The sequence below is a fragment of the Bos indicus genome, chromosome 11 (genome assembly GCF_029378745.1).
Source record: "Bos indicus isolate NIAB-ARS_2022 breed Sahiwal x Tharparkar chromosome 11, NIAB-ARS_B.indTharparkar_mat_pri_1.0, whole genome shotgun sequence".
Classification (NCBI taxonomy): domain Eukaryota; kingdom Metazoa; phylum Chordata; class Mammalia; order Artiodactyla; family Bovidae; genus Bos; species Bos indicus.
The window spans coordinates 96,764,305-97,052,662 of record NC_091770.1 but is presented as its reverse complement, the minus strand read 5'-3'; the positions used below and the strand labels follow the sequence as shown (position 1 = coordinate 97,052,662).

Genomic DNA, 288,358 nt, shown 5'->3' with positions numbered 1-288,358 from the left:
ACCTAGCAGCAGAAGGTCCTTTGCTCTGGTCTGTGTTTCTGTACCTGTGAGCGGCTGAGGAGGAGGATGTGCCCATCTCAGGATTGTTGGACATTAGCCCCCTTTCCAGGTGATGTGGACACAGGAGAAAATTGTGTATTTGAACCCAAAGAGCCCCTTCACTGGAGATCAGTGATAACCACAACTATCAATCATTTCACTGCCATGATCTCAGTCCTTCCCGAGTGCCCTGCAAACCAAATCTTTCTGAGTCTTCTCAACATGCTAGGAGGTATGGACTCTTACTCCCAGCTTCCAGGTGAGCCAACCAGGACACAGAGGGCAGAGATACCCGGGGCATACAGGAGGTGGGACATGCAGGCCAACTGTGGGGCTTGGGGGGCTGTCGAATCCTGGGTGTGATCTGGCTCCAGCACTTCCCACTGGGTGACCTGGGGCAAGGCATCTCTCTCAGCCTTCACTTGTCCATCTGTAAAATGGGGATAATAACACAGCTAGAGTTCAGAGACTTCTACAGGCTTACTCAGTGACTACTCAGTAAATGGCAACTGACAATAGAACTCAGACCTGGGGTTTGCCCGGCTGTCAATCCTGAGCCCAAGCTTTCCCACTCCAAGGCCTGGCCTTCCAGTAACGCTCGCAGCCCCTTCTGCCCTGCCCGGGATCCTCAGGCGTCTGAAACCACGTGTACATGACAACGGGTTCTGGGAGATGAATCTTCAGGCCCATTTGGAAGCAATTGTGGCCTGAGTCTCTTGGGCCTGGAGTCCATGTTGAACTTATTTGAGGCATTTGTGTCTTCAAAGTCGAAACCTAAACATGGAAGGGAGGGTAACAGGATATTTTGCTGTTCATTCAGATTGTCCTCCTCTGAAGTGTATTGCTGGCTGACATTTCAATGGCTGCATGGCCCAGGCCTGTCTGGGTGGGCTGTGAGCTCTCAAGCATGTGCCTGCCACTGCCCTGAACCTTCCATGGCTCCCAGTGTCCACGAGGACCAGCCAGACACCTCAGCCAGAGGACAGCTCTGGAGCCCACCGATCCGGGCCCCTTTCTGGTTGTGGGACCCCAGGCTGCTGTGCTGTGCTTAGTCGCGTCTGACTCTTTGCGACCCCATGGACTGAAGCCCACCAGGCTCCTCTGTCCATTAGGATTCTCCAGGCCAGAATTCTGGAATGGGTTGTGCCAAGCCCTCCTCCAAGGGATCTTCCCAACCCAGGGATTGGACCCAGGTCTCCTACATAGCGAGCAGATTCTTTACCATCTGAGCCACAAGGTAAGCCTACTGGAGTAAGGTAGTAGGCAAGTAGTAAGTAGGTAGTATTCTCACAAGGTAAGAATACTGGAGTGTGTAGCCTATCCCTTCTCCAGGGGATCTTCCTGGCCCAGGCATTGAACCCGGGTCTCTTGCATTGCAGGTGGATTCTTTACCAGCTGAGCTACAGGGAAGCCCCAGGGCCCAGGACTCTGAGTTTCAGTTTCCTCCCCTGGAAAATGGAGACAATGTTTTCCACCTTACAGGTTTGCTCAAAACTGAGTGTTTCTTGGGATGCAGGACATTCAGTGCTCGAGCCTGGAAAACTCCAGGCAAACCGGGATGACGAGTTGGTCAGTTACTTACAGGGTTGTTGTGAGAATGAAAAGTGCTGAACATGGGGTCTTGGAGAAGAGCAGCGACGGCTGGGGCCCCGTGTGCACTGCACTTCACAGTTTACATAACACTTCCACTCTTATTTCACGAACCTCCCAATGATCCTACTTATTCTTCCTGCTATAAGGGTGAGAAAACTAAGGCCAGAGAGAAATAGGCAGCATATCTGGGGTCAGACAGGACCTGCTGAGGGTGAACGACTAAGTTCCGTGGTTACAGGAACGTCTGTGTCTGCGTGGCATGGGAGACTTGTGGTCAATAGATAATGTTTTCCTGGACAGTGGAGCCCAGGGTTTGCTGGCCACGGCCGTGGCTGTGGTCATGAGAGAAGCCCTTCCCTCTACTCTTACCATCTCTCCCCATGGAGGTGAGAACTGGGACGGATAGAGGTGACTTGGAGTGGGAGGGAGCAGTGAGTCTGGAAAAGAGCAAGACCCTTAGCCTTCTGCTGATACATGCTGGTCCCCAAACTTTCACTCATCCAAGCCCCTCAGCTGCCACCGTACTCTGTGTCTTTGGACAAGCCGCTTTATCTCCTGGGCCGCGATTTTCTCATCTGTAAGTGGGGAGTAATCACAGTATCTACCAAGCAGGGTTTTTCTAAGGATTCAAAGAGGCGATTTACGAAAGGGCTCTGAAAAATGCTGAGCAAATATTAACTAACAATAAGATTATAATGAAACAAAATAATACAGTTCAAACTGTATTTCCTCTCCAGGATCCCACTGACTCCTCACAACAGCACTATTTTGAGGTGTGCCTGTGATTCTCCCCATTTTCCAGATCGGTAAACTAGGGCCTGGGTCAAGGGCGGAAGTTGCCCAAAGTTAAACAGGAAGTGGGGGGACCGGACAAACAGCAGAGCCACAGGTTCTCCCCGCACCAGACAGTTTTTCAGCCTGCGGCTTTTCTGACCCAGCCTCCAAATGGACTTCGTTCTCCTGGCTCCGTGAGAGTGCACTGGCTCCATTCCCCGCCCTCGGTTTTTGTTTTTCCTTTTTGTTGTAATTCTCACTGGTGGAAATCAAATGATTGTTTTTCTTGCTTGTTATCCATCTCTCCCACAAGAATATCAGTTCCGGGAGGACAAGGTCCTTGTCTTTTATGTTCATCAGAAAATTTAAAGCAGGTCTTCAGTAAAGAGCTAGGGAAGGATTCGATTATCTTCCAATTATTAATGAAGCTTGGAGTCCAGCGGCGCCACCTGTGATGCAGTGCCCTATTCAAGCCAGCAGATGGCAGCAGAGAACAAGGTACCTGATGGGTGGAGCCCAGGTGAAACTCCGTTTGACCTTAGAGGGGAGCCTCTGGCTGTGTGTGTGTGTGTGTGTGTGTGTGTGTGTGTGTGTGTGTGTGTGTGTGTGTGTGTGTGTGTGTGTGTGTGTGTGTGTGTGTGTGTGTGTGTGTGTGTGTGTGTGTGTGTGTGTGTGTGTGTGTGTGTGTGTGTGTGTGTGTGTGTGTGTGTGTGTGTGTGTCCACATGTGTGTGTGAAAAGCAGTTTGTGCCAGGTGCTGACTATGCAAGATCTCATTGAATTCTCATTTTTCTAATTATAGTCTTATTATTAACCTCATTCTCAGACAAAGAAACTGAGGCTCAATAACATGCCCCAGGTCATAGCCAGGGCTTTCCAGGACCGGAAGACTAGGAGCCTTTCCTCAACAACAGTGATATAAGACCTCTGAATTTTAGCTGCCCCTCAGCAGACTCAGTGGGCCGCCCCATCAGGAGGAAGTGAGTTCCCCATCCCCGGAGGTGTGCAAGTTGTGCTGGGTAAGCACCCACCAGAGAGGGTGTGGGGCACCAGGTGCCCAAAGCTGCTCCTGGACAGGCAGGACCAGCTATATCATTTTCACGGCCCGCTGCAAAATGAAAATGTGGAACCCTTTGCTCAAAAATTAAGAATTTCAAAATAAAGCAGATCAGCAAGCCAAGTACAGGGCCCTTCTAAGTTCGAGGTTCTGTGTCACTGTACAAATTGAACGCCCAGGAAGCCCAGCCCTTTGGGTCTGGGGAAAGCCTATGGGGGACATGTCTCAGGAGCCCCTAGGATGTCACCAGCCCAGCTCTGCAGGAGTCCAGGGAATAGTCCCCCTCTGCGTGTTTTTTCTCATAAGAAAAAACAGGGACCCTGCTATCCTGTACCTTTTATCTTCCTCCTCTGGCTGTGATTTATCTCCATGGGAAGGGCTGGGGCGGCCTGGGAGGCACAAGACCCGTTTGATGGTCCATGAATCTTTCCTGTGTGGATCCTCCGGCCACTCTCCGCACGGCTGGGTGGACCCACGACTTCCTTTCTGCCAAGTGCGGATTAGGAAGCCATAAACAAGGAACCCAAACTCCTGACTGGGAGAGCACACACATGGGTCTCAGATGCGCCGGCCGGCTGGCAGGAGATGGATAGGGGCTATGGGACTTGAGCCCCAGAGGCCACCATTTCCAGTCCCCTGCCCCATGGGGATGGGACTTGCCAGCCATGCCTGGGGCCAGAGCTGGTCGGGGCCAGAGCTGGTCAGGGCCACCCCAGGGGAAGAGATGACCCTGGCTAAAGCCACAGTTAAGGTAGTAAGGTGAGGCAGGGAGTAAGGGAACCCAGGCTGAGCTCCGTTGGGAAGAGTTGAGCACCCACTCTGCACTGGGTACCTTGACACATGTTGTTCTCGCGTCTCACAAAGTTGCTCTCCTTTGAACAATGTGAACAAGGAGCCTGAGGTGCCAAGAGATGAGCTCACTTGCTAAGGTCACACAGCCAGGAAGTGATGGGGTTAGGATTCGAACCCAGGTAAATAGATAATACATCTCTAGCCCAAAGAGAAATTTAAAAACTGTAATATTTGAAAGCTGTATTATTTATTTTTTGAATGTTATCTATTTTTCAGTTATGAAAGTCACCTGGAACAAAATCCAAATGTTGTATGAAATAGGATCATGCCTTTGTCTCCCCTCCATAGCCACCTCGCTTTAAACTCCTTTGAGTATTTACCCAAAAGTGGAATTGCTGAATCATTTGGTAATTCTACTTTTAATTTTTTGAGGAACTACCATACTATTTTCCACTGTGGCTGAACCGTTTTGTGTTCCCAACAGCAGTGCATATGGGTTCCGATTTTGTCACATACTCACCAACACCTATTATTTATTTTCATAATAGTCATCTTAATGATATGAAATGGTATCTCATTGTAGTTTTGATTTGCATTTCCCTAATGCTCAATGATGTTGAGTATCTTTTCATGTGCTTATTGACCATTTATACATCTTCTTTGGAGAAATTTCTATTTAAGTACTTTGCACATTTTTGAATTGGGTTGTTTGTTGAATTTTGTCATTGTTAAGTTTTAGGAGTTTTCTATGTGTTCTGGATATTAATACTTTATTGGATATTTGATTTGCAAACATTTCTTCCCATTAAGTGGGTTGCATTTTTACTTTCTTTATGGTATCTTTTGATGCATAAAAAATTTATAATTTTGTTGGAGTCCAACTTGTCTATTCTCTTCCTTTTGTTGTCTTTGCCTTTGGTGTCATATCCGAGACATCACTGGCAATGTGGTAAAGCTTTTGTCCTGTGTTTTCTTCTAAGAGTTTTATAATTTTAGGCTGTATGTTTAGGTCACGGATCTATTTTGAGTTAATTTTTGTACATGGTGTTAGGTAAAGGTCCAGCTTCATTCTCTTGCATGTGGATATCTAATTTTTCCAGAACCATTTGTTGAAAAGATGGTCTCTTCTCCATTGATTAGTCTTGACATTCTTTTTTTTTTTTTAGTCTTGACATTCTTATAAAAAATTGTTTGACTATACATGTAAAGATTTATTTCTGAACTCTGTATTCTATTGTACTTATCTGTATGTCTGTGTTTATGCCAGTACCACACTGTTTTCTCTCATGTAACTTTGTATAATAGTGAGTTTTGAAATCAGGAAGTGTGACCTGAATTTTGTTCCTCTTTGTCAGAATTGTTTTGGCTTTTTGGGGTCCCTTGAGATTCCGTATAAATTTGGGGATGACTTTTTTTTTAATATTTACTTTTGCAAAAAATTATTGAGATAATAATTTTGGTAGGGATTGCATTAAGTATATAGATGATCTTGGGTAGCATTGATATCTCAGAAATGTTCATTCTTCCAACCCATGAACTTAGTGTGTCTCTTCATTTATTTGTCTTAATTTCTTTTCAGAAATGTTTTATAGTTTTTATTGTACAAATCGTTCACCTCCTTGGTTAAGTTACTTTCTAAGTATTTCATTTATTTTTTTGGATGCTGTTGTACATGGAATTGTTTTCTAATTTTCCTTTTAGATTGTTCATTGTTAGTGTACAGAATTGCAACTAATTTTTGTGTGTCTACTTTGTATCCTCCTACTTAGTTGAATTTGTTAGTTCTGCCCATGATTTTTGTGGAATTTTAGAGTTTTCTACATATAAGCTTATGTTGTCTGTGAGCAGATATAATTTTACTCCTTTATTTCCAACGAGATGCCTTCAATTTCCCTTTCTTCCCTAATTTCTCTGGTTAGGACTTTCAGTACTATGTTGCACAGAAGTGGAAAAGCAGACTTCTGTGCCTTGTTCCTGATTTTGGAGGAAAAGTCTTTTAATCTTGCACCATTAAGTATGACGTTTCTGTAGGTTTTTCGTATCTGGCTTTTATTTTGTTTAGGAGGTTACCTCCTGTTCCCAGTTTGTTATATGCATTTTCTTTAAAAAAATCACAAAGGGTATTGAATTTTGTCAAATGCCTTTTCTGCATTGGCTGAGATGATCATGACCTTTTTTTTATCACATGGGTTTTTTCCCCTTCCTTCTGTTAATGTGATATATTACACAGAACAATTTTCATATGTTGAACTATCCTTGCATTCCAGGAGTAAATCCCACTTGGTCATGGAGTATAATCCTCCTAATATTATGGTACAGCACATTTTGCACCTAAGGTTCACTATCATAGATGTGTTTCCCTATTTAATATAGGCTTCCTCCCATTATGTTGAACTCACTGAAGGCAGGGAGCGGGTTAGTCTGTTTCTCCATCACTGCACACAGGGCTTGGCACAGAGTAGGAGCTCACCAAATACTTACTCAACGAATGAATAAGCAAACAGGAAAATGTCAGAAAGAAATTACCCCAAATAGATAACAGTATTGAATTACAGGGGATTTTAATTTTCTTTTTATACTCTTTTGAATACATGTTTATCCTGATTTTATACTCAAGTAAGAAAAATCAAATATACATTATTCTAATGATAGAATGAGAGATTGCTCTGGGTACAGGATTTGAAAGGCATGAAATCAGAGCAGGAACCCTGATAAGGAGGCCGTTGGCATGTCCAGGGGTGCAGTGATCTTGGGGTGGGTATACAGTGGGTGATGGGGGCCAAAGCCTCAGCTTTCTCGTGTGGATAATCAGGCTAATAGCCACTCTGGTACTTAAAATACAAAGTTCAAATAAAAACAGCCATCATTCGCTGAGACTTCATGCCCTTCACTGTCCTATCTTAAGCCCCCATTCCCAGTTGAGGATCACTGGCTTCACTTTCTAGGTGGGGAAACTCTCAGTGATCCATCCAAATCCTAGCTCAGTTGTAGTGACCCATAGTAAGTTGTTTCTGAGCCTCAGTTTCCCAGTCTGTATAAGAGGAATAACGATAGCCTTAGAAGCAGAGACGTTACTTTGCCAACAAAGGTCCATATAGTCAAAGCTGTGATTGTTCCAGTAGTCATGAATGAACGTGAGAGTTGGACCATAAAGAAGGCTGAGTGTTGAAGAATTGATGCTTTCAAACTGGTGCTATTAAACCAGTCAATCCTAAAGGAAATCAAATATTCATTGAAAGGACTGATACTGAAGCTGAAGCTTCAATACTTTGGCCACCTGATGCGAAGAGCCGACTCATTAGAAAAGACCCTGATGCTGGGAAAGGTTGAAAGCACGAGAAGGGGATGATGAAGGATGGGTGGCAGGATGGCATCACTGACTCAATGGACGTGAGTCTGAGCAAACTCTGGGAGATGGTGAGGGACAGGGAAGCCTGGCGTGCTGCTGTCCATGGGGTTGCAGAGTCAAACGTAACTGAGTGACTGAACCACTACTACTTCTTGAGGTGCTGTGTGTGGTCAATAGGATTCTGCTCTTTTAAAAAAATTAATTAGTTTGTTTAATTTTGGCTGTACTGGGTTTTCGTTGTTGCACTTGGGCTTTTCTCTAGTTGTGGCAAGTGGGGGCTACTCTTTGATGCAGTGCATGGGGCTTCTCATTTTGGGGGCTTCTCTTGTGGAGTGTGGGCTCTAGGGTGAAAGGGTTTCAGTGGCTGCAGCACGTGGGCTTAGTAGTTATGGCATGCAAACTTACTTGCTCTGAAGCATGTGGAATCTTCCCGGACCAGGGATCGAATCTGTGTCCCCTGCGTTGGCAGGTGGGTTCTATACCATTGAGCCAAAGGGAAGTCCAGGATTGCGCTAAGAGCCCATAGTTTCCCCTCTAGGATGGGCCAGTTTATGTGAACTGCCTGTCACCCCCAAGACCAAAGAGGTGAAGTTGCCCTCCCAGGATCATGCTGCAAAGCAGTGGCCCAGGTGTCTCTGACCCCAGAGCCCAGGTCCTTCCAGTTTCTGGCGTGAGGGGCTTGAGGCTTGTTGGCAAGAGCTCTGGATGGCAGTTGCCTTCTGGCGGGTATTAGGGCTGAGTGTCAGGCGGCTTGTCCAGAGCTTCTCCATGGTGGCACAGTGTGGACAGGGGGAAAGGTCAGGGAATCTGGCCCCATCGGGGATTTCTCAGGGCCATGCGTCCAGTGCAGCGAGAGGTTTCCCAGCAGCCGATGCGCCGCTAATGGGCCTCCTTTCATCACAATCTGCTGTGATAACAGACAGATTTAATTAAAAAGAACACACATCCTCCTCTGCAGGGCGGCTGCAGCCAGGGTGTGGGGCCTGCAATTAAAACCTAGCTCTATAAACTCAGCACACAGGCGTGGGTGCTGGGAGCTGCTGGGTTTTCTAAAAGAACGCTCCCCTCCCCGCATGCCCATGTTATTTATCGAGTTAATTTTATCCTCTGGCCATGGCATGAACCAACTCCAAGCCCCTGAGCCCCGACCCTGACTTGCCTTCAGCTCCCAGGCTGTGCCAGGCACATGCTTGCCTCTTTGGGGGAGGAGCAAAACCAGGAACGCCAGCTAGAGATGTGAAAGAGCGGGCAGGACACCCCCGGCTTTGTGATGTCGGGCAAGTGACTCACTCCGCCCAGATGGTCTGTTTCTGCATTGAGAAGTGAGTTAGAAGCTAAAGCTGCCACCCCTGCCCCCCACCCATGAGACAGTGAGGAAGGGTGCTGGGTTCTCAGTGACCACTCAGCCAACATGGGCTGTGAACATTGTTGACATCCTGAGCCCTGGTGGTGGGGGCTTCTGTGTGGAGCCCAGGAGGGCTTGGCGGGAGGGAGGCTAGGGTGGCTAGGGAAGCCCATGCTGGCTGCTCAAGCTCCTAGATACAACAATTAAGAGTGGAGACTTGAGAGTCAAAAGGGTCTAGGTTCAAATCCTGCTTCTGCCACTTCCTAGCTGTGTGGACCTGGGTAAGTAACTCCCCTTAGGGCTCTGTTTTCTCATCTGTAAAATGGGAATGATCCTAGAGCCTTCCTTTTATGGTTGCAGACTGAGAACCGAGTGAAAGGTGCAGGCCCCTGGGGCATGAACTTTCTGGGTGCTGGCCTGGGAGCCTCTGCAGAGACCAGAGCCACGCCAGAAAACCAGCCCCGGGCCAACCCTCCTCTCAGCTTTAAAAGCCATCCCCACAGGTGCCAGCAGTTGTCAGGCTGGGGACAGGGGCGCCCGTGCCTTGCTACCAGATAGGTACCCTGATAGCAGGGCTCTCGAGACAAAGCTATCAGAGTCTTCAACAGGATACTGAATGGGCTTCTCAGGGCAGGCGGGAGCAGAATTGCGTTCAGCTCAGATTTAATTAAAAAGACTCAAATCTTGCTGATAATCCTCCCAGCAACGGCTGGAGCGGGGCTTGAAGCGGGCTCCCTGGCAACGGTGCATCCTGCCGATAAGGAACTGTGCGAGGAAGATGCAGTGAGCCCCGCGGCCGGCCGACACCGCTGCTATCAGCCTGCCCATCGCCCAGCCAGAGGCGGCAGCTGCTGCCCCTTCCCTGCTGCCCCCTCCCTGCTCCAACCTCCTGTCACCCAGCTCTTCCCTTTCTCCTGCCACGTCCCTGCCCCCTGCCCTGCCCGCACCTCCCCCCCACCCACAGTCCGGGCAGATCTCCAGCTCTGCTTGGAGGCTGTATCTGGAGGAGAATGGGGTGAGGCCGAGTGTTGCATTCTCAGCAGCCCCTCCCCTCCCACCTCCCTGCCTTCACCTGTTCGGGTCCTTCTGTCCAGCCTTCCGTTTGTAGATTCTGTTTTGTCTTTCATGTCCCAGCCCACCGTGTCCCTCCCTGGCCTCCTCTGATGACATATGAATCCCCCGGCACCGAGTCCAGAGCCCGACAAGATAGCATCAACTCAGGGAATAAAGAAGTCCGCTACATATGAACCTTCAAGTTGCGAACTTTCAAAGATGCAACTGTGCATCTGGTTCCAACAAGGAACAAGAACCTGTGTCATCCGTGTCAGTGCCTGCATGCTGAATCGCTTGTCATGTCCTACTTGTTGCCACCCAGGGAAGATCCCCTGGAGGAGGGCCTAGCAACCCACTCCAGTATTCTTGCCTGGACGACCCCATGGACAGAGTGACATTGCAGCTGGCCCTCTGTCTCCTACTGCTGACGATCCTTTAGTTCTACCGTCTCCTACCTCCTCTCCCTGCTCCATTTGGTAGTAACTCTTGCCTGTTCACTCAATTCCAGCCCCTGTATGCCAGCTGTTGTTCTGTACCCTGTACTTTTCAAGGTACCGTACTGTAAGATTAAAAATGTTTTCTTTATTATGTTTTTAATGTAGTATTTGTATGAAAAGTATTATAAGCCTATTACAGTACAGTACTATAAAGCCTATTGTGTTAGCTGGGTACCTAGGCTGACTTTGTTGGACTTATGAACATGCTGTCAGAACAGAGCTCATTTGCATGTAAGGAACTTACTGGATCTAATGAATGGATGAATAAATGAACGAAGCCGACAAGCAACCCTGAGTTTGGAACAGAGGCTCCTATACTGGTTTTAGGAACCAAGCAAGCAGATGATTCACTTTCTCTGTGCCTCAGTTTCCTCAACTACACATCAGGAGCACCCATCACTCTGCCCGGGGAATGGGTATGGTCCCTGCCACCCCCCAGTAGGGGCCCGAGGGGCACCCATAGTGCATTCAGCGACGCACAGCTCCGGCTTTGGCTCCCCCAGGTCAGACTCAGGGCTCAGCTAGTCTTCTTCCAGACCCTGTCTCTCCCTGGAATCCACAAAAAAATATTTTAAGTTTAATTATTTAAAATACATGGGACTTCCCTGGTGGTTCAGTGGTTAAGACTCCATTCTTCCAATGCAGGAAGCATAGGTTCAATCCCTGGTCAGGGAGCCGAGATCCTACATGCCCTACAATGTGGCCAAAATATATACCTATTTGTTATTTTTTTCTTTTGGCTGCACCTTGAGACATACAGAATCTTTGTTCCCCCACCAGGGATCAGACCCATAGCCCCTGCACTGGAAGCATGGAGTCTTAACCCTGGACCACCAGGGAGATCCCTGTATATATAATACATCACAGTTCACATGGTTCAAAGTTATTTATAGACAGAATAGTGAAGTCACCACGTCCACCCCCACAGGGCACCACCACTGCCGGCTTCTCGGGTACTCTTCTTGAGTTTCTTTATGCACGTATATGTTTAGGTATGATTACAAGGTGCAAACAAAACAAAACAAAACAAAACGCTGTGCACCAAGATCTCTACCTTGCTTTCCCTGATTAATGCTACGTCCTGGAGATCTTCCCATGTTGACGTGAAGGGTCCTCTCCTTTTTCTAGCTGCTTAGTATTCCATTGTGCAGGTGCCTGGGTTGATTTAACCAGACCCCTGTGACAGATGTTTTGATTGTGGCCCGTCTTTTATTTTTAACAAAGATGTGTGGAAGAACCTTATACATACATCATCAGGTTGTTTGTCTATAGGACAGTTCCCAGAATAGAACTTGTTGGGTTGAAGGGTAGAATCTCTCTTAATATAGCAACCTCGTTCATCCATCCACCCATCCATCCATCCACTTACCCATCCATCCATCCATCCATCCATTCATCCATCCATCCATTCACCCATCCATGCATCCATCCATTCACCTATCCATCCATCCATCCATCCATTCATCCATCTATTTATTCACTCATCCATCCATCCATTCATCCATTCACCCATCCATCCATCTATCCATTCATTCATCCATCCGTCCATTCACCCATCCATCCATTCACCCATCCATCCATCCATCCATTCACCCATTCATCCATCCATTCATTCACCCATCCATCCATCCCTCCATCCCTTTACCCACCCATCCATCCATACATCCATTCATTCATTCACCCACCCATCCATCCATCCATCCATTCATCCATCCATCCCTTCATCCATCCATCCATCCATCCATTCACCCATCCATCCATCCATCCATCCATCCCTTCACCCACCCATCTATCCATCCATCCATCCATCCCTTCACCCATCCATCCATCCATCCATTCATCCCTTCACCCATCCATCCATCCATCCATCCATCCATCCCGTCACCCATCCATCCATCCATCCATCCATCCCTTCACCCACCCATCCATCCATCCATCCATCCATTCCTTCACCCACCCATCCATCCATCCATCCATCCATCCCTTCACCCATCCATCCATCCATCCATCCATCCATCCCTTCACCCACCCACCCATCCATCCATCCATCCATCCCTTCACCCACCCATCTATCCATCCATCCATCCATCCATCCCTTCACCCATCCATCCATCCATCCCTTCACCCATCCATCCATCCATCCATCCATTCACCCACCCATCCATCCATCCATCCATCCATCCATCCTCACCCACCCACCCATCCATCCATCCATCCATCCATTCATCCATTCACCCATCCATCCATCCATCCATTCACCCATCCATCCATCCATTCATCCATCTATCAACAGTTTGCCTACTACTCTATACCATAGTTTGCCTACTAAGGGCCAGCCACTAAGCAGGGCACAGAGGGCCAAGTGGCAAATGAGCCAAGCTTGATCCTTGTCTTCTTAGAGTGTAAACTTCAGCCCCAGGGACACAGTGCCTTCCATCCACCCTGCCTACTGCTGCTGCAGGGTTCCTCTCACTCAAGAACCTGCAATGGCTCCCTGTGGCTCGCATTCCAACCCCCAACCTGAAGTGTATGATTCTCTGTTGTTTCTCCTCTAGCCTGGTGCATCCTTACTTTTTAGCTGAAAGCCTTCAGTTTCATGGGCTTCCTTACTGTCTTCTTGGGCCTCCATCTCTGGGCAACCCCAGAGAGTAAGCCCTGTGCCGGGTGGGCACCCTTGTTGCTGGAGCACCTTCAGTGTGCTGGCTGCTTTGCTGTGCTTGGAATATTGGCTCTGGGGTCACACTGTTGGGTTCAAATCTGAAGCCCCTTGCCTTTGAGCCTTGCTGCCCTGGGCAAACCACTTAACCTCTCTAGCCTTGGCTTCCTCATCTGAAAAATGGGGACAATGGGGATTTCCCTGGCAGTTCAGTGGTTAAGAATCTGCCTTCCAAAGCAGGGGACATGGGTTCGATCCCTGACCAGAAAAAATAAGATCCCACGTTCTGTGGGGCAACAAAGCTGGTGCACGGCAACTAAGACCCACCTGAGTAAATAAATATTTTTTAAAATGGGGACAATAGTCTTGACTAATTCCAGGCTTGTGGTGAAAAGAAGCTAAACCCAGGCTCCTTACAGCAAGCCCCAGACACAGGCAAGTTGTGTCCTGTGTTTGCTTAATCCCCACAAATACTTTCCCAGGGGGGTATTAGACTCACTTTACAGATGAGAAACAGAGGCCCAGGAGGCAGGGTCAAGGTTGGAATGAGCACTGTTTGACTCCGTGATCCTTAGCCTTAATCACCAACTTCCCCAGCTTCACTGGGGTCCCTGTTGGCACAATGATACCCACTCTGCTGGCCACAGTGGCCTTTCCCACCCAGTTCTGTTTGGACCCTCTCAGCCCCCCTGCCCCACGCTGAGCTCTGGCTTCTCTCACTCATTCACTCACTCACTCACTCACTCATCAGCTGTGCCAGGCGCTGTTCAGGTGTCCAGGATTCAGCAAAGAACAAAATGGCCACTCCCCGTGAAGGTCGGGGAGTTGGGGGACAGGGAGACCAGAGTGCAGAGGGGGAGGGAACCCCAGGGAAGGCCGAGTCTCTGAGGAAAGCTGGAGGGAGGAGCTGACATGGGGTGGAGATGCACTTGGAACAGGAGGCTGGGAGAGCAGGGCTTTGGTGGAGGGGTGGGGCGAAGGTGTGGCTGGGATGCCCAGGACCCTTCTGAGAAGCTTGCCGTGCAATGGAGCAGTGTGAAGGTGTGGCTACTGGGGGAGGGATTCAAAGGACTTGCCTTTTTTTTTGGCCACGACATGCAAGGCATTGGTGCCCAACCAAGTACTGAACCTGTGCCCCCTGCAGTGGAAGCATGGCATCTTAACCACTGGACTGCCAGGGAAGTCCCAGGACTTTCTTTCCAGTGTGGAGAGACCTGAGAGGTTAAAGGCCGAGGGGGGATGGAGAAAGAAAAGGAACCTCTGATGAAGGGGCTGGAGGCAGATCCCACCTGGTCACTGCAGGCCAGGTGGGCACCGCAGTGGGGAGACTTCCATTTAGGGCCCCAAAGTGTTAAGGGGACTTCTCCTCAGAAGGCCCCCACTGCCTTGGGAAGGGGAGTTTGTTGGGTTAGGGTGGGTAGTGAGAAAGGCCAGGAAGGGGATGCCTGAGGGGACGGCTGGAGGGCCTGGCTAGGTGTCCCCAGTGATGCTTGGTGCCATGGGCAAAGCACAGAGGACTGGCAGCAAGATCCCCCTCAGGGACAGGGAGCTGAAGCTCACAGGGGTTCCGAGCAGGCCCGACCCCAGCCCCGGAAGGCCCCCTTATCTGTTTGTCTCTCTGACCCCCCACCAGGCTCTGAGCATCATTCCTTTCTCATCCCCAGGGCCCAGGGCCCAGGGCCCAGAGCTGTTCCATTACAGCCCCTCCCTGCCCTTGTGTCCCATGGGCCTCCCTGGGCAAGGCCTTCTCCAGGGCAGGAGTGAGCAAAGAGCATCCAGACCCCACTTGTTATTGGGGGGTGTCTCTGAATGGGTGCCCAGAATTGGCTTCCATGGGTAGGAAGGAGCCAGAAGGCAAAGAGGGGGCATTTCAGATAAGGGAGCTGTATGTGCAATAGGGCAAAGGGGAAAAGGGGTCAGGTCTGTTCTAGGAAGAGTGAGGGCTTTAGTGGGGCGTAGAGGGGAATGCGATTTGAGGGAAGAAGGTGCCATACAGGGCTTCCTTGGTGGCTCAGAGGGTAAGGCCTCTGCCTGCAGTGCAGGAGACCTAGGTTCGATCCCTGGGTCAGGAACATCCCCTGGAGAAGGAAATGGAAACCACTCTGGGACTCTTGCCTGGAAAATCCCATGGCAGGAGAAGCCTGTCAGGCTATAGTCCATGGGGTCGCAAAGAGTCAGACACGACTAAGCGGCTTCACTTTCACTTCACTTTTTTTCAAGTTCCATTTGACTTCAGGGCTCTAAACTGAGGCCAGATCATGAGCATACTTGAACCCAGAGCATCGTGGTCGAGCCCTGATCTGTGGGCTGCTCCATACCCTGGCACCAATGGGGCTCTGGGGGCTCCAGACCAGAGTGCCCTCAGCCACCTTGGTGAGTGGGCTCACTCACCGTTTCAGGCTGGTCTAAGCTGAGACTGAGCATAACTGTTTTTAATAAGCTTCCGGGTGCAACTGATGCTTATTTGGGATGGAAACCAGGATGTTGGGGAAGGGAATGTTGCGGGCGGTTCTTTGGTAGGTGTGCGCCCTGGGCAGACTGGGCCAGGATGTCAAGCCCCTCCCATCTGTCTTCCATAAGGTCACCAGACCTCAACCACTGACCAGCCCATTTTGTAGGGAAATGATTGGCTTTTATTTTTTTAATCAAAAAGATAATGACAGAAATAAACACAATATCTATTTATTAAGAAACTTTAAGGAAAAATGGCAAATAGAAGAAAATAAAAAATCATTTATAACCTTATTACTGAGGGACCAGCACCATGTAAGATATCAACATGCATCTTCTAGCAATGTACATTTAGACTGTCCAACAAATGTTATTAAGCCCCAATTTTGTGTCCAGAATAACACACACACAATAATGAAATGAAACAATAACTAAGCCAGAAACAAAACACACACACAAACACACATGCACACACACGTATTTCTTTCTTTTTTTTAAAAGATGGTATCTTGTTGTTTATACCACTTAGTAACTGCTAATTTTTGATAGCTCTCCCATGTGAGAGCACACACTCATATTTACCATGACTTTTTTGTTTAATTAAAAAAAAAAACCACAAGATAAAAATATTAAAAGTACAAATAGCTGTATTCCCCCCCTACCATCCACTGTTAACAGTTTTGGGACGGCAATGGCACCCCACTCCAGTACTCTTGCCAGGAAAATACCATGGACGGAGGAGCCTGGTGGGCTGCAGTCCATGGGGTCACTAGGAGTCGGACACGACTGAGCGACTTCACTTTCACTTTTCACTTTCATGCGTTGGAGAAGGAAATGGCAACCCACTCCAGTGTTCTTGCCTGGAGAATCCCAGGGACAGGGGAGCCTGGTGGGCTGCCGTCTCTGGGGTCGCACAGAGTCGGACACGACTGACGCGACTTAGCAGCAGTAGCAGCAGCAGCAGCTATATTCCCCCCCTACCATCCACTGTTAAGTTTTGGGAGGGCATGTTTTTAGAACTTTTATGCATGTACATGTAAATATGTTTTTTCCCCCCCATAACTATAAACATGCTATAAATAGTTTGGCATTTGCTTACGTACTTATTTATCCACAGTCTTGGAGATGGTTCCACATCAGCACACAAAGGTTTCCCTCATTCTTTTTAAGGCTACTTAAGATGGTTGTGCAAAATGTATCCATCTCGTAGACTTCTAGCTGTATCCAGGTTGTCACATATTTATTAACAGTGCCTCCTTGCATATGCTTGTGTATGGAACTTGTCTATCTTCACTAAATCCTAGAAGCAGAAATGTTAAATAAAACAATGTATATATATATATATTTTTTTTTTTTAATGTATTTTTGGCCTCACTGGGTCTTCACTGGAGCACATGGGCTGTTCGTTGCCATGATCGGGCTTTCTCTAGTTGTGATGAGCGAGGGCTATGCTTCATTGCCGTTCGTGGGCTTCTCCTTGAGCTGGCTCTCTTGTTCTGGAGCACAGGCTCTAGGGTGCACGGGCTTCGGTAGTTGAGGCAGGTGGACACAGTTGTTTAGTTGCCATCAGCACGTGGGATCCTAGTTTCTGGACCAGGCATCAAACCCGTGTTTCCTGCGTTGGCAGGTGGGTTCTTTACCACCCGGCCACCAGAGAAGCCTTAGTATGCGTGCATGCTAAGTCGATTCAGTCGTGTCTGACTCTTTGTGATGCTATGGACCATAGCCTACCAGGCTCCTCTGTCCATGGAATTCTCCAGGCAAGAGCACAGGAGTGGGTTGCCATGCCCTCCTCCAAGGGATCTTCCCGACCCAGGGATCAAAGCTGCGTCTCTTAGGTCTCCTGTCTTGTCAGGCATGTTCTTTACTACTAGAACGACCTGGGAAGTCCAGGGAAGCCCCTATGTATATTTTAGAGACTGTCAGTGTATGCTGCCTCTTTTAGAAGGCTGACCAATCGATTTTTCCTGCAGCCTCACCAGTACCCAGTATTATCATTCATTTGAATCTTGACCAATCTGATAAGCCAAACATTCTATCTTGATGCTGTATTAATTTGCCTTTTTCTGGGTATTGGTGAGGTTGGGCACCTTTTCTTACACATACGGACCACTTTCATTTGTTTTGTGAATTGTCTCTGACATATTTCTAGATTTGTGAGAGATTCTTATACGTAAATGTGCATGCAGGAGTGTTCAGTTGCTCAGTCATATCTGACTCTCTGTTACCCCATGGACTGAAGCCCGCCAGACTTCTCTGTCCATGGGATTTCCCAGGAGTGGAAAATACTGGAGTGGGTTGCCATTTTCTCCTCCAAGGGATATTCCTGACCCAGAGATCAAACCCAAGTCTTCTGCGTCTCCTGTTTGACAGGCAGATTCTTTTTACCATTGAGCCACCTAGGAAGCCCATATGTATATGTACTTATATGTAAATATGCTCACTTCTTTCTGTCATATATCTAGCAAATAGCCCTCCTCCCTCCAATTTACAGTGTATCTTTTATATTTTGCTCATTTGGAATACTTTGCTATGCCAAATTATTTTATAATTTATGTAGTTAGAGTAAATTTTGTTATTTATCTTTGGAAGTCAAACTAGAAAGATATTCCCTATCCTCAAGATTATAAACATATTCACCAATAGTTTCTTCTGGTAATCGAAAAAATAAATTCCCTTCTAAAAACTTAAATCATTAATCTATCTGAAATTTATTTTCACTTAAGGTAGGGATGTAACTATGTTTTTTTCAGTGGTTCTTCTAATGTCTCTGATCCTTTATTAAAAGTTCCATTATTTCCTTATTGATTTGAATTGTCTTTTGCTGTAATTAATTCTTATTGTCTTTGGATCTATCTCACTGGCATGCTTGTCTCTCCCTCTGCTGGTATCTCCCTGATTTAATTACTGTAGTTCTATAATATGTTTTGTAATCTTACAAGCAAACCCTTCTCATTAATCTTTCTTTTCAAAACTTTCTTGGTGATTCTAATATGTTTGCATATCCAGATGAACTTTAGAATCATTTAATTTGAAAAATAAAATTCCGTTGACTTTTTGTTTGTGTTGCATATGCAGATTACTTCGAAGAAGGTAGGCATTTTATAGATTTTTACAGCGCTCCACCTTCCTATCCAGTAAAATGCCTTGTTGCCCAGCCAGTTAAAAGTTCTTCTGTGTCTCTCAAGGAAGTTCTTAAGTTTCATTTGTATAGGTCCTAATACATTTTTGGTCGTGCTTAGTTGTAGGCATTTGGTACTTTTTAATGGTGTTTATAAATGGGATTTTTCCCATTATATATTTTAACTGCTTGCTACTGAAGTCTAGAAAAGTTATTTCTTTCTAATCATCTAACTATTGGTTTCCCTGGTTTCTCAGTGGTAAAGAATCTGCCTGCCTATGCAGGAGACGCAGGTTCAATCCCTGGGTTGGGAAGATCTCCTGAAGAAGGAAATGGTGACCCACTCCAGTATTCTTGCCTGGGAAATCCCATGGACCGAGGAGCTTGGCGGGCTAAATCCACGGGGTCACATAAGAGTTGGACACAACTTAAGTGACTAAGCAGCAACAACACACTAGCTGTTTTACTGAACTCTCTCTTTAGCTCTAATAATTTTTTATTTCGTTATCATGGGTTTTATTGGCAAACAGCATCTTCATTTGAAGAATGGTGATGCTTTCTTTTCCAGTATCTATACTTCCTTTTAGCCTTATATGTCATGATTATTTGGAATGGATGGGTTATAGTGTGTGGTCTGGGAATCACCAATAACCTCCGATGTGGCTTAGTGATGCTGAGCACCACTTTAAGCATCTGGAGGTGGCCATGAGGAAAAGGGAACGTAAGCATGTCTCTAAGACAAAAGGAGGAGAACTCCTGGGCAAAGTTGTAGCCTAGCTGCCATCACAGGCACCCTGTCAACAACCTGGGCTGGCTCATCTGTCTGCTGTTTGACACCTAAGTACAAAGTCTGCGTGATATTTAAATGGGCATTGAATGTAACGGGCTATTTACATAGTTTTTCCTGGTGTTAACTATGTATTCTTGGACTTGCATTCCTGGAATAGTTGCTATTAAATCACAGTGTATTATACTTTTATATTCTACTAGATTCTCTTTGATAGATTGGTCTATAGGGCTTACGGAACTGTCTTTGTTGGGTTATGACATGAGATTTTTGATTGCTTCATAGAATTATAAGTGAAACTTTCCATACTTTCCTATTATAAGCAAACATTTTCATCTTTTCCTAATCTCAGGAAAGTATTAATTGCAGATGGATTATCCATTCTTTGCGAGAGTACATAAAACCCTCTGGGCCTGGTGCCATTTTAGTGTCATCTTTCTAAAACTGAAATTTAACTATGCCATATGCTTTCAACAGCTTCTCATTGACTACAAGTTAAGCAAAAATCCTTTAGCCTGACATTCAAGTTGCAGTATGATTGACCTCTGCACCATCTGTCACTACTCTCCCTCACTCTCTTATACTCTAGCTGTGCTATGCTCAGTCATGTCCAACTCTTGCTACCCTGTGGACTACAGCCTTCTGGACTACAGACTTCTCTGTCTGTGGGACTTTCCAGGCAAGAATACTGGACTGGGTTGCCATTTCCTTCTCCAAGGAATCTTCCTGACTCAGGGATCAATCCCTCTGGCCACACCTAACTTCTCAAAATTCCTCAGGCCCTAGAGTAGGAGATTCAAGAGGGTAGGTTGTTTTCAGGGCAGAATCTCTGGCACCCTGTAGAAACTTCCCTTTGACAGGTATTCCTTGAGTTCATGTTGAACGGCATTCACTGTGTTACTTTTATTGTATCTTTTAGTTCATGTCAACACATGTTTGCTGAGCATCTCCTTTGTGCCTGGTCATATGCTGATCCTGGGGGAAAGAATCTCGGCACCTGTACTCAAGGTGCTGTTTGGCTATTGGGGAAACAGGTGAGTAAACACATCTTATACACAGTGATGTAATTGCAGTCAGGAGGACATGAGTGGCATTGTGGGACCCCAGGAAGGGCCACCTGACCCAACCCAGGAAGAGAGGTCAAAGAGGCTTCCTGGAGAAGGTGGCCCTGGAATTTGTCTGGCATGATGAGGAGAAGAGGGTATCCATGCTAAGGGGACACGAGGAACCAAGACCCAAAGGGAAGAACCAGCACAACTCCGTCATCTCTTCTCAGGACGACTGTAGTACCTGCCTCCTAGCATGTCATGTCCCTCCTTTGCTGAAAATCCACTGATGGTTTTTAGCTTGCTCCAGATAAATCCCAGGGCTTCCCTTGGGGCTCAGTTGGTGAAGAATCTGCCTGTAATGTGCGAGACCTGGTTTCAATCCCTAGGTTGGGAAGATCCCCCGAAGAAGGGAAAGGCTACCCACTCCAGTATTCTGGCCTGGAGAATTCTATGGACTGTATAGTCCATGGGGTCGCAAAGAGTGGGACATGACTGAGTGACTTTAATTTTCACTTTCGGATAAATCCCAAAGTCCTTGACACAAGCAAGACCGGATGTATCTGGCCTCAGTGATTCTCTGAATTTACCCGATCACTCTATTCCAACCACTGCTGTTTCTCGGAGAGCCCAAACAGTGCTGGCTCAGGCCTCTGCACTGCCTGCTCCCTGTGCCTGGAGATTCCCACCTTCATTCTCCCCAGTCTCTGCCCAAATGTCACCAACTGGTGAGGCTGTCCTTGACCCCTGTATAAACTCTCAGTTACTCTCTGTCTTCACCTGGCTTTATTTTCCTCTGAGCTTATAAAGTCACCTGATTTTATACACATGCACATACACATGTATATGTATACATATATATGTATGTATATATCATAATGTGTGATGTGATATATATGTATGATTTTTAACCTTTTTTTTTTTTTGCCGGTTAGAATGGGAGTTTCAAGAGAATAGGGACTTTATTCACTCTTGTGGTCCTAGTACTAGAACACCATCTAGAAGCCTATGTTCAGTAACTTCAAACAGTTTGGCATTGCTGGGAACAGAGCAAACTTGAGGAGGGAGGCGGGAGATGAGGCTTAGAACCAGTAGACTCCACCGGCAGGCTGGGGGTGGGCGGTGCCTTGGATGATGGCAAGGAGCTTGGATCTTTTCCTGGAGTCAGTCAGCCGGGCAAGATGAGTGGTTGAACTTATGCTTATGGATAGTCAGGTTGCTGGTTGGGAGGGGCATGTCCTGGAAGGAGTGAGACTGGCAGCCAGTGTGGTCAAGCTACCCCAGTGCAGGTAAGGGGTAGTGGTGAAGGGTTGGTTGTAGGGGAGGGAGTCAGGGAGGAGCCAAGTCTGATGGTCAGGCTGCTGGTGTGGCCACTGAGGGGTGAAATGCCATTCACTGAGCTGGGGAATCCCAGAGGAATGATTCTGTTCTGGGGGTGTCAAGTCCAAGGGGCTCTCAGGCATCTTAGTCAGGGGTATCTGGGAAGTTGGGGCCAGGGATCTAAAGCTTAGGAGAGCATCCTGCCCTGGACAGTTTTGGGCTTGGAGCCCGGGGAGCATGACATCCTCGTTGTCATCGCCACTCATGATTTTCACTGAGATGGTGGCTTAGTTGCTAAGTTGTGCCCGACTCATGTGACCCCCTGGACTGCAGCTGGCCAGGCTCCTCTGACCCTGGGCCTCCCCAGGCAAAAATACTGGAGTGGGTTGCCATTTCCTTTCCAGGGGATCTACCCAACCCAGGGATTGAACCTGTGTCTCCTGCACTGCAGGAGGATTCTTTACTGCTGAGCCACCTGGGACGCCCAGTCTTCATCTAAGCGAACTTTAATTAAGCACTTAGTAGGTAGCAGGCACTGTGCTCTTTATTATTGACTCTTCCCTATAATCCAGTGGTGTGCTGATACAGGTCTCGCCACCAGTTCTCCAGAGAAAAAGCATCAGATCAGATCAGATTAGATCAGTCGCTCAGTCATGTCCGACTCTTTGTGACCCGTGAACTGCAGCACGCCAGGCCTCCCTGTCCAACACCAACTCCCGGAGTTCACTGAGACTCACGTCCATCGAGTCAGTGATGCCATCCAGCCATCTCATCCTCTGTCGTCCCCTTCTCCTCCTGCCCCCAATTCCTCCCAGCATCAGAGTCTTTTCCAATGAGTCAACTCTTCGTATGAGGTGGCCACACCCTGATTTGTAGAGTTTGCCAATTTCCCTGGTGTAAATACTCCAACCGTGGTTGATTTCAGGTGACCCATGATGTCATGGGATGTGGAACTAGAAGAGATAGGCAATAACACACCCCTATGTGGGATTTCCACCACAGATACAACAGACCCAGACAACCTTCAGGGCGTTGATGATAGTAAAATGTAATTTTACAGGAATTGACAGATTTGGAGTATTTATTTCAATATCACAATATTTAATTGTAAGTTTACCTAATTTAATTTTTAACAAAGGCTATTTTTAATGACCAGCCCACAAAGTTAATTCTTGAAATTTTAACAAGCAGTTCTTGGGAGCTTGTCTGAACCAATTTCAGTACACGGCTGCTACAATCCCATGACATAGCTGCTGTCATTGGGGAGGTGAAGTGAGGTCACCCAGCTGGTGAATGGGAGAACTGAGTATTCTTGAGCAAGTAACTTCCTGCCCTCGAGCCTCAGTTTCCTCATCTGTAAAATGGGGCCAATAAAATGTATCTCCTGGGGTGCTATGGAGATTTCATGAGTTAAAGCTTGTAAAGCACCTGGCATAAAGCAAACGCTTGACAAGTGGGACCCACTAGTGTGTTATAGTTTCTTTAGTAAAAATAATGAACATATATCCTCTCAGGGTGTTCATACTCTAGTAGGGGGGGAGGTGGGCAATGACAAGACCTATATGCATTCATGGGATTCTTTTCTGCAAAGGAAGGCTACCTGGAGGAGGTTGCATTTAAATTGACTCCAGCAGGGTTGAGGACTCAGGATGGAGGGGGGTCCATGGGGGACAGAGGGAGGCATTCCTGGCTGACGGTCCACACAGTGGAGGAGGGATGAGAGATGAGACCTAAGGCAATAAGAAGGTTGTGAATGCAGACATATCTTCTAAACTTTCCTCGGAGGGCTGTGGGGAGCCACAACAGGTTGCTCAGAGGGCCCGACGGCATCAGGTTGGTCTCAGGGATTGTCAGTGTGACTGCGGTGGGGAGGAGGCCCAGGAGTGGACAGGAGTGGAGGCGGTACAGGCCATGGTGAGGAGACGTGGGGATGGGAGCCCACCCACCCGGGCTCCTTCGCTGTGCGTGGGTGGGGCTGGAGGGTGTCCAGACACACAGGTTCCCTTGACCCCTCCTCCCCCTCAGCTACAGTGGTTGTGGGCTGGGGAGAGTAGCAGGTTTCCCTTCCTGAACGGCTATCATCCCCAGCCCGGCTCAGGCCGAGTCCAGCTCCAGCCCCAGTGGCTAATCCTGGTGACACTGGGTCCTGAGGCCGGGGCGGGGCAGCCGGGCAGCTGGCCTCAATTAGCCGGGGAGCCGGGTCTGGACAGTGTCATTAGGAGAAAACCAGAGCCTGGCCATAAACTCTAATGAATGCATTAATGGAAGGCTTGTGCGCCTCAAAGGGGAAAAAAAAAAAGCGGGTCTAAATAAAGTTATTAACACAGCCCACCTGTGTTCGGCTCTCGGCCTATATTGTTCAAATAGCCCATTAACTCCTGAAGCATCCAGTCTTGAAAGCAAGCCCTGCCTCTCTGAAGCAGGCGTTTAACTGCGTTCATATAATTCAATTAGATCCCGCAGTCGTGGTCCAAAGGCATTCTCTGGGCTTTCATCTCGGTAATGGTCTGCAGGCCGGAGTGGGGAACAGGGGGTTAAAAAGAGGGGCTTAGAACCTGCTTTTAGGCCCAATTCACCCCATCACCTGGAGGGGCCTCCAAATGAGTTTCCTGGGGCAGAAAGCTTTCCCCATGCGCCCGGGCTCGGATGGCCTTCTGCGCCTGGAATTCCAACCCGCATCCGTCTTGGGCATCCTCTGTCCAGCATCCAGGCCCCGTGGTCTCCGTTCGGCCCCACCCCCCTCATCCAGTGGTCCAACAGTCCAAAGACCCTGACTCCACTCAGCCGACCCTATTAATAAAGAGTTAAGAAAATTCATTAGGAAGTGGGTCTTTTATAGATTCCGTTAAAGCCTTCTTCCTACTTCTGTCACTGAAAAAGGATAAAAATCCTTTTATCACTCTACAACTTGTTAATGTTCCACCCCAGGAGCACTTCATCTGTAATAAACATCTTCACAAAATATGCACCCCCAGGGAGGAGCCGTTAATTTCCTCAAGGCCTCACACATGTGAGGTTTTATGGCCTGCAGGTGCTTCATGAGATTGCGTGGACTTCTAATAAACGTCCACTAAACCGCAGGTAGCCTGGGAGAGAGATGGGCCCGTGCACCTGTCCACAGAGAGCCTCCATGCAGCCGTACCTCCTGGGCCGGCCCTGGCACCGCCAGCTCCTGAGTTCGCCCTGCCCCTCGGACGCCGGCAGGTAAGTTCCCACGGCCCTGGACTCCATCCGAGCCGCTCCCAGAGCCTGGTGCCCCTTGACCCTGGGGAAGACTCCACTCCGGAAACCCGTGTCCCTTGGCAGTCATGGCAGACACACAAAGATGCATTCTCTGGTTGATTTCTTGTTCGCTGTGGGGGCAGTTGCCCCCATTAGGATCTGCCGTGGAAGTGTGTTTATCAATAAATTTGACTTCCCATTTTCTTAATAACTGAAATGGAGAGAAAAGAGCTGCTTGCCTCTCTCAAGTGCGATTCGTAGGAAGTGTGTTTTGCATATCTTCAGGGCAATTTTTGGGATGTTAAAAATAATTGCTAGAAAACTACATGGCAGCTCAGTCACTAGCCAAGAAAAAAAAAAGATTACTTAAGGAGTAGTTTTCATCAGTGTTCCAAGAAATAATTAGAAGTTTGCATTTAATAAATATGTCTCTGGTCTCTGGGGTTCTTTCCAAGTCATGATCACCAAATTAATCGCGAGGTGTGTGCTGGCTTATGGGCAGATATGAGGCCCTGTGGCTGAGGCAGCTGGCGATGCGGCCAGTGGCTCTTTCTTAACCTCGATGTGAGCTGGAAGGTCACATAGGAGTCTATACTCCTGGGGGGATCACAGAGGGCTGGGGAGGGGGCAAGCAGATGGGGGATCTGATAGATCTGCAGCCCCTTTCAGGACAAGGTGCCTCGGAGGACCCAAGGCGGGGTGATGCACTGGTCTCCAAGTCAGAGAGTACACATTGCTTCTGGACGCTTAACCACTGGCATTTCTGGGATGCTTCCATGGTGGTGTGGTAGGGACATGCCCCCAGGTCTATCCATATGGCTTGGGGCATGTTGGCCCGGCTCAGGGAAGCCACCCACGCTAGGGAGAGGGGATGTGAGATTCAGCTGAGGCACCATGCTGGGGTCACAGAAGCTTCTGGAAAGAGGAGATAGCCCCCCTCTTTCTGGAAGCCCCGAGGAGAAACATTGAGTTCAGCTGCGCTCGCAGGTCCCTCCTTTTCAGCCAGGGGGGCCGGGGAGGTAGAGCTGGGCCTGAGCCAGCTGAGCCTTGGGATGGGCACTTTTCTGGCCTGGGAAGATATTGATGACGATCCCACCGCTGAGCACAGTACCTGTGATAATACAGGTTCTGAGCCGTCACTATGGGCCAGGGCTAAGCGTGCAGAGGCGAGTCAGGGGTGAGTTTATCTCTGGGGCCTTAACTACCCCTTTGCGAGGAAGCTCAGATTTAAGCAATGAGCTTACTGACCTGAAGTCGCCCAATGGACCAGAGCGTTTGGGACTAAAAGCAGAGGATCCTACCAAGATCGCCTGCAGGCACCCTCCCGTCAAACCTTAAAGGGAAGCGTAGGCTCCCCCGGTTTCCAGACAAGCCGAGACTCACCTGGCAGCGGGGAACCTGGGCAGGGCCCTGACCTCCGCCTCCTTTCCCTGGACGTGGCTGCCCCCACCCCCACCTCTCTTTGTGCCGAGAAGAGAGCGGGTTGTTCACCCCCTGCCCCGACCCCTGCCGATTCGCCTGGCCCAGCCCAGCAGAAGCCATAGGAGGGCCAGGGAGCCTGGAGTGGCTTCAGAGGCCACGATGGACATGATGAAAGGCCCGGAGCACGGGACCCAGCCGAAAGGTTAGAGGAAGCGGGATTATTCCTCCCGGGGAGCGGAAGGCCCAGGGGGCAGGGGCCCCGGCTAATGGCGAGCACCAGATGCTGACCAGCTGTTCTCTGTCTCCCTGGAGGCCCAGCAGAGCCAGATAGGGCTTCTACAGCAGGAGAGAATTAGGAGGGATAGGAGGAAGAACTGGCTGAGGGGGGTGGTCAGGCTCTGAGGAGCTGTAAGGAACAGGACAGCAGCTCCAAACAGCTCGTGGGGGCCAGAGAGAACTCAGAAAGTTAGCCCCAAGGACTCTCCTCCTCCATGACACGTTTAAACAAACCCATCACCCTCTCCCAGCCCTGCCTGTGGGTCTGACGCTCCACTCTTCCAGCAGGCCCAGCGTCTGGGCTCTCAAGCTTTAAATAGGAGCCCCTGAGGCTGCCCCTCCAAGCTTGCTGAACAGTCAGGGTTCTGGGGCATCTCATGTCTCAGCCCACCCAGGCTGAGGACAGCCGGTCCCAGAAGGTGAAACCTTTAGCGGCCAAAGGCACCCCCCCAAACATCATGATGCCCCCCCACACCCTAAACCGTAGCTCATGAAAATAAACTGTCAAAGTACAAAACTGTTCAGTAAGGGTTAGGAAGGCCTGCAATGTCCCAGTTCTCCCCACAATGAACACTTTGGTGTTTTAAAACAATTCGGCTGAAACCTCTAGGTGTCTTGTGTTCAGCTGGTGCCCTAAGCACAGGCTCTGTCTGCTCACAGGGTGACCCAGCCTGGCGCTTCCTCCCTCGGACCAGGGCCACTGACCCTGGAGAGCTGGGGACAGGAGAGACCCTGGAAAGCCACGCTCAGGGCTGAGCTGAACCAGTTTCCTTCCTTCCTGCAAACCTCACCCCAACCTGCAACCCACAATACGGAAACCTGGGTGCAGCGAGAGGATGGGACAGGTCTCTGGGGTCACAGCCACACGATGGTGGCCCAGCCTTGTTCTAGCCCAACGCAAAGCACTGTTTTCTTGATGGCTTTGGTTCTGCTTCTGGGCGGAAAACGAGGATGTCCCTGCTCAGCTTCCTCGACCCCTTCTAGAGCCCTGGGCCGGGGTTGTGGGATTAAATATAGGACTCTCCATCCGACTGGAATTTCAGATAACAAGGGATAATTTTCCAGTGTAAGTTTGTCCAGTGCGATATTTGGGACACACTTATACTGAAAAAAAGCTATTCCTTATTTACCTGAAATTCCAATTAAATCCTGCATCCTGTATTTTATTTGTTAAAATCTGGCGATTCTACCCAAGGCCCCCTTCCCCAGTTGGGGCTGCTGTTCCCTTCCGGGGAGAATCTTCTAGGCTCTTCTCTGTCAGCAGGACCCTGGGCTGGAGGCACCGGTCTTACAATTTGGAGACGCCAGAAGCCATAATTATTCGTTTACTGTTGCGAAGAACAGCAAATGCGTTTTCTTGCGGTATTTTTCTTCCGGTATTGCTTCTGGAGGAGGCTTGGAGGGCTCCCTCTCAAGGGGAATTATTGGGAAACGGGGCGGTCCTGAGTTTGTCGCTCGTGGAGGGTATGGCAGTGCCGGGCGGACTGTTCCTGTGGTCTCTAGTTTCTCTTGACGAATGTGGAAAACAGCCGATGGTGCCCTGCGAACTTTTCCTTCTGATGTTTCTGGAAGCTCATCTCCTCGATTTAAAACTTGCTGGAACACAGGTGGATTTTTTTTTTTTTTTAAGATGTAAAATGAAAGAAAAACACAAAATACCCGCAAAAGTTCTAGCAAAAGTTCTCGGAGCAGCTCTTGAAATACAATTCTCGGGATCAATGATGTTTCATTTTTCAAACTGTTGAGGTCCTTTTCCAAAAAATTATTCCCAAAAGGGCTGCTGCCTTTGCATATAAAGAGACTTAGATCTTTTTCTTTCCCATTCTCTTTCTTAAGCTAACACATAGATGTTAAAGACATTATCTGAACTAGGCAATCAGGAAAAAATATTTGCAGAGTCAAGAAAGATCAACAGAACTTGAAAATAGGAAACAGATAAAAAGCAAGTAAAAGACACACACGAGAAAAAAAAGTCTTTTATATTAGATTTTTGTTAATATTTTTTGACATCTAACTTTCTACCTTGTGCTACCCTAGTCACAGTTTCAAGATGCCGTAACTAAAACATCAAATCTTGGATTTTTCGCACTTCTCCTAAATATTTGATGGCTTTTTCTTTTTGTTTTTTTTTTTTAAAACATCTTCCCAGACCAGAAAAAATATTCCAACGCGGGAAAATATGTATTCAGTGAATTTCCTTTGGAGAACAGTATTTAAAGGCACTCAGGCTCTGCTTTTAAGATGGCAAAATTTTGCAAAGACAAAACCCGAGTCCCAATTCACATCAGAATGAGAGCCAGGGGAGTTCACCTATGCTCCATCCGCTAAATCTGAACAATGGGGTGAGTCCTGCTTTCCTGAGCAAAGACGCTGGCTGAAACCTAAGGGACCCAAACCTCAGCCAGCACCCCCTTTCCAGTTCCCATCCCTCCTCTTCCCTCTGGGATCATAGACCTCAGAGGGGAATCTTGGCCCCAAGCCTGGAGCCACGAGGTGCGGCTTGATGTCAATTATGCCCCAATTCTAGAGGTGCTATCAAAGAGTTAACTAGGATGTCCCAGTGCGCAAATGTGGGATAATTGGGAAACAAATTCTACAGACATCTTGAAAGGGGCAAAAGACCTTTGATCTTTCTATAGAAAGGCAGGCATTAGCAACGTTACTGCCTTTTGGGGCCTGTACACATCTCATACCAGGTTAGAGTATGCCATCTTCCTGAGGAATCAGCCGACACCTAATTCCATCATAGTTTAATTATCCTAACTGGTTTCATATGTCCAAAGGCATTTTCCCCAAAGATTAGAGGAGAGAGAGGGAATGACAAAATAATTAAATATGCAATTTGCCAAGCGTGGGCAATATGGCTTTGAAATCACCTTTTCAGGAAGTTTTACTGCTTGTTCATGGACATGTATATTGCGGGCTTCAGACTTTTATTTAAGCTCTTTTGATTCCCTTAATGGATTAATACCTGGGTGCCATCAGCGAGGGCCTGAGACCTATGGCTGTTTCTAATTTCGCAAATATTGCTCCCGCTTCCTCCGGTGTTATGACAAAAACAAGTATCTAGAATTTGCCTTCTCACTAAAAGCAACACGCTGATCCCCTCAAATAACTGCCTGATGTCAGAATCGGCATCTCACAAGTGGCGTTGTCGGTTACAGGAAACTTTCACGGTGCCAGGGCCTGGGCGGCGGGCGGTGGCCTTGGCAGGACCAGGCAGGCCTGGGTTGTGCTCGGGGCCTGGGTCCGTTTCAGGGTGGCAATCCCAAAACAAGTCCTTGCCTCCTGACAGCGGGATGCCTGTCGGTCTAAGGCAGTGTCCGTGTGCGAAGGAATGTGTTAGTGTCCCGGCTTCGGATTCCTGCCAGTGGGTAAGGAACATTCCAGGGGAAGGGGCGGGGAGGTGCTCGCCAGGATTTGGAGAAGAGTCTCCGGGGCTCAGACTGTTGCTGCTAGAAGAGAGGCATCTGGAAACCGGAGCAGGAGTTGCTCTAGGGGAATAGTTTGCATTCTGTGTCTCGGATGGGAGAACTGGCGTTCAGGAGGAGTAACGCTCGAAAATGATCGCACTGCGCCTGTCTTTTGGCTGAGCTGAGTGTCTGGGGGCAGTGTCTCAGGGCCAGTTGCATGAAAGCAGGGTCTTTGGGGGAATTCTTTTTGGGTCTTGAACCTCTGTGGGTACCCAGTGGGCCAAGGATGGGTCTTTAATGACATTCCGAGTCACTTAGTGCTGGAGGGGTGAGAGGGTAGGTGGAAAGGAGGGGGAGAGAAAACGAATGCAAAAGATGTGCATGCACATGTACACAGACACAGATTGCCTTTGAAGGCAGGGAGACAAGGCCTAATTGTCCCTGGGATGTGCGTTGCGGCCAAGCTTTTTCATCGTCCCTAATGAGGCCGCAGCCTCTCCTGGTGGGAATGCTGCTCCCTGGACTCAGCTTTGATAAAGCGGATGGACCGTCTGGGTCGAGTTACCAGGTTTTCCTCTTTTCCTTTTGAACCCTGCGGTGGTTTCGCTCTTTCATGGCAGAGGAGGCCAAAGTCTCTGGCCTCTGTCTGCGGGGGACGCAGGCCATCCCACCTCCTGGGAAGGGCAGGGAGGTGGCTGGCCCTGGAGTGGGGGTGCTGGCCCAGGCCACGGGCTGTGGCCGAGGGAGGGGGCTTTCCTAGCCTCCGTGTTTAGACCTACGTGCCCGTCATGCCAGGTTCACTGGCTCCCAGTGAAAAAAACTCACCTACGATGCATCTTAGCCAACCTCAGCAGCCACGGGGGACGCTGGCGTGGGGAGTGAACCCGAGTCAGTAAGAACAGTGCCGGCAAAGATAACCCTGGTTGCTTACGGAGCGCTCAGTCCGCCGGGGACCAACCAAGCGTTTGACGAGGATGATCCTATGTGCTCCGAGTTAGGTGGCCTGCCAGTCAGAGGCAGGGTGGGACCAGACCTGTCACCCCACCGCCCAGCTCTTAATCACTGGCCTCGCTGGAAGGGTGGGAGCCTGAGCTGGTCCTCAGGCCCCCGCGACGCACCACTTCTCCAGGTGCGCAGCCCTTTCCTCGATTCTTCTTACCTGTGCCTGGGCTTTCAGTAAGACCACAGCCATAAAGTTAGCAAGACCCCAGCTCTGAGGTCCTGCTCCCCCACCCCACAGGTGTCCAGAGGTGGCCCCAGGCAGCAGCTCTGGAAGCGGGGAGCCGAGAGTCAGGCACCCTGGAGTGGGAAGGAGAGATAGAGGACCCCTAGCCCAGGGGGACTTGTCTTTGATCTCTGGTTAAAGGAAAGCACCCTCTCCAGGGGTTTCCTCCTCATCAGGGAGGGAAGCCCCCTTTCTGGCTGGCAGACAGTGAGTGGCCAGAGACTGTCCCCTCCCAGAGCCTTCCCGCGAGAGAGGTCCTGCTTTCAAAGGGACTCTGGAGAGGCTCACCTAGACTCCAGGGTTAGAACTGTCCCTGGCCTGGTGGCCTGCTGCCTTCCCCATGCTTGGATCCCAGCCACCTGCCCTTGAGGTTCTCCCGTCAGGGTGCCTCGGGCCCACTGACTTCTTGCCCTCCGCTGCTGCTGCCAGGAAGATGGGGCAGGTGTGCCCAGTCCCCCTGACCTCTGGTCAGCTGTCTGCGAGGAAGGACCTTAAGGTTCATCTAACTTGTGAAGAGAGAACCTCAGTTGGAAGCCTTGACTCACCCTGCCAGGCCCCAGCTTTGTGCCAGGCCCTGGGCTGGTGCTGGGGGCACAGTGGCCAGGGAGATGGCGGGGAAGTGGGGGGAGGTGGTTCTGATTCTGATTAGCAACGGGTTCTGGGTCACACAATCTACAGCAGATCATGGATGCCCCAGGGTTCCTGAGCAAGGGCTGGGGATAGAGCCCTCACTGTTGGGTGACAGCTCTCCTGGGGTCCCAGTGGGTCCCTAAAGGATACCGGAGTAGTGGTGGTCCTGATGCCTCCTGCCCCCACCTGGACCTGCAGTTTTTGGGCTGAGCCATGTGATGCCTCCATTAGGAGCCAGAGAATGGAGTACTCCTGCTTGAGCCTTGGGCAGGTTCTTCTTCCCATGTCCCGTCACTGACATGCGCTCTCGGACCCCTGGGTCACATCTGTGGTAAGAGGATGCAGAATGATAAAAGGAAGGGCAAGATGAGAGCAAAGGGCTTCTCCCCAACTTAAAAGAAATGTATTGATTTACTGTGTAAATATAGCTGTATTTATATTGATAGTATAGTTGATTTACTGTGTGTTAATTCTCTGGTATGCAGCACAGTGACGCAGTTGTGCATATACATACATGGTTTGCCATAGGATGTTGAATATAGTTCCTTCTGCGCTACAGGAGGACCTTGTTTCTCTATCCCATACATAATAGTTTGCATCTGTTAATCTCGCACTCCCAGTCTATCCCTCCTCCACCCCTCCTCCCTTGGCAACGACAAGCTGTTCTCTATGTCTGTGAGGCTGTTTCTGTTTCTTAGATATGTTCATTTGTGGCATATTTTAGATTCCACATATAAGTGATATCATATGGTATTTGGCTTTCTCTGTCTGATTTCACTTAGTATGAGAATCTGTAGTTCTATCCATGTTGCTACAAATGGCATTTCATTCTTGTTCTGGCTGAGTAGTATTCCATTGTGTGTATATATGTGTGTGTGTATATACATACATACACCACATCTCCTTTATCCATTCATCTGCTGATGGACATTTGGGTTGTTTGCATGTCTTAGCTATTGTAAACAGTGCTGCAATGAACACTGGGGTGTATGTATCTCTTTGAATTATATTTTTGTCTGGATATATGCCTAGGAGTGGGAGTACTGGGTACACATGGCAACTCTATTTTCAATTTTTTGAGGAATCTTCATACTGTGTTCCATAGCAGCCACACTAATTTACCCTCCCATAGCATACTAGGGTTCCCTTTTCACCATACCCTCTCCAGCATTTGTTATTTGTAGCTTTTCAAATGATAGGTATTCTGGCCAGTGTGAGGTGGTACCTTGTTGTAGTTTTGATTTACATTCCTCTGATAATTAGCAATGGTGAGTATGGCTCATGGGCTTGTTGGCCATCTGTATGTCTTCTTTAAAGAAATGTCTATTTAGGTCTTCTGCTCATTTTCTGATTAGGTTGTTTTTTTGTTGTTACAAATATATTCAAACACACAGACTTTTTAAAAATTATAAATATATAGAAAAATTGAGAGCAGTCCAAGGAATGCCAATATACCCCCTTCTTAGATTCAATACACATGAACATTTTACTATACTTTATCTATGTATGTGCTGTGTGCTTGGTTTCTCAGTTGTGTCTGACTCTTTGTGACCCCCATGGCCACCAGGCCAGGCCCTCCTGCTAGGCTCCTTTGTCCATGGGATTCTCCGGGCAAGAATACTGGAGTAGGTTGCCATGCCCTGCTCCAGGGGATCTTCCCAACCCAGGGATCAAACCCAGGTCTCCCACATTGCAGGCAGATTCTTTACCATCTGAGCCACCAGGGAAGCCGATGTATACACATACCTATACCTGTAATTTTTGTTACAAGTTTGAAACTAAATTCTGTGTGCCATCCCTAAATACTTCAGGGTGCTTTTTCTAAGAATAAGGACATTTTCCTCTGGAACCATAACACCATTACCATGTGAAGAAAATTAGCCGTAATTTGAGAGAGAAGAATTTTGATAATTAGTTAAAACACAAGGTCTGGTACCTCAGAAGAAAAACAAAAAGCCCAGCAGAGTGTTGTTATTTTAAAAGCTTCCCTTGGTTTCAGTCTCCATCCAGGGCAGCTGGCAGAGGAAGGGGTGGCACTCTGGTAACAAGCCCGTGAGCTCTGAGAGCAGAGCAGGGGGCACTGTGGGTACCTTCCAGGTGCTGTTGATTGACTTCACTCCTGGCTAGAGCTCATCCTGAAGCAGCCCCTTATGCCCCTGAGTACAGGGAGGGCTCTGTTCTCCCGGTTCCGTCCTTGCCCAGAGCAGGGAGGTGTGGGGGGAGAGTCAGGGTTTGCCTGGTAGGTAGACTGGAGCCATTTGAGTCTCTAAAACCTGGGCTGACTGGGGTACCCCCAAATCTCCAGCTCCCTCGGGGCCGTCGACACTGAGCTAGGATCATGGTGCCATGTGGAACCTCCTCGGACACTGAGGCCCCTTGCCCTCCCCAGCCGAGGGGGAGCATCATATACCTATACCTGTGTGAGGTTAGGAGAGCTTGGATGGCAGCTGATGGAATAGTATTCAGCCTTAAAGAGGAAGGAAATCCTGACACAGGCTACGAGCTGAAGGAACCTGGAGGTCATTAGCTCAGTGCAATTAAGCCAGTCACAAAGGGATGAGGACTGTACCGTGTCATTTATGTGAGGTGCTTGGGGCAGCCAGATTCACAAAGAGTAGAGAGGGGGTTGCAGGGGGAAGTGGGGAGCTGTTTAATAGGGACAGAATTTCTGTTTTGCAAGGTGAAAGGGGTTTTGGGGAAGGATGGAGGTGATGGTTGTATGACATGTCAAGGTACTTAATGCCACTGAATGTCACACTTAAAAATGGTTAGGATTATGGCTAGGTAAATATTATGTTGTGTATTTTACCACAATAAAATGGTGGGATTGTGGTGCCTGTGACTGGCGGCTTTGTAAGGTTCTGCGTCAGAACCATGGTGCCCCCTGTCCCCCGTGGGTGCTTGCTAGCAAAGCCCAGAACGTGATCAATCAGATAAAGTCTCAGAAAGCCAGAGATGGCTTTGGGAGCGTCAGACCAGAGACCCGTTTCTGGAAACGCTGCTGCGTTTGAAGTGAGTCCCGCCAGCCAGGAACGAAACAGAGGCATTTTGTCAGAGGAAAGAACTTGATGAAAAATTGTTTTATGAAACCCGAATTTTGGCATGTTTTCACATTTTAGTTTGTCAGAAGGCAGAGTAATAAATGTTAAGCGTGCTGTTTATTAGTACGCGCGGTTGACTTCTTTATGATGACAATTTCATTTTAAAGTTTGTCACAGAGTCCCTGCCGAACGGGGTGGCGATGCTGGGAGAGAAGGGCAGGAAGGATCGCTGCCAGTTTATCCCAGTAGAGAGCAGTTGTTATTAAAACAACAGAGGAAGAGGAAGCTGTCCAGGCCCAAAGCCCCCCTCCCAAGAGCGGGTCAGGGGGCCACTGTGGCCTGCGGGCGCCTGTCCTGGAACCCGGCCTTGACCTCCTGAGGTCTGGCTGTGGTGGGAGCCGCTCACTGCCCGGCCAGGCTTGTGGGCCTCTGGGCAGCTTCTACTGCCTTTGTTCCCCAGGCCAGCACTGGGGGTCAGAGGGGCTGGTGTGTGGTTGTACTTGCAGGGAACAGGGACAAGAGCCCATGAGGGCTGTGACACCCCTCGGCAAACCTGTCACAAGAGCTGTCCGTGGGAGGGAGCGAGGGACTGAGTGTGTGTTTTCTCTCTTCTCCCCTCCGATGCAGTGCCTGGAGAAGGGGTGGGGGTTCCAGCCCTTCGTGAGCGGAGGGCAGGGGGACCCCCGAGGAAGACTCCTGGAGCGTGTCATGCAGCTGGTCCTGCCACCAAGACTGTGGTGGGCGGCTGGTGCCTTCCTTCCCCGAAAGCCTCAGCTTCCCCATCTGTGACATGGGGGCTTCACTCTCACCCTGGGGCTGCTGTGAGTGCCCCATTTCCTGGGTGCTCTCCTGGGGCTGGATGCTCTGGAGGCCATTCCACCTGACCCTAGGGTGACTGTGTCTCATCTGATCCCCACTTTCAGATGAGGAATCTGGGATCTGAGAGAGGGAAGCCCTGTTACCCAAGGTGCCCAGCGGTCAGGGTGGGCCTGTGCTGGGGACCCCAGGCTGTCTGCTCAGAACCTGTGCAGGAAGTAGGGGGACGGCCCTGCCCCACTGGCTCAGGGTGGGCTCCTTGGGGTGACCAGACAGCTGACCTCAGGCTGGGGAGCAAAGTGCAGCTTCTGAGGATGCTGGGAGCCCCGATCTGAGAAGAACCTGGGGGTCCTGGCCCAACATGGCAACTTTCAGTCCCCAAGGGTCTCTCCCTCCTCGAGTAGGGGCCTGGGGCTCCTGGATCTATGCTCTTAGCCTAGGTCTGATCAGCTGGTGAAGGGGCTCCTGGGCCCCTCCCCACAAGTGGATGTACCAAATGATGAATCCCCGTCTCTGCTTGGGCTCTGGTGGTCTTCTGTTTGTGGCCTGCCGAGGCAAAATGGGGGCAGGCAGAGAGGCACTGGGCCTGCTGGCATCCAGAGGGCTTTCTGCACAGTTCCTGATAGGAGGGTACGGAGAGGCTGTGGCCCTGTCTGGTTTCACACAGCATTCTGGCCGAGGGCCATCTGCCAATACCTTCCTGAGGCCACTGGTGGGAGCGTGGAGGTTGGGGTTGGGTGGGACTGGGGAACAGTCTCCCACCAGGTTATGCCTGCTGCCTCCTTGGCTTCCTTTGGCGTGTGGGATGGGTACTTGGAGGAAGGAAATAGATCCCAACACCTCTTGTTTGTGACATTCTGTTTTAGCCCCAGGCCTGGCCAGTGGCTTTGAACATAAATATTGGTCAAGCCAAGGGCTTGCTTGGGATCCTTTCCCTTGATTCAGACCCTCTGGGGCCCTGAGTCACACACCCACCCCCGCCCCCGCCCCTCCATAGGAATCTCTTTTGTGAAAGCCAGGAGGGGGATTGGAGGGTACTGGCTGGTTCGGGCCGCTGGCTGTCGGCAACTCCTGCCCCGTCTGACCTGAAGCTTCTCCGGTGGGGCCTCCAGCGTGGCAGCCAGATCCTCCATAAAAGGATAAGGATCACAGTCTTCACATTTTTAAGTCGCACAAAAGCTGTATGCATAATTAATGTGCAATAAATGTGAGCGGCTGGAAATTAACTAAATGAAAAAAAAAAGGAGTATACTTAATTGTAAAAATCTCATTTTCCTTTTATTCTTTTCTTTTCTCCCTCTCTCTCCCCATTCCCCCTCCCTTTTCCAACTTGTTATATTCCCGGAGCCCTTCAGATCTTGCCAGAGATCATTTTCTGAAAGACTCGCCTCCTGACCTCTTGCCGGGAGCCGCGGACAAGATTAGTTTTAAGCCGCGGCCCAGCCGGTTACTTTCAGCAGAGGGTCCGAGAGTGTCCACGAGCGGGGTGTTATTGTGTCACACAAAGGAATGTTGTAATCATCCTCTAAGACCCTCCTTGGGGGACCACTGTGCCCTGGTTTTCAAGAGCTTTGGCAGATGCTGCTTTGAGAGTTGCCATTTGAAACTCAAGAGCACCCATCCTGGTATTTAAAATTCCTAAATGCGAATTCAGTGGTTAAAAAAGCTAAAGGACTAAATACATTTACGTAAATTCAAACCAAGTATTTTAAGCCATACTAGCTAAGGCTCCGTTTCTTCTTTTCCTTCTAATTTTTTAAAGGACAAGACCTTTTCTAGGTGATTAAATTGGGTGAAAATTTTTTTCCCAGTGGAAAAATTTATTGACACATTCTTACTGATTGTCACATCTCTTCATAAAACCTGAGAGTTTCAGCTTCAAGAAACAACCCATCCACTTGAAAGAAAAAAAAAGAATTATTATTTTTAAAGAATAAAACACTCTATTAACAGATACTTTAAAACATGATTTATTGCACACACATAACAACAACAATAACTTAAAATATCAAATCCTTGGAATAAAGCACTGCCGATCCCATCTCCCTTAAGCACCAGCTGTTCTGTTTCTGCTGTCGTCCTTGGCCCTGGTCTGTATTAGCAGATAATTCTAAAAGAGGCTGGAGAATCGAGAGAGAAACCTCAGAGGCATCTAGGTTGTTTGGGCAAGGATTGTGTTTTTAGAACATCCTACTCTATCCTGTATAGTTCGTAGCTGTTCCTTCTCAAGTCTTTTCAAATAGCAACCAACTCATATCGTCTCCTTGACTTGCTCTGTTACCAGTGAATTTATAAAAAGAAAAAGATGGTCAATAGAGTTGCTCACGTTCGCTGCCACCTCTGCTTAGGTACCGGTCCTGTTCAAGGCAAACTGCCGTCATCCAAGAGACGCCCAGGTGTCGGGGACCACAGGCGAGCTGTAAATAACCCAGTCCGTGGCTGTAGATCACCTCTGGCTGGACAGCCACGCCACCTCCACGGCCGCCCAGCTGGTAGACGCAGCCGCCTTTGGGAACAGGTGGCCCGCAGGGGCGGTGGCTGGTCTCCGCCGCAGCCTTGGAGGACCAGCCTGATTCCAGCCTCAGACAACCCACCCACCCAGTGCTCGACCAGGCCCCAGCCACAGGCTTTCACGTTAAACAGGTTCTGACACTAAAAATCAAGGTCTGCCGGCTGTTGTCATAGGAATGCAATATCCTCCGGAGGTCTCCTTATTAAAAAACCACATCTTGCGGCTGCCCAGGCTGGATCTCTATTTCATTTGTATTGATCACAGGGAAATGTCTCATTCCCTGGCTGACAAATGCAGCCAGTAGGGAGGGAGTCCGTGTTTGGTGGAAAACATTTATGTTCACAGTGATCTGGGGGATCCTGAGGCCGGAGCTGTGAGGTTTTGTGTGTGTGTGTGTGTGTCTGTGGGGAGGGGGGGGCGTCATCTCTAGTTATGCTGTGGGATTACAAACGTAGTGATAACAGGGGCTTCGGAAATTAGCCAGGGTGACCACTTCATTTTAAAGACTTTGGGTCAAGGATGGGACCTGACTTCCCCTCTTCCCGGGTAGTAGCGCTTCTAGGAGTCTGCCCTATAGATGGTACCTGCCATTGTGTGAAGGGATATTCAACACAGCACTGCTTGAGGTGCCAAGTTGGGGAAACCACCTCCACATCCATTACTGGAGATTGGGTTAAAAAAAAAAAGTATGATATTAGGCAGAACCACGTTAAGCTGCCACTTCTGCTGGTCAAAAATGGTTGAATATTGATAATCTCATATGGGTCCATCTACCACCTCTACCGAATAGGATGGTGTGCACTTTTTTTAAATAAAATTTTTTTATTGAAGTATAGTTAATTTACAATGTTATGTTAGCTTCAGGTGTACAGCAAAGTAATTCTGTTATACATATATGTGTGTGTGTGTATATTCTTTTCAGATTCTTGTCCACTATAGGCTATTACAAGATACTGAATATAGTTCTCTGTGTTATAACAGGCAGTCTTAAAAAGGATAAGATGGAGGACCCTCCAAGATGTATTAGAAAATGGAAAAAAGCAAGCTGCAGAATTGTGTACTGGTATGCTCTGTATATATGTTTTTTTTTTTTTGAAAGGGAAATATATGCATAACTGTTGGAATAAGCCTCGACTCTGGAAGGAAACACTAGAAATGGTCCAAAGAGACTGCTTTGGGGGCGGGACCGAGGAAGGCTGAGACCGAGGTTGACTTTCCTCTTTACAGCTTCTCTATTTTCCTAATTTTGTACGTGTGTGTGTGTGTAGGGTGAATACAAAATCATTAAAATTTGAAACAAAGATCAGAATGTCAGGGAAGCCATCATTATATTAGAGGTTAAGTGCTCAGACTGTGGTCTGGGAATTCTGGGCTTCAAGCTACTTGTCTCACTGAGGAGCCTCAGTTTCCTCATCTGTCGAGTGGGGGTAATAACAGTGTTTACTTCACAAAGGGGAACTGAAGATTTCCTTGAGATGTGAAAGGGACAGGGTCAGCCCAGCGGCACAGGGAATTCAGTGAATGTTAGATGTTATTATAGATGATACATAAATCATAACACACAAATCCTTACAATGTCTTACTTGGCATTTTTGTTTTCTTGAAAGAGAATTTTTAACTTGTCATGTATGTTTGGAGCCGGGAACTGAGACCCCCAAATAGTACGTGGAACTCTGTCTAGGGGGCCACTTCACTGACGCTGAGCATGCAGGGTGGCTCTGGTGCCTTTTCTTTTTTTCTGAACCTGTAAATGGTCTTCTGCATCTCTGTGTACACAGGCAGGTGAACTAATAGAATTAGGCTTATTGGTTTAATTCCTCTGGGTCCTCTTGGCAAGGGGAGAGCAGCTGGATGAATATTTTAATTAAGCTCTGACACCCAGAAGTCAAAGTCCCCGAGCGGTCCCCAGTGGGCAAGGTCTTGCAGTTTGGGGTTTAATCAAGTTTGGTTTCGGAGTTCAAATTTCTTCCTGGACAGAAATGTGTCATTAGGCGTCCAAGATTTCGACTGGAAAAAAAATACAACTTGACTGTATTTTCTCTAGAGAATGACACTGCGATTCGATTAGCTCCTTTTCCTTGACATTTTGCCCGCTTTATTAACTTCTGCTTTGCTTTTAAGCAGGCAACTACTGTTTTACTTCCCTGAAGAAGCTCATGATATTATAATTCAAGTGTCAGGACAGATTAGGTTAAATGAACTGTGTAATTCCCGAAGGAAAACAAACTTCAAAACGGACGCGGTTCGCCTTGTAACATGTCATGGATTGCATTAGCGTTGAACGGGCGATTCCATCACCCAAATGTGCTAAAGTTGGCTCAAATGTTCCCCACTCTGCAAGGTGAGAAATTACTTAGCTAACAAAACATTTCGTTTTCCTCTCTTTGCATTCTTTCTTTATGAGATCCTGAATGTGACATTTTCACCAAAAAATCTCTGCGCTTATTTGTGAAAAATGTATATTAAAACCAAAACCCATCAAATGGAAAGAAATCACAGATGGTTTTATTCACAAGCAGTAGAATTAATGGCCTCTCTTCTCTTTATAAATATTAGAAGCAGATGAGTTCATTACGATTTCACCCTAATAAAGAAAACCTGCTTGATTTTGACAAGACATTGACTTATCTAAAACATCTCCTAAATAACAAAGCTACTTCCCGCCCGTAAAACACCAGCTCGCAAACACCAGCTTTACCTGGACTGCTTCTAAATTAATGAAAAACACTCGAATCCAAAGAGCGCAGAAAAAGGGATTGAGGGGGCGGGGGAGACGGGGGGGAGTGGTGGTGCGTGGAGAGATGGAATTCAAGATTTTTTTTTTTTTTTTTTTTTGGGAAAATGTGACTGATTTTTGCAAAGAGCGAGTTTTGAAATGTTTACTCTGTGGTGGTTTGAAATTTTTACATCTTTCAACAAAGCGCGCGCGGAGAAGTGAAACCATCTGAAAGGGCTTTTGAAAAGAGCGACTCAGCACAAGTTGGAGGAGGCTGCGGTTCCTTTATCTTGGGCGATCTGTGCCCATCCTGCGGGAGGCGGGAGGGAGGACCAGCCCTTTCCCCACTTCGCTCCGTGCCTCCCTGCTCCGGGCTCCTAGGCATGGCTTCAAAGCACTGTTGGCGGAGCGTCCCGGGAGGGAATCGGGAATCGGACACCTCCGCGCCGGGAAGCCGGGCGGCCGGCCGGCGCGGTCCTCTCCCCCAGCTCGGCTCTGCCTGATGTGGTCATCTTGTTAGTCATGGCAAGCTCGGGGTCCCTCTGTTTGTGCCTCTTTCAGCACTTATTAAGCGAAAAGTGGGAGGCTTTACACGAAACTGCAAAAGATGTTTTTTTTCCTCCCCAGGGCCAGGGCCGTCGGGGCCACGGCTTATCCATCATTGCAAAGATCTCTCTGAGGCATGGAGCGGAGGCAGCCCTGCCCAGAGGGGTTGGAAAATGAGCGGCATATGGGGCCCTCAGTCCCAGGACCTTCTTGGCTTGGCTCCCGGGGAAGGGCGTGGGCTTCTTGGTCTGGAAACCGCCCAGGGAAGGCCTCTGGGGAGGCAAAGGCACACGGCTTCAGAAAAATGGTACATCTCTGTGGCTTTGGTGACCAGGTCTGCCTTTCCGGGCTCTTCGGATTCCCCCATTTTCCCCCAGCCCCGAGACCAACTTTGGGGAGAGGGGAAGCTCACACCTCAGAGATCCAGACACCTGCCGCGGTGCTGGGGAGGGGATGCTAGTGAAGGTGGGGATGGTGTTTCTAAGCAGCCCTGGAAGGTGAGCAAATTCCGGTACCTCTGTATGGTCTCAGGAACCTGCATCCTTGCTCCTCTGCATTCCCTTCCTCCGAGTGACGAGGGGCTGTGAACTCTCCGACCTGCCCAGGTGGAATTCTGAGATCGTCAGAAGTCCCTCCTTTGAGCCTCAGTTCCATGAGTATCAAACTGTTGGGGAGACTTTGGGGGTGGGGGAAGCAACAAGTTTGAGCCAAGAACCCATGATTGAAATTCTCCACCAATAAATTCCTCCCAGCTGAGCCCCAAGGGTCTGTAGTTGGTTCAGCAAGCTGGGGCGGCAGGAAGCGGGTGGGGGTCTGCCAACTTCAAACAGGACCTGGGGTGGCGGTGGGGGTAGGGGGGAGATGGTGCTGAGCAGGGAGGCCACCGACAGAGGGCTCGGAGCTAATTAAAGAGACTGCGTGGGGGCACCTATAAACTCGACCCTCTCCCTATTCAAGTGCCAGCCACTCAAGTTCTATGCAAGGATGTGCCCCTCACTTAGGGTGAGCCCGGAAAGGGAACAGACTTGAGTCACACATTGGACAGACATTTGCAACCCCCTGGAAGACCCCAGCGTGGGCTGCTTTGCCTCCCCACCAAAAGCCTCTTTGGACATTGAAGATCTATTATTTATCAGGCACTGGGCTGGGCCCAGCGTGTGTGCATGCTAAGTTGCTTTAGTCGTGTCTTTGTGACCCCCTGGACTGTAGCCTGCCAGGCTCCTCTGTCCATGGGATTCTCCAGGAAAGAATACTGGAATGAGTTGCCATGCCCTCCTCCAGGGGATCTTCCCAACTCAGGGATCCAACCTGCAGCTCTTCCATCTCTTGCATCTCCTGCTTTGGCAGGCAGATTCTTTATCACTAGCGCCACCTAGGAAGCCCAACTCTCCCATTTTACAGATGAGGAGAGTAAGGCTCCTAGAGGCAAAGGCTAAAGGCTCACCAGCTCAAGGGTATTTGGCTGGCGGGTGGGAGAGACTGGGTTGGAGCCAGGATCCTCAGACTTATGACACTGGCTTGGGCCGGGGACTAGCAAAGGACAGGTCATCGCTGCTTACAGCCTGCCGTCACCTTGGCCCTGCCCCCTCACACTGTCCTTGACATTCAATCAGGTGCCGATGATGTCTGGCCCAGCAGTTAGGGCTGGGCCTCCCCAGCTTCCCCACGACAAATGGTTCTCATTTGAAAGGGAGGTTATAAAAACACATGCCCAAAGACACTGTCAGGGAACTGAGGATTAATCTCATTTCAGTCAAAGACCATTCCAAATATTTGGGGGGTGAGTAGATGGGGGTGGGTAGCAGCCCTTGTCTGGGAAGGAAGTCAGGGCTTGAGGGTGCCCGTCAGGTCAGGGCCAGTGTGGAGGCACGTTGTGATGTGGACTGGGGAGGTCAGAGGTCATCACCTACCTGGTGAGGTAGAGCCTGACTGGAGGCATTGCTCTGCTGCACAAAGTCCCTGAGGCCGGCTTTATGGGAGGAGGCCGGCTCCATCATGAACGCTCACACTGCGTCTGGTATCTCGGTTATGTTTCAGGGAGATTTAAGTTGACAAAAGAAAGGGAAGGATTAGATGCCGGAGACATTTTCATTTTCTGGATGGTGTCAGAGCTGTGTGTTTTTGCCTGGTGATTCAACCAGAGAGGGCCCTGAAGACCAACCAGGAGGAGTGGGGGGCCCTGCCTCCCAGCCCCCTGCCCACATGCCCGTGTGGGCTGCACAGCGAGCCCCCCATCTGAGCCAGGGAAGTGAGGGATCATCAGCCATGCTCTAAGCCAGCTGGGGGACCTGGTTCCTAATAGACAACCCCATGGGGTTCTGGGGCTCTGGAATGAGCTGTGAACTCGGTGCCTCTGCAGAGCCTTCCTAACCACCCCAGTGGCTCCACTGCCTGAAAGCTCAGGGGGTGCCAAGTGGCTGCTGCAATCTGGCCTGTTCAGTGACCCTGGGAGGTAAAGACTTTTATTATCCCCATTTTGCGGCTGGGGAAACTGAGGCTCAGAAAGACGCAGGTGGTTTGTCTAAAGCCCGGACGATAGAGACCCATCTCTAACTTTCTCAGCAACTTCCACAGTAGGGACTGTTGTCTTTCCCAATTTATGTGTGGAAGTCGAGGCTCAGAGTTTGGTCTCTAGGATGTGGTCCAAGCTACTGGGGGAGGGCGAAGCCGAAGGCTTTGGGTCCCTCCAGCTGATCCGGATTCCGAGCTTGGCGAGCGGGGCTGGTTATTCCCTTGCGGCGGTCGAGAGCCCACGCGGGCCGCCCTCCGCAAACCTGCGGGGAGCGGCTGGGGTGGGACCTCCGAGAGGCGCGGAGGGGCTCGCGCGGCGGGCTGGCCTCCATCCAAACAAATGTCCGCAGTGCGGAGGCGATGGATTCGTTTTCCGAACTGTCAGAGGGGTTCTCGGAGCTCTGCTTTCTTTTCCGAACGGTGGGTGAGCCGCCAGCACGCAGAGCCGGGGCCCCCGCAGAGCCCAGCGAGGGCCGGCGCCGGGCCGGGCGCGGCAGAGCGCCCTCGCGTGGCCGGACTGGGGCGCGCGAGCCCGCGTCCCAGGCTGCGGGCGGAGAGGGGCCTCGTGCTCTGCACCAGCCGGAAAGGGAGGTCTAGGACGCGATAAGCCCTGTTTTTACAGAGGGGAAAACAGGCAGAAGATAGGGGCAAGAGACCTCCCAGGTTCCCCCGACTGGGAAATGGAATTCAAAGTGGGGGAGTGCCTCCCTGCGAAAGGCCTGCTCCCTGGAAGCAACCAAAGGCTGTTGCCGCCCCTCCGAGGGGTGCAGTACTGGGGGGCCCACCGCGGCCCTCTACCTGAGCGGGAAGCGCTGATGGGTGAGGTGGTGCTGGAAGCAAATTCCAAATACGGAGCTCTTGGAAATTTTCTGGCAAAATCCAGCCAGGGAATACTGATGGGGCACCCAGGCCAGGGGCCCCCACACTGGGTGGATAGGTCTGGGGTGGGCTGGGGTCTCCTAAGAGTGCCTCTCCCCCTTCCTGCGTATCCTAAATGGGCCTTCCTTGGCCTCCTTGGAGCCCAGTACCTTCTGTGGCTGGTAGCCAGCATTAGGCCACACTGTGTGCCAAGCATCTTAAGGGTCTCACTTCAGATCCTCCCCTGGAAAGCCCTGGTGATTGCTGGCTGTTTTCTCAGGGCCCCAGGCTTGTGTTCAGAGCTGGGTGCTGAGCTGGGGCCATCGAACCTCAGGAGTCATCCCCAAACGGGACAGGACACCCAGAGCATGGAATCCCGGCTGCCTTCAGGCTCAGCATGGGCTCTGGGAGTACTCTGGTTGGACACCCTGAGCTCCCTCTGGTTGACCCATCCTTCTGCAGCCTGGTTTCTGCATAGGCATAACCTATGAAGGTAGAAAGAGTCTGAGCCCATGGACTGTGGTGTAACACACAAAGCAGATTGCTGTGGTCCTCCGTAAACGTGTGCGGGGGCTGTGTGACCAAATGCAAACCCCCCTCCATTTGTTTGCCCCTTACTTGGAACATCCTTCATCCCAGTCCATCCCCTTCAGAGCTCAGTACCCACCTTGTCTCTTCCAAAACCTTTCTACTGTCTTCCAGGACTCCTCTCCAAGGGATGGGGACTAGTTGGAAACAAAAGTCATTTTTAAAGGATTAGAGGATGGGCAAAGATTCTTAAGGTGCAGAAAGGAAAAGATTGATAATTGGACTATATTAATAACTTCAAAAATTAAATATTGAGTTTTTTTTTTTTACTGAGGTTGCTATTGTTGTTCAGTCACTCAGTCGTGTCTGACTCTTTGCGACCCCATGGACTGCAGCACGCCAGCTGCATGACCAGCTCCCAGAGCTTGCTCAAACTCATATCCATCGAGTCGGTGATGCCATCCAACCATCTCATCCTCTGTCATCCCCTTCTCCTCCCGCCTTCAAGCTTTCCCAGCATCAGGGTCTTTTCGAATGAATCAGCTTTTTGCATCAGGTGGCCAAAGTGTCAGAGTTTCCTTTATGATTGACTGGTTTGATCTTGTTGCAGTCCAAGGGACTCTCAAGATCTTTTCCAACACCACAGTTGAAAAGCATCCATTCTTTAGCCCTCAGCCTTCTTTATGGTCCAACTCTCACATCCATACATGACTACTGGAAAAACCATAGCTTTGTCTATATGGACCTTTGTTGGCAAAGTAATGCATCTGTTTTTTAATATGCTGTCTAGGTTTGTCATAGCTTTTCTTCCAAGGAGCAAGTGTCGTTTAATTTCATGGCTGCAGTCACTGTCCACAGTGATTTTGGAGCCCAAGAAAGTAAAACCTGTCACTGTTTTCATTGTTTCCCCATCTATGCCACGATCTTAGTTTTTTGAATGTTGAGTTTTAAGGCAGCTTTTTCACTGTCCTCTCTCACCTTCATCAAGGGTGGTGTCACTTGCATATGTGAGGTTATTGATATTTCTCCCTGCAATCTTGATTCCAGCTTGTGCTTCATCTAGTCTGGCATTTTGCATGATGTACTCTGCATATGATAAATAAGCAGGGTGACAATATACAGCCTTGATACACACCTTTCCTAGTTTTGAACCTGTCCATTGTTTCATGTCCAGTTCTAACTGTTGCTTCTTGACCTGCATACAGGTTTCTCAGGAGGCAGGTGAGGTGATCTACTCTTTCCATCTCTTGAATTTTTCACAGTATGTTGTGATCCACATAGTCAAAGGCTTTAGCATAGTCAATGAACCAGAAGTAGATGTTTTTCTGGAATTCTCTTGCTTTTTCTATGATCCAACGGATGTTGGCAATTTGATCTCTGGTTCCTCTGCCTTTTCTACATCCAGCTTGTACATCTGGAAGTTCTTGGTTCACATACTATTGAAGCCTAGGTTGAAGGATTTTGAATATTACCTTGATAGCACGTGAAATGAGGGCAATTTTGTGGTAGTTTCAACATTCTTTGGCATTACCTTTCTTTGGGATTGGAATGAAAACTGACCTTTTCCAGTCCTGTGGCCACTGCTGAGTTTTCCAAATTTGCTGGTATGTTGAGTGCAGCATTTTAACAGCATCATCTTTTAGTATTTGAAATAGCTCAGCTGGAATTCCTTCACCCCCACTAGCTTTGTTCATAGTGATGCTTCCTAAGGCCCACTTGACTTCACACTCCAAGATGTCTAGCTCTAAGTGAGTGATCACACCATTGTGGTTATCTGGGTTATTAAGATCTTTTCTGTATAGTTCTTCTGTGTATTCTTGCCACCTCTTCTTAATATCTTCTGCTTTGGTTAGGTCCATGCTGTTTCTGTCCTTTATTCTGCCCATCTTTGCATGAAGTGTTCCATTGGTATCTCTAATTTTTTAAAGAGATCTCTATTTCCTTTCTATTATTTTCCTCTATTTCTTTGCATTGTTCACTTAGAAGGGTTTCTTATCTCTCTCTGCTATTCTTGGGAACTCTGCATTCAGATGGGTATAGCTTTCCTTTTCTCCTTTGGCTTTCGCTTCTCTTCTTTTCTCATCTATTTGTAAGGCCTCCTCAGATATCCACTTTTCCTTTTTGCATTTCTTTTTCTTGGGGATGGTTTTGATGACCACCTCCTATACAATGTCACGAACCTCCATCCATAGTTCTTCAGGCACTCTATCAGACCTAATCCCTTGAATCTATTTGTCACTTCCACTGTACCATAATAAGGGATTTGATTTAGGTCATACCTGAATGGCCTGGTGGTTTTCCCTACATTCTTCAACTTAAGTCTGAATTTTGTAATATGGAGTTCATGATCTGAGCCACAGTCAGCTCCCAGTCTTGTTTTTGCAGACTGTATAGAGCGTCTCCATCTTCAGCTGCAAAGAATAAAATCAATCTGATTTCAGTAATTGACATATATTAATTTCAGGTGTACAATATAACAATTCAATATTTGTATATGTTGCAAAATGACCATAACAAATCTGTTTAACATCTGTTTTTATATATCCTATGGTGCATGCATGCTCAGTCATACCTAACTCTTGTTGCCCCGTGGACTGTAGCCCACCAGGCTCCTCTGTCCCTGGGATTTTTCAGGCAAGAGTACTAGAATGGGTTGCCATTTCCTCCTTCAGGGGATCTTCCCAAATCTGGGATCGAGCCCACGTCTCCTGTGCTTCCTGCTTTGCAGGCGGATTCTTCACCACTGTGCCACCTGGGAAGTCATCTGTCATCATACAGTTAAACTTTTTTTCTCATAATGAGAACTTTTATGATCTACTCTTTTAACACCTTTCAGATGTGCAATACAGTATTAATAACTGCAGTTACCATGCTGTTCTTTACATCCCTAGAACTTATAACTGGAAGTTTGTATCCCTTGACCCCCTTCACCCATTTTGCCCATCCCCCACCCCCGTCTCTGGCAATTACCGTTCTCTATAATATGCACTAGGTTCATTGTCATGGTGGTGGTGTTATTTACTTATTTATCAATAATACACTGCAAAGTGCTTACAAATCAGAGAATGTATTAAAGAAATTAGCTCCGTGTCCCCATTTTATTGATTTTTAAAATTAATTAATTGGCTTTTTGACTGGTGGGTCTTCACTGCTGCACACAGGCTTTTACTAGTGGCGAGAGGGGGCTACTCTCTTGTTGTGCACGGGCTTCTCATTTTGGTGGCTTCTCGCTGCGGAGCACGGGCTCTAGACACACAGGCTTCAGTCGTTGCAGTGTGTGGGCTCAGTAGTTGTGGTGCATGGGCTTAGTTGCTCTGTGGCATATGGGATCTTCCTGGACCGGGAATTGATCTGGTGTCCCTTGCCTTTCAAGGCAGATTCTTAACCACTGGACCACTAGGAAGCCCTTTGTGTTCCCGTTTTAAACCCACCGTTTATCAGTTAATGTCCTTAGGCAATCACTTTAACCTGTTTGAAGACTTGGTTTCTTCATCTGTAAAATGATGGTGATGGCTGCCCTTTTTATCTTTTTTTTTTAAATTGAAGTACAGTGGATTTACAATATGACATTAGCTTCAGGTGTATAACAGTGATTCGATGTTTTTACAGATTATTCTCAGTTAATGTTATTGCAATATAATGGCAGAATGTCCCTGTACTGTGTATCCTTGTTTATTTTATCCAAATATCCTTATTATTTTATAGTCTGCAAATATCCTTATTTATTTTATCCAAAGTAGTCTGTGTCTCTTAATTCCATAACCTATCTCACCCCTCTCCATTTCCTTCTCCACACTGGTGACACCAGTTTGTTCTCTATAAGTCTGTTTCTGTTTTGTTATATCCATTTCTTTGCTTTATTTTTTAGATTACACATACAAATGATAACATAGAGTATCTGTATTTCTTATCTGATTTATTTCGCTAAGCATAATACTCTTTAGGCCCATCCATATTGTAGCAAATGGCAGACTTGCATTCTTTTTAACGGCAGAGTAATATTCCATTATATATGTATACACACACACGCACATATACTACGTCTTCTTTATCCATTAATCGGTTGTTGGGCACTTAGGTTGCTTCCATATCTTGGCTATTATAAATAATGCTGCTATAAACACTGGGATGAAATTATCTTTTGAATTAGGTTTTTCATTTTCTTCAGGTGAATACCCAGCAGTGGAATAGCTGGATCATACGGCAGCTCTATTTTTTAGTTTTCAAAGGAAACTTTATACTGTTTTCCACAGTGGCTGCATCAGTCTATAATCCCACCAACAGTGGGATTTCTCCACATCCTCAGCAACATTGGTTATTTGTAGACTTTTTGATGATAGCCATTTTGACAGGTGTGAGGTGACATCTTGTGGTTTTGATTTGCATTTCCTTCATGATTATGATGTTGCTCAACATCATGTCTGTTGGCCATGTGGATGTCTTCTTTGGAAAAAATTTCAGGTCTTCTGCCCACGTTTTGATTGGGTTGTTTGTTTTTTGTTATTAAGTTGTATGAACGGTTCATGTATGTTGGATATTAATCCCTTGTCAGTCATATCATTTGCAAATATCTTCTCCCATTCTGCAGATTGCCTTTTCATTTTGTTGATGGTTTTATTTGCCGTGCAAAAGCTTTTCAGTTTAATTAGGTCCCATTTGTTTATTTTTTACTTTTTTTTTAACCTTAGGTCAAAAAAATATTGCTATGATTTATGTCAAAGAATGTTCTGACTAGGTTCTCTTTTAGGAATTTTATGGTTTCAGATCTTACTTTTAGATCTCACTTGAGTTTACTTTTGTATATGATATGAGGAAATACTCTAATTTCATTCTTTTGCATATAGCTGTCCAGTTTTCTCAGCACCACTTACTGAAGAAACTGTCTTTTCTCCATTGTATATTCTTATCTCCTTTGTTGTAGGTTAATTGACCATAAGTGTGTGGGTTTATTAATGGGCTGTCTGTTCCATGGATCTGTCTGTCTGTTTTTGTGCCAATTCCATACTGATTTGGTTAATAAAACTTTAAAATATATCAATAGTTTGACATCAGGGAGCACGATGCCTCCAACTTTGTTCTTTTTTCTCAAGGATGCTTTGGCTATTTGGTATCTTTTGTGGTTCCATACAAATTTTAGGATTATTCTCTTTCTGTGAAAATGCCCTTGGAATTTTGATAGGGATTGTATTGAATCTGTAGATTGCTTTAGAGAATATGGGCATTTTAGGACTATTAATCCTATTAATTCATGAATATGGGGTATTTTTCCATTTATTTGTGTCTTCAATTTCTTTCTCCAGTGTCTTGCAGTTTTCAATATACAGTCCTTTCACCTCCTTGGTTAAAATTTATTCCTAGATGTTTTATTGTCTTTGATGTAATTATAGGCTGAATTGTTTTCTTAATTTCCCTTTCTGATAATTAATTATTAGTGTACTAAAACAACTGATTTTTGTATCCTGCAACTATGATCTGGGCACAAGAAGGTTTAAAAACTCTTCAGTTGATTCTAATGAGCAATCAAGGTTGCAAACCCTTCAACTCCCTCCAGAGAAGGATAAGAGGGTTATAGAGGGATTGATGTACCTTGGGGGTTCCAGCCTGTGCCAACTTCTGCCTGTGTGTCCTCCCCCATCAGGGGATTCAGATCTTCAGTGTCTAAGACCTATGCCCCTGAACCACCTTTCCTGAGATCTGTGTCTCTAGTTGCATTTACCTGGCCCAAGGTGTGGGGAGAAGAGACGTGTCTAGCCCAGCTATTGTTTTGGTGGTAAAAGGGTGAAATAGTGAAGGGACAGTGACAGGATGGCAGTGACCCAGCCAGGGCAGGGTGGGAGGGTGGGAGAGAGATGAACGAGCAAAGCCAGAAAACCGCCTCCCCGCGCCATCTTGCATCTGTAGCACTGGCTGTCTTTCTCTCTGGCCTGGTGTTCGCCAAGCCCCTCCTAGTTTTAGTGCTGGGTCCTGTGATCCACCAGTCTCCCTGTCTCTTTCTCTGACGCCCCCCTGAGTTGGGCTCAAGGGAGAGAAACAGCAGCCCATGTCAGTCCACCTTCCTGTCTCAACCCCACCACCATCATTGATTGTGTTAGGTGCTGTAGCTTCAGAAACGAGCCAGGTGAGGGCCCAGCTCTCACCCTTGTCTCTGGTGTCTTTGAAGCCAGCATAGAAAGCCTGTGGAAGCCCAGTGCTGTTCATCATGGTCCCTGGGGCGGTCACAAGCCTCCCAGCAAGTGCCACTGGGGCCCATTCTTCTTGGGCTCCTCATCAATTGAGTTCGGTCCACCTGTCTCTGCACCCATTTCAGGAAACTCATTCAAAGAGCATTTGCCCATGCCTGCTATTCCTCTGGGCTTGTACTAGGTGCTCTGAGTATGTGTACCCAGGGAGGAAGTGTAATAAATGAGACATATACCCCTTCCTCCAGGAGTAGATAACCCAATAAGAGGATCAAATGGCTCCAATACCACCAATAGATCAATGGCTTTTAAACGAAAGGTGTTCAGTGGTTTGAAGGGAGTCAAGAAAGGACATCACAGAGGAGATATATGAGCAAGTCTTGAAGGATGAACAGAGTTTACCAGGCAGAAGAAAATGTGGGAAAAGCATTCTGGGCAGAGGGGAATAGGATATGCAAAGGCAAGAAAGGAGAGCTTATGGTTGAAGAAAGTGAAAGCGAAGTCACTCAGTTGTGTCTGACTCTTTGTGACCCCATGGATCGTAGCCATGGAATTTTCCAGTCAAGAGTACTGGAGTGGGTTGACCATTTCCTTCTCCAGGGGATCTTCCTGACTGAGGGATCAAACCTGGGTCTCCTGCATTGCAGGCTTTACCTCTGAGCCACCAGGAAGGGTTGAGGAAGTGTGAATAATTCAGCAGGGGTATTAGCGGCAGGTGAGGCTGGGATGGGAGGTGGGGGCAGACCTAGAACAGTGGGGTATGGAGACCTGGGGGCTCAGATTTCATTCTCAGGGTGAGGGGTGAAGCACAGGAAGTGGGGGAGTACTATTGGATCTTGGCCGTGAGGACAATGGAAGAGATGGCAAGACAGGGGAGGCAGTGGGGGGAATAGTTAAGGGGTCGATGTTGTCATCCAGGCCAAAGGTGTTGAGGCTGGAACTTAAAAAGGAGCAGCAAGAAAAATAGGGGCTGAGTTTGAAAGCAAGTTTAGATGCGAGAACTGCCCAGCTGGAAATGGGGTGATCACAGGCAGCTCCAGGTGGGGGCGTGGGTGGCTCTGGTGAGAGATGGTAGGGCTGCTCCAGAGATGGGGACGTTAGCAGAAGGCAGGCAGTGTGGGGCCTGGGGGCAGGTGGCACACTCGGCTCGGGATGTGCTGAGATCAAGGTGAAATGTCCACGTGGAGACTGTTGCTGGGGCCGTGCGGCTGGAGCTCAAGCAGACTGGCCATGACAGACCTAAGCATAAAGACCCACTGGCTCCCAGCTGCCAGGAGTGGGGAGCAGCGGGAAGAGGTGAAGTTGGGCTCAGGGAGCATCCTGGGTTTTAGCAACAAGCCAGTTAGTGCGGGGAGTAGGACAGACATGGCTGGGATGTGTGTGTGTGGGGGCGTGCGTGCAGTGGGATGGGCTAGACCATCAGCACCACAAGACAGGGAGGTCTATGGTGCCAGTCACTGCTAAGCCCGCAGTGCCCGGCTTGGGGCCTGCACGTGGATATATAACACGGCTTGGACAGCTGGGCGGATGTGTGGATGGATGAACGGTGCTCCACCCCCTTCACTGGCCTCCCTCCTTGTCCGAGTGGTGGAGGGCTCCACCATCACCCGGGGAGGTGTCCCACCCCTCTGCCTACTCTTCCCTTCTCTGTAGCAGATGCTTCTCAAGGGTCTAAACCTACACCTGTTCCAGGCGCTTTGAGGTCGCACAGCCCCCCTCCCACCAGGGCCAGAGCAGCCAGGAGCAGAAGGGGTCACCTGACCCAGGCAGCCAATCACAGTCTGTCCTGGGACTCTTGTCTCTGGGTCTGCTGAACTGAGAATGTGGAAACATGGAGGGTCATGTGAGCATGCATGTGCCAAGTGTGCTGGTGCACAGAGCAGGTGAGGGGGAGGGCTGGGGTGTGAGAGGACAAGAAACAAGCAGGTGTCCAGACAGAGGGCAAAGAGCTGCCACCTGGCTCTGGCCCCTCACAGGCTCGGCTGCGTCCTGCTTTGGGCTCCGAGTGTCTCCAGGTCTGGCCACAAAGCCCTCCTTGGTCCAGGCTGTTGTGTGTGGACTTCAGTTTCTTGCTGCCTAGAGGCTTCTCCCGGGGCTCTCCAGAGCAGTGCTGGAGGCCCCTCTGGAAACAGGTTCTGTGTCCTGGGTGTCAAAGGCCACCACTTGACCTTCCTGGGTGATGCAGCCCCGGGAGGGACCCGGCACATCCGGTGGGCGGCAACACAGAACCAGGCCCCAAAGATAGCTGGCAGGTCACTTGGTCTCCAAGCTGACTGCCCTGAGTGTCCTCATTCCGTCCTCCCAGGGGAGGCCGCCGAGGGAGGCATGGCCCCTTTAGACAGGCGTGGGGTGCTCCAAGCTACGTGCTCAGGAAGCAGCAGCACCAGAACGTGAGGTCAGCTCTCTGAACTCCATGCTGAGCGGCGTTCGTGGCTTTCTCACAGAATTCTCTGGGCTGTTCTCCTTCTCCCACCGTGGAAAAAAGACCTGAGGGGTGCTGGGCATGGGGGCCTAGGCTGGAGGTACCGTTACCTTTTGGGGGATTTTCATGGTTCTAGTGAGATGACAGCTATGGGTCACCCAAGCCTGGTGTTAATAGGCCTGGAGGTGGAGATGGCTGAGACCCAGGTGTCTGGCTCCAAAATGGACAAGTGAAAGTGTTAGCTGCTCAGTCGTGTCTGACTCTTTGCGACACCATGAACTGTAGCCCATCAGACTCCTCTATGGGATTTCCTAGGCAAGAACACTGGAGTGGGTTGCCATTCCCTTCTCAGGGGATCTTTCCCGACCCCAGGGATCGAGCTGCATCGCAGGCAGATTCTGAGCCACTAAGGTCACTTTATAAAGGAGGCAAAGAGCTCTGATGGTGTAACCTGACCAGTCGTGTCCCACAAGGAGCCTGTGCATATCTGGGGCTGGCAGCCCCTCCCGGGCATCTGGGGCAGCGTCTTGCCAGCAGCTGAGCGAGGGGATGGGACAAAACCAGTGGTGCTGAAGCCGTGTGGTTGTATGACCCCCGCTCCAGCAGCCAGACGGCCCCGCCCCGGCACAGACAAGGCTCGGGGCGAGCTGGAGATGAAAGCGCCCTCTGCATTCCTTGCTGGAGACCCATTAATACACGTGCACTTCACATGCTTTTATGGAAACTGGCATTTTTCTCCCTCCAGGAGCATTCCTGAGGGCTGCCGCTCCTCCTGGATCCTTCTGGCTTGTCACCAGGTCATCCAAACAGGGCAAGAAAACCCACCAGCTCTTTCTAGAAGGCTGGAAGGCCAGGATGGTGCCGGCCCGGCCTGCATCCAGAATGAGCTGGAGGGACCCCGGTCTCCATGCCTCAGAGACAGCAGCGAGTCAGGAAAAGGTTAAAACAAACGTTTATTTAACAAATTATATTAAGAAGACAATCACACAGTGAAACTTCCCTTTGCCAAGTACTAGAGTCACCTCAAATAAATACACGCAGTACAACGCTGTTCCTAACCTAGCGCAGCCAGCCGCCCGCCCGGGGCCCGGTTCCTGGTGGTGACAGGCCGGGCTGGCAGGGTCCAACAGGTGAGGACGGCCAGCCGCCCTTGGGGGGCGGGCAGCTGCGGTGAGAGTGGGCGCCGGCCGCTCCAGGCCCCGGGAGGTGAGCTTGGCTTTCAGGCTCACCTTCAGGCTCGCCGGCCGGCTCCAGGGAGCTGCGGGCTGGGATCCGTGTGCACGGTGAGGGGCAGCCCGCAGCCCTGGGGACTGGACCCGGCCCTCGCCCCGTGCTCGGTGAGACACCATCACGCCCGCAGGCCCGTTACTGCACGGGAGGCAGGTGCTCGAGACGGGACAGAGCGGGGCCTGGGCCGCTTCTGCCGCGCCGGCTTTGTGCCTGTGGACGCGTCTCAGCATCTTCATCTGGAACCAGCATCCGCTTCTGGGTATTGGTGGTGTTTTTTTTGGCGGGGTGGGGTGGGTGGGAGTGACAGAAGAAAATGTGCTTCAAGTGCCGGCCGTGTGCCCGGCAAGGAGTAGGTGCTTCGGACGTGTTGGCCCTCGCCTCCCGTCCCCCGCCGTCCTGACCATCCCTCTGAGAGGAGGTCGTGGCCAGAGTCAGTTCCTGGACTCGGGGGTGGGGGAAAACCTTGTTATAAATTTGCAAGTGAACCTGGGCCGGCTGCTTGCTCCTTAGTGCCATTGTGCCATTTCCAAGGCCTGTGCTGACAGGCTTAGAATTTTCAGGGGACGAGGAGGAGGCAGCGGGGGACGCTGTGCTCTGGGGAGTCCTTCTGGGAAGGGTGGAGGTCACTGCCCTTCGTGTTTCTGAGAGAAGCCCTGCCTCCCCGCCCCTCGTGGCCAGAGGGTTTGCGGAGAAAAGCACCGTCCCAGAAAGGAAGGGGGAAGAGGGGGCTTGGTCCCCAGTGAGCGAGCTTCACCTCCACGCGGGTGAGCAGCCCCCCTCAGAAGGAAAGAGACAGAGGTCAGGAGCTGCCTAAGACCCACCGGGGACGCCGGCTTCTCCAACACCGTCGCTGCTCCATTCTCTCCAGCTGCCATCACGGCGCCGTCCACAGTCACTCGCTAGACCCCGCGCTGAGGCTGCCTGCTAGGGGAGGCCTGGCCCTCTCCTGGAGGCCCTGGACCCTGCCTCTACCGGCCTGGTTGGGGGGTGGAGGGGAGACCCTTTCCCCAACAGCCACCCTCATGGCCCTCTTGCTCCCTGACAGGAAATCTCACGTGACTGTCTCTGGACCTCCTCGGGCCCACGGAGCCGAAATGCTTGCTTCTCAGTGGAGGAAGGCCGCGGAAAGGCCGCGGCTGTTACCTGGCGGGACGACCCCACGGCCGGGGTGTGAGGAGAGACTGAGGGACGGAGCCGACACGGCCGGACAGAGGTGAGCAGAGGGGCCACCCCGCTGTTGCTTTTGGACGAGCTCCGCCATCCTGGCAGCAGCAGCAGACGCAGGCTCTCTGGGCCCTTCAGGGCTCCCCACCCCGATCCAGGAACAACCAGCTCATTTCAGTGCGTATGTCTGAGGCCAGGTCATCGGCTCAGCCCTGGGCGAGCACCCATCCCAAAGGTCTGCCCGAGGAATTTCCACCTGTGCCTCCTGGGCCCTGGCGGGTCCCAGGGGAGGCCGGCCCTGCCAGGGATGTCCTCAGGTCTTGGGGACAGTGGGGAGCGGCGACACACAGGAATCAGGAGGTATCGGAAGGGAAAGATCAGGGGCAGCCGCGGGGGGAGGCGGAGGGTCTGGAGATGGCGGAGCTGAGGCCGGCTGACTGAGGTATGTCTTGCCCTGGCCCTGTGTCTCAGCCAGAGGCTGCTCCTCTTGACTGCACCCCAGCCACCCCGGTGTCATTCGAGGAACTGCAGGGAGCAGGGGCTCTGTTCCTAGCTGGGCAGGGCCTCTCCCGGGCTGCTTGCTTACGCCAGACACGTGTCAAAGCTCACGTCCAATGCTCCAACTATCTGCTGACCCCTGCCCCCCACCTCCAAGGTGTGAGATACCAGGTTCCGGGAGTTTAGGACAGTCCCATGGCCAAACAAAGCAGACACCGGATGAGGACCGGGCCTCCAGGGAGGACAGCGGCCCCGTTCCCATGGTGCCCGTGTGGGGAGCTGGGCTGGGTGGCCAGCACCTTGGGGAACGATGGTGTGGTCACTGGCACTAGTGGCAGAAGGGTCAGTTCTGGCTTCAGTCTGGTGACTGTGTGTCCACGTCCTTGGGCACCGGCTCACAGAGCCTCTTTACCCACGTGATGATGGTCGGGGCGTGGGGACAGGCAGTTGGAGCTGTTGTTGGCACGTGAGCACTGCAGAGATGAGCCCTTTGTGGGGATGATGGTGAGGAGGCTGGGCATGGGGACCTGGCGGCAAAGTTCATGTCCACGCAAGCACCCAGCCCCTCGGCTGCCTCGGCCTCAGGCAAGTCCTCTCTGGGCCGGTGGCTGTGGGATGGCCGGCCCCCGTCCTCAGGGCGTCCAGTGTGTGAACTGAGGGGTGAGTCAGAGGGGAGCTAGGCCCAGGTCCACTTGGGCACCACCGGCCGCCCCTCCGTGTTTCCTTAGGGTCCCCATGAAGTTCTCGGGCACTCGAGGCCCCTGGCGTGAGAGATCTGTTCCACGGGGCAACCCATCAGTGCTAGGGGGGGTGGTGGGTGGGTGCCCTGTGCCAGGCCACCAGCCCCTCAGGGTCTTCTGGGAGGAGGCGATGGCTTCATGGTGGCAGAGTCAGGAGGGCAGGGAGCCGGTGGCATCACTGGGCGGCCAGACAACTGTCCAGGGCCCTCAGATGGCTCCCGTGGTGGGTAGGGTTGGTCAGAGGACTACTGGGCATCACACAGATACGGGAGGAGCCGCTGGTCACTACAGCACACACAGGTTAGTGGAGGTTAAGGAAGAGCATCCCCAGGGAGGCAGGGGGTGTCACGTTGGGGAAGCTGATGACCGATGACTGAGGAGGCAACAGCTCAGCTGCCCAGAGTCTCCCAGGAGCGCCGAGCAGGGCAGTGTGGATGGGCGGCGGGAGGGGCCGGGCGAGGGGGCGCTCAGTAGTCCGGGCGCTGTGTCGTCTCCCCGCGGGCGGGTGGGCGGCCCCTCAGGACTGGGGGATCTGCTGGCATCGGGTGGGGCTGGGCGGGAGCCTGGCCGCAGCACTCTGCTCCGTGCGGAAGCTGTACTCGTACTGCGGGAGGTCAGGGGGGAGAGAAGTTCAGTCAGGGCAGGGGACACTGGAGAGAACCAGCCCATGGTGTGGACAAGCTGGGCGGAGGCCCCGAGGACACTGGAGGGCTGCCCTTGGCACGTGCACACGTACCGCAGGCGTGGGCTGTGCGTGTGTGCACAGGGAAGGGGGCACGCCTCTGGTGCTGCATGGTGGCTGGCTGGCTCGCTCATCTGTGATGACTGGACCCTTGCGCACCACTCCCCGGATGGTATGAGCCCTCAGCAGCAGCAGCTTGCATGCCAGGCGGTGTGCTGCACGCCCTCCCGCCTCCCGGCAGACAGTCTCCCTACTCCCACTGCGGGAGGAGTCTCCTGGATGGGGAGGGATGGCCCTGGGCGCCACCCCAGACCTGGCCGGGCAGGCGGGCTGTGGCTGCAGGCTTGGGGAGCCCCTGGGGCCGGCCGCCTGCTCAGTGCTTTCTGAGCCGAAGACAAGCCTCAGATGGCGTGGGCCACAGGGACAGGGCACCCCATGCCCCCAGCGCCTTCCTCCCTGGGCTCCTGGGGCCAGTTTGTAATAAGCTATGAGAGCCTGGGCCAGGGTAGGACCAGCGGAGTGGACCTGGGCTCGCCTGCCCAGCTGCCGGCCTGAACCTGCGTTCAGTTCTCATGCTGGAGACCCAAGCCTACCCACCTGACCCGGGTCACGGAAATGACAGATGGTGGGCTCCGAGTCTGGTGGAAATTCAGAGGAGGGGGAACACCTGTGGTTCACCCTGATGGCCAGGGGGGATTTCTACACCCAAATGTGGGGCAGGTGTGCCAGGCAAGAAGAGTGGGGCGCAGGCTGCGGGACTGGGAGTGGGCCGTGAGAAGGGCCTGGACACCAGGGGCGGCAGCCACGCGGGACCCTGGGTCTTAGGAATGAGTTGCTTAGATCAGTGGTCATTAAACGTTTAAAATAATATTTTCAAAAACTTTTCAGCACTAAAATTGCCATAAGGAAGGGCTCCCCTACATAAAGCAGAGCAGAGTTGAACCACCTGGCTGAACTCAGCCTCTGCCTGAAGCTGCCCTCTCAGGGACCCAGTTGGGGGAGCCTGCCAGGATGACATGGAATCGTCCCAGCAAGGGTGTGGGGGGGTGACCACTGGGTGCCCACCCAGTAAGGTGCCGCAGCTGTGGGCTCAAAATGGTCCCCGAGCCCCAAAGTGAGCTGCCTGCAGCCACGAGGCCCTTCCAGGGGCTGTGCTGAGCTGAGGGAGCACAGCTGAGGGGTTTTGGGGGTCACTTGGGAATGAGGGGGGAGCAGAGGATGCTGGAGGGGTTTATTCCTCCCGGGGGAAAGGGTGGGGAGAACAAGGCAGCCAGCATTTCATCCTCGGCCACCCGCCGATGGCCCACAGACTGGCCCAGGACAGAGGGGCAGCTGGCGCTGGGTGTGGGGGCGAGGTCTGGGCGGGCCCCGGCCGTCCTGTGTGAGCAGCCAAAGGGGCCAGGGGACGCCAGTGACAGGACGGTGCTCCCTACAAACAGAAGGGGTGGGGAGGGAAGGACTTGACATTGCAGGGTGACCCCAGCACCTCTGAACCTCAGTGAACTCATCTCCTTTATAATAATAATTTCTTGTTATTAAAAAATAACAAGTGTGGGTGAGGATGTGGAGAAAAGGGAACCCTGTATTCCCTGTAGCATCATTCACAACAGTCAAGATACAGAAGCGACCTGTGCCCATCGATGGATGAATGGATAAAGAAAATGTGGTGCGTACATAGGGTATTCATAAAAAATATGCAATCTTCATGAAACTAAAATCAGAAAAGCAAAATGGATAAACCTCAAGCCAGAATCATCAAGGAATAAAAAAGGCAGAGGGTCCAAATCAATACAATCAGAAATGAAAAAGGAGAAGTTACAAGGGGACGCCACAGAAATACAAAGGACCACGAGGGTCACTGCAGGCAACTCTATGCCAATAAAAGCAGACAGCCTGGAAGAAAAGGACAGATTCTTAGAGAGGTGTGTCTCCCAAGACTGAGTCAGGAAGAAAATCTGAACAGACCAACTGCAAGCACTGAAACTGAACCTCTGATTATAAAACTCCCAACAAACAGAAGTTCAGGATCACACGGCTTCACAGGCGAATTCTATCACACACTGAGGGAAGGGTTGACACCTGTCCTTCTCAAACTATTCCAAAACATTGCAGAAGAAGGAACACTCCCAAACTCATTCTATGAAGCCACCATCATCCTCATACCTAAATCAGACAAAGATACCACAAAAAAGAAAATTACAGGCTAATATCACTGATGACCATTGATGCAAAAATCCTCAACAAAATACTACTAAACTGAAGCCAACAATACATTAAAAGGATCATATGCTATGGTTTTTCCTGTGGTCATGTATGGATGTGCGAGTTGGACTGTGAAGAAGGCTGAGCGCCAAAGAATTGATGCTTTTGAACTGTGGTGTTGGAGAAGACTCTTGAGAGTCCCTTGGACTGCAAGGAGATCCAACCAGTCCATTCTGAAGGAGATCAGCCCTGGGATTTCTTTGGAGGGACTGATGCTAAAGCTGAAACTCCAGTACTTTGGCCACCTCATGCGAAGAGTTGACTCATTGGAAAAGACTCTGATGCTGGGAGGGATTGGGGGCAGGAGGAGAAGGGGACGACAGAGGATGAGATGGCTGGATGGCATCACTGACTCGATGGATGCGAGTCTGAGTGAACTCCGGGAGATGGTGATGGACAGGGAGGCCTGGCGTGCTGCGATCCATGGGGTCACAAAGAGTTGGACACGACTGAGTGACTGAACTGAACTGAACTGATACCATGATCAAGTGGGTTTATTTCAGGGAATAAAACTATCTTTTAAGTAATGCCATTTAAAAAAAACCCGTAAATCATTGTGATACATCACATTAACAAACTGAAGAGTAAAATCCATATGATCATCTAAATAGATGCAGAAAAAGCTTTTGATAAAATTTGATATTGATTTATGGTAAAAATTTTCCAGAAAGTGGGCACAAAGGGAATACTGTCAATATAATAAAGGACATATATGACAAGCCCACAGGTATTAAAACATCGTACTCAATGGTGAAAAGCTGAAAGCATTTCCTCTAAGATCAGGAATGTCCACTCTTTCCACTTTTATTCGACATAGTTTTGGAAGTCCGAGGCATGGTAATTAATCAGAGAATAAAAAGAAAGGGAATCCAAATTGGAAAAAAAAAAGAGTAAAGCTGTCACCATTTTCATGACATGTTACTATACATACTAATAAAAAATCCTAAAGACACTGACAAAGACTACTAGAGCTCATCAATGAATTCAGTAAAGTTGCAGGGTACAAAATTCATATGCAGAAATCTGCTGCATTTCTATATACTAAAAAATGAAATATCAGAAAGAGAAATTAAGGAAAATCCTATTTACCACTGCATCAAAATGGCAATCCACTCCAGCACTCTTGCCTGGTAAATCCCATGGATGGAGGAGCCTGATAGGCTACAGTCCATGGGGTCGCAAAGAGTCGGACACGACTGAGCGACTTCACTTCACTTCAAGGAGACAAAAGATCTGGAGTCCAAAAACTATAAGATGCTGATGAAAAATGGAAGATGACACAGACAGATGGAAAGTTATACCACATTCTTGGATTGGAAGAATCAGTATTGTCAAAGGACTATATTACCCAAGAAAGTCTACAGATTCAATGCCAATGGCATTTTTCACAGCACCAGAACAAAAAATTTTTTAATTTGTATGGAAACACAAAGACTCTGAATAGCCAAAGCAACCTTGAGAAAGAAAAATGAAGCTGGAGGAATCAGACTCCTTGACTTCAGGCTACACTACAAAGCTACAGTAATTAAAACAGTATGGTACTGGCATAAAAACAGAAATACAGATCAATGGAACAGGATAGGAAGCTCAGAAACAAACCCACACAACTGTGGTCAATCAACCACAAAGGAAGAAAGAACATACAATAGAGAAAAGACAGTCTCTTCAATAAGTGGTGCTGGGAGAACTGGACAGCTACCTGTAAACGAATACAACTAGAACATTCTCTAACATTATACACAAAAAATAAACTCAAAGTGGATTAAAGACCTAAATGTGAACACAAGATACTATAAAACTCCGAGAGGAAAACACAGGCAGAACACTCTTTGACATAAATTATACCAATCTCTTTTTGGATCTGTCTCCTAGAGGAATGGAAATAAAAACAACCAACCAACAAACAAAAAAACAAATGGGACCTAATTAAAGTCAAAAGCTTTTGCACAGCAAAACAACCACAAACAACCTATTGAATTGGAGAAAATATTGGCAAATGATGCGACCAACAAGGTATTAATCTCCAAAATATATTAATACAAACAGCTCATACAGCTCAATATAAAAAGACAAACAGCCCAATCAAAAAATGAGCAGAAGATCTAAACAGACATTCCTCTAAAGAAGACATACAGATGGCCAAAAGGCACATAGAAAGATGCTCGACATTGCTAATACAGAAATGCTGATCAAAATTACAGTGAGGTATCACCTCACACTGGTCAGAATGACCATCATCAAAAAGTCTGTAAATAATAAATGCTGGAGACGGTGTGAAGGAAAAGGAACTCTCCTACAGCGTTGGTGGGAATGTAAATTGGTGCAGCCATTATGGAGAACAGTATGAAGCGTCCTTAAAAAAACTAAGAATAGAGTTACCATATGATCCTGCAACCCCACTCCTGGCTATATATCCAGAGAAAATCACTGGAAAAAATACATGTACCCCAATGTTCACTGCAGCACTCTTTATAATAACCAGGACATGGAAGCAACCTAAATGCCCATCAACAGAGAAATGAATAAAGAAAATGTATGTGTATATATATACACATACCTGTATATATATACACCCCACCTGGGCTTACCTGGTGGCTCAGATGGTAAAGAATCTGCCTACAAATGCAGGAGACCTGGGTTCGATCCCTGGGTTGGGAAGATCCCCTGGAGAAGGGAATGGCAACCCACTCCAGTAATTTTGCCTATATATACACAACGGAATGCTACTCAACTATAAAAAGAAATAATGCCATCTGCAGCAACATGGATGGATCTAGAGATTATCATACTAAATGAAGTAAATCAGACTAAAACAAACATCATGGAAATCACTTATATGTGGAATCTAAAAGAAGGGATACAAATGAATTTAGTATACAGAACAGAAATAGACGCACAGACACAGAAGAGAGACATGTGGTTACCAAAGGGGAAGCAGGAGGTAGGGATAAATTAGGAGTTGGGGATTAACAAATATACGCTGCTGTATATAAAACAGATGACCAACAAGGACCTACTGTGTAGCATAGAGAACTATACTCAATATTTTATAGTAACCTATAAGGGAAGAGACTCTGAGAAAGGGTGTGTGTATATGTGTGTGTGTGTGTGTATCTGTGTAAAAAACTGAACTGCTTTGCTGCACACCTGAAATTAACACTGTAAACCAACTATACTCAGAACAAAAATTTAAAGAATAAAAAAAGGAAATCTTGTCATTTGTAACAACATGGATGGATCTTGAGGGCGTTGTGCTGAATGAAGTCAGTCAGACACAGAAAGACAAACACTTTGTGATCTCAGTTATATGTGGAACCCAGAATACAGCAAGACCAAGCTCACTGGGCAGAGCAGACGCCAGAGGCGGGTGGGGCGGGTGAAACGGGGCAAGACGGTGGAAAGGCACAGATGCCCAGTTACAGAGTGATTACGTCCTGAAGACAGACTGTGCAGCGTCGTGGATATGGATATCAATACTGCAATTCGTATTTTGGTAGTTGCTAAATTTTAAAAATTCTCATCAGAAGGAAACAGTTGTTACTATGTAAGATAAAAGATGGTAACTATATTTATTATGATAATTGCTTTGCAGTATATACAACTATCGACACATGTTGTACACCTGAAGCCAATATGCCTTTTATACTTCAATAAAGAAGGTGGAGGTGACAATCTCTACTCCCGGGGCCCTCTTTGAGGGGGGGATGAGGTGCGGCAGGTTAAGGGCCCGCCTGCCCCGGCACCATGCAAGCACTCACTGTACATTTGTTGGCTACGTAAGAGAAGACATCGACGTGGCCGCACTTTCCTGCTAATGACCCGGGCTCCAGCCATGGTCCGGGCACTCCAGCTCCAGGAGGCTGGAGGAGCAGTGCAGCCTCAGACCAGGAGGACTTCGGGCAAAGTTTGGGACAACACCGCCACCTGGTGGCTGCTCAGGAGCATCACGGCAGGAAACAATCTCTGCCTCTATCACCCACTCACCCACCCGCATCCGCCTGTGCTGGGCTCTGGGGTCAGGAGGGAGCCCTACAAGAGGGGCAGGGGATGGACGCCGGAACTCCGGTGCTTTTAACCCAAATGGGCAATAGAAAGATAGCAGCCTTGGGGAGAGAACATGAAGGCATTTCTGCCAATGGCCAAGGGTGGTCCCTGAGGAGTACTCAGGGGTGCCGCCTGCCTGGCTGCAGAGACGTGGATGAACCAGGAATGAAGGGATGGAAGTGCGAGCCCTTGGGGGAGAGGGTATCTGGAGTTACAGTGCAGGGATGTTTGTAGGAAAGCTCACAGGATCAGAAGACAAAGAGGACGGGCCTGGAAGGCAGGACCCCAGCCCTGGCGATGGACCCAGGGCCAGGTAGGAGGACGGGGGCGGGATCAGGGGGCAGCAGTTGGCCTGAGCTGTACAGGCTGGGGCGGGGGGGATGGGGTCACTAAAAACACGTGGTGACCTCAGCAGGGGCAGTGCTGGGTGGGCACAGGCTCCAGGGCGGTGCCGACATGGGCAGCAGAGTGTGGTCTCTCCTCAAGGGTGGACAGAGGGTGGCACCCAGACTGAAAGCAGCAGGCTGGTCAGCCTGTAACACACACAGGTCCTGCCTTAGTAGGTCCGGGGAGTGGGCCAGAGATTCCGCCTTGTCAGCCAGCTCCCTGGTGACCTGATGCTGCAGGTCGGTTCTGTGGCCCCACCACATGTGGGATGTGAGAATGGACGGGAGGGGCAGAGAGGAAGAGCCAGAGACTTTAGGGCTGAGGGGGCGCTGAGGAGGGAATGGGGGGGGGTGTGGGGAGGAGGCTGGTGGTGGTTGCGGGGGTGGGGGGCTCTACTTGGGCTGCTCTGAGGCCTTGCTTGGGGCACAGCCGAAGTGAGGCACTTAAGTGAGGGAGCCAGCCCGGTGTCAGCCGCTGGAGTGGCACCACCAGCTGTGGGCTGGGTCACCTCTACCCTCCAGTGCCTGCTGTGCCCGGCTCCCAGGTGGCAGGAATGCCCAGGGCAGGGAAGCCGCCTGAGTTTGCTGGGGGCCAGCTGGCCACAGAGGGTGTGTGAAAGGGGACGGAGGCACGGGCCCCCAGATGTCCACAGCCAGGGGCCCAGGGGCCAGGCCCAGAGACCTGGATACTGCCAGGGGTAGGCCCAGAAAGGGTACTTTCTGAGGGCATGGGGCAGTGGGGACAAGGGGGTGCAGGCGGGCCGGGGTCGAAGTGCCTTGTGGGGTGGTTGGGAGGCCGTCTTTGTGGCCAGGAACGGACAGGGTCCCTGGGTGGTGGGGGGCGGGCTGGTGGTGTAGAAGAGCCTTCAAGGATAAACTAAATTCTTGCTTCTTTCACTCTCTGGGGTGAGGGGGTGTGGGCATGTGTTGGGGGGGAAATCAGGGGTACACAGCCGCCTTCTCCTGACTCAGGGCCGAGTATGCTGCCGAGTATGCCACCGCCTCCCCCGCCCCCCCCCCCCCCAAAGAGGGCCAGGGACCCACTGCACAGCCTGCACCCCACCCCCACTGCCGCCCCGCTCCTACCCTTGAGATTTTTCCCTTTTTAGGTCATCTTGGCTGGAGAAAAGCACTGCTCCCCCCACTCTTGTTTTCTCTTAACTCCCCAAATGAAATTTCAACATATGTCCCCCCGCCATAATCCCCCTTAGGCCGCGGATAACCCTTCCCACAGACGCTGTCCCCTGCCCGGGACGGGCTGGCCCCGAGTGTTTGCCCAAGAGACTAGGCCGCTTCTGGAAGCCCTTTCGCTCCCTTGGGCAAACAGTGAGTACCTTTGAAGGTGGATTTGGGCCCGGATCTGTTTACTCAAGACATTAAGTCTCCTGCATAAGGAGGACCTGCACTCGCGCACAAACAGCAAATCCTTTTTGAATTAAAAAAATTTTTCAATTAAAAAGCATTTTGGTTCACAGAGCTGAGACCCCCGCGGAGCAGCGCCCCCAGCCACAGCGCCCTCTGGTGGACAAGAGCCATCATGACAACTCTTAAGCCGTGGCGCTCAATTCCCAGATTCCGAGAGCTTTTGTCACAGTGAGGCCGACGTCCTGGCCTTGGGAGGCCACACCGTGGAGCCAAAGGCACCCTAGCCTCAGCCTCGAGGCAGAAAGGGACGGGGGTGGGGGTGGGGGAGCAAGCCCGCATCCACTCGCGGAGACGTGAGACAACTGGCGTGAAAGCACCTTGAAAGTGAAAACCCGGTCCTCCGTCAGAGTCAAGGGTTGCATCGGAGAGTCAAGGGTTTGAACCTGGACCCTGCCTGGCAGCGGGCGGGTTGAGGGTAGTTCTGGTTTAACTGGCGGGCGGGGCAGGCATCGGTGCTTTTTTAAAAAGCACTAAAGTGATTTCAATGGTTAGGCAGGCGGAGAACCACTACCTGAGACCTTTTACTAAATTAAACGGACAGCAGAGTAAGGCAAGCACGTACCCTCCCCGCTTCCCACCCTGGGTCTCGTAACCATCACATCGACGAGAAACAGAAGTGAGGGGCTGTTTTTAGAACCTGAATTTTGAGACGTGGGAGCTGAGGTTCAGGGGAGGATCAGACTTCCCAAGGTCCCTGGGGGCTGGACGAGGCCCCAAGGGCACCTGGGGCAGAGACCCGGACTCAGGACAGGGGTCTGTACTCACCACTTACACGGGTGGGCTTCTGAGATGGGGGGGCAGGTGGGGTTACAGAAGGGCCTGGCAGGATGGCGGCAGGGGCAGGCCTGAAGGAGCCCAGGCTGGGCCTCAGGGGCCTGGCCAGGTGAAGACAGGCTGGGGGGTGAAGGAGCAAGATGCCGGCCAATGCCAAGTCTGGTTTGGGGCTGGAGCCACAGTTGTGAGGGTGCCTGGGGCACGCGGTGGTGGGTGAGTTCTGAGCAGTGGCCCCACCGGTCCCCAGACTGCCTCTCCTGGAGCCTGTCCTGGCACCTGCCCGGCCGCGGGGGCCAGGACACGATACCTGCCATGCTCGATGCCTGGTTCAGACCCTCGGGGAATTCCAGCTCTGGAAGCTTCCTCTCCCTACACAAGGGCTCGTGTCCTCCCATCTCTTTCCTGAAGCCTGGCTGCTGGATCTTGGCCCCCCTCTCCAGGCGAGGGAAGGAGCAGGTGCCCCTGTGAGCAGTGGGCCCTGAGGGCCCCCACGGCCCACGGAGCAGGCCTCTGTGTGCTGGGAGGGCCCGTCCAGCTGATGTGAATACATGTCCACCCCTTCGAGCTGTGGAAAGGGCCAGGGAGGCCCAGAGACAAGTCCGGGTCTCCCCATTTTCCCACTTGGATTACGGTTCCAGAGAGACACCCGAAAGTCTGGGTGAAAGGGGAAGGCCCCGGGCTGAGAAGCCCGTAGAAGGGCTCTAAAAGGGCTCCAGGGAAAGGCTGTCACATGCAGACTGGGGCTCAGGGGACATGGGGCAGCCAAGACAGGCCGCCCCCCAGACCTGGAGGGGGTCCTAGAATACCCCAGAGCTGGGGTGGTGCCTTGTTCACCCCTCAGCTGCTGAGAGTCCACAGCTGGGCCTGGAGGTCAGGGCTCCTGGATTACAGCCCACGAGCCCTTGGTCACTAGTGTGGCCACTCGTAAGGGGACGGGAGGGGCAGGAGCTGCTGGGTCCCTAGTCAGGGTTGGGGACAGAATCGTCTCTGCCAGTGAAGCTGGTGCCACCGCTCTTCCGATGATGGGTGACTGTCCTGAGTGAGGCCACCGGGTCGGGAAGCAGGCGGGTCCCATGACAAGCCCACAGCGGGGTTGGTGTGAACCTTCTGGGAAGCCTCTTCTGCATTCCCCTCGGGTTCCCCAGTGCTAACCTGCAAGCAGCAACCCCAGAGTCAGAAACCTTGAGCCGCACCCAGTCCCGCTGCTCGGTCTCACCCTAAATGAAGGGCTGGAAAAGCTCCCCTCTGAGATGCCCCTGCTCCAGGGGCAGGGACCACGCCTGTCTGGGCACCGTGCCCGGCGTGGCTGCAGGGTGACTGAGACCATGTGCAGAATCAGCCCCTGCGTCTTCTGACTCTGGGGCACCCAGGTCATCTTCGTCAATGCCTGTCAGCACCCCCTTCCCTTTCCTGCCCCTTTCCTGGGAGGGGATGGCAGCACCCACTTGCACCCTTCACAGCCTGCCGCCCTGGGCTCAGTGCTGGGAGAGCCCCCCACTCAGGGCAGGGCACCCTTGCTCAGGAGCATCTCCAGCTAGGATCTGATGGAGCACAGAGTGGCGAAGTGCCTCCCAAGTCCCCACCTGGGGCAGAGCTCCAGTCCCAGGAGGGAGGTGTGGAAGCTTCCTGCACAGACCTGTCCCCAGGCATGGCTTCTCAGATCCTACCCCCACCCCCGCTCCCTCCAAGCACCATGCCTTGGTGCCTTTGGGAAGGCTACTCCCCCCGGGACATTTGTCCTCCTCTGGGGACGATTAATTACTGGCCTCCAGGGCCCCACATCACTGTCCATTTCCTACTTAAGTGCAAGGTTGGGGTGGGGGCTCAGCCATTTCTGTAGCTCCAGAGTCTGGTAGATGCTGTGGCCCAGAAGAGATGAACGAACGAATGATGGATGGATGGATGATGGTACAGGATGTGAGAGGTGAGTGGGTGGATGGGTGAGGGGCAGCTCCATGCAGAGCAGACAGCTAGCTTAGGGACTCAGTTCTCAGACAACGGGGAGGTCATTTGGGTTCTCAGTCTTTTGTGGAAGCAGTAGTGTGTCGGTCCAGCCTTGGGTCCTCTGCATTGCCACGGCCTCTGGGCTGATGGTGTCCTGGCCCCTATCCTGGGGTGTTTACCTCATGGAGGTAAAGTGCTGATCCCAGGGTTCATCCACATTGCCACCACTGCCCCCCCCACCCCCCACCATGAATGGTGACAGTATAAGTATAGATGTGATCTGTGTTTGTATCTCAGACATGTGCAAGCTGGAGGCTCATGCTGCTGGAGGCCAGTAATTAACCGTCCCCAGAGGAGGACAGATGTCCCGGGGGGAGTAGCCTTCCCAAAGGCACCAAGTCATGGTGCTTGGACGGAGCAGGGGTGGGGGTGGGATCTGAGAAGCCATGCCTGGGGACAGGTCTGTGCAGGAAGCTTCCACACCTCCCTCCTGGGTTTAAAATAGTCATAAACGTGGAAAAGTTGAGAGACTTGGCATAAAATGCCAACATTTTCCAGGTTTTATATAAAAAATTAGGGGGCTATGGCTTGACTCTCGCACCATGACCATGAGCTTCACACAGGTGAATGGAGGCTGCCTCCTCTAGAAACACACAGGTTTTCCAATTTGCACAGTCCCCACCACTCCCTATAAATCACCCAACCAGAGTGTTCTGCCATTTTATCACCATGACTGCATTTTGTTTGGACTGATGGGGACAGAGTAAGCAAGAACTATTTCTTGTGCCCATCATGCTTAAAAGTAGGAAAACGAAATACAGATGGAGAAGGCCAGGCATTTTAAAGGAAACGGGGGAACGTGCATTCCACGGTGGGACTTAGATCTCTGTGTGAGTATTAACGAGCTCTGCTTCTCCAGGCCCCTCCTGTGCTGCGGGGCTGGGGGCCTGGCGGGAACCTGTGTGTCAACCAGCGCCGTCTGCGTGGGGCTCTGGGCAAGGCTGGGGGCTGACAATACCTTTGTGGCCAACTCAACACTGGTGTGCGTCAACAAACAGCCACAGGGCTAGCCCCCTCAGTGAACCGGCATTTCAGAATTCATCTAAGTGTCACCTAAAAGATGGGTATTTGTATTTTCCCTCTCCCAGGTTATTTGTGGAAAATGTTTGGAACGACGCTGCTTTCTGACACTGATTTCTGAGTGAAGAGGCAGCTGTGTGATCACTACAGGACTATGCCCTCCTTACTCGTCATCTTTATGCTCATTTTTTACCTACACGTCAGGCAACCTTCTAAGAGTTCAGTTTGGGGGGGTGTTACTATTTTTTTGGGGGGGGTTATTAACTATTTTTTTGGCCAAGTTGCGCAGCATGTGGGATCTTAGTTCCCTGACCACGGATTGAACTCGCGCCGCCCCCACCCCCCGCCCCCTGCAGTGGAAGCACAGAGTCTTAATCACTGGGCTGCCAGGGAAGTCCCTGGGGTGTATGGGGTATTACTTTAAAACTTGGGGGATGAGAGTTCCCCAAACCACAAGAAAAGGACAGAAAAATCCTTTTAGGATGAACTTTCCAAAGACCAAATAATTCACCTTGACCTCTATTCTAGGTATTCTGAGCCAGGTATAACTCACGACGGTATCCAGGGCAGATAATTCTGTCTGTCAAACATCGGCTCTGCCTCAGGTTCATTTCCAAGGGCTCAGCCTGGCTCCCTCATCTGTATGATGAACGCCCTGGGCTGCTGCGCCAGCAACCTGGAGACCTGGGCGGAGGCTGGCGCTTGGCGGCCCTGCTACTGATAGAACCAGAGAGGGTGGTGGGGGGAGGGGGACTCAGACTCTCAGAATTAGGAACTCTATTAATATAATCTACCATATTAATATGCCCGCAGAGAAAAAAATATGATCATCTCAATGGGTGATTAAAAGACATTTATCAAAAGCTACTATCCATTCCTGATAAAAACACTTAGGAAAATAGAAATAGATGGCTAATTCTTTAACATGATTAAAAAAATGATGCCTATATATAGCAAGCCAAAATGCAGCATTGTGGGTGAGTATTGAAACTAGAAATTTCCGTTCAGACAAGGAGGCCCAGTGACCTGATCGTTCCGGCCGCAATGCTGGCTGAAGGTTCAGGAAGGGGGCGGTGTCAGCGTTTGCAGACAACATTAACGCCGGCCTGCTTACCAAAGAAAAGCAACTGAAAACCATCAGAAGTAGAAGTCAGCGAGAGAGCCAGCCCCTAAAATAAAATACAAATGTCAACGGCTCTTTGATACAAAAAAAATGACAGGAAATATAATGGAAAAAAAGACCCTACTCATGAGAACCACAAAAACATCAAACACTTAGCAATAACCTACAAAGAAGTGTGCAGACTCTCTGCAAAGAACACCCTTCTACCCTGCTGAGCGACAGACACAAAGCCCCAGGTGGAGACTCTTCACCAAACATCTATTAACCTACATGCTCGGTGCAGTCAACAATAAACATCTAGGGTGGAGTTTCTCCCCCTGAAAAGAGTCTAAAGTTCCACTGTTAGAATAATCAAGGGACTATAATTAGAAAAGTCTGGGCTGGGGGGAGAAGGAAGAACTAAGCTTATCGTATATTAAAGCTTATTATAAAGCTATCAGAGTCAAGGCAGTGTGGTAATCATACAAAAAGAACAGAGATGAATGTCAAGAAAAACATCCACTGGTCCACTTACAGATGGAACTAGACGATAAGAGTAACACTTAAAACTACCGAAGGAAGTCAACAATGGTAAGAAAACTGGTTAACGGTTTAGGATAAAACGAAGCTGGTTCTAGTTTTTACCTTCTAATAAACTTCAGATGGATCAAATAGTTGAAAACTGTTTAATACTGTAAGATATTAAAACACAAAAGGGTATGAGAAAATAGGAGTATTTTTTATAATCTTAAGTATGACATGAAACCAAAAACGAAACATTAAAGTCATGATTGCCCATGAAAAATTAAAAACTATTATATAGCAAAACACATCTTTAACAAGGTGAAAAGCCACTGGTTAAAGTGTGTGTGTGTGTGTGTGTTTGAACATAGGACAGAAAGCAGGCTGTTACAAAGAACATAAAAAACTCACAAATGAATGAAAAAACTAAAAAAGCCAATAGAAAAAACTGGGCAAAGGGCACACACAGAATAGATTCACAAGAGAAGTATACAAATGGCTGATAAATATATGAAAAGATGTCCACCTTTACGTACCTGTGATGCTTATAGTGAGGGTGTGGGAAACAGGTACCCCTCACACACCACAGGACAGGGGGCGCAGGGGGGTCACTCTCTTTTTGGAAAGCAAAATGGTAACACCATGCATTCTTCTAAAGAAAGACCCAGGAGAGCAAAGACGTGTACAAGGAAACATACTGCAGCAGTGAAATAGTGAACGATTGGAAACAACTCAAGAGTCAATCAATAGTGGATTGCTTACATAAATTATGACACAATCATAAAAGGGAACCACATGTAGTCATTAAAAAGAATGGGGCAGATCTGTGTGCGATGACATGGAAGGTTGTGCAAGATATACTAGTCGGTGTGAAAGCAAGACCCAGGAGCGGTATGTGCGGTACTGACATCTGTGATGCTTGCTGGATGCGGGCGTCTCTCCCAGGAGTGGACCATGGGGGGCTCTCTTTAAAAAACATGTATGACCTTTGCACTTGGAAAGAAAACACTAAATGTTAAAAATTGATTCTGATTGGCAGGGTAGATCCTGAAGATGATAAACTGCCCACGATGGCTGCCACACTTTATGGGGAGAGAACTAGTCTTGTCTGTGGCCTCAAACAGTGGTTCCCGAGCTGTGGTCAGACTCCTGAAGGGTCCATGAGAGGCAGGTCCCCAAGCTACTTCCCACATTTCAAATTGGAAAAGACCCTGATGCTGGGAAAGACTGAAGGCAAAAGGAGAAGAGGGTGGCAGCAAATGAGATGGCTGGATGGCATCACTGAAGGACGTGAACTTGGGCAAGCTCTAGGGAATGATGAGGGACAGGGAGGCCAGGCTCTGCTGCGGTCCATTGGGTGGCAAAGAGCTGGACTCGAGCTAGCGACTGAGCGACAACAACCCTTCTTTTATGTCTTTGGGATGGCTATCCATTAAACTAGTTCATTAGGTTCCTTTGTTTTTGGCTGAAATGATCTCAGCTTAGTGTGATATCTCTGTAAGAATTCAGTGTATACCTGTGGCGGATTCATGTTGATATATGGCAAAACCAATACAATATTGTAAAGTTAAAAAAAAAAAAAAAAGAATTCAGTGGCATGACTGAACAACTGGGTCTTTGAAAACAATATAAACAAAGGGGGAGCAGAACAATAGATAAGAAAGGTTAACTTCTATCTAATTAACTAACTTTCATTTAATAAATGAAGTAGGTGAATTTCTTTCCCCAAACATATCAGCTTCCTGACTGAAAACAAAAGATAAAAAAGATGCTGGGGGATGAAAACGTTGAATCTCACGGATAAAGGACACCTTATTTCCTGTTGCAGTTTGAGACCTGACCACTAGATGGTGCAAAGTGATCACGCATTTTGTGACATCGCCCTCTGCAAAATTCTTCTAACATTAATATGCACAATGAAAGCTTTCCAGAAGTAGGAAGAATGAACAATTGCACTGGGATATGAACATTTTGCTTTTATAAAATTGGGACTCTGCCATTTCATTACTGATACAAAAATCTTCTGCCTCACTTTCTCTCCGCACATGCAGCTCCCAAATCCACTCTAATCTCATATATCGGAAGCGCTTGCAGAAGTCCATGCAAAGTGGGCGTCCACAAGTTGGTTCCAAAAATTCTTTTTACCTCGTGAGGCCAACTGTATTTCCATTAATTTCACCTCTATGTCGTGACGTAAATGTGAGTGGAATCAGCCCCAAGCTAAATAAGCAATAAGCCCCATTTTTCAACACACAAACACATAAAGATGTCAGCTCAAACTGTTTACTAATTAACACTTAAAAAGACACAAATTAGATATGCGTGGCTAAGAGCAATTATAATCAAGACGAATTTCTCTAGTCATTTGGGAACTGAAAAAAAAAATGCCTAATTGCTGGAACCAATGTTTTAAAAACTGAAATCACGCCAGTTAGCAAATATGTTCATTTAAGGAACATTCCACGTGACTACACTCTGGAGGACCGACCACAAACATGAGAACAAGGGAAATATTCAGGTATAAAATTAAAATTGTAAGCTCCTTTGGATTTATAACTTCATCATTAAATACATCTGCAAACAGCAGCCCATAAAAACCTGTAGCCATTAAGTGGTTAAATGGACTGCCTCCCTTGTCAATTTTAAGGGAGTGATTAATATCAGATCGTCCCTTTACTAATTAGACTCTCCCTTGTCTTTTAGCCTTAAAGTCGAGTGAAAATGGAGGCCGTCTGCTCCACCAGGGAGTGTGCTGGGCTAATGATGACGCTCCTCGCCACGTTTCTGAGTGGGGTGACCACTGAAGGGGGTTGAACGCTGTGGTCTTTTCCAGGGGAGGGCGGCAGCCATGGTGGGGAAAGTCTTTGTGTATGGGGCTGGGAGGCTCTCGGGTTGCCCTTTCAGGCATAGGAACCCTTGGCTCCTATTTATAGAGGCTTGCGGTGTTGTGCACTTGGCATGGAATCTATGGTCGAGGCCACTGTCTCTGGGCCACTGCTCTGGAGACAAGGGACAGGGCCGTGGGTGAGGGAGGTGGGGCTGGGGGTGGGGGTAGGATGAACAGGCTACGGGAGAGGCAAGGAGACAGGAGAATCGCTGCCGAACTGAGGAGCTGGGGAGCTCCCGGGCTGGCTGCGAGGGGCATCCATCAGAGGGAGGGATGGGGCGCCTGCTTACAAGGGAAATAAAGAGCGGCAGAGACAGAGAATATTTATATGCCCATCTCCTGGCGCTGAGAGAAGACGCTTCATCACCGGGTCGGCTGCGAAATTACACTTTTCCCGACTCTTGAACGGAGAGAACCTTTTGTCTGGGCAACAGGGAGGACGATAAGGGCTTCACACTGGATGCAGCCCTCTGGGGACCCCTGCCGCCCTCCTGCAGAGCCCAATGACTGCTGCCTGGGGCACGGGGGCCAGGTCAGGGCCAGAAGGGACCACTGCAAACCCCCCACCCCCTGCCCGCCCAACAGCTGCTGCTGGCTGCTCCCTGGTCACCTCCCGTGGCCCGGAGGGGGTGAGCAAAAACATGCTCTCCTGACTTAAGGGGTAATTTACGTGGCAAAGCCCCGGCCCCGAGCCGAGGGTAGACGTGGATGGCATGGGATGCGGCTGCTGGAGCCTGGAGAGTGACAGCCTTCCAAGCGAGGACTGGTTTACTCACCTCGGCTTCGTTTACTTCAACAGCCCACACCACCTGCGAGCACCTAAAGAATTCCCCCCACACGTGGCGGGTGGCACGGCCACTGACTTTATAATCGTGACCTTCCTTGGGGGCCACTCGTGAAACGCAGCCTGGTGTCACCACGCCTGCAGGGGGCCTCCTGTGGGCGCTACGGCCATGGTGGGACCCCGGGCCTGCATGCCACCCTGAGGATGGGGAGGCCAGGGTACCTGCTCCAGGGTCAGCATAGGTGGCGGATTTGGCGTGCTATCTGGGGGAGGGGGGCTGGACTCAAGAACTGTGTCCCTCCACTATGCCATGTTTCCTCCGCGGTCCGCACAGTCCACAGACATCGGTGTCTACACAGCGGCGGATGGCTCTGGTCCACACTGCCAGCGAGCCTTGTGCCACCTCCCTGCTGGCAGGGCCAGGTGGCACCCTCTCCTTGAGGTGGTCAGATTCCACGGTGGGGGAGCTGGAGGAGCACTGCCACCCACTGCTGGGGGGGGAGGGGCGACACCCAGTCTCCCTGCACTTGTTACTCCTGGAAGTGGCAGGCTGGGGTCCGGTGGGTCCCTGCTCTGGGGGGGCGGGGGCACCTGGGGACAGGTGTCCTCTCTGGTCCCAAATCACCAAGCTCAAGACAGACAGAGTGATGAGGCTGGTTTGGGGGTGACTTGTCCCTGAGGCCAAATGATGGCGACAGAGCATCCCCCAGGCAGGGCAGGGTGGGGGACGGTAAAGCCGGCAGGGGAGCAAGCAGGCCAACGCCACTCCTGGACGGGCTGCTTCGGGGCGAGCACTCCCACTTCCTCTACAGCCAGGACCACCCGGGGCCCACGCTTCTGCTGTGTGCCAGGATGACACCACCTCCCCCTGGAGGCATGCAGGGATAAGGGAGGGGAGAGCCTGCCCCTTCCAAGGCAGCCCCCACAGATGCCAGGCTCTCCCTGCTGTTTGCGAATCCCCGGCAAGATCTGGGGCGGGGCCGGGGGGAGTGGTGTTCAGGATGGGCAAGGGGATGGTGCAGGTCACGGTCAGCCCTGAACCCAAAGGCAGTCTCCTGACTTCTTGGGGGAGGGCGTTGGGCTTGATGCCGTAAACAAGAGCAAAGCAAGCCCCCATCCTCCTCCCCAAGCAACGCCCCTCACCCCCGAAGGACAGACAGACTGGGTGTGAGTGAAAAGGGGCAAAATCAAGGGGACCCCCAGGTGCTCAGGGCCAGCCCACGGAGCCCGAGAGCGGGGCCAGGGGGCCAGGGAGCTGTGGGCTCAGCTCCTCCTCTGCCTCCAACTCCAGGAGCTATGCTGAGTTCAGGGGCTGAGAGGGGCTAGTTCTCCAGTTTATTTATGGAGAATGCTCGCTGATGTTGTTGCGGGAGTGTGTGGATGTCAACATGCTAATCACCATTACGTGCACGCGGATGGCTGGTGGAAGTAACTTCTAAATCCTCAGATTAAATGAAAACCCTCATGGCCTCCCTGACGGTGGGGATGTCAGTGATGGTTTCCCAGCCTATTTAGCATGTCTAACCTCTCCCCATTTCCCTACATTTTCTCTAACTCCACTTTAATCTCCTTCAACAGAGAACATAGTGTGTGCTTTTAACCTATCACTGAAAGCAAGGAAGGAAGCCGGGCGTGGTCCACTGGCTCTCTCTGCTCTGCCTCAGAGGGCAGAGCGTCAGGCTGCAACGGGGCGGACTTGCACCAGCTCACCCGCTTCCTGTGGACCAGGGGGGTGGTGGTGACAATGACCACAACATGACTGGGCTTGTCTGGTGGTCCGCCTACCAATGTAGGGGCCGTGGGTTTGATCCCTGGTCCTGAAGGGTTCCATGTGCCTCGGGGCAACTAAGCCTGTGTGCCACAACTACTGAAGCCCACGCGCCCTAGAGCCCGAGCTCCGCAACAAGAGGAGCCGCCGCGATAACAAGCCCGTGCACCACAGTGAGAGAGGAGCCCTGGGCCCCCGCAACTCGAGAAAGCCCATGTGCAGCAATGAAGACCCAGCGCAGCCAAAAATAAATAAAAATACACCACCCACCATCATGACACTTGCTATACCTCACTAAGAGACACTTGCTCCTGGGAAGAAAAGTTATGACCAACCTAGACAGCATATTAAAAAGCAGAGACGTTACTTTGCCAACAAATGTCTGTCTAGTCAAGGCTATGGTTTTTCCAGTGGTCATGTATGGATGTGAGAGTTGGACTATAAAGAAGGCTGAGCGCCAAAGAGTTGATGCTTTTGAATTGTGGTGTTGGAGAAGGCTCTTGAGAGTCCCTTGGACTGCAAGGAGATCCAACCAGTCCATCCTAAAGGAAATCGATCCTGAATATTCATTGGAAGGACTGATGCTAAAGCTGAAACTCCAATACTTTGGCCACCTGATGTAAGAATGGACTGATTTGAAAAGACCCTGATGCTGGGAAAGATTAAAGGTGGGAGGAAAAGGGGACAACAGAGGATGAGATGGTTGGTCCATCACTGACTCGATGGACATGACTTTGAGTAAACTCTGGGAGTTGGTGATGGACAGGGGGACTTGGCATGCCACAGTCCATGGGCTCACAGAGAGTTGAACACGACTGAGTGACTTAAATGAACTGATACCTAACTGGGCAGCTGCCACAGCAAGTGCTGCTCTGGGCCATTTCCATGACTGTCTCAGTGATACCCACAAATGCTACAGAGCGTTTTCATTATTAATACTTTCCTGGCTTTACATAAGAGGAAACTGAGGCTCAGAAAGGTTACATGGAAAATCTGAGGATGCTACCCCTGCCAAGCTCTGCTCAGAGCGCCCGACATCAGCACACCGTACTCTAAACAAACACATTTTTGGCCCTTCCATGGCAAGAGAGTTAAGAGAATTGATGGTGGTTTCCACCATGGACACTGGCTCTACCACTGGGCTCTCTCCTATTTCACCCTGTCCTGGTCACCTGAAGGCCCAGGTGGGGTCAGGACCCAGGTTGATGGGCCTCCCTAGTACCACTGTCCTCACCAGCCTGAGGACAGGGGGCCATGGACTTTACGTCATAACGGAGGGTGTCTGGAGTACGATGCGCTAGATCTCCATCTTGTCTTGAGCAGATAACTTCACCTTTCTGAGCCTCAAGTTCTGACCCACAAGATGGGGAGGAATGTTGTCACCTGGTCAGCCTGGGGTGAGAATCGGTGATAATGGAGGTAAAGTCCAGGCCCAGAGCCTGGACTTTATGCATGTAACAGGTGCTTAAATAAACGGGGCTCTGGCTACAGCCCGGGAGGACAGGCGGAGAGAGAAGGGGTGACATTCACAGCTGCCCTGTTTCCAGCACTGGCCACCTACCCCCACCAACCCACAGTGATGGTCACTTGCTGTCTATGGTGTTTTTCACACCTGTCCCTTTAGTGTTCATGAGACAGGTTTTCCTGTTATCCAAGCTTTAAGCAGAGAAGGGGCGTACCCCTGGCCCCCCCACCCCCACCCCTTAAAGTCCGTGCGACCTTGTCCATCCTGAAAGGTCACAGGCCGCTCCCCGCTTCACAGCCTGTGGCCAGAGCTGCTGCTGCTAAGTCGCTTCAGTCGTGTCCGACTCTGTGCGACCCCAGAGACGGCAGCCCACCAGGCTCCCCCGTTCCTGGGATTCTCCAGGAAAGAACACTGGAGTGGGTTGCCATTTCCTTCTCCAATGTATGAAAGTGAAAAGTGAAAGTGAAGTCACTCAGTCGTGTCTGACTCCCAGCGACCCCATGGACTGCAGCCCATCAGGCTCCTCCATCCATCAGGCAAGAGTACTGGAGTGGGTTGCCATTGCAGGTCTCTGCAAAGGTCGTCTGGACACGCTCGCCGGCGCCACCCTGTGGGGACCCCACACAAAGGCAGTCCGGGGAGGGGGGCGTCACCTCACTTTCAGCCAGGGCTGACCTGGGGCTCCACCCACCCGTGTTTTTCTGATGTGGCAGCCGGTCATTGTTCTACCCCTCTTAAAATCTATAGATGACAGTCAGCTTGGGGTTTTACGATTTACTGAAAATCCAAGACAAAGGGGGGACTTTTTTGTCTTGTTTTTGCTGTGACAGGTTTAGAAATTTGTTGTACTATATTGATTCAATTTTCCTTGATTTCAGCCATCTTTCAATAATGCAACCTGCTTCTGCTAGCCGGGTACACAAGAGAACACCCAAAGGAGCTGAGAATATTGAAATGGTTCTTCCATTTCCATCTCTGAGACGGATGTCCCTCTCTGAGGAGAGCCGGCTGCAAGCATGTGACCGCTTAACAGCCGTCTCCACACAGAAGACGACACGCACGCCGGCACTGTCTGATGGAAGTGGGGAGACCACCGGGAGAGCTGACCCCCAGTTTCGTTCTGTTATCGCCACTCTCTGTCCTCAGAGGTGTCACATGTGCTTCCAAATCCTGGGATCTCTTTTTATTAGGAAAACATCCAAACTCTTTCTAACCAGGCTGCCAAGTGGGGTTTGGCTTTATCAAGCACAATGGAATGTGTCCTGATCCTTCCTCTAAATTGTGAAACGGCTCGGACATTTCCTCAAACCCCTACTGGAGGCAAATAATACAGCTGAAGGATAGAGCCAACTCCGCGCCCTGGCCCCAGCCTCTGCCTTCTTTAAGCCGAGACTTTTTTTTTTTAACAAAATGAAGCAGCGTTGACTGTTCCGTGTTATCATGTAAAACCTTCCGTCTTATTACTTTAAGTAATACACACATTAAAAAGAGAGCTTCTTTTTCTAAGAAGTAAACTTGAGTGAAAGCGTCTTTCTCAGAGGGCTGCCCCACCCCGAGGTCCCTTCTTGTGCCTGGAACACACCCTTAATGTGGAAGGGAGACGCCGGGCCGGCCAGCGAGGACCCGGGCCCCACCTGCCCCATCCTGGGGAGCTTGCTTACCTCTTTTTCAATTTCTGCCAGAGATTTGATGGTGATTCCCAGGAGATCAAAGGGCTGCATCTGAAAATACATCGAGTCATCCTCTTACGTGGCTGGAAAAATTGCTGCTTCACATTTGCTCTTCTTCACAACTGCGACACTTCAAACCCCACTGCGATCTGGTGTTTTCTCCACTCCTTTGCCACAGAAACCATCAGTGTGACTCCACAGTGCTGCAGGAGCAGACTCAGAAAACCTGGCTGCCGCCGGGCCCCTTCTGGTGGGGACTCCTGCTTAGGCACCCAGGTCGGGGGCGGTCACAGCGCTCCTGAAAGACCATCGCTGTCACCAGTCATTTCTGCCTCTCGTCTCTCTCTGACTGCACCCCCATAACCCTCCCCGGAAAGGCCAGTATGCTCTTTCTGCAGCCAGGGGGATGCAGGTACCCACGGCTTCACTACACTGCCCTGACCACCCCCGCCTGTGTGTTGGAACAGGTCTGAGGAACTCTGGGGAGGCAGGCAGCCCATTTCTTGCCTGGGACTCCTTAACATCAGGGAAGGGGGTGGAGGGAATTCTAGGTCATTTAAAATGCCAGGTGAATGAACTAACCAACTGCCTATCAATGGTCATTTGAGAAATCAACAGTGGTGGAAAATAATAACACCATTTTAATGGGGTGTTTGTTTCTAAAACGTCATAGAGATGGGGACCTTTCTTCTTTGAAAACACTGGCTTTTCCACAGCCAGCATGAAAAATTAAACCACAGGGCAACGAGAGTCAGCTGGAGGCCCAGAGAAGCCTGGGCTGAAGCACCCGGTGAGGGGCAGAGGGAGCCCTGTCTCCAAGGTCCCTGGCCAGGGTCCCCTCTGGGATCCCCATGGTCTGTATTCCCAAGGCAGCTCTGTGGGGTTAGCAGCTGGGGGTGAACAGGTGAAACCCGAGAGTCGGATAAAACCCCCGGAGGCCTTCGTGGTTTTGAACTGCAGCCCAGAGGCAGGGGGCAAGAGCTGGAGTCTGAGCAGGGCCAGTGGGGGGATTCCCTGAAGGCCGGCTCTGAGCCCCAGGACCTGGATTCTGACGGGACTCAGTGCCTCCGCCTGCTTCTAGGTGGGATGTAGCAGGACAGGTTAATCCCTCCATCAACCTCCTCTCTGGTTACAAAGCATCGGTGGGCGGGCCCCTCCTGGCCAGGCCGGGCTGCCGGGAGATTAGAGAGAGAAGCGAGGGGAAGCGCTGGACTTGGCCCGTGGCCGCCTGCCTGAGCACTCGCTGAGTTGGCAGAGCCCGGACTTGGGACAGGGCCACCGAATTAGGCTCTCGGCTCCTGGAGCTGCGCTGCCTGCGACCACAAAACAGTTTGGCTTTCTCCTGCTGCCAGCCCGCGCGGCGTGAGCATGGGGCCGCCTGCCCACACGGCCCGGGATCCAGCGGTGGTCCAGCTGTTGTATCATTAGGCTCTAACTGCCCCACTAAACTTGCCCGCTTGGAGCTGCAGCGCAGGACAGAATGGCCTCTCCAACTGCGCGGGCGGGAGAGGTGCCAGCGTCTCCATGGCAACACAGCCAAGTGGAGTGAGTGGTCGGCTGAAGTTACACAGGCTCCTCGTGTCAACATCACGGGCGTGTATTTTTCTTTTTTTTTTTCAAGATTAAGCTGCTTACCAGAAGGGTTCAGAGGAGGCCTATTATATTTCATGAAAATGGAAACTCTAGGGCAGGTCAGATCACAAGCTGGGTGGTTTTAAACTGGATCCAAGAAAAACACTTTTGCTTGAAGGACTCCGAGCTGGTGCCCAAACCAGGGCTGTCATGTTTATTAACTACTCAAGAGCAAACTTCTGCAGCAAGGATTTGAAAAAAATCCAGAAACAAGTCTACTGAGCCCGCAGACCAGGCCTGCACCACTGAGGGGTGCAGGCACCGCCGGAGACAGGGCACAGGGGTGCCAGATGGGCCCTGCAAGGCCGTGCATGCCTCTCAAGGTGTGGGGTCTGGCCTTCAGGTCTGGCTAGTTCACTCATCCCTCTGTCACTAAAGACGGTTTGGGGGCCCAGCCTGGCCTCGGTTCCCTCTCGTGTACCGTGGGGTCTGGGTTGGCCTGCCGTGGGCGATGGACCCACAGCTGCCGGGCAGCTGCCTGCGTGAACAGGCCCAGCCCTGCCATTCAGACGCCTGTGACTCAGAGCAGAGAATGTGGTCATCACAGGATGCGGCAATGACAATGGGAAAGGGTATAGCAGCTTGCTTTCTGCTGAACGTTGTCAATGTTAAATAAAAAAGAGCAGAAATTAACAAGGTGAGCTTGGAAACCAGGAACATGTACAGCCAGCGAGGTTCAGAACAATTCACCATCACAGCTGAATCAAGAAGCCTCGGCTGTGGTTGCGTCTGAGTGTGTCTGTTCGTCTGTCTTGCTCCCTCCCCACCCTTATCCTTTCTTTTCTCTCACTTATCAAGAACCTTCTAGGCACAGCTACAGAGTCCTGCTCTTGAGCTTCCGGTGGTGGGGGGTGAGGCACAAAGGTAGCGATGGATGATTCTGGCAAGGGAGGGGTTTGGGGGCTGCCAAGATGGCCCTGCAGCGCTGTGAAGAGAAGGGCTTAGGCTAGGGGTGGAGGGAGCTGAGGGGGAGGGCAATCATGCAAGAAACTTACACTTTCTGGAACACAAGAAAACTTCTCTGAAATCATAAAAGGCACACCATCCATGGCTGCAAAAGAAAAGGGGGAAAAAAAAGTGAAAATAAATGGCATTGCAGATCCACTGACGTTCAGTAACTTGAGCTATTGACACGGACAGTACAGGGCGGTCAGGGGCTGGAGCCGGCTGACACGTGCACAGGTGAGTGGGGCCGAGGGCGACGTGTGCCCAGGTACCATCCGTGCTCCCAGGACACACACCTGGTGAGCGAGGCAGACACCCAGAGGGAAGTACAGACAGGAACTGTGAGAGCAAGGACAGTCTGGAGCCCACCCAGGGTCCCAGCTGTGAGTGGGGGGAGCTACTGAGGGGCTGGGAGCAGGACAGAGGTTCACAGGGTGGAAGGGACAAGGCTGGGGGCTCGGGGTGGAGGCGGGCAGTGAGTGTGTTCATGAGGTGCCCTCCTGGCCGAGTCCTGATCACAGCCAGGCTGTCAGGCTCACAGGAAAGGTCCAGGTTTGGGGGGAAAGAGTGGTTCTGGAGTCAAAAAGATTGGGTTGAACCCTGGCCACGACCTTGGGTGTGCTTGGGTTTAAAAGGAGGGCAGTGCGGCCTGTGTAGGAGTTGGTGTGAGCTGTCCATGTGAGCTCGGCAGGTGGGCCTATGCAGCCACCACTGCTGGCTCCTGGTCTTTTAGGGCTGCATGGAGGCTCAACTGTCTGCTCAGTGTTCAGAGGACACAGAAGCGGTGGGAATGGGCCCCCAAAAGGGAAAACAGGGAAGGCAGGGGTCAGGGGTTCAGGTTCTTTCCCGCCGCCCTGCATCCACAGTGTCCCCAGGTCATCATCGCCACCAAGTCATGACCTGGGGCTGCCCCTCTTCTCCTGGGATGAGGGATTCCTACGTCCATGTGGAAACCCTGGCACCCAGGGAAACAGGTCACCCTGGACAGAGCGTGACACAGGCGCTCCTAGTGTGAAGGCTGGGCAGCCACAGGCTTGGGAGATGGGCAGGGGCTTCTCCCGGGGTCCAGCGTCCCCATCAGCCCCGAGCAGGGGCCAAACTGGCCTCGCTAGTCCCAGCCACAGGCACGGCATGGGGGGGCCTCACGGTTTTCTGGTGAGTTGTGGTTACGGAAAGATGTGGAGTGATGAGTTAGTTCCCTGGAAATGAAGGTCCCCACTTTCCCTGTCGTCTCGGGGTTGGAGGGCCTTGTCTGGGACACTGGTGGTGGACAATGGTTTTTCTTTTTTTTAGTCCTAAGAAATAGAGAGTCGCAGAAGCAGAAAGAAGAAAAGGAAGTAAGCAAAGAATTCTGGGACAAATCCTCTCTGATCAACAAGATGAGCCAAATGTCTCATTTTAAGCTACTTCCATCATTTCTGGGGAGGGAGAAAATGGACCTTCTCTGGGAAGTATGAAAAGGAACTAGCTCGGCCGGCTACCCTGGATCAGCCGGGGGTGGACCTTGGGCCAGCTCCCCGCAGCCGGCCCTACTACGGCATGGGACACCCCCTCCTTTCCTGGGAGGGCTGCCTGGGCCATGGGGCTCGGACAGAGATATCTGTGGTCAGAGACCTTGCATCACAGAGGCCCCGGGGACCTGCCCTCCCTGCCTGGAGACCCAGCTAAGCACTGGGGACAGTGTGACACCTCCCCAGGAAGGAGCAGGGAGCCCACTGTCACCTTAAGCAGTATGTCATATACACAAATATACTAAGGAAATCTGAGCACCTACACGCATTCTACATGCATGGAGAGGGAAATGGCAACCCACTCCAGGATTCTTGCCTGGAGAATCCCATGGACGGAGGAGCCTGGTGGGCTACAGTCCATGGGGTCACAAAGAGCCGGACATGACTGAAGTGACACAGCCATGCATGCGCATTCACAGCTGGAAAATACAGCCCTTAACAGATGATCCCTGAAAGGCTGCGATGCCTTCTAGAATAGACAGGACAAGGCCCACTCAGAACCCAAGGGAAGGGCCAAGCTCCCTTCCCCGCAGTTGCCACCATCCATCCACCGTGGCTGGAAGTCAAGGCTCACCTCACGTGGCACTCTGACCCTGGCTGCTTCCTGATGCAGGCCAGTGGACATGCAGCACTGGCAGCATTTCTGATCACTCGCAGACAGGTGGTCAGGGGCCACATAGGTGGAAGCAGTGACTCTAGTCTCTGGCCCTCCTATGAGGGATACTTGCTATTTCTGACAGCAAACCTGCTTCTTCCACACCAGGGCCTTTCATGGTTTTGATAATACTACATGCTCGCCAAGTGTCTAGCTGGCCTTTGGCCAGCTCTTTTCCAACAGACCTACGGGCCAGGAGGTGACTATGTGCGCCAACAGCCCCAAGTCACACCCACCACTGTCCTCTGGACCCACACTTCCCTCCATAGTCAGTCCCCTCGTCATGAAGCCACCGCCCACATCCTGCCCACCCCATGTCAGATGCTGGGAACCACAGCCTACTTTACCTGTCCCTCAAACTCTCAAAGCCCCTGTGGTCACCTGCCCTGGCTGCATTCCTGGGCTGGGAACCCTGTCTGGTCATTCACTGGGCTTTCTGCCCATCATTGTGTCTGGAGGTTCTGGAAAGATATGATGAAGATTGCCCTTCTCACTGGTGACATCTGTTTCCATCAAAATGTCAATGTCTGTTCTGTGAACTTGTGTTCTGAAAATGTGGTATGCTGACCTGCAAGGGCCGGATTACTACAGGAAATGAGAGTCCTGGGGAGCACTGGGCAGGAGTGAGAGACACGAGGCTGGAGTCACAGCTGCACCCAAAGGGAAGGGACAGGAATTGCCAAGGAGGGGTGCTCCCTTCCCCCCCTTCACCCTGTGTCCACCCCCGTCCCTCCACCATCCCTCTGGGGTCAGCTCAGCATGTCCTCTTGCAGGACGCTGTCCCTGAAGTCCTGCCTGCCCCGCTGGGTGCCTGGCTAGGGCCGCGTCTCCTCTGCTGGCCATGGGCCTCTGACTGTCCACATCTGAGTCAGCTCTGTGTTCCTATCCCAGCACAGGGGGTGCCTGGGGAGCTCAGCATTCCCTGTAACGGGGCTCCAGGCTGGGATACCTCTGGGGAGAAGGGAGGATGCATTCCCAAGACTGAGAAGCAAGAGGCAGTGTGAGGGTGGCCCTTAGCACAGTGGGGTGATGGCCTCCTGATGGGGTTGAGCAGCAGAGGGGCTGCTGTGGAGAACCACGCAGACCTAATCCCACCTTGAGGGGAGCCGTCTGGGGAGGGAGAGAGAGATGAGAATCTGGGGATAAGTTTCCACCTCATCTTAAGGTTCAGGATGGGAAGATGGGCAGAGCCAGATACTCCTTGCATTCTTCTAGAGAACAGACTCTAACAGTCTTGGAGGAAAAGAGAGTGAATCCACGGGGTCCTGGGGGCAGAAGCTGCTGAATGGGCAGGCGCTGCCTCAAGAGGAACAGCCTCTGGGGTGACACGCTCGGACTCCCTGAAAAGGGGAGCCAGGTCCCCAGGAGCCGCTGAGAGTCTGCTGAACAGATGATCTGCCAACCAAGTTTCATTTATTTAAAAAAAAAAAAACCCTAGCATAGCCAAGATTATGGTAGGCTGAAAGAAGGCAGATTTGAGCAAAGCATTTGACAAATTTCTCACATTATCCGAACAGACAAGACAGATAAGTACGGTTGGACAATGTTAAGGGTAGGAGAATCCATAACTGGTTGGACTAGATGTTCAAGAAGCTGATTAATAGATTGACACTGACCTCAAGCAACCTCTCTGGAGGGTGCCCAGGGCGTTATCAATTACTTCAGTGAAGGCACGCAGAGTAGGCATATCCGATATGCGGCCGATGGGGACAGCCCACAGACTGGATAAGGGAGAGAAATCCAATAGAGATCTCAAGAAGTCAGGGTCATGGGCTAAATTTAATAGATGGAATTTGTTAAAGGTCAGTGTTAAGTCCTGTACCTTGGGTCCAAAATGCCAACTGCGTCAGATGGAATGAAAGAGATGTTCACGCTGGAATAACAGCAGAAGACACAAAAAAACACTTGTCTGTAGTGGAACAAGTCAACAATGTGACCTGGCTGTTTAGAAGTTGGGAGCTGCCATTGTACGCGACAGCACAGCCGTCCCCATGCCAGGGTTGGGGAATCACCACCTTGGTCTGTTCTGGGCTCAACGGAGGGGTTCCATGCTGGGATTGCACTCTCAAGACCACTGTCCTGGACAGCTTGGTGAGGGACCTGAGGCCAGCCCACAGGAGGGAAGGAGAGGAAGTCATCAGATCTGCTGCTGTAGGGAGGCCTGACCATACCCGGCACCCAAGAGCCCAGTGTCCCGCATGCGAGAAGAAGTGCAGCTAGATGGGTTCTGGTCCAGACAGAAGAGGGGCTTCCCTGGTGGCTCAGCAGTAAAGAACCTGCCCGGCAATGCATGAGACGCAGGTTTGATTCCTGGGTCAGGAAGAGGCCCTGGAGAAGGAAATGGCAACCCACTCCAGTATTCTTGCCTGGGAAATCCCATGGGCAGAGCAACCTGGTGGGCTACAGTCTATGGGGTCGCACAGAGTCGGATACGACTGAGTGACTGAACAGCCGCCATCACCAGATAAGAGAAGCCTTGGAGGTGAACATGGTCAAGCGTCTGCACGTGTTCTGAGAGCTGTCACAAGAAGAGGGGCTGGCGTCAGGGCACGATTTCCGGGGGAGACCTTGTCCTCCTCTGGAGAAGCCGGAAGGAAGGGCACAGCACTGGCTGAGAAAGTTCCAGACACACGGCCACTTGTCAGGGGGTTAGAGAGGGATCTTGTGTATCGGTAGAAAAGCTGATCTGTGGGACTGCTACATCCCCTTCTAATTCCAGGACATCCATCTCTATTCTCCCTATCTGGGCAGCTTTTCCACATTTTAAGATATCTAGAGGCTTGTGAGACATAATTCTTAAAATCAATGGTGCTCATTTTTTACATGTTCCAAAAGATCTCATAAATCATCGTCCGTGCTCCTCATGGGGGAGCACGTGTCTTCCTCACTGTGCTCTGGTGCTCTGTCCTCATCCCACTCCTCCCCCAGCCTTCAACCACTGCCGAGTCCCAGTCAGAGTGACACGCAGTGGAGGGGCTGAGGGGGAGCCGTGAGCAGGGGCAGCCCCCACAGAGCCACCACTCAGGGGGTACATGTTCGTTCCCCCCCTCACCAGGCCTCCCAGGCAGCCTGGGCTTGCACAAGGCTCTCACATGAACACAGCCTGACCGATCCATGGGCACAACCCAGAGGCAGGACACAGAGGTCTGTCCTTTCCTCACTGGCACTGAAGGTGGAGCTGCCGGGGCCCAGAGCAATCCATTGTCCCAGTCCCATGACCCCCTGAAACCTTGGATGTAGCAGAACTTCTCCCCTGCCCAAGTCTAGGCCAGAGAGAGTGTGAAGGAAAGGAAACCGCATTTACTGACCACACCCAAGAGAGCCAACGTGCACCAAATAACGTCCTCCACGATAGTCACGGGCAAGTTAACGTTTAAGGAACCCAAGGCTGAGGCGTTAGGGAGTTTGATGGGGCCAGGATTTGAGCCCAGGTGCCCAGCTGGCAGTGGCAATGCCATGGCTGTGGCAGGGAGGATGTGCAGCAGGTGTGTGGCCATCTCACCCCTCTGGGCCTTGGCCGCCCTGCCTGTAAAGCGGGGACCACAGGGCATCTGCCCAGGAGGGGCTTCTGTGCAGGCCCACAGCCCCGCGCCAGGCAGGCCACCTTTCAGGACTAGGACGAGTGCTCTCTTCGTCTTCTTCCTTCCCCCCGCCCCCTTTTTCTCTTTTTCCATTTTACTTTTGGTGGCAGTTTTAACAAAACGCTGATCCTCGGCACCGAGCGGCACACAGCAGATGAAAGCACGGATGTGCCGTGGGCTCCGCAGCGCAATTAGCATTCTCCTAAACAAACGAGCTTCAACAGAGCTGTAATTAAGCAGGCCTGTAATTAAGTATATGCCCTTTATCATAACGATCATGCTTAAAAATGGCATGATGCATGGAACTCTGTTATTAATGCTGTAATCCCAAACTGAAGTGCGACTACATAGAAATCAGCGTGTCAGGCCTGTCACCGGAGTGTTTGTAAAATACATTACAGAAAAAAACCCAGGAAACAATGAGCTCATTCAACTGTTCTTTTTACAATCAGGCACTACAAGTCAAGAGGATTGTGAATGCTTACAGGATCTGCAAGGTTTAAACAAATAAAGCTCTAATCTGCTACTATATTAATACCACTCCCTCTTCTAAAGACGGAAAGGAGGTGGGGGGGGCAGTTATTTATTTATTTTTTTCCCAACTGACCGTGCTACCTGCCTTCGCTTTCCTTGGGGGAAGAAGTCCGATTTGCATGTCATTTCTGTTTGGACATAAATTGGATTCGTTTGCACAGACACCTCTGCCATGAATCTGCGGGAACTCTGCCTGGCAACAAGAGAGGGCCATAGGTCCTGCGTATGGGAACTATAATTTTACTTGCCAAGGCAATCCCTCGGTGCCTTCCCTTCATTCTCGCCTCCACACACACATACCTTTGGACTTCTGCAGGCTCAACACAAACCCACTGCTGACCAGCTCCCAAAGGCACCGGGCCCAGGACCAGCTGATGCCTTCCTCAAAGAGGAAATACTCCAACTGACACATGAATTACTTCCAGCACACTCGATCCAGAGATTCATAAAGTCATAGGTTAAAATGTGACCCTCATGCTGGGAAAGACTGAAGGCAGGAGGAGAAGCGGGCGACAGGGGACGAGATGGTTGGATGCCATCACCAACTCTATGGACATGAATTTGAGCAAACTCCAGGAGATGGTAAATGACAGGGAAGCCTGTCGTGCTGCAGTCCAGGGGGTCGCAGAGTCGGACACGACTTAAGAGACTGAACAACAATGGCGAAAATGTAAAATTTTTAAAAAGACTCCACCACCAGCATCTCAACTGTCATCTGCTTACAGCTGCCAAGTGGTGTTAAGTGAGCTCAGTTGTGCTTCCTCAGAAGTCCTCGCAGAGATGAGGGTGAACAACGTGACTTATTGGCAGGCAGTCATTTTCACAATAAAATTACATGCAGTTGGAATGGTGGGAGGCCTTTAATTCTGTGTACCTGCTTGGGGCTCAGAGCTGTAAATAATCAGCAACCCGGCCCTTTCTTTCCCCCTTTCCTAGGGCATTTCAAAAGTCCTTTACAGTCTGTGATGGGAAAATGCCAACAACTCAAGATCTCAGGGCCATTTCTCAAAACTCATTTGCAAACCAAAACGGCCAAGCCTGGTCTGCTTTCTCTGATTTCACTTTGGGGAAATTCCTTGGAAGATATTTGTGGACGCCCCAGAGCTGTCTGCTAGGTGACATTCCAATTGAGTTTACACAAGGCCAACAGCTTCCTTCTGGATCCCCATAGTAATCAGTTTAGCCACGTTACTTGTAAGCCAAAAGCACTGCTTTATCGGCCACAACCAGAGCCTCCCAAGTCCCATGCATGACGCAGCTCCGTGGGAGGAAGGAGGCAACTGTCCTCGTGGAGGAGGACAGGCACGCCTGGTCCGCAGTACACTGCTGGGAAGAGGCTGGGGGCCTGTGGCAGGCACCCCCTTGCCCACACCTCTGACTCAGGACAAGCATGTCATCTCTCTGAGCCTGCTTCTTGACTGCAGAAGGAAGGAAGTCATACCTGGACGGCTGCAAAGTTTAAATGAGGTTAAAAACGTAAAGCCCCAGGTACAAACTAAGTCCTCAGTAACTATCAACAGCCCTGCACTAGATGGAAAAGCCGTCTAAGATAGACCTTTCTTTCTCTCTGCTTTTACATAAAAACACAACTGCATCCACATTCAATTACGTAATCTGAGGCCAAAGGCTTTTGGGGGTGCAGAGGCAAAGCCTGCCCGGGACGGCCTCCCTGGGTGCCCCGACCTCGGCTCTCCTGGTGTCTGCCGTCCCTACAGTCACAGGTCAAGCTCACCTGTGAGAGCAAGGCCCATGCTGGTCCAGATGCTAAACGTCCCCTGGAAAAGAGCCCCCAAAGCCAAGAGAACAAAACTGCCCCTGGGTGTCAGGAGGCTAATTTTACCAGGTTAGGCAGAAAGCAACAGTTAGAACTGGACGTGGAACAACAGACTAGTTCCAAATAGGAAAAGGAGTACGTCAAGGCTGTATATTGTCACCCTGCTTATTTAACTTATATGCAGAGTACATCATGAGAAATGCTGGGCTGGAGAAAGCACAAACTAGAATCAAGATTGCCGGGAGAAATATCAATAACGTCAGATATGCAGATGACATCACCCTTATGGCAGAAAGTGAAGAGGAACTAAAAAGCCTCTTGATGAAAGTGAGAGAGGAGAGTGAAAAAGTTGGCTTAAAGCTCAACATTCAGAAAACGAAGATCACGGCATCTGGTCCCACCACTGCATGGGAAATAGATGGGGAAACAGTGGAAACAGTGGTTGACTTTATTTTGGGGGGCTCCAAAATCACTGCAGATGGTGACTGCAGCCATGAAATTAAAAGACGCTTACTCCTTGGAAGGAAAGTTATGACCAACCTAGACAGCATATTGAAAAGCAGAGACATTACTTTGCCAACAAAGGTCCGTCTAGTCAAGGCTATGGTTTTTCCAATGGTCATGTATGGATGTGAGAGTTGAACTGTGAAGAAAGCTGAGCGCCGAAGAATTGATGCTTCTGAACCATGGTGTTGGAGAAGACTTTTGAGAGTCCCTTGGACTGCAAGGAGATCCAACCAGTCCATCCTAAAGGAGATCAGTCATGGGTGTTCATTGGAAGGACTGATGCTAAAGCTGAAACTCCAATACTTTGGCCACCTCATGTGAAGAGTTGACTCACTGGAAAAGACCCTTATGCTGGGAGGGGTTGGGGGCAGGAGGAGAAGGGGACGACAGAGGATGAGATGGCTGAATGGTATCACCGACTCGATGGACATGAGTTTGAGCAAACTCCGGGAGTTGGTGATGGACAGGGAGGCCTGGCGTGCTGTGATTCATGGGGTTGCAAAGAGTCGGACACGACTGAGCGACTGAACCGAACTGAGGCAGAAATACGGCACTTTTCAAATAAAGATGCCTTCACGCCACAAATGAAGGTCTCTAAGGTTCTATTTTGTGTGGGTAATTAGGAAGTCCCCCCATATCTCTGCCCCTACCTTCCAAATGCACAGCACCTGACGATAACTGTCACTTCAGTCCTATAGCCTGCTTCACTTTTCTGCATCCCCACATCCTAGGAGGAGTCTGGGGGCCCTCCAGCCCTCTTGCCCCACCATTCCAAGAAGCACCCCAGAGGGCCCCAGGGGCTGTGCAGGAGGACCCTCAAGGGTCTCTGCTGGGCGGTGGGAGCCCATGCAGCTGGGCGGTGGGAGCCCATGCAGCTGGGCCATGGGTGGCTGCCACGCCCACCACGCCCTCGAAATACATGAAGGAGAACACCCTCACTCGGCTGCAGAAAGTGAAAAGTGAAGTTGCTCAGTCGTGTCTGACTCTTTGAGACCCCATGGACCGTAGCCTACCAGGCTCCTCCATCCATGGGATTTTCCAGGCAAGAATACTGGAGTGGGTTGCCATTTCCTTCTCCAGGAGATCTTCCGGACCCAGGGATTGAACCCGGATCTCCTGCACTGGAGGCAGACGCTTTACCATCTGAGCCACCAGGGAAGTATAAAACTCTGTAAGTACTTCAAGGCTTGGGGCAGGGACCAACTGCATTTCCCTCAAAGTAAAGATAAAATCCAGTTAAGCGACACCTGCCCCCGTGGCTTGTTGAGGAGCTCCCGGGCGGGTCACTATCACCATGTGTTCACACCTGCTTCCCCAGCGTACACACACAAAATCTCCTCCATGAGCTCGAGAGCAACACAAGGGCCTCTGTGAGTGCAGAACAAGAGGCAGAAACGAGGGGCCAGCCCAGGGGTACTGCCACCAGGGGCAAGCATGTTGCTCAGGGAGGTGGGCGAGGTCTAAACCGAGCCGGTCAACCCACAGCCACTGTCCTGTGACTGAGGCCAAGCCTTGATGGGGACGGGACAGACCTGGAATGGTCGGACCCAGCGCAGGAGATGAACTTTGTTCTCCAGGGCTCTTCCCACTGTCTCAAAACCAACTCATACATATTTTTAAGTTTTCTTTTTCTCAACCTCTCAATAAATGAATGTTTTCTAAAGAAACAATTCCAATAGTCCAGTTACGTGAAAGTGCCCCTTGACTGCAGAGCCCTGTCCTCTGGGGCAGCCGGGGTAGTGGTCTGCATATGGCCCCTGCAGTCCCTCCATTTCCTGTGTTTGCCTATTAGCTTGCAAGTCAAGAAGAAATGTAGCATTTTTTTGGGTATAGGCTTCTCTGGTGGCTCAGACAGTAAAGAATCTGCCTGCTAATGCAGGAGACCCAGGTTTAATTCCTGGGTCAGGAAGATCCCCTGGAGAAGGGAATGGCTACCTACACCAGTGTTCTTGCCTGGAGAATTCCATGGACAGAGGAGCCTAGCAAGCTACAGCCCAGGCAAAGACTTCATGACTGAAGCGACTAACACTTTCACTTTTTCCTTTTTCATTGGTGTTTTTAACAAAAGTAGCATTACAGCATAACTGACTGTTCTGCAGTTTGTTTTTTCCACCTGTCAGAGAACTTGTGTTGGGGTGGCTACAGATCTATCCCAGTCTTTGTTACAGCTGCACCGAAAAAAGGGTGGAGACAACGGAGGGCCAGCTCACAAGGAGCCTTGACTGCCATCTACAGTGGCCTGAATGTCCCCGTGAGGCCCCTGGGAAAGCACTGAAGGGTTCTGAGCTGGAAAGGACCTATCATGTTTATATTTTAGGGATGTCTCCCATGCTGCGATGAGAGTAAGGCTGGAGGTGGGGCAACCTGGAGGAGGTTCTGACAGCAAATCACGGGATGCTGGGGGCCTGGGCTAGGACTGTGACAGTGAGAACAGAGGGGAGGGGACAGGGGGAGGGATATTTAGATGGCACAATCAAGAGATGCGGCGATGGGCTATGGAGGAGCAAGGGCAGAGGAGTCAAGGGTGCTTCTGAGGTGTTCTGAGGTTCAAACAGTTGGGAGAAAGGGTGCTGGGCATGGATGTGGGGGCGGGGGCGGGAAGTGCAGGGCGAGCTGGAGGGTCCCATTTTGGATGTGTGAAGTCTGAAGGGCTTGTGAGACATCCAAGGGAAGACACTGGCCAACATGGTGCGGAAACAAGCACCAGGAGTGCAAGGCTGGTTGGTGAGGACTGCCCGGATACAAGTACAGGAAGGAGACCTAAGGGAGTGTTTGGCTGTTACCTGCATCGTGATAACTGAGGACAGGTGGGCCCAGGATGGAACACTGAAGGATGCTGACTGTTAATGTGCAGGCTGCGGCAGAGAAGTTGGCAAAATGACGGGAAGAAGACGAGAATGTACTCTCAAAGTAGATGTGTCAGCAGGAACCTGGTTTTAATAAGCAGATACGTGTCTATGGGTATACTTTGGCTTTGCAGATAGGTTCGTTTGTGCCACATTCTAGATTCCACTTATAAGTGAAGTCATACGGTATTTATCTTTCTCTGTCTGACTTACTTTACTTAGTATGATAATCTCTAGTTGCATCCATGTTGCTGCAAATGGCAACATTCCATTCTTTTTTATGGCTGACTGGTATTCCATTGTGGGTTTCCCAGGTGGTACAGTGGTAAAGAATCTGCCTGCCAATGCAAGAGATGCAAGAGACATGGGTTCAATCCCTGGGTTGGGAAGGTATCCTGGAGGAGGAAATGGCAACCTGCTCCAGTAGTCTTGCCTGGAAAATTCCATGGACAGGGGAGCCTGGCGAGCTACAGTCCTTGCCATCACAAAGAGCTGGACACGACTGAGTGACTGAACACAGTATTCCACCGTACACAGAACAGACTTGTGGTTGCCGAGCGGGAGAGGGAGGGCAAGAGGGATGGACTGGGAGTTCCGGGTTACTAGATGCAGACTACCGCGCTTAGAACGGATAAACAACAAGGTCCTGCCGTACAGCACGGGAACTATATCCAATCTCCTTGTATAAACCATAGTGGGAAACAATATCAAAAAAAAAAAAAAAGAATGGATACATGTGTATAACCAAGTCAGTCCTGAATATTCATTGGAAGGACTGATGCTGAGGCTGAAGCTCCAATACTTTCACCACCTGATGTGAAGAACTGACTCACTGGAAAAGACCCTGATGCTGAGAAAGATTGAAGGCAGGAGGAGAAGGGGACGACACAGGATGAGATGGTTGGATGGCATCACTGACTTGATGGACATGATTTTGAGTAAGCTCCAGGAGTTGGTGATGAACAGAGAAGCCTGGCATGCGGCAGTCCATAGGGTTGCAAAGAGTTGGATACGACTGAGCAACTGAACTGAGTCACTCTGCTGTACAGCAGAAATTAGCACACCACTGTAAATCAACTATACTTCAAAAGAAGAAAATCAGCTACAGAGGTGAACACATGTAGATATGTATATGTATATACATACACACATTTACATGTATGTGTATGTGCCCCAACACACACACATGTAATACACTTCTATTTCCTGGGGCCAGAGAAGCAGTGGCACCTGGAAAGTGATGAGAATGCCCAGTGCCCCGATTTGGGATTCCAGGATTCTTCTCTAAAAGAAATGGGGCTCTTTGGAGAAGTGGCCAATTGAGTGCTGGGCAGGGAAGGAACACGTAACATCTTGTTGTACCAGAAAGTAAAGACTTTCTCAAAGAACGAGGGGAAAGCAGCAGAAGGTCGGGCCTCCCTTCACAGTGATGAGCTTCAAAATAAATAATGGTAAGAATGAATACAAATCCATTAGTCCACATCAATATACACAAACTGGGGATAAGAGAAAACTCTTCTTTATAATAAAATGCCAACTAAGAAATACTGAGGGAAGGATGGAGTGACAAAATCAACAGATGCTAAAACTAGGAGGTGAAAATCTGATTTGGAATGAGCTGTTTACATAGTCTGGAGTATTTCCCACAACGTATGCGTTAATTACAAAAGGAAAAACAGAAACTTCATGGTGAAGAAACCTGGCAAACAGCACTTCAACCAGCAAAACTTCACCACGGCCGAGTCACACCCACATCACAGACCTCCTGATACGATACACCAAGAATAAGTAACAGTGAAGAGAACTGGCCGTGGAGCCAGGGGGCCCACATGGGGCCAGTCTGGTCTCAGCATCCTCATCTGAGTGAGTGAGCGGCTTGGGCTACATCAGCCACCTGGCTGGTGCTCACCTGGCAACTTTCAAAAATTGCTGCTGCTGCTGCTGTTTCTCCCTGGGAGGTTCTGCTTTACTTGGTCTGAGGAGGGGGACTGAGGCATCAGTCAGTCTTCAAAGCTCCCAGGTGGCCGCAGTGTGCAGCTAGGTCTGCACAGCCTTGGGCCACGAGATGATGTCAAAAATCTGCCCCAGCCTTGACCTTCTTCAGTCTCACAAACGGTAAGAATCACCCTAAGTATTAAATACGCATTGGTGATTGGAGACCTGGATTTAAGCTTCAGAAGAAACAATGGACGAAATCCACCCAGGCTGGCCCACTGTAGGTAACAGCTGATTTCTCTACCCTTCCTCTAGATTCTATGCAAAAAGCCTCAAAAGCAACAATCACGAAGGGTTATAGTAAGTTCTGGACCAGAGGCCTCCCCTCTCCTGGGGTTAAAGGGCAGAGAGAAGGTATCCAGGTTGTCCAGCACTGACCCATGCTCAGGGGAGCATTGCCCTGGGGTACCTGTCCAGGAGACAGCGTCAGGGACACTTACACATGCATCCATAGTTGGATGGTATCACCGATTGAATGGACATGAATTTGGGCAAACTTTGGGAGATGGTAAGGAACAGGGAGGCCTTGGGTGCTGTAGTCCCTGGGGTGGCAAAGAGTCGGACACAACTTGGTGACTGAACAAGAATTAAGCCTCTGCATGGCCCCATGAGTGTCACCACCCCGGCTCTGCAAAGGGCTCCAGAGCCCAGAAGGGAGGGGCCAGGTCAGGGCCACAAAACTGGTGCAGAAATGGGGACACCTCCCTGCGTGGCATGAAGCAGTCAGAGAAGGATGGGAGCAGAAAGCCGCAGTCAGGAAGGGTGAGCACCAGGATGGAAGGTACGCCGAGTGGAGGCTGTGAAGCGGCCAGCACAGGGCGGGCAGTGGTGATGGGTGGGGGGGGTCTCCACAGGGTCTTCTGAGCACTTGCCCCAGGGATATAACACTTGTGGCCAAGACACATCCACCCCAGGGATCTTTGGAGCTGGCTTCAGTGCAGGACTCCTCATGTAATTCCTTTTTGTGAACTCTTCAATTGTTTCCTCAAGTTTAAAGGTTGATATCCAAAGGTCTTAGCCCGGGCCCTGGCAAGCTGACCCCAACCTAGCTTTGCAGTCTCCCCCACCGGCTCCGTACACCTTGAGATCTAATTACTGTAACCTGTTTGCCACTTCTGACCAAGCCAGGCCTTCTGTTTACCATGCACCCGGCTCCTTGCTCTGTGCTCTGCCTGGAGAGCCCATTCCTGCCTGTGAACCCCTAAACCGGCTGAAAGTTACCCCTCTGGGTCACCTCCTGAGCTGTCACTCGTTGGAGTCAACGGCCTTGCTCCCAGTACTACTCTGCTCCTGTAACCCACCCCAGTGCCTTTCCCCAGATCAGGAGCTCCCTGCTAGCCCGGGGCCTGCAAGGACGTGGCAACCCTGGAAAACGAGGGAAGGCCGGCGTTCCTGAAGGAAGCTGTGTTTCCAGATGAGAATTCTCTAGTAGGACTCTATGAAAAGGGACATTCTAATTCCTTTTCTTCTGATTCCACGATCAATGAGTAACCTGTTAATTAACTGTTTATTTGCCCAAGTACTTTAATGATAAGACAACTGGCTAGAGCATCACACAGCTAGAAAGGTATACGTTATAAATTTTAAGATTTGGAAAGAGACTGCCCACAGGTTAAAGGAAAATGGAACAAAATGTGATCCTCTGGCTCCACAGCACACAGATGTCCTGATCTTGAGTAGTGGGATCGCGTTCACCAGGGCCTGGGCACCCCTGAGTGCAGGGGAGAACTCAGGATGAGCACCCTGGAGCCATGGCCTGAGCCACGAAGGGGCAGCCACCCCCGAAGGCCCCAAGTTTCATCCTCCCCAAGCTGCCGGGGGTTTCCAAAAGCCCAGGCACAGTGGCAGACAGAAATGGACCAAATGACGTGGGAAGTCTGGCAGCAATCGAAATCCAACCTGTTTAAGTAAGACCGCACTGCCGTGTGCCTTTGAACCAGGTCATAACTTTATAATAAAACTTAATTTGAAGAGAGGAAAAAAATCAAACCATTTCTCTGTCTTGCATTTTTCTCAAACACTGGAATTCCCAGTTAAAAACCGAAGGCCTGGCCTTCCTCCCCCTCACGTAGCCAGACCTGCAGCTTCTGGCTGAGGTGGGCAGGCTGCTGGTGCCCACGGAGAGTGTGCAATGACAGGAGATGACAAAACTGCACTCCGTAGCAGGCACGGGGCACAGGCGTGCCCATCGACCTGCCCAGAGGCGCCTTTCCAACCAGCGGGATGTTCAAGGGGCTCTTCCCTGGAAACAACTTCTCATGAGAACCATATATCACATGCCCCAAACTCAGCTCCGGCAGACAAGCTCCCAGGACCACGGTGATGTCAGAAAAAGGAGCAGCCAGAGACAAAACTGATGCCTAGGCTGACACCCGCTTTCATTTGGAATACTGGGGAGTGTCTCTGAAGTACAATGCCACCAAGTGCTCAGATTTCAGATTTAATATTAACCTTTAAAGGGCATGTCACAGAAATGTACTCTCTGAATACAGGTTGTGAGCTCACTTTGTAAGTCGATCACGGAAGCTGGGTGTGAGGCTGCCACCCGTCTCCGACTGCATCTGTCAGGGGCGTCTCCCTCTACCTGACAGTAATTCTAACCGAACCCAGCAGTCCCACAGACGAACAATTCACCACGGTTTGAGCTCAACCTTAAGGTTTAATAATAGAGCCCTGCTCATACTGCGCTCATTTCTAGAGCTGATGAACTTTCAGAGGCAACACGAGTTGAAATAATGAGTGCAGAGATGACAAAGAATTCTAATCCAAGGTTCTTTGAACTATCCGGTATAATAAGCACTTGTTCCTTTCTACAATGGGCACATAGAAAGAGAAATCTAAATAATAATTGCTGTAATTATCTTGAAAAACATGCAGAGATTAATGGTGATTATGAAAATCTGTATAATTGTTCCCTGAAATCATCACTGATGAAGTGGTATCTTGAAACGGCCGCAGAGGAGAACTTTTTTAACACCGAATGAACTCCATGTGGGCATGGCAACGTGACACTTTTGGCTTTCTCCCTGTTAAAACGTTACCCTGTGTTTATGAAATTGTTTTTCATCGTTTCCAAATACCCTGGCCTGCGTTTTAACTCTTCAGACCGGCGCCCTGAAAAGGTTCCAAGACTCCCTTAATGGGATGCATGGTGTCATTGTGGTTCAAAGCCCCAAGTTCAACTTGTTATTTATTCAAATAATTAATTACTCTTGTATCCATCGAGCAGTTTGTCATGACACATTAATGACTTGATAGACTTCTATGAACTGGTGAACACAGAACAGCAGAGCGTTTTTATCGTCATTTAATTTTAAAACGATCCTGTGTGAAATTATCTAGTCGTGAGTGATGGAAGCATAAAGAACAGAGTCAGCAAAGCCCCTTTTGGATCATTGCTTTATTAATGGTAACGTCAGGGAAATGAAAAATGCTAACATTGTCATATTCTGCTGCCGGGGCGGGGGGAGATGAATGGCTGGGGGAGTGGGCGAGGGTGCCGAGCGCTCCCTGCCAAGTGCACAAGTCCCTCCAGGCACCAGGTGGGGCAGGCCTTGCACACCCACACCCACCGACTCCGCGAAACCACCTCCACGCCAGTGCTCCCTTCTGAGTTTATGGCTCTCGACGTCTGTTGTACTTTGAGTGTGTGGTCTTTTGTTTTTAAACTTGAATTTTCTGCTACTGATATAAGGAACCCTCACAAAAGCATTTCGCTTTATTGCTTTGAACATTAAATGTTATTAATCCAATAGAAAAATGTTAAAGATATTGCTGTCACCTTTAAATGTGAAATGATATCAGGCGCTAAAGAAATGCTAGGTTAGGAGAAAAGATGCTCCCTTAGTTTCTTTTGAGCCTTGAGATAACCGTGCTGGCCTGATGAGAAGATAATATTTCTACGGGGCTCACAGCACAATATCTGCTTAAAAGACATTTCCTGTTCAGCTATGCTTTTTTTTTTTTTAATGTATAGTGAAAACTGTTTCTCAGTTGTTTTAATTACAAACTTGGGAATCTATGCAAACTACTCCCCAGCAGTGTGATTCACAGATAGGAGACAGCAATCCCTGAAGAGCTGCGGTGCTGCCTGTGGGTGGGAATCGCTCGCTACATGTGGCTGAGCCCACGAGGGGACCACGGTGGAGGCCACAGGCACTGTCCTGCCCTCCTTCGAGAGAGAAGCAAGCAAGGGTGGATCGGGTTCCCTCTTGCCTAGACAGAGCTTCCTGTTTCATTTTCCCAATCCTGGGGAAAGGCTCTACCACTCCCCATCTCTCACCCCCACCTGGGGGTCGCCTAGAGCCACAGGACCCTGCTCTTTCTCTCATACTTTTAAATTCCACTGTCCTCACGCACCTTGAGTCCAAAGTCCTTTAAATCCAAAGAGGGTGGTGGTGGCGGTTCAATCTCAATTGAACTGCCCTGTGCCAGGCCCTGGTCTGGGTGCTTTCCGTGTGTCGACTGATTTCTCATGACAACCCCATGGGGTTGTGTTATTATTATTAAATCACAGGAAGTGTAGCAGCAGTGGACTGCCCAGGCGGAACAGCTGAAAACACGGCTGGTGGGAGCTGAAACGGGAGTGAGGACTCCGAGGATAAAGTCAAAGGACACACAGGAAAGGTCCAAGCCAGCAGGCTGCTGGCCTGTCTGTGGAAAGGCCTACTTTTTCAGGTGAAGACACGTGGCTCAGGGTCTCGTGATTTTCACAGCAAGGTGGCCACAGAGCCAGAGCGCAGGTCCACGTTGCCTAAGACCCCAGGGCACCTCCTCCCATATCCTGCCTTGTTTTGCAGTAAGCGCTGGTCCCGCGTGGCGAGCAGGGCTTCTTTTTGCCCTGTCAGGGCAGTTTCGGAGCGGACTCACACAAGCAAACATGGCTTGATGGAACTCGCCCAGGTTTAGAGGCTGCAAGGGGTACCACAGATTTATGTGGGGGAGTGCCAGGGGGTCCTTGGGGACACAGGCTGGCAACCTCCAGAGCAGCTGAGTGAGCTCCAAGAGATCGCAGACGCCCCAGGCAGGAAACACAAGTGGTTTTCATAGGAGCCCTGATGGAGAGTCCAGGCAGATGACCCTGACCGCCAGGACACTGCTGCTCACCCAGGGCACCAGCTCACGCTCTTGGCCACGCACACCCTCTCTCTAAAGAGCAAACGACATCCCGCGAGAAGACAAGGGGCACCCTCATGGGCAACGTACTGGTCCAGACTGGTGGGGGGTGGGGGAGGCAGGGGGGGAGGGCTTTAAAGACTGTGTCTTCAGAGCTGGCCCCAGACTCTCCCACAGCAGGTTCTCAGACTTCCAGGTATGTCAGAATGGCCTGGGGGTGCTCATTAAAACTGCAGCTTCCTAGCCCCAAACCTCCAGAGACCGGCTCAGGAACCTAGAGACAATGGCAACAGGAGCGACTCCTCTCTGGGCTAGGATCCAGAGAGTGCTTCGCTGAGGGTTTCATGGGTGTAGCTCCGTGAAGCTTTTCTGCACGAGCAAGGCTCTCCGTTATCCATGTGGACTAACGGTGTCAGGGGGCGGGGGGGGTGGGGTGGTCAGCACTGGCCACAGCGGTCACTTGGAGAAAGCTGTCACAACCCTGTGAGGCAGATGGGATCACTCTGTCCTATGTCTGCGAGAAGCAAGAGAGCCCTGCTTCCAGTCGAAAGGGGAAGGCAGCACCGTCACCCACATTTAGCTCAGAAGACCGGCCTCTTGACACTCCTGTAAAATCTGGTGTCAAGTAACAGCAGTGCCAAAGCATAATCAGAGACTCTGTTCACTAGTGGATTATTCAGTATGTTGTTGTTCAGTAGTTCAGTTGTGTCCCACTCTTTGCCACCCCATGGACTGCCGCACGCCAGGCTTCTCTGTCTTTCACCATCTCCTAGAGTCTGCTCAAACTCATGTCCATTGAGTCAGTGATTGTATGTAACCATCTCATTCTCTGCCACCCTGTTCTTCTTTTGCCTTCAGTCTTTCCCAGCATCAGGGTCTTTTCCAGTGAGTCAGCTGTTTGCATGGAGCTTCAGCATCGGTCCTTCCAATGAATATTCAGGGTTGATTTCCTTTTGGATGGCTCATAGCTTCACTGGGTTACCCAGGTCCCTTTGCCACGACAAGGCTGTGATCCATAAGGGAGATTATTTGTTATGCTGTAATATAACTCTGGGAGTCTCTTTGGTTCAGACCCTCTGTGGACTGAGCCTCTAAAACTCACAAGCGAGAAGGAACTCAGGACAGTCCTTGGTTTCTCTGTCTCTGTATCTCTCTGTACTCAGATTTCTGAGTACTCAGGGTTTCTACGGCTTTTACCTTCAATATCAGGAAAAAGAGATTGACGTCACTTGTGGCTGTCTTTCTGGATTCCAGACTGAAGGCTTTTCTCTGTCTACCTTACTCAAAGTGAACTCGGCACACTCTGAAGTCAAGGAACTCAGCTCTCACTTGCTCACTTGAGACTCAAACTTCCCCCTTAAACCCCTCTGGGCTTCTCTTGAGTGAGGACTTCCAGAAGCTTGAAAATCTGTCCTGGAGTTTTTAAAGGAATCTTTTTGTCAGGACAAAGTGTGAAAGCCCATACTTCAGTAGGAACAAAGGGCTCAAAAAGATACACCTAAGTGATGTCTCCACTGGGAGGACTTCAGGGCTGTGGAGGTAATAACGGAGGAGGAAAAACTGCAGGCCAGAAGCAGATAATCTTCAGGAAATGCAGGTCAGGGCTTCCCCGGCGACTAAGTGGTAAAGGAATCCGCCTGCCAGTGCGGGAGGCATGGCTTCCATCGCTGGTCCAGGAAGACCCCCACGCTGCGGAGCAACTAAGCCCGTGAGCCACAACGATTGAGCCTGTGCTCTAGAGCCCGGGAGCTGTGACGACTGAGCCCACGGGCCACAAGTACTGCGGCTCTCATGCCCTAGAGCCGGTGCTCCTCAACAAGAGAAGCCAAGGCAACGAGAAGCCCGCACACGGCAACTAGAGAGGAGCTCCTGCTCTCCACAACTAGAGAAAACACCTGTGTAGCAACGAAGACCCACCACAGTCCAAAATAAATAACTAAATAAAATTGAAAAAAAAAAAAGAAAACGAAGTAAAGCAGGTCAGTAGGAAACCAGGGGCCTGTTCTTAAAAATACATTTCTTTCAAGTCCCAGGGAAGGGGTAATATTACATGAACTTAAAAAAAAAAAAAAACCCAGACCCCACAGGGGAACAGAAACCCTGCAGGTGGGCACAGCTCTAGGCCAGTGGGGAGGGACAGATGGGCCAGGCCAGGGAGCACTCACTGGAGTCTGAGCAGCTCCAGGTGGATGCCCGCAGGGCCTCGTGACTGGCCTCTGGGCCCCATACCCAGGATTTCCTTTGGTCTCCACCCTGTGCCCATGAGGCTGACCCTGGCCCAGTTTCACCAGGACGACACTGGGCTCAGAGAGGGTTACTGGCTTGCTCAGCGTGACCAGCAGGCTGGTAACAACGTCGAGTGTTGGATACGGGTCTCCTGACTGCCGTGTAATCATTTATTGGGTCAATGGAAGAACCATTTGAGCAGAGGCCTGGAAGAGACTCCGAATCCAAAATCAAAGGCCGCCTTTCAGTGAGAGAAAATTCAGGGCCCTGGGGACTGCAAGGACACAAATCATTAACAGTCTGCTTGGGGAGGGGTGAGGGGGGTGGCTTCCCTGGTGGCTCAGCTGGTAAAGAATCCGCCTGAAAGGTGGGAAACCTGGGTTTTCTCCCTGGGTTGGGAAGATCCCCTGGAGAAGGGAAAAGGCTACCCACTCCAGTATTCTGGCCTGGAGAATTCCGTGGCCAGAACAGCTATACACTCCATGCGAGTCGCAGAGAGTTGGACACGACTGAGCGCCTTTCACTTTCAGACTTCAGTTCTTATTGTGAAAGTGTTTCCAAATCGTCTTCTGACGGATGCACTTTGAAAGCACACCTCTTTTGCTTGTTTTTATTGTTTAGGTTTTGGTGGAGAGCAAACCGGCGTCCGCCAGTTGGGGCTCACAGCTTGATGCTCGTCCAGGCTGTTGGACCAGAACCAAGCTGTGACTTCATTTACACGGAGGGTTGTGAAAACACCAGGTGGCGTTACCGGTTCTGCCTGTAAGGCCCAGGTGGCCAGGGGCGAGGGGCGACCCTCCAGCACACCTCTTCCCTCTGAGGTGAGAGGCAACACCACCCTGTTTCCGAGGTCATCTGCGGTGTGACCGGAAGCAGAGAGGGAGCTGTCCTTGCCCCTGAAACAGCCTCCCCTTCAGTACTTGGTACTCAAGGCTCGGACTCATGGGATCTGCTATCCGCGGAAACCCTGCAGGCCGTGATGTGAAGCAACTGCTCATTTTGCTAAGGCACCGCTGGGATTTCATGAGTAGGGGCATCTGGTCAGCAAGGAAGCCCATCAGATACTCCGCACCTGAATTGCAGCCCAACCGAGCTACTCCAAGCTTCTCTCCTGCAAAAGCAGTAACTTTCTTTACATTAAAAAATTGACCCCAACCAAGAGCCAACTGCTGGTGCTGGAAGGGAAAGGGAGTCAAAAAGGGCTAAGACAGTGAAGGGGGCGTCGCTGGGGTGGGAGGCGGAGCACAGGGTCAATCACAGAGCGGGATAGGAGGTGGGGCAGGGGCACCGCTGGCCTGGGGCACGGCGGGGCACTGAGCACATGAGGACAGCTCGCCAAGGGACGGAGGGCGACCCTGGGCGACGGCAAAGACCTAACTGCCCTGCGGTGTGAGGACGTTCACAGAAAGTACAGATTCTCGAGGTGGTTCCGGAGAAAGCAGGGACCCGGGAACACCTCCAAGACTAAAGGCAGCTTGAGAATTTTCAGAGGCCTTTCTGTCTCTTCTGCATTTTACAAGCGGGTGTTAGAGAGGGAGCTCCGGGCAGACGTGGCTGTTGGTGAAGCCTCATTACCAGGCTTGAGGGCCGAGGAGTCGGTGCAGACGAAACTGGCCTCTGTTGTAAGAAAATACCACCCCTGACCTAATATCCTGGAGCAGAGGAAGCTTCCTAGTCCGAGGAGGCTTCACAATAGCAGCTCCTGGGGCTCCGTAGCCGTCTTTATTTCTCTGGCTGCACTGTGTGGCTTGCCGGATCTTAGTTCCCCAGCCAGGGACAGAACTCTGGCCCCCGCAGCAAAAGCACCGAGTCCTATCCACTGGACTGCCACAGAAGTCCCTTTGCGGCTGTCTTTGGATTCACACTATTGCTTTGAACGTCCTGATCTGGGGGCGTGGGAAGGGGTGAAACAGGAACCCGGGCCAAGTACACCAAGAGCCTGATCAGCAAAAGCCTGGGTCTTGGCCCAATTCTTTTTTACATAAATAAAACCCACAGTTAAAATTATTACGAACGGTGATGTAATATACAGAGGAATTTATTTAAATGACAAAATTTATTTTAAAAACTTTATAAATGATGTCAACTTTTATTTATAGAATCGTTAGTTCTACAGGCTCAACAAAACGTTTCACTTTTACGTTGCCAGGCTTTTGTGGGAGAAATTATGGGCTAAAGAGCTATTTTCAAATCTGGGGAATATCTTTCAGGGAGCTGTTCCCTGAAAACATCTGTGGTCTGATTACTGTATTCGGAAGAGATGTTTAAGATGGCCTATCAAAGTTTACTGTTCTGGAATCACCCATGACACCAAAAACACAAGGTGGGCGTCAGGGACACAGAAATCCACCCTCACCCCAGTTATTTACTGGGTCTCTGTGGGGCTAAAGACATGCAGGGGTTAAAATCAACCATGCCCACACTCCACCCACCGAAAACTTACTCCCACTCTCAGATGGGAAGTGCTGTGAGCTGCAGCCAGGGCCACCACCCATTCTGCCCAGCACTGGACCCCAGAGCTGTCTCGGTTACACAGACCAGGGTTCATGGCAGTGAGCTGTGAACAGCGCCCAAACACAAAATAATTCTTCCAGTAATAATAAAAAAAAAAAAGAATAGAAAATGATCAATTTTGCCCCGTGAGGCTCTAGCTGAACAGAAACCAGTCTGGGGACGCCAGGAAGAGGCTGGGGCGAAGCCCCACGTGGCGGCAGCGAGGTAGCTGGTTTAACATTTAAGGGAACAAAGTGGGGGCGGTCTCGGAACCTTTGTAGTTAAGAGGACCGAGGGCAGAGCAAACGTGTTTTAACAGCCAAACTCCTCCTTTCACACATGTGTAAAACCTCTGGAATTTCACTGGAAAAACTATTTCAAAAGGGATCTTTGAAGTCTGAAAGTAAAAGCAGAAGGGCAAGGCCCTGGTACAGAGAGATGGTTTCAAACTGCTGAGGGACCGAGGCAAGGCGCTAACGGGCGGCGGGTGGCACCAGATCAGAGCAACGGGCCCGCACGTCTGCCTCTGACCCCTGGTTTCACTGTGTCGCCTCCTGGCTTAGAGCTTCCCTGATGGCACAAAAGACATTGGTTTTCTCTCTCTCACTTTGCCCTCTCGGGGCCTGGAGAGCCCTCAGCCCAGGTCTGGATTGTGGCAGGACGGGTGATGCTGACGACACGGGCAGGAGCCGGGACCGGGCGCACGTGTCCCCAGAGGAGAGCCCCTGCCTGGGCTGCCTTCTCCGCCGTTTGCGGCCCAGAATCGAGCAGAATGATCGCTGCGGAGCAGCCCTTCTGGGCTTGATAAACCACTGGCTGAAAGGCCGACACCCAACAGCAGGCACAAAGCAAACTCTACCTGGGAGCCCTGGGTGTGTGTTGGTGCGCACCTGCGTGTGTGTGCGGCCACACGGACGTGCTAGTGCATATCCTGTACACGGTAAGGGCACACGCAGTGTGAAGACCCACCAGGGCACTCGGCAACCTCTCTCCTTCCTCCATCTTCCAAAGGGGAGAAAAGGCACCTCGTTTTGAATGCCTGAAGAAGGCTTTCACCAGCTGCCCCTGCTTCTGTGTGCACTCGGGCTGCTGGGAACGGGCTGTTCCTACAAGCGTCACCTCCTCAGTAAGAGGGTAAAGCGTGTGACTCATCGCTGCTGAGCCTGGTACATTCCAGGTGGTCCTCGTCAGCCAACCAGCCTGGAATTTACACAGAGACTGGGAACACAGCTCTCGACTCATCACAGTTCACCGAATCGGCTCTTTACATTCTACCTGGCTTTTTACGGCTCACCTGTGACCAGAGGCTGTGAGTTCCGGGGCATCTTTAAAGCTCAATTGGAAAGATAAATAAATCCTTGTGAGGGACACGCATTCTGGATACCCAGCCTGGCCCTGAGGGTTTTCTCTTTCTGCCTCTGGAAGGCAGGGACGAAAGCAGTCAGACCTGGAGCTACACTGGTCCCCTCTCACTCTTTTCCCTGCTCCCCCAGAATGTGTGAACCCCACTCTGAGAGTCCTGCCATGGCCTGGCACCCAGGGCTCCTCCTCAGAGCACTGCGGGGCCTGTGGGTACAGCCACCCCTCAGGGTTGTCCCCCAGCAGGGCCACCGGTGTCCCCTCCTCACTGCGCCCACTTTCTGCTCCTGCTGTGGGCCAGGCATTTTCTCAAAGCACCACTGTCTTCTCTGAGAAGGCTTTTAGTGCCTCCATTTCTGTTTCTACAGCTGAGGAAACTGAGGCCCAGATGGCCTGCCTCCTGATCATGGTTTGGGGTGAAGGGCGGACCCGGGGGAGGCTTGGGCCCCAGGCCCCCTGCTCCTCCTCTGACCCCTGCCCTTCCAGCGATGCAAAGATGTCACCACTGAGGAGCCGGGTCACAACCTGGGCTGGAGCAGACATCTCCGCCTGGCCCTGCCACGGCTTGTCACCCCGGGGCCTTGTCACTGGGGGAGGAGGACCTGATGGCCCGGACACCCTGCCTTACTGTCTCTGGTCTCAGGCTGAGGGGAGCAGCTGGTCGGCACCCACAGGATCCCGCAGCAGTGACCAGCAGTCCCAGCCCTCACTAAGGGGCCGGGGACCTCTTACCCTCCACCACATGCTGGACGCTAGAGTGTGGAGGTTAAGAGTAGCTGTGGACCCACCCTGCCAGAGCTGAGTGACTGTGGGTAAGTTAACTAACCTCTGAGCTTACATCTCTGCATCTGTAAGCTGGGATTAAGGATACCTCTGCCCCACTCCAGGACACTGCCGCAGAAGCATAAATGCTACAGACACGAGGCATCACTTGAGAGTTTGCTCGGGTTTCTTCTAAACTCATTTAATTTTGTGGGTCTTGGATGTTGAGCTCTTGGTTTTGATTTTTTGTTTCAGTCTCTCTTGAAGATGGCGAACAATGGGCTGAGACAGAAAATTGAAATTAAGAGCTTACTGTTTAAAATTTACAGAACTTGATGAGTTTGGAGGAAGTTCAAGTCGACTCTCAGGTGATGTTTCGTAAGTCTGTAGCATTTATACTTCTACGAGTGTCAGAGCTTTGAGTTGCACAGAGACTTCAGGAAGATCTCCTGTATCTTTATAGGCCTGGCCGGCTCTTTTTAAAATAGTCCTTTGCCTGGGTGGGCTGTTTATCTGCTTGAGCGCCGAAGTTTCTTTTTTCTAGATTTGGCAAAGGAATTATGAACAATAGCATTAATTCTCCTGTAATAAATTGAAAGGAATTGGACTCTAATAGTACTCTTGCCTGGAAAATCCCATGGACGGAGAAGCCTGGTAGGCTGCAGTCCATGGGGTCGCTAGGAGTCAGACACGACTTCACTTTCACGCATTGGAGAATGGCAACCCACTCCAGTGTTCTTGCCCGGAGAATCCCAGGGACGGGGGAGCCTGGTGGGCCCCACCTCTGGGGTCGCACAGAGTTGGACACGACTGAAGCGACTTAGCAGCAGCAGCAGGCCCCTTAGGGCTATCATGAGTAGAGAAACGGTTTGGGTAAAGCGCCCAGAACAGGGGCCAGCACTTCATCAATGCCAGGTATTTGCTCTTGTTGTTATTAGTCGCCTCTAAACATGAAGGAAAACGACCAACGTCTGTTGTGGAAACGCTGTCTCCGTGCTTTCCCCCCAACCCTACTAAAAATCAGTTTCCTGTAAATAATCCCCACACAGGAAGGGAGCCGGACGGGGTTGGGGGGTGGGGTCCCTGCTCCACGAGGCCGCTGTGACATGACAAATAAGCTGCAGGCTGACAATGTCTCCAAGACATATTGGAGTTTACTTTGTCGTTTGGGCTTGCCATCTGTGCTACCCCGACGGGGCCGGCTTCCCAGGCTGCTCTGGGAGCCCACAGGAGGGCCCACCAGTCCCTGGACAGAACTGCAAGCTCAGCAGGCCATCAGTTACGCTGCCTAATGAGAGGAGATGGAATTTCCCCAGCCGCTCCCTGGGAGCCAGGCCTTCCTTCCCAGGGAGGGTTGGGGTCCTGGCGCTGCACGAGGCGGGTAACCTGCAGTGCTCGTCACCTGGTGACCGCCCTGCCCGTGCTGCTCTGCTCCTGCTGTGCTGTGGGGCCGGAGTCGGGGGATAGTAACTTGACCGCAGAGCCTTCACAATCAACTCAGTCGCTGTACACATCAGGACGCTGAGGGTACAAAGACTGACGAGGCCAAGCACTTCCCCACGGAGCATCCAGTCCAGGAAACAAAAAAGAAACTTGAAACCAAGAGGAGATGGTCAAAAGCTGTGACAGGATTCCGTGAAAGGCGCCATGGACACACCCAGGTGCGTGGTCACGGTTTACTGTGTGACCTTGGGGAAAACCCGCTAACCTCTCTGAACCTCTGTTCCTCATGTATAAAATGGGAATAACAGTTTAATAAATCCCTGTGGTGAAAGCAGTTCCACTCAGTGCACATTATTATTCCTAAAACCAAGCAGAAGCATGCCACATGCTCCTCTGTGGGAAGGCTGGTCCGGGGAGAACAAGGGCCGACCCTTCTCAGTATGAATGACGATACAGCAGCCATCTCAGCCTGGGTACAGCTGCCCACGGGGCTCAGGGTTTCCTGGGCCTAGGTCAGCCCTTCCAGGTTCAGGAATTACTGGGGTCTCTGGGCAGGAAAGGTAGCAAGTGCCTAAATCTGCCCCAATTAGAGGCCGTCCTTACTCTTAGCCATGAAGGATGAGTCTTTGCCTTCCTGTGGAGATAAGCCTTAGCGAGGAGGCGCCTGGGCACATCTACTCTCATCTGAAACCACGCTAGTGACAGGAAGCCAGGGAGGCCATGCTCTCATCAGCCATACCTGGCCCCCAGGCTGGATGCGCGCCCCCAACCCCCGCCCTACCCAGGGGTTTCTGAGTAACTGCTTGTTGAATGAGCACATGTCCTCGTGAATACTCATGGCTTAAGTCTGTCAGCCTCATGACCTGAGGGAGCAGGACCCTGGCTCTCTGGGGCTGTCCCCACCCACCAGGCTTGCTCTGTGGATGTGGTGCTATGGGCCTTCTTCAGTGACATCCCCACAAGTTAATGCACATGTCTTATCCCCACAGTCTGATCTGAATATTTCTGGGACTGGGTTACAGCAATGTCTGTGTGGGTGGCCACACTCTGAGCACCCACCCACTGGCCCCAGGCTCTGCCAGGCACTGTATGTGTCATCAACCATGCCTGGCCCCCAGGCTGAATGTCACCGCCTGCCCCCTACCCTGGCCAGGAGTTTCTGAGTAACTGCTTGTTGAATGAGCACATGGCCTCGTGAATACTCAAGGCCTTAGTCTGACACGGGTGCAGGGAGCCTTGTGAGTCCAAGTGAGAGCGGCTGCAAGATACTGGACGGCGGGGGTTTCCAAAGCCACTGCTCCCCCCTACACCCTCCTGCCTAGTGTTCTTGTGTGTGTGCCACTGGAATATTGAAATGGAATGTGCATGGCTTATGTGCAGCACTGCCAGTGATCAAAGTTTCAGAGCAAGGGCCTTGGAGTAATTTCTGAAAGGTGAAATAGCTGGTGTTTCATGATGCACTCTAAGAACAAAACAGTCCAGTAGCAGCAATCAGCCCCTGTGGTAACAAGGGAACTATGTGGCGAAGACAGACTGAGCAGGGAGGGACTGGGTACCACGTGCCAGGGTTGGGAGACTCACAGAGCAGAGGTCCTGTCCTCAGGGAGTGGGCCAAGCCTATGCAGGGCAGCTGGCGTGCATGTGAAGGGCAGTGGAGAGACTGTGCTCACATACAGGTACAAAGGTGGGCTGGATGCACTTGCAGAAGGAACCAGAGGGCAGCAGGCATCACCAAGGATGAATGGTCTCTGCGAACAACTGGGGCTGGAGTGCAGGACGGGGCTGGTGAAGATGTGGAGGGGACAGGAAGGCTCTCTGGGGCAGGAGGAAGCCCCAGGCAAGGCCCGTGTAGGCAGCACCCTGAGAAGCCTCACTCAGCCAGAGCACAGGGAGGGGTGACAGAGCCCACAGCTACAGGGCCCTTGCAAATCACTTGAGAACCAATACGGGACAAGAACATTATAGCACTTGAGGCCCCAAACACAAATGGAATAAAAAAAGTGGAATTTTATTTTGATGAAAGGTAAAACACACATCATGCGAAATGCGGGGCTGGATGAAGCACAAGCTGGAATCAAGAGTGCCAGTAGAAATACCAACAACCTCAGATATGCAGATGATACAACATTAAGGGCAGAAAGTGAAGAGGAACTAAAGAGCCTCTGATGAAGGTGAAAGGGGAGAGTGAAAAAGCTGGCTTAAAACTGAACATTCAAAAGACGAAGATCATGGAATCTGGTCCCATCACTTCATGGAAAATAGGTGGGGAAACAGTGGACACAGTGACAGATTTCATTTTCTTGGGCTCCAAAACCACTGTGGATGGTGACTGCAGCCATGAAATTAAAAGACGCTTGCTCCTTGGAAGAAAAGTTATGACAAACTTAGCATATTAAAAAGCAGAGACATCTCTGCCGACAAAGGTCTGTATAGTTAAAGCTATGGTTTTTCCAATAGTCATGTGCAGATGTGAGAGTTGGACCATAAAGAAGGCTAAGTACCAAAGAATTGATGGTTTCAAACTGTGGTGCTGGATAAGACTCTTGAGAATCCCTTGGACTGCCAGGAGATCCAACCAGTCAATCCTAAAGGAAATCAACCCTGAATATTTATTGGAAGGACTGATTCTGAAGCTGAAGCTCCAATACTTTAGCCACCTGATGTAAAGAGTCTACTCACTGGAAAAGACCCTGATGCTGGGAAAGATTGGGGGCAAGAGGATAAGGGGGTGAGATAGGATGAGATGGTTGGATGGCATCACTGGCTCAATGGACAAGAGTTTGAGCAAACTCTGAGAGATGGTGAAGGACAGGGAAGCCTGGCGTGCTGCAGTCCATGGGGTTGCAGAGTTGGACGCGACTTAGTGATTGAACAACAACAAAACACACAATCGTAAACCTTCGTGGCCCGAATAACAGTATGTTGAGACAAACAAAACCAATGATTAAAATGATAATGACACAAGAAGAAATTTGAAAAACAATAAGGGTTACCATCTTGGGTCAAATATGATGGACAAATGTATATGTGCACGTGGATAGGGACCCATTCCTCCTAGTTGATCAAAGAATGGTAGAGTGTGTGTGCCTCACAGAAAGAAGACACAGCTCAAGTGTCAACAGAACATTTACTAAAACTGATCATGTGCTAGAAGACAGAGAAAGATCCAATCACATGAAAAAAATTACAGAGGTCACATTCTCTGACCACCATGAGATAAAATTAGAAACTAATCCAACAAAATCCCAATCACTCAGCAAAAAAAGTTTTCTAACCACTTGAGTCAAAGAGGCAATGAAACTAAAATTATTATGTATTTATAAATATGAGTACTACATATGAGACTGCCATCAAAGTAACACACAAGAATATTTATATAGCTTTGAACACTTTTCACTGAAAATCATTAAGAATTAAACGAATAAGGTGATGGTTCAACCCAAGAAGCTACAAAAATCCCAGAATAAGCCAAAAGAAAGTAGTAAAAGGAACTAATAAAAATAAAAGTAAACAATGAAAGGTAACGCAAAAGCCTAATGGCTTTATAAAAAAAATTAAAAACTGGCTGCTTGAAAGATAAATAAAACAAGCCCTTAGTAAGGATAACTAAGAAAAAAGGCAAAAAAAAAAAAAAAAAGCCCAATAGTGATATATATGACCATGGGTATACTACTTTTAAAATTAAAATAAACTCTTAGGCACAATTTTGTACTACTCAACTTTAACACTTATGTGAAAAGCACTGATTTTTCCCCAAGAAAATGTAAATGATAAAATTGAAAAAAAATCTATCATTTGTGAAAGAAACTGAAATTGTGTCCTTTTCCCCAAAGCACCCTTAGCTCCCCCAAATGCTTTCAAGTCCATTTAGTTTTTACAGGGATTTTTTTTTCATTTTCTTTCCCCCCAAGAAAAGAAATTAAAATATGCTTATATTTGAAAAAAAACACAATTTTTAGGTCACACAAAAACAATATCTTAATAAGCATTAAATCCAACTTCACATATACAAAATATATCAGAATTCTAACTTAAATAACAGCAGCTCAAATCTAGTACCATAAAGAATGCACCGTACTAAAATAAGATTTAGTATGAAATACAGTGATAATTTTCTAAATGATAATCATCAAAATGATTCATATCAATAAATTAAGTGAGAATGAATATAATAATACATTGATAGCTTCTGAAGTTATTTTCATAAGAAATTGAAATTAGTGTCTGAATTAAAAAAAAAAACAACCCAGGAATATAGAAAGGGAAGAATTATTCCATAATCAAACTCTCTCTCCTAAATTACTAGCCTACCTTAGCCTTGACTGCAGGACACTAGAAACATCCTCTCTGAGGCTGGAACCAAATAAGAATGTAAGCTACTGCCATTATCATTTGCTGTTCTTGATGTTCTGGCCAATAATATAAAGCAAGAAAAAGAAATGCAGTATCAATGTTATCAAAGAGACAAAATCATATCTGCAGATGGCACTGCTGTCTACCGAGAAAACCCAGGTGATGGATTGGAAACTACTGGAAATAACAAGCAAACAGAGAGGGGGCCAGCCACAAGATGAATATTCAAAAGCCAATAGTAGGGACTTCCCTGATGGTCCTGTGGTTAGGAAGCTGCGTGCCGAGGCAGGGGACCTGGGCTCGGGTTCGATCCCTGATTTGGGCAGGTCCCACATGCCGAAAAGCACTAAACCTGTGTGCTGCAACGACGGAGCCCACGCTCTAGAGCCCGTAAACTGCAACAGAGAGCAGCCCCTGCTTGTTGCAACTCAAGAAAGCCTGCTAGCAGCAATGGAGACCAGCGCAGCCAAAATAAATAAATACATTTTAAAAAGGAAAAAAAAAAAATCTAAAAAAAGTAACCAACAGTAGTTTTTAAAATACATATAAGCAATCCTCAGTTAAAACATCATGGGCAAAGCAATAACAACAACAAATATAAAAACTAGGAATTAGATCATCAGGAAAAAAACTATAATACTTCACTGTGTGATATAAAGGAACATTTGAATGGATGGAGATTCATGCTACATTTCTAGAAGGAACGATCAAGTACTTTAAAGATGATCATTCTCCCAACATTAAGTTGTAATTTTTATATTTTATTAATCAAAACCTTGAAAGTATTTTCATTGGACCGTAAAGTGATTCCAAATTTCAACTGGATAAAAAATTGAGCTAGAATTACCAGAAACATTCCTAAAGTCAACTACAAAGAATAATAAGATATCAAAACACACACATGAATAATACTTAGTGGTGTGATCTACTCATTAGAATATGCATCCAGGCCAATGAAACAGGATATAAGCCACAAAATCTATCATAGTAGGTAACAGGAAGTTAATGTAAGATTGTTTTCAAATGAGTTGGTAAAAAAAAAGATTTAATAAGTAGTGCTGTTAAATGTTAGTCACTCAGTTATGTCCAAATCTTTGTGAACCTATGCGCTGTACCCGCCAGGCTCCTCTGTCCTTGGAATTCTCCAGGCAAGTATACTGGAGTGGGTAGCCATTCCCTTCTCCAGGGGATCTTCCTGACCCAGGGTAGTAGAGCTGGGACAAAGGCAAATAATTTTAGGACAACATAATTAGATCCTTATACCATATATCAGAACAATTTCTAGAAGAAATTTAGATGTAAATGTTAAAAAAAAAGGGAGGTACCAGAATATATGATAAGATGGAAAAGGCGTTTCAAAAATGTGATGGCAAAAGCACAACAAAAAAAGGAAAAGGAGAATTAAAGGTCAAATCACAAACTTTGAAAAACAGCAGTAGTAAGGTGAGAGTCAAAAAAAGACTTTGTTCTTTAAGGAGATGCTGCAGCTCAATAAGCAAAAACTGGACTTCAGCGGAAAAGAGGGATGGCTGGCCAGGAAAGGGCTGGAGGGAACCGCCCCTCACTACCCCAACTTTCAGACCGATAACGAGTTTGGGAGACAGCAGCCAGTTAGTAAGGTTTCAGAGCAAGAAACCCTCTTTGGCTGACATGGACTTGTAGAGGGATTCCACCGTTTTGGTGGGCAATCTGCCATTACACATCGAAATGTTTAAAAACGCATACGTGCCCTAAGGAACAAAGATTTGTCTAAAGGAACGCTCACCGAAGTACTACTCTGAGAAGCGAAGATGACAGAAGTGTCCAGACACCGAGGACTGGTCGGAAAACGTGCATTGGATTCAGGAGGGAAGTTGTGCATCTGTTCAACGAGCCCCGAGGAAGGCTCTGGAGATGACGAGTCAAAAGGAGTGGACATTCCCAGGAATAAAGAAGAGCTGCTGATACATTCAACAACGTGGACGAATCTCAAAAACATGACACCAGGTGACACACGAAACTACAGTACTGTACGAGTCCATGACTGTACATGAAGCACATGGGTGACTGCCAGGGACTTGGGGGTGGTGCACGCCACGACTGGAAACAGGAACAAGGGAACTCGGGGGGTAATGGGGAGATTCCCTATCTTACTTCTGGTGGTAGATACATGACATTTATCATGTGATTTGGTATTTGTCAAAATTCAGTAACTGTACACATTATAATTTTAAGAAATGCACGATAAAGTTAAGGGTGAATTTTACTGTATGTAAATTATGCCTCAATAAATCTAACCAAAAAACCCCATAATGGACAATTAGGTAGAAATATACTTTTATATATAAATATATATGGTGTATAGGGGCTTCCTTGGTGGCTCAGTGGTAAAGAATCTGCCTGCCAAGGCAGGAGACTTGGGTTTGATCCCTGGGTTGGGAAGAGGCCCTGGAGAAAGAAATGGCAACCCACTCCAGTATTCTTGCCTGGGAAATCCCACGGACAGCAGAGCCTGGCGGGCTACAGTGCACGGAGTAGCAAAGAGTCAGACACACTTAGTAACTAATAATCAAGAACAAATACATGGTGTATACCTTAAAATAATTTTTTCTCTGGATAATGGGGTTATGAATGATCTTTATCTTCTTCCGTATGCTTTTCTGTATGTGCTTATATATTTTCCCATTTTTCTACTTTTATAAATCAGAAAAGTTTGTATATGTTTTTGATTTAAAAAAAAAAATCAGACATGGATACCAGAACAGCTATCATAAATTGTTCTGGCTAGCAACAAACTGTTTTTTAGGTTCTTACAGGAACCGCTGAGTCCCACCAGCCCTGAGGCAGAACTTTCTGGAGCACCTCTGTTCTAGCCCCTGCGAGGAGCAGGCTCTCAACAGGTGCTCCAAAGGGGTAGTGGGCGGGCTGAGCAGCAACAGGGACCACCTGGCCCCAAAGCCTCATTCTGCAGCTGGGAAAAGTGAACCTGGCAAAGGAAGCCGCTTTCTCAGGTTTGGAAGCGGTCAAAATGAGCCTTAAATCCCAGAGGGCAGTGCTATTTCCACCACACTGGAACAGCTGTGCAAATCCCTGAGCGACTCCCCAGCCTTCCCAGGAGAATTCAAGCTCCTGCCAAGCTGAAGATAAGCAACAGACACTCTAGGCCAATGTTTCCCACACGTCAGGAAACTATCCCGTGTCTCAGGTTCACTTGTTTTCTTCCATGTATAATTACTGACTTTATATTTTCCTTTACATCTGAAAACTCACTTAAATTTTTTTTAAATTAAATGTTACTTCATTAAAAAAATTTTTTTCTGAACTACTTTTTTTAAACCCCACAAAGTCACCGTTCCTGGGTGTATGATCCTACTTCCCTGTGAGAGGTGGGAGGTCAGGGTCTCCTGGGGAAGAGCAGGCACCCCGCACCTGGACCTGACTGGTCTGGATGTCTTGTCCAAAGGCTTCTGATGTCAGAGCAGAGGCTTCAGAGCCACTGGGTGTCTCTTCCAGGTCTCCTGCCCTTGCCCTCTGCTCCAAGAACAGCATGTCTCAGAAGATGGGTCTGCTCCTTCAGCCCAGGCCCCAGGAAGAGATGACACATGAAGCAGGAACCCCATCGACCTGCACTCCCCAGCTTGGAACCTGAGTGGCATACCGAATGGTGGTACGGGAAGCCACGGTGGTTTGGGGGGTTGTTGGTTGACTGCACCTGCTTTAATCTTATTCTCAACAGTACTATCTGCTGATATGCTATTAGAGTTGAAATAAAAACATCTTAACGGCCACCCACATCTCACACTCCCTCACAGGCACACACCCATCTTCTGGCAAACACTGCTACAGCCTGAAAGGGAGCGGCTGGGCCCCAGAGGAGATGTAGACAAAGCAGCAGCTCTGCACCGGGCAGACTGCGGCCACACAGATAAAATTCAGAGAGCTCTGAAGACCCCCTAAGAACTGTACGCTGCACCATCAACTTCACAGTTCACCACGCTCATGTGGGGGTAAAACTGCTTTAGGAGTACGCATCAGCTGAAAGACAAAGCCAGTACCCAGAAATGTTAAGATATACAGGGAAAGAACATCTAAGGTTCAAGGCACATTGGGAAGCATGGGGAAAGCAGAGTCGAGGAGATGACTATGTGGCCAGCTACTTCCCTAAGCAGTGAAGCCTTGTGTTTAATCTTTCTGGTCCTAATCCTTCTTAAAACAAAAACCATTCTGACCATCTAAATATAAAAGGTCCGTGTCTACTCTACGACAATTATTTAGATACTCTGCATAATGGATACTATTCAGCTATCTAGAACTTTCACTCAGCTCTATCATGCTTTAATCATTAATGGTCCACTTGTTTGGCTCAGGTAAATTACATTTGCATATGCAAATGATGTCTAAATACTCTGTACTATTAATGTTATCACTAATTACATAATAATAGTTACCAATTTCCACACGGATCAAACTTACAGTTTTGCAGCTATTAGGGAAATTGTGCTTTGTAATTAAGATAATCCTCATTTCCAGATGCTAATTAACTATATAATAATTAGTCTCATTCACTAATGCAAATTAAGGATTTTCATCTTTATTGATAAAGGAGTTGCTTCTTATCAGTTAAGGAAAGATAGCCCTGGAAATCTTGCAGAGAAATACTTTTTCCCCCCTCTAAAGGTTAAAAGGTAAATCCATTTTTATCAGTCTCATTTGAGAATGCAAATTAGGTCTGATTAATCAAGCCAAAGATAAATGTGCTAGTCTTATTTCAGGACGGAATGTATAGCTTACTGAGTTCATTTCTTTTCCCCTTATAAAGACCCAGATAAACAGAGTCACAAGCAGAAGTCCTCCAAATGGGAGTAATTCATCTGTGGTCAGGGGAGGACCAGGCCACACGCGTGTGTCTCTACAGCACCACCTTTTGTTCCCGCTTCTAGGATCACGGCAGCCTCTCGAAGGAGCTGTGTCCTCATGGGTCAGCCCACAGTGGGAACGAGCGAGGAGAGAGTTTTGTGAGTAAATACACAGGAGAGAGGGAAGCCACATTCGCTTGGATTATTAAGTTTTCTGTGCTCCAAACAGAATACGAACTGGCACCTCCCATCGTGACTAATGAGGGCTGCCTCGGCGAGAACAGAAGGGCTGACAGCCAGCGAGGCCTAGTTGGCAGGCCCCAGCCCAGGCCTCGCCCGCATTCATCATCCGCTAAACCAATCCACCAATTCCGCACCACCATTTGTCATTAATTATGCTAATCAGCACACCATTACTCTCTGATGACACTGTAGCTGTTATTAGCTAGTTATGGCTTTTCAAAAGCACAACTTATTGTGCATGCACGGGCTGTGCACGCATCAGCCTACAGGGAAGAGATGTCCAATTACGAAAAGAAGAAATTTGCTATTATCTTTTTATAACAAACCAATTTAGTAATTAGAAAAGTCTCTGAATTCATAGGTTCTTTTTTTCTTCCCTCCCCTAAAATAATTGAAACAAACAAACAAAAAATGCTTTTCAGTATTTTTCTGAAAGAAAAGGAAACACCAACATGGAGTTTTATTTTTTTCAACATGTTTAAAAGTGGGGCCTGGTAGCAGGGGGTCAGGTGGGGTGGGGTGACTATACACAAGAGTGGACACATAAAGACTCCTGGTGGGCTGGGCTTTTCTTTCCAATTCTGAATTTGCAGGACACTTTAATACATGTATTTCAGTCACCACGAATGTCTGTGATGAAAGTACACCCGTGCGACCTTTTACAGGTTGCTTATGGCAGGTCGAAGCTGTTCACATGATGTCGCCAGACTGCGCACACCTTACCTGGCAGATGCTTATGGGAGAAGCACAGCAAAGCCCCTTTAACCCTCCCGTGCCCCAGCGATACCGCCAAGGGCATCAACGCCGCTCAGGTGACCTTGGAGACGGGCGATTTGGCCAGATTAGCACGTGTCCAGCGCACGGTTTGGGACTGTACTCAGGGCTGGCAGAAGGAAGGAGTCGTCTGGGTCAGCAGCCAGACCAAGGCAAGGGAGACTCTTTTTCCAAAGCTCAAGGCTCCGCAGAGGGGTGGCCCTGACCCTGCGTGTTGGTGGGGCAAACCTGCAGGCTCTCGTGCAAACCGGGCTTTAATCTCAAGTTGTTGTGTTCAGGCTGGAGTCTTTACAACTAGTTTTAGAAGCTTAGTCTGTATTAAGAGCTCATTAATATCATCAGAGTAAATGGGCCTATTAAAACATCTTTAAGCAATATCTGAACATAAATCTCCCTAAACTATATTTAATGACTGTACTTAAGATACATTATATGCAAGTCTTAATGAGACATTAGATAGCATTTTGAAGATTAAAATTAGAGAATCCATATAAAGTCTGTCCACTTAATGTAGCCTTAAGTTATACTGATGAAAGCATTACTACCACATTATTACTGCATTAGAACAAATATTTTTAATCATGTCTGATTTATGCATGCTCTTTTTCATATAATTTTCATTTTCACAAAAATATATCTTGAGTTTACAAAAGACGGCAGGTGAAAGGTTTCAGGTTTTTTGAGTACTCTGGAGGTAAAGAGAATACAGAATTCAGTTAGTACAGGTTACTGAAAGTGCTCTGGGCTCTGAATTACATTTCTTTATATTTGGTCTAATTAGTCATTCCGTACTGTAGGCAGCCAAATATATTTACCTTCCTATTTAACTTCTTTCAAGACTAGACTAGATACAAAGTAGAACTTAACTGAAAATATTTTGAAGACTAGAAAACAGTACAATCTACACAATACTGGCAATGGTAACGTGGGCATCTAACTGAATCTCTTCTCCTGGGCCCTCTGGAGAGCTCACACCCCGAGAGCACCCCTGCCCTGCATCCCAAGTCCCACCCTCAGCAGACACAGCTGGTCTGGTCCCCTCAAACCTGCCAGAGAGGCATCAATAAAGTCCTGCTTCTACTCGAGGATTGGTGGGGAAGCAGGGACGGAGCATTGTGATCAGCAATCAGTGTTGCTAGCAGAAAAATATATTTTTTAAAAAAGACGTGTGATTCCCCCAGGGCTAAAGGAATTGAACGTTTTAAACAGATCCAAATCCACCTCAAGTCTGTTCAAACAAGGAAGCATTCTCAAGGCCTGTGGGAAGGCGGCTATGGGCAAGGGGTGATGACGCACAGAACTAAACAAACTACCTGGATGGAGCAGTTGGGCCACAGAAAGATCTGTGAGTCTCTCTGCACAAGGGATTTGACTCTACCTGAAACAGAAATGTACATCCCAAGTCTATACAAATCCTGATAAGGTTTCATACGCACAGTGGCCCCTTGAAAACAAGTCAAAGTTTAGATTATATACACAGAAATGCGTTACTGCTTTCTGCACTGTATTTAAAATACTACACACCCAAACAGGATTCTTCTCATGCAACAGAAAAACCTGTCCTCCTTCCCTCTGCTTTTGGGAGGAGTTCTCCCAAAGGAAAGAAACTGGATCTCTCCCTGCATCACGGTAACAGGCCTACAATCCCATTTTGGGATGCGCCTGCTGAGTCGTCTCCCGCTACCAGCTGAACTGTAGAGAGAATGTTATCCGAGAACCTGGACAAGGATAAGCTTAGATTAATGTCACCTGGTAAAATGCACAGCCTGGACTTGGATCTGACACCAGCACAAGATGCTTTGCAAAAACTGACGCTTTGGAAAATGTTAGAGACTAATTATCTTTGAGGCTTTTTAGGCTTTATTTTTTTTTTTTTTTTTGATACTTTATACCAAAGTATAACCACCTTTTATAAACGCTATTCAGTTACGAAAGGCTTCTGGGATTATGTAAATCAAGACAAGTCAACCGGTGACACCTCTCTTAATATCAATAGAATGAGATTATCTAGCCTTTTCTTTCCCCCACTCACAGAAGCAGCAGCAGCACAATTTAAACTCTCTGGTCATTAAAAGAAGACCTCTCTTCTAGCATGTAAAATCTGTAGCAACAAGCCTATTTCCATTTGCTTTCCTCAGATACTCTCTCCCTACAAGGAACTACTGCATAGTACAATTTTGCATTTTTAACTGTATGAATTAGGCATTCTTCATAAATAACAGCTATGTTCTATACACAGGAGCTCCTTTTTATTAGGGACACAGTAATGAACAATGAGCAATATGTTCTATTATTCTTTGTCAAATCACAAAATGCTACATTAGAGTAACTGTGCTGGTCAATGTAATATAGTAGATTAAATTCAACTTCTGTGGAAAAACCACTGTAAAACAGCATGATAAGAAGGCTATAAAAAATTTAATTTTACTCCAAACTCCATCACAAAAAAAATGGTGTGAAAAGTAATTTTGCATAATCAGTACACGCCATCTGGAACAATTAACCGATTTCTATAGAACTATGAGGATCAGTCATATCTGCTTATTAAAGATCAGAAATTATACAAGTAATAAATCCTTGAAAAAACTAAGCGTACTCCCGCCTGTCAACGCTATTTTAACTTCAAATACTGAAGAACGCCTGATAAGGCTGAAAAGAAGAGATTAATATATGCAAATTACATCCAGCATTTAAAATCCCCACAACTGTCTCCGGTTTTCTGTCCCTTATTGCTGCCTTTATGTTTTATTCATACACCAACTCACCTGTCACTTCATAAGCTATAATATTATGGGGGTATTATTAAACAGCATAAAGCCGTGCTTTAATTGGAAAGCTTCATTGCATTTTCCAATTATTTGGAGTAAATTAAAAGCAGATGCACATAGTTTAATAAGGAGTCTAATATCAGTTCCGGGAAATCAAAATTCATTGTCATTACTAGGCCGTGATAGTTTTGCAAACTGTACTCAATTTCAGAGGTTTTCAAAAGAAAATCTGTCTATGCAATCTGTTAATTGTCATTCGGTTAATAACTGTTTAAATATCCAAACTACACAGCAGCTTCCTATTAAAAAAAATTAAACTGTGGGGTTTGTGCAAGCAAACAAATCCTGCGAGCCACTCCCGGGCTGGGCTGGGCTTCTCAGACTTGCGGGTTCCCCAGGAAACAATGGAGGCCAGGAGCCACCCACCCGCGAAGGACCGACGTTCTGTGCTCTGAGCACTGGGGATCGCAGCGCCATCAGACAGCTCTTGGTGGAAAAGGGCGGAAGCCCTGTTATAAATCGTGCTTCCTGAGGTCTGTGTGCTGCTCAGCAAAAAATTAGCTTCCAAAGTTTTAATTGGTCTGCCTAAAATAAATCCTTTTAATGAGTGAATGAACTGATTCAGGATGCAAACATGGAAAAATCAAGGACAGCAAACCTCGCAAGCAATTTGTTGTTTTTAAAAAATTGACCCCTAAAGGGCCATCTCTTACTGGTTTGTGACCCGGGAGTGGAGTGTCCCCAGGGCCCTAGCTGGGGCTGCCAGGGTGCCTACAAATGGAGTGAACTGCCAGACAAAGGACTAAGTTTCAAGCCATTATGGATTTAAAGACTGAAATCTTAAAGGTTACTCTTCCTGAGAAACCCTGCTCTAAGCTGCAATAATATCGGAGCTCTGCACCTACAAGCTGCATACATACAGATGCGTGTAGCTAAAGCATTTACAAATGAAAAGTCACGGCAATACTCACACTAGTACACGTAACCTTTTCATTTTTGCACCAAGTGACAGACTTTTTCAAATCCTAGGTGTATAAATTATAATAGGACAAGTAGTAATTGACTTTTAAACTCCACCCCCTGCGAGGGCTACAATTAATCTGTTTTTAGCATAAGAACTGCTGCTCTGCAAAGTTCATAACTTGTAGGCTCTTCTCCCCCAATCCAATTAAAACCTTGGAGACTTTCCAAAAGGTAACAGCACAGGATTTCTTCATCTCCCAGTTCAAAGGGCATAACGGCTTACACCCCAATCATCCCAGGGCAAGCACCCCCCAGACCAGAGAGGACACCAAACACTTGAAGGTGAGAGACCTTGTGGCAATACAACCAGAAACTATGCACAGAGATGGAGATAAAAGCAATTCTTGTGCAGTGATCCAAAAAACAGCATCTCTCTCTTTTTTCCCCCCAAAATTACCTGTTTTAATAAAGTAGACACACTGTGCCAACTGAACCATTTAATTATCTGCATAAATGATGAATCAAAACAATAGTTTGCAAAAATAAATGACTAACCTCTGATTAAAATGTCTGCCCTCATTAAATCCAAATAAAAGATACAATATCTTTTTTAAAAAGGTAGTCTGAAGAAAGGAGCAATCCCTGAGCATTGACAGATAGTCTGGCATCCTTTCTTAAAATGGGAATGTCTCAGAAAGTTGCTTAAACTACTCTCCCAAACCCCAAGAAAGATGGTCTTCAGTGGACGGTGTGTCCCGTGGCTGCCAAGCCAGCCTTTGGCACAGGCCTTAGAGCTCCACTGGCCGCTCTGGAGCATGAGGGAGCCTTCAGGATGTGCCCAGTGGGTGGTGGGACTCTCGACATATCCTGAGACCAAGCCTCGGCTCACAGGTCTGTAAGGACTCTGGGGCAAGGGTCCTGGGATGGGAGGGGCAGGAAAGAAAGAGCCAAAGGACAAAGAAGAAAGGAGTCAAATGTTTCGAGCGCTGAGAACAGGTAATGCTCCTTTCTCAGTCCAGAGCTGATTCAAGGAGAAGGGAAAAGGGAAATCGGAGGCTGATTTAAACGCTGAGAAGTTCTCTTCAAAACTGTTTTTCACCCACTAACAAACTTGCATCTCAAGCAATTATAGATTTCTGAACTAGGGTGGAGGGTTGGACCCTGACTGGGCAGGCTCCGACCCGTGAGTCCCCGTCCGGCCCTGCCTTAGTGGGCCTAAGCCCCCTCCTGACTGCATTTTAGGTGGGGTGGGGCTGGGGTCCTGCTTCAGGGGGAAATAAGACCCATGCTCCCTGGAATGCCAGGGTCTATGACAGTCACGTGAGCTACCATTTCTGGGGGGCCCGCTCAGTACAAGGCACTTCACATACATTATCCCTAATCCCCAAGTTTTAGAAGAGGAAATGACTGAAGAGCTAGTAAACTGTCCAAAGTCGTGCAGCCGGGGAGAGTGGATACAAAGGGTGGGTCTCAAGAATCAGTCCAACAATGAGGATCTCAGTAGCTCCCGCAGGCTGGGCTGCCTGGGTGTGAGACCTGTGGTCCTCACCTCCCGGGACAGACCGTGGACTCCAGCGGAGAACTGAGCACAGAACGAGACGTTACAACCAAGAACAGGTCACCCTTCTCAGAACTGGGAAAACCAATCAGACGGCAAAGTTTACAAGCAGCATCAACAGCCAAGAGGCTTCTGGACACAGAAGGCGCCCACGCTGGGCCTATGGGAGGCCCAACCACCTTTGGCCGGAAGAAGGGTGAGAGGCGGCTGTGTAATTCACAAGCCAAGGGACCCTCTGACAGGAGTGTCAGTGGCATTCTGTTAGCCCAGGGCATATTTAAGGTAAACACAGGAGGCAATGGAACAGAAAGATGGGTGCGTTTATTGCCTCCAGGTAGCAAGCGATTAAGTACTTCTAAGCGTGTCACCAGGAGCGATGCTTAGGGCCGACGAGGCAAGCTTTGCTCTCTCATTCAAAATTATGGATGTCGCCTCGCCGGTGGATCATCAGATCGTTCACGCTATAAAACAAGCCAGGCGCGAGAAACCGCGCGCTAACAAAGGATCTCAACCTTGGCTGAGAGCTCTGCATCACTCATTGTCTCGGAGACAATCAAAAGACAAATCTGAGGACTGAGGGCCCCGCGTTCTCTGGGACATGTGATAAATACACCCCATCCCAACTCCAGGCTGGAGCAATGAAGTCTGTTCTTTAAACATAAACAGGTTAAGACCGTCACTGGCCATTTATAAACAGATGGGGAAAAACAGTACTGGGTATTCAGGACACGGACGCCAAACGCACAACAACAGATGGATGCAGGTATTCCGTCCACGGGAAAAGTGGCTTCGTTGCTACAGAACAGATCAGAACTCTTTGGTCCTGAGGCCAGCAGTTAAATGCACCCATCCTGACATCCTGTGTGGGGGACAGAGAAAACTTCCCGTCTCATCATGGGATCCTGTGTAGCCGTCCAGCCGCTCCCCGAGTTCTACCAACTCTCCCATCATTACTAAGTCATCAGGAGTCTACAGATGCCCACCTGGCAGCTGATCCCCGAGGACTACTGAGGTAGGTCAGCCAGGCTGGAGCCTGGAAGTGGGGACACACAGACGGCAGCAGAACTCAGGCAGCGGAGCCGGCAGGAGGGGACCTGGGACCAGGAGCACACGGGGTCGCACAGGGTCTGGAACAGCTCGGTCACCTCGGTAGAGGCTGGCACTTTAGGAAGCCCAACCTAGAGGGTGAAGCTTCAGAGCAGGTGGCACTACGGTGACTGTCAGTTCATGTAGGAGCCCTGCTGTGTGCAGGGTTCAGAGAGCTGGAGTCGGGGGAGACGCCTACAGTTCAGTCCCAAGACGTGAGAAGGTGTGTCTGGGCTGTCCACTGTCACCTCAGGGCTGAGGGAAGACCACGGCAAGGGGACACCCAGGTGCCCAGAGCTCCCCCCAACCCCAGACAGAGGTTTCCAACAGCAGGACCAGCGGCAGCCTTGCCTGCTAATGGTGGGGAGGTTCCTTGAAGCATCCGGAGTGTTGCCCTTGCTGGTCTGGAAAGGATCTGAGACGGGGCGGAGGGAGGAGCTGTGGGATAATTGCAATCATAAGGGCACCCCTGCAGCACCTCCTATGTGCCAGGCTCGGTTCCAATCCTCACTGCAAACCACTGCTGTTCCCATCTCACAGACGAGGAAACTGAGGCCCAGAAAGGTGAAGGCCCTTGCCTAAGGCCACTCAGCTTTACGAGAGGGGCTGTGTGCTCAGCTCTGCACTGTTCTGCCCAGCAGGACCCACACTTACCCCTGGAGGCGCCCTGAGGGTGCGGGGGTCAGGGAGGGCATCTTCAGTCAAGCAGGAAGGCCTCACTCTGACGAGGTTCCAGAGACGATGGTCCAGGGGCCACCTGAGGTTAAACTACACTGAGACCTAATTAGCCGATGAGTCCTCGTGTGAGCCACTCTAGTGTGTGTCCTTCCAGCGTCGCTTGACACAGGGAGGGACAGGGTCCCCAGCTAGGAGGAATTGTCCCCAGGGTAGTGGCAGAGAGCTGAGGGGCTGGTTGGGCTTGAATGTCAGCCCTTCCACTGACTAGCACTGCTAACTATGGGTAAATCACTCTCAAACCTCAGTTTCTCCACCTGCACAATATTTATTATTATTATTGTCATATTAATGTATAGAATCTGCCTGCAATGCAGGAGACCTGGCTTTGATCCCTGGGTTGGGAAGGTCCCCTGGAGAAGGGAAAGGCTACCCACTCCAGTATTCTGGCCTGGAGAATTCCATGGACTGTACTCAGTCAGACACAACCGAGTGGCTTGACTTTCATTATTATTACAGGGATTCATTCTCTAAGGCTTTGAACAAGGCTTGAACATGGGGACTCAGCAACACTGGAAGCTCTATCTGTAAAACAGAGATCACAGCAGTAACAGTACAAACCCCGAGAGGTTTTCTGTAAGGTTATTGATAAGGATTTGCTGGGATTAAATAACAAAATGCATGGAAAGGGCTTACAACAGAGTTTTGTACATGGTAAGTCTAAAGGAAGGTTAGATTTATTAAAATAAATTAAAGTGATCCATTTTAATAAAAGCAAAAACAACTTCAGCTCCCAAAATGTGCTTAAAGAAGTCACCTTAATTATATCATTTTTTCCCTCTCAGCTGATAGTCTGTTACTGCAAGACAGAGACACAGGTATAAAGAGAAACAAAAGGCTACTTTGATACAAGCTGCTCCTAGGCAGGAGTGTTTGGTAACCCCGATGACTTCACTCACCCCAGAGAAAACCTCTGAAGAAGTGCTAAGAGCAGATGAAGAGCTGAGATTGAGTGTCTTCTATTTGTTTTCAGCATTTCTCTGGCTGCGTGCTAAGTCGCTTCAGTCGTGTCCGACTCTTAGCGACCCTATGGACCACAGGCTCCTCTGTCCATGGGATTCTCCAGGCGAGAATACTGGAGTGGGTTGCTATTTCTTTCTCCAGGGGATCTTCCTGACCCATGGATGGAACCTGGGTCTCGTGCATTTTCCTGCTTGGGTGGGAGGGTTCTTTACCACTAGCGCCACCTGGGTAGACCTTTCTCTGGCTAGGCCTTCAGAAAGGACCACAGTCACGCTGCCTGCCAGGAAGCGAACTATGATGGGAAATGGAGACATATTTCTGCTTAAAAACTAGACAAAGAAGATACACATGCAGAGAGAAAGGTGTCAGAGAGATGGTTTTTCTCTGTCCACGTGTGGGACCTTTATGGTCAAGACAGCGTTTGGATGGCATTTCTCTGAAGTGTGGAGGCAGTAAGTGTGCATTTGCTGGTAACGTCTCGGGTATCCCAATGTGAAAACCACACAAGCTCCTTCCCACACGGCCCCAGCCCCTGGAGGTGTTATCACTGCTCCCCTAGATGCCAGACAATGGCAGACACAGAGGATGCTTCCAAAAAACATGAGCTGAACTATTGCTACAATTGAATGATTAACATTATTGCAATTACTGATGTTGAGAGACGGGGGCATCAGGTCCAGAAAGGCTTGGTGCTGTGCCTGACGTCACTGGGCAGGTCTGTGGCAGAAACTTCGCTGCACCTACCCTTCTGGCTCCTGCCCAGAATCTTCCCACCACCTCTCAGCTGCCTCACTCAAGGATTTAAGAGGGAGGGGGACGTGGCCCATTAAACCAACGCCGCCTACTCTCTGCCACACGTGAAAGAAAAATATGGAGAATGAAGGCACAGCAGGGGGTGGCCATCTTTTAAGAACACTCAAGTATCCGTCACCTCATTATATTTTTATTTTTCACCATGACGAAACTGGAAAAAGTCTTAACTTTCTCCTGCCGGGGGAGCACAGGAAGAGCAGAAATGAAAACCTGGAGACGAAAGCAGCACACCCAACCCCCCGCCGCAAGCACTTTTCCTCCGAAAAACCAAAGGCGTGTTGCAAGATTTTATGGAGGTCCCCGGCTCACTCTGCCAAGCGCGTCTTCCCTTCCTGCCCCCACACCAGCATCCCGTCACTTTCCCGAGAAAGGGCTTGTGGGCCACTGGCCACGCAAAACAGCCCACGTCTAAGTGACAACGCGTGACAGGATGTCTCCTTTCTGGGTGGTGCCCAGTGGAGCTGCGCCAGAGCTTTTACTGCAAGTTTCTCCGGCCCCAGGAAGACGTCTTCCCTGAGCACTCAGAGCACGCCGACTGCTGAGAAGAAATCTTACGCGCAAAATCATACAACGGAGCGCAGGACTGAGAAGATGAGCCAGTGTGCCCTGGGTGATAATTCTCAACAAACCTCTGGGCTCCGGCAGGGGAGGTGCTTCCCGATTTATGAAATACTCTCACACGTCCTGGACCCTCGTAACAAGAAGGCAACAGGCGGTTACTGCATTGTCTCGAGAGTGAGAGTGTTAGTCACTCAGTCATGTCTGGCTCTTTGCGACCCCATGGACTGTAACTGTCAGGCTTCTCTGTCCATGGGGATTCTCCAGGCAAGAATACTGGAGTGGGCTGCCATTCCCTTCTCCAGGGGAAGCTTCCTGACCTAGAGCTTGAACCCAGGTCTCCCACATTGCGGGCAGATTTTTCACCATCTGAGCCACCAGGGAGGGGTGAATAACTAGCATCGAGCGACTTGCCCAGGGCCACGTAACACAGGGCCCTTGCACAGCTCTACCTGGGAACCATTTGTGTGGGTTATTCAGCACACCACCTGTGCGGCCATTCACGGCGGCTCTGTGCGATGGCTGCATGCGCTTCTGACCCCAAATGCCCTGTCAGTCACATGCTGAACCTTCCTGCTGCCCTGGAAGTGGGAACACGGGGCCTGGCACACGGCAGCGCTGTCTGCTGAATGAAGAGAGAAGTGAACAGTCGTTCTTCTCTCTCTGCCTTTAATAACATCCTCAATGACTCAAAAAGGAGTGAAGACAGACTCCGTCCTCTCTTCTAAACACAGCCTCTGCTGTCTCAGCGTGCTCACAGGTGAAATGGCTCCAACACAAAACCGAGGGGGAGGAAACCAGCACCCCAACTGGGAGGGAATGAGACAAGCCTCGTGGCAGAGGCAGTGTGGGAGCAGGACGTCAGGGATGGGTCAGCAGAGGAGACGCTGGGGCCATCAGGCCACAGGACCGGCAGGGACAGGTGCACAGAAAGACACAATGGAGAGAGGACACCGGGAGCTACCTGGGCTGGGGGGCCTGGAGGAAGAGACACCGCACAGGGAGAGACTGGCCATCGACAGCCCCCACTCTCGGCAAGTGAGGTACGCATGAACGCAGTCGGCAGTGGTCTGGGGCTGGCGTGAACGTGATCTGAAGAGGTGTGCTTTGGGGACGTCAGTCTGCCACCTGGGCAACTGGACTGGGGACTGATAAGCCAGGTCAAGGAAGTCTGAGTACCAACAAGGTACCTGCCAGGCCCGAGCCCAGCTGGCCCCGGAGGCGGGGACACAGAGCACAGAGGACCACGCCCGATGCTCGGGTCCAGAAGATGGGCCGGGGGAACTGGACGAGGCTCTGGCCCTCATCTGTCAGAAGGGTGACCCAGAGCCCAGCCCAGGGGTTTCGGGGTCTCTCTCTGCAAAATCCTAGCAGAGGTGACTGCAGAGCGGAGCCCCTCCAGGAGGCGAGAGCTCCCCAAGCGCCCTGCGTGTCTGCCCGCACACGCTGTTCATTAACTCCGGTGACACGGCAACCACGGTTGGGTGTATGAAGGCACGTCCAATTAGCCGGGCCTACATGAATATTTGCACTCTTAAATCTTTTGCATTTCGAAAGGGTTAAAGCTTATTATTAGCATATAATTTACAGTCCTTTCTCCCAGGAAAGGAATAATGCACAGTAAATGCCACATTCATTTTAATAATACATGTTACAGTCTGTGCCCAACATCTGCACAAAGGTAAAGGAGACAGATTTTTTTGACGTGTCCCACTCTGCCATCTAAACACAGGCTTTTTGTTTCTTAAGTGACGGAAGGTTTAATCAAGAAAGCAGGCAATTCATCAATCGCAACAAGGCGGCGTGTGAGCGCCTGACAGCACACACATGGTTGTGTACAGAGCAAACCTGGCCACCTGTCACCCGCACCTTTGCATCAGGATGTACAGATCTACTACTCGAGCAAGTCCCCACCCGCGCCCGCTCGGTTCTGTCTGCTCTTCTCCTCGTTTCCTTTGTGCTCGGTTTTGTTGTCAGGGCAGGAAGAGATGGATAGACAAGGGACGCCATGTTAGAGGGGATGATAAAAATTTATATGCCTTTAAAATGACTTATTTCCTTCTTGATTCGAGCACCATTATTATAAATATATATATTTTTTCACTCCACTGAGGAATCTTCCCCATATGCTATCATCTGGCACCCGTCAAACCCACGTTCCTCCCTTGGTTCCCTGCCTCTCCTCCCTCCAGCTCACCCCCCACCACTCTGAGCAGTCCTAGGTGAGTCTGAAATCCTCAGTGGAGGATACATGAAAAGAAGTGGGCGGGGGGGGTGGGGGGAGGTCTGAAGTTCAAGGCCACAGAAGCCGCAAGAACATGTCCATTAATTCACAGGCCACAGAGGTAACTGTGAATGCAGAGGCTGACTAACGTTTACTCTGGGGCTCCCGCTGGAAGCTAGCAGCCCTTCCCCAGCTTTGAGGTTGTGAACCCACCCGCAGGCTGGCACTCACCCACACATGTGACACCCACACAAAACACACGCAAACTCTGCAGCATAAACATGGCACGTGGACGGCTGTCAGTCAGAACACCTCACACAAAAAAGAAGGGCATTTCTCATTTCTCACATGCCCGATTGTTTTAGTCTTTTGCTCGTTTTCCCACCTGGCATTGCTTTATGGTCATTAAAGTATCAAGTTTGTTTCTGACTTTCCTGGAGAGATTTTCTTCTCCTAATTGAAAGACAGAAATAACGCAATCACTAAAAATGAAAGGAAAATACATTTGTAATTGTTTGGTATGCTATAGACAAGTTTCTAAAGGATCACATTGTAAAACACACAGATTCGTTTTCTTTTCATAATAAGATGAAGAGCCGGTGGCAGAAATTTTATCCAGTTGGATGAAATATATAAATCATGAATTTCATAATACTGATAATTAAATGTCCATCTTCCAATTTAAATGAGGACTAGATTAAAACTGCATGGAGAAGGCTGATATTCAGAAATCATTAATTATTTTTAATTGCTTTGCGCTTTCCTGGTCTGATGTCAGAGTCACACAGCTGGTACGGGGTTCTGTGTTTCAGATAAAATCCCCCTTCTCTCTGAATGAGGGTCATGGCTACACTGCCTGCTGACGGACTCGGGCTTGTCCATGCTCACATGCTTCCTGATGTCAAACATCTTGAAAACGGACTGGTTTTTAAGAGGGAACAGCTGTGGAGGGCAATAAGCTGGCTTTTCCACAATCAAAAAGAAAACCAAAAAGGGGAAAAAAAACCCCAAAACCTGAAAAACCCAGAAGAGCTCAAGACAGGGTGACTGCACCCCCAGTTGGCCAGGTCGGCTCCGGGTTCCCTGGCTCTGTCTGGGGCAGCTCCACGCCCCTTTCACTCTCAAAAGTGACGACGTGGAAAACACATTAAGTGGTCAGCCTGGTACTGAAGGACAGATGAAGACATCAGGCACTAAAAGATGCTCCCCGCACCGTGTGGCCTCCATGCACGTCTGCGTGTGGCTCACCCTCAAACTGGGCTGTTTGAGAGTTTTGGCTTTATTACGTGCTGGTTTTAATGTGCACCTGCTTTATTTTACTATTTTACACAACTATGTTGATTTTTTCAAAAGCAAGAAAAATAAGTTCTTTGGGAAAAAATTCTTCACGTGGAGCTATGAATCCGTTTATAACCACCACAAAAACAAAAGAACGTTACCGTGTCGCTTCCCTGTTCATGAAGCAAAACCTGCCATGAGACTGATGGGACGTTCCTAGGTTGGAAAAAGCAATTCTGGGGTCTCTGAATTGCGCTACTCGTTATAGGGACCCTCGGCACAGGAAACCCTCAAGGTGGACAGGACATCAGGGAGCTCCTCTTTCCTGACGTCCCCCAGGTCTCCAGCCCCTGGTCTGATGCCCAGCACAAGGACATTTCTTAAGAAACATCTCACTCGGGCTTCCCTGGTGGTCCAGTGGTTAAGAACTCACCTGCCAATGCAGGGGACACGGGTTCGACCCCTGGTCGGGGACGATCCCACGTGCCTCAGAGCCCCTGGGCACTTGCGCCACAGTGACTGAAGCCTGTGTGCCCTAGAGCCCCTCCTCCGCAACAAGAGAAGCCACTGCAATGAGAAGCGTGTGCACGGCAACTAGAGCAGCCCCCACTCAGCTAGAGAAAGCCCGTGGGCAGCAAGGACGACTCAGCGCAGTAAAAAAAAATCACTGCATTCAACTTCCAAACATTTAGGGTTTCCAACATGAGTCGGTCACACTCTATCGTTATCAAGCTCACTGAAAAGCGGCTCTTCTGTTGTTTCCAGCACCTTACCGGGCCCTCTCTATGCGGAAGAATTCATAAAAGGAATAGTTACATTCTTCCCGATCAACTGGCTTGTCTCTATGTTGCCTATAAAAAGATTTGACTCTGGACCAAACCTGGAATCTCCCCTTCATGCAAAACCCCACCCAAGGCTGCACTCTCCTCTGCTATCCTGTATTTTCATCCACTCCTGCTCTGCCCCTTCCATTTTCACTTCGCTACATGCGTTTTCAGAGCTACCTTAAATCTTTCTGGAATAAGTGGAAGAGAAATGAATAAGTGCTCAGACATCTAAGCATCAAAAAAAAAAAAAAAAAATGATAAGAAAAAAATAAAAAGGGGAGGACACCACCACCTGGGACCAAAATAGAAGACTTTGAGGAGCAAGAAGACATTCTTTAAAAGAAAACTAACAGTCACTAGAAGTTCTGACAAGGAAACTTAGGAGCTGGGGCTCTGGGACACAATCTAGAGAAATCAACACGGCCTTGAAGAGTCCCCCCGGGGGACAACACCTTAAGGGCATCTAACCAAGGGAGACACAGCAGTGAGAACACGACCGGGAAAGCATGCGCCTGCCAGCTGCCACGGATCACAAGTGAGACCAGTTTAAAAAGTGGTTTGCCGACCCTAATATATGCGGGTTACAGAGTGGGCCACACCAGGCACCCACCGTTTTACTTCATCTCCTCTTTCAAGGAAAACCACCCTCAAACCTTAGAGAGTGAATACCATGGAGATGGGGGATTTGAGGGGCAAGAAAGGTCAGGTGGCAGCAGGTGCGTCCAGGTGCTTTCGGGCTCAGCTGGGGACTGGAGGGCCAGCAGACGCAGAGGATGGTCAGTGATCTCGGAGGAACATCAGTGGATAGGAGGGTCCAGGGGACGGGACAACAGAGGACAATCATGTCCACAAAAAGGGACAAGAAGCAGCTATTGATCTGTGGTCTGGAAGTGATTTCCGTTAGAATTCGAAAGCACAGTATGAGTCTGTGAGAGTGTTAGTTGCTCAGTCGTGTCCGACTCTGTGACCCCATGGACTGTAGCCCACCAGGCTCCTCTGTGCACGGGATTCTCCAGGCAAGAAAACTGGAGTGCATCACCATTCTCTTCTCCACGGGATCTTCCTGACCCAAGGATCGAACCCAGGCTCTCCTGAATTGCAGGCAGATTCTTTACCATCTGAGCCACGGGGAAGTCCTTGTGAAGCACTCAGACGGAGGCTTGTGAGCCCTCAGAAAAGACGGTGGCCACTTGGGAAGCTTCCCAAGAGTGTGCTGAATTAACCCCAAGCCGGTATTTTTTATTATGGGAATAACACGTGCTATCATAGAAAAGTGAGACACTGCAAAGAAACAAAAAGAAGAGCTGGAAAACCCAGTGAAAACCACTGTGAATGTCTTGTGTGTGTACGTTTCCAGGTCTGTGGATATATCCTTTAAAATGAGATCACACTGCACACTCCAGTTGTCACTTAGCATTATTCATGCACACCTTTTTATCTAAATAAAAAATCTGTTTGATGCTTGAGAAGTTAAGGCCACTGTATGGAGGTTTCATAATTTAACCGACTTGCCTTTGTTTTAGACATTTAGGATATCCACCCCCCACACCTCTTTTTTTGAGTTATTACATTTAAAAAGCAGCAGTGCTCGCCCTTGCGGATAAGTCTTTTTTTTGCACATCTGTAAGCATTTTCCAGAGGAAATTCCTGGAAGAGGAAGTGTGAGGATCAAAGTTGTGCTTCATGGCCATTCTGATGAGGGTAATAGCTGGCAGAGAAGGGAGTAAGCATCTCAGGATTTTGGCACAGAGGCTTAGAAGTTCCTCACCCCAATTCTGTGGGCAGGAGAGAGCTACCCACAGGCTGGATGGTGGAGAATAGTTGGCACGCATCACTGATGGGATGCGTGGTATCCCAAATGGCTGGGCGGATATGAATGCACAGCGAGACAGCACAGCTGAACAACACAGAGGACCTTGCGGAGATGGGCTGGGCTGCTCGGAGGTGGTGGCCCCAGCTGCTGGAGGGCTCAAATAGCATTTAGAATGATCGCCTCCCTGAGATGTCATAAAGGGTATTCCTGGGCAAGGTAGACATGGGCTAAAAGCTTTTCTTCCTCCCTCCCTTCCTCCCACAACTGTTTCAGGAGCACCTCTGTGTGCTAGGGACAGAGCTACACGTGGTCCATACCAGATTCCCCAGCAGTGTCACTCCCTTTGCAGGCAGGACACAGATGAACTGTCTCAGTGAGAGTACAGAGGGGAGATCCTAACAGGTACGCCCTTAGGAAAATATGCAAAAGTAAATATCACTTTAATAACCATATGTACAAATGAAATGTGGGCTGCTTTTCAAATTTCTGATTACCTTGTTTGGAAATCTACTTATCTTAGGAAGGGACTGCAAATGAAGGGAGCGGTAATCAAGTGTTTTCAGGAATGAACCAGAGCAGACCAGGAGTTTGTACCAAAGGCTCAGGGCCTGAGGTCTGTAGTGAATGTGTGCAGGGCTGGTTTAGAAGGAGAACAGTGTGGTGGCTCAATCCATTACCAGCAGAGCACCAGCCATTATGGCAGCAGGCACGGGGCCCGGGCTGGGCCTGCGGCACCCGCTGCCTTGACTGTTTCTGGAATAAACCTTTGAAACCTTAACTTCGCAACACCAAACTGAGACGTGCCATTCGGTGCCAAGCACCGTTGGAACGGGGGGGGGACGGCGGGGAGGGTGTCTCTGCTTCCCTCTAGCCAGATCGGCTTGCAGGCAGGCTGCTGGTGGGCGGGCAGGCTTCCCAGCTGCACCATGGTTGCCCAGTGCTGAGCTTGCAGGCCTTACGGAGCCAGCGGGCCCTGCAGGGCATGCCTGGCAGCCTCACAATGAAGCAGTCCTGGACCCTGGCAGAGCAATTTGGGGCCTGCAGCCGCCGAGGAGGCCTGAGCTGCCTGCTGTTATGGGCTGCGGCCTCAACTACCTCTGTTTGGAAGATAAAATCCAATTGACTGCCACTTACATAAATGTAACAGGAAGTTCCTGAATGGCTTCCCCTGTGTCTTGAGGCTGTTACCTCGGTACTGCTAAACTAACAGCTGAAATGAACCCAGACAACACCTCATCAAAGCTGCGGGGCAAGGAAGCAGTGGTCCAGGGGCAGACAGGAACATTCCTGCCAAACCAGAGGAGATTTCACTTCGTGGGCCCTTCTCTGCAGAAACGTCAACAGCTGGGAAAGCCATCAGAGAACCCAGGTGAGGTGGGGGCAGCTGGACCCTGTGGCTGGAAAAAATTTGCAAGCTGGAGGGGGGAAAAAGGCATCTGCTTTGGTTGAGCTGCCTGTATGTGCATTCAGAGCGGGATTTCACCCCGCTGGATTTCACAGGCCTGTTTTGCACCACTCTGCCACTAAGCATCTGGGGAAATATCCAGCTTTTCTACAAAATAGGTCATCTTTCCACATTTGTTATGCTCCTTGTCGACTCTGCTGAAATAGCCAGAGCACAGAAGAAATTCTCCCTGGAGACGCTGCTCTCAGACAACATGAGCCCGCTCCCCTTGGGGACTCGGCTCCTGGCATGGGGCTAGGAGGAGGGCTGTGGGGACCTCCCTGTCGCTCCCCTTTCCCGGCAGGAGTGCCACCCAGAAATGGAACAACTGGCCTTTGCTTATCCTTCCAAACCTATTAGGGAGCGATCATAACAAAGAAAAACGAATACTGACACGAATTATACCATTGTTCTATTTCATCTGTTTAGTACCCTGAAGTTGCAATTTTTAGAAAAAAAGATTACCTTTCAAATAACCGGTTCATTATGGTACATGAATGAATGCCATGTTCCCGTGTTCAAAACGTCACTCACCATTAGGGGTGCATGCTGGTAAGTGGCACCGATGTGCCATTTCCCCTTGATACACCAAGGCCTCCGACTGGAGGCCCCTGTATAATCGGAGTCAAGTTCGTGGGTTTCCTCAACTCTTAGCAACTCCCCTGCACTGCCCGCCACCTAATGAATCTCAATTCCGTAATAAGGCTTTGTAAGTTTTTCCCTCTCTGGGTAAGGTGAAAAAGAAAACTGTGATGAAGTTCCTGCCAAGGTAACACTATCCATTTCAAGGCCGAGTTCAGAAATCACAGACTCAGATGATGGGGGTTGGGGGGAGCGGGAGGGAGGCCCCCTGTGTACCCTCTGGTCGCAAACCCGGTCTTGAGAAACAAGAGGCGAGGACAGATGTGGACAGGAGGGCAGGCGGCACCGGGCCTCGGATCTGCGCAGTCCCTGGTCCCTGCGGGGAACTCGGCTTGGACCTGGCAGGTGAACAATGTGGTCACTATTCTCCGAAACCTCCCTTCAAGCTTGCGAAACCCACACGCTGTTTTTCATCATTAGTTTCAAAACATGCTGAGGTTCTGGCCCTTCACTAAGTGCTGCGGTGACACGGAGGAAAGGGGAGGCCTGGACCCTGTGGGGAGCAGGCCCCTTGCAGGGGAAGAAAGAGCAACGAGACGCACAGGTGCCGTTAGAAGTGAGACGCGCAGAGGGAGGTGGTGCCCGGGACACAGGCATGCTTGCTGGCCCTTGGCGGTGGCCCACCTACCTGAGATGGCATAGAGATTGGAGTGCTGGTATTCATAGTCAGCCCGAGTGCTGTTCCTGCCTCGGAAGGTAGCGGGGAGCGTGAGAGAGATGTGCCTGAGGAAGACAGAGGAGAGAAAAGGAGGTTACAGGGAGCATGGAGCAGTCCCCAAGGCTCAGAAAGCGCAGGTGCCGCCATAAGCCCACAGCGCAGCAGGCCTCCATCTACCCAAGCAGCTCAAGTTCCCCAAGGAATTGAGAAGTTTCTGGACATCAGCAGCTACCTTTTCTATACACAGAAGGACATCCAAGAGGAAGAAAGGGTTTCCCAAGCCTTACATGATGTCCCAGGTGCCTGGAGGAGGCGGGTGACTTAACCCTGATCTCTGCTTACTGGGCAAAGCACACCAAGGGGACCAGGATGCTCAGCTCCGAACACAAGCCTCGGTTTGTCCCGTCATCTTGGTCCCATTACCCACCCAGTGGCTTCCACGCCTGTCCCAGGAAGCACTTGGTGAAGGAAGATGTTAAGGGTTATTACCAGGTGAGCCCAGGAAACGAGGCCCACTGAGAATCAGAATGGCACGTTCCTCTGAATTCTGTGAGCGGCACACGTCCGCCTCAGGTGGCAGCACACAGTAGATGCTCAGAAAGCACCTTCCATTGACCCAGTGTATCTTTTATGGCACAGGTGTTGGCCCATTAAGGCTCAACGCCCAGAGTGTAAGTGCATCCTCGTTCAAAGCATATAACCCATTTGGTGTGGTTATCAGCTGCCTTTTAGTGAATGCTGAGAAGAAAAGATGATGATAATAGGAAAGACATTTAAAACCCAACAGGTCTGGGGGGCACAGTCACCCCTTCGTGGTACGACGGGCTGGTTTGAAGTCGCTCAGCAGCCTGAGCTCCAGTCACACAGTCATTCCCAAAACGGGAGAGGCTGGGATGGAGGGTACCGATCACGTAAAGGAAGCTGACGTTCTGCACGCTGCCCGTTTCATACAACAAACACGTAGTCTTCTAGAACGGCTCTGGGAGGGAGGTGGGGCCTGTTCTCACGGGGCCAGGAGGAGCAGAGGCCCTCCCAGGGCCAAGATGAAAGCCGAGGGCTCTAAGTGAGGTGGCTGAGCTGTGGGGTGAGCCCTGAAGGTGAACACCGGTGCCATCCGGCCAGCCGCTCAAGCAGGCGGCGGGGCCTTGCTGGGCACGGGGGGGACCGGTGACACTTCACGTGAGAGGAGTATCCACAGGGCGCTGGGATGCATGTGCTGTGAACTTGCACTGCTGGCTCCTTCCTGATCAAAGGGTGACACCGAGGCGAGCTCTTTCCACAAGGAGCTCTAGGCTACAGGGGACAGAAGGGCTGGAACAAACTGGGGTGCACCAGGAGATGTGCTCCAAGGAGGATAAAATCTGTGCACTCAGCATGAAGGCGGGGGTGCAGGGCTTACAGTGGCAGCCCCTCCGAGCTGGATGTGGGTTACAGGAGGGGACAGGACCTACGTACGGGCAGTCAGGGAGCCACTCTGCTGCAGGGCTAGAGTGGGAAACAAAGCCACAGCCAGACAGGAAAGGATGCCAGAAGCCACACTATGGGCTTTGGGATCTATCCGCTTGGATGAAGGTTCCTGAACTCTGTTCTGCTCGTCAGAGTGCAGAGGCAGTGCTCTAGGCACCTGGGAGCTCGCTAACAACACAGACTCAGCTCCCCGACCTGGGGAGTCTGTTCAGAGGCCTGGGGGGGGTGCACCCTAGAAATCCCTGGAACCAGGTGAGCAGTGACTCTGAGGATGGGCTGGTTTGGGAACCCTGGCAGGGGGAGGAGAGCTTCAGAGGGTGGAAGCAGGTGATCGATGCCTCCGACCGCAGCACTCAGTCAGTGGAGCTGAGCAAACAGAAGAATAAATTACTGACTGTGGTTGTGGTTGAGCAGAGCTAAAACAATGACAGGCGGCCCTGTAGAGAAGGTCGGCTGGCCCTGAGCGGGGGCCTCGGGGTCAGCAGATCCCTGGGTTCTCTTCTGGCTCTGCATACCGGCCCTGCAAGGCAGGAACCCAGCCTGGTGTAGAGTGAAAACGTGGGCACCTGTGTCGAATATCTTTAAGCATTTCAAGAGGGCGACAGCAGAGCCTTGAACCTAGTGTGGGGCCCTCCAGAACGGGGGCCTGTGCCATGCGCTGGCCACACATTCGTGCAGCTGGTGTGCCCCACGTGCTGGCGCTGCACCCACTGTGCCCCGAGGCCTTTTCCAGGAGCTGGGGAAGAACTGAGCTTCAGCACTGCCATGCCCTGAGACCACTGAGCCCTGAAAGCCCTAAGAAGGTACGCCACACCTAAGGACGCACCACGCCGCTGGCATGGTGTGGCAGCGCTCCAGGGCCCTTGCAGAGGAGGCAGGGTGTTGGCGGAACCTCAGATGACAGGCCAACCCGGGTGACAGCACAGGGGGGTCTCTTCCTTGGCTGAGAAGACAGAGCCAGACCAGCTAGATGGCCATCAGAGATGGCCAAGGGAGCCCTGGTCCAGTCAACCCAGACCTGGGGAGGGGGGACTCAGGGTGGCAGGACAGGCAGGGTCCTGCTTTTGCAGAGCTCCCCTACTGCAGATGGTGACTGCAGCCATGAAATGAAAAGACGCTTACTCCTTGGAATGAAAGTTATGACCAACCTAGACAGCATATTAAAAAGCAGAGACATTACTTTGCCAACAAAGGTCTGTCTAGTCAAGGCTATGGTTTTTCAGTAGTCATGTATGGATGTGAGAGTTGGACTATAAAGAAAGCTGAGTGCCAAAGAATTGATGCTTCTGAACTGTGGTGTTGGAGAAGACTCTTGAGAGTCCCTTGGATTGCAAGGAGATCCAACCAGTTCATCCTAAAGGAAATCAGTCCTGAATACTCATTGGGAGGGGTGATGTTGAAGCTGAAACTCCAATGCTTCAGCCACCTGATGTGAAGAGCTGACTCATTTGAAAAGACCACAATGCTGGGAAAGATTGAAGGCAGGAGGAGAAGGGGACGACAGAGGATGAGATGGTTGGATGGCATCACCGACTCAATGGAGTCGGTGGAGTTTGCGTAAACTCTGGGAGGTGGTGATGGACAGGGAGGCCTGGTGTGCTGCAGTCCAGGGGGTCACAAAGAGTCCGACGTAACTGAACTGAACCGAACCCTGTAGCAGGGGTCAGGGACATGCCACCAGGTTACAGGAGCCATGGCTGATGTGGGGCGAGTGGGAAGACTCTCCACGCTCCCCCAGGAAGTGCTGTTCCCCCTGGGAGCTGGGGATGGGGGGCAAGGAGGGGCTCTGGGGTAACTCCTAAGCAGCAGGAGGTCTGGCTGAGGAGAGGGGCTTGGAAGGAGGTGGGGGTGGCTAGGGCCTGAAGCCGGCTGAAGAGAGCGCTTTGGGGTCACTGCATGCAGGGCCCTGCACAAGTTCTGACTTTACCCTGAAGAGTTTTAAGCTGAGAAGGGATAAGCTCCAATTAATAACTTTAGAAGATTACCTCCCTATGGGAAAGTGAGGGGGAAAAATTGAGATGTACTGTAGATGGGAAGAGAGCAGCCAATTTTTATGAGGGTTTTCATGGAACTGCAAGCAGTTATGCAGCACCTACTATGTGCAGACTCAATGCTTCCCACCCAAATCTCCTGCTGTGATCCTCTAAACAGACAGTTTCAGGGGGATTCTATGGCCCACAGAACTTAAGAAGTGTAGATCAGAGAATCAAGCTGCCTGGCTCTACAGCTGCCCCATCCACAAGGACTTCTCCGTCCAAGCTTGCCTGCCTTTCGAGGGCATCAGATTTTGCCTGGCTGACCCCATCCTGCAGACTGCAACCCCCTTCCCTCTGCCCCCACCCTGGGACCTGGTTCTCTTTCCCCCTCGCAGATGGCCCTTCCTGGCTCCTCTTCCACTTTGCGGGGCCTGCTGTTGGCAAGGGTTTGGTTTAGCTCTCTTCTCACTCCACGCACTTTCCCTGGGCAGCCTAACCGGCACCTGTGCCCTGGTCTGAGCCGTCCTCACACACCAGCCACCTCTCCAGACACTCCTGTCACTCCTGTCTCCACCAGAAAGCGAGAAAGTTGTGATTCTCTGGGTCTGCCTCGGCCTGATCCTTCGTCTACCCTGCTCCCTCCTCCTGCGGTCTCCACTTCCTCCTTACTTCCTCTTCAATCTCCTGTTGGTCCTTTAAGACTCTGTCTGAGCATCCTCGTTTGGTAAAAACCCTTCCTGGGCTTGTCCCGGGGGGGACTGGGTGCCTGGATGTCCTCTCTCACTCTGGTTGTCTCAAGACACATCAAGGAAAAGGCCAACTCTCATCAAGTTGGTACCCCATTTTCTAGGACAGGTTCTTCCCCAGGGCAGACGATCACTGAACAATTAAGAGTGCTGAACAGACTCCACTGAAACCCCTGGGTCTTTTTGGACACGAACTGCTGTTGCCTCTACTATTGCATTTCTGCCTGTGGGCTTGGTCAGTTAGACTCAGAGGTCTCTAGGAGACCCATGACACCACACACCCCACTCCCTGACACTACAGAGGAAAACAGGTCGGTGTAAGAAGTCAGTGGTGGCAGTGACCAGGAATTCACAAGGGAAAAAAGAAAGAAAAGGCTCTGAGCACTATACAACGGGCAGACAATGTGGGGCTGGTGCAGGTAAGTGGGAAATTCCAAGAGAATTCAAGTCACAGGCCTGACTCTTTCAGAGGCTAATTGCTCAACAGGAATCCATCCAACTGAAGTCAAGTCACCAAAAGCTTCAGCTCTGGTGGCTGATAGCCACCAGGTGGGGAGGGGGTTTTAGGGCAGCAATCTGAGCAGCAAGAAGACCCCTGGCCAGAGAGGGCTGAAGGGAGGAGACCCCACATAACAAACAGCTGCTTTGGCATCATCACTTCTCTGGTTACTGGACGCAGGGAGGAAGGGGCATGGGGACAGGAGGCCACAAAGGTACATCAAGGTCTCCTGTTAAAGAGAGTGGACAGTTCGGGCTGAGGGGACAGGGCACCCGTGGTTTAAATCCAACGAAGGAGGAGTGACCCAGGGGCTCGGTGTCAGATCAGCCTGGAAGTGAGGATGGGCAGGACTGGCCCAGTGGTCAGCTGAACCTTGGAGCGCAACGAGAGTCTTAATTCCTCAGCGTCTGGTGGGAGCCCATCTGCCAGGCACTGGGCTGGGTTCCTCCATGGACATTACCTGCCTGATCCTCTCAGCAAGCTTTTTAGGTAGGAACAATCACTTGTAGGTCTTCCAAGGCAAAGCTGACAGAGAGTGAGCCAGAATTCATGCAAAGGTGGGTCCACGAGTCCCCTGGGGGTCACCATCAGCATCTCAGAAGTCACTCTGATGGACCATCTTCACCATCCATACACAGGCTGAGATCACTCAACCAGGAAACTGGGGTCCACCTGGGAAAGCGATGGTGCCGGGGACCCAACCTCTCTGCCACTTGCTAGCTCAGTGACCCTGACGACTGGTCACAGTCAATCTAACTGGTAACAAGGGAAGAGCTACATACAGACGTGGACAACCAATGGCCCAACCATCTACCTGGGAAGGCAGAGCAGGTGCGGCGGTGAAGGCTACCAACCCCAGTGTCCAGCCGACACAGGTTCAAATCCCAGTGCCAGCAGCAGGAGCTGGGTGCCCTTCATCATGGGCAGGCTGCCTCCCAGCACACAGATGCAGGCAGAGCCAACAGTATAGAACCAGGATGCACTGAGCGCATGGGAGCACAACTCCTATCTTGATTTCTTCCCCTTCCTGCTTCCCTGGCATTAAGTCCCACTTATGAGGGCCTTGGGTCTCCCCTGGTGGCTCAGAGGGTAAAGAATCTGCCTGCAATATGGGAGACCTGGGTTCGATCCCTGGATGGGAAGATCCCCTGGAGAAGGGCATAGCTACCCACTCCAGTATTCTTGCCTGGAGAATCCCATGGATAGAGGAGCCTGAGGGGCTACAGTCCATGGGGTCGCAAAGCGTCAGACATGACTGAGCGACTAACAGTTGCACGAGGGCCTCAGTACAGGACTATGACAGCGCATCTGTACCTTCCCTCTGTACTAGAAGGAAATCTGATTGGCAATCCCATGGTTGCCAGGTGCTGCCAGTTCTCCGGTTCTGGCCCATCCCTCCTCTCTGCTCTGGTCTTGGTGGTGGTCCCAGCACTTGCACCCTGCAGCCTCACCCGCTGCCTTTGGTCCTCCCCTCCCCACTCTCATTCCTGCTTTGGGGCTTTGCACTTGCTGTTTCCTCCTGTGGGAGGCACCCCGCCTCCCCTGTGGCTCTCCCATCACTTCCCCCTTCTACAGAGCCCTTCCAGCTCTGTAAGACTGTCGATCTGTTTACACGCCACCAGAATATGATCTCCGTGGTGCTTTCTACCACATCCACAGTGTCTACAACTGTGGCCGGCACACAGCGGGCATTTAAGAAAACATTAGGGAGAACCGTACAAGATCACCCAATGCTGCTGAAAAAATGAATGACTCTGACTCTGACCTGCAATTAGAGATCACTGGGGAGGGCTTCCCACTGTCTTTTCATCCCTGGGGCTGGGCTGGGTAATAGTTTGGAAAATGTGACTATTTCTGATTCATGAATATTTTTATGCAAACAAGAATTACATTCATCATGGCACTGCCTACAAAGCCAAAAAACTTGAGTCAAATTAGAGATCAAATAGGGGACTACTTAAAAAATTATTGTACAGCCATTTGATAAAATGTTTTAGTCACTTGAAATATTTTAGAAGACTAATAGCCTGGGCCCATGCCCATTACCATAGCCATCTACTGAGAAAAAATATATAAAATCCTTATTTTTACACTTGGAATTGTAATCAGTTAACCCAACACTCTGTGGCTTATTTCCCATAACCTGATTGTCTAATGAGATTGAAGGAATGCCTGACTCATGACACTGGGGGTTACTGGAGGAGGAAAGAAAGAGCCAGGCACTTCAGTAGATCATGGCACTAAATGCTCAGGTGTTCCGAAGTACCTAAGCCTAGGGGAGTTACAAGAGTTGGTACTCGATGGCATCAAACAAAGCTGAGAAGTCTGTGAACATGATGCTGGCTGGGGCCCCCACAGACAGCAGTTTCACTGGAGTCATTTCAATGGACCCCAAGCTATTGATCACTTTGTGATCCCTCCAGACCACTCTCTATTGATCTAGAAGAGTATGCTTTAGATTTTAAGTGTGTTCATAAAGATTACCAGCAGACCAAGGAGAAGCAAACCCAAGAACTCATGAAACTGGCTCTATCTTGGGGGTCACCTAGAGATGAAGACCCTCGGCTATCATCCCCAGTAGGTTCTGGACCACTGGCACAGGGCACTGACCATTAGAGGACAACAATTTCTGCCTCTTGACTCAAATGATGGATCATGATCCCAAAATCTGTTCGGTCACTGGAGAATTCCAACTAGAAGAGCCCTTGAATCCTGGGGGAGCTTTACCAAGCTCCCCACCCTGGCCCCTGCCTCCAGGACAGCCCAGAGGAGACCAGGTACACCCCGAGAGCCATCATGTCTGCCTGCAGGGGCCCTGGCTGTTCTGTAACAAATAGGTCAGCATCACACGTGCTGCCGACAACAGCTCCTGATAAATAGAGGCTGAGGGAAATTTCATTTTTCTCCCCCAAGTCAGTCTTTGGCACCTTATTCAATTAACATGGCCACTAAGCCGCAGACAGCTCCATATAAAAGCCCTTCAGTTATAGAATACATTTTATTATGTGACAATAGTTGCCAGTACGATTTATTTCCTTTGATGGGATTCTGCTTTTTCCTTGTTAATTTAAATCTGTATTTTCTCGTGCTGATTCCAGGTCTGTGTGAATTTTTAAAATGTTGCTATTAATCTTCTGAACCCAGTGGCCACATGTAATGAAGATGGCCCTGCCCAGGCAGCCACGATGCTCGCTCTCCTCTCAGACCATCAGAGGGCAGCGCCGAGGGGCCAGTGGCTGCTGGAACGGCAGAGGCAGCCTCGTGGTTAGAGATGGATGCTACTTTTATGTCCCACCCCCTACACACACCCTTGCAACCAATGCACTCTGTGGTGTTAAAATCACAATTGCCATTGTTTTCTGCTGTATTTTAAACTAAGACTACCTTCTGGCAGCAGTTTTCTGAGTGTGCTCTGGGGACCTCCGGGGGCTCCTCAGACTCAGGGAGTCCACTGGGTCACTGCTACTTTCATAATAATATGACATCACTGGTCTTTTCCCTGCTTATCCTCAAAAAGTGAAAGTGAAGTCGCTCAGTCATGTCCAACTCTTTGCAACCCCATGGACTGTAGCCTACCAGGCTTCTCCATCCATGGGATTTTCCAGGCAAGAATACCGGAGTGGGTTGCCATTTCCTTCTCCATCCTCACAAGTAGGCAGAAAAAATTTCCAGAAGCTGTGTGACTCGTGAGGCTGTCATCACTCTGGTGTTTGCATAGGTAGTCTCATGTTTTACATTTTTCTGAATTTTAATTTTTATAAGGTAAATATAGACAAGGCTTCTCTGGTGACTCAGTGGTAAAGACTCTGCCTGCAATGCAGGGGATGCAGGTTCAATCCCTGGGTTGGGAAGATCCCTGGAGAAGGAAAATCCCATGGACAGAGGAGCCTGGTGGGCTACAATGCATGGGGTGGCAAGAGAGTCGGACATGACATAGCAACTAAATAATGACAACAATAAATATAGATATATATAACCTACACAGACAAAAGTTAGTCTTAATTCTCAATTTGTTTTTCCCCAGCAAGAGGGAATCCTCAGTTTGTAAGACCTTGGGACTTCTTGGGCAGTCCAATGGTTAAGACTTCACCTTCCAAGGCAGGGGGTGCAGGTTTGATCCCTCATCAGGGAGCCAAGATTCCACATGCCTCAAGGCCAAAAAAAAAAAACAAAACAACCCAGAACATAAGCAACAGAAGCAATATTGTAACAAATTCAATAAGCTTTAAAAATGGTCCACATCAAAACAAACAAACAAAAGTCCTAGACCAAAAGGTTTGAAAACTACTAATAGGGGATAATGTGTTAACCATAACTCTGCAGAAGACTCAACATCCGGCCAGTGGGGCGGAGGCAGATGTCTGGTTGTACGACCTCTGGGTCAGAATGTTCCCCAGACATAAGCCTCCTGAGTCAGAATGACAAGCCTACTCTAGATTTTTAAACAGCATTTCCCCCAGTGGACATAGGTTTGAGCAAACTCTGGGTGCTGCAGAGAGACAGGGAAGCCTGGCGTGCTGCAGTCCATAGGGCAGCAAAGAGCTGGACACAACTGAGTGACTGAACAACAACAATCCCCTCCATAATGAGAAGTATCATTTGCTTACTCACTTTCACTGGTATAAAGAATTGTTAGCTGAAAATACTTAAAAGAACGAAAAAAAATTCAAACTAGGAGGGTGAAATGATACATGTCTTAAAAATATAACAGTACTACATGACTTGTAGGGCCAGTGATAGCTCCAGCTAGCCTCCGGTCACCAAGGGTCTACAAAAGCTAACGAGAATAGAGAAAGGTAATGAAGATTCGGAAGATGAATCATTCAAATAACGAGTGCCCAGGAGAGATGAGGGGAGGAGGCATGCACACAGCCGGCCCTTTGGCCAATACCCAGTCTACAAATACATCTCCTTGTGAGGGCCTGTAAAAAAAGTGTCACACAAGAGGAAAAGAACATTATTTCTGGGAAAAAAATTTCCTGTAGTATGTAGAAAAAGCTATCTGCATTAGAAATAATGCAGAAATAAAATCCCTCAAAACTAAATCAGCAGCATCATGGATAAACCCCTGCCCCTCTTGAGTTTCCAGAATGCAGAGAAAGAAATAAAACAAAGATGATCATGATGAGGAAAAATTTGATAAATGTGGAGAACAAAGACCAACCTAAACATTCCAGGTATTAGAAAGAAATTAGAACAATTAAAAGTGAAAACCAAAAAAAAAAAAAAAAATACTGAAAGCTTGCCTGATTAAAAACCAACCAACCCACAAACAACAAAATATAGAAGCCAACATGGCTTCCAAGATTCTAAGCAAAAATCAATAAAGAGACTCAGAGCTAAATAAATCCCGATTTCAAGACTATGTAACTTCAAGACTTAGTGTAAAGCTATGGTAATCAAGACAGTGTGGTATTGGCATTAACACAGACATAAAGATCAATAGAACAGATAGAGTCCAAAAATAGACCTACACATACATGATCAACTGATTTTCAACAAAGGTGCCAAGACAATTCAGTGGGGAAACAAATCTTTTCAGCAAATGGTGCTAGAACAATTGGATAGCCACATGCAAAGAGAACAAAAAAGAACCTGGACACTTACCTCACACCACACACATACATAAAATAACCCAAGAGATTCACAGAGATTCCAGAAAAGAGGAAGGTATAAATTATTAAGTCCAGGCCCAGGATTTGATACTTTTTATTTAAATGCATCTCGACTGGCCAGGTGTAGAGTGGCCTCTTGTCAAAGAAAAGAGAGGAGAAAATCGTTGTGAACTTAGGTTTGGCAAAGACTTCTTACACAAGACACAAAAAAGCACAAACTATTTTCAGTTGATATACAGGACTTCACCAATACTTAAAACTCTTGTTATTCAGACGGCGCTATTACAGAAATTGAAAGGCAAGCTAAAGATCTAAAGAAAATATTTGTGAACACGCATCTGACTTATAACTAGGATACATGCATAACTCTTACAGCCTAAGAGAAGACTAACAAGCCAGTTCTAAAAAGACCATATGATTTAAACAGACATTTCACTAAAGAAAGTACACAAATGGTTAATCAGTACATGAAAAAATGTTCAGCATTACCAGTGAGTTATTAGGGAAATGCAGATTGAAACCACAATGAGACATTACTACATGTCTTTTAGAATGACAAAAATTAAATAGACCAACAATATCAACTGTAGACAAAGCAAATGAGCAATTAGAACTCCTATGCGCTGTTAGTAGGAATGTAAAATAGTACTATCACTTCAGAAAACAGTCTGCAATTTCTTAAAAACTTCAACATACCCTTAGTACAAGACAGCCATTACATGGATAGATTTTCACTCAAGAGAAGCAAAAGCATATGTCTTTACCAAGATTCCAATACACAGGTACTGGGCAGCTTTATATGTAAGAGTGAAGAACTAAGAACAAGCCCAATGTCCAGTAACAAGTGACGGGATAAACATGTTGCGGTCCAGCCATATGATGGATACTACTCAGCAATCAAAACGGAACTGGTGATACCTGTAAGATGGATAATCTCAGGATGATGATGCTAAGCAAAATAAGAAAGACAAAAAAGAATCCACGTGGTATGATTCCATTTGTATAAAATTCTAGAAAATGCAAACTAACCTCTAGGGTTAGAAAGAAGATCTGTTGCTGGCCGAAGAGAGAGGATATATTACTAAGGAGCACAGAGAAACTTTTGGGGGTGGTGGATATAGTCACGATCCTGATTTTGGTGATGGTGTCACGGGTGTATACCTACCTATGTCAAAGCTCATCAAGTTATACTTTAAATATGTACACTTTATTGTGCATCTAGTATATTTCAGCAAAGCTGAAAACATTTTCCTGATCTTAGAAAAAAAATACCTAGATAGAGAAGCCAATGGGGTTCACAGTATTCCAGAAAGGGCAGTAAACAGAGACCCATGATGAATCCCAGCAAACACTGGAGGTGACCTCACACCTTTCCTGTTACACGACATGCTGAAGGCTGGGGAGCCACAGAGTCAGGAAGGGAAAGAATGCGCAACAGATGAAACAGTTCTGAACCCCGGGTTGTCTTTTATATGTGAACATGACAACAAAGAAGATCATGCCCCTTTCCCTGAAAGAAATACATTAAAACATGCTCCAGGTGATTCAAAATTAAGACCTAAGAATGGAGAAGTAATGGGACAAAAAGACCAACGTTTATTCCCTCCCTCTGGAAACCTAGCCTGAGGAAACAATCTGAAACATGAGAGATGACTTGCTTAAGATAGAAACAGTAAAATAACGTTCACTGACATTTTTGCAGGGCTTACCCTGCACAGGCATCATGTGATCCTGCTTGAATCCTACTACCAGGCGCTGAGATCATTTCTACCGGACAGAAGGTCTCAGAAAGGTTCAGCAGCTGGCCTGAGGGGGCACAGCTTGGATCTGAACCCTGATGGAGCAAATTACAAAATTCAGCTCTGAGTCACAACGCTCTACTTAAAAACTGGAAATAACATTATAAGATGTCAGAATGCTTTACAGACTTAAAATGATGTTTCCAGGTTTTCTGGGTGGAACTGGGGGATGGTTCTTAAGACATGATGCTAAGTGAGGAACTCAGGCGCAGGTTGTGTGGGAGAATGATCTTGGCTACAGCAAGAGGCAGAAAGTGGATCCTTGGGGTGGTGTCTACAAGAGCAGGGAACTGGGAAAGTGTTCATACGATGCTAGCGGGACAGACCAAGGAGGAGTGAGCTGGATGTTTTTATACTAACGTTAACGTGGTCAGATCTCAAAGACATGGCTGTTAGGTTGAAATGAAAGGGAACAAAACGAAAACCAAATTGCAGAATGACATATACGAAAACCACTACAAGAATGACATCTTCCTACAGGCAACAGATATACACATGCCCCAGGACGAAAATGACCTGGAAGGACGTGCCTGCTCAGAGCAGCGATGGCCCTGGGCTCATGGCAGGACTATGACCATGGTGTAGATGACACAAATCACTGTCTGAGGTCAGAGAAAAGACTTATTCTCCTTGCTTTTCATATATTTTATGTTAATTTTTTCAATGAGAAATTATTTTCCTTTTTATCAGAAAACAAAGACGGCAGACAATAGGAGAATTCTGCAAGAGCTGCAGTCTACAGAATCGTCCTGCACGGCACTCGGTGCTAACGTGGCTGCTGGGGGACAAGGACCAGAGACAATGCGTGCAAAAGACAGTCACAGCACGGGGGTAGGGATGGAGGAAGAATGTATTATGCAAAAGCCAGGGATTGAGCTAAGGTGGGTAGGGGAAAAGAAACACGGCAAACGGCTAAATGAAATTCCACTTTATTCCTGCAAAACACCACTGGGAAGAAGTCATCTGTGACACACAGCTTCTGTGCCAGGTGTAAGGACGTGCTTAATGAATGCCATTTAATGAAGAAAAAGGCTCTTATAGAACACCTGGCACAAGCGGGGTGAGGGAGTCACAGGAAGGGGGACCTTGGCCGCACCTGCTGGCATTTTAATAAGCACCTTCTCGAGCGTCCGCTCTCCAAGGCTGGTCAGCGGTGTCAGAACCAAGGTCCCTGACCACTGCCCACACTCGCTGACAGTCTGGGGAAGCTGATTTCTTAAGGACCATATGCTCAGGTAACGGAGCGTCCAGGAAGGTAATTAAAATGAATCATTTTCAGCTGGAAGGGCCTGGCCAGCATGCACAGCCTCCTCGAAGACTTCACAGGTAGAATCCCTGCACCAGGTCCCCTGTGCTTCCAGACCGAGATCCTGAGTTACCATTCAGATCCATGCAGACCCAGGGAGGCGAGAAAACGCTGCATTTTCTTGTAACTAGGTTCTAATAAAATAGAGAGTCAGCTATTTTAATGACCTGGGCCCTAGGATATTTTTAGGTGAGGTGATTTTTTTCTGCCTCACTGACTTTGAAGTCAACCTCAGAAAGTGCAAAGTTTACTACCCTTTCTATTGATGAGACCTTTTGCTTTCTTTCTTTTTGTAAATGACACCAGCGAAGTCAAGTGAGGTTTTATAAAAACCTAACAATGGACCTATTTCCTCTGCAATGACAATTCACCATCTCAAACTTTCCATGCCCAGACCTGAAACTTTAATTCCAAATACAGCCAGTAAATTGATGCCATCCAAGGGGATACAGACCATGGGGTCCAGAGGCACCTGGAGGTGCTAGAATTGATATGTTGTGACCAACACAGAGCACCGGTTTTTAACTGAGCTCCTACTCTATGTCCCAGCACTGTGTTTGGCTCTTGAGAGGTTTTTTTTAAATGAGAAGTGCCTATTACTAAATGAAAGAAGCCAATTTGAAAAGACTACATGCTGTATGATTCCAACTCTACAACATTCCGGAAAAGGCAAAACTATGGAGACTGGAAAAAGAGCAGTAGTTGCCAGAGGGGCCACGGGGAGAGATGAACAGGAAGAGCACAGAGACTTTTTAGGGCAGTGAAAATACCATTTATGACAATATAACGATTAACATATGTCGTCATACGTTTGTCCAAACTCATGGAAGGCACAGTACCAAGACTGAACCCTAAGGTAAACTATGGTGATTACACAGTGACAGCGTAGGTTCCTCTTTTAAAAATAAAAAGGAAACAGCCATTCTGGTGAGTGACATTGATCATGGAGGAAGCTAGATGTGGGCATGAAGTCCCTGTATTGTAAAGCTAAAACTTCTTTAAAAAATAAAGTCTTTTAAAAATGATTAAAAAAAAAACCCCAAACCCAATTAAGACTCATCATTCCCTTTTAGATGTATCTGTAAGTAAACTGAAGCACACATATAAATTCCCTCTATCATAAAGTACGCGCGTGATCAGTCGCTAAGTCGTGTCTGACTCTTTTGCAACCCCGTGGACTGCAGCCCGTCAGGCTTCTCTGTCGGAATTCTCCAGGCAGGAATACTGGAGTGGGTTGCCATTTCCTTCTCCAGGGGATCTTCCCGACCCAGGGATCAAACCGGAGTCTCCTGCATTGGCAGGCAGATTCTTTATCACTGACCCACCAGGGAAACCCCTCTATCATAAAACTTAAAAATTCTAAATATCACAAGATATACAAATAGAAAACTATAAGGCTACATGCTTCAATTTTAAAACAATGGCATAAAACAAAACAAACCTTTGTTCAGCAACTACCACACACCAGGCCTTCGACTAGGCCCTGTGAAGTACCCAGGGACGTGGGAGTCGTGGCGTTACCTGCCAAGTGGGAGGAATGTGGTGGCGGAGAAAAGGCTGGAGCAACGAACAGCAACAGCAACTCAAGAGTCAAGACAATGACCTAAGACTTGTGACAAAGTCAGAGACGGGCAACAGAGCCTCCTGCAGTGAGACAAGTGAGGCATCATTTCTGACTCAGGGTTGGAAGTGGCTTCCTGGAAGCAGCGGACCACTGAAGGCTTTGTTCCTAGAATCACTTGTGACTACGACAGTCACCCCTTACTGAAAACTTGCACTATTCTTCATGCTTCTCACTCACCTTGAATCTTCACAACCCAGGGGAGGTTCTACTGGTAGGAAGAAAGAAGGTTCAGAGAGGTTAAGGAACCTGTCCAAGGTCACACAGCTAAAGGAATTGACTGAGTGGGATTTGAGTTCATGCTTTTTCCACTCTGCCATGTTGCTTTACCGAGACGGCAGAAGCACAGAAGTATAAATGCAGACTTGTTCATTTTCCATTCAAGCAACCCATTTGCCATGATCAATATAACTTCAACCTACCAACTTGACGGTATAATGAGTTTTCCTTGTGGACGACAACCGACACACGCACAGACACACGCACCCTCCAACCAAATCACTCTGCAGTGGACCAGGAATAAAGGGCTGCCTCTGCAAGACTAGGGAATTTCAGTTCCAAACTCCCCAAGTTCCTAAACGCATAACTTTAAAGTATGTGCAGCTCGACAGCATATGGCAAATCAATTACTAGTTTAAATCTTAAAACAAAAACATGGCAAGTGTGGTGCAGAAATAATCAAGAACAACGGTTCAGTTTACATTACAGTGGGCCACTAGAGTTTTGAATACAATTAATCATCATTCCAGGCAATGGGAAGCCATATTGACACTTATTCCTAATTTGAATATTTAATTAGGGTGAAGTTCTTCATCAAATTATCGCAGAACTGGGAGAAAGCCTGGAAGACTTACACAATTACTATCTTAACCCCTTCCCAGCTGCTCACCTGTGAGCGCAGCTCTGTGGGGGAGCAGGCCTGTAACCAGCCTGATGCTCTGGGAACTTGCTGGGGATGCTGGCGATCAAGGCTGAAAGGGGCTAGATGGGGACAACAGAAAGGTCTCAAGGGGACTGGCTGCTTGTGCCCAAAGGAAACTTGGAAACAAACCCTGGACCAAGACAGAAAGTCACACACATGGGTGCCCACCGTGTGCCCAGCATGGCACTTCCGTGTGTCTTCCCATTTGGTTCTCACAGCAACCCTGCAGAGAAGGCGTTCTTGTCCCCATTTTACAGACAAGGAAACTGAGGCTCAGAGGAGTGATGTAACTTACTCAACATGACACTGCTTCTGAGTAGTCTCAAGGCCGAGTTACTCATCACTCAGGCACCCCTACCTTGTATTCATCAAAAGTAACAAATAGGACACTTAATGGTTAACAAAAATGTATTTAAAGCTGCATTGTTTTGCATTGTTGGTTTTCTGCATCCTGCAAATAAATCGGAGGGGAAGGGCAACAGACCCAGGCCTCCTCAAGCAGCAATCTAAACTTCAACTCTTGGATTCAAAATGCATCCCTGAGCTCCCCAAGCTGGGACATCACTCTGCCACTATGGCCAGCTGCTCAGGAGCCGGACAAAGGGATGGGTAGCAAAGCTTGAGGAAGCGGCCTTGAGTTGTTGCCCATCCTGCCCCCTCCCTCCCACCCCGACCCTGCATAAGGGGGCCGTGCCAAGGTGGTCACTGTGGAACACCACTGGTGTCAGGCCAGGGGGTGAAGGTTGGTAATGGGACAAGAAAATGTGAATCTGGTTTTTTTCTTTTGAAATGGCAGTGGCTCAGCAATAGCCTTTATAACTACCTATTGGTTTGGCCAAGAGAATTGCATTTCCTTAAGGTCTTCTTTTCACTGTATGAAAAAGACTTAAGACATTTTGTGGGCACCATGCGTTTCTGCGTGACCAAAAGTAACACGTTTTTCCGTGCAATCTCCCCCATGGCCCCTGGAACGGGGACAAAGGCTCACTTCGTACCCTGCACTTGGCTGTGGTGGGTCCAGAGATCTTTCTGCTTCCAGACTCCACAGAGGAGCTTGGGTGGGGGTGGGCGTCCTGATGGTTTCTGATTAGCAGGTCTCTTCTAAAAGCTGGAGATGGGTTCGCTTACCCTCTTGTGGACGTGGATGTGGCCAGAGTTTCATGGGCAGTGGCCACTTCCGGCAGGAAGGGAAGAGCTGGCCATGCAGCCCCCTTGCCCAGCCCCCCTGCCCAGCCGAGTGGGCAGCGGGAAACCCGGGATCCAGAATGTCTCCTCGGCGCCTGCTCCTTGCGGGAGCAAATGGCGTCGGGAACTTTGAAACTTTCCTTTGTATATTACATTAATCCATATAAGAAAATCTCTTTTAATGAGGAGTGATGTAGTTACAAACTCTCCAGAGCCATAATTAGAGCAAACTAATTGAAGTTGTGTTTTGACACACTTTCCAAATTCACGGGTGCCGGATGACATATTCACAACAGAGCTGCTGCACAACCATGGCGACGGCAAAATCATTAGGCTAATAACACTTATTTGCATTCTTCTCATGCCGGCAGCTCTCCCTTAAATACTGTTTCTGCTATTGCTCCTTTACTGTAAGTTTCCACGGAAAGATATTAACAGTAATTATTAGTCCTTTAGTGGAATTTTAATGTTAAAGAATAACAGCCTGCATTAACAGACACTGAATGCCGACACCTCTCCGTAACCACGGCTGGACGGTCTGGGGGCTCAAGCTGCACCCCGACCGGATGGTGACACAGCTTCAGCACCACTGAGGGCGACCACGCAGCACCCACCCCAGTGTGACCTAAGTCCCAGCTTTGTGACAGAGCTTCAGCACCCCTGAGGGTGACCATGCAGCGCCCACCCCAGTGTGAGTCTGATGGTGACACATTTTCAGCGCCATCGAGGGCGACCACGCAGAGCCCACCCCAGTGCGATCTAAGTCCCAGCTTCTCAACTATTCTGTTTCAAATGTTTGACGAGGAAAAAACAAATTTTTTTCTTTAAGTACATTAAAATGAAATAGAGAGACATTTTTTCCAAGCAGTTAAAAAAAAAATTAACAATTTACAACACGGTCTTTGGTAATAATACTAATGAATTCCAGGAGGACATGCGTTAACCACTCTGCCACCACCCTTTTTGGTGATTAAAGCCAGACTTGGAATAACCAGACCTGAGAAAGGCCAGCAGGGGTGGGGCGGGCCTGATCTGTCAATAGAGATGCCCTGTTTGCCACCAACAAAGCCAATTTTTTGGATGCTTAACTCACACACACACACACACAGGGGAAGACTCGACAGTTCTAAATAATGGTTATTAATGACTCCCGCCTCTAGACTGACAAATTACTTCTGAAATTTAGAATCGGAGAGGTATAAAGAGTGCAGGGAACATGACAGGAAATGCCGGCAGCACGGAGCTCCTGCTTCCTCCATGGGGTGGGGTGTCAGGGGTGGGGGAAGGCCAGGCCCTGGAAAACAATGAGGGGCAAAGGCCGCCTCTCTGGGCCTTCAGAGGTCCTGCCAAGGCTATGACCACAGCCATCCCCCGCCTGAACCTGGGTTGGTAACCAGCATCTCACCTCCCAGGAATGTGGTAACAGGGAGATGAGACCTGGTCCCAGACCTGATCCTCCTGCCCACATGCCAGCATCAACAGGTCATGCCAGTGGCCCCCTCAGTGTATCCTTAGGGATGGGCTGGACAGTCACTTGGATTCTGGGCTTCTATAAATAACTTGGGATCAAGAAAAACACCCACCATGTCATTTGTTTTGTGAAATTCAAGAGAAGACGGAGGCAGAGGGTGGCACTGTCTTAACTAAAAATGGGTGCTTGTGTAGCATTTCAAAGTACAGTAGCCACACATTTCGGAACATATGTCTAATCTCAAATGGGGAAGGTTTAGTTGAATGAAGAAAACGCTTTCTTAGAAAAATGTTGAACACGGTACTCCCTGAAAGCTGGGAGTTTTTGGTTTCTGAAACTACCATCCTTAGACCAATCTGCTATTTTTCAAGTCACTGATTACTCGACAAGCAAAAAAGAAGGGGGTAAAAAAAAAGGGTGGGAGGAAATCTAACTTTCATAGCTGCAGCAATGTTCCAAATCATGGTATTTATGCACTACTTTAAGTTTTATTACACTTGAACCCTGAAATGCCAGAACACCTACCTCCATTACAGAAGGAAAGAACCAAGCTGGGGACTCGGGGCACCGCACGTCCATTCCAGATGATCTCGTCTCATCTTATAAACTGAAATATTTAAAGAGTCTCTAAACTTCACTGACCTTGCTTTTAAAAACAAGGAACATATGGGCACTGCGAGCTTTTCATCTTCTTCCAGCCTACTAAAATATCCGCTTCTCCAAAATTCAAGGGGAGCGAGCCTGCCAAAACTCAGATTCATGAAAGGCCCCGTGTGCGTGAGAGCACGGGGAGGACAGGCAGGGGCCCGGGGCGGAAAACAAACCCTCATAAAGAACCCAAGGCGCGTTCTTCCCCTTCTTGCCCACTCAGTGTCAAAAGCTGCGGAAAACAAAGTGAAACGAGGACTAATCGGGTGGAGGAATGTGGGCCCTGGTCCGAAGCTCTGATGGCTGGATGGCTGGGTTTTGGCCTCGGCTGTGCCACTGGCTGCAGGGGACGCTGAGGTGGGGAGGGCTCTGAATGCCAAATGAGGCTCCCTGAAGGCAGGGACCCGGGCTCCCATCCTGGCTCCTCTCCATCCTAACCCTCTGCCCTGGGGTAAGTCGCCATCTCACCAAGCTTTGGGTTTCTCATTTCTCAATATAAGGACATGTTTGTTCACCCCACTGCATGGCTGTAAAGATTGGAACGATTAAACACAATATGTAGTGTTTACTCAATGCCTGGTACTAGATGCCCCCCCTCCAAAAAAAGAAAAAAGAAAAAACCCTGTAGCTGAAATAATAATGATGGTGGTGATAATTGTATTTATTCTGATAATTATTAATATTATTATTCAACTGGAAACAAAACATCTGGTGCTCAGAAGGGAGTTCAAGTTGAATGCCACCCTACTCATGGGCAAAAGCCCCCCCCGAGTAAATCCAAAGGCCTTTGAAAAGTTACTACAAGCAAAAAATTTTATTAAATACCCAAATTAATCATTGAAACCCTGTCTTGAAATAGAATAGTGGCGGGGGTGGGCAGCACATGCAGGAGTGGTGAAATACCAGGAAATTCCACTTCACACTCATTTTTACTTTGTTTAGCGGCTGGATTTACACGGAGAGACCCAGGTGAAATATTCCAGAGAGCTACCTGCAAATAGACTGTCAGCTTCCACTCTGATAAAAGGTAAAATATCCTCCTCTAAATGGTCTGGTTCACAGCACTGACCCTAAAGTGAACTGATAAATCTGTTCTGACACATGGAAAACTATTTTCATAATCCTGAAAAAGACCTTTCTCCAAACCCCAGAGCTTACACCCACTGTGCAAAGAGCACTTGCACATTTGAGAAGCAGACACTGGAGGGAATCGTTTCACATTTATAACCCTGCCTTCTGGGACAACAGCAACAAGCCTGCATAACCATCATAACCACCAAGAAAAATAAGACACTCACAAAGTCACAAAGATCACAAAAATCACACACTTACAAGCAGCAAATACCTTGTCAAAAATCTGACTCGGGAGAGTGAAAACAGAGAAGGCTTGCTCAGAGGTGGGAGCTGTATTGACTACTAGTCAATTCTTCATTAAACAGAAGCTCTGACTTCCCAAGAAGCCATATTAAAAATTAATATCAAAAAGCGTATCGCTCAGCCTAAACTCATCATTCATATCTAACAATACCAAACTGTATTCTAATGAAATTTCACCTTCAGAATTACTCTGACACCAAAACTAAGTTGGGTATTGTTATAAAGGCAGTCCAGGCTTTGCGGCACAAGCATTTCAAAGATATTCAAATAACCTCGCTCTGCAGGTCTCTTTCACACCACTCTCATAATCACCAGAATAAATCAAACTGCTTGTAACCCTGCGTAATCGAGGGCTTTGAAGCTGGTCGAGGGACCCGCTGGGGTATGGCTCCCACATGTTCTCCTCAGGCAGCAATCACAACTTGAGAGGACTGGCCCCCAGCCAGCGTCCACACGTCTCCCGGGAAGTGTGTGAACGCGATGGGCTGCTGCCCACACCACAGGCTCTGGGAAGTCCTCTCCAGCAGCCGCGAAGGAGCCTGGAGAAGCTACACCCCAACCACCGGCCCCTTGAGGCACCTGCTTCGCTCCCCAGGGACATGCTTCACACTAGGAAGCCTGTGACCAGGGCACGAGGACAGTCTGCCAACCAGGGGTAGCTCATCTGCTGTTGTTCAGTCGCTAAGTTGTGTCGGACTCTTCGCGACCCCATGGACTGCAGCACGCCAGGCTTCCCTGTCCTTCACCACCTCCCAGAGTTTGCTCAAACTCATGTCCATTGAGTTGGCAGCTCATCCGTGCTTCGGTTCAAATCCCAGCTCTGACACTTAGTAGCTGTGTGATGCTGGGAAAGGAATTTAACCTCCCTGATCTTAGTTTCCACATTTCGAAGAGGAGGAAAAAAACAGTACCCAACTCAAAAAGTGTTATGAGGATTAGATAAGCTTTTCTTTGTAATGCACTTGAATAGTGCCTGACACCCAGAGAATGCAAATGTAAGTCTCGATTGGCTGGCTGGCTGGCTGGCTAGACGGAAGGAGAGATGTATACGATACCTGGTCCAATGTGTCTAACCAGCTCACTTTATACATTCAGTAAACATTGGCCACCACGTGCCAGGCATCTGGAGTTCAAAGGTCCCTACCGTTTTAGAGCCACACCATTTTCCACTGGACACTTACAGTCTCCAATGAGAGGATGCAGCCTAAAGAACCTGGTAAGTTTTGATACACGTGATGCAATGTCATCATCTCTATTTCTGTCACTAGCCTTTTCTGAGGCTTTAAGGGAGGAAAAAAAAAGGAATATGAGACTCCCTGTCATCAATAAGCCAGCAGATCTAGTCACAAGACCAAATATAAACAAACATGGCAATGACAGGGAAACGGGAAATGCCAAACTGCAGGGTGCGGGCAACGGAGGGGAGGAAGGCCTTCCAGAAGTGGCGAGGGCGAGGCCAAGCCTGGAGGCGGACAGGACCAGGCCTTCACACTCCGTGGAGTCCAATCTGCCGCTTTCGGGGGATGCGGGGGCTGGTAGAAGACGAGGCACACAGCAATGGCCCGAGCAGAGATGGGTGGGGGATAAGGACAACGTGCCCAGGAGCCAAGAGGAGATGGACTTGACTCACGTGAGCCCAGGTAACAGGCCAGGGAAGGCTCCGAATTGGGGGAGGAAAAAAAGGACGTGTGTGTGTGTGTGTGTGTGTGTGTGTGTGTGTGTGTGTGTTTGAAAACCCCAACAGGATGGGAGGCGACCTAGGACTTTAAAATTCCAGACAAAGAATGTAGGTGTGTGTTATTTAGATGAAATTAATACCGAGCCCCAGGAGCCTAAGTTTGATTTTGTGGTCTGGCTCCGCCCCCTCTTCTTTGGGATGCCCCTGGAGGCTGGTGCTTTCAGCTGGCTGGGTGGGTGGGTGCCCGTGAGCAGGGGGAGGCGGCGGCAAAGCCACATTACCATCTCCATCTTCAAAGGACGGTCACAGCAGGAAGGATACAACACGTGTGTCCTATTTTCAGACTGAAACAAAAAAGGCGTGTGGTGTGCGTGTGAACAAAAAGGAAGTCTAGTTCTCCTAAGTAAAGCCAGACTCACAGTTGTGCCTGGACCTGCCCTGCAGACGGGCACGGTCCCACAGGCCCTCGCTGGGCTCAAACACCCCCAAACTGTTGCTACTGCAGAAGTGGAGCTCAAAATCCATGTCCTAAATTGCTTGCTATCAGGAGGTCAGGGGGAACGTCACCAGAACCGGCCCTTGGACTCGCCTTCTAATCTCACCCTCATGTGGGACCCGTGTAACCCTTCTCGTAAATGATGAATCCTTGTTACACAACAGCTTTCAACTCGAAAATGAACTCCCTCCAACCCTCTGGGCTGGGCTTTCTCCTTTTGTTGTCGTCCTTCAGTTGCTAAGTCGTGTCCAAATCTTGGTGACCCCGTGGGCTATACGTGGCCTGCCAGGCTCCTCTGTCTGTGGGATTTTCCCAGGCAACAATACTGGAGCTGGCTGCCATTTCCTTCTCCAGGGGATCTTCCCGACCCAGGGATTGAACCTGCGATTCTTGCATTGGCAGGCGGATTCTTTCCCGCTGAGCCACCAGGGAAGCCTTCTCCTAGTAAAGCTACAAAAGCGGTGAAACTGCCAGGCCTCCCTATAGGCAAACGTCCCCTCGCCAAGCCTGCTGCCCCTTGGGGCGGGGGCAGGCACCTCGGCAGGAAAGGGAAAAGAGCCTCCCTGGTCTGTGCAGCCCTGGGCCTCCTGTTCGAGTCCTGCCACAACAGGTGTGGTCTAGTCATACAAAAAGCACCTTTATAAACCAACATGGATAGAAGGCAGCCCGAGGATTTTAAGCCAGCAGGACTGCAGCTGGTGAGCAAGGCTCCATCCCGGCTGTCGGAGTATTCTGTGGGTAGATCAAATGGCTCGGTAGATCCTACGTCCATAGGAAGCGGGGGCCAGGGGGCCAGGATGGAGCGCGGCAGCCCGCAGGCTCCTGACAACAGATGTGGCGGGGACGAGCCTGCGTGTGCGCAGCCTGAATGCTAGATCGCCTCTGCGGGATGCTGCCTCTCCTTTAGGAGGAGCCATTAACCTTTCAGATGACAGCCCCGGGATGGCAGTGACGGAACCATTTCTGAGGTCAGCGAGGATCTATGTTCTCAAAAACCTGACATGGACACGCGAAAGTTGTGACTGAATCCCTGTGTCCCTGAGTGGAAGAGTAAATGTGGGTGACAGATATTCTGCAATCAAAATGCCCCATTTCCCAGAGTATCTGTCACAGATTGATAACATCCACACAGAAAGTTAAGTACAATTATGTCTGTCACTAAGAAACATACCTCGGAACCTGTGACTGACAACTTGCTGGAAGCTGACAAATCACCGGAAGATTCCTGAACAACTCGGAGCAGCGCCGCACACCTTATACGGAGGCTCAGCCCCCGCCTGACGGGTGAGAGGCTCCCGGAGGGAAGATAACATTTCCTCCTGGGGCAGGGGGTGGGGTGACAGTGTCTGTGGAGGGTCACAGGACCGCCCAAGGCCTGAGGTCTGCAGGAGCAGAGTTGGGGGGCAGCTCCTCCCTGGGGACCCCCAGCCAGCAGAACGGCCAGAAGGAGCCGCTGGAACCGTGTGGTCCGGCTGCACCACACAGGGCTCTGTGCCGCCACCCGCAGGCCCCAAGCTCCGACCCACTGACACTGGTTCTGGGTGAGCTGCAGGAGGCCGGGCTACAGGTCGGAGGGTGGGGAAGCACTGGGCCCGCTGTGAGCAGACCTGGGTATCAAGGCGCCCACTGGAGCACCCCATGGGCAAGGGGTCTGCGGCCCTAACATGCAGGCCAGCTGAATCTGGATTCCTGAGGACGGGGCTGGAGAGTGTGACACATTTCTTAACGGGCTAAAGAAGAACCACTGAAGGCCTGAAAAATCCATTTGCTTTTGAATCCTGCCAGCGATTGGGTGCACATGGCCTCCTAAGCTGGCTTCTTTAATGCCATGGGGTTTTCACCCTTGGTAAGTTCTCTTTATTGACTTTAAAAGGTTAAGCCCAAATCTACCTCCTTGTGACTTCAGCCCACCTGATTTAATTTTGCCTCCAGGGGCTCCCAGTGCCCCAGCCCCACCTGGAAGCACTTCTACGCTCCCTTCTACACGGTAACCATTTGGACATCTGAAGCCAGCTGCCCCATCTTTACTCAGATCAAAGCTCAGCGATTCCTCGCACTCAAGCTCAATGCTCGATTTGCGTAATACAAGGCGAGCCGTCCCACTGTGCGCATGAGGCTGCATTCGTTCTACGCACCCAAGCCTGCGCCCGCTTCACACAGACCGCGGCTAAGCCAGGTTTCCTCAGTTTGGCTCCCGTGCAGTTGGATGTTTTGAACTGTGGGGGGCCCTGTCCATTTTCACTCATCAACTTTCATCTCCTGGATGCGGCAGGATGCTCTGACTGTAGAGGAGACGTGGGGTATTGATTCTGCCATTCAGCACATCAGCTCTCCCTAATGACTCTGTGTCATCTGCACATTTGATAAGCATGCCTCTGATGTCTTTATCAAGCTACGGGTTCTACCGTTCGGCAAGCCGGGGGGCAGCAGCCCACCAGGGCCCCTCCTGGGAGGGCACAGAACCGTTCCCTCTCCCACATGCTGGGGCAGCTGGTGCTCCATCAGCTGCAAGTCCTCCTGCCTCCCCAAGATTTTCCAGACCTTGGTACCAGCAGAAGCTGAAACTTCTCGTCCTGGCAGAATGACATATGAGGGCTGGGGAGGGGGCTGCCCAGGCTGAAGGGGGAAGGAAGGTGCTTGCTCTGTCTGCACCCGTCACGAGGCAGCAGCAGAGAAGGATCAGAAGGGCCAGGACCCAGGGACACCAGTGTTTGCTCACACGCACTGGGCCAACCCAAAACTCTGAGGCCGGCCCGGGAGACGGGTGGGCTCGTAGGATCACGCCCGAGGCCCATGGCCAGGCCCACCCTGCTGGTCAACGTTCGTGAAGCAGATGGCAGAGGACGGAGCAGCGCTGGGGCCCAGGGAGAAATGGAGGCTCCAGGCCCCCGGGGAAGAAGTGACACGCCCTTCCTCACGTGGCTAGAACTGTCAAGAAACGAGTGGAGAGATGTGCGTGTGAGAGAAAGATTCACCGGACGAGCAAGAGGAGCTCTGCCAACACACCTTATCCTGGATCTTGCCATGAACTTCAAACACTCTGCCCCATTCGCCGGATACAGCCGAGGGGCCTGCCCATCCTGAAAGGACACCACCACGTCTGGCCCCGCAGCTGGCATTCTCTGCAACAACAGGGAAGAAACGGGCAGGAAGCACGCGTTCCGAGGGGCAGTACCTGCCTCTGGAAGGAGAAGGTGGTTCTGCCAGGACCGCGAGGTCCTCGGGTGGTGACCCACCATCTTGCCAACTGCCCCTATGTGCTAAGATCAACGGGGGTGACAGCTCTCCATAAAACAACTGGAAATTATTTGAAACCTGAGTTAACAACAAAAGAAATGAAGGCAGAGAGCATGCTTTGGCTCTTGAGACATAAAGTCAAGCTCACGGAGGCAACAAGGCCTGCTACTGGCTCTCCCTGGCTTCCTTCCCGCCCCCAGGGAAAGGAGAAATTGGGAAAATGGCCCGCCGCCCTTGCTTCCAACAGCCTGCCCGTCCTCCAGCCTCCTCCACACTTGGTCAGTAGAGGGCGCTGCCTCACCACGCTCTCACCGCAGCCCTGGCTTTGCAACTTGATCCCTGCGTCCACACAAAGACCACAGCTGAGGTATTGCTTGTGCTTTCACAAGAGAAAGCAGCAGCGAAACACAGACTTTGCTTTTTTGTGATATAATAGCACCTATGTAAAAAGTACACAGGAAAACGACTTGAAAGAAATGTACCCAAAGGTAATGAGCCTTTGCTTACTGGAGTCTTTTTTTTCTTTCATTATTTTCTATGCTACTTTCTACCAGCTTGTCTTCCTCTCATAATCAGAAAAGCCTGAGGAGTCTTCAGGGGCTCACGAGTCATCTGCGGTTGGGGTTGGGGAGGCCGCAGCATGGGGTCCCAGGCTGTTGGAGAGGCATTTCCTGCATAACTGAACGTGTCTGCACCTGGGCTGAGCTCAGGGAGGTAACAGACGCTAGACACAGTCCCCGCCTTCCAGGAGTTTACAACATGATCACAAAGTGAAGGGGTAACGGCTGAGAAGGCTCTGAGGGCAGAGCCTGGCACAGCACATTCAGGGAAGGCTTCCTGCAAGAGGCAGTATTTGAGCTGACATCCGAGGCAGGCAATGCGAGACATATCGGACGCACAAGTGTCCACATGAACAAAGGCGCAGAAGCACAAGACAGGAAAGGAAAAACAGGCTGCTGGTTCTGAGTTGGAGGCTTTCGGACGAGAGAGAGAAGACCATTACTGGGATCTAGGCACAGAGGCCTCCATCCTACAGGCCCCCAGCGGGAACACAAGCGTCACCCACAGCTCTCCGCCAGAAAGCTGCCAGGTTCCTCTGCTGGACAGAAGCCGCATGGAATAACACACTCATCACTTCACAAATCTTCAGTGGATAATCTGAATTATCAGCATTTCATTCTTTTAAAAAAATCAAACACATGCAGTAGGAAAACAATACAAAAACTGAAGAACATTAAAAAAAAAACACCCTGTTGAATTAGGAGGCTCATAGGTGTGTGGACTATCTATAAATGACTGCACAATGAGAGAGGAGGGCTTGGGACACACAAGGGGAGCGTTAATGTAACATTCAATTATCCTACTGCACCCTGGCTGACTTAACTCAGTCAAATTAGAATACATTTTATATTGACTATTTTGACATTTGCTTTATTTGGCAAGTAAAATGAAACTGATCCAATTTTCTTGCAGCCATTGTAAACCATAAACTGAACAACAAGACGTTATAAAATACACAAGCCTTGTAAGGCTCCGTCTGATGTGCTACCTCCAGTTTAGACTCTCCGTGGCCTGTGTTCCTGCGTCCCCTGGCTTCAGGTCCCAGTGACTGTACTCTCGTGCTGACCGGCTAGCTTCTGGGTGGGGAGAGGGCACTCCTCCTGCCTTAACTGGAGTAGTGGAGCTCTTTATCTCACAAAAAGTTAAACCTGCCTGGAGATGGCACCTATTTCTAGGCCCTTCCAGAACACATGACGTCAACAGGGAGCAGCTGTAAACTCTCCGAGGTGATGGGTCCGAGCTGACCCCAGGCACAGGCGATGGGTCCGAGCCGACCCCGGGCACAGGTGATGGGCCTGAGTTGACCCCGGGCACACGTGATGGGCCCGAGCCGACCCTGGGCACAGGCGATGGGTCCAAGCCGAGCCTGGGCACAGGTGATGGGCCCGAGCCAACCCTGGGCACATGTGATGGGTCTGAGCCAACCCCGAGCACATGTGAAAGTGATCACAGCTGTGACGGTGCTTGGGGGAGTGAGAAAGGAACTCCAAAGGGCTGACCTGAGCTGCATGAGCCTCGTACTCCTAAACCAAAGACACAACTCTGGGAAGCTCTGGGAAGCTGTTCACTTCTCTTCACCCCGAAGTGAAACTAAAAGCTACTTCTCAAGTTTCAGGTGAGGCCAGGGATAGTTACGATTAACCACCACTCTTGGTGTGTGAACCTGTCTTGAGCGAGAAACACCTGACTGTCTTTTGGAAAAGTCCCAAAGGACAGAACTCCGAGCTGCCAGCTCCTGCAAGCACGTTCCCCTGAAGGCAGGGGAGGCTCAGCGGAGAACGGGGCGTGAGGGACCAGCCATGCCGCCCTCTCCTCCGACTTCTGGGGCGCAGGGTGTGGACCTTGGGCGTGCGGAGGGGCAAGCACCCAGTAAAGGCTTTGTCCTGCTCCTGACCGATTCTGTCACCTCTGTTCACCCAAATGGAAGCTCTGAGATCTCTTCTCCTTAACCTTCATCTACCTCCAATGGCACTGCCTCGCCACTTCTTACTTGCTTGTTTACTTTTGTAATTCTTTTCTCAAGTTCAGTCTATCATTGCTATTTGCTCCTTGTCCTCAAATAATTTACTGCTAACGATGCAGAGGTTTTTGATCAGATAGAAAGTGTTGAGACTACTACTCAGGTAATCTGCTATTACCAGATTTCTGCTCCGATGGAAATCAAGTTAAATCAGGTGCAGAGACCAGTCTGCTCAGCCACGTTTCTTTGTGGAAACAAGTATTAAAATGAACAGCCCTTGAAAAACTTCTCGCTATTCTCTCATACCCAAACTACCTGTTTCTTCTCTGCAGCTCTTTGGGAAAAGAAACAATATGGAAATGAACAAAATCACTTACCAACTCTCCTAGAGTGAAACGAGTTGCTGGCCAAGGCAGAGAAAGAACTCCACCTTCCATGGCTAGCCTTCCCAACCGCAAGGCTACAGATCATGTGACTGGTTGCAGCTATGAGCTCTTCAGAATAACAAGCCCATTTTAAGTTGCATATTCTGCTATTTTAGAATCCTGCAGAATATGTACAACAAAACACAGAATGGCTTTTACATTCATGTAATGCAAAGATTTCTAACCGGTTTTGCAAAATTTCCTCGAAAGGTATACTGCTCTGGCAGTGTTTCTGCAGATCCTAAGTGGAAGTGTTTAAGAAGTTACGCAGTGCGACCCAAGACCACATTCCTCTGGGACATGCATAACCGAACAGAGCCACGGACAGGGCCTCACCTGGGAAGGTTGGGGGCTGGGGTGGAAGCAACGGATGACGGGGAAGGCGTTGTGGGTTGAGATGAATCATGATTTCGTGGTACTCGGCCCATTCGATACCAGATCCCCATGCTGTTCAATTCCCTTTAAGAGAAAAGAGAAATCTTCATGGAGGCGGTTCAGCATAAAATGACCTGAGCAGACCGACTCATTTTCAGAGGGTCATGGCCTCAGACCTCAGGGAGTCGATTCTGGCCCATAAAGGTGTCACGGTTCAGAGCCTGAGGTGATGGCAACTGTCCCAACCCTGCAGGCCTGTCGGGCGTGGTCATCTTCCTCCATCCCGGGGCCTGCCGTCCTACATATATGCTGTCAACGTGTGCCTCGGTTCTGAGTCTGCAAAATTCTTTTTACTGTCATTTCATTGAGGGTATTTGCGCCGTAATCCACTTCAAGAGGGCAGACCACCTGTACCTGGTGTTGAACTGCCAGGAGAACGGGCTACGCCCCTCCTCCAGGCCCCTCACTGCCTATCATTCTCAGGGCCTGTCTGGGAGACATCTTTGCATCACAAAATGCCAGGCACGTGCCCCATGAACCACTACAACCGAGGTGGGGCTGACAGCTGGCCACGTCTGGCTTCCTGTTACTTGACCGGCATACCCGCCCAGCCCCACCCCACAGTCAGGTGCCCACGAGACAGGTGTACTCTTTGGAATTGTAACTGGATTATCTCAGCCACATCCAACTTCCGACTTCTCAGCTGCCCCCTAGATCTGCATCTTGGGATGTAGAGGAAGGTCATCTCTCCAAAAAACAAGAACAGATTTGCTCAGTGGATCCTTCTGGTAGCTTCTCTGTATCAGTACACTGCAGGAACTATTCTCAACCAGTCGTGTCTTATTAGCTGGTTGATTCTAATCAGGTGCACTGACTTTGCCACCTCTCGGTCACGGCCACAGTCAGGCTTTGGAGGAGCTGTTCCTGGTCTGAGGTTTCTATCCCTCACAGCCGACAACCCCAAACCTTTGCAAAGTAACCTGTAGGGGTGTGTCCATTTTTAAGAAAAAGTGACTTAAGAGTTCTGAACATTGAAATTTCTTTCCTTACAAATAACACTGGAATTGTCTTCCTCTGGAAAAGAATTTTTGCCCCAAGATGAAACAAAAATATACTTTATTTAGCAATCTTCTCAAAATGATGTAAGAAAAGGATTCTAGTTTTGATTACCAAGACATATATGGTAAGGATCTATTCTTTAGAATTGCTTAAATTGGTTAAAAATTGAATCTTTGAAAAGAGTATAGGGTGTAATTCAAAAAACCTGAATACACATAGTAACTGAATATACATAATAGATGTAACAAATATTAAATTGTTGGTTTCTACTATTTGTATGTAAGTGGCTGTTTCTAAGATACCTGAAGTATGGTTATTTTCTTAACTGTTTTCTACTCTAGTAATCTTGTTTACATAATGAGTTTAAACCGTGTTGCAAAACAGGAGTGTTGAGTGTGTAGAAAGGGTGTGATCACAGAGTCCTTCTTAGGGACCTCAAAATCTCAGAGAAGAGTGTTCAGATTCCATAGCTGAAGAGTCAAACAAGCTGTTGTGCACCAAGATGAAAATAAACTATTTCTGTGACACTTGTTCCCCAAGCGCTTCAAGCAAACACTACAGCTGGCTATATCTATCTATCTATCCACCTATCCATCTATGTATCTACCTCCCAGCCTGTGTGCAGCCTTCAAGGAAAGGCCATGGCTTTTTGAGTAAAGAGGAGGGTTTAGGCTCAAATGAGCAAGATCCAGGAAGTCGACCTCCAAAGTCAAGTAGGAGAACACATCCCTGGGGACCCACAGGGGCAGGCAAGAAGCCTGCAAAGCTGGCCAGGGAGATGGCATGTGGCCAAGAGGCCAAAAACCATCTACCACACTGTTAATCTGAGAGACCCGAATTTCAGAGGCCTGATGCTTGAACGTCTGTTATCTCTTGGATAGCCAGCACCCCTTCATCCCCCTTCTGACTCTCTACCTCCCCTCTGCACTTGGGGAGCAGACACCCCTCATTCCTAGTTGCCCGCATTTCTTCACCAGCTGAAACAGGTCTCACCCATAGGTTTCTTGTTTGTTGCTCGTCTCCCTTTCTGAATGCCAGCTCCACGGGAGCAGGCTCTTTGCCTCACTCACCGCCATATCCAGGGGCTTGGCCCTGTGCACCACACGGGGTGCTCCCTAAACTGTGATGGGGTGAATAAACCGTGCGGAGAGTTGAGGCCCAGTGGTCGGAAAGGAGGCAGCCCCTTGGCTCAAGGCATCTGGAAAGACCCCTGAGAGCCTGAGGATGAACACACAGGAGGAAGAGGGAAGGAGAGCCCCCTAGGTGGAGCAGGTGGCGTGAGCACAGGAGGAGAAGTTGGGAGGGTGGTGTCCTGGACTGGCTGTCGTCTAGGTGGGAAGGGCAGTGAGAAGCGCTAGGGCCAGATGGAGGCCCAGGAGAGGCAGGTGGCTGAGAGGCTGTGGGTCACACAGGTCTCCGGACCTGGCTCCTGGGAGGGACCTGAGCGTGCTCAGCAGACAGCATCGACGAGCCTGGCCTTGCTGAGACTTACCCAATGAACGTGTACTGAGGCGGGGCCTGCTTGGTCCGGCCCATGATTCGAATGTCACAAATGGCCGCTTCAGTTGAATCCCGCGGGATAAATTTAATGCACAGCCTCTTCTTCCTAAAAGCCACTTCCTCTGAAGGAAAGGACCACAAGAAGAGGTATGAGTCTTCCAGAGATGCCCACATCTTTATCCTCAACACCATGTCTCCCGTCGTGTTCCCTTCCCGGCGGTGGAAATGACTGGTCATCCAAGACACCCGACAGAAAGGCTGGGGCACCACTGCTCCGGCCCGGGCAGGGCCACAGTGGACGGTCTTGGTCACCCTGCCCTGCCGTCAGGGCCTGATCCCCGACGCCCACTGCCGGGAAGGGGCCCACGGGGCACACACACACCTCTGCCAGGAGAAGCCTGGGATAAATCCTTGGCGGCAGCCTGCTCGCTGCTCCAACCCTCGGACACAAGCACACGGACGCCCCCAGCGTTAACACATTTCACTACACGGGCCTTCTCTTTTTCACTTTTTATTACAGATATTTTCAAACATTCCCTCCAATAGAGAGAACAGGAAATAAGCTGAATCCACGTGTTCCCATGAACCCAATTCAATACTGTCAACAATGGAGGAACCCTCTCGTCTTCTCCCCCACTCTCTTCAGCTCTGCGGAGATTTAAAATGACTCTCCAACACGATGTCATTTCATCCACCAATATCTTGGAAGGCATCCAGGGTAGGCTAATATATATATATATATATATTTTTTAACCATAACCATCTTAATAATAAGATGTTATTATTCTTAACAATGATTCTTTAATATCACCAAGTAGTCTGCATTTAGGTTTTCTCCATTATCGCAAAAATATCATTTAGCTGTCGGTTCGTCTGGACCAAGATCCAAACACTGTCTGTGCATGGCATTCGGTGGTTATGTCTCTTTTGCTCTGTGGTAACCTCCCCACCTACCCTTCATCTTCAGGGCACTCATAGGATGCAGAGCTCAGGTCACCCGCTGTATCTCCTGTAACATGGCTGAGTGAAAGGTTTGATTCTATTCAGGTTAGACAGCATAGGCAGGAGGACTCCACGGGTGGTGCATGTACATCTGATGGGTGACGGGATGGATGAAATGTGATGACACTCTCGGTGGGTTTTAGTGCCCTCAGCCTGGTGCCCTGGTTACAAAGTCCCTAACACCCTGCTCTGGGTGGTCTTCTCATCCCCTGATGACCGTGCCTAGATCCATAACTTCATTAAAGGTGTCAAATAGCGATTTTCTAACTGTCATTCCTTCTGCATTTATTAGTTGGAATTTTTCTATAAAAAAATCTTTCATTCTTCAACTACTCGGTCTCCCTGAAACATGCTCTAGTGCAGGAAAGGACAGACACATCTGTGATTCTTTTCTCTAATTTATCAAGTCTTAGGGTAAGGAGTTGCTGCCTAACAACCACAAGGGGTGACTACCCACATGGTTTTGGTTTTTAAACCACACAGGATGAGTTTCAATCACTGCAGCCATTCAATACGTGGGACAGATCTGGGTTAAAATTCCAACTCCATCATTTTCCAGCACCCTAATCTTAGGCAAGGGACTTAACTTCTCTGAGCCTTGGTTTCATCAACTAAAAGGGAGTTAATGAAGCCTGACACTGTAGGGACATGGGGTGGATGAAACGTGATGACACGTATGCTTCACTTAGCCTGGTGCCTGGCATGCAGAATGTGATCAGTAAAGAATAGTCGTGGTCACTCTCATCTTAATACTGTGAGGAAGCCTCGAGCATGCAATCTGTGTCAGTGTTTGGCACTGATTTTTTCAAGGCCTTTCAGTTCTGTTGCAGGAAATAAGCATATTTACATTGGACAGCAAGACACAAGAGGAGAGCGCTGTGTTGCTGTTAGTCTTGATTTTATCAAGGGAAGATGAGAATCAGGTGCTGATGTTTTGGGATTACCAGCTGGAAACTCAGAAACTTTGTGAATTCTTTTCCTAGGAGAGGAAATGGAGCGCTTGATCAGACATACCAGCTCTGAATAATAATACTGGAAACTGAATCTAGACCCCAAACACGGATCCAACAAGCCAGGAGGGGTTCCTGCGGGGACACCGTTCACAGCAACCCTGCAGCTTTAAAAACTATTAGCCAGTAAACTCAGGCCTTTGAAAGTGTGAAGGAGGTGAGACCTTTCCTCAAAGTAAACAAAGATGCAGGTATTTTATGTACTTGCTTTGCCAGCTGCTCTTCACTCCATTCTTCCATTTACAGCAAACTGGGGGTAAGAGATGGAGCCGCTAATTACACATGCTTAAACAGGCCTGACTTTAAGTAAACATATTATACAGAGTCAATAGAAATGTGTTCAGTCATGCTAATGAACACAGAGAAAGGACACAGCACTTTACTAAAACAAACAGTCTTCCAGTTTTTAAGTGCTATATGGATTGCAACAAAACGTATATTAAATTAATTACAGGAGTCTCATTTGCTGGCTGATTAAAAAAAAAAAATCAGGATCTTAAATGCTCTCAAATGTCCCGGAGCTGACCACAGATTGGATGACCCTAAATGAATAGGTGACTCTACGGTCATCCTTCCTTGTGGGATACGACACCTGTTGGAGACACGAGGACCCAACCTCACTCTGCCATGTGGGTAGTGACCAACACACCCCCAGTCACCGGGGCGACTTCCCAGGATCATGTGGCTGCACAGTAGCTGGACCAGGACTCAGTCCTGGGCCTCCTCACTGAACGGATTCAACAAATTGAGGAAAATGCAGAACGAGAAATCCCTTGACTCTATAGTAAATCAATAGCAAGACATTTTAAGCCACTTAGCTGTCAAAAACAAATGACAATGCAAATTTTAAAACTAAGAAAAACACGGGGAGAAGTAGGAAATTAATACAAGTCAATTTTATTTCTTAAGCAGACCATATAAGTGTAAGCAAAAGGAGCAAGCAAAAACTTCTGAAGATGTTCAGTATTGCTAATAAATAATAAGTAAAAATTAAATAAAATGAGAATAGTAAAGCTAAATTAAAAATATAAAGCCTATGCTGGCAGGCCTGTGGAAAAAAGGTACAAGTCGGTATCATCAGGGGCAACGTGAACTGGTGTTCTGGAAGTTAATTTGACAACAGAGGGTAATAAAGCCTATCTTTACTGAGCTTATCCTCAGAGCTGTGTATGGCAGGTATCTTATGTGATTCAAAGGTGAATCAAACACAGATCTTGCCCTTCAAGAAAGAGGTAAGTAGCAAAGACATGAAGAAAACATGTAAATGGCTATAATGTAAGCTAAGAACAACATTATGAGGTGGACAGTGCTGCCCCATTTTACAGATGAGGAAACTGAAGCCCAGGAAGGTGAAGTCATTTGCCCAGGGTCCCTCATTTGTAAGTGGTAGAGCCAGACTCCACATTAGGCGAGATTGACTCCAGAGTCCAAGTTCCTCCCACTATGCCAAGTGCAGTCTGTGCTAACAGAGGGAATGATGGGCATTCAGGACCAGAATCGTATGGGCTTTCCACCACTGTTCTTTACAGTTGCCTACTTTCCTCCCGCCCTTCAACAAACGTGTGCTGTGTCAAGCAGCTGAAGAGTAGTAGAGAGCAGACAGGGCTCCTGACCAGGTGATTATAGTCACCCTCTGGACTAAGCCCCTTGTGGGTTCTTTCCCTAGGCTCATGTCTGTATCCCAAAGCCAAGTCTGCAGAGCCTGCAGGAGACATGCACCCACAGTAGCTGACTGAGGAGAGGAGAGAGCCTGCTTTACACTTGCATCTAGATCAGAGCTCACCCTACAAAGACATGGGGTGTGACATTCGGAGTTGAGAGAAAGGGCATCTCAAGCAGGGAAAACAACAAAGCAGATCCGTGGAGTCAGGGAAAAAAGGAGCACGAATGGACTTCCCTCGCGGTCCAGGGGTTAAAAACCTGCCTGCCAGCACAGGGGGCATGGGTTCAAGCTCTGGTCTGGGAAGATTCCACAAGTCGCAGGACAACTAAGCCTGTGCACCAGAGCGTGGAACTGCAACTACAGAACCCACGTGCCACAACTACTGAAGCCCATGTGCCCTGCAGAAGAGAAGCCACCACAACTAGAGACAGCCCACTTGCCTCAACCAGAGAAAGCCCACGAGCTGCAACAAAGACCCAGCACAGCCATAAATAGACAGACAGAAGGGAGCTTTTTAAAAAGAACGAAAAGAAAGATGCACAAGAGGGCACAGTGAGTGGCTTCGTCTGGGTCAAGCACTGGTGCCTGAAGATGAGGAAGATGCTTGCAGAGGAAGGCCGGGGACAGGCGTAGAGGACCAGGACCCAGTAACCTCAAGTACTTGTAAACTTATCACAAGAAAATCATTCAAAATCTATACATATTCAAACTGACCTGCAGATTCAACACCATTCCTTATCAAAATCCCAGATAGTTTCTTTGTAGAAATTGACTAATTTTAGAATTGGTGTGGTAGTTTGAGGGACCCAGAACAACCAAAATAGCTTGAAAAAGAAGAACAAAGGTGGAGGATTCTTGGTTTCAAAACCTGCTACAGAACTCCAGTAATCAAGACTGTGGTTTTGGACTAAGGCAAGACCTACGGATCATAGGAAAAGAACTCAGAGTCTAGAAACAAACCTTCACATTTACAGTCAACTGATATTCAGCAAGGATACTAAGACAATTCAGTGAGGGAAAGGATAGTCTCTTCAACAAATGATTCTTGAAAAAAGAATAAATCTATTGTATATCAACTATCAGATCAGGTCAGATCAGATCAGTCGCTTAGTCGTGTCCGACTCTTTGCGACCCCGTGAATCACAGCACGCCAGGCCTCCCTGTCCATCACCAACTCCCGGAGTTCACCCAAACTCATGTCCATCGAGTCAGTGATGCCATCCAGCCATCTCATCCTCTGTCGTCCCCTTCTCCTCCTGCCCCTAATCCCTCCCAGCATCAGAGTCTTTTCCAATGAGTCAACTCTTCGCATGAGGTGGCCAAAGTACTGGAGTTTCAGCTTTAGCATCATTCCTTCCAAAGAAATCCCAGGGCTGATCTTCAGAATGGACTGGCTGGGTCTCCTTGCAGTCCAAGGGACTCTCAAGAGTCTTCTCCAACACCACACTTCAAAAGCATCAATTCTTCGGCACTCAGCCTTCTTCACAGTCTAACTCTCACATCCATACATGACCACAGGAAAAACCATAGCCTTGACTAGACGAACCTTTGTTGGCAAAGTAATGTCTCTGCTTTTGAAGATGCTATCTAGGTTGGTTGTAACTTTCCTTCTAAGGAGTAAGCGTCTTTTAATTTCATGGCTGCTATACTTCAACAAAAAAAAATTTTTTTAAAGAATAAATTTGAACTCCTATCTTGAACAGTTCACAAGCATTAACTCAAAATGGATCAAAAACCTAAGTGAAAGAGATAAAACTATAAAACTCTTAGAAGAAAACATTGGCATAAATCTTGGTGACCTTGGATTTGCAATGGTTTCTTAAGTATGACTCCAGAAGCATGAACAACAAAGAAAAAAGATAAATGGAACTTCATCAAAATAGAAAACTTTTCTGTTTCAAAGGACAGTATTAAGAAAAGGAAATGAATGTATGTCAACTCTACTTTGATTTAAAAAAAGAAAATGAAATGAAAACCCACAGAATGGGAGATATTTTTTTCCGATCGTGTAACTGATAAAGGACTTACATCTAGAATATATGGAAACATTCTTATAACTCAATCATAAAAAGAAAAACCAATCTTAAACAGGAAAAGAATTAGAACAGCCATTTCTCTAGAGAAAATATACCAATGGATAATAAGCATATGAAAAACTGTTCACCATCACTAGCCACAAGGGAAACACAAACCAAAACCACCATGAGAGGCCACTGCATCCCCACTAAGACGGTCAGAATTAAAAAGAAAGATGATAACCAACGCTGGTGAAGATGTGGAGAAACTAGAACCTTCAAACCCTGCTGGTTGGAATGCGAAAGGGTATAGCTCCTTTGAAGGACAGTTTGGCAGTTCCTTAAAAAGTTAAATATAGAGTTACTATATGACCTAGCAACTCCATACCTAGGTGTATACCCAAGAGCAGTGCAAACATATGCCCACACAAAAGCCTGTGCATCCAGTGTTCAGGGCACCATTATTCGCAATAACCCAAAATGAAACAACCCAAATATTCATCAACTGAATGGATAAGCAAGATGCTATATCCATATAATGGAGTATTCAGTTCAGTTCAGTTCAGTCGCTCAGTCGTGTCCGACTCTTTGCAACTCCATGAACTGCAGCACACCAGGCCTCCCTGTCCATCACCAACCCCTGGAGTTCACTTAAACTCACATCCATTGATGCTATCCAGCCATCTCATCCTCCGTCATCCCCATCATCTCCTGTCCCCAATCCCTCCCAGCATCAGAGTCTTTTCCAATGAGTCAACTCTTTGCATGAGGTGGCCAAAGTACTGGAGTTTCAGCTTTAGTATCATTCCTTCCAAAGAATACCCAGGACTGATCTCCTTTAGAATGGACTGGTTGGATCTCCTTGCAGTCCAAGGAGTCTTAAGAGTCTTCTCCAACACCATAGTTCAAAAGCATCAATTCTTCGCGCTCAGCTTTCTTCACAGTCCAACTCTCACATCCATACATGACTACTGGAAAAATCATAGTCTTGACTAGATGGACCTTTGTTGGCAAAGCAATGTCTCTGCTTTTGAATATGCTATCTAGGTTGGTCATAACTTTCCTTCCAAGGAGTAAGCGTCTTTTAATTTCATGGCTGCAATCACCATCTGCAGTGATTTTGGAGCCCAGAAAAATAAAGTCTGACACTGTTTCCACTGTTTCCCCAAGTATTTCCCATGCAGTGATGAGACCAGATGCCATGATCTTCGTTTTCTGAATGTTGAGCTTTAAGCCAACTTTTGCACTCTCCTCTTTCACTTTCATCAAGAGGCTTTTTAGTTCCTCTTCACTTTCTGCCATAAGGGTGGTGTCATCTGCATATCTGAGGTTATTGATATTTCTCCTGGCAATCTTGATTCCAGCTTGTGCTTCCTCCAGCCCAGCGTTTCTCATGATGTACTCTGCATATAAATTACTTCGCAACAAAAAAGAATGGAGTATTGACGTGCTACAACACGAACCTACCTTGAAAACTTATACTAAGTGAAGGGAGCCAGACACAAAAGACTACAGGTGATATGACTTCACTTACATGAAACGTTTAGAATAGGCAAATCTATGCAGCAAGAAGATTAGTGGTTGCCTATGGCTGGGCTGGTAGAGGGTAGGCAGGCGAGGACTAGGGAGAAAAGGAGAGTGATCACTCGTGGGTATGCAGTTTCTTTGGGGTGATGAAATGTTCTAAAACTGATTGTGTCGATGGTTACACAACTCTGTGAATATACTAAGAACCATTGGGCTGCAACTTTAAATGGGTAAACTGTATGGTATGTGAGTTATACCTCAATAAAGCTGTTATCCCTAAACTCAAATATATCAATATATAAAATCAGTAAAAGGTGCTTCAACACATGCTTTTTCAGGTGGCGTTGTGGTTAAAAGTGTGGGGAGTCATGCTTCTGTGTGTAATCTAGTTATCTCCCTACTTCTAGATGTGTTGCTGCTGCTGTTGTTCAGTCACCTCATCGTGTCCAACTCTTTGTGACCCTATGGACTGCAGCACGCCAGGCCTCCCTGTCCCTCACCATCTCCTGGAGTTTGCCCAAGTTCACGTTCATTGCACTGGTGATGCTGTCCAACCATCTCGTCCTCTGAAGCCACTTCTCCTTCTGCCCCAGGAGTCTTCTCTAGGACCACAGTTCAAAGGCATCAATTCTTTGGCATTCTGCCTTCTTTACAGTTCAGTTCTCACAACCTGATGTGAGCACTGGGAAGACCACAGCCTTGACTATATGGACGTTTGTTCGCACAGTAATGTCTCTGCTTTTCAATGCACTGTCTAGGTTTGTCATTGCTTTCCTGCCAAGAAGCAGTCGTTTTCTGATTTTATGGCTGCAGTCACCATCCGCAGTGATTTTGGATCCCAAGAAGAGGAAATCTGTTCCACTATTTCCACTTTTCCCCCTTCTATTTGCCATGCAGCAATTGGGCTAGATGTCCATGATCTTAGGTTTTTTTTTTTTTTAAATATTTAGTCTTAAGCCAGCTCTTTCACTCTCCTGCTTTACCCTCATCAAGAGGCTCTTCAGTTCCTCTTCACTTTCTGCCATTACAGTGGAATCATCCACATATCTGAGGTTGTTGATGTTTCTTCTGCCTATCTTGATTCTAGCTTGTAACTCATCCAGCCTGGCATTTCTCATGATGTGCTCAGCGTACAGGTTAAACAAACAGGGTAACAGCAGACAGCTCTGTTGTACTCGTTTCTCGACCTTGAGCTAATCAGTCGTTCCATACAGGTTTCTAACTGTTGCTTCTTGACCTGCATATAGGCTTCTCCAGAGACAGGTAAGATGGTCTGGTGTTCCCATCTCTCTAAGAGCTTTCTACAGTTTGTCATGATCCACACAGTCAAAGGCTTTAGTGTAGTTGATGAAACAGAAATAGGTATTTTTCTGAAATTCTCTTGCTTTCTCTATAATCCAGCCAATGTTGGCAATTTGATCTCTAGTTCCTCTTCCTTTTCTAAACTCAGCTTGGACATCTGGAAGTTCTTGGTTTGCATAATGCTGAAGCCAAGCATGCAAGATTTTAAGCATGACCTTGCTAGCATGGGAGATGAGTGCAATTGTCCAATGGTTAGCATATTTCTTTGGTACCACCCTTCTTGGGAATTGGGATGAGGATTGACCTTTTCCAGTCCTGTGGCCACTGCTGGGTCTTCCAGATTTGCTGACATAATGAATGCAGAACCTTGATGGCATCATCCTTTAGGGATCTGAGTAGTTCTGCTGGAATTTGACTGCATCTACTAGCTTTATTAACAGCAGTGCTTCTTAAAGCCCATTTGACTTCACACTCCAGAATGTCTGGCTCTGGGTGACTAACCACTCCGTCACGGTAATCCAGTTCATTAAGATCTTTCTTATATAGTTCCTCCGTGTATTCTTTCCATTCCATTCTAGATGTGTAACCTTGGATAAGCTCTTTAATCCTTAAGTTGCTAATGCACCTCATTTTTCTCATATGTGAAATGGGTATGTATTAATAATACCTATCTCCAAATAGGTACCTATCTTCAGGGGTCTTCTGAAGATCAAATGGGATCAAGTATGTAGAACATTCATGACAGGGGCTACATAGTAAATACATACTAAATACTGACTGCTGTGAAATTATTGCTAATACATGTTAATAACAAACAACTAGAAGTAGACCCATGTCCAAAAGTGAAGAGAGCATTAACAAAAGTATGCTACCAATGGAATCCACTTGTTTCATTAAAATAATAGCTCTGTGGGATCCGTGTGGATATGGAAAGTCTGATCTATAAGAAACGTTTGCAGGAAAACAGCCCCTCCCCCCAAAAAAAGTAGGTCTAAAATGGGAAAAACAAAGTATGTGCGACAAAAAGTGAGATGCAAAGTTTCATAATGGATCGTGTATGATAAAGGAAGGATTCTCTGGATTTGTTTCTTATTTGCCACATCACTCTTGTGGATATCCTAACACTGGTCCTAAGTAATATAAAATAAAGCAAGTTAGTCGCCGTATATCAAACTGAGGAGGCTCAGCCACGCAGAGGTTTCCAGCACTGTTTAATGACTGACACCTCGACAAGAACCTCAAACTGCCACGCGATCCTGAAGAAGCTTCTGACATGTCAGCCACTCACTCCTGCTCCATGTGGCTCAGGGTCTTCCCTCAATTTCAGATCTTGAGGACTCTAACTTGCAGTCTTTCTGGTTCTGACTTTTCCTGTACGCTCCAAGAACCAAAAGTGGGGGTTATCAGGGCACTTGTTGGTTTTTTTTTCCTTTTGCTTCTGGGTCTTGTGCGAAGCTTGGCTTCAGCATTGCTGGAGGATGGGCTAAGGACAAACTACAACCGGTTTCCCAAGTGAACTGATCCAGCGGGGAGCCCCAATCTCAGAGAAAAGGGTGAGTTCTGCTCACTTTCACGCCCCTACCCAGAACATGCCAAAGGAGAGCCAAGTCAGACACATGTCAGAAGCAGCAGGGTTTATTTGTGTGCACGCAGTAAGGCCGCCTAAAATGTTTCTGAAGCAAACCGCACATAAAAATGTCTACACATACACCTGGAGGAAGAAAACGCTCACTGTGGTGAGGAGGGCCAGAGGGTGACTCACGTGTGTCCACCGTCTCCTGAATCGGGATGAAGCCGACAGGCAGAGTGTCCTTGATGTCGATGAGCTTCATGTCCACTAACACATTCCCTAAATGGCTCTTGGGAAGAAAGAAAAGAGATATAGACGATTAATCTGAACACGCCTGTGGTGGGTCTGCCATTCTGGCTTCAAAAGGCATATTTAACACAATGACTCATGCAGCTTTACGACAGCAGGTTAATTAGAGTAGGTGCCAGTTAATGATCCCCAGCAGCTACACGGGGACTCTGGTGGCCCCCAGAAAAGGATTTCGTCTGCAGAACCTCAAGGCCACTCACCTAGACGTGGCCTTGGTTAGCAGAATGAGTGGCTCAGGAGATGCCCGAGATGTAACTGAGCAGAGAGCAGCTGTGCACCCACGTCCCGGGGCCATGTGGCCCCTTAGCCCTGAGCATTAGCTCTCGGGGCAGCAGGTTTAGAAGAGCACATTCCCGGGGTGGCTGTTGCACCGGGAGGCGGGGGAGCTACATCTCTAACAGAGAATCAACCACACTCCCCAGTGATCCCTGGTCTCTGCATATTAACACGCATTTCGGTGGCTAGATATGTTCTGTAAAACCCCACAAATCGTAAACTCACACAGAGTGGGAAAGCCCTGCTGCCTAATATTACACATCTTCTAAAATGACGTGCACAGGGGTCTCTTAAAGCTTCTGCTTAGTGGTGGTGCACAGGGTCCACAGTGCACAGTTTGCCGTAACCAGAGCAAAAATATCTTCGAAGATGGCATGCAGTCCTATAATTGCAAGAGAGAATTCTTTGCAAATGCCCTGGCACTTGCAGCCCGAATTTCAAGTTGGAAACGAGCTCTAGAGAGATCTACCCTACAACTTAAACAAAGTGGGGCCACCTCGGAGGTTTCATTAACATCTTCAGAGTCATTTACAACTTAGCTCCCCCTCTCTCTAGTTAGAGCCAGTTAGAAAAAGAATGATGCCTTCCCATCCCAAATCTCTCCTGTTAGGATGCTAACAACGCACTTGGCATGCCCGTCTTCCAGAAATGCCTAAGCCCCCATAAGCACACACGTGGTTTACTTGTTCTGCATTCCTAGACGACCCCACCACCTTGCCCTGCACAGCAGTTCCTCTGGAGTCAAGCCTGGCCTGCTCAGAGAAGGGTGTGGCCCTCAGTCTCTGCGGCCCCGCCCGTCCTGCCCAGTGCCAACACCATCACTGAAAACCAAGCAGGGAACTCCTATCATCTATACTCTATGCTTTGTTCTCTCTTGGCACGCTCAACTTTCCTTCGTATAAGTTTCTAATGGCATGTTTGTGAGGTTTTTAGGTAGTATCTTCTTTGTGAGGTTTTTATGTAGTATCTGCTTCCCCACCAGGGTTTAAGAACCACGAGGACCAAAACCATCTCTGCTACTACTATACATCCAAGCCTAGCATAGATCTTGGCAAACAGTAGGTACTCAATAATTACTGCTGAATAAATTACTATTTTGGGGTACATTTTCAACCAGACGGGCCACTCAGAATCTGAAATCAAAATGGACTTGCTCGGACGACAAATCTAAATAATGCCAACAAAAATATTAAAAGTATAGTTAATAAGTGCATTATAAACCAAAAGTACACAAATGAAATAAATTCCTGAAATTTAGCCATGAAGGTCAAAGTGTCGAGTGTAAACTATGACCAGTGTTTTCTCGGCACTGTGGTCAGAAAGCCATCTCTCTCAAAAGCTGGTATTTGAGGAGGATTTAAAATGATTACATTTCAGGTAGCTGGGTCTAGGAAAACAACACACAGGCCAGCACAGCAAGTGGAGAGTGGAACCCTACACGGAATAAATCTCTGACCGTGGAGGAAGGGTTGGAACCATTAACCCAACTCGCAAACATCAGCTGCTTTCAGAATCGTCTGATCTAATCTATCATACATTTTTTTTTTTTCATGGCAGTTGCTTTTCCATGTCATCACTGCTTTCTGCATTGAGAAATTAACAGCTGGGTATGTTTCCCTGCCCTGTAGATGGATGGGCGTTCATCAATATCCTTCTCCAACGTCTTCTATCTGACAAGTTGGGTTTTAACAGAAGTCAACTGCAAACCACTTAGCGACCTCACCCTCCACACTCTACGAACGTCCCTGATCATAAAGCCAGGACGTCAGTGGTGCAGCCATTAAAAGAGGCATGAAGACCCCCCTCCGGTGCACATGGAATGGGAGGCTGCACTGTCAGAGCTTCCTGCAGCCCAAGTGAGGTCCCTCGGCGCCCCGGGCTGCCGCTGCACCGGGTTTAATACAGTAGGTCTGCGACACCATTAATTTTGCCTGTTCCTCTCCCTTCCCCCATCCTGTGCTCTCTTTCATTTCCTCCTCATAAATATGAAGAACATATTCCCAATCCTTGTTGAGCAAATGATTCATGCCAAAAGCCCAATATGCACTGACTCAGGGTATTTATATTGTCTCTGGTAGCCAGTATTTGCTAGTATACTGTAATTATTTTTGACAACCTTGCATTTAAGGTAGCCACAGATAACCAACTTAATATTCAAATGTTCATAAATCCTTCTGTTTAATATCCTCCCTACCTAATCTATGTACATTATTATTACAGGTAATGCAGAAAGTACAGGGCATGAAAAGTGCAATTAATCTCGATCCTTCCCCAGGAAGCAATGTCACTCCAAAGCCAGGATTCTGTGTTAACAGCATTATTGGGGGAAAGGAATTCAGGTTCCAGAGGAGTCTCCCCAAACTCCTACACAGGGAGTCTCAAGTCGCCTAATTAAGAATCCGTCCAGTCTTGAGATTCTACATCCCTCCTTTGCAGTTGTAAAAAATTATGCCATGCAAAGTCTTGGCTCTGACAGCGGGACTGGGACAGACCGGCTGTAACAGATTAAAATATGGCTCATTCCTGCTCTACTCCTCAGCTGGCAAGGGGGCCCCTGCCCCCCCTTTGAACTGCCTTCCTTCTGTGTCTCACTACAGGACCCATTCATTCTTTTTCTGAAAATAAAATGCACCTAATTTCCTTACTGCCTCAAAAGGGGGGCAGGGGATTCTCCCACTGCTCTTGTCCTCGTCTTACATCCTCTCCCACAGGCACCTCACCATGCCTGCCTGGCCCTCACAGAGTAAGAGATGCAAAGTAGGCACTCAACACACATCTCCTGAATGTTTGACAAATGATTAGATCGATCTATTTTCTACCATCCACTTACCCATGACACTAAAATTAACAAGCCCCAGTGACTTCTCTCTGTCATTTTTTAACTTTTTAGTGTCCCTACTCCAAGGGATCAGGGGCTCTTCGGGCCGAGAGTACAGACACCCTATAAGCCTTCAAGGAAATGCAACAAAAACAGAAATCAAAAACAGCCAATGAGATCATCTGTCCTCTGCAGCCGCGGACTCCTCTTCAGCAGGAGGGGCTGAGGCTGAGTGCAGGTCAGGAGTGAACGTGCGAAACCACTGGGCAGAGTACGGGTGTGGACACGCGCTGCTCAAGCCTCAGGAGGTGGTCCCGCAGCCCTGCGCGCAGTGAACACACGGACTTCCCGCGGAAAGGGGCAGCCAGCAGCAGAACAGAGGTGACAAACGCTAAGAATATGGATGGTTTCAAAGAGGGTATAGGTAACCTCCAAGGACAAAGGGGACGAGAGAGCACCATAGGTGTTTATGGACGCAGGATGGAGGGATGGAGCCAGGGGCGCTGCCCAAATGTCACAGGCCTGACATCTGGAAAGGTAACCGGCCTTCAGACCTGCCCCTGGGGTCTCCTCGCTGCACCGTGACCCAACCTCAGACCTGCCCCTGGGTCTCCTCGCTGCTCTGTGACCGGATTCAGACCTGCCCCTGGGGTCTCCTCGCTGCTCTGTGACCAGATTCAGACCTGCCCCTGGGGTCTCCTTGTTGCTCTGTGACCTGAAGGTCCTGCTCAGACCCACCGCGAGCCCAGTTGCCAGGAACTTCCCTCCTCCATCAGGAGCTCTGTCCTTTACAGTGAGTATTTATTACTCGCATCATGAGTGGGAAAAAATGAGAGCAACGAGTCTTCCCTGAGTATGTTAGAAATCATTTTCCTAACAAACACTTATCAACAAATGGGAACAGCTGCTGGACAAGAGTGTGGACCACAGATCCATGTGATGAGCCACAGCCAGAAAATGCTTCAGGGACGCATGAGGACTGTGATGGGACCACGGGGCTGTGGGCTTGTGACAGAGAGAAAGACGGTGATCTTTTCCCTTCCAGGCTTCTGAATGGGGATGCTTGAACCTGATTATTTTTTAAATCACTTATGAACATATTTTATTGTTGCCATAAGATTTATAAAAACAATAAAAAAACAATAAAAATATTTCCCATCTGATTTTTGTTTTGCATTTAGGCCCAAAATAAAATGGCACCCCTAAAAATGAAAATCTGACTGCTCCCTATTAGGGTTAGGGAAGACAGGTGTCCTTAGACAAGCACATAAACTCCCTGATCTCAGGAGCTATTACTTTAAGAGTCTGAGGATGGAGGCAGCATATTTGCAGAGTGCCCAGGACAGGCCTCACATGGAAAGGAGACTCACAAGAGCCACTTCTCTTTTTTCTAAACCACCTATTAGAACACCTTTAGTAAGTGCCTTTAAACTTTCCTAATTTATGGGCTTAAGTATTAAAAACAACACAGTAAAAGTAATCTGCATGTGTGGTGGATACCTACCTGCCGAAACAATGAAAGGTCACGTGGCAGAGAGACCTGGGGAGAAAGTCTCGGGCAGGGGTGACCGTGGGGCATCTTCTGGCTATGTTCCCATCATACTACCCTGCAATTTGTTACTCGATGAAAGGCAGGCAGGATGAGAGCTGTGAGAGAAATCTTTTCCGTGTTTCCTTTGGAAAACAGGTTTTAATGGAACTCACGGCACACTTGGGTATGTGGTTAATAATACTGTTAATAAATGAAACCCAGTGGTGGCTGCTGATCCTACCCTGTTTACTTAAAACCACCAATAAATTAACACAGCGATGAAAACAAACCACCACCAAAAAAGTGAGGAAATTTTCAAACACGAATGGAAATGACTTGTGCTCACTTAGCAAACGGAAAGCTAGACTTACATTTTCTTTGGAAAAGGATCTCGTGAAGCACAGGTATCGGGTAACCTTGGATTTAAATAAGCCGTCTTTCCAGAGGTCAGCGTCCACACCATCTGCTGTCTGAGCAACCTGCACCAGAGAGACGGGGAGGAGGACACAGGTGAGGCAGGGGCCACGGAGGGCGGGCGCGAGGGGCTTCCGTGCCTGCGCCAGTTAACTCCGCCTGGACTCGCGCAGCATCTCATTAGTCCCCTTCACCAGGCCCTGGGAAGAGATTTTTCCAAGAGGGGCCAAGGGAGAGTGTGAAAAATACAACTTCTAAAAATACTGTCCCTGGGGAAGTCATTGATTAAAGACACCCTGACAAAAGTGCTTCTAATGAGAAAAGAGGAACTTTTGTTTGTCGTGGACCGAGAAGGGACTGGAGAAGTCAGCGCGTTACGGTGCTCATTACCAGTCACTCCGGGGACGGTACAGGGCGCAGAGGGAAGAATGGGGCGTGAAATGCCACCTGAGAGGGGCCCGCCTGCCAGACGCCTGGCACAGCTTCCTGCCCCGGGGCTGACTGGGCTGGCCAGGGGCTGCTATCACTGGGCGCGGGGGGCGGGCAGGGCGTCAGGGAGGTTTGCCTTGCCCCGCTTCTTTTCAGCACAAGTTCTGTGAGTGGAATTCAAGGTTGAAAACCAGCGTGATAGGAAAATAAAAAAAAAGACTCAGCTGCTAGTTTCTAGTCTCACTGAGGAGCCATAGTCTCGTATATGGCTGTAGGAATTTCCCTCTAAGGGCTTCCCTGGGGGCTCAGATGGTAAAGAATCTGCTTGCAATGCAGGAGACCTGGGTTCGATCCCTTGGTTGGGAAGTTCTCTGGAAAAGGAAAAGGCAACCCACTCCAGTATTCTTGCCTGGAGAATTCCATAGACATACGAGCCTGGCAGGCTATAGTCCCTGGGATTGCAAAGAGTCGAACATGACTGAGGGACTAGCACTTTTCACTTTTAGTTTCAAGACGCGTTCAAGGATGAAGCCAGCCTTGATGTGAGTCTTACAGGGCCTGGGCCCTGGGCCATGGGACCAAGGCCATCAGTGGGAAGAGCTCACGAGGAGACGGGAGAGGAGGGGAAGGCTGGCCGGGACATGCTCTCCCCATTCTCTCCACGATGCTCGTTAAGGAACAATCAGGCTCTGTGCTGCTGCTTCCCTCAGCACCTAACAGGTCAGAGGAATCCACATCCTGGCTGCACCCTAACGGGACTCCAAGAAGACTGGGAGCAGGGCCCCTTTGGGGAGCAGTGCCCTCTGCAGCTGGCCCCCTGAAGTGCACTCTGGAATCTCCCTGCTCCTCCTTCTGAGGCTTAGACTGTGGGAGGCATGTGTGCTCAGTTGGGTCTGATTCTTTGCGACCGCATGGACTGTAGCCAGCCGGGCTCCTCTGTCCATGGAATCTTCCAGGCAAGAATACTGGGGTGGGTTGCCGTTTCCTTCTCTGGGGAATTGTCCCAACCCAGGGATTGAACCCACATCTCTTGAGTCTCCTGCATCGGCAGGCAGATTCTTTACCAGCTGAGCCACTGGGGAAGACTATGGGAAGCCTTCCTTGATCTGACAAGCTCCGGGCTGTCCTCACAAACTGCTGAAAACGCCTTTGTTCTTTACACAAAACTGCCCTGATTCTGCCCCGTCCTGTGTCCACACTGCACAGCAGGCCCACACGACTCGGACTGTCACGTGCGAAGCCCGGAGTGTGGGGGCCGACTCCACCAGGAGGGTCCCAGAGCCCCCACGTCCATGTTCTCTGAGGGAGCCCCTGAAAAGACCAAAGGCCAACTGGCAAAAGAAAAGGGCTTGCTTTCACACCGAACAATTGGTAAGTTCATAAATGCCATACGGGAAAAGAAGGGTCCTCGTGCTGAATGTGCAAAGATGTTTGACCTGAAATCTGAAGGAGGAATGGTATGGTGACAATCTCAGGGACAGTCTGGTTCAAGTATGTCACTCCCACAAAAAGAAACACGGCCGAACAGACCAGGCCTTGTCCGCACTTGTCCCCACAATGGTCACACATAAAGTTCCTCAGAAAACCTGAGATTTGAGGCCGTGGCCCCAACTTCTACCACCAAGGATCCCTTATGCTTTGTCTTCTCCCACATGTTCCATGTTTGAAAGATTTTTGTTTCCCAAACTGTACTTGTATTTCCTCAGTTCAAAGATGTAGCCATTTGAGAATCACCTGTGGATTTAAAGAACGCTCCTTTAGGAAAAAAAGAAACATCATGTCAAATTGCAGAAACCAATTTCTCAGATGCATTGCAATTTTGGAACCATTAAAATGTGACAAGATGCCACAGGAACAAACAAAGAAGGGAACCTATGTAGTTTCTCTATAATAAATATTATTTTTGATAAATTTTTACAAAAAACAGAGAGTCTGCAGAACATGCAAAGGCTGTGGTACCTCCAGCCTTCCACGGAAAAGCCTGGGGGTTCAGGAGGGTATTCCTGGCTACCATGGGGTGGTGTGCCCCCTCATTCAAGGCCATCGTTTCCAGGGTTTGAAAATGAGGATTCCCTTCTCTCACCCCACTGCTAGAATCTTCCCTTTTCTGAATGAGAAGACACCCTGGTATGACGAAGAGGCCGGTGCAGGAATGCAAAGAGGGGAGAGGGAAGCAGGAGCAGGCCTGCTCCCTCCTCAGAGGCCCCCTTCCCTCCCTCTGTCCCTGCAGTTAACAGGCCTCCAACCTGCTCCTGATACCCATTCAACAAGGTCCACCATGGCCCAGCTCTGCCCTGAGCCACAGCTCACGTGCGGTGAAGTGAAAACGTGTAACGCCCTCCAACCCCAGCCAAGGGGAGTGAGAAGGGAGGTGAGAGTGAGACAGAAGAGGAGGGAGAGAAGCGTGTGTGTGGGTGTGCGTGTGCACATGCGTGTGCATGGGTGGATGTGGGTGTGCATGGGTGGATGTGGATGTGCAGAACACAAAGGTGCCTGCAGCCAGGGGTCCACAGCCTGGGCTGGATCCACCTCCAAGGCTGCTTGAGGTGTGGGGAGCCCAGATCTGGCTCAGCAGCAGGACTAGGGAAGTCCCTGGAGGAACAAGGCTGGGCCTTCACAGCTTGCCTTCCCTGGAGCAAGTTCTCAACCTAAACTCTCCCCATGGCAAGCTAGACTAGCTACGAGGTAAGTTGGAGAAGGAAATGGCAACCCACTCCAGTGTTCTTGCCTGCAGAACACCATGGACAGAGGAGCCTGGCAGGCTACAGTCCATAGGGTCACAAGGAGTCGGACATGACTGAAGTGACCAAGCATATGAGGTAAGTATGTGGTCAGTAGCTACATGGGTGCCCCACAGAAGTTCACATCTAAACTCTGTCCCTGTGAACTCAGTCTTGAGTCCCAGGATGGGAAGTGGGGGACAGGGAGGCAGGCTGTGGGTGGAGGAAGAGGACTCTAGGTACAGCAGACCCCAACCTGACATTCCAGGCTTAAGCAAACCCCACCCCTGAGGGCACTGTGGGGACAGAGGGGATAATGCACGAGACCTGCCTCAGTGCTCACCCGGAACCGCATGAAGCCAGCGCCAACAGACAGGTCTACGCAAACGTGACGACCCCATGAAGGCAGCGCCAACAGACAGGTCTATGCAAATGGGACGACCCTGTGAAGCCAGCGCCAACAGACAGGTCTACGCAAACGTGACGACCCCGTGAAGCCAGCGCCAACAGACAGGTCTACGCAAACGTGACGACCCCGTGAAGCCAGCGCCAACAGACAGGTCTACGCAAACGTGACGACCCCGTGAAGCCAGCGCCAACAGACAGGTCTACGCAAACGTGATGACCCCGTGAAGCCAGCGCCAACAGACAGGTCTACGTAAACATGACGATCCCATGAAGCCACTGCCAACTGACAGGTCTACGCAAACGTGACGATGTGAAACACGCTTTTATAGCTACAACACACTACATCAGGATTTGAAAAGCCCTGCATTGTCACATGAGGGCTCAGCTCCAGCCTCTGGTCCCTGGGGTTCCTTCCCATCTCTGGGACTAGACCTGGTCTTCAACACAGATTATGTACTTGTGTGATTAACCTTTGCCGGCTCTACTGCCCCGCCACTGACAAAAGCTTCGCCAAGCCGAGGACGATGTCCAATGGCCATTTATTCCCTGTACTCAGCATCCTGCCTGATACACACGGGCTCAACCACAACTGGCTGAAGGAGTGAATGGACAAATCAGCCTGTAGGTCTGCAGCAAACTGTGAAAAACCAAGAAACCCCGCTAGCTGCTGGAGTAAGGTAATACAAATTTAAAAAATGAAATTTCCAGGACTTAATCCCTTGAGCTGAATGTATGTGTCCCCTTCAAAATCACCACTCACAGGTCAAACCCCAATTTCAACAGCGAGGCCACTTATTCCTTCGGTTTTATCTGTACCCTGTCTTGTTCCCAAAATGACTAGAGGATGCCCAATGCTGCTGCCGGCTGCAGTGCCCCGGGCGTGTCTGTCGTAGGGGTTCACACGTGCATGCACACACACACACCCCCCTCTTACACACTCACACACTCAGACCCTCCCTCTCCTTCTCCCATCTTCCCAGTATAGGAGCTGCCTCTGTGGAGGAAGAGGTGGGCAGTGACAGACAGGGCACTTGGGTTTACCGCTCTCCCCGCCAACATTCTTCTAAAATGACAACCTAGTGGAGACAGTACAGAGCCACTAAAATAAAGAGCAAGAGAGGAGTACAGCACGAGGCAGAGGCCATCGGGTCTGTGGAGACGTGGGAAGTGGAAGGTCCAGGGTGCAGCAGAGGAGGGGGGACAGATACCCAGGGCCCCAGATACCATTGGGATGAGGGTGGAGGGCCTGGAGATGGGTGGGATGCGAGTTTAGAACTGGAGACAGGCAGAACAAAGCCATTAAGATTCCTAGAGCCCCACTCTGCTTCAGAAGTATTTTCTGCAGAGATGGGATCAGCAGGGCTCAGAGCTCCAGGACACCAGCTGGTGGGGAAGGAGGTGAAGGAGGAAGTAAAATTCCAGAGTCAGAGCAGAGGGTAATAAATATGCACACTGAGCTGAACAGTGACTGAAAGGTGGGCCCTCCCCTGTCCCTTCCAGGCCCACCCTCCTTCCTGCTTTTGGAACCTTGGGAGCCAGGTGTACCCCTAAATGTTGCAAATTGAAGGATGTGTCTCTGGAGAAATTAAAGAGTGCCAGAGAGAAGACCAGCACCCACAGGCTCTGAGGTCTCTGGTTACGGTTACAAGAGCCAGCTCCCTGGTGCACCAGCTGCTGTGCAGCCCACCAGTCATCAGGCCCCACCCCTACCACAGGGCTCCGACCCTAGGAGCTAGGGCCTGGCTCTTAACTGACAACAAAGAATTACCAGGCACTGGGGGAGTCTCAAATATGACAACAGGGTCCAAATTATTAGAAGAAAGGGAACCTGAAGATAGCACAGCAAACAGGAGGAAACAACAAAAGCTAAAGAATTAACAACCAAACCTGTAATGAATATCTTCAGAGGAATAAGTGAAGATACACAGTCACCAAGAAAGAACTGGGTTTCCCTGGTGGCTCAGACAGGGAAGAATCTGCCTGCAATGCCGGAGACCCAGGTTCGACCCCTGAGTCATGAAGATCCCCTGGAGAAGGGAATGGCTCACCCACTCCAGTATTATTGCCTGGAGAATTTCATGGACAGTCCACGGGGCTGCAAAGAGTTGGACACAGCTGATCAACTAACACTTTCACTTTTTTTAAAACGAGAATAGAATATTGTGGAAAACATTTTAAAAGGAACAATTTAAGACAACACATGGACTTTAGACATAAAAACCTGTAGCTAAAATTAAACATTAAAAAAAAAAAACATATTGGAGGAGAAAATTGAAGAAATCTCCCAGAAGATAAAATACAAAGGTGAAGAGAGAAACTAGAGATGGGAAAAAAAAAAAAAACCCTAAGAAAACCGAAGAATCAATATAGTATCCAACAATGAAATTCCAGAAAGGGAAATAAAAAACATAAGAAAAAGTGAGCTTCCACAGTAAGGAGATCCTGAGAGTTCTAGCACAGTGAATAAAAAAGTCCACCCCGAAGCACAGCCATGGAGAATCCCATTGATTTTGGGATGAAAAAACCGCCCTTAAAACTTCCAGAGAGAAGTAACAGGCCACATACAGAGGAACAGAATCAGAATGCACTCGACTTCTCTTCAGCAACACTGAAAACTAAGGCACGAACAACCTCTTCAAAATTCCAAGGATTTCTGGATTTCTCCACCTCAACCAGCGTCAAGTAAGCATGAAGGTAGAAGATCTTAGCAGACATCCAAGGACTCACAAAGTTCATCCCGCTGCCTTTTCTGGGGAGCCTAGGGGAGGATGTGCCAGCATGACTGGGGACTGAATCATACAGAGGAACCTAGAGCTCCTGGACAGGCCCCACACAAGACAGCCCGGGGACAGCCTGGACGGAGGGAAAGGAGAGCAGGTCGTGGAAAGAAGAGCAATGCGGGCCGTCTCTGGGGGAGGGGGCAATGTGGACTGCACCCTGGGAAGAGGTGCGGATGGGCGAGGGACAGACGTGCGAGCATTTACAGGCCTGAAGCTCTGCGTGAAAATATAACTTAGTAACTAACCTGAAAACTTTAAGGAAAAACTAAATTCTCATGTAAAACTCAGTAGGCATCTAGACAAGGAAGTAAATGAAAGAGACAAGCCAAGAACTAATTCCAAGAACAGGAAATGGTTACAAGAAAGAATCTCCAGTCCTGCTGCATCACTTGATCCAGTGCTACCCAATGTTTGCCTTGTTATGATATATAAACGCTGCCCACTAATGTTCCAAAACTGTGATACTGCCTGATAGGCGGAGAACACGAGAAAACTACATGTGCAGGATAGGCGATCAAGAAATAAACAGTACAGTCACATTACTTAGAGATATGGAGATGAAGTACCAGAAGCGAAAAAATCTAAAAGAGCTGAAAGTAACTGCCTCTGGGGAACGAAACAGGGAGAGCAGGCAGAGACAGGGCCGGGCTGGCTATACTTTATTAAAAGTCCCTTAGTACTCTCTGATTTAACTGTGTAGGCATCACTTTGTTAAAAACAGAAAAGTGAATTTTAATTTTAAAAACTCAAGAGAGCTGGGGAGATGTCTCATGGAAGACAGGATGGGGGCGATACTCCCTGGAGAGAAGCCATTACTGCGAGGACCACAGGGATGCTCCTGCGGGTACAGCGTGACCCGGCTCCTGTCATCTCCTTAGTGTGTCCCAGTGTGTGACAGCGTCCAAAGCTGCACGTGCCTTCTCCACTGCCGAGTCCCCCAAGGGAACAGGAGCATGTGGAGGAGCCGCGGCCCCAAGCCTGGCAGAACCACACCAGGGCCTTGTACAGCTGCCTGCCCGGCCTGGGCTCAGCCTCTGGCTCATGCAGCCCAGGCCCCCGACTTCCTTCCTTCTCGGGCTCCAGCTCAGAGGTCACATTCTGCATGACCACGAGGCAGTCCCAGAAGGAAATGTGTATTCAGGAAGCCCAGAGAGCCCATGGGGCGCGGGAAGGAACCCCTGAGCATAACTGCAGGAAAGCCTCCTGGTTTGAGGACAGGTAGAGGGGCAGGGATCCCGGCTGAGTACTCACTGTTGTCGGGGCTCTGGTCCAGGCAGCTTCTGTGCAGAGTCTCACTGAATCCTCCCAATCACCTGATGCAAGGGGTACTACTTCCCCCTCAGTTTACAGATGAGAAAATGAGGCTTGGTGAACTTCCATAAACTAACTCAAAGTCACTCCGTGGTCAGAGCAGAGGTGGGGCTCTGTGCCCTCTGGCTCTGCCCCCTCAGCATCCAGTAAGCAGAGCACCCACACACAGCCCAGGGAAGGACGGTCCACCTTCCGGGTCAAAACCAGGGCACCTCTGGGCCCTGCCTTGGGGACAGCTGACAAGCCATAGGCAGGCCTCTCTGACACAAAGAACCACCCAGGCCACTGAAAACAGTGCCACAGAGAAAGGGCATCCCTGAATGCTGCAGACATTTATTTCTTCTTTATTGACTATGCCAAAGCCTTTGACTGTGTGGATCACAATAAACTGTGGAAAATTCTGAAGGAGATGGGAATACGAGACCACCTGACCTGCCTCTTGAGAAACCTATATGCAGGTCAAGAAGCAACAGTTAGAACTGGACATGGAACAACAGACTGGTTCCAAGTAGGAAAAGGAGTATGTCAAGGCTGTATATTGTCACCCTGCTTATTTAACTCCTATGCAGAGTACATCATGAGAAAAGCTGGGCTGGAAGAAGCACAAACTGGAATCAGATTGCCGGGAGAAATATCAATAACCTCAGATATGCAGATGACACCACCCTTATGGCAGAAAGTGAAGAGGAACTAAAAAGCCTCTTGATGAAAGTTAAAGAGGAGAGTGCAAAAGTTGGCTTAAAGCTCAACATTCCGAAAACTAAGATCATGGCATCTGGTCCCATCACTTTATGGCAGATAGATGGGGAAACAGTGTCAGACTTTATTTTTCTGGGCTCCAAAATCACTGCAGATGGTGACTGCAGCCATGAAATTAAAAGACGGTTACTCCTTGGAAGGAAAGTTATGACCAACCTAGATAGCATATTCAAAAGCAGAGACATTACTTTGCCAACAAAGGTCCGTCTAGTCAAGGCTATGGTTTTTCCTGTGGTCCTGTATGGATGTGAGAGTTGGACTGTGAAGAAAGCTGAGCAATGAAGAATTGATGATTTTGAACTGTGGTGTTGGAGAAGACTCTTGAGAGTCCCTTGGACTGCAAGGAGGTCCAACCAGTCCATCCTAAAGGAGACCAGTCCTGGGTGTTCATTGGAAAGAGTGATGCTGAAGCTGAAACTCCAATACTTTGGCCACCTCATGCAAAGAGTTGACTCACTGGAAAAGACCCTGATGCTGGGAGGTATTGGGGGCAGGAGGAGAAGGGGACGACAGAGGATGAGATGGCTGGATGGCGTCACCGACTCAACGGACATGAGTTTGGGTGAACTCCGGGAGTTGGTGATGGACAGGGAGGCCTGGCGTGCTGGGATTCATGGGGTCGCAGAGTCGGGCATGACTGAGCATATGAACTGAATGCTGTGAAGAGGACGCCCTGAGAAAGGGCATCCCTGAACGCTGCAGAGAAGACAGCGCTCGGGAACAGTCTGGAAGCCCATGGGTTTGGAGAGCTTTGCTGTGATGACAGGAGAAGAGAAGGAAACAGACTAACTAGAACGCTTTAAAAGGTCCTGTGCGCTCACACAGGGCCCAGTGTTCTAACGCTGCTCTTTAACCTGCATGACACAGGAACGCCTGAGTTCACCCACATGAGGGGAGGGTGGAGGACACGGGCCCACGGGGACCAGGGAGCACTCCAGCCAGCAGGCAGGCCTCAGGAAGAGAACACACGGGGGTTCACTTGCTCAGAGAAGAGATGCAGCGGCTTGTGCAAGAGACTGCACTAGTCACAGATGAACCCACTCTCCAGTCTGTTCACTGCGTTCTAGACGCTGCGAGGGTCCCAGCAACACCGCACATTCACTGGGTGCGTTCTAGGTGCCGGGACTGGCCCCAAGTATCTTATTCTCGTTAGTGTAAGTCACCTCATTTAACACAACAGCCCTACGTGAGTTACTGCAATAATCGGTTACTAGCTGATTTTATAGATGAGGAAATTGAGGAACAAAAGGATTGTGGCTAAATAAATTATGGTATGTCTATGTGATGGACATACATAGGACACATACTATATAACTGAAGCTAATATAATGCTGCATGTCAGTTATACCTCAATACAAATAAATTTAAAGCAATAACATTTAAAAATATCCATAATGTCAACTGTGCAGAACCAATGCAGAACCGAAGGACACATATTCAGTTCTTAGAAAAGACAAAGTACGTATATGTAGAGAATTATGTCCATAATATATTAAGCGGGGGAGCAGGGATCTTCGTACTAGAAAGCATATGAGACAATCCACATAAGGGGGACATGGACATACCAGTTACTCCTGAAATGAGTATTAAATTCCATTAACTTGGTGCTGCCTATCAAAAGCCTTAAAGCTATATATGTCCTGTGACCAAGGAACGTCACTTCTGGGCAGAGAGTTGAAGCAGAACATCAGCTTTGTGCACAAGAGTGGATCGTCACTTGTTCCTTCACACTGAGCTTCTGGGCGCCGGACGTGGACGAGGTGCAGAGGACAGAGGGCTGGACGAGGTGGACTTGGGCCCTGACCCCACAGGGGACGTTCCCAATGGGGCACGATGCATAACAAACAGGTAGACAAACAAATATGTCAGATGATTTTAGGAGTCTTAAGAGTCTTACATAAAGCAGAGTAATGGGGACAGGTGACCAGGGAGGGCCTCTCTGAGGAGGGGCCTCAGTGCCGACGCCTGTGATGGGAAGATGCTGTCCGGAGACCTCGAGGCAGAGCTGTGTGCAGCAAGGGGAAGATGAGGCTGACGGGTGGGCCACAGGGGCAAGGGGAGGGCTCTGGGGCCAAAGCCTGGTAGGAAGCGGAGTCTGAACAGTGTAGAGGCAAACAAGGGGAGCAAGTGACACACTTCCGATGATCAGAGGATGTCCTTACAACGCAGGACTCTGCAGCATTTCAAACGACGCTGAGGACACATCGCCTGACAAGGGAAGCTGAAGGGAAAGAGTAAGTTACACAGTGGTTTCTAAAGTACAATCTTGGGATTGAATAAAAAAAAATGATGCAAATGAACTTATTTACAAAACAGACTCACAGGTCTCCAAATCAAACCAGTGAAAGGGGAAAAGTGGGGAAAGGGATAAATTAGGAGACTGGGATTAACATACACAAACCGCTATATATAAAACAGACTGCTGGGGTCCTTTAATGGACCAGAACCCGGCGGTCCGGAGTTGACGATAAGAAAGTGAAAGAGAGAGAGAGAGAGAAAGAAAGACAGACACGGGGACCCAAGCTCTGATGGAGCAAGGGTGCTTTATTAGCAGAAATGCAGGCTTATTTATCTTTAGTAAGATGATTACAGGATGAAATTTTATCAATAGTCACAATATGGATAGTCTGATACATACAAGGTCGCTGATGCAGAAAAGAGTCACTGAAGGGGATTCATACATGTGTCATCCTATGACCTCAGTCCTGGGAACAGTGTGCTGTTTCACTCGTTTCCGGAATAGGAACTGATTAGGAACAGAGAATCCTTGAGAAATGACAACATATTGGATTCCTTAAAGTCAAACATCCCCTGACAACGGACAACTAACAAGGACCTACTATAGCACAGGGAACTCTGCTCAATGTTCTGCAATAACCTATGTGGGAAAAGAACCTGAAAAAGAATGGATATACACACATACATGTATATACATGGGCTTCCCTGGTGGCTCAGACAATAAAGTAAGAGACATGGGTTCGATCATCGGGCAGGGAAGATACCCTGGATAAGGAATGGCTACCCACTCTACTATTTCTGCCTGGAGAATTCCATGGACAGAGGAGCCTGGCGGACTATAATCCATGGGATCAGAAAGAGTCGGACACAACTGAGCAACTAACACTTTTTCATATATATATATATATATATATATATAAATGATTCACTTTCTGTACATCTGAAACTAACACAACACAGTAAATCCACTATACTCCAATAAATTTTTTAAAAATACAATCTTATATTTTGTTTTTAAAAGTTAGCTATACAGGAAAGGATCTAAACAAATCAAAGCAACGTATTAAACTACTGTTTGGTTCTGCACAGTTGACATTATGGGTATTCTTTAATGTTATTGCTTTACATTTATTTTTATTGAGGTGTAACTAACATACAGCATTGTATTAGTTTCAGTTATACAGCATATGATTCAACATTCTATACACTGTGAAGTGATCACAGTAAGTCTAGTTAACATCTGTCATGATACATACTTACAGAATTGTGTGTGTGTGATGAGGTCTTCTAAGACCTACCCTCACTGAGCAAGTTTCAAATATGTGACACAGTCACAAGTAAATATAACTACAGTTGCCATGCTGTTCATGACATCTCATCACTTATTTATTTTATAACTAGAAGTTTGTACCTTTTAACTCTTTATGGTTTTCATAATAAGAAAAACAAAAAATTTTAATATTAAGAAAAGAAAAACAACAATTTAAAAGACTTCATTCGATGGAATGAGAAATAACGATCTGCTGGATTTAAACCTAAGAAACACTTTGTAAATCAGCTCCCCAACTAAGCTGACTGGAGAGGGGCTGGCAGTAAATCCTTAAAACTGTCAGAGGTCCTTCAATGTCAGGATCAAGTACTCTTGCCCAAGGAGAAGCTATTGAAAGACTGCTAACCATGGGTTTCATCAACCCGTTCACACCCTGGTGTTTTAAGAGAGCCCACCCACAATTCAAAGATGTGCTTGGCAGACAGAAAGCAGTCAAAGGGCCAGGAAATTCTGCAGACATTCCAAAGGAAATATCTGGCAGACGCTAGGAATAAGAGTCGCGTTCAAAGGGCTCTTGAAGTGTTAGATCATTCACTGCTGAAACACACACACTTGGCCCAGGTCAGACAGTGGCCAACCAGGGAGCCCCACACCCTTACTCAGACCAGTGTGGGCACAACATCCTTCTGGATCTCTAATAGGAGGTGTGACCAAAATGCTTTCTGAAAATGATAAAGTGAAATGAGCCTTTTGACTTATCTGGTGACGAGCCCAGGAAGTCTTCAGTTTTGGTTCTGATCTGATTTGCATTATCTTATTGTTTTGAATCCTGAATGGAGACTCAAGCCTGCCAGGAATCTTCAGCTAAAAGTTCGGGTATTTCTTAGCCAGAGAAATGAATGTGTGGCTCCGTCCCGAGCCTGCCACGGCTCCCTCCGCCTCCAGGCTGGTCCCTCCACTGACACCCCAGCTCTCCCTCCTCAAATTCACCTTCCCTGAATGCACCTGGCGACCTCCAGGCTTTGTCCCCATGGTTCCCTTTCATCACTCAGGGCCTGGCTGACAGAGCCCACTGCCGCGTCTCCCTGCTCCCACCAGTCAGGATTATGCTCTCTTCTTCCAGGATCTTCCCTTCTCATAGCTTCTTGCATCAAACCTTCTCTAATATTAAGGAAACTGTATGACAGAGGAAAGTACTTGAGTTTTTGGAGGCAAAAGGTGGCAACAACCCAAATATCCATCAACTGATGAACAGATAAACAAAATGTGATCTATCCATACCATGGAATATTACTTGGCCATAAAAACAGAATGAAGTTCAACACTGCTGAACCTTGGTAACATTATGACAAGCGAAAGGATACTGTACATTTATGTGAAACCTCCAGAAAAGGCAAATCCACAGACAGAAAGTAGTTTCATGGTTGCCAGGGCCTGGAGGCATGGGGAGATGGGGAGTGACTGCTAATGGGTTTGAGATTTCTTTCTAGGGTGATGAAAATATTCTGAAACTGAAGATTACACAACTCTGTGAATATACAAAAAACTACTGGACTATACACTATTAAAGGGGAGGGTTTTCTGGTAGGTTAATTATATTTCAATAAAGCTGTATTTTGGAAAAAAGCCTTAGACCTGGCATGTAGCAGATACTCCAAAAATGTTAGTTCTTTACGATTACTTCTGCTCCTTAAAATAAGGATCCTACTGTACTCCCTGGGTGTTTTTCAGAGTACCCAGCCCAAGGCCCTGCTGGTGGAACACAATCAGATATTGACCAGATGTCTGAGTGAACAAGTAAAAAACATACAGTCTGAAAAATGCACATGGAGTGAAGGGAGCACATCAGAGCTGCACGGAACGGCCCTCTCTTTGTTCCACCTCTGACCAGCTGCCATGGTTACTGCAGGCACAGAGAGGGCTGGTTCCTGAGGTTGGGAGGGTAGAAAAAAGCAAAGGGCCCTAGAGACACCCCTGGAAAATAGGAGCCCTGTTTCTGCCTCTGCCGCCCCCAGACGGCCAGGCCAGGACACAGCCCTGGACCTCCTCCATGGGCCCCGTGGAGAGCATTATCAGTGGCACAGAGGTTTCCTCGTGGCTGGTGGGCACCCACGTGGAGGGTGCGCCCCTCTCAGCCACGAACATTCAGTCTGTGACGGAGCTGTTGCTGACACACCAGGGGCCAAGGCATGAACTACACAACAACAGCATGCAGACACGTGACAATCACTGTAGAATAAAAGACTAATTAGAGCTCTGCCTCACATAAAAATCAAATTCTGGGTGAATTAAAGATTAAATGTGAATAGCAAAACTTTAGAACTTTTCAAAAAAAGATGTAAGCTAGCTTTATAATTTTAATAGAGAGAATTATTAAAGAAACAAACACATGTATAAGAAAATCTATAAAAGAGAAGATGGATAAATCTTCAGCTCAGTTGCTAAGTATGTCCAACTCTTTGCGACCCCATGGACTGCAGCATGCCAGGCTTCCCTGTCCATCACCAACTCCTGGAGCTTACTCAAACTCATGTCAATCAAGTCGGTGATGCCATCCTACCATCTTATTCTCTGTCATACCCTTCTCCTCCTGCCTTCAATCTTTCCCAGCATCAGGGTCTTTTCCAATGAGTCAGTTCTTCACATCAGGTGGCCAAAGTATTGGAGTTTCAGCTTCAGCATCAGTCCTTCCAATGAATATTCAGGACTGATTTCCTACAGGATTGACTGGTTTGATCTCCTTGCAAGGAGACTCTAAGGGACTCTAAGTGTCTTTTCCAACACCTCAGTTCAAAAGCATCAATTCTTTGGTGCTCAGCTTTCTTTATAGTCCAACTCTCACATCCATACATGACTACTGGAAAAACCATAGCTTTGACTAGATGGACCTTTGTTGGCAAAGTAATGTCTCTGCTTCCTAATATGCTGTCTAGGTTGGTCATAGCTTTTCTTCCAAGGATAAGCATCTTTTAATTTCATGGCTGCAGTCACCATCTGCAGTGATTCTGGAGCCCAAGAAAATAAAGTCTGTCACTGTTTCCATTGTTTCCCCATCTGTTTGCCATGAAGTGATGGGACTGGATGACATGATCTTAATTTTCTGAATGTTGAGCTTTAAGCCAACTTTTTCACGCTCCTCTTTCACTTTCATCAAGAGCCTCTTTAGTTCATCACTTTCTGCCTTATGGGTGGTATCATCTGCATATCTGAGGTGATTGATATTTCTCCTGGCAATCTTGATTCCAGCTTGTGCTTCAACCAGCCCAGCATGTCACATGATGTACTCTGCATATAAATTAAATAAGCAGGGTGACAATATACAGCCTTGACGTACTCCTTTTCCTATCTGGAACCAGTCTGTTGCTCCATGTCCAGTTCTAACTGTTGCTTCTTGACCTGCATACAGATTACTCATGAGGCAGGTAAGGTGGTCTGGTATTCCCAGCTCTTGAAGAATTTCCCACAGTTTGTTGTGATCTACACAGTCAAAGGCTTTGACATAGCATTAAAGCAGAAGTAGATCTTTTTCTGGAACTCTCTTGCTTTTCCTATGATTCAGTAGATGTTGGCAATTTGATCTCTGGTTCCTCTGCATTTTCCAAATCCAGCTTGAACATCTGAAAGTTCACAGTTCACATACTGTTGAAGCCTGGCTTGGAGAATTTTGAGCATTACTTTGCTAGCATGTAAGATGTTTGGTAGTTTGAGCATTCTTTGGCATTGCCTTTGTTTGGGATTGGAATGAAAACTGACCTTTTCCAGTCCTGTGGCCACTGCTGAGTTTTCCAAATTTGCTGGCATATTGAGTGAAGCACTTTAACTGCATCATCTTTTAGGATTTGAAATAGCTCAACTGGAATTCCATCACCTCTACTAGCTTTGTTTGTAGTGATGCTTCTTCCTAAGGCCCACTTGACTTAACATTCCAGGATGTCTAGGTCTAGCTCAGTGATCACATCATCGTGGTTATCTGGGTCGTGAAGATCTTTTTTTGTATAGCTCTCCTGTGTGTGCTTGCCACCTCTTCTTAATATCTTCTGCTTCTGTTAGGTCCATACCATTTCTCTTCTTTTTTGTGCCCATCTTCGCATGAAATGTTCCCTTGGTATCTCTAACTTTCTTGAAGAGATATCTAGGCTTTCCCATTCTATTGTTTTCCTCTATTTTTTTTTTTTTTGCACTGATTGATCACTGAGAAAGGCTTTCTTACCTCTCTTTGATATTCTTTGAAACTCTACATTCAATTGGGTATATCTTTCCTTTCCTCCTTTGCCTTTAGCTTCTCTTCTTTTCTCGGCTAATTGTAAGGCCTCCTCAGACAACCATTCTGCCTTTTTGCATTTCTTTTTCTTGGGGATGGTCTTGATCACTGCCTCCTGTACAATGTCATGAACCTCCATCCATAGTTCTTTAGGCACCCTGTCTATCAGATCTAATCCCTTGAATCTATTTGTCACTTCCACTGTATAATCGTAAGGGATTTGATTTGGGGTCATACCTGAATGGTCTAGTGGTTTTCCCTACTTTCGTCAATTTAAATCTGAATTTTGCAATAAGGAGTTCATGATCTGAGCCACAGTCAGCTCCTGGTCTTGTTTTGGCTGACTGTATAGAGTTTCTCCATCTTTGGCTGCAAAGAATATAATCAATCTGATTTCAGTACTGATCGTCTGGTGATGTCCATATGTAGAGTCTTTTCTTATGTTGTTGGAAGAGCATGTTTGCTATGACCAGTGCGTCCTCTTGGCAAAACTATCAGCTTCTGTCATGCTTCATTTTGTACGCCAAGGCCAACTTTGCCTGTTACTCCAGGTATCTCTTGACTTCCTACTTTTGAATTCTAGTCCCTTATGATGAAAAGGACATCTCTTTTGGGTGTTAGTTCTAGTAGGTCTTGTAGGTCTTCATAGAACCATTCAACTTCAGCTTTTTCAGCATTACTGGTTACGGCATAGACTTGGATTATTGTGATAGTGAATGGTTTGCCTTGGAAATGAACAGAGATCATTCTGTCATTTTTGAGATCACACCCAAGTACTGCATTTTGGACTCTTTCGTTGACTATGATGGCTACTCCATTCCTTTTAAGGGATTCTTGCCCACAGTAGTAGATATAATGGTCATCTGAGTTAAATTCGCCCATTTCCATCCATTTTAGTTCACTGATTCCTAAAATGTCTATGTTTACTCTTGCCACCTCCTGTTTGACCACTTCCAACTTACTTGATTCATGGACCTAACATTCCAGGTTCCTATGCAATACTGTTCTTTACTGCATTGGACTTTACTTCCATCACCAGCCACGTCTACAACTGGGCATTGTTTTTGCTTTGGCTCTGTCTCTTAATTCTTTCTGGAGTTATTTCTCCATTCTTCTCCAGTAGGGTATTGGGCACCCATCGACCTGGGGAGTTCATCTTTCAGTGTCATATCTCTTTGCCTTTTCATACTATTCATGGGTTTCTCAAGGCAAGAATACTGAAGAGGTTTACCATTCCCTTCTCCAGTGGACCACATTCTGTCAGACCTCTCCAACATGACCTGTCCATCTTGGGTGGCCCTACATGGCATGGCTCATAGTTTCATTGAAACTTATTATCCTAAAACTAAAAGCTTTGATACAACAGAGGCCACTCAAAACAGTGAAAAGACAAGTCTCATACTGTGAGCAATGCAGAACTGACAATATCTAAAATAAATAAAGAACTTCCACAAATCAATAAGAAAAAAAGGAAGAGAAAAGAAAAATAATATACAACATGTAAAAGCCACATAAGAAAATGTTCGACCACTCTGACGGTGGTTTAGTCACTGAGTCATGTCTGATTCTTTGAGACTCCATGGACTGTAGCCTACCAGGCTCCTCTGTCCATGGGATTTCCTAGGCAAGAATACTGGAGTGGGTTGCCATTTTCTTCTCCAGAGGATCTTCCTGACCCAGGCATCAAACCCAGTCTCCTGCACTGCAGGTAGATTCTTTACCAACTGAGCCACCAGGGAAGTGGCTAAGAACAAATTTAAAATGACAATTTTATACCATTCATGGTAAATCACTGACTAAATCATAATAACTATCTGACCAAAATGAGTGGGGCACAAGCTGGCACAGCTCCTTTGGAAAACACACTTACTAACTTTGGTAAGGAGGAAACGACCTAGCAATTCTGCTCCTAAATTGTTCCCTAGAGAAGAAATTCTTAGCATAAAGACATAAGGATTATTATTTGTAATACAGTTTATAGTAGTAAATTATTGGCAGCAATGCAAATCCTCATCAAGAGAAGGGTGAATAAGTACATCACAGTATATTCATGCAACAAAAATCCACACAGCTTTGAAAACATGTGAACTGGAGTTACATGCACCCACAAGGATAAATCTCAAAAACAATGCTAAGCAAAAGAGCAAGTTGGAAATATGTACAGTAGGATAAGCTTTCCACATGATGATAGCATCGATATGAAAGCAGAAACAAATACACAGGAACGATAAACCCCGAACTCAGTGGTTACTCTGGTTTAGGAAGGACACGCGGGCCTAAAGGGTACACAGGCACCAATGATGTTTTGTTTCTTTTATTAAAAAAGAAAAAAACCACATAAACTTGGTGAAACATTAAGACCTGGAAAAGCTGCATGGTGATTACATGGATATTTGCTCCTTTATTCTCTATACTTTTGTACATATATGAAATGCTTTGTAACACAATTTTTAATCTAAGAAAATCAGACAAGAGACTTTAAAAGCAAAAAACTTGGGCCTTTAAATACTTGCAAATGTGCATAAGGAGGAGGGTTGCCAGAAAAAACATTGGACACCCACTTAAATGTGAATTTCAGGTAAACAATGAATCATTTTTTTCAAATTTTTACATTTAACTGGGTATCCTGTATTCTTATTTGCTAAATCTGGTGATCCAAACAAGAGGCCTCTACTGAGGCTTTGTTTAGTGAAAAACTGGGAGGAAACTGAATCTGAGCAGTGAGAGGGGGCTGCCTGAGCAGAGCGCTCAGCCTACACACACACCACACACGGGGGAGTGAGAACCCGTGAGACACACAAGCTGATACAGAAAGATCTAAATGACACATGCATCCTCCAGCAGAGACAAAGCGAGAGCTCACTGCGTGATATAAGTCATACTGAGAGGACAAGCCATGAAGCTGTATTTCTGACAGTTATTTACATGTGCAAATGAAGAAGAAAAGGACGAAAAAGCAAACTGAGGACAGCGACTAACAGAAACAAGGAGTGTGGTCAAAAGGTGCTTGAGCTTTGGCTGTGCTGTTTGATATTTTTAAATAAGAAGCTTTTGTATTCCTTATTTAATTAAAAATAAATACGATTTCTTGCAGAAGGGAAACACAACCCAAGCAGGCTATCTCCGAACTGTTAAGAAAAGGCGTGGGATTACACGGAAGAAAAGGTAGCATTTTTGCTCTTCGGTTTATATAATTCTACATGATTTTGATTTTCTGAAATGAGCTTTTATAGTTTTTAAAATGTCACGAAGATATTTTTAATAAAAAAAAGGCAGGGTTCACCGATTCTCTATCACAGAATCAGGAGGGTTAGAACTTCATTATGGAGGATGTGTCTGCTGACAGAGAAGGGAGGAGGAGAGAAGAAAAGAGAAGCTACTGCTGAAGGCTAGTTCAGCTCCTCAAGACCACCCTCTCTGTCCCTGCTAACCACGGGACAACATTCCAAAGTCCCTTTCTGGCTGGACTCTGGGCTGACAACCTAGACCTCATACAACCAAATACCTTCTCTCCTGAGCCAAGGAAGCAGGAGAACACAGCAGCTTAAAACATGGGCTATGCCATCAGCAGACAAATGGATAAGAAAGCTGTGGTACATATACACAATGGAATATTACTCAGCTATTAAAAAGAATAAGTTTGAATCAGTTCTAATGAGGTGGGTGAAACTGGAGCCTATTATACTTGGAAGGAAAGTTATGACCAACCTAGACAGCATATTAAAAAGCAGAGACATTACTTTGCCAAGAAAGGTCCATCTAGTCAAGGCTATGGTTTTTCCAGTAGTCATGTATGGATTTAAGAGTTGGACTATAAAGAAAGCTGAGTGCCGAAGAATTGATGCTTTTGAGCTGTGGTGTTGGAGAAGACTCTTGAGAGTCCCTTGGACTGCAAGGAGATCCAACCAGTCCATTCTAAAGGAAATCAGTCCTGGGTGTTCATTGGAAGGACTGATGTTGAAGCCGAAACTCCAATACTTTGGCCACCTGATGCGAAGAGTGGACTCATTTGAAAACACCCTGATGCTGGGAAAGACAGAGGGCAGGAGGAGAAGGGAACGACAGAGGACGAGATGGTTGGATGGCATCCCCAACTCAATGGACACGGGTTTGGGTAGACTCCAGCAGTTGGTAATGGACAGAGAGGCCTGGTGTGCTGCGGTTCATGGGGTTCCAAACAGTCGGACACGACTGAGAGACTGAACTGAACTGATACAGAGTGAAATAAGTCAGAAAGAAAAACACCGATACAGTATATTAACACACATATATGGAATTTAGAAAGATGGTAACGATGACCCTATATGCAAGACAGCAAAAGAGACACAAGATATAAAGAACAGGCTTTTGGACTCTGTGGGAGAAGGCGAGGGTGGGATGATTTGAGAGAACAGCATTGATACATATGTGAAACAGATCACCAGTCTAAGTTCAATGCATGAAACAGGGCACCCAAAGCTGGTACACTGGGACAACCCTGAGGGATGGGATGAGGAGGGAGGTGGGAGGGGGGTTCAGGATGGGGGACACATGTACACCCATGGCTGATTCATGTCAATGTATGGCAAAAACCATTACAATATTGTAAAGTAGCCTCCAATTAAAATAAGTGAATTAATTAAAAAAAAAAAACATGGACTATGGTACAGGACAGATATGAATTCAAACTTTGGCTTTGTCACTTAGTAGCTGTGTGACCTTGGCTGAGTTCCTTGACCTCTCTGAGTCTCAGCTTCTGCCTCTGTAAATGGAGACAACAGGTTCTATCTCAAGCAGTTGCAGTAATAATTTAAAGTGTCAGTAACGTGCTTTGCCCAGCACCTAGTCTGGTGGTGCAGACGGTAAGGAATCTGCTTATAATGAGGGAGACCCAGGTGTGAACCCTGGGTCGGGAAGAAGCCCTGGAGAAGAGAATGGCTACCCACTCCAGTATTCTTGCCTGGAAAATTCCAGAGACAGAGGAGCCAAGCAGGCTACAGTCCATGGGGTCATAAAGAGTCAGACATGACTGACTAACACTTTCACTTCACTTAGCACAGAGAAAACACTTCCTCAGTGGTAAATACTGGTGTTCAAATTGTATGATATGCTCTGGGTCTTTCCCGTGCTGCCCTGGGGTATGCAGCCTGACCTGGCTTTAAGCAGAGACTTCTACGTACAGGTACAGTCATCACTAGGCTGCAATTCATCCCTTCGGGCCACAAGCCTTTTCTTTCCGTAAATATTTACTAAGCACTTACAATGTGCAAGGCATTGCACCACACGCTTCAGTATTTACAAGTATGAGTAAGGCGGGGAACCTCCCTTGGAGGAAAGCCTGGAGATACTCTGGATCAGCAGGAGGGCACAATGCTGAGAGGCAGGAGAACCCCCAAGTTTGATTCTAGCTCATCCACACCTGTTGTGTGATCTTACGAAGAGCCCTTGAGCTCTCTGAGATTGTTTTCTTATTTGTAAAGTGCGATTATAATAGTATCTTCATGGGGTCATTCTGTGAGGTAAACACTATCCATGGAAGCACCTACCACCGGGGCAGACCTAGCATGGACATTCAGGATGCAGGGACGGGTGAGTGAGAGGAGAATCCAAGGCAGCTTTAGGTGGGGGTCTCATAAAGCATTGACAGCCAGGAATGGAGCAGAGGAAGCGGGGAAGGCACGGCCCCAGAAAAGACAGGAGCAGCAACGGCAGGGACCTGGGTCATAAGAGGCCTGCATGGGAGGAACAGGAATGGCTGGACGGTGAGAGCAGACAGAGGGCTGGGGTGTCAGGGAAAGTGCAGGAGTCAGGACTCGGCCCTGTGCAAGAGGGACAGTCTCTGGGGAGCTCAGAGCAGGAGCTGAAATTCTAAGAGTGACGCTTAGAGGAGAAAACCTGGCACTGAGAAGGGAGGGACTAGAGTCCCCCTGGAAGAGCCCATCCAGAACAAGAATGCTGAGGACCTGCGCGGGGAGGCAAAGACAGGAAAGGATGATGCAAAGGATGAGGCAGAAGGAGAATCCAAGAAACTGCCAGATGGGGTACGGGAGGGGTGGGGGAGGGCAGAGGAGCCCTAGGAGGAACCTGGCCTCCACCTGGGAGGAAGTTCAGGCCAGGGGAGACTGTGGGTTGGGGGCCTGGGTGGGGAGTGGAGAGGACACAGAAGACAGTGGAGTTTGGGAATATTCAGGTTGAGTGTCAGCCAGCCGCGATGGGTGGGCTTGTATGCCAGGCAGGTGGGCCTGGCTAAGGAGAGAGGCTGGCGCAGGTGACTGGTGGGGAAGGGAGTGGCTGGGCCCCAGGCTGGAGGAGGGCTCACAGGGAAGGAGGCTGGGTCACGTGTACAACGTGGCAGAGACCCCAAGCGAAGGGGAAATCGGGAAAACACAAGGGAGAAGAGAGGTGAGGTTACATCTAAGGGATGAGAGTGCTTCAGGAAAGAAGGGCTACAGAATACTTGATGAGCCAAGAAAACACTGCGGTAGCATAACAACATGCAGTGCAATAACAAGCATGTTATCCAAGAGCATATATGATAGCATCCCATTATCGCTAACACACACATGGAGGCGGAAAAAAACTAAAGGGTGCATCTCAAAATGTTAACAGCATATTTCTTTTGAGTTGTAGAATTATGAGCCATTTTTTCCCTTGTACTTTTCTTCCAAGTTGGCTACAATGAGCATGCGTTAGTTCTATATTCAGAAAATGAATATATTAAGGAAGGAAGAAATTGGTCAACAGCATCCAGAGTTGAGATGAGGTCAAGAAGAATAAGAATTAGGAAAGAGCTATTGAGTGGCCCCTCTGCCCAGGCTCCACACAGACCACCGGAGCCAGCTGCAGAGGTGCTGTGGAGGCCAACCAGACCGCAAAGGCCTGGCTCGTGGGCTTCTGACTGGCTTTAACAAAGGGGCCCTGCAAGCGCTCCTACAGTGCAAGAAGGACAGGAAGAGCGAAAGTGATGGGATTTAAGAGGAGACAAGCTGAACTCATGAGTCACGCTCAATGACAGGAGGCAGGAAAGCAAAGGAGATGAACTGGCGCTCGGGACGAAGCCACCCTTCTTATTTACTCTATTACTCAGCCCCCAAACCACACTGCCAGCTGTAATTACATTTCAATTCATGTTTAACACAAACATAACTTAGCTGGAGGTTGGCATCCAATATCCCAGACATAGAAACGCCAACCAGAAAGGAGCCAGCGACTACAACTCAATGAAGGCTTGCTGCATGCCTCCTGGAGCACGGACACACCCGAGCAGCGTGCTGGAGGGAGGGCGGGTGAAAGGCACCTCGTATGGCCTCCAGGGGCCCTGGCTGCAGGGAGAGGCACGCTCACTGCCCCGTGCCTAGAGTGGTACGAGCTGCAATGGAGGGAAATAAAGGCACTATCACAACACAGAGCCGAACATAACCCCCAGGGAGAGGAACGGAGTGTGCACAAAGGCAAAAATGGCAGCAGCAGGTCTGGAGAACTGCATGGAGTTCCCCTGACAGGAGGAGGGCTAGAAAGGTAGGGAGGGGGCACATCTAAAAACGTCCTGGACTCCAGGGAGGTCCACCCATTGCATAGACACCTACTGAGTGTTAGCTGTGAGCATCCAGTAGTAAATAAATCGATGAACTTGCCTTTGAGTCTAAAAATGGAGGGTTGGAGGACAATTCTAAGCAGGTGAGTAATCTGATCTTTAGAAAATTTCCACTGGTGAGAATGCAGGAAAGACAGGTTAGAATGGAGTCAGGGAGAGATGCTGGGAGTCCATTCAACAGGACTGAAAAAGGAGGGGAGAATAGAATTACTGGAAGTTTGCTAACTTCTCCCCTCTCATTTGCTCCTCTTCACAAACATCATGGAATCTGCAATCACATAATTCCTATCACATAAAACTCATAAACTTATCAGCCCCAAACATAATCCAAAGGGTCATGAAATAGCCAAGAAAGAAGGTGGGAAAGTAGAAACAAGAAAAGAATTCAATGAGGTTGTTGAACATACGATAAATGTATTTTTAAAAGATTCGTTTTCCACTACACAAACTGAGAAGCTTCCCATCTTTTTTCAAAGTTTTAAGATAGTTCGCAGAATGGGGGGATTACCTTTTGTTGAGAATTTTATAGAATTCTACCTTAAAAAGCATATTGAAAAGCAGAGACATTACTTTGCCAACAACGGTCCGTCTAGTCAAGGCTATGGTTTTTCCTGTGGTCGTGTATGGATGTGAGAGTTGGACTGTGAAGAAGGCTGAGCACCGAAGAATTGATGCTTTTGAAGTGTGGTGTTGGAGAAGACTCTTGAGAGTCCCTTGGACTGCAAGGAGATCCAACCAGTCCATTCTGAAGAAGATTAGCCCTGGGATTTCTTTGGAAGGAATGATGCTAAAGCTGACACTCCAGTACTTTGGCCACCTCATGCGAAGAGTTGACTCATTGGAAAAGACTCTGATGCTGGGAGGGATTGGGGGCAGGAGGAGAAGGGGACGACAGAGGATGAGATGGCTGGATGGCATCACTGACTCATGGATGTGAGTTTGAGTGAACTCTGGGAGTTGGTGATGGACAGGGAGGCCTGGCGTGCTGTGATTCATGGGGTCACAAAGAGTCAGACACAACTGAGCGACTGAACTGAACTGAACCTTAAAAAGAGTTGGGTCAAGTGCTTTTGTTGGAAATAATTCTCTAATGACTTTTCCAATTTTTTCCTTCGATATGGGTTTGACATCCAATTCCTTCTTTTTAAATAGCAGTAGAAATGATTTAACTCATCAAGAATTTCAATCTTAGCTGTATAGGGCTACACGTAAGAGCTAAGCAACATATTCTTTTATAATTTTCAAATCTCCTTACACTTTTACTTTACTCTTTGCCATCTAAATTCTGCTTACAATTATTTTATTTTCTTTTACTATTATATTTGCCAAGTTTATTATGCTTGAGAATTGATTCTCAATTAACAACTCTCCTCTCTTCTTTCTTACTTCTAATTTCTGATTATATCTGTATTATTTCCTTCCATGTGTTCATCTAGGTATAGCTGGGACAATATAAAGTAGTCTACATACATGTAATCAGAGTCTCAGAGAAAAGGAGAGATGAAAAACTTAATTTTAATAACTATCAGAAACTTTTCAACTGCAGTAACAGCAGAATCTACATTCCTTTTAGGAGAAAAGAAACATTTACCAAGATGGATCATCGTTTAGGCTTGGGGTCAGGTAAGCCAATCCAGACTGTAGATTGTGTACAGACTGTGAGTTACAAATGGTTTTTATGTTTTTTAAAGGGTTAAAAAAATCAGTATGCAATTGATACCATATGTGGCCCACAAAACTCAAAATATTTACTATGTGAACATTTACAGAAAATGTTTGTTGACTTGTGTGCATGCATGGTCAGTCGTGTCTGACTCTTTGCAATACCATGGACTGTAGCCTGCCAGGTTTTTCTGTCCATGGGATTCTCCAGGAAAGAATATTGGAATGGCTTGCCATTTCCTCCTCCAGGGAATCTTCCTCACCCAGGGATCAAACCTGCATCTCTTGCTGATTTATGCTAGGCCATAAAACTGAGTTATTCTCTGATGACATGGAATTAAATAAGATGTTAATAAATAACATTAAGTAGACAGTAAGTTCCCTACATGTGAACAAGTTTAGTTCCGAGAGTACATTTGTTAAGTCCAACTAAGTTAGCCTAGGTATTCACCTAACAAAATCAGCTATATAGCACTGTACTGTAATAGGTTTACAATGCTTTTCACACAAATAATACACCAAATACAAACAATGAAAAAATGTTCCAAAGCTTACTGAAAAATACCTTGGAAGGTACAGTAGTACAGTATAAGAGCTGGCATTCAGGGACTGGCATCAAGTGAAGAGGCAAGAAGAGTCACTGGCTGGAGGAGGGAGAGGAGGTGGGAGACGGCAGAACTGAAGGATCGTCAGTAACAGAATAGTGTCCAGCGATACACCTGTACACTAAATCAACTGATTTTTGACAGAAGTGCCAAAGCAATTCAGTGAAGAAAGGACAATCATTTTTAAAGAAAGAGCACTAGGACAATTTGACAGCTGTACGTAAAAGCGACACTTGATCCTTATAGCACACTCAAAAATCAGTTTGAAAGAAGTCATTGACCTAAATGTTAAGAACTAAAATCATACAACCCCTAGAAGGGACTATAAAGAAAAATCTTGATCTGATCTAGGCAATTTTTAAAAAATGCAATACAAAATGCTAACTACAAAAAAATTAATGAATTGAATTCATCAAAGTTTAAAAGTTTCAAAAACACTGTGAAGAAAATGAAAAGGTCATCTAGAGACTGGTAGAAAATATTTGTAAAACATATATCCAATAAAGGACTTGCATTTCAAATATATAAAGAACGCTTCAAACTGAACAGTGAGACAAACAGCCCAATAAGAAAACAGGCAAAAAAAAAACTGAGCAAACACTTCACCAAAGAAGATATACTAATGGAAAAAAGCACAAGGTAAGACACTTGTGAAAATCACTGGTGATTAGAGAAACGCAAACCCAAACCATAATCTAAAGCCACTACACATGCACTGCTGCTGCTGCTAAATCGCTTCAGTGGTGTCCGACTCTGGGTGACCCCACGGACGGCAGCCCACCAGGCTCCCCCAGCCCTGGGATTCTCCAGGCAAGAACACTGGAGTGGGTACACATGCACTAGAATGGTAAACTTTAAAAGAATGAACATATTAAGTGTCGACAAAGATATAAAAACAACTGAACTCTAATGTCCTGCTGGTAGGAATGTAAAATGATTTAAGAACTTAGAAAATAGTCTGGCAGTTTCTTAAAAGTTTAAACATACATCTGCCATTCAAAGCAGCATCCAGTCCTAGGCATTTACCCAGGAGAAATGAAAGCATATGTGCACACAGAGACTTGTATCTGAAAGTTCAGAAGTTTAACTTTTAATAGTCCAAACTGGAAAAAACCCAAAAAGTCATCAACAAGCAAACTGTAAGAATTCAATGAAGTATTTACCACTCATTAACAAGGCTGGATGGCATCACTGACTCGATGGACGTGAGTCTGAGTGAACTCCGGGAGATGGTGATGGACAGGGAGGCCTGGCGTGCTGCGATTCATGGGGTCGCAAAGAGTCAGACATGACTGAGCGACTGAACTGAACTGAACAAGAAAATAAAAACTACTGACATGCTCAACAATATGAATGAACCTCAGAATAAATATTCTGAGAGCAAAAAGTCAGACCAAAAAAAAAAAAAACCTGAGAGAAAAAAAGTCAAATAAAAAAAATTTATATAAAATTGCAAAAAATGCAACCTAGTCTCCAATAAAGGAAAGTAGACCAGTATTGTTCTGGGGATGGTTTGGGGCACTGGCTGACCTGCTCATCAACTTGACTGTGATGATGGCTTCACAAATGTATACATACCTACATCAAAATTCATCAAACTGAACACTAGATGTATGCAATAGATCAATTATATCTTAACAATCTGTATTAGAAAAAACCCATATATAACAGAAATCAAAGTAAAGCACTTCTAGAAATGATAAGACATATGAGGAACACTACAAACCTTACTTAAGGACACATTGATAAAATAAGACCTAAATAAATAGAAATGTAAACCATGTGTCTAGATGGAAAAATTCAATATCATAAATATACATATTCCCCTAAAATCAATGTTTAACTCAGCATAATTGTACTGAGAGTCAAAACATAATATTTTGTGGAATGTGACAAGTCGATTCTCAAGTTCTTTCAGAAAAGATCATAGATTGTAATAACCAAATATTTTGGAAAAATGAGAAAAAGGAAGGAAACCACTCCATCAAATATCACACATGCGATGAAAACCTTGCAAACTTTATGGTGAGTGAAAGGAAAAGAAGTCATACTTAGATGATTCCAAATAAACAAAATACCCAGGATAGATAAACCCATAGAGACAGAACCTCAGTGCTGGTTACCAGAGACCAGAACATGGGAGGCAGTGACTTCTTAAGGGGTAGCTGCTACTGCTACTAAGTCACTTCAGTCGTGTCCAACTCTGTGCGACCCCATAGACGGCAGCCCACCAGGCTCCCCCGTCCCTGGGATTCTCCAGGCAAGAACACTGGAGTGGGTTGCCATTTCCTTCTCCAGTGCATGAAAGTGAAAAGTGAAAGTGAAGTCGCTCAGTCGTGTCGACTCCTAGCGACCCCATGGACTGCAGCCTACCAGGCTCCTCCGCCCATTGGGATTTTCCAGGCAAGAGTACTGGAGTGGGTTGCCATTGCCTTCTCCTCTTAAGGGGTAGAGGGTTTCCTTTTGGGGTGACCAAATGTTATGGAACTAGACAGAGGTGATGGTTGCACAACACTGTGATTGCATGAAACACCTCTGAGCTGCTCACTTTAAAATGGTTAATTTTATGTTACAGGAATTTCATGTATGTTTTTAGAAAACCAAGGAATTGCTGAGTTCAAGAAAACCCATGTGCTATAAAATTTCAATAACTAAACTAGTGTGTTACTGTAGAAGAACAGGTTAGATAAATTAATGGAACAGAAGAAAATAGTCTGGAAAATTCCCCTCTTTGGGACTCCAGCAAATGCTATCCTGTGACAAGACTGGTCAACAAACTGCTTCCTAAATCAGTTGATGGCTGCAGGCCTCCAGCTAGAAGCAGATGTTGCCACACTGATATAATACAGTAGTTTAGATTTAAGCACAAAAGCCAGGGTTGAATATTAAGGGCACAATTTGCTGTCAGTGGTATAATTTGACCAAACTGGGGTGTTATCTCTGGCCCTGGGCCTGCTGCAGTGGAGCTGTTAAACCTACTAACAAGGCACATGGACCTCACGTCCCAGCCCTACAGGCAAGGGCTACCCAGCATTCCTTGCAGGACCCCCCACCCCACCCGCCAACCGCCAGAGCGGCTCTCTCTCCCCTACTCCATAACCTCAACTCTGGTGGTCTGGTTGGGGGGTCAGCACAGGTCAGAAGGAGACTGCAATATTTTTGTTTGTTTCACATCCTGTGTTGTTTGCAGAAGGGCCCTGTCCCTAAGGAGAAGAGTTCCACCGCTGGGTCAGGAAACAAGCTTCTCAAGCACAACCCACTGGAGGATGGAGCTTACAACAGCAGCACATCAGATAGGTAGAAGGTGTGCTCAGAGTGTGGCTACACATTTGGAAAAAATAAGTTAGACTCCACCTTACACTGTACTCCAGAATAAAATCTGGATGTTTAAAAAGCCAAATCAATAAGATGAAGTATTAGTAAAAACTATAGGATAATATTTCTATAATCTCGAGACAGGAAGGTGCTTTGTATCTTTAATTTTTATTTTGTAAGATTTAGAGCTGTTACAAAAATAATATAAAAAATTCCTACATACCCTCTACCCAGATTCCCCGAAATGTTAACATTTTACCATATTTGCTTCTTCTCTCTTTTCTTTCCTCTCACGTACATTATATATGTAATATTTATAACCATGTCAAGAGAACATGATATTGATTTGTCACTGGTAATGTTAACTTCTATGACTTGCTTAAGGTGGTATCTGCTTGGTTTACCCACTTTTATTCTTTTGTATTTTGTGAGAGATACTTCAGGACTATGTAAATATACGTTTTTTCCCCCCTAAAACTCGTACCTACTAGTTTTAGCATCTAGACAGATCTTTTAAACCATTAAGTCCAAAAAGAAAAAAACTGGGGACTTCCCTTGTGATCCAGTGGTTAAGAGTCTGCCTGCCAACGCAGGGGACACGGGTTTGATCCCTGATCCGGGAAGATCCCACACGGCATGGAGCAACTAAGTCCATGCAGCACAACAGTTGAGCCTGAGCTCTAGAGCCCACAAGCCACAGCTAGTGGCCTGTGTGCTGCAGATACTGAATCTCAAGCCCCAGCTCCTGACACCAGTGGGCCTACAGTCCCTGCTCCACAAGAGAAGCCTCGGCAATAAGAAGCCTGAGCATCTAATAGAGAGCAACCTCTGTTCACCGAAGCTTGAGAAAGCCCGCATGCAACAAGAAAGAGCCAGTGCAGCCAAAGATAAATATTTTTAAAAAAGAAATAATCTGACAGATGTGACTACATAAAATGAAAAACTGATAAGATGAATCAAAGTTTGATACTAGGAACAAATTTGAAAGACAATGATAGTCTGAGAAAAATATATGTAACAAATATAACAGACGAAGAATTAATAAACAGAAAATATGAGGGATTTGTATAAATCAATAAGAAAAAGCCAACCAAATGAATCAAATGTAAAAACAGGAAATTAATAGAAAAAGCACAAATGGCCAATGAACATGAAAAGGTGCTCAACCTTATTTACAGAACTGCAAATTTACACCACAAACCCCTAGTTTGGAAAAATAAAAATAGGAAGACTGATAATAAACAACGATGGTAAGGATGAGGGTAAATAGAAACTTTTGTAAATCATTTACTGGGAGTGTAGATAAACTGGTAAAGCATTTGTGAAAAGCTACTGATAGTAACTACTGATGGAAAAATTATACATGTACATATCTTTTGATCCATCAGCGCACACCTAGAGATGTATGTACCAGGATACTTAGCATTGCTTTACAAAGACAAAAAACCTGAGTTTTCATTTGCAGAACAAGGGGTTAACAAGCTACTTACTACCCAGCAGGAAAACAGCCACTGGAAAAAATGAGACTGATATATTTGCCCAGACATAACATGGATAGATTTCTTATACATACTGTTAAGGAAAGAGGAAAGTCAAAGAATATTATATATAGCATTTACACAAATAATAATAACAACAACATACTAACAGCTACATAGCTTGGGCAGTTTCAGGCTACTCTATGAACATTATTAGCTCATTTAATCCTCACCAGGAAAGGATTAAACTGAGGAAAGTTCTGTTGTTGATCTTACTTTAGAGACAAGGAAACTGAGGCAGTAAGAGGTAGAGTATCCTGACCAAGGATACTTGGTCCAAGGATACTTGGAGGAGCCAAGATCTGAACCCAGGTTGGAGAGTTAGAGTCTATGCTTCTGACCACTAGACTGTACAGCCTCTCTCTATATATAAACAGGTACTTGCAAATTCACAAAAAAGAATAGGAAGGATACAGACCAAACTGTTAACAACAGTTACTTGTTATTAAGGTAAAACAATACTTTACAAATAATGCGCTGCTGCTGCTGCTAGGTCGCTTCAGTTGTGTCCGACTCTGTGCGACCCCATAGATGGCAGCTCACCAGGCTCCCCCGTCCCTGGGATTCTCCAGGCAAGAACACTGGAGTGGGTTGCCATTTCCTTCTCCAATGCATGGAAGTGAAAAGTGAAAGTGAAGTCGCTCAGTCATGTCCGACCCTCAGCGACCCCATGGACTACAGCCCTCCAGGCTCCTCCGTCCATGGGATTTTCCAGGCAAGAGTACTGGAGTGGGGTGCCATTGCCTTCTCCGAAATAATGCGCTAGTTAACGAATAGAACCAGTTACTAGATCCCCTGGATGTCTGCCTATTCAAGAACCAGTGCAGATGCTCCCTTCAGGTCTCATCTCCCTTATCTGGAGACATCGTACCAACTCTCCCTTTCAGTGATTTGGATCTTTCAAAAACACAGCTCACCACCCACAGCTCTCAACTCCAGCCACATCTCCTCTTCCTGATACACACCATCCTCACACAAACAGCCTCTTAACACTGTAAATGTGGACCACAAAACTTGAGAAAGGTGGCCCTGAAGCATTCTGAGTCTTGGGCATTAAGGAGTAATCCAACAAGTATTTCACAAGCATGCAATAGTGTATTTCTTGCCTACATATGTAATGTAAGCCTGGATCATAAATTTAGGGGGAAGATTTCTGACAGGCTTAGAAACAAACAGATTCTCTAGTTAACCCTGAATTAACATAAAATTAAAGCGAACCAGAACTTCCACTTCCAGGAGTATGGAATAGATATACTTTTTCCTATTCCTCCTACGTACAACTGAAAACCCTGAACATTATATGAAACAAACAGTAAGTGGACTCTGAAAGGTGAGAGAAGAAGGCAAGCAGGTAGGGACCTCGGGACCCAAGGTACAACATGGCGGCGAGTTTCTGGGTTTCCGTCGGCCTGACACATCCCTGACTTGGAGTGAAAGAGGCCAGCAACCCGGAAACAGCAACAGACACAGACCAAAAATTGCCCCCCGCCCCTGACAGCTGCTTTTGCTAGAGCGGCTCCTAGCAAGACAGACACTTTCAGGCGGTAACAGATTCCAGCCAAATATCACATAAAATACAGCAGCCCCACCCCTACTCATGCCAGCAAAACCAAGATAGGGAGCCCAGACTTCCATTCTCACCAAGCTATAACAAGATATCCCCACACCTCAAGATGGTGCCAGGGAAGGCCAAGTAGGGAGCCAGGATTTTCACCATGATAATCTGTCTACCGAGGCCAGCTCCCCAGCCCTGTGATGTCAGTGGAGGCCACAGGGGGAGCTGTAATGAGAAACTCCTGCTAGGAAGGTTTAAGTGAGGCCTGGAGAAGGCAGTGGCACCCCACTCCACTACTCTCGCCTGGAGAGTCCCAGGGATGGGGGAGCCTGGAAGGCTGCAGTCCATGGGGTCGCACAGAGTCCAACACGACTGAGCGACTTCACTTTCACTTTTCACTTTCATGCATTGGAGAAGGAAATGGCAACCCATTCCAGTACTCTTCCCTAGAGAATCCCAGGGACAGAGGAGCCTGCTGGGCTGCCGTCCATGGGGTCACACAGAGTGGACATGACTGAGCGACTTCACTTTCACGCATTGGAGAAGGAAATGGCAACCCACTCCAGTACTCTTGCCTGGAGAGTTCCAGGGAAAGAGGAGCCAGCTGGGCTGTCGTCCATGTGGTCGCAGAGTCAGACTGAAGCGACTTAGCAACAGCAGCAGCAGAGAAGGCAATGGAACCCCACTCCAGTACTCTTGCCTGGAGAGTCCCAGGGATGGAGGAGCCTGCTGGGCTGTCGTCCATGGGGTCGCACAGAGTCGGACTGAAGCGACTTAGCAGCAGCAGCAGTAGGGAGTTAGAACCCCCCACCTCCATCTAGCAGTAATAAGGAGCCCCAACTCCTCAGGTGTCACCAAGGGGAGAAACTGGACTACTACTTCCTGTCAGGAATCAGAGCAGTGTCAAAAGAAGCCAGGTAAAATAGATTAAATAAAATCGAAAGTCATGTAGCATAGTACCCCAAATTTCCAGTCTCCTATCAAAACTCACTAATCAAAGAAAATCATCAAGAAACAGAAAGATCTCAAACTGAACACAAATTAAAAAATGAATATGCCAAGGTCATGATTACAGAGATGTCAGAATGACCAGAAAAAAATTTTTAAAGCAGTCATTGTGAAAATGCTTCACTGATCAATGATGAACATGCTTGGAGAAGATGAAAAGACAAAAAGTCTCAGCAAAGAAACATAAAGTTTCATAAATAAATAGAAAATAAAAGAAGAACCAAAATGAAATTTTAGGACTGAAAAATATAATAACTGAAATCAATATAATAGATGGGCCCAACATCAGAAAAGAAGACAGAGAAGAAAGAATCAGTGAACTGAGAGAGAGTATTGAAATTATCCAGTATGAACAACAGAGAGAAAACAGACTGAAACAAAAAATGAACACAGTTTCAGGGACCCATGGGACTACAACAAAAGATCTAACATTCCTGCCATCAGAGTTTCAGGAGAGAAGAAAGAGGGTGAGGCTGAAAAAGAACTTAAAATAATGTCTAAAAACTTCCTCAGATTTAGCAACAGGCACAAATTCACAGAATCAAGAAGGTAAGCAAACTTCAAACAGAATAAATCCACATAAATAAATCCAAATAAATCCACACCAAGACACATCACAGTCAAACTTCTGAAAAATTAGGACAAAGAAACATTTTTGAAGAATTGAGAAAAAAATGACACTTTACTTACAAGGGGAAGAACAATTTGAATGACTGCAGATTTCTCATTGGTAATCATAGTGGCCAGAAGGAAATGACATATCCTTTTTCAAGTGCTAAAAGAACTATCAACCCAGAATCCTATATCCAGTGAAATATCCTTCATGAATGAACAAGAAATAGAGACATTTTCAGATAAAGAAAAACTAAGTGAATTTGTCTCCAGCAGACATACTCTAAAACACTAAAGGACACTCACTAAGCAGAAAAGAAATGATAAAAGAAGGAACTTCGAAACACTGGGAAGGAAGAAAAAATATGCCAAGCAAAAATATGAGCAAATAAAGTAGACTTTTCATGCCTCTTGAATTTTTAAAATTATGTTTGATAATTAGAAACAAAAATTGTAACGCTGCTGACATGGTTCTATATATATGTAGAAAAAAATATTTAAGATAATCATATTTATAAATGAAGGAGAGTAAAAGTAGTCATGTATGGATGTGAGAGTTGGACCATAAGGAAGGCTGAGCACCGAAGAATTGCCACTTTCAAACTGTAAGGAGATCAAACTAGTCCATCCTAAAGGAAATCAACCCTGATATTCACTGGAAGGACTGATGCTGAAACTGAAGCTCCAATACTTTGGCCACCTGATGTGAAGAGCTGACTCACTGGAAAAGACTCTGATGCTGGGAAAAGCTGACAGCAAGAGGAGAAGTGGGAGACAGAGGATGAGACGGCTGGACGGCATCAACAGACATAAGTCTGAGGAAATTCAGGGAGATGGTGATGGACAGGGAAGCCTGGTGTGCTGCGGTTCATGGGGTCACAAATTGTCCGACATGAACAGCAGTCACAAACAACAAAACGATACAGAAGAGAGCAGAGGTTCCGCACTTCATATAAACCAGTAAAATGATGTCACCAGGCGAGTGTTACAAGGCACACACATAGATACCAAAAAAATGCAAGACCTAGAGCAACCTCTAAAAACGCCATACAGACAAGCACACGCAAAAACACTTCGCTAAGCTAAAAATGAAATTCTAAAGAATGTTCAGGTAACTCACAGGAAGTCAGGAGAAAAATACAGGGGAAAAAACCTCTAGAAAATAAAAAATAAAACGGCAGCTTTAAGCCTTACCATATCAATAATTGCACTAAATACAAAGTCTTAATATACCAATTAAAAGAGATTGGCAAAGGAGATTTAAACCTTTGATCAAATTATGTGACATCTACAAGAAACTTATTTCAAACATAATTCTATAGGCAAGTTGAAAGTAAAAGTATGGAAAAAGATATATTATGAAAGCTTTAATAAAAAGGAAGCAGGAGTAGCTATACTGATATCAAATAAAACAGACTTCAGAGCCAAGAAAATTACCAGAAAGGGATATTATATAATGACAAAATGGCCAATACACCAAAAAGACATAGCAATCCTAAATGGTAAGTGTAAAAACAACAATGCTGAAAAATATGTGAAGAAAAAAACTGATACAAATGAAAGGAAAAAAAGACAATTCCAAAATTACAGTTTGAGACTTTCCTTTCTCAAAAATTAATAAAATGCATGGACGGAAAATCAGCAAGGATACAGAGAAACACAAACAGCACTATTAAGCAAAAGGATCTAATTGATACTTAAAGAAAATCCCACTCAGTAACAGAAGACAACACAGTCTTTTCAAGCAACCATGAATGCATGCCAAAATGGACCATTTCATGGGCTATAAAACAAACCTCAACAAACTGAAGAGAACTGAAGTCATTCAGAGTGTGTTCACCAATCACAATGGAATCAAACTAGAAATCAATAACAGAAAGATTACGGAAAGTCTAAATTCTTGGAAACTAAACAACACAATTCTAAATACTCCATGGGTCAAAGAACTCTAAAGAGAAATTTAAAAATATTTTGGAGAGAATGAAAACAAAAATAAAGCATATGAAAATTTGTGGGATACAGCTTAAGCAGTGCTGAGAAGGAAATTCTTAGCACTACATGCATATATTAGAAATGAAGAAGACTTATATCAATAATCTAAGCTCCTACCTCAAGGATCAAGAAAAAGAGCAAAATAAACTCAAAGCAAGCAGAAGGAAAGGAATAATAAAGATAAAAGCAGAAATCAATGAATTTGAAAACACAATATAGAAAATACAATGAAATAAAGAAAAATTGCTTTAAATGTTAATAAAATTGACAAACTTCTATCTAGGAAGACAGATAAAGAGAGAAGACAAATTATTAATATCAGAAACACAGAGTAGTATTATAGACTTTGCAGACATCAAAAGGATAATAAAGGAATGCTACGAACAATTCTACACACGTAAATTTGGTAACTTGAATGAAATAGGTCAAGTCCTTGAAAAACAAAAATTATCACAACTTACCCAATATGAAATACATTATTTGAATAGCCCTATAACTAGTAAGAAAAGAGAATTCATCATTTTAAAACTTTCAAAAAATGAATTTCCAGGTCTAGACCTCACTAGACAATTTGACCTAATGTTTAAAGTCTATCCAAGCCTCTTATCCTCATCCATCAGAGGGCAGGCAGAATGAAAACCACAATTACAGAAAACTAGCCAAAATGATCACATGGATCACAGCTTTCTGTAACTCAATGAAACTATGAGCCATGCCATGTAGGGCCAACCAAGACAGACAGGCCATGGAGAGTTCTGACAAAACATGGTCCACTGGAGAAGGAAACAGCAATCCATTTCAGCATTGTTAGCTTGAGAACCCCATTAACAGTATGAAAAGGCAAAAAGATATGACACTGAAAGATGAACCCCCAGGTTGGTAGGTGCCCAATATGCTACTGGAGAAGAGCGGAGAAATAGCTGCAGAAGGAATGAAGAGGCTGAGCCACGATGTGAGGAGCCAACTCATTGGAAAAGACTCTGATGCTGGGAAAGACTGAGAGCAGGAGGCAAAGGGGGCAACAGAGGATGAGATGGCTGGATGGCATCATCGACTCAATGGACATGAGTTTGAGCAAACTTGATGGTGAAGGACAGGGAAGCCTGGTTTGCTGCAGTCCCTGGGGTCGCAAAGGGGTGGATACAACTGAGTGACTGAACAGTAACAACAACATTTTATTAACACCAACTCTACATAATCTCTTCCAGAAAATGGAATAGGAGGGAACACTTTTCAATTCATTTTATGAATCCAGTATTACCAAACCAGATAAAAATGGTACAAAAAGGAAACTACAGATAAACATCCCTCATGAATACAGACTCAAAAATCCTACAACATATTAGGAAAGAAAATTCAGCAATACACCATGACTAATTGGGACTTATTCAAGGGATGCAAGGCTGGTTCATTCTTTAAAGATCAATGTAATTCACCATGTTAACAGGCTAAAGGAAAAAAAATCACATGATATATTAATCAATGCAAAAAAGGCATTTGACAAAATACCCATTCATAATAAAAATTCTTAGAAAAACAGAAAAAGAAAGAAACTTTCTCAACTTGATAAAGAGCATCTATAAAAAATAAAACCCCACAGCTAATGTCATACTTAATGGTGAAAGACTGAATGCTTTCCCCCTATGATCAAGAATAAAGCAAAGATGTCTACTCTTACCACTCTTTTCAAAATAGTGCTAGAAGTTCTAGCCATTACAATAAAGCAAGAAAGAGAAATAAGAGACATACCAGCTAGAAAGGAAAAAAGGATGATGGGATAGTCTACAGAGAAATCCCAAGGAATATACACTAATAAGTGAGTTCAGCAAGGTCTTAAAATTCAGCAAAAACAAACATACAAAACTCAATTTTACTGAAATATTTCTATATAATAGCAATGAACACATGGACATCAAAATTAAAAATACAATTCCATTAACAATTGTTCAAAAAAAAAAATAAAGCACTTAGGCTTAAATCAACCAAAACACATACAAAGCTTATCTGCTTGAATCTACAAAATGCTGCTGAAAGTAATTTTAAAAATAACAAATAAACGGATGGACATACTATGTTCATGAGTTGTAAGACATAACATAATAAAGATGTGAAGTCTCCTCAAATTTATGTACAAATTTAAGGCTGTGATAATGTGATTTATAATAAAAAATGCATCTTTGGTCTTCACCCACAGTTCCTGGCTCACAGCTCCCCAAAACTTTGGAATCTCCTGAATAATAAGGGCAATGGGAGCATCTTTTGTCATAACATTTATTTTAAAAAGAAATTTTGGTCATGCCATGCAGCATGCAGGATCTTAGTTCCCCAAACAGGGAGCAAATCCATGGCCCCTACAGTGTAAGTACAGAGTCTCAACAGGGACTGCCAGGGAAGTCCCTTGTCAGAATATTTGGTCTCTTCTCCTTAGTTCCTGCAATCACTTCAGAGCCATAAAAGTGAAGTATGTGTCTTGTTATTCATAACAATTCCCTTTTCACAACTGGGTTAATGTTAATGTGGTAACTTTTGGAAAGCACCTAAAGGTGGGGACTGGTTGCCAGGGAAACCAACCATGAATAAAGGGCTGGAACTTTAGTCCTATTCCTTGATCTCCAGGAAGGGGAGAGGGGCTGGAGGTTGAATCAGTTACCAATGGGCATGAATTTAATCAGTCATACCCATGTAAAGAAGCATCCATAAAAACCCAAAAGGATGAGGTTCGGAGCGCTTCCGGGTTGGTGAACATAGGAGATTTGGGGAGAGTTGCATGCTAGGAAAAACAGCATGGAAGGTCCTCACCCTTTCCATACACCCTGCTCTATAAACTCTTCCATCTGGCTGCTCCAGTGGTATAGCCTCTCATAATAAACCAATGACCTAGTAAGTAAAATGTTTCTCTGAGTTCTGTAAGTCACTTTAGCAAAGTAATTGAACCTAAGGAATGAGGTCATTCGAACCCCTGAACTACAGCCAACTGGTTAGATACACAGGTGATAATCTGGGCTGGTGATTAGCACCTAAGTTGGGGTGGGGCATGGCGCAGTCTTGTGGGATTGAGCTCTTAACCTGTGGACTCTGAAGCTACTTCCAGGTAGACAGTGTCAGAAGTGTACAACTATAGGGCACCTACAGGTGGTGTCCGAGAACTGCTTGTTGTTGATATAGGGAACCACCTCCCTGTTGGTCCACAGCCCCTTTTACACATTAATTCCCATCTAAATTCCAGTAAGATTATTCTAAAATTTATATGGAAAGACAAAGGAACTTGAATAGTTAAAAACAATACCCTAAATGAAGTATTAAGTTGAAGAAAACATTTTACCCAATTTCAAAACTTACTATAAAGCTAAAACAATCAGTACTCAGTGGTACTGGCAGAGGGCTAGACACACAGAATAAAACTGAACGGTGAGTCACACAAATATGCCCGACTGATTTGTTTTATAAAGGTTCAAAAGCAATTCAACTTTGAACAAATGGTACGGAAGCAGCTGTTCATGCATTGAGGAAAATAAGAACTCTGACCTAAATCCACACCTTATACAAAAACTAAGTCAAAATTTAACACAGACTTGTTAAATGTAAAACTGTAAAATATGTAGAAAAAATATAAGAGAAAATCTCCAGGATCCAGGGCTAGACTAAAAGTTATAAGACTTAGCACCAAAAATATGATTGATAAACTGATAAATTGGATTTCATCAAAATTTAAAGCTTTTGCTCTATATAAGATCCTGAGATAAAAAGACAAGTGAAAACTAGAAGAAAATTTTTCCAAACAACAAGACTCACATTTATAATATACAAAGAACTCTTAAAACTCAACAGTAAAAAATCAAACAATCCAATTATAAAATGAGTAAGAAATGAAGCAACATTTCACTGAAGAAACAGAGATGGCAGATAAGCACAGGAAAAGATCATCATTAGCCACTAGATGAACATAAATGAAAACCAAACGAGTTATTACCACAACCCTATCAGAATGGCTAAAAACAAAAACAAGAACAACAAATGTTGACAGTGAAAGACACTGGAAAAGAAGTGGCAAAACGGGGAGAAATGTAAAAGGTTACGAGCCACCCAGGAAAGCAGTTTGGCATATTCTTACAAAACTGAATATCCAACTACCACACGACCAGCAAGCACACTCCTAGGCATTTATCCCGGAGGAATGAAAGGGCACATTAACACAGAAACCTGTGAAAAGCATTTATAGCAGCTTTAATCATGATAGCTCCAAATTGGATAAACAACCAAGATGTCCTTCAATGGGTAAATCGTTAAACAATTTGCACTGCAGTCGTATCAATTAAATCTATGCAGCAATAAAAAGGAACAAACTATTGACATACGCAATAGATTTTCTAGATGAAATCTCCAGAGAGTTATGCCGAGTTTTTGAAAACGTAACAAAAAAACTTGCAAAATATTACATGGTATATGATTCCATTCATATAACATTCCTGAAAAGACAAAATTATAGAAATGAAGAACAAATTAATGGTTGTCAGCGGTTAAAGAGGAGTTAGTTAATTTCTAGAGACAGAACACAATTTGATATGCAAACCAACCAATCCTGAGGCCATATGCCCACCTGCCCTCTTTTCTCAGGCTCCTTCAGTCTGAAACACTCTCTCCCTGCCCTAAATCACCCCAAGGCCAGCGATGTGACAACTAAGGCCACCCTGAAAGCCCAGAGCAAGCTGAAATTATTTAAACTAGACAATCCTAAATCTGCTTATGCTGCCTTGCCTTGCCTTCCCCACAGAAATTGCTCCTCCCTCCCTCTGCCTGCTGACCAACCCCTGGTGCCTCCCTGTGTGGCCCTCCATGGAGTGGATGGATCCCTCCTCTTAAACTGTGAGAATAAACTCTCCTTCCAGTGGCAGTGTTCTGCTGATCTGTTGGCCTCACCACACCCGAATAAAAATAAAATCCCAGGTAGTACATTTTAGAAGTGAAATGTTTTGCATTTTGACCGTATCCCTGTCCATATCCTGGTTATGATGCTCTACTAGAGTTTCAAAGATGTTACCGTTGGGGGGAAACAGGTTAAAAACAAGCTCTCCCAGTAGTATGTCTTACAAATGCATGTGAATCTAACTATCTCAAAATTAAAAGTTTGACTGAAAAAAAATGAAAGAAAGATTAAAGCAAGTCCCTCTTCTTTCCCATTAATCCACTCTGTGAGGTTTCTTTGTCAGGAGCCTTTGTAAATGGTGAATAGGAGGTTGCAGTGAGCAGGATGGAGTGCCAGCACGCTGCAGTGCCCCCCAGTCCTCTCTCCTTTCCCACTGATCCCACTATGGAACAAGTCATTAGCGAGAATAAAGTCTTTGGGTCAAAACCAAAATGCATACTTGGTGGGGGAGAGCAGCCTAGAAGGAGGCAATTCAAGCCAGGATCTCTGAGAGTCATCCTGACAACAGCGATGCTTGCGTTGCACGCCCCTCCTGGAAGCCAGGCACGTGAGCATGTTAGTGGCCCTGCCCAGCCACCCGGTGCAGCTCCACTGGCCAGGGCTCTGCAGGGCACCCGGGAAGGTGCAGGGCTGATGCTGCTACCGAAGCTGGCTAATCCAGACCACAGGAAACAAAGGCCCAAGGGCGGGCCATAAAGTCACCTTCTGTGTTTTCAGTGAATCTTTATCATTTTATTTTCCCACAAAACAAAAGGCAGGAACACTTGGTGCCTTTTATGAAAACCAGCTCTGGTTCTGAAAATGAACCAGTGTGTGGTGGGGCTCGGGTCTGCGGTCACGTCCGCCCTTGGGAGCAGGCCCTGGGCAGCGAAGCCACATGGGGCAGGAGCTGGGGAGAGTGGGAAGAGGCTGCCGCACCTGCTTCTGCATCTGCTTCGTGGAGCCAGAGCTTCGGGGGCGGGGAGGAGGGCACGGCCCTCCTGTCTTCTGGCCCCGAGGAGTGGGGTGGTCCTCCTGCCTGGCTCGGGCCTCCCCACAGCATCAGCTTTCTGGAGACTCACGTGACAGCTGTGCTCAGGCCGGACGTGTGATTATGTTCCACAGTTTCCACCTGATATCTACAATATGCTTTTAATTAGATATCATGACCATCTTCGCATGTCTTTCACTGACTTTTTAAAATTTCTTGAGCTGTATGTAAAAATACCAACTTGCTTGAATTAGGCTTCAGCACTTGGCGAATTATTTTTTTCTTTCTCCAGTTTTGTAGGCTGAACTTCACTTGCAGATTTAAACTCATCCTTCTCTATGGCACTGGACAACAGCCCACAGCCCCAGAGGGGGGCTGGCCTCTCCTAGCACCCCAGAGCCCCTCATTTGGCAGTTTAAGCATCAGAATCTTTGAATAATTTCCCATTATTTAGGAAATCTCAAATATATAAACTATACAGGTCCAGCAGTTTATAAGAAATGTTTTGCTGTTTAATCAGTCCCAGAAATAAATGGGAGTGTTGAGAGAAAGGAAGCGGGAGAAGAGGAAGCACAGAAGAAACGGGAAGTAAAGACCTAGGGGAGGATGGGTCCACGCACGGCCCTCGGGGGCCCATTTGCTGGTCAGAGGCCATGAGCAAGGCTGGCTTCCTAGCACGCAGCCCTGGGAGGGGCCAAGAATGACACAAACACAGCCTTCTGGGACATCTTTGGTGGGCCACTGAGTGCGAGTCTGCCTGCCAACGCAGGAGACACAGGTTCCATCTCTAGTCTGGGAAGATCCCACAAGCCAAGGGGCAACTAAGCCTAGGCACCACAACTACTGAGCCTGTGCTTTAGAGTCTGCGCTCCCCAACAAGAGAAGCCACCGCAATGAGAAGCCCACACACCACGATGAAGAGCAGCCCCGGCTCACCGCAACTACAGCAAGCTGGCGGGCAACAGAGAAGATCTAGCACAGCCCAAACATTCATTAATTTTAAAAACACACGACTTCCTGGGCTTTTCTCTGACCAGTCTCTGGACACCAAGTCCTCGGCTCCTCGGGGGCCTTGCTTCATCAGACAGCTATCACCGACCACACTCACTCAACACCTGCCCACCCTTAAACAAAGGCAAGAAGACTCCTGATCCCAAGGCATCCTCTAGCCGCCACCCTCCCTTCTTTAAGGCATCTGTGCCCATACCTCCCACTTCAGGTGGACCCTTTGAGCACACTGGCAGTCTTCTGAGCCACCACCAACTTCACAAGCACCTTCTAGTAACTCAGCCCAGTAGAAACAGTTCTGCTACTGCTGCTAAGTCGCTCCAGTCGTGTCCGACTCTGTGCGACCCCATAGATGGCAGCCCACTAGGCTCCCCCGTCCCTGGGATTCTCCAGGCAAGAACACTGGAGTGGGTTGCCATTTCCTTCTCCAATGCATGAAAGTGAAAAGTGGAAGTGAAGTCGCTCAGTCAGGTCTGACTCTTAGCGACCCCTTGGACTTCAGCCTACCAGGCTCCTCCGTCCATGGGATTTTCCAGGCAAGAGTACTGGAGTGGGGTGCCATTGCTTTCTCCCAGAAACAGTTCAGCCTCATTTTATTTACCCCTTACAGAGCTTTGACTAATACTGACCACCCCTTCTAGAAATACTCATTTTTCCCCCGTTTCTTACTAATTTTCCATCCACCTCTCTGGATGCTCAGCCCTAGGCCCCCGAGTGCCTCCTTCTCCCCACTCCTAATTGTTGATGCTACAGTGGACTCTGACAAGGAGTCTGAGGTGACAGGACCATCTCCATGATGCTACAGGGTCTCCCATGTGATGATAACACTCAGACATCTCCCTGGACTTCAGACCTAAGGCTGCTCAACATCCCTACCCAGATATCACATGAGCACCCCAAGCTCAGTGTGTCCACAACTGAACCAACGGTTCCCCTCCACCCTCAATCTTTCTGGTTGTCTATGTCCCCATCTCAACAGAGAGCATCAACATCCCCCCAGCTGCTCAGCACGACACCCTTCATGTCGCTCTGGTCCTTCCCTTTCTTCACCTCTGCACCTATCTCCCAACATTCAGCCTATGTTTTTTTCTGTGAAAGAATGTGCATTTGGGTCCCCAGGCCCCATGCTCCCACTTCCCTCCATTGTTGGTGGGTTAGGTTTCTACCCTCACGCCCTACACCAACACAGACCCTACAAACTGAGCCCCCTGACTCAATATCTATGCCCTCCAATTCTCCTTCTACACACATCAAGGAAACTTTTAAAAACACAAATGTAAGAACCTTTTTCTTAAAGTCCTTTAATGACTCCTACCACCCTCAGAATAATGGCCAATGCCTTTGTGTAGCTTGTAATCCTCTGGTGTGACACGACCTTATCCACCCCCACTACCTCATCTCTCACCTTTCCCCTTTCACATGATGGAACCCCTCCCAGGATACTGGAATTCCCGGGGCTTCTGCACAATAGTAGGGGGTCAATAAACACCTGTGAAGCCGATGTGAGAAGCAATAAACGCATAACATCGGGAAAAGCCTCACCAAGGAGTTTTCAAACTGGGTTCTGAAGGATGAGAAAAATTTTATCCAAAAAGGTGGGAACACAGGAATTTTGAAAATATGGGCCAAGTGGGTTCAAGGGTTTGATGGTACAAAGTGAAGTCGCTCAGTCGTGTCCAACTCTTCGTGACCCCATAGACTGTAGCCTATTAGGCTCCTCCATCCATGGGATTTTTCCAGGCAAGAGTGCTGGAGTGGGTTGCCATTGCCTTCTCCAGGGGATCTTCCCGACCCAGGAATCGAACCCAGGTCTCCCTCACTGCAGGCAGACGCTTTACCGTCTCAGCCACCAGGGAAGCCCCTTATTCCAAATGTGAGAAACTAGAGGTCTGATGAGGTTGGAGGAGAAGAGAGTAGAAGGAAGTGAGACTGGAAGACACGTGTGTCAAGTTAAAGGATTTGGGTATCTGTCCTCTCTCTGGTTGTCTGAGAAGAGGATGCTCTTAGAGAGAAGATCCATGGCTACCACTTATTGCTTACTGCCCAGGCCCTCACCCCAGAGGACTGCCTGGACTTACTGGTGATGGGAAACTGGACACAGAGTCTGGAAGAAGGGGGACTTGATCAATTCATCCCCCAGCCCCAAAATTTCACTTTACTCAACACTTGCTTGAGTGAGAACAGAAACACAAAATGTAACAACATTTTTCGAAGACAATAGGCAACACTTATCAAGTTTAAAATGTGAACACTCTGACCCGGTAATTTCAACCTATGAAATTATTCTATGGCACTAACAGGATGACCATGCCAAAATACAGACACAAGGGTGTTGTTTATTGCATTGAAAACAAAAATGGGAACAAATTCAATATTCTTCAATATTGAATTATTAGCCAAATTTTGGTGTGCATGTGTGCTAAGTCACTTCAATCCTGTCCGACTCTTTGCGACACCATGGACTTTAGCCTGCCAGGCTCTTCTGTCCAGGAGATTCTCCAGGCAAGAAAACTGGAGTGGGTTGCCATGCCCTTCTCCAGGAGAATCCTCCCAACCCAGGGATTGAACCCACTCCTCTTATGTCTCCTGTATTGGCAGGCAGCTTCTTTACTGCTTGCACCACCTAGGAAACAGCCAAACAATAAATATGCATTATTAAGAGGAGGGGATACATCTATATAGACTGATACTGAGCTAAGCCCACAATAAATTTTTTAAGTTATGAGAGTATAAATGGTACCATCTCATTTGTATTTTTAAAAAACCCACAAACACATACACAGAAAGTCTCCCGAGACCTTCTAAACTCTAAATCAGGACACGTCAAAAATTAACAGGAAAAGCTAGTACAGCCCTTCCTGAGTTAGACTTGTGGGGTCCACAGGTACATATTATTTAAGAATGACTTAACTTAGACCAGCAGTTCTCAAAGTGTGGCCCCTGAACCAGCAGCATCAACATCAGTGGGCAATCGGTTAGAATGCAAGCTCTCAGCCCCACCCCAGACCTACTGCAGCAGGAATCTGGGGTGTGGGGTTCTCCAGAGGACTGAGGCCCTCTGAAGCGCGAGAACCCCCGACCTGGGCGTCTGGGAACAGTCCTTGAACTAGGTGATAAACTGTCACTTCTGGGTCACCATGCCACAAAGACTCCCATTTGCACACGGGGTTTCTCAGGAAGGGAAGGAAGGAGCTCTTGGAGCACAGTGAAGAAAAAGACAAAAAAAATCTCCAAGTCTCTCGGAGGCCAAGACTCAGTTTGGCTGGGCCTCCACACCTGGCAGTTCTAAACGCTGCCGTCAGGGAGAGTGAAGGCAGCCAGGAGAGGGCAGAAGCTGGGCACGGAGGGGCCAGAGGAAAGACCTGGGCCTTGGCAGCAACGTTCTAGATCTGAGCCTGTGGCTGCCAGGCAGGAAGGGGAGGCTAGGGGAGGCTATTTCAGAGGCAGCTGCAGAAACAGAGACGGTAAACTGAGAAGTTTAGCAAGTGATCCCCAGCCCCTACCTGAGGAACCATCCCCTGACGGGCAGAGAATTTGTCAAATTCAATTTTTATAAACAAACACTTGGCATCTTTTACTTCAAGCAGCACCAGGGCCTCTGCTCATTTTAAAATGGTTGTGCCACTGAGAGTCAGCGGTCCATCTGGCGTCCACTCTCGGGTTTGTGTGTCAGGGTACCTAGCGTGCTCTGAGCGCACAGAGGGATTAGGCCTCCAGCACATGCTGGAGAGGCCCCAGCCGTAGTCCACAGCAGAGCCTCCTTCGGCCGCCGCACTTCTGTCTCAGCATCTCTGTAGCCCGGCCACCGCCAAAAGCCTGGCACTTCGGTTTGGATGTCAACCTCCCACTAAACTCTGGATAAAGGGAAGGGGGGTGTCCTCCCCCATCCCCCTTGAACTCAGGGTCAGACCTCTGAGGAAGCAGATGCTTGTCTAGCGGTCAGCACAAAGACAGGACTCCTACATCTCTCCCCAGAAGAGCTTTTGGAGGAGCTCGGAGACTCAGTCTTGGCGTGTGGAGGCTGGGTAATTGCCGAGCTGACCCTCTGGAGCCTCCTGGCCTGCTCACCTTTCACGATGATGCCTGGTGCAGCCCCACCGTGAAATGTGCTTATTAATCTCACTCATTTGACACCGCGCTCTTCTGCCCTGAGCTCGACGTTAGGAGAAAATGATAGGGATAGATTCTGCTCCTGTCAGACTCACCAAGACTTTCAGAAAACCAGACTATCAAAGGCCATCTGCCGCCCACTTGCTCGGCATTCACAGTGACCCCAAAGGGGCCAGCAGAATGTTAAAGACACAGATCCACACGAGGGAACAGTCAGAAGACCCGGGTTTCCACCTCCCCCCCAGCCCTGCCCCCCACCCAGAGAGTCACCCTGGAGACGGTCCTCCCAGAGACAGGCGCGCACCAAGCCCCTGCCCTGATTCACGACGCACTGCTTCATATCTAATTCATCAAAAGACACTTGGGCTTCTCAAATAAGGAACATTTTTATTAGCTTCCCCAAGAGTTTTATGGCACAAAGCCATACCTAATGATTCTATTTTATGGCAAGTTATACATTCAAACAGTGCTTTGAAGTCAGGCAGCAGGTAAAACTCAAATCTTTGTCAAAAGAAAAAGATTCCCCCGTTCATTCACTTTAAAAATGTTTATAAGCTTTCCAGCAGCTGGGAAAGTGATGTGGAGGATTGTAACAGGCTCCCCCTTCCTCACACGGGAGCCAGCGTGGGCTGACGCGACAGGCACTGTTCACCATGGGGCTGATTTTGCCTGCCTGCCCCCTCCGCCTGAGGACTTGTGCAAGTCTGAACACATTTTTGGCTGTCACACCTTGGGGGTTGGGGCTACTGGCATCGAGCAGGAAGAGGCCAGGGATGCTGTCCCCACCATGCACGAGACAGCCCCACCACATACTACTATCTGATCATCTGGCCCAAGACGTCAGTAATGCCAAGGGTGAGAAACCCTGCCTTAGGGCTTCTTCTGGACTAGGCATGGCATGCCCCCCCAACTCACACCTCACATCAGACACTGATTTTATCACTGCGCCAGGTGTTCAGTGCTGACAAATGAGACTTATATTCTTTTACGTATTCTGGGTATACATTTTCAATGAGCAAGAATAAAACGTCATCCCAAACAAAATCAGTTCAGTTCGGTTCAGTCTCTCAGTCGTCTCTAACTCTTTGCGAACCCATGAACCGCAGCATGCCAGGCCTCCCTGTCTATCTCCAACTCCCGGAGTTTACCCAAACTCATATCCATTGAGTCAGTGATGCAATCCAGCCATCTCGTCCTCTGTCATCAAACAAAATAAGGAAAGTGAAAAATAAGACCACCTTAGGGGTTTCCCTGGTGGTTCAGTGGTAAAGAATCCATCTGCCGATGCAGAAGACGCAGGTTCGAGCCTGATCCGGGAAGATCCCACATGCCACGGAGCGACTAAGCCCTGTGCCACAACTACTGAAGCCCGCATGCCCTAGAGCCTGCGCTCTGCCACAGGAGAAGCCACTGCAGTGAGACACCCTCACACCACAGCTAGAGAGTAGTCCCCGCTCACCGTAACTAGAGAGAAGCCTTCGCACAGCCATGAAGATCGAGCACAACCAAAAATAAATAATAATTAAAAAAAACCCTCCACCTTAGAAGTTCAGAACACATGACAATAGTCACCGTTAACTAAAGCCTCCCAATAGTTCCTCTGCACATTTTAAGCCCCACCCAAGTTGGAATTTATCTACTGAAAAAACAATATAATTAATTCAAGCCATCGGTACTACTGAACATCACCACAGACGTGTGCTGAAAAGCAAAGCCAATTCTCTACTAAATTGTGGTGATGCGGTCATCACAGCCCTGGGCTTGAGTCACCTGATTCACCACTCCCAAGCGCTGGGTCTCCATCACTTCCCTTCTCAGAGCTTGTGTTCTCCTGATCAGCACAGTGGACAGAAGGCAACTTGCCCTCCCACCCTTCAGGGAATTGTAAGAGCCAGCTGAGTTCATGGGTGGGAAAAACTGCTTTGTAAACTGTAAGAAGCTATATAAACACATGTCAATATATTTTTAACATTTATACAAGACAATCTGTGACAACCAAGGGTCTTTCAGATGCTTGGATTCTTTTCATGAAATGTCACAACTAAAAATGACTTTGGAAATCAACTAATTCAATCCCTTAATTTTACAGAATGTGAAGATGACCATCACAGAGGTCAAGTGACCCAGCTAAGGCCAAGCAACAGCCCAGATGGGCTCAGGTCCAGCCAGGACACTTGCCACACCTTGCCGCTGGTGGTGCTTTCCCTTCCTGTTTAAGTTCCTAGAGTGCAGAAACACATCTTACACACGACGTTCAGAGGGTCTTGAACAAAGTAAACAAATATTTGCCAAATCAGTGAATCTTGACTTACCACATCATAGCCTGTTGGGGCTCGGTTCCGAGAAGCCACCACCCCGACTCCTGTGATGGGATCCATTGACGTCTCTGGCAAGGCTTCTGAAAGGTCTTTGACTTCAGGCATGGTGGCTTGCTCCTGATTCCAAAAAGGAAAAAGAAAGCACAAAATTCAAATGGAGCATTTAAAGTGAGCAATACAAAGTCTCAAACAGAACCAGAATCCTGGGGCAAATATCCTGAACTCAGCTTCACATACATGGACCAGCTAAGGGAGCCCTGGCTTTACCCGACCCTTTCCTCAGATCAAGAATTCAAGTAGGGATTTCCCTGGTGGTCCAGTGGCTAAGGCTCTGTGCTCCCAAAGCCAGGAGGCCTGGGTTCGATCCCTGGTCAGGGAACTAGATCCCACATGCCACAATTAAGAGTTCACATGCTTCAACAAAGATCAAAGATCCCATATGCCCCAACTAAGACCTGGCACAGCCAAATACATAAACAAATACTCTATTAAAAAAAAAAAAAAAGAAATCAAGTCATCTCCAGCTCCTGCTCTTCTCAAGTGAGTTTTGAACACTCTCCCGCCCTGCTGTCTGACTTCTATACAGATACCAGCAGCTTCTCTGAGGATAAATCAGACATGGTTAAATCTAGCAACACCTTCCATCTCTCCCCCTCACAGCATCTCCTGGCAGAAGAACAGCCCTCCAAATCCACAGCCATGACTACATCCAAGGGTGGGCTGTTGGGGAGGCAGAGCTTTGTGAACACATAGAGGAAAGTGCTCTTGCCATGGAGGACACAGAAAGGCAATGGAGTCCAGGCTCCATGACTACAGCTGGTGAGCAGGCAAGCAAAGATTCAGGACACCGACAGCTGCAGAGCTGCTGTGACAACTAAGGGAATCCCGTAAACGAAGGGCCTGGAGAGGTCCCCTGGCACACAGTAGGCCCTCAGCAAAATGCAGGTGAGAAGGGTGGGTGAGGGACACAAAGGTCCAGTGTAGTCAGCCAGAAGCGTGGTCACGGCTGTTCCCAAGAGGACCGGGGGGTCCCTTTGTTGTGTTTAATCCCAGGGTCATGTGGACACTTACTCAAAGCTAAACACGAACAATGACTGTAATTCTTGTTGGACACTGGGAGGAAGGGAGGGAAATGAAATTATTATTCTGCTGCTGCCTGCCTCCTGATGTGACCGGAGGAGACCAACAGAATGTAGAGAGCACTGGGTCTGGGCAGCTCCAGTGGCAGTGTACCAGAAAGCATATAAAATGGTAACACCTTATGTAAATGACTTCTAGAGCTTTTTCAAAGGACCAGCAGTGGAAAACAGCAAGTTAAATTCTACCTCCTTCTGCAGCGATTTCATTCCACTGGCTGTAGGGTCTGTCAGATCTCTCAAGGCTGGTTACTGCTGCTAAAGCAAACCAAACACTCTCGTCTAACTGGGCAGCCAGTAGGAATATTTTAAGTTCTCAGCCTAGAATCAGAAAAGGCAGAGGCCATTAAAAATGACTACAGCCTCCTCCGTAAAAACAACCAGAGGGCTGTATGCAAGTCACCGTGTAATCAGCATTCCCTGGAACCCACGAAAGGCTCCAGAAACAGGCTCGTCAGTGCCAGGGAGCTAATTCTCTGATCAAGGCTAGGAAGCGCCTGCCAGCAGCCACAGTCTCAGCTTCTGTTTATGACAAAAGCCAAACTAAGTTAAGCTTTACTTAATTCTACTGAAAATAAGCTTCTGGAAGTAAAGGGCAGGGGGGCAGGACATCACACCGCATCACTGAATCGTTTTCTATTTTCAGATCTTATTTACCAGGCGAGTTTATCTGCATAAAGCACAGGGCTCAGTGCTTCCTGCACACAGTAGGCACTGAGTGAATATTTCCTGAATGAATCCGCAGGGATGCCCCCAGTCAGGAAGGTTTAGAATTCACTATCTGCACCAGCAGAATCCAAAGCAAACTGATCAAAAAGTACTTCATTTAGAAAACTCGGTATTCTTGGTTAACATGGAAATAACATCGCTGCCGTTAGCAAAATACTGTTATACCTGTTGTTGGTTACCGAAATGCTTTGCAATTAACAACTCATTAACAGAAGACACTGAATTCTGCCAGTGCTAAAATATCATGCTGTGAATTTAATAAAGAACATAAGACGTAAGTTTTATTATTATTATTATTATTAAGATAGTGCTGCCTCTACTATCTGAGGTGGGGGGTGGGGAGCATGGGAATAAATAAGAAATATTTTATTCGCTGAGGGATGCCCCATCCTCGGGTCACTGCATCCCGGTCCAGGTACCAACCGCCCTCCTCTGCTCTGCAGCGCGAGCAAGTTGCGGGAGCGGGGGAAGCTGACGCCGCTGCTCCCACAATGCACCGGGCAGCCGGGCACCGGGCCCCAAGATGGCTGCGGGCAGCCTCCTGAGCAGACAAAGGAGCCGGCCGGCGGGCTGCGGGCCTGCAGGGTGGGAGGATGCGGCGGGCAGGGCATTAGCACTGAGCATCTCAGATGCACGCCTCCACCCCCGCCCCCACACCCCACACACACCCCCAGTGGCAGTGCCCTGGGGGATCCAGCAGCCTTTGTGAAATACAGACAAATGACTCCTCGCTGGGACGGCGGAGGAAAGCGCCACCACCAGCAAAGGAAGCTTTTAATGAGAAACGCCCAAGATATCCATGGCAGAGGCAATCACTCAGAGCCGCTTGCCCTGAATTACATATTTTCTGACTGCAAATTACTCTTAACAGCGTCTCTACCGTCACTTCAATTGACCTTCCTCACAAAAGGCCATTTATTACTTAGCACTCGGCGCTCCCTGGGCTGCGCGGAACCTCCGGCCCGAAGGGGATGGCACGGCAGCGGCCCGCGGCTGCCCGGGTCACAAGCCAGGCCTCGGCGAAGGGGAGAAGAGGCCATTAATGGGGTGGGGGGGTGGGGGGGGGGTGGGTGCTGCAGAGCAGAGCTGCCTGGGGAGAGGGGCAGACGAGCGGGGGTGTTTAAGACCACCATTAACCTGTCTGGCAAGACGCTGACGCTGGGCTGAAGCAGAAAATGCCAGGCCTGCTTGCAACAACAGGCATCCTCCTCAGCTCTCTTTGCCCAGCCTGGCATCCACCTCCAGCTCCAAATTCTAGCTGCACACAGAACGCACTCACACACCTCCCCGCATCTGAGCAGTGCCCTGCAATTACCAAAAAAGCTTTCACCAGCTCCTTCTCAACTGATGCTCACACCAAACCTAGGAAGTGGACTGGAGCATATTAATCCCTATTTCAGAGGAAAGAAACAGAGGCCTGGAGTTCTCAGATGCCATGGGCTGGCAGAAGGCAGAGCCCCAGGGGCCTCTGACCCTCCCTCCCCAGTCTGGTCTACTTTCCACACACTGGGCAGAGACAGACCCAACTTCCCATCCCATACCTGATCAAGAAAGTGCTCTCAGCACCAATTATATTTTAAAATGCCAAAGCTCTCTTTTCTCTAGCAGTAACCCAGTAAGTGAAGCGAGGGGGAGAAAAGTATTGAGAGATAAAAGTAACATGGGATTAATTTTCCTCACACCTCAGTTTCGAGATGCAACATTTCCCTCATAAATAATTTACAGCAATAAAAATGAGCTAAGGCCATGTTTGTGTAGGACAGAGGTAAATTTAGGCCTAATGAGGGAGACCCGCGTGCTGCACAGGAGGGAACGGGGTGATGTACAGCATGGTGTGAACACAATCAACAGCACCCGGGGGGGGCCGGCGGGGGAGCCTCCATTGCCAACTGCAAGTTGCACCGCCAGCGGAGGCGGGGGCAGGGGATGGGGAAACTTCTACTGCCCCAGCTGTGGCTGCAAGGAGGGTCCCTAGAGGAAAAGCCAAAAGTTCACTCAGTGTTTTAGATGACAAGATAACAGAGACCGAGATTTCTGAGAACTCTAGGAAGGAGCCAACCTGAAGCTAAGTGGATTTCCAGGAAATGTCAGGAGAGGAATGACGACAGTAGCAGCACCTGGGAGTCACGTCTGATTTCGGGCAGGGTCGGAAGAGTAGAGAGTACCCTGGCAGCACTGACCTTGACCTAGTCCTCCTAGCTTAACCTCACAGGTCGTCCAGTCCCTGTCTATCCCGAGCGTGCAGCCAGCCTCACTCAGACCATCGCCAAGGCTGGGGGCTACAGAGCCTCACCCTGGGCAGCTGTGCCTGTGTCTGTCCCAAGAGGATTTCTCCACAAAGCAGGGGGAGAAAGAGAGAGACAGCGAGCGCGAGGATGAGAGTAAGTGTGTGTGTTGTACATCCTGGGACTGGGGGACTGGGATGAAGAGTGACAGAGAATGAGAGAGAATGTATATGTATGTGTGTGTGTGTATGTGTGTGTGTGGAGAGTGCGTGAGAGAGAGAATGTGTGTATGTGTGTGTGTGTGTGTGTGTGGAGAGTGCGTGAGAGAGAGAGAGAGAGAGTGTGTGTGTGGTACTTCCTGGGACTGAAGGACTGGATGGGGCCAGTTAGGGCGAGGTGTGTTTTCCAGACCCAGCAGGATTTTTTCCAGCCGTGCTCAATGATTTCCATCCAGCAACACTGGGTAAGAGAAGAGCTTCCTGAGTGTGCACCGAACAGTGCCCGGGGGAGGTCCCAGCCCCCCGGCACGGCAGCACCTCACCAAGGCTGTCGCCCCAGGTTCACAGAGAAATGAACTTTAACTATAAAGCCCCTTCACACAGACAGCACACGGCTCCCTTGTAGCTGATCAAAGAATTACTACGACAGTGTGCTTAATCCCTAAAAGTCAGCAGTGCTGGGCTTAACTGATGCTTAACATTGTTTCAGTATCAAAGGCGTGCCTCCCAGCCGCAGTCTGGGAGAAAACTAAGCTACTGAATCACAGTTGAAAACTCAGGGGAACTTTGATATCATCTCTGTTTAATTTCCCCGGCCCTGTGAGCCTGGGGTTTATCTCGTTTTATCAACTCCTGTACTGAAATCAAAACCCAACTAACAGAGCTGAGACCTCTCTCCACCGAGGCCCTTCCAGCAGCAGGGTAGGGCATGAGCCGAGGAGTTTAAAGCACATTGGGGGTGGGGGGAGGCAACAACTGCCGGGGGGCAGGGGATGCTGCCTTCAAAGGAGGCACAGCAGGAACCCAGGACAAGGAAGGAAGACCAGCTCAGAAGCGGAGCCAGTGCTGCCCACCAGGGCTGAAGGTGGGACTTGCACACAGCTTTGGAGGAGAGTAATATCAAAGTATTGGGGGGTGGGGCAGGTTAGATAGGGCTACTGGGATTGAAATGACAAAACCAGTGGGTTAATTAAGTCTCTACAGAAGGATGAACTTGAGATCGGATTGTCTGAAATCCAAAGTCAAGGGCAGAAAAGACATAAATTGTCTGCCCACATCTACCAGCTTGCAGAGCTGGGGAAAAGCAGTGGATAAATATTTCACTCCCCGTGGCAAACGGCCGAAGAGCAGAGCCTCCCTGCGGAAAAGCTGCAGCCCGGCGTGAGGCAGCTCTCTGCCTGCTTCCCAGCAGCTCGGTGGTGGCGGTGGGCTGCAGGAACCCCTGCTCGTCTCTGTTACCCCATAACTACCGGTTCCTTCCTGCTAACAAATCTTAAGCGGAGGACAGAAGGACAGGGGAGGAAGTTGGTGGCTAGGCTTCACCCAGGTACCCACAACACACACAAATACACAAACCCGGCCACCGCAGGCAGCCATGGCGCATGCAGAGCCCTACCTCCTCAGGAGACTGCAGGCTGAGGTCAGGGTCCATGCAGCACCCAGGCAAACGGCCAGCTAGCTCTGGGCACCACCCATAGGGATAGCGCACACAGGCTGAGAGGTGGCCACCGTGGAACCTCAGGATAGCCTCCTGGTGCGTCCTGTACTTTGGCCTGGACATTTGATCCGAGTGACCAGTCAGAAACCAAATCGTTCTGACAAATGCTGTCGAGTACGATCTGGTGGCAACAGGCCACAGGCTGCTGGGAAGGCTGCTAAGATACTGGGGAATGAAAGCAAGTATTTTCCTAAGCTCCCCTGGATCACAAAGAACTTTCCAGCCAGGGAACTAACAATGGCGAGCACTTCCTTTTTTTCCCAGTAAAAGTCTGTTACTTCTAATAGAAGAATCTGGTGTACAAATGCATCCACCCCATCAGACCTCTGCTTAGACTGGCATTAACCATTTGATAGCCAAACAGATTTATCATAAACCATGTGAGGCACACCTGGGGTTTGGGTGGCTGCAGTACAGTGCAGTGCTGGATCCCAGAATATACTCTCCCAAAATAAATCCGGATCAAGTTCTACAGCACGGCCGTGGCTAAAGGCCTGCCCCTACAGGCCCAGCTCTGCAAAACCAGGGAGCCTGGTGCTGGGGAGGAGGGGGCATTCTCTAGAACACTGTGAGCCCCACCCCAGCTTGCTCACCTTTACTGCAGATGAAGGCCGTCCCTACCCACTCCCATCAGGTCTTAGTGCCATAGTGCCCCCTGGAGAGAAGGCAGAAGGTGGACCCCCATGGAAGGCAGACACCCTACAAATGAAACCATCCCAGGAGGCCCCAAGAGCCGGCTGGCCGTTTGCCTAATATTCGGTGACGGGAAACGGTCACAGCCTTGGCTTGATGAGCAGTGTCTGCTGAGTAAAAATGCTAACATGTCACCTCAACATTGGGCAATGGGCCCTGAGGCCAGAATCGTCAGAACACCTGGCTTCAGGTCAGTAGATACCCCACCTCATCACCACCCACGCTCTTGACTTTCACATGGGCCTTAAGAGTTTCTTTGGTCATGCACTCATTCTACCTGTGTGTGCTGATGACTCCAAATTACCTCCAAGGCTGGCATTTTTCTCCTGAGACTCAGATATGTGTATCTGGTGCCCTGCTGGCTATTGCCACCTGCGTGTCCCATTGATACCTTCAACCTGGCTGACCTCGTCATCCTCCCCCCGAGGCATCTCCACATCCCTAGTACCGAACAGGACCTGGTGCATAACAGTCAGCTCACAGATGTCTGTGGAAAGCTCTTGTGCTGAGCATGGAGCAGCGACGAAGATGGGAAGCCCGACATTCTCGAACTCTAGCATGCTTGAGTCACCTAGAGAATTTACGAAAACAAAGTCGTACACCCACTCCCCGAGGTGCTGACTCGGTGCCTGAGAAGCTGCATTTCTAACAAGATCCAGGTAGATGCTGAAACAGCTGGTCCACAGTCCAAAGTCTGAGTAAAAGGCAGTAGGTACTCATGGGATGTTTGATGAAGGAAGGAAATTGAGGCAGGGAGGGAAGAGGGAAGAAGGAACCTAAAGGTCATCATCCCTGGGGAGCAGCCTCAGAGTAAGTCCTTCAGTCTTTCCCTCCCTAACACAGGTTACCCAAGAGCACCCAAACCCTCCCCTATGGCACCCACCCCACCATTCAAACTCTGGGTCACATCTCCTATTCACCCCAAATCTTCCCCACTGCCCAGCCAGACAGATGCTGTCACTAAGAATCCTGATGTTGTCCAAGGACATGACCTTAGCACATGGGCACACATGCGCACACACACATATACATACACACACACGTAAAGAAACACGGTCTTGACTCTCAGAAGGTTACAACACTTTCCTAAGCAGAGCATTAGTTGTTCAAAGGTATATGTCCATCATAGTACCTAGTCTATAGTGAATACTCAATAAATTTGCATCATCAATAAATAGACTATAGATAAATGGATGGATGGATGGGAGGATGGATAAACGAAGTCCCTGTCCTGCTTTCAAAACTGTCTGTGTTCCACTGGACTAAGGGGGCACGTAAAGCAGCAGGAGCAATGGTGAGCGTGCCCCGCTGGGTCATTGATGCCTGGTGCAGGACAAACACCACAACTCCAGGGCCGAGCCACCTGCCGAGCAAGGGAGGTGGGACCTCAGTACTCTGGGCAGTTCCAGAAGCAGGTCTGCCCTAGATCCAGAGTAGGCTGGATAAGGACCTGGCCGGGGGCTCCGTGAAGACTCCCCATGGAGTTTGTAAAAACTACAGCTACTCTCCAGGTTCTGATCTGATTGGTCTGGGCTGGGGCAGAGGCTGGATAATGCACTGCCCAGGTGCAGTGGCACTGTGCTGGGTGACACAGCGACAGGTAAGTCATGGCCACCACCCACGGGGCTCACAGGCTAGAGGAAATGTCCTCAAAGAAAGGAACTGTAAATGAAGGGGACACTCCCTTCTGCCGGGGGCAGGTGGTGAGGGTGCGGACAGGGTGCTGGCCTTCCTGAAAGATAGCGGGCACAGAGTGCTGCAAGAGGTGCGGGGAGAGCACAGGGCAATAGCAGTGGCACGAAGCGCCGGGCTGTCTAGGGAACTGTTAGGAGCAAGGGGCTCTGAAACAAGCTCACGAAATGCTAAACAAGCAAAACCTTTCCAAACCTGTCTGCGCTTCTCTGCTCCTTCTAAGGTCCAAGCAATGATGAGGATCTAAGGAGCGCCCCAGTCGTCGGAAGGGAGATTCCCAAGTCTTGGGTTCCCATTTCCTCTCCTGAAGCTGAACGCTTCTCAAGCTATTGCCACTTCCTGCAGACCCGGCAGGGCCTCTACGCTGTTAGCTCCGGGGAGGGCTGGGTGGTAAAGTAGACAAATAGGAAAGGTGTGGGCTTTGGACTCAGAGGAACCAGGGCTTGAGCTGCAACTCAGACACAGCTGTGTGACCGCAGGCAGGCAAACTGCACTGGGCCTGAGTTTCCACTCCTATAAAACTGGAACAATGCATAATATTCTCTTTACAGGGTTTTAAACTATATAAAGTACTTGTAGGACTTCCATTAAAAGAAACAAAAGAATGGGAGAAAATATTTGCAAACCATATATATCTGATAAGAGGTTAAAAATCCAGGCTTCCTTGGTGGTCCAGTGGTTAAGAATCTGCCTTGCAATACACACTTCCCTGATAGCTCAGTTGGTAAAGAATCTGCCTGCAATGCAGGAGACCCCAGTTTGATTCCTGGATCTGGAAGATCCCCTGGAGAAGGGATAGGCTACCCTCTCCAGTATTCTTGGCCTTCCCTGGTGGTTCAGCTGGTAAAGAATCCTCCCGCAATGCAGGAGACCTAGGTTTGATCCCTGGGTTGGGAAGATCCCCTGGAGGAGGGAAAGGCTACCCACTCCAGTATTCTGGCCTGGAGAAGCTCAAATGGTAAAGAATCTGCCTGCCATGCAGGAGACCAGGGTTCAATTCCTGGGTTGGGAAGTTCCTCTGGAGAAGGGAATGGCAATCCACTCCAGTATTCTTGCCTGGACAGAGAAGCCTGGTGGGCTACAGTCCATGGGGTTGCAAAGAATTGGACACGACTGAGCGACTAACACACACACACACACACACACACACACACACACAGAGTCCATGGGGTTGCACAGAGTTGGACATGACTGAGAAACTTTCACTTTTCACTTTGCAATGTGGGGCATATGGGTTTGATCCCTGGTCTGGGAAGATCTCACATGCCAAAGGGCAATAAGCCTGTGCATCATAATTATTGAGCCTGTGCTCTAGAACCTGTGCTCAGCAATGAGAGAAGCCACCAAAATGAGAAGTCCATACACCGAAACTAGAGAAAGTCTACATGCAGCAATGAAGACCCAGTGCAGCCAAAAATAAATGAAAGAAAAACAAACAAAATATATGCAAGGTTAAAATCCAAGTCTATAAAGAACTCCTACAACAGAGCAATAACAGAAAGCAAGTAACTTGATGAAAAAAAAAGGGTAAAGGACTTGAAAAGGCTTTTCTCCAAGGGAGATATACAAATGTCCAAAAAGCATCTGAAAAGATGTTCAGTGTCACTACTCACTAGGGAAATGCAAACCAAAACCACAGTGAGATATCATCTCAGACCCATGAGGACGGTTACTGTGCTGTGCTTAGTCGCTTAATCGTGTCCGACTCTTTGCCACCCCATGGACTGTAGCCCACCGGTCTCTTCTGTCCATGGGGATTCTCCAGGCAAGAATACTGGAAGGGGTTGCTATGCCCTCCAGATGGTTACTAGCAAAACCCAGAAAATTAGTATAGTTGAGGATGTGGAAAAATGGGAAACCTGGGGCACTCTTGGTGGAAAAGGAAATGCAGCAACTATGGAAAACAGTATGGTGATTCCTCAAAAAATTAAAAGTAGAATGACTATATGATCTGGCAAATCCACTTCTGGATATATACCCAAAAGAACTGGATATAGAGTCTCGAAGAGATATTTGTATGTATATGTTCACAGCAGCATTATTCACGATAGCCAAAAGGTGGAAGTAACCCAAGTGTCCACAGACAGATAAATGGATAAGTAAAATGGGGTCTTTACATACAATGGAGTACTATTGCTAAAAAGGAAGGAAATTCTGACACATGCTACAGTGTGGATGAACATTGACGTTGTTAGGCTAAGTGAAATAAGACAGTCACAAAAAGACAAATACTACATGATTCCATTTATATGAGGTATGAGGTACTCACAGTAGTCAAATTCATAGAAAGTAGAATGGTGGTTGCCAGATGCTGGAGGAGGAGAAAATGGGAGTTGCATAATGAGCACAGACGGCCCTTGAACAATGCAGGAGTTAGGAATACCAACTCTCCGAGTCGTCAGAAATCTGAATATACCTTATAGGTGGCCCTCCAAATTCACGGTCCCTCCCATGTGGGGGTTCAACTCACTGGGAAAGGTGTAGTACTGCAACAGTTATTATTGAAAAAATTCCATCTGTAAGTGGACCTGAGCAGTTCATACGCATGTTGTTCAAGGGTCAACTGTACAGAGTTTCAGTTCTGCAAAATGAAAAAGTTCTAGCGGTTAGTTGTACAACAACTTGAATGCACTTAATGCCACCAATGCATTAGGTAGCAAATTAGGATGGCAAACTTTATTTTGTGTGTTTCACCGTATTTTTAAAAAGCATCTGTAACTGTGGTCCTCAAATTTCAGTAAGCATTAAGTACAACCTAAGATTCTTGTTCAACAGGCAGATTCTGGGGTCCCTTCCCCAGATATTCTGATTCAAAGTCTGGGTTTGAGGCCTTGGGATCTGCATTTCAATCAACATCCTGGGGATATTTAGCTCATTAAGAATTCATTTATTTCTCTCTTCTAAAGGATCAAAGGATATTCTTTTGAACATTTTCCTGGGCAGATCAGTACCTGAAAAAAAAAATGTGTGTGTGTGTGTGTGCGCACACGTGTGTGTGTGTGTGTGTGTATGTGTGTAGAACAATCCCAAAGCCACAGGCCCAACAAGATGGCCCTCCAGTTTTCAGGGGAGTCTGAGCTGCTACAAAGCTCAAGTACATGACCCCTGGGCTCTGGGCCCACAGGCCTCTCACATTTCAGCCTACACAAGCTCTGCATCTCACCAGAAGTGTGTCGTGTAACCCAACGCTTGCCCACAGGATGTCCCCAGCAAGGAGGTAATGTCAAGCACACCCTGCCTCCCAAGCAGCGGGGAAGAAGAGATCTGAGGCAAGCAACCCCACTGCAAACAGTGCAGACAACTAGGGAAACCACAATTCCCAGTGGCGGCCCAGTGAGCAGGGGGCCAAGGAGAGCCCGTGTGGCCAGGCACCACAGGCCAGGGAGAGCCTCAGATACAGCCAGGACAGCCTGCAGAAAGGCAGCTCATTCAGGGAACCCAGGCCTCCCCTCCCACAACCCAGTGAGCAAACAAGACCCTGCTCACTCAGCCGCAGCCAACTAAACGCAGTGTTCTCAGCCCATCATATCCAGCCATGTAGTCATTTGTTATCTTCATCATCATAACAGCACCTCTGACGTTTCCCACGCTTGACTCCAACACCGTCATTGCTTTTCAGCGTGGCAAGGACGCCGCGCTCTGAGCACGAGGCACGGAGCACTTTCAACCTGCTATGGCAGCGGGGCCCAGGACGCTTGGACCCAGACAGCCCCTGCCCCAGCCCCCACTTACCCCTTCTAAGGCCCTGAGAGCAGATCACAAAGTGTTCACGTGGTCGTGTGGTTTTGTAAAATGTACAGCAAGATATTCTTGCATTGTTTTTCTTCCAGCCCCTCCCACCCACAACAAATTGTCAAAATGGCAGACCCACAACAAATTGTCAAAATGGCAGACCCACAAAACTAGGGTCTTAGACCCCTAGTTAATTGACTAGGGGTTAGGGTTAGACCCCACTTAAATTTAGTGAGGATCCCCCCACCCCATCCACAGTGTCACACATATTCACATACCTTAACTCGTTCAGCCTTACAGAGTAGGTTTTACGCTTAGGTCTCTTTAATAAATAAGCAAATGGGGATTCTGAAAGGTCCCATGAGGTTCTATGACTTGCCTAGGGTTACCTAGGTTCCAGGAGGTATCCTGAGATTCCAAGCCCAGTGTTCATTCTACTCCCATCCTTTCCTGCTGCTGCTGCTGCTAAACTGCTTCAGTCGTGACCGACTCTGTGCGACCCCAGAGACGGCAGCCCACCAGGCTCCCCCATCCCTGGGATTCTCCAGGCAAGAACACTGGAGTGGGTTGCCATTTCCTTCTCCAATGCATGAAAGTGAAAAGTGAAAGGGAAGTTGCTCGGTCATCTCTGACTCTTAGCGACCCCATGGACTGCAGCCTACCAGGCTCCTCCGTCCATGGGATTTTCCAGGCAAGAGTACTGGAGTGGGGTGCCATTGCCTTCTCCGCATCCTTTCCTAGTGGCCCTCAATACAACCACTAACAGAGAAGCACAGTAAACAAAACTGAAGCTACTCTTCTGATTAACCAGTTAACAAACCCTGAATACTAACCACTAATTTTTACTGACCACTTGCCCTGTGGCAGGCACGGAGCTGAGCATTGCTCCTGTTATTTTTCTCTTATTTCTTAACTATAATCCTATGAGATAGACATTATCATGAGCCTCACTCTACAGATGAGGAAACTGAGGCTCAGAAAAGTTCACTAATTTGCGTAAGAACACACAATAAGGAGAGCCAAGGCATAAGCTGAGGTCTAATTCTGATGTTCTCGCATTTAATCATGGTGTACTGTACTCTTCCATCTAGAAGTGGGGGAAAACCCCACCAGTGGGAAGGAGGCAAAGCAGAGAAATGCCTTTAGCATAAATCAGGAGTGTGGCCTAAAAGCTAGAAGGAAGGAATGAAAAATGTGGATCAGAGAAGATGATTCTGGGTTCAAGTGAACCAGTAATTGCTATGTCAATTGCTTTGCACAGGTCTTGGTGCCCAGGTCCCAGAAGAGGCCCCATCTCTCAGAGGCCCCATTTAAATATTCTATGCAAGGCATAACATCTTGAAATAGCCAGTTCAATTTCCCACAAGCAAGAAAGGTGTCACCTGTCTCCTGTGCTAACTTTCTGAGTACGCTGAGTTTTTGAGTTAGTCTAGGCTTCCACTGAGCTTATCTCCTAACTTTTCTAAGGTTTTTCTGGTGCAGCTGATAAGATTTTCTTGCCCTGTTAAAATGAGATGAGATCCAGCCAGCTGTCCAGAAATGTACAATGAGATTATATTGAGAAGGAACCACCAGAGACAAAGGCCCCTAAAGAGATTCCAGCTTGCTGTCTGCTTTGTGGCAGAAAACTGAGTCGGGGCTGGCTCATGGGTGGGGGCAGGGAGCAGAGAAGGGGCAACAGCCACTCCCTTTTTGCCCTCCAGTGGGACCTCCTCTGGGCCAGGCTGAAGAGGCTGTGGAGGGGTAGAGAATACAAGAATCATTTTTAATGGTTGGGAAAGGCTGATGATTTAGGAAGAGTTGTGTGTTGGTAACAAAGAGGACAAAGATGCTCATGGGTCTGGCTTCTTCACTTGGCCCCTGCCCTTGAGCCTCATTTGCACTGGAGTCCCCATGGGGTGACTATCAACAGGCTCACTACCCTTCAAGGATGGTACTCTGGGTCCTGGGTGCCTCGACCAGCACGTCACCTTGCAGACAGGTGCCCTGGAGTTTGGCTGTCCTCTCTGCTCTGCTCAGGTCACAGATGAGGCCGCAGATCATGCCCGAGGCTCAGGTGCAATCTGCTCGGCACCCACGTGACCACAGAGAGTGGACCCCGGGCCCCGCCAGTGAAACGAAGGTCCGGGTCTGTGCAGGTGGCCGCCGCGCCCCGGCACAGGTGGGCCGCCTCACCTTTCACCGTACGGACGTGGCTCTCGGCGACCTCACCTGCCACGGCCCAGGGGGTCGCTGCTCGCCCCGGGGTCCCCGCGCTATCCTCCCGCCTGCCGGCTGCAAGGCCAAGCCAGGACGCGAAGCCGCGGCGCGCGCAGGGCCGAGCAGAGGCCGCCGGGCCTGTCCCCGCGGCTGGCCGGGCACGGAGCCCGCAAGGCCTCGGTGCAGCCCGGCTCCGCCCGCCCGCCCGCCCCTCGGCCCGGGTTCCGCGCCCGCCCGCCCGCCCGTGCCCCGAAGGAGCAGGGCCGGCTCGGCCGAGCCTCCGCGGCGCCCGGCCCGCCCTCACTTAACTGTTCCCCGCTGGGGCGGCGGCGGCGGCGGCTGCGGCGGTGGCGGGTCCCGGCTCCGTCTCACGCAGAAGCAGCTTCTCATCGCCCGGGCGGCGCGGAAGGGGCCGGGCCCGGGGCCCAGGCGGCGGGGCCGGCAGCTCGAGCGCGAGCCTCACCGGGGAGCGGCGGCGGCGGCGGCGGCGGCGGCGGCAGGGGCGGGGCGCGGCCTGGCGGCGGCGGCGGCGACAACGGCGGCTGCGGCTCCCTCGCGGGCCGCGGCGGCAGGCCGGGCTCCGGGCCTCCCGGCTCTGGCTCTGGCTCCGGGGGAGGCGCCGGGCGCCTGAGGCTAGCTCGGGCGGGAGGAGGGAGCGGGAGCCCTCGCGTCCGGAGCCCGCGCCGCCGCCCGGTCGGCACCCCGCCCCCGCCCCCCCTGCCGCCGGCCTCCCCCACGGCCTGGCCCGTTAGCCCGGGGAGGGCCCTGGCGCCGCCGACCCGGCCTCTCAAAGAGTCCGCAACGGCCCCTCGGAGCAGCCCAGACCCGAGGGAGCCCCGGGCCTCTTGGAGCCTGGGCCCCGATTTCCCCCTCCGCCAAGCTGGTCTCTTCCAGGGACCCGCAGCCCCCTCTGCTCTCCTAGGCCTCACTATATCACTATACCCTAGACCAGTCCTTACATCCCTGGAAGCCTCCAGGCCTCTTGGAACCTGGGATAAACGTTACACACCCACACACACCCCGCACACACCCACATGCCTCTTGCAGGGACAGGGACACACACACACCCCCCCCCCCCCACATGCCTCTTGCAGGGACACCCAGCCCTCCTATGCTTTTCCGGAAGCCCCCAGGCCTCTTGGAACCTGGGATAAATGTTACACACCCACACACACCCACATGCCTCTTGCAGGGACAGGGACACCCGCCCCCCCCTCCCCCCCGACACACACACACGCCTTTTGCAGGGACCCCCAGCCTCTTGGAACCTGGGATAAATGTTACACACCCCCACACACCCGCATGCCTCTTGCAGGGACTGGGACACACACACACACACCCCTTTTGCGGGAACACTCAGCCCTCCTATGCTTTACGGGACCCCAGACCAATCTTTCAGCTCAGCTCACTTGGTTCAGGAGACCCCATCGCCCAGCTGACCCAATACAAGCTTAGCCTGGCCACAGTCCCCAGTGCCAACACAGGCCTCTCACACTGACCCCAAATTCCTAGCAATATCTGTCTCCCTCTTATGCTACCTACAGAGGTCCAAAGCAAGGACTGTGAGGCTGGCTTAGGGGAAGTATTTAAAAGTTTAAGCTGATCTCTGGCCCTACAGTACTTGGGAAAATGTACAAGCCAGAGGATAAAATGGAACTGGATGAGGAGAGGGATCTAGGGCTTGGCCTTCAGCTAGAGTGGCTAGTTGGTGGTGCCAAGTCTGCATCCTTAACCAAAAATGCCCCGCACAGCCCCAGCAAGGCACTTAGAGGGAGTGCCAGCATGAGATGAGGACCATGCAGGACTGATTAGTATCAGTTTGCTAATGTTTCAAGTCTAATTTCCACACATTCTTAGGCTTTTCTAAAATAGCTGTTTGATCCTTTAAAAAAAAGAAAAAGGTGTTCTGAAGAACTGATTGTTGAGGAAAATGTCCTATGGGGAAGCCTTCCTAGTGTGTGTATTCCAAGCATTTTTATCACTCAGAAATGCCACTGGTTCAGATGGTTTTACAGGCAATTTCTAGCAAACCATTAAGGAACAAATAATCTCTATGTTATTTAAACCGTTACACAGAAGAAAAAAGTTTTCCATTTCACTTCCCAAGTTTAGCATAACTGATACCAAAACTGACAGAGATAATACCAAAAAGGAGAGTTACAGGCCAGTTTCAGAACACAAGTCCCCAGAGAATTTAATACATGTTTTTTTGAAAAGGAGGTTCTGCAGTCAAATAACTTGAGAAAGTACTGCATGCCACCTATAGTCTACCTTTTAAAGAATCACAATAAGTATAATTAAGGTCTCTGTGATGTCCAGTTCAGTTCAGTTCAATCGCTCAGTCGTGTCCGACTCTTTGCGACCCCATGAACTGTAGCACGCTAGGCCTCCCTGTCCGTCACCAACTCCCGGAGTTCACTCAAACTCATGTCCATCGAGTCGGTGATGCCATCCAGCCATCTCATCCTCTGTTATCCCCTTCTCCTCCTGCCCCCAATCCCTCCCAGCATCAGAGTCTTTTCCAATGAGTCAACTCTTCGCATGAGGTGGCCAAAGTACTGGAGTTTCAGCTTCAGCATCAGTCCTTCCAATGAATACCCAGGACTGATCTCCTTTAGAATGGACTGGTTGGATCTCCTTGCAGTCCAAGGGACTCTCAAGAGTCTTCTCCAACACCACAGTTAAAAAGCATCAATTCTTCTGCGCTCAGCTTTCTTCACAGTCCAACTCTCACATCCATACATGACCACTGGAAAAACCATAGCCTTGACTAGATGGACCTTGTACAAGAGTAAACAAATCTGGTATTTCCCAAACTCATCTGAGCCAGGACCACCTTTTCAAAGTTCACCAATTAATCCCTAACCTGTGAATCATTACTCTTACAGACCAATCTGCTGAAGTATATAGTAGTTGCAAAACTACTAAATAAAATTTTAGCAATCTGAATCCAACTTGCTCTAAAACAAGTCAAAATCCACTATAATCAGGCAAGATTTATTCCAAAAGTACAAGGATGATTCAACATTAGTGACTCTGTAAACTCATTTCATTGGTAAAGAAAAATAAATCACAGGATATTATCAACAGAAGAGACACTTTAAAAATATTTTATAAATTCAACACCAATAGCTTATAATTTTCTTTTAAAAAAACCCTTAATAAACTAGGAAGAATATTTAAGCTTCTTAATGACAAAGTTTACTTAACAGAAGCCATCCATAAACATATTTAATGGTGAAACACTAAGGGCATTCTCATTTTAGTCAGAAACAAAACAAGAATGCCCACTATAATTGCTACAGACTAAAGCCAATACATGGAGAAGGCAATGGCACCCCACTCCAGTACTCTTGCCTGGAAAATCCCATGGACAGAGGAGCCTGGTAGGCTCCAGTCCATGGGGTCGCTAAGAGTCGGGCACGACTGAGAGACTTCACTTTCATTTTTCACTTTCTTGCATTGGAGAAGGAAATGGCAACCCACTCCAGTGTTCTTGCCTAGAGAATCCCAGGGACAGAGGAGCCTAGTGGGATGCCGTCTATGGGGTTACACAGAGTCAGACAGGACTGAAGCGACTTAGCAGCAGCAGCAGCAAAGCCAATACAATAAGATAAGAAAACTAAGAAATATAAATAATGGAAAAAGACAAACTTATCATTATTTGTTCGTGATGTCAATACATACCTAAACATAAAAATGGAAGGGAATCAACTAAAAAGCTTAGAGACTTTAGTAAAGTGGCTAGTTATAAGATAAAAACCAAACTCAATGGTTTTCCTAAATGTTAAAGAAAAAGGCTTATTTTCATAAAGAGAGACTTCCATTAGAGAAAGACTCATGGCCTCTCTCTGAAAAGGTCAGTTTTCATTCCAATCCCAAAGAAAAGGCAATGCCAAAGAATGTTCAAACTACCACACAATTGCACTCATCTCACACACTAGCAAAGTAATGCTCAAAATTCTCCAAGCCAGACTTCAACAGTATGTGAATCATGAACTTCCATATGTTCAAGCTGGATTTATAAATGGCAGAGGAACCAGAGATCAAATTGACAAAATCCGTTGGATCATCGAGAAAGCAAGAGAGTTCCAAAAAAACATCTACTTCTGCTTTATTGACTATGCCAAAGCCTTTGACTGTGTGGATCACAACAAACTGTGGAAAATTCTTAAAGAGATGGAAATACCAGACCACCTTACCTGCCTTCTGAGAAATCTGTATGCAGGTCAAGAAGCAACAGTTAGAACTAGACATAGAACAAACAGACTAGTTTCAAATGGGGAAAAGAGTACATCAAGGCTGTATATGATCACCCTGCTTATTTAACTTATATGCAGAGTACATCATGCAACATGCTGGGCTGGATGAAGCACAAGTTGGAATCAAGATTGCAGGGAGAAATACCAATAACCTCAGATATGCAAATGATACCACCCTTATGACAGAGAGCAAAGAAGAACTAAAGAGCCTCTTGTTGAAAGTGAAAGAGGGGAGTGAAAAAGTTGGCTTAAAACTAAACATTCAGAAAACTAAGATCATGGAATCTGGTCCCATCACTTTATGGTAAATAGATGGGGAAACAATGAAAATAGTGACAGACTTTATTTTTGTGGGCTCCAAAATCACTGCAGATGGTGATTGCAGCCATGAAATTAAAAGATACTTGCTCCTTGGAAGAAAAGCTGTGATCACCCTAGACAGCATATTAAAAAGCAGAGACATTACTTTGCCAACAAAGGTTCATCTAGTCAAAGCTATGGTTTCTCCATTAGTCATGGATGGATGTGAGAGTTGGACTATAAAGAAAGTTGAGCACTGAAGAATTGATGCTTTTGAACTGTGGTGTTGGAGAAGACTCTTGAGAGTCCCTTGGACTGCAAGGAGGTCAAACCAGTCAATCCTAAAGGAAATCAGTCCTGAATGTTCATTGAAAGTTCTAATGCTAAAGCTGAAACTCCAATACTAAAGCTGAAACTCCAATACTTTGGCCACCTGATACAAAGAACTGACTCATTTGAAAAGACCCTTATGCTGGTCAGGATTGAAGGCAGGAGGAGAAGGGATGACAGAGGATGAGATGGTTGGATGGCATCACCAATTTGATGGACATGAGTCTGAGCAGGCTCTGGGAGTTGGTGATGCACAGAGAAGCCTGGCGTGCTGCAGTCAGGGGTCGGAAAGTGTCAGACAGGACTGAACCACTGAACTGAACTGAACATGGCCTGTCCCCACCCTAGAGGAAAATGAATGACAACCTGATTAGTGAATTTGGGAGAAGGGAGTGGACAAGAATAGATGCTTATGAGTTCTCTTTTTGGCTTTGGCTGACTGCAGAAAGCAAATATTTTCATGTGCTCTCCACTATGTGGTAAGTGGACTATTTGCCAGAACTACCTCTTTCTATAGAAGTAAATCTATCCAATTCAGGAGGAAATACAGGAAGCCCACTCGGCTTCAGGTCAAAAGCTACATTTTCCAGCCAAGTTTATCAGTGATGAATGTAGTATTTTTATCTCCTATGCCTCAGTTTCTTCCAAATTCAGAAAAGGAAGAAATGTATTACTTATGGGGTCCCCTAAACACAATACTAAATACCTGTGATTTCCATTTATAAAGTATGCCTTTTTAAAAAAATATTCCATTAGCAATGAATAAATACTATGAAATACATAGGCATACCTTAACAAGAAATGTCGAGGCCCATAAGAAAAAAACCTATAAAACCTTACTGAAGAACCTAGAAAATAAGTTCTTAGGTAAAGGAAAAACATAACAAATCCCTGAGCAGGAAGTCTGAATATTGCAAAGATGACATGCTTCCCAGACTCAACTTGTATACTTAGTGGAATTCAAATCAAAGAACCAATGTGATTTTGGGGGTAGGGTGCAATGGAACATAGCAAAATTATTTTAAAACTAATAATAAAAATAAAAATAAACTTGATAAATATGGAAAAATATCTAGGAAATTTAAAAAACTAAATAATAATTTTAAATTATTATTATAAGAACATTATTAATGAATATAAAATATAAAGTAAACATCATAGAACAGTAATAATACTGTTCTAACATATTAAAATATAATGTAAAACTTCATTAAATAAAATTGTGGGCCACTAGTATAAGTTCCGGAGAAGGCAATGGCACCCCACTCCAGTACTCTTGCCTGGAAAATCCCATGGGCGGAGGAGCCTGGTTGGCTGCAGTCCATGGGGTTGCTAGGAGTCGGACACGACTGAGCAACTTCACTTTCACTTTTCACTTCCATGCATTGGAGAAGGAAATGGCAACCCACTCCAGTGTTCTTGCCTGGAGAATCCCAGGGATGGGGGAGCCTGGTGGGCTGCCGTCTATGGGGTCGCACAGAGTCAGACATGACTGAAGCGACTTAGCAGCAGCAGCAGCAGTATAAGTTTGGCTTCACTGATAGCTCAGTTGGTAAAGAATCCACCTGCAATGCCTGCTTATAAATGCTTTGTTTCTATCCACTGATCTATTTGCATATTTCTAATATTCCACTCCAAATCATATTATCTTGCTTAGACCACTTCAATGAATTTTTTACTGATCTGGCTTTGACTCCATCCAAACAATGGAAAATAGCAACCAGAGTGATCATTAAATAATAATAACAATAAAATATATCAAGTCACTCCCTCTCTTAAAGCTCTCCAGTGAGTTTCCATAACATAAATTCAAATACCGCAACATGACCTACATGATCTTGTCTTGTCTAGACCTTGCATCCCCTTCATCTCCTTCTCAGCTGTTCTAGTCACACCCATTGCCTTTTAGATCCTTTAACATCAAAGTTCTTTCTTCCCTGGGGGATTTCAGCTAGTGCACTCCTCCTAAGCTCTTCTCATCCTTAAACTCTGAGCTTAAATGTCACCTCCTTGGAGGCCTTCACTGGTCATCTATTTAAGTTAGGTCCCCAGTGTTTTCATACCATATCAGTTCATTTCCTGCTTATCACTTACCACAATTTGTAACTATTTACTAGTCGTTTGGATTTCCCTTGTGGCTCAGTGGTAAAGACTCCACCTGCCAATGCAGGAGACACAGGTTTAATCTTTGGGTTGGGAAGATCGCCTGGAGGAAGAAATGGCAACCCACTGCAGTATTCTTGCCTGGGAGATCCCATGGACAGAGGGGCCTGGTGGGTTATAGTCCATGAGCTCACAAAGAGTCAGACATGACTTAGCAACTAAACGACAACTCTTTGTTTACTTATTCAACTGTCAGTCTCCCCCCAGATGAAAAACCCCACCAAAGTACCTGTTCATCAAGCATAAATGTGCCACATATACTAGCCCTTCAATAAACATTTGATATATATATCAACATTTACTATGTGCATACCCTTTGTCCATGTCTAATAATGCATGTTCAAGGATAATTGTTTCAGCATTGCTTATAATGAGAAAATATTGGATACATCCTAAATGTGTAGCAATAGAAGATTAAGTTGTTAAAAAAAAAAAGCGGTACTGATAGATATAAGCCATGGTATTTTGTTAATTAAAAAAAAGCAGGTTATAAAACAGAATGCATTTATTCTATGAGTCCATTAATTTTATATGTATTTTTGATTATTAATATGTACTAATATATGCAAACAATAATTAGAAAAATCTATACCAAACTTTAACAGTGTCTATATCTGGAGCAAGAACAGAGACTTTCATCTTCTGTTTTACTGTATCTACAGATCATCCTTGGGAATTCCCTGGCAGTCCAGTGGTTTGGACTACACGCTTTCATTGCTGTGGGCAATGGTTCAATTCCTGATCAAGGAACTAAGATCCCACAAGCTGGGCAGCAAAACAAACAAACAAATACAGATTTCCTTGTCTTATGATGGGGTACATCATAAAGTTCAGTTCAGTTCAGTCTCTCAGTTATGTCCGACTCTTTGTGACCCCATAAATTGCAGCACGCCAGGCCTCCCTGTCCATCACTAACTCCCGGAGTTCACTCAGACTCATGTCCATCGAGTCGGTGATGCCATCCAGCCATCTCATCCTCTGTCATCCCCTTCTCCTCCTGCTCCCAATCCCTCCCAGCAGCAGTCTTCTCCAACACCACAGTTCAAAAGCATCAATTCTTCAGCGTTCAGCTTTCTTCACAGTCCAACTCTCACATCCATACATGACCACTGGAAAAACCATAGCCTTGACTAAACGGACCTTTGCTGGCAAAGTAATGTCTCTGCTTTTGAATATGCTGTTTAGGTTGGTCATAACTTTCCTTCTAAGGAGTAAGCGTCTTTTAATTTCATGGTTGCAATCACCATCTGTAGTGATTTTGGAGCCCAGAAAAATAAAGTCTGACACCGTTTCCCCATCTATTTCCCATGAAGTGATGAGACCAGATGCCATGATCTTTGTTTTCTGAATGTTGAGCTTTAAGCCAACTTTTTCACTCTACTCTTTCACTTTCATCAAGAGGCTCTTTAGTTTCTCTTCACTTTCTGCCAAGGGTGGTGTCATCTGCATCAGATCAGATCAGATCAGTCGCTCAGTCGTGTCCGACTCTTTGTGACCCCATGAATCGAAGCACACCAGGCCTCCCTGTCCATCACCAACTCCCAGAGTTCACCCAGACTCATGTCCATCGAGTCGGTGATGCCATCCAGCCATCTCATCCTCTGTCGTCCCCTTCTCCTCTTGCCCCCAATCCCTCCCAGCATCAGAGTCTTTTCCAATGAGTCAACTCTTCACATGAGGTGGCCAAAGTACTGGAGTTTCAGCTTTAGCATCATTCCTTCCAAAGAAATCTCAGGGCTGATCTCCTTTAGAATGGACTGCTTGGATCTCCTTGCAGTCCAAGGGACTCTCAAGAGTCTTCTCCAACACCACACTTCAAAAGCATCCATTCTTCGGCGCTCAGCCTTCTTCACAGTCCAACTCTCACATCCATACAGGACCACAGGAAAAACCATAGCCTTGACTAGACGGACCTTTGTTGGCAAAGTAATGTCTCTGCTTTTCAATATGCTATCTAGGTTGGTCATAACTTTCCTTCCAAGGAGTAAGCGTCTTTTAATTTCATGGCTGCAGTCACCATCTGTAGTGATTTTGGAGCACAGAAAAATAAAGTCTGGCACTGTTTCCACTGTTTCCCCATCTGTTTGCCATGAAGTGATGAGACCAGATGCCATGATCTTTGTTTTCTGAATGTTGAGCTTTAAGCCAACTTTTTCACTCTCCCCTTTCACCTTCATCAAGAGGCTTTTGAGCTCCTCTTCACTTTCTGCCATAAGGGTGGTATCATCTGCATATCTGAGGTTATTGATATTTCTCCCGGCAGTCTTGATTCCAGCTTGTGTTTCTTCCAGTCCAGCGTTTCTCATGATGTACTCTGCATAGAAGTTAAATAAGCAGGGTGACAATATACAGCCTTGACATACTCCTTTTCCTATTTGGAACCAGTCTGTTGTTCCATGTCCAGTTCTAACTGTTGCTTCCTGACCTGCATATAGGTTTCTCAAGAGGCAGGTCAGGTGGTCTGTTATTCCCATCTCTTTCAGAATTTTCCACAGTTTATTGTGATCTACACAGTCAAAGGCTTTGGCATAGTCAATAAAGCAGAAATAGATGTTTTTCTGGAACTCTCTTGCTTTTTCAATGATCCAGCAGATGTTGGCAATTTGATCTGTGGTTCCTCTGCCTTTTCTAAAACCAGCTTGAACATCTGGAAGTTCACAGTTCACGTATTGCTGAAGCCTGGCTTGGAGAATTTTGAGCATTACTTTACTAGCGTGTGAGATGAGTGCAATTGTGTGGTAGTTTGAGCTTTCTTTGGCATTTGCCTTTGTTTGGGATTGGAATGAAAACTGACCTTTTCCAGTCCTGTGGTCACTGCTGAGTTTTCCAAATTTGCTGGCATATCGAGTGCAGCACTTTCACAGCATCATCAATCTGTCATAAGTTGAAGAACTTCCCTGGTGGTCCAGAGGCTAAGACTCCACACTCCCAATGCAGGGGGTCTGGGTTCTATCCCTGGTAAGAGAACTAGATCCTACATGCCACAACTAAGAGTTTGCAAGCTTAAGCTAAAAAGCCTGAGTGCCACAACAAAGATCGAAGATCCCGTGTGCCACCACTAAGACCTAGCGTGGTCAAATAAATAGATAAATATGTTTTTTAATAAAAAAATTTTTTTTAATTCGTAAGTTGAAAATATCATAAGTCAAAAATCCTTTTAATACATCACCAAACATCAAAACTTAGCCCAGCCTACCTTAAAGTGCTCAGAACACTTCCATTAGCCTATAATTGGGCAAAATAATTTAACACAAAGCCCATTTTATTAAAAAAATCTGTTGAATAGCTCATGTAAATTACTGAACACTGTATGGAAAGTGCAAAGCAGAACCATTGTATGATTACGGAATGGCTGTAAGTGTACTAGTTGTTCACCCTTGTGATCAGTGGCTGACAGAGTGGGGATTCACTGCCACTGCCCAGCATCACAAGGGAGTATCCTACTGCATGTCACTAGCCTGGAACAAGAGCAAAATTTGAAGTCCTAAGTATGGTTTTTGCTAAATGACTATATGAGTGTGTGCTCAGTTGGGACTGACTCTTGGTGACCCCACAGACTGTAGCCCACCAGATTCCTCTGTCCCTGGAATTTTCCAGGCAAGAATACTTAAGTGGGTTGCCATTTCCTACTCCAGAGAATCTTCCCAACCCAGGGACTGAACCCGCATTTCCTGCTTCTCCTACATTAGCAGGCGTATTCTTTACCTGGGAAGCCCACGGTTTCTACTGAATGCGGATCACTTTTGCATCACCATAAAATTGAAAAATTGTTAAGCTGAACCATAAGTCAAGGAACATCTGTATGTCTATATTTTAGCATATTTAGGAATCTGGGTGCAAAAAATAGAACACCCAACCAACAGGAGCTTGAAGAGTAAGCACTTATTTTTTCTGGCCAGGAGTATCTACCTCCAGTCTTCTTGTTACAGGAAAATGAAGACAATAAGAATCCATGTCCTAGACTTCCCTGGTGGCCCAGTGATTAAGAATCCACCTGCCAATGCCGGGGACATGAGTTCAATCCCTGGTCCGGGAAGATTCCAAATGCTGCAGGGCAACTAAGCCCATCCATGCGCCACAACTACTGAGCCCGCACTCTAGAGCCTGCAACGAGAGAAGCCTTTGCAACGGGAAGCCCGTGCCTTGCAATGAAGAGTAACTCCCACTCGCTGCAACTAGAGAAAACCCTTGCATAGCAACAAGACCCAGAACAGCTAAAAATAAGAAATAATAATAATAAAAAGAATACGTGTCCTTCCAGGCTTTGTCGACCTCCTCAGGTGGTTGTCTTTTACACTCATGTTTGTTGCCTCATGGGCACAAAGTGGCTCCTCCAGCCTCAGGTGTCGTGGCCTCTTCTTTCATGGCAGGATGGGGGATGGAGTGAAGAGCAAAATCTTTCCCAGAAACGCCCTAGCAGATCTGCTGTGATCCAAACGATCAGAAATGGGTCACTTGGCTATTGCTAACTGTAAAGGAAGCTAGGGAACTGGTTTTGTCAATCACTGCCTGAGGCTGCCCATTCTGCCTGGCCAATAAAAATCACCATTCCCTTGGCAAACAGAATGGAGGTTCCTCAAAAGATTAAACAGAGAACTACACATAATACCATTTCTGGATATATATCTAAAAGACATGAAAACAAGTTCTCAAAGAGGTTATTTGCACTCCCATGTTCATTGCAGCATTATCCACAACAGCCCGGACATGGGAAAAGCCTAAGTGCCTGTGATGGACAAATGGATAAAGGAAGTGTGAGATAGATATAGACATAGATATGTAAAATGGAATATTATTCAGCCATAAAATGAAGGAAATCCTACCATTTGTGACAACATGGATGAAACTTGAGGATATCATGCTCAGGGAAGTAAGTCAGACAGAGAAAGACAGGTATTGTCTGAGCTCACTTACATGTGGTGAGTTGGAATATAAAATGACATTTCGTAGAAACAGAGAGTGGATTGGTGGTTGCCAGGGGCAGGGTGGGAGGATTTAAACTTCCAGTTGTAAGATGAGTAAATACTAGGGCTCTAATGTATAGCATGGTGACTAGTTAACCATACTGTATTATATACTAGAAAGATGCTAAGAGGGTAGACCTTGTAAGTTCTCATGTCACACACACAAAATGATAACCGTATAAGGGGACGGATGTGCTATTGTCGTAATTGTGGTAATCACCGCACAATATGTGCATCTATCAAATCATGGTGTTTGGCTGGATGGCATCACCGACCCAATGGACATGAGTTTGAACAAACTCCAAATGAAGGACAGGGAAGCCTGGTGTTCTGCAGTCCATGGGGTCACAAAGAGTCGGACATGACTTAGCAACTGAACAACAGAAGCTGAGGAAAAAATAAAATTAAAATAATCACTATTTTCTTATTAGGGAGGAAGGCCATTAAGATTTTTTTGTTTTAATAATGAACATATATAACCTTTATTTTCATGGGGGAAAAAAGTCAGTGTATTTCAGATGTGATGAGAACTCTAAAGGTGGTCAATATCACAAAAAGTATTTGTTCTGAGAGTTGAGCAGAGTCCTGGGAACAGCTTGGCAGTATCTGCTTGCCAGACCAAGCCCACGCAGGTCAGAGACTGAGTAGCCAGCATCCTGAACCTGAGATCACCACTGATCATTTTTATCCTTTTTGGCCCTCCATAAGTGTTCTGTCAATTAATGAATTCATCATTACTCCTAAGGCTGTTCTCTGGTATGGATCCATAGGAACTAGAATGGATCGATTCTGCCTTGAGGGAGGGAGGGTAACCTCTCATCAGTTACCAGTCTCGCTAGCTAAACAGAACTCTCCGCTGATCTGCACAGGGTTTAATCTGATCGGTGCTCTCAGATTGAACCCAGATGCTTGTGGGAGCAGAAGACAGGCAGGTGGGAGGAACACACTTGTGGGTCAGGTGTATAAACGTGGCTGGCTCTCCCTCACAAGAGTTTAACTGGAAGGATGTGAAAAGTAAACATGGCATAACCACAAATGGTGCTGTTGAAACTAAGATACCATAACCACGTGCAGAACTGCTTTTATTACACAGAGGCACCGCATCACGACAGATCCAAAGTGTGAGTCTTTCGATACCCTCCCTGATCAAGAGGAGCCTGACCTGGAGCGCTGGAACACAGAGGCAATGAGGAAAAGCCACTTCCTTTTCTTTTGACTGTAACCTTTATGAGAGTGGGTGCCTCAAGGATCTTGTCTCTCTCTTCACCACTCCAGGGCACAGTATGTACTCAACAAATATTCTTGAATGCATAAGGTCAGTTCTCGATAGCAGTTATAAATCATGCCAATTTCCATTCACAGGGCATTTCCTCTGTGCCAGGCATCAGGCTAGGTACTTCTGCAGAAATTATTTCACTCCATACCAATATCGAGGCTGTGAACCAGGAACTGGGATCTGCATGTTAAAGCCATGGAAACTGGGGCTTCCTACATTACATTGCACCAAGTAGGAGGGTTGGAAGCCAAACGCCAAATCAAATGCTTGTAACTTTACTGAGCAAAACTCTCCAACAGGATTCCTGGAGCCCTGGAGAACACCCTGATGGACAGAGCCCTGCTACTCTATAAATAAGCAGTTTTGCCCTCGAAATGCTCACAGTCTGCAGGGGATTCAGTTACTGCTGGACAACAACCATTTGGCCATCAGTAACAGAAATGCACTAAAGCCAGCTTCGGCAAAAAAAGAAAAGTCGTGGAACAAATGGGGATTCTCAAGGCTGCAGTCACGAGGCAGGCAATTCCAGAGTCATGTTTCCTCCTGTTACTCTTTCTTCCTATGTCTGCCTCTCATCTTTTCTCTCCTGCCAGTTCAGTCTAATGGGGCTGCTGTGATGTTACCATATAGCCTGTGTACATTATATTATACCAGATTTCTGGGAGAAATATCAATAACCTCAGATACACAGCTGACACCAATCTTATGGCAGAAAGTGAAGAGGAACTAAAGAGCCTCTTGATGAAAGTAGAAGAGGAGAGTGAAAAAGCTGGCTTAAAACTCAACATTCAAAAAGTGAAGATCATGACATCCAGTCCCATCACTTTATGGCAAATAGGTGGGGAAACAATGGAAACAGTGACAGACTTTATTTTCTTGGGCTCCAAAATCACCGCAGATGGTGACTGCAGCCATGAAATTAAAAGACACTTGTACTTGACAGAAAAGCTATTACCAAGCTAAATAGCATATTAAAAAAGCAGAGACATTACTCTGCCAACAAAGGTCCATCTAGTCAAAACTATGGTTTTTCCAGTAGTCATGTATGGATGTGAGAGTTAGACCATAAAGAAAGCTAAGTGCCGAAGAATTGATGCTTCTGAACTGTGGTGTTGGAGAAGATTCTTGAGAGTCCCTGGGACTGCAAGGAGATCAAACAAGTCCATCCTAAAGGAAATCAGTCCTGAATGTTCATTGGAAGGACTGATGCTATACTTTGGCTACCTGATGTAAAGAACTGACTCATTGGAAAAGACCCTGATGCTGGGAAAGATTGAAGGCAGGAGCAGAAGGGGATGACAGAGGATGAGATGGTTGGATGGCATCATCAACTTGATAGACATAAGTTTAAGCAAGCTCCAGGAGTTGGTGATGGACAGGGAAGCCTGGCGTGCTGCAGTCCATGGGGTTGCAAAGAGTCAGACATGACTGAGTGACTGAACTGAATTGAACTGATACCTTATTAGTTCCAGTGACCTGCAGACATGAACAAGCATCTCTAAGCCCCAGTTCCAGAGTAAGGGCAGCAGTGGGGGTCAGAGAGCAGGAATCTGAAAGACCCAGTAATGGTCAGGTCTACCCTGAACCCAATAACTTAGGGCACAGGGCAGGCTCATATCTGTTGACCTACTTCCACGGGTCAGGCCCTGTCATCTGCAAATATTTTCTCCCAATCTGTGGCTTTTTCTCTTATTCCCTTGATGCTATGGATTTTGTTTTTAATGTGAAACTTGAAAACTCAAAATCAAGAAGTTTTTTTTTTTGCTATTTATTTGTTGATTTTGTTTTGTATTACTTCTCTGAGCTATTAAGCCTCAGAGAAGATGCTTTAAAGAGGGAAGAGGCTCAGGTTGAGACACTAGAGGAACTGCCAAGGAGAAAGCACCTTGGGTAATATTTCAAAATGTTTATCAGTGACACAGGTATTATATTAATAAAACAGCATGAAGTAATTTGCCCTAGGGTTTCAGTTCACATAGTCAAAGTGTTGTTGTAACTGTGAGAATAGGAATATTTATTCTTCCAAAAAAAGGTACCAAGAAAAAAGATGTTGGTTTTTGAAGAATAAGGAGCCATCAGTGACAGACGAAGAAGGAGAGCTATGGACATATGCAGAGTGGTGCTGCTGGAGCTGCTATCAAGGGCACATGGCTGGAGGGGCAACAGTGGGCTTAAGTGATGCCCAAGGCCAGCTGGAAGGCTCTGATGTGCCAGGCTGAGGGACTCTGGAAGCCACATTCCCCACAAGCGCCTGCAAAAAATGACTTTAAATATCAGCCTTATGCTGATGATGCTGAAATTTATGTCCCTAACCTGGTTCTCCTCCCTTAACTCCAAACATGTGTATCCAAAAGGGTATCTGACATGCCCACCTGAATGCCTAGCGAGCATCTCAGATGGACCATATCTAGGACTTTCCTGGCAATCCAGTGGTTAGGGCTCTGCACTCTCAATGCAGGGATCCCTGGTTGGGGAACTAAGATCCTGCATGCCTCATGACTTGGCCAAAAGAAATAAAAAAGTTACCATCTTAATCAAATGTACCACATCTGAAACTCGGTCCCTGATGGTGGCTTCCCAGCCCACCCCTTCCTCAGTCTTCCCGGCTCAGCTGCTGGAAACTCTACCTTTCCATTTGTTCTGACAGAAACCCGGGAGCCATCTTTGCCCCCTCTTCCTCTCTCCTATCTCACATCTATCGTGAGGCTCAAGGCTCGGGGCAGTGAAGCAGGTGCCTCCACTGCGTGCTGAGTTTCTTTTTATCTGTGTGGAAGGAGACAGAACATGTTCTGTTTGAAGGAGGCATACAAGTTGGCCAGGCAAAAAATGGTGGGGTTAGGGCACAGAAAGGGGGTGAAGCGGGCAGAAAGGACAGAGAGCACAGGAGCAGGAGCAGGAGGCCTTGTGTGGGGGTGACCAGGAGGTCGGTCTGGCTGGAGGCAGCCACACGAGGGAAGGCGGGAGAGGAGTGTGGAGTCCTGCCAGCTCCTCCTGGGCCCGACGAGCCTTCACTGGGCTGCCCAGCTCACCCTGCAGGCCTGCTGTGGCCTGTCACCAATCCCCAAGACGTGTGTCCAACCCTTCTGTAGTCACCCAGACTCCTGCCCTTTGCTTACGTGGCCGCCCTTGGCATCCTGGTTCCTAAACCTCTGTGTTTCGCTCTGGACCTTGGCTGTTGTTTTTCACCCAAGCCAGCTGCCTGCAAATACAGTTCATGGGCCAGTGCTTGTCAATGAGACAAGAAATGCAAATAGGGAAATGAGAAAAGTAAGGACAATGTGGCATCACATAAGCAGAATTACATTTCTGCCTGTTTGTTACTGAGTCCCAGGAACGTGGCTGGACCTAACTAACGTGAGTGCAGTTTGGAAAGCTCTGGCTTCAAGTTTAAGTTACGTGGTGAGCACAGAAATCACGCTGGGACTTTCCCAAGAGGAAAGGCCTCAAACTGGCAGGCAGTTTTTATAAGAGGCCTGTCAAGTGGCCCATCGAGAGGCCCGTGACATGAGATTAAGGTATCACAGTAAAAGAAGACCCAGGTGACTTCAATTGTGACTCCCAAATTGAAAGTTTTGAGGAGGACTCTTGGAATGAAAAGGGGTAAGTTGCCTCAAGCAGCTTCTCACACAGGCGACTCTGAGTATCTCCCTCATTGGATGACGATAAAAGATTCTCACAGGCAATTCAGAAAGCACACCAATGCCAAATATGCACAGACAAATATATAATATAACTTACATGTGGAATCTAAAAAAATAATACAAATACACTTATTTATGAAACAGACTCACAGACCTAGAAAACAAACATATGGTTATCAAAGAGGAAAATGTGGTGGGGTGGCGATGGGATACATTAGAAGTTTGGGATCACTAGATACACATTACTATATAAAAAACAGATAAGCAACAAGGACCTACTATACAATAAAGGGAACTATATTCAATATCTTGTAATAAACTATAACAGAAAAGACTCTGAAAATATATATATAATATATACATACAACTGAGTCACCTTGCTGTACACCTAAAACTAATACAACATTGTAAGCCAACTATACTCCAATAAAAAGTCAAAACAAATTCCAAATGTTTCATCAGGAAGGCCCCGATTCCCAGAATTTGGGATCCTGGATTGGTAAATTCCATAACTAATTTGGAAACCAACAAAGAGTTATTTTGCCTCATAAGTAAATAGTGTCACCATAATTTCATTTTAAAGAGCCATCTTAATATTTATAAATTAGAAGGAAATAGTAGCACAATACAGAACATTACTAGAAAAGACAGTTGACAACTTTACACAGATCATACATACACACGCATCATACACACACACACTCTCTCTCTCTCCAGCATTTCTTATTTGTAGACTTTTTGATGATGGCCGTCCTGACTGGCGTGAGTTAAACATTTGGGTTTGCACTCCAGACTGCAGCTTTGATCTGAACATTCCTTCAGGACACAATTTTCAGTATATTTTGTTCAAGGAGGTAAACCTTGCCCAGCATTTAAGGCCACAAGCGACAAATTGAAAGGCAAAGAAGTTAACCTCTCATTTCAGAACCTAACCATAGCCTGCTCCCCACTACTCATGACTCACATTTTTTTCATAGTAACCAGAGTGCCAACTTGCAATATAAATCAGATCCTATTACTACCTGTGGTGGAGAATATTCAGAGCTCTCAGATGGATCTGTATGCTCTGTCACATTCCCAACCTCCCTGATGGTTAGTTTGGCCATGTGACTAGTTCTGGCCAATGGGATGTGAGCGCACTGATTTATACTCATTCCAGGTTAAGGGAGATAAGTATCTGGTGTGCCTTTCCCATCCCTTGTTCTTCTTCTTCCTGTCCCTGGGTAGATGACATCACATTGACCTTGAAACTGCAGGATGCTGGAGCCACAAGATGGGAGGCAGCCTGAGCTTCTAAGGGGCCAAGTAGACGAGACCGTGTAGACACACTGTAGACTATATGTAGGAAGAAAGTAAACTTCTATTGTGGGAAGCCACTGAGATTTAGGGATTTATTTGCTATTGCAGCATCGCCAACAGATTTTTACTGACACATCACCCTGCGAAAATACCTACCAGTGCCTTCTCATTGCATTTGGGAAAAAATCTGAAATCTTTTCCTTGGTCTACAGAGCCCTGCATGCTCTGCCCCTGCACACCTCTTGGCATTCCTCTCCTGCCTCTTGCTCCCACACTCACTGCACTGTGGTCATGCCAGCCTCTGATGGATGCCAAGCTCACTCCCACTGTAGGGTGGTTCCACTGGCAATTCTTTCTGCCTGGCATATTCTGCTGCCAGCTCTTACTCCCTCCTGACCTTCATCTTACCTTAAATGCCTCCGAGGAAACTTCCCTGATCACTTAAGTTGAAAAGACTCCATTTGTCATTATGTCTCATTAAGCTTTATTTTCATCCTGGCATTTATCACTACCAGGTATTTTCCTTTTTCATTTATGTGTCTGTTTCCTATCTTGCCTGTCTTGTTTACCGCTGAGTCTTCTGTGCCTAGCAAAGAGCCTGTAGCACAGATGGGACTCAACCTCTGTTTGCTGAGTAAATGGACAGATGAACAAATGATGCCATGCTGTCTTCCCAGCTTAACTGTGCCTAGTAAGCAACAAGACAGTGTTCATGCTATCTACTGCTGTGCGACCACTGTTCCCCACACACTGGCTCACAATAAAAGCCATTGTTTACTTTGCTTATGAAGCTGGGGACTGCCTGGCTTCTGCTAGGCAGTTCTCACTGGGGTTCCTTATGAGGATATATTCAGATGGTGACTTCGACCCCAGTCATTCTAAAGACCTCTTCACTCATATGCTTAGCTCCTGGGATGACAAGACTCAGACATTTGAGGTTTAATCCATTGACCAGCTGAGTGACTTCAGGCAAGTTCATCTCTTTGAGCTCAAGATCTTTATATGTAAAACGAGCGGAAATTATAGTCACACCTACCATTTATAAGACATTGACTATATTCTTGGCACTGTATATGCTTAATTCTTTACATGCCTGTCACATAATTCTTGTAACAACCCATTTTGTAGATATTACTATCATAGGACCTACTTATTTTATAGATGAAAAGACAGTGTCAGAGAAGTTAAGTGTCTTGCTCAAAGATACAAAGTTAATCACACCAGAAACTTCTAGTTAATGTCATATATTGGGTCAATATGGGAAATCCCATCTTCTTTTCTACACACATTAAAATGCTTGATATATTATAACCCCCCAAAATGTAAATGCCCAGCTGAGTTCAAAGCCAATAAAAGAGGAAACCCCAGGGACTAGATAAAGAGGGAATTTGGGGTTGGGACAGTGAGCAGGACCTGAAGTTGAGGGGTTCCCTGGGGAAGGGGCTGGTGGGAGCCTTGGGCCATCTGAACACAATGGGCAGAAACTGAGCTACCTCCATAAAGCCAGGAGCCACAGGCAAGTGTTTGCTAAGAGAAAGAGGTACCAGGATGGCTCCGCCCAGGGCTCTCTGACACCATGTTCCTGAAGAACAGCCAGAGGCCCTGAGACCTTTGCGAAACTGGACCACCCAAGTGACATGACTAAGTCAGGCCTGGAGCAGAGGTTCCAGCTTGGCCACCAGATTCCCATCTTGTGTACTGACCATCAGGCACTGTCAACTTATTTAAACATTCAACTTAAACCGTCTCTAGATGCCTCTCTCAGAAAAGGCAATGGCACCCCACTCCAGTACTCTTGCTTGGAAAATCCCATGGACGGAGGAGCCTGGTAGGCTGCAGTCCATGGGGTCGCTAGGAGTAGGATACGACTGAGCGACTTCACTTTCACTTTTCACTTTCATGCATTGGAGAAGGAAATGGCAACCCACTCCAGTGTTCTTGCCTGGAAAACCCCAGGGACGGGGAGCCTGGTGGGCTGCCGTCTATGGGGTCACACAGAGTTGGACACGACTGAAGTGACTTAGCAGTAGCAGATGCCTCTCTAGTTGTCCTTTCTAGTTAGAATCTACTCTAAAGTCTGTTAGAACTGACAGAAGATAAAGAAGAGAAAAGAAACCTTGGGAAGTAAACAAAGCACTTATAAATCCAGGGAAGATCAAAGATGAAATTGCAATGACTGTTAGATTGCTGGAGTTGGAGAACACTTTTTATCAAAACTCATAGATTGCAGCCAAAGCCCAAGGTTAGAAGGGAACTTTTACCCACAAAGAAATCTGTGGTGGAAGAATCAGGCCACAGATAAAGGAACATAAGATGATAGTACAAACATGGGAACTGTAAAGGAAAAAAAGGATCTAGCTGCCAAGATATTTCCAGATTATGATGGGTCCAAGAAGACACTGTCATGGAAATCAGAAAGGGCCACACTTACAAGTAAACAAGGACAGAAACTCTACCTATCAAAGCTTATAGGTGCACCTTGACACTCTCAGCAGCACTATTTGAAATAGCCAAGACATGCAAGCAACCTAAACGTCCACTGACAGATGAATGGGTAAAGAAGATGTGGTGTGTATACACACACATGCGTGCACACACACACACACATACACTGCCTCACACACACATGCACACACATATGTGCACACACACACCCCCACACACACACCCCACACACACACACCCCACACACACACACTGGAATATTACTCAGCCATCAAAAAGAATGAAATAATGCCATTTGCAGAAACTTGGGTGGACCTAGGGTATTTTCCAGGTGGCTCCGTGGTAAAGAATCCACTTGCTGAGACAGGTGATGCAGGAGATGAAGGTTCGATCCCTGGGTTTGGAGGACCCCCTGAAGAAGGAAATGGCAACCCACTCCAGTATTCTTGCCTGGGAAATCCTATGGACAGAGGATCCTGGTGGTCTACAGTCCATGGGATCGCAAAGAGTCAGCCATGACAGAGCCACTAAATGACTGAGTATGCACACATACTTAGAGATTATCATCCTAAGCAAAGAAGTCAGAAAGAAAATACAAATATATGATTATCACTTGTGTGTGCAATCTAAAATATGGCACAAATGAACAGACTCACAGACACAGACTTGCGGTCACCAAGGGTGGGTGTGGGGGTGGACCGTGAGTCTGAGATTTGCAGATGCAAACTATATATATAGGTTGGATAAACAACAAGGTCCTGCTGTATAGCATCCTGTAATAAACCACAGTGGAAAAGAATATATATATCTATAACTGAGTCATTTTGTCATATAGCAGAAATTAACACAACACTGTAAAGCAATTACACCTAAATACTTTTTTTTTTTAATTTATAGGGAAAATTTTCTGCTCACTGGCCTGTGAAAGAGGCAAAAAGCCTTGCCCTTCACCTGTATCAGGAGTGGAAAAGGAAATGGGAGCCCAGGGAGCCAGCATGCTCCTGTAGAAAGCCTGGAGCCATGGAGACATCCTGGAAAATTAATAAACAACCTCATCTGGGACCAAAAGAAAGCCTTGGGATCCCCACTGCTCTACAGCTACCGCCCAGGGCACGTGGGACACCCATGGGACACAAGCTTAGTGTAAGTGTACAGATGACAATTACAAAGCACACAAGGAATCAAGCCACCAAGAGGAAGACCCAGGGGGTACATACAGGGGACACATTTGTACCTAAAAGCCCTGGTGATGAGAAAACAACCCGAGAGCCCTGTGCATGAAGCCTGCTCAGTGAAATAAAGGAGGGCATGAAAGGGCAAGTCCAGAAGAGGAGAGCGAGGAGAATGAACAGGCTAGTGTGTGGCAGAGCTCATACTCAAACCGGGGGCCACAGCTGACGAAACCAAGGCTGGCACTTAGTGACTGCGTGTTGGGGGAAGGGCAGGAAACAAAAGAGTCTCTGTTCAGACCATCTCCTTCCTGTTTGTTTCCCAAGAAAAAGGCTGCTCCCTGAGTGAGAAGACACCAGGGTCCACTGTCTCTTGACTGCTACTGATTTTTCCAAAAGAATAAATCAAAGTGCTTAACCCCATTTATTACAGGATTGATGGGTGTGGTGGAGAAAACACGGGTTGGTTACTGCCCTTCAAGGCATGAAATAGTTAGTGCCTGGACATAGATTCCACCCGGAGAAGGAAATGGCACCCCACTCCAGTACTCTTGCTTGGAAAATCCCATGGACGGAGGAGTCTGTTAGGCTGCAATCCATGGGGTCGCTAAGAGTAGGACATGACTGAGCGACTTCACTTTGACTTTTCACTTTCATGCATTGGAGAAGGAAATGGCAACCCACTCCAGTATTCTTGCCTGGAGAATCCCAGGGACAGGGGAGCCTGGTGGGCTGTCGTCTATGGGGTCGCACAGAGTCGGATACAACTGAAGTGACTTAGCATAGCATAGCAGATTCCACCTCAAAGCATGGGGACTATTTTATCATTTCTTTCTTCCCTTCCTTCCTCCTTCCTCCCTCCCTCCTTTCTGTCTCTCAGGCATGTATTCATTCATTCATTCATTGTTTCTTAACCAAACACCATCCAGGAATCCTGAGAGCAGTTAGACAAATCTCAGTTCATTGGAAGGACTGACGCTGAAGCTGAAACTCCAATACTTTGGCCATCTGATACGAAGAACTGACTCATTGGAAAAGACCTTGATGCTGGGAAAGATCGAAGGCAGGAGGAGAAGGGGACGACAGAAGATGAGATGGTTGGATGGCATCACCAACTCGATGGACTTGAGTTTGAGCCAGCTCCGGGAGTTGGTGATGGACAGGGAAGCCTGGTGTGCTGCAGTCCATGGGGTTGCGAAGAGTTGGACATGACTGAGCTGAATTGAACAGTTCAAATCCTGGCCACTAAAGCCTTGACCAAGGCCGCGTGTCTCTCCAGGACTCAGTTTCCTCAGGTCTTAGGTGGAAATAATCATTACTCCCTTGCAGGCCTCCTGTAGGGAGGAGTAGAGAGCACAGCACAGCCTGAGTGGGGCTCTGTACGTGAGGGTCCCCCCCGCCCCACTCCACTGCTCCAGGGCTCCAGGTGCAGACTCCTTTCAGCTGGAAAGCAGTGGGGGAGAGTGAGCCCCCCCACCCCCGACCCTCAGCCTCCTCTGTGGCTGGTGTGGAGACGGAGATACAGTGGCCTCACGAGTACCCCGCCTCCCAGATGCCTCTGCTTCCTCCTCTCCCTGCCCCCACCGTGGCGTCGGTTCAGTTTCATTGTTTCCTTCCGTGTCTGGGTTTGTGACAGTTTTAGAGACACCAACATGCCGTGGAATTCACACCAGAGCCAGCCCAGCCTCAGCTGCGTCCTCTCACCGTGATCGCCAACATATGTTTAACCCGCTGGTCTCCCGCATTTGTAAACACGCTGTCTTCTTTCAAATCTCAAATTAATAGGATCCTTCCACCCTCCTTTCAAACCCTGCCTGCCAGCCACACGCCTGGTCAGATTTCAGATTCACACACACACACACACAATTTCAGATTCACAGACACACAACACACACGTGTGCGCCATAGGACTTACCTGCACAGAGACCCAGAGGTGAGAAGATCCAGTTTCCAGGCATTCCACACACACACACACACACCCCCACACCCACACCCAGACACCCAGACACACACACACACACACACACACACACACACGATAGGGCTCGCCTGCACAGAGACCCAGAGGTGAGACAATCCAGTTCCCAGGCATTCCACACATACCCACACCCACACCCACACACACCCACACCCACACACACCCACACACACACCCACACACACACCCACACACACATACACACACACACACACACGATAGGGCTCGCCTGCACAGAGACCCAGAGGTGAGACGATCCAGTTCTCCAGGCATTCCACAGCCCCACCCCCTCCCCTCAGACCTATGACATCCTGGATTACAGACCTTCTCTGAATGATTACAGGTTACAGTACAGACGAACTCATGGAGTACACACAATATAAGCAGGTTGGTGAGGAATGCCATCAGAGTCAACCAGGTCAGGCCCACCGAGACCCAGTCTCACAGAGGCACAAGGACAGTCTCTGAAGGTCAGATACACAGACACTGACACAGAACCACAGGCGTGCAGTCACGTTATGAGGGACCCACAGAACAGCCACTCAGTCACAGACATTATTACAGGCCAAATTGTGGGTCTCATCAAATGCACGTGTTGAAATCCTGACCCCCAGGAACTCAGAATGGGACTGTATCTGGAGCCAGAGCTTTAAAGAGGTAACTAAGGTCAACTGAAGTCCCTGGGTGAGCCCTAATCCAGTGTGGACTGGTGTCTTGATAAGAGATGATCTGAACACAGATGCACATAGAGGGGAGACCACGTGAACACAGGGAGAAGACAGCCGTTGGGAAGACAAGGACAGAGGCTTCAAAAGAAACTAACCCCACCACTCCCTAGTCTCAGACATCTAACCTCCAGACTCTGAGAAAATTAATTTCTGCCATAAGCTACCCAGTTTGTAGTATTTTGTTATGGCAGACCTAGAAATAGACATGGAGAGACCAAGCAACCTCCGGCAGCCCACAAACACCACCCCAGGCCCACTGCTGCCTTCACAGCCTTGCTCAGAGCTCATCAGCACATCCCACATGCACAGATCAGAAGCCCACTTCCTGTTGGTGAGTTCCCTTGCTCAGCACAGGGACTGAGTTTGGTCCCATCTTTCAGCATCACCAAAACACAGGAGGAGAGGATGCCCAGAGACTTCCTCCAGGGGCTAGCAAAATCGTGGAAAACGTGTAATAATAATAGTTCACATAAACTGAGTCTTAATTGTAGGTTCCATGGGCTATTCCAAACATGTTTCTGGTATTAACTTGCCTAACTTTCTCAACAATTCTTTGAGGTGAGTACTGCTATCATAATCCCCATTCAAGAGATAGTGGGTACAAAGACATCAAGTAACTTGAGATCACATAGCCAGCAAAAGTAGCAGAGTTGGGGTCTGAACTGGAGCAGACTAGCTCAAGCCTAGCTCTGAACTGTGGGGCAATCTACCTCCAGAGTCAGAGACAGGGTCAAATTATACAAGAGCTGGACCACCTGGTCAAGAAGTAAGTGAGCCCAAATGCCTCCCCCGGAGCACACACTTTCCCTGGTCTTGAGGCCCGAAGCACAATTCTGCCCTTAGGGCTGGCAAAATAATTTGCAGGGGTGAGTGCAAAAGGAAAACATGGCCCCCTTGTTCCAAAAACAGGGGGAAAGTGCAGTAAAAAATATTAAAATACACAGCTGTTTTCTTTCTTTAGTGGGATCTCTCTTGACTTTAAATATTTTTATTTGCTAGTTAATGCTGCTCTAGGTAAAGAAATAACACAATTTAAAGTTATTAGCATGAATTTTACTTTATATTTTGTAATGCATATATAAGAGCATTAACTCATAGGCAGAATCAACAACCTCAGATATGCAGATGATACCACTTTAATGGAAGAAAGCAAAGAGGAACTAAAGAGTCTCTTGATGAAGGTGAAAGAGGAGAGTGAAAAAGATGGCTTAAAACCCAACATTCAAAGAATGAAGATCATGGCATCTGGTCCCATTACTTCATGGTAAATAGACAGGGGGAAAGTGACAGATTTTATTTTCTTGGGCTCCAAAATCACTGTGGACAGTGACTGCAGTCATGAAATTAAAAGATGCTTGCTGCTTGGAAGAAAAGCTATGACAAACCTAGACAGTGTATTAAAAAGCAAAGACATCACTTTACCAGCAAAGGTCCATATAGTCCAAGCCTTTGCAGTAGTCATTTACGGATGTGAAATTTGGACCATAAAGAAGGCTGAGCACTGAAGAATGGATGCTTTCAAACTGTGGTGCTGAAGAAAACTCTTGAGAGTCTCTTGGAGAGCAAGATCAGACCAGTCAACCCTAAAGGAAATCAATCCTGAATATTCATTTGAAGGACTGAAGCTGAAGCTGAAGCTCCAATATTTTGGCCACCTGATGTAAAGAGCTGATTCATTGGAAGAGATCCTAATGCTGGAAAGCCTGAGTGCAGGAGGAGAACAGGGTAACAGGATGAGATGATTGGATGCATCATTGACTCAATGGACTTCGAGCAAATTCCAGGAGATAGTGAAGGACAGGGAAGCCCGGTGTCCTCCAGTCCACAGGGTCCCAAAGTGTCGGACATGACTGAGCAACTGAACAACAGCTGAACAGCAACATACGTATTTGGTCATACACTGATGAATTTCTTCTTACCAGAATAATAGGGACACTGCGCAAAACAAGCTCAACTGTTTTTGTTTCTCATTTACTTCTTGATATGCATATTCTGCTAGCATTGTCTATCCTGAGCTTACTGAGGAAGAAGGAAGTATGGAGAAGAAGAGGAACTCTGGTTGCTCTATCTTTTCCTTCCAGTCACTGCTTACAACCTAAGTGGTGGGCTAATACCGGAAAGGAGCTTGAATACCAAAGGATGTGACAGGGTTGCTTGGGAGTTCATATTACTTAGAACACAACTGCCTTCTTTCTATGTTCCAAGCAAATTCTTACTTGAAGAGAAAGTGTGACCACTTGGGGCTATGGGCAGCTTCTAATCGCATGAAGTGGGTCCACCAGGAATCTGGGCTTATGTGGTGTTGCAAATACTATGCATCAACAGGGGGCAAAGAATGGGGTTCACAAATATTGTGGGTGTCTCCTCTGCTCACATGTATACCCCATCATCCCACTGGACTAAGAATAGGATGGGCATTTGGACATGAGGGTGGGGAGGGACCTCTCTCCAGGGCCAAGACATGGAGGTGAGGGCAGACAGTGGGTCTAGACTCAGAGGATGCTCAGAGATGGAAACCCCTGCTAAGCTGGCAGTGGGAGGGACAGGGGAGTGGGGGGAAGTGTTGCCAGAGGCAGGCCAAGATGTGTCCCAAGACACCTATGTAAACGGGAGCTGGTGTGAAGCAGACACTGCTCTGGGATCACCAAGCGCACAGCGAGCCTACAGCTTGCAGCTTCCCTAGTAGCTTTGCTGCTGTTCAGTTGCTGAGTCGTGCCCAGTGCTTTGCGACCCTGTGGGCTCTGCCACCCCGTGGACGGTAGCACACCAGACTCCAGTCGGCAAAGTGATGTCTCTGCTTTTCAATACACTGTCTGGGTTTGTCATACCTTTCCTTCCATCTTTTGATTTCATGGCTGCAGTCACTGTCCCTACTAGTTAGGTGGGGCCATATGACTAATTTCCAGGCAGTAGAATGTGAGATATGGTCACTTCTGGGCCCGACCCCTACAAGTCTCCCGAGCGGTCCTCCTGTTTCTTGGGTCACCAGCCAACTGCAGAGGAAGACAAGGGACCACAAGATAGTACAACCACAACCTGGACGGGGCCTGGGTCGCTAAGCATCTGTGTGGAGCAGAGCTTCCCCGCCCCCCATGTACACTGAATTGTGACGTGAGTGAGAAGGTAACTTCTGGTGTGTGAAGCACTGAGACGGTGGTGGTGTTAGTTATCGCAGTGACCTTCTGAGGGGTCCACGGTTCCTCACCCCATTCTTGAGACAGGCACCCAAAGAATGATCGCCTCAGTGGTGGTGACGTGTGTGCTCCTGGTTCCTGACTATCTTTCTGCCAGTGGGGAGGGGTTTCACGAGCCACATAGCTGGTCTTTCCCTTTATAAATGATTCATTGTTAATCACATAAGCAGTCCATAAATGCCTTCTCCTTTTTCTCTTCCATAAAAAACACAGAACTATTGACAATAAAGTTCAAGTCCCCTTTGACGCCTTCCCATTACCGCCACTTGTCTACACCTTCCCATCACCACCACACAAGGTCCTTTCCTGCAGTTGCTACTCTTATTCCCCTTTGAATCACCCTGGCAGATATTTTATGCATTTATATCTATTAACAAATTATTATGTATATTTATTCCTCTATCTCTACATTTAAAAAGTTTCCTGCTTTATGCATTTTTGCCACTTGTTTTATTCACCCAATGGTATCCTTTCATATTACGTCATATATTTACCTCATTTCCATAACCAGTCGCAGAGTCCTGTTGCAGGGAAGAGGGTGCGGCTTGAGAAAATGGTCACATCCCAGGTCACATCCGAGTCCCTGGGACAGCCGCCAAGTGTGGGTTCTTGGTTTCTCACAGGAAAGAATTCAAGAGCAAGCCATAGTGAAGTGAAAGAAGGTTTACTCAGGGAGGAAACACACTCCATTGACAGAGCATGAGCCACCTTGAAAAGGAAGAGAGGCCCCACAGGGTATGGGGTTGTCAGTTTTATCGGGCTGGGTAATTTCATAGGCCAAGGAGTGGGAGTATTCCAGCTGTTTGGGGGAAGGAGTGGGGATTACCAGGACGTGGGCACTGCCCACTTTTTGACTTTTATGGTTGGCCTTAGGACTGTCACGGTCTGTCATTTCGTTTGCTTGCTTGTTGCTGTTGTTGCTCGCTTATTAAGTTGTGCCCAACTCTTTGCAACCCCATGGAGTGCAGTATTCTAGGCTCCCTGTCCTTCACCATCTCCCAGAGTTTGCTCAAACTCATGTCCACTGAGTCAGTGATGCCATCCAACCACCTCATCCTCTGCTACTCCCTTCTCCTTTTGCCTTCAATCTTTCCCAGCATCAGGGTCTTTTGCAGGGAGTCAGCTCTTCGCATCAGGTGACCAAAATATGGAACTTCAACTGCAGCAGAAGTCCTTCCAGTGAGTATTCAGGTTTGATTTCCTTTAGGATTGACTGGTTTGATCTCTTTGCAGACCAAGGGACTCTCAAGAGTCTTCTCCAGCACAATTCGAAAGCATCAATTTTTTGGTGCTCAGCCTTCTTTACAGTCCAACTCTCACATTCATACATGACTACTGGGAAAACCACAGCTTTAACTACACGGAACTTTGTCAGCAAAGTGATGTATCTTCTTTTTAATACGCTGTCTAGGTCTGTCAAATCTTTCCTTCCAAGGAAAACATGCTAATGTGTTACAAGGAGTATATCAGTTCAGTTCAGTCACTCAGTTGTGTCCAACTCTTTGCGACCCTGTGAACTGCAGCATGCCAGGCCTCCCTGTCCATCACCAACTCCTGGAGTTTATCCAAACTCATGTCCATTGAGTCGGTGATGCCATCCAACCATCTCATCCTCTGTCGTCCCCTTCTCCTTTGCCCTCAATCTTTCCCAGCATCAGGGTCTTTTCAAATGAGTCGGCTCTTTGCATCAGGTGGCCAAAGTATTGGAGTTTCAGGTTCAACATCAGTCCTTCCAATGAACACCCAGGACTGATTTCCTTTCGGATGGACTGGCTGGATCCAAGGGACTCTCAAGAGTCTTCTCCAACACCACAGTTCAAAAGCATCAGTTCTTCTGCACTCAGCATATACTGAGGCTCAAAGTCTAGTGGAAATTGATTCACCTGCCATCTTGGACCAATTTGGTTCTAATCAGTTTACGGTCTCCAGGCTATATCATTCTTTTAAAGGCTGTGCCCCTGCCCCTTCCCATCTCAGCACCTCATAGGATGGCCATGCTATAGTGTATTTAGCTAATCCCTTGTTGATGGACATTTAGGTTTTCTCCAGTTTTTCCTTCTTCCGAACAATACTGCAGTAAACAACCCAACACAGGCCTTCTTATGCGCGTGTGCAGACATTTTCTCTGGGGAGATACTACCACTTGGTTGGCCTTCAAAGTGGTTGTGCCAATCTGAACTGTCATGAGCACTATTCAAGAGGCCCTATTTCCACACACCCTCACTAATACTTAATATCAAACTTAACTTTTTCCCCCAGTCTGATGAGTAAAATATAGTTTATGGTACTTTAATGCTTTATATCCTTGATTACTAGTGAAATCGAACATTCTTCACGTTTATTGGCCATTTGAATTTCCTTTTCCATAAATCGACTGTTTTTTGTTTTTGTGTGTGTGTGGTTTTTTTTTTTTTTTTTTTGCAGAGTGCTCTATTGGGCCATTTGTCTTTCTCTTATTGATTGGTTAGAATACTTTATATATTCTGGATGCTAATCCCTTATCTCTTATATAAATTGCAACTGTTTTCTCCCAGGCTATTGCTTGTTTTTAGCTTGTTTGTGGTGTCTGTCGTCATTTGAAGGGTTGCATTTTAGTATAGTGAGCTCTGTCAGTTGCTGATTTCACACTGCTTCCTCTTGGCCAGTCTGTTTGCAGCAGTAAGACTGTGAGGCCAGGAAACACAGGCCCTCCCTCTGGTGGACAGATTCACTTTTCTGATCTTCTTTGTGAGATAACAGTAACTCCAATGTATGCCTGCTGAGGATCTCAGACTTAACTTGGGGTGAGTGGGGAGACTATAGCGTAAGTGCTCTCAGAAGCGAAGAAAGACACTCTTTCTGCTCTGGAAGATGGGGTCTGAGGGTCACTGGAATGTTAAAAGGTGGCTTTGTTTTGTATCCTCTATGCTAGTTAAGCCAGACATACGGTTTCTATTCCAAGTTCTCCATGATCTGGCCTTCCCTTTTTCACGTTCATTGATAACTACTCTCTTTCATGTACCCTTCCCTCCAGTTATGTCAAATTCTTTACCAAATAAAAATCATGTCTTCTGCCTCCAGGCCTTTTATTAATAATGTGATCCCTTGGCTTTCAAGAGATAGGAGAAAAATCATGACGGCACTTATTCTGAGCCAGGCTCTGTGCTAAACCTTTTGTGTACCATCTTATCAGTCAGGATAGGCCCACTACATTGCAGTAATACACAGTTTCAAAATTCCAGGGTCTTATAATGGCCAAAGTCTATTTCCCACTCATGCTACCTGCATGAGGTGCACTGGTCATGGCTTGGGAACATGTTTTCATTCTTCCAGGACCTAGGCTTCTGGAGCCTCTTCTGCCTGGTTGTAGTTGTCACTTCAGCAGGAAAGAATGTGGCAAAACACAAACTAGCTCTTAGAGTTTCTGCCTAGAATGATGTGTCAGTTTCACTCACATTTCATTAGCTAAAAGTAAGCTGCCTGGCCAAGACTAGCTTCAAGGGGCTGGGACATTGATGACCAATAAAACACTCTACCCTAGTCTGCCCTTCTGGTCATCACATATTCAATACTGCTCCCCCCCACCCCCCCAAATTGTAGAAGCTTATTTCCTCTAGGCAAGCAACCCATTGGCTCAAGCTCCAAGCCCAAGATACCTGTGTGATGCCTGGAACTCTCGTCATCAGAGAAGACGGAACTGACTTGTTTTGATTCCGAGGTCTGTGAACCAAAGCAGCTAGCTACCTGCCACCCACAGGCACGCTATATGTGGTGAAATGGGATGGGAGAGTCCAAGAGAAACATTTCCATTCTGAAGGGACAAGAAGAGGAGACACATGGCAGTCACAGCTCTGTAGATTCTGAACTCATTCTGGGCACACACATTTCCAGGGGTCTCTTCCCAGGGCCTGGGGAAGAGACCTTGATTAGGCCCCAATTCCATCTCCGGGGAGAAATGTGTGGGTCCAGTAATCCCTGTGGCCCTTGGCTCTTAGGGGGTCCTCCCTTTTCTGAGGTTGAACCACATGGAAATCCACTTTTATGGGCCAAGATGTCTGTAAAACATTGAATTGAATGTTGACAATTTCATACGACTAAACCTTTCCTCTTCCACGTTATGATGAGAGCATTGGAGAATAATGCCCAGTTTGGGGGTTGAGCAGACTTTTCTGCCTTTTTTCTTTCCACAAAAGATTGGAGCCCAAAGGGTGGGGTTAATCAGTCACAATCTCTTTTACGCCAGGCTGGTTGTTCTTAATGAGGACAATATCGGTGAAGAGTAACACTATTGTCAACTACAAATTGGTACTTGCCATAGGCTCTCGCCATCTACCTCTACAAGAATTAAATCAGGTGCTGCTGCAGCTGCTGACCTTCAACACCCCTGAAGGGAGTTCGGGTGGAGAGCAGAAATGAGGCCCTCTGCTCTCTGGAAAAACTGGCAGAACAGGTCTTCAGATAGTTAGATATTTTCAGGAGCTGATTTTATGAGCCCAATTCTTGTATCGCCTCATATCTAGAAAAGCACTAAATTCCTTCATGGTTACATCTGCTCCTTGTGGCTAGCAGAAACCTTCTGGAAAAATAATGTGCTTGATTGCATGTATTCCCCTTTCACTAAAATCACATATATATACTGACCTTCCCTCTACCTCTTTGGAGCAGTTTCTCAGAGCTATCTGTAATGCTGCCTCCTGGGCTATAGTTTTCATTTTGTCTGAAATAAAACTTAACTCACAACTCTCTATGTTGTGCATATTTTTTAAAGTCAGCACTATCTACTTCATCATCTCACTGAATCCATAGCACAAGTTTCTGAGATAAATGCTTTTATGATCTCTTTTTTACAGACAGGGCAATTGAAGATCAGAGAGGTTAAGTACTTTGTCCAAAGTCACACAGCTAATGTCTTTGAGTGAGAAGTCAAATTTTAATTGCACTGCCTTTTCAAACAGAAAAAAGCAAAACAAACAAAAACAAAACCAACTTCTATCATAAGGCTACAGATAGGCTGGGAGCTGAGGAAACTGAGGCATTGGAGGCATCTTCCTGATTCTGCATGCTTAGTTATAATTTCCATTTTGTTGTGCAATGATGTTTTCATCACGGAACTTTCAGCTTTGGCTCTCTTGCCAATTCTTCTGTGTCTTCTATGTCTTATATGTCACTGGCCAACCTATGACTGGCTCTTATTTGGTCAGACACTCTCCCCTTGTCAAGTTGCTCAGGCTAATGTTTGTTGTTGTTCAGTCACCCAGTCATGTCTGACTTTTTGTGACTCCTTAGACTGCAGCATGCCAGGCCTCTCTGTCCCTTACCATCTCCTGAAGTTTGTCCAAGTTCATGTCCATTGCATCAGCGATGTCATCCAGCCGTCTCATCCTCTGACACCCTCTTCTCCTTCCGCCCTCAATCTTTCCCAGCATCAGGGACTTTTCCAATGAGTCCTCTGTTTGCATCAGATAACCAAAACATTGGAGTTTCAGCTTCAGCATCAGTCCTTCCAATGAGTATTCAGGGTTGATTTCCCTTAAGATTGACTGGTTTGATCTCTTTGCTGTGCAAGGGACTCTTGAGAGTCTTCTCCAGCATCACAGTTTGAAGGTATCAGTTCTTCGGTGCTCCACCTTCTTTATGGCGCAGCTCTCACAACCAAACGTGACCACTGGGAAGACCGTAGCCTTGACTATATAGACTTTGTCAGCACAGTAATGTCTCTGCTTTTCAATACACCGTCTAGTTTGTCATTGCTTTCCTGCCAAGAAGCAAACGTCTTCTGATATCATGGCTGCAATCCGCAGTGATTTTAGAGTCCAAGAAGAGGAAATCTGTCACTACTTCCACATTTCCCCCCTCTATTTGCCATGAAGTAATGGGGCCATAGGCCATGATTTTAGCTTTTTTAATATTTAGTTTTAAGCTGGCTCACAAGCCATGTTCTGTAAAAGGTTATGAGACACAAAACATGGCTTCTGAGCCACAGGGGCATCAAGGTAAATGATTTTTATCCCTCATAAATACCTTCACACATGCTATTCCCTTTGCCTGGAATTACCAAGTTCTGGCTATGTATTTCCAGAAGTCATGTACGTTAAGGAACACTTATTCCAAGAGCTGTGCTATGAATACAGTTAATCTTTGCAACAAACATATGACACAGGCACTATCGAACCCGAGCAGGACCCTGTGGGGCTCTGGGCCTTGGAAGTCTTTCTGACCGTGTTTCTTGACTCCAACTTCCATGACCTTCCCTAAGTTCCAAAGGGCAGATTTGAACAGTTGCTAACCCAGGAAGGGAAAAGACGGAATGCAAAGACAACAGAGGAGCAGCCTTGGGGCAGGGTCCTGGTTCTACCACAAAGGATACACATAACAAGGTCTTTAAGCCCTTTATGGAGTTGTGTGTGTTAGTTGCTCAGTCATATCTGGCTCTTTGCGACCCCATGGACTGTAGCCCACCAGGGTCCTCTGTCCGTGGAATTCTCCAGGCAAGAAGACTGGAGTGGGTTGCCATTCCCTTCTCCAGGGGATCTTCCTGACCGAGGGGTCGAACCCACATCTCCTGCATTGCAGGCAGATTCTTTATGGAATTAAAACCCAGAAATGGAAGATGTCAGCTTTCTTCATACTGGAGAAGACCACCTGAGGCCAAAGGAACCAGAAAAGCTCATCAAGAAGATTACCTGAGGCCAGATTAAAAGAGTGCAGGCCCTGCACACACCTGACGCTTATTAACAGCCCCCACCCTTGAACCATTTGCCATAAAACTCCTCGCCAAACACCCTGGGTTGGGACACAGTTTTCAAGGGCAGGAGCTTGCTATGTTCCCCTTTGCCTGGCAAAGCAATAAAGTTATTGTTTTCTGCTTTGCCCTAAATTCTGCTCTGAGATTTGATTCAGCACAGGTGCAGAGAGGTCAAGCTTTCAGCATCACTATCATTAGCCCCATTTTATTTTATTTTATTTATTTATTTTTTCATTAGCCCCATTTTAAAGACGAGGAAGCTGAGGTTCAACAAGACTAAGAAATAGCCCTCTGACTCACATCTTAAGTTTCACAGTAGGGACTTCTGAATGAAAGAGGAGATCCCTGGCACCTCTTCCTGCAAGCCTTTCCTAGTTCCCCCTTGTCAAAGTGGTTTCTCTTTACCGAACCCCCACAGACCTTTCACCTGCTCTTAGGATCTGAGCACCTTTTGTCTTGTACTGGGTCTGAGAATTGTGTCTGCTTCTTCATTCGTTCATTCATTCATTCAATATTTATTTCCCGGCCCTGTGTAAGGCACTAGGGATATATTCAAGAAGAGTCCCTGCTTCCACAGAGTTTATTGTCCAGTGGGGGAGATAGACATTAAACAGATAATGACACCAATAATTAGTTAATTACAATTGTTATAAATGTTATGAAGAAGTCCAGGGGGATGTGAGCATTTATAACAGGGTATCTGATTCTAAAAGGCAGTGATGTCGCCTCTGAGAAAGCAAGATTTCAGCTGAATTCTGGTTGATAGGGACTGGCCAGGGCAAGAAAAGATTGGGGGTGGGCGGGAAGCTTTCAAGGCAGAGAAAAGAGCTGGAGCCAGGTCCTGAGGCTAAAGGAATTTGCTGAGCTGAGCCTGGGCACAGCAGGACAGGAGGGCAGGATTGGGGGCTGGTACTCGCCTGGCACTGCTGTCTGGATGAATCTCCCTTCATGCATGCTGTCTGCCCAGCCAGAGGCTCCTGGACTGGGAGGCGGGGACTGGAGTGAGAGTTTGCAGGCATTTGGTTGGCATAGCTGGCAACTGGGAGCGATGCTATTCTCTGGCCATACCCCATGCTCCTGGGTCAGGAGGAGGGAGGTAGCAGAGGACGCACAGCACACTTTTTATATATGTGGGGCCATAATATTTAAGTGTCTTGGCTGTAAGCCTATGACTAGGTCCCCCGACAGCCAAGCCTTGCTCCGCACGCTCTAACAGCTGTCTGTAAAACCCGTTTATGGAGCCTCCATAAATTTCCCAGCTGCTGCAAACACAGGGCTGGGACAAAGAGTCAGCGGGAGGGAAGTGTGGGAGAGCCAGGCTCCAGCATCTCTGCTGGCTCGTCCTCTGGGCCCCGGCTTGCCCCCTGCCCACCGGGGGCTGCCTTACCCTAAATTCTTTTATTGAAGCTCATCTTGAAGTCGACCCCATGGGGCCTGGCTGGGCGATCCAGCTCAGCACAGTTGCGGGCACTTTCAAGATTGCAGCAAAAGGTACAGTAAATCAGAATTAAGTGTCATGATACTGATTTGAACTGACACTGTTTTCACCTTGTCCATTTACTGGGAAATATATAACAGGAATAGATTGAGCCTGTCATATTGTACCTGAAAAATACAGCTGTTAGGCTAGGAAAGGCAGCTGGCACCAAGGCAGGGTCCCAGTGGACAGGGGGTGCATGGCGGGGGGTGGGGGCTTGTTGTCAGCATCCCGCTGGGCTAAAAGCTTGTCCTGGGAACACTGAGAGCCTGATCACGCTTTTCCAAAGGCCCATTTAAGGCAGAATCAGCCCGACCAGCCTTCTAGGTAGTCATGTCCCAACTGCTACAGGAGCCCAATGCCAGTTCTGGTGCCCTGAGGGCCTGAAATGCCCAGACTGCATTTTTAAAAAAGCTTTCTATTAAAGCATAACATAGACGAAACTAAATGCACAAATCCGATTGCTTGATTTAAGGTCACCAAATGAACACACTTGTCTACCCAAGGAGCACATGTATACCTGTGATGGATTCATTTTGATATTTGGCAAAGCTAATACAATTATGTAAAGTTTAAAAATAAAATAAAATTATTAAAAAAAAAAACAAACAGGACAGAAATGTACAAATGGCCCCCTCTGCCCTCTCTCTCGGAGAAGGCAATGGTACCCCACTCCAGTACTCTCGCCTGGAAAATCCCATGAATGGAGGAGCCTGGTGGGCTACACAGTCCATGGGGTCGCTAAGAGTCGGACACAACTGAGCGACTTTACTTTCACTTTTCACTTTCATGCATTGGAGAAGGAAATGGCAACCCACTCCAGTATTCTTGCCTGGAGAATCCCAGGGACAGGGGAGCCTGGTGGGCTGCCGTCTATGGGGTCGCACAGAGTCGGACATGACTGAAGCGACTTAGCAGAAGCAGCAGCAGCCCTCTCTCTACTGTCTGCCCTCCATCTTCCACAAGGAGGGGGGGTACTATTATGATATCTCAAGCTGTGGACTGATTTTGTATGTGGCATTTTAATGAGGTCATCTTGAAATTCCCACCGATTTTTGGTCCCCAAAGAAAATAGGGACCTCTCAGCTTTAAAATGGGGCTTCCTAGGTAGCGTTAGTGGTAAAGAACCCACCTGCCAGTGCAGGAGACATAAGAGACGTGGGTTTGATCCCTGGGTCAGGAAGATCCCCTGGAGGAGGGCATGGCAACCCACTCCAGTATTCTTGCCTGGAGAATCCCATGGACAGAGGAGCCTGGCGGGCTACTGTCCGTGGGGTTGCCAGCAGGTGGACACGACTGAAGTGACTTAGCATGCACGCACATGGCTTTAAAATACTTTATAAGGAATATGAGCAACAGATACCCCTCCTCTCCTCCTGGATTCTCACACAGGGTCTTGACCCCATTCCAGAAGCAAGATGGGTAGGAGGGATCTGGGATGGGTGTGAAATGGCAGGGGTAGGGCAGGACTCAGAGACGGGGAGAACTGAATAGGGGGCATGGAGGAGGGGAGAGAGTCAGGGAGAGGGTAAGTGTCAAGGATAAATTGAGGGTCAAGGCTCAGGGCAGGCTCAGCAACGGGGTGGAGGCTTGAACAGGAGGGCCTCAGGGAGGTATGGGGTGAGAGAGTCTAAGAGGCCCACACTTTGCAATGCAAGAAGCTGAACCTGGTGTCTTGAGGCTGTTATTCAGTTGTTCAGTCGCATCCGACTCTTTGTGACCCCACGGCCTGCAGAACGCCAGACCTCCCTGTCCTTCACCATCTCCCGGAGCTTGCTCAAACTCAAGTCTTGGGGGCCAAAGTGCTAACAAAACGCAGATGGTGGACAAGCTTTTTGCAGCAGGACTGAGGCTGCCGCCCTCCCCATCCTCACGGACCCTGGCAGCCCCAGGCTTGGGGTGGCTCAGCCTCCCTGCCTCTGCCATGCGGAGCCTCTCTACCTTTCCTAGGCTGACAGGGTGGAAAGCAGGTTGGCGGCCACAGCATCACCATCAGGTGGCCTCAGGATCTGCTCATCTCTGGCCTCCATCCTCAGTCTCCACTTTCCTGCTGGGCCTCGAACTCGGCCCTGAACCCATCCTGCTGGGCTGGGCTTGGAACCCCATGCATAAACCACGCCAGCTCCCATCCTCCAAAGTCACAACTGCTCCCTGAGCTTCCGGCTGCTGGCTGGGGACCTCGCATGAACGGATCCCTTTGGTGCTGCTGTGTATCTGACTCTAAGTATCTCCTGCTGTTGAAGGACACCCTCAGGAGGATGTCCTTTCCACTGTCTCAGGTGTGAAGAACTGTCCTTCTCGAGTTCCATCGTTAAGCTGGCCAAATGCCACCCTTCCCCAGGACCACACCACTCAGATCGTGATGGCTGCCTCCTTCACAAAGGGGCCCCCTGCTTCCTTCCAGTCACCCACGTCCCGAGGCCGCCTTCTGCTTCAGCCCGTTGCTGTTTTTGTTGTTCAGCCACTAAGTCGTGTCCGACTCTTTGCAACCCCCAGACTGGAGCATGCCAGGCTCCTCTCTCATTGGTGCTTGCTTTACTGGAGGGCTGTTCTTTGCCCTGCCTTGGCCTCCAAGGCTTTGACCTCTGGTCCTGGATTCTTTCCACTTCTGGCACCTCTGGGAGGATTTGTCCTCAGGGGGTGGACTGGTTTCTTCCTGTGAAAGGACAAGACAAGACTTGTGTCCTCCTCTGCTAAGGCCTTCCCGAGCACCCCACTCTCAGCCACATTCTGAGCCAAGCACCACAGCCACCTTGCCTGGTGCTGGCTCTCACGGGACGGCAAGCTCCACAGCGACAGGTATGGAGTGTGTTCCCAGCACCCTCTCAGAGCCTGACACGAAGGTGTCGTTCACAAATACCCTCTGAATGGCTGGATGATGAATGGCTAAAAGCACAGGTTTCCGGGTAGAAAAATCTAGGGTTTAATCCTGACACTACTACTCAGAGTATCATTTAACTGCCCTTGGCCTCACTTTTCTCCTCTGTACAATGGGCTAATACCACCTTACTCTATGAGGCTTTG

At 48.1% G+C, this 288,358-nt stretch overlaps 1 protein-coding gene across 10 annotated transcripts; it reads right to left on the bottom strand.

The window, feature by feature from the left end:
• Positions 1 to 47,927: 47,927 nt before the first annotated feature.
• Positions 47,928 to 250,046, bottom strand: MVB12B (multivesicular body subunit 12B). Of its 10 annotated transcripts, none has more exons than XM_070799249.1 (10): positions 240,967 to 242,570; positions 235,257 to 235,379; positions 185,854 to 185,961; positions 180,741 to 180,837; positions 170,452 to 170,581; positions 167,862 to 167,984; positions 138,507 to 138,601; positions 83,251 to 83,306; positions 80,615 to 80,674; positions 47,928 to 48,006 (listed from the first exon to the last, which is right to left on the bottom strand). In XM_070799249.1, the coding sequence occupies exons 1-10, from the start codon at positions 241,129 to 241,131 to the stop codon at positions 47,956 to 47,958; spliced, it is 1,008 nt and encodes a 335-aa protein (XP_070655350.1). In that variant the 5' UTR covers positions 241,132 to 242,570; the 3' UTR covers positions 47,928 to 47,955. The 10 variants fall into 10 exon arrangements, with proteins under 10 accessions (XP_070655350.1, XP_070655353.1, XP_070655349.1 ...); XM_070799252.1 differs by lacking the exons at positions 47,928 to 48,006; positions 240,967 to 242,570 and adding exons at positions 55,132 to 58,432; positions 249,694 to 250,035; XM_070799248.1 differs by lacking the exon at positions 47,928 to 48,006 and adding an exon at positions 55,132 to 58,432 and having other exon boundaries at positions 240,967 to 242,569.
• Positions 250,047 to 288,358: the final 38,312 nt, after the last annotated feature.

What these genes read in the sequence shown, in the direction of transcription:
- MVB12B (XM_070799246.1), bottom strand. Translation starts at nt 241,131, where the DNA reads ATGTCCAGGCCAAAGTACAGGACGCACCAGGAGGCTATCCTGAGGTTC. An exon ending in GATCCTTTTCCAAAGAAAAT is followed by an intron (nt 180,838 to 185,853) that starts GTAAGTCTAGCT and finishes TTTCTTCCCAAG; the next exon opens with AGCCATTTAGGGAATGTGTT. An exon ending in CAATCTCTATGCCATCTCAG is followed by an intron (nt 83,307 to 138,506) that starts GTAGGTGGGCCA and finishes TTTCTTTTGCAG; the next exon opens with CCATGGATGGTGTGCCTTTT.